The sequence below is a fragment of the Lissotriton vulgaris genome, unplaced genomic scaffold (assembly GCF_964263255.1).
Source record: "Lissotriton vulgaris unplaced genomic scaffold, aLisVul1.2 SCAFFOLD_1925, whole genome shotgun sequence".
Lineage (NCBI taxonomy): Eukaryota > Metazoa > Chordata > Amphibia > Caudata > Salamandridae > Lissotriton > Lissotriton vulgaris.
This window is the reverse complement of record NW_028253415.1, coordinates 178,212-466,569: the sequence shown is the minus strand read 5'-3', so window position 1 is coordinate 466,569 and position 288,358 is coordinate 178,212.

Here is a 288,358-nt window from a genome sequence, read left to right as displayed (position 1 = left end):
GTGCCAGTGCTAATATCAAAGTATTGATCACCGTTTAAATCCCAGTGCCATTTCTAATACCGATTTTTTTTCATCGACGGTTACATCCCATTGCCATTGCTAATGCCACTTTATTGATCACTGGTTACATATCCGTGCCATTGCTAATGCCCACTTTATTGATCACCAGGTACATTTCAGTACCATTTCTAATACCCACTTTATTGATGACCACAAGTGCCATTGCTCATGCTACTTTATTGACCACCGGTAACATCCCAGTGCCATTGTAATACTCCATTTAATAATCACTGGTTACCTCCCAGTGCCACTTCTAATGCCACTTTATTGATCACCAGTGACATCCCAGTGCCTTTTCTAATGCCCACTTTATTGATCACCAGTTACATTCCAGTGCCATTGCTAATACCCACTTTATTGATCACCAGATACATCCCAATGCCATTGCTAATACCCACTTTATTGATCCCCGGTTACATACACGTACCATTGCTAATACCCACTTTATTGATCACCGGTTACATCCCAGTGCCATTGATAAAGCCACTTTATTGATCACCGGTTACATCCCAGTGCCATTGTTAATACCCACTTCATTAATCACCACCAGTGCCAAGGCAAATGGCAGTTTATTGATCACTGGTTACATCCCAGTGCCATTGCTAATACCCACTTTATTGATCACTGGTTACATCCCAATGCCATTAGTAATACCCACATTATTGATCACTGGTTTCATCCCAGTGCCACTGCTAATGCCACTTTATTGATCACCGGTTACATCCCAATGCCATTGCTAATACCCACTATATTAATCACCAGTTACATCCTAGTGCCATTGCCAAAACCCACTTTATTGGTCAACGGTTATATCCCAGTGCCATTGCTAATACCCACTTTGGTGATCAAGGGATATATTCCAGTGCAATTTCAAATACCCACTTTATTGATCACTGGTTACATCCCAGTGCCATTGCTAACACCCAATTCATTGATCACCGGTTACATTCCAGTTTCATTGCTAACGGAAGTTTATTGATCATCGGTTACATCCCAGTGCCATAGCTAATTCCCAGTTTATTGATCACCGGTTATATCCCAGGGCCAGTGCTAAGACCAAAGTATTGATTACGGGATAAATCCCAGTGCCATTTTTAATACCCACTTTATGGATCACCGGTTACATCCCGGTGCCATTGATAATACCACTTCATTGATCACCGATTACATCCCAGTGCCATTGCTAATACCCACTTTGTTGATCCCCTGTTGGATCCTAGTGTCATTGATAACGCAAGTTTATTGATCACCAGTTACATCCCAGTGCCATAGATAATACCCAGTTTATTGATCATGGATTATATCCCAGTGCCATTGCTAATACCCACTTTATCGATTACCGGTTACATCCCAGTGCCATTGCAAATATCCACTTTATGGATCACAGGTTACATCCCAGTGCCATTGCTAATACCTACTTTATTGATCACTGGTTACATTGCAGTGCCATTGCTAATACCCAGATTATTGATCATGGTTACATCCCAGTGCTATTGATAACGCAAGTTTATTGATCACCGGTTACATCCCAGTGCCATAGCTAATGCCACTTTATTGATCACCGGTAGCATCCCAGTGCCATTGTTAATACCCACTTTATTGATCACCGGTTACATTGCAGTGCCATTGCTAATACCCTCATTATTGATCACGGTTACATCCCAGTGCCATTGATAACGCAAGTTTATTGATCACCGGTTACATCCCAGTGCTATAGCTAATGCCATTTTATTGATCACCGGTAACATCCCAGTGCCATTGCTAATACCCATTTTAGTGATCACCGGTCACATTGCAGTGCCATTGCTAATACCCACATTATTGATCACGGTTACATCCCAGTGCCATTGATAAGGCAAGTTTATTGATCACCGGTAACATCCCAGTGCCAATGCTAATGCCACTTTATTGATCACCGGTAACATCCCAGTGCCATTGCTAATACACACTTTAGTGATCACGGTTACATTGCAGTGCCATTGCTAATACCCACATTATTGATCACGGTTTCATCCCAGTGCCATTGATAACGCAAGTTTATTGATCACCGGTTACATCCCAGTGCCATAGCTAATTCCCAGTTTATTGATCACCGGTTACATCCCGGTGCCATTGCTAATGCCACTTTATTGATCACCGGTAACATCCCAGTTCCATTGCTAATACCAAATGTTGATCACCGGTTACATCCCAGTGCGATAGCTAAATTCCAGTTCATTGATCACCGGTTACATCCCGGTGCCATTGCTAATGCCACTTTATTGATCGCCGGTTACATCCCAGTGCCATTTCTAATGCCACTTTATTGATCACCTGTTACATCCCAGTTCCATTGCTAATACCCACATTATTGATCACTGGTTACATCCTAGTGCCACTGCTAATACCCACTTTATTGATCACCGGTTACATTGCAGTGCCATTGCTAATACCCATTTTATTGATCACCGGTTACATCCTAGTGCCATTGCTAATACCCACATTATTGATCACGGTTACATCCCAGTGCCATTGATAACGCAAGTTTATTGATCACCGGTTACATCCCAGTGCCAATGCTAATGCCACTTTATTGATCACCGGTAACATCCCAGTGCCATTGCTAATACACACTTCAGTGATCACGGTTACATTGCAGTGCCATTGCTAATACCCACATTATTGATCACGGTTTCATCCCAGTGCCATTGATAACGCAAGTTTATTGATCACCGGTTACATCCCAGTGCCATAGCTAATTCCTAGTTTATTGATCACCGGTTACATCCCGGTGCCATTGCTAATGCCACTTTATTGATCACCGGTAACATCCCAGTTCCATTGCTAATACCAAATGTTGATCACCGGTTACATCCCAGTGCGATAGCTAAATTCCAGTTCATTGATCACCAGTTACATCCCGGTGCCATTGCTAATGCCACTTTATTGATCACCTGTTACATCCCAGTTCCATTGCTAATACCCACAATATTGATCACTGGTTACATCCTAGTGCCACTGCTAATACCCACTTTATTGATCACCGGTTACATTGCAGTGCCATTGCTAATACCCATTTTATTGATCACCGGTTACATCCCAGTGCCATTGCTAATACCCACTTTATTGATCACCGGTTACATCGTAGTGCCATTCCTAATGCCACTTTATTGATCACCGGTAACATCCCTGTGCCATTTCTAATACCGACTTTTTTTGATCAACGGTTACATCCCATTGCCATTGCTAATGCCACTTTATTGATCACTGGTTACATATCCGTGCCATTGCTAATGCCCACTTTATTGATCACCAGGTACATTTCAGTACCATTTCTAATACCCACTTTATTGATGACCATGAGTGCCATTGCTCATACCACCTTATTGACCACCGGTAACATCCCAGTGCCATTGTAAAACTCCATTTATTAATCACTGGTTACATCCTAGTGCCACTTCTAATGCCACTTTATTAATCACCAGTGACATCCCAGTGCCTTTTCTAATGCCCACTTTATTGATCACCAGTTACATTCCAGTGCCATTGCTCATACCCACTTTATTGATCACCAGATACATCCCAATGCCATTGCTAATACCCACTTTATTGATCCCCGGTTACATCCATGTACCATTGCTAATACGCACTTTATTGATCACCGGTTACATCCCAGTGCCATTGATAAATCCACTTTATTGATCACCGGTTACATTCCAGTGCCATTGTTAATACCCAAATCATTAATCACCACCAGTGCCAAGGCTAATGCCACTTTATTGATCACCGGTAACATCCCAGTGCCATTGCTAATACCCACTTTAGTGATCACCGGTTACATTGCAGTGCCATTGCCAATACCAACATTATTGATCACGGTTACATCCCAGTGTCATTGATAACGCACGTTTATTGATCACCGGTTACATCCCAGTGCCATAGCTAATTCCCAGTTTATTGATCACCAGTTACATCCCGGTGCCATTGCTAATGCCACTTTATTGATCACCGGTAACATCCCAGTGCCATTGCTAATACCAAATGTTGATCACCTGTTACATCCCGGTGCCATAGCTAATGCCCACTTTATTGATCACCGGTTACATCCCAGTGCCATTTCTAATGCCACTTTATTGATCACCAGTTACATCTCAGTTCCATTGCTAGTACCCACTTTATGGGTCACTTGTTACATCCCAGTGCCACTGCTAATACCCACTTTATTGATCACCGGTTACATCGCAGGGCAATTGCTAATACCCACTTTATTGATCACCGGTTACAATTCAGTGCCATTGCTAATACCCATTTTATTGATCACTGGTTACATCGTAGTGCCATTCCTAATGACCACTTTATTGATCACCGGTTACATCCCAGTGCCATTTCTAATGCCACTTTATTGATCACAGGTAACATCCCAGTGCCATTGCTAATACCCACTTTAGTGATCACAGGATACATTCCAATGCAATTGCAAATACCCACTTTATTGATCACCGGTTACATTGCAGTGCCATTGCTAATACCAACATTATTGATCACAGTTACATCCCAGTGCCATTGATAACGCAAGTTTATTGATCTCCGGTTACATCCCGGTGCTATTGCTAATACCAAATGTTGATCACCTGTTAGATCCCAGTGCCATTGCTAATGCCACTTTATGGATCACCGGTTACATCCCAGTGCCATTGCTAATGCCACTTTATTGATCACCTGTTACATCCCAGTTCTATTGCTAGTACCCACTTTATTGATCACTTGTTACATCCCAGGGCCACTGCTAATACCCACAATATTGATCACCGGTTACATCCTAGTGCCACTGCTAATACCCACTTTATTGATCACCGGTTACATCCCAGTGCCATTGCTAATACCCACTTTATAGATCACCGGTTACATCGTAGTGTCATTCCTAATGCCCACTTTATTGATCACCGGTTACATCCCTGTGCCATTGCTAATGCCACTTTATTGATCACTGGTTACATCCCAGTGCCATTGCTAATACCCACTTTATTGATCACCGGTTACATCGTAGTGCCATTCCTAATGCCCACTTTATGGATCACTTGTTACATCCCAGGGCCATTGCTAATACCCACATTATTGATCACCGGTTACATCCCAGTGCCACTGCTACTACGCACTTTATTGATCACCGGTTACATCGCAGTGTGTTGGACTTGGCCCGCAGGGCAGGTTCACCCCTAGACTTTTTGCCTTATTTGGGACCCTGTGTTAGTGATTTTTGGGTCTCTGCGCACTTTTCCCTGGGTCCCAGAGTGAAAGTGCGTGCGTGAAGTATGGCTGGCCTGCCCTCCCATAGGAATGCATGGGGAATGTGTGTGTCCCTGGTAGTTCCTGATGCGTGGGGAGTACAGGCTCGAGTTTAGTATGTATAAACTCGTGAGAGTGAATGCTGCAAGATGGTGTCTGCGGCATGTATGTGTCTAGAAGGGAAGTGCTACTTCTGGACATTGAGATATGTGTGCAGTGAGGGTGCTGGAGCGTGATTGGCTGGAGCTGGCTGGCATGCCAGGCTCCAGGAAGTCTGGATGGGTCTGCCCGGTGGTGAGTGGGAGATTAGCATGAGTGATGTGTGGGAGGAGTGTACCTGTGTCCTGGATGGGCTGGGTTTTCCCCACACAATGCTGGCTCCGCCCCCCTGTGGTGTGTCTAACGACCCTAGCCTCCCCAGTGAATGAAATGGGTGGTTGGGCCATCAAGAGTGCTCCAGAACCAGCTGCAACTGGTTTCTCCCCCACCCTGCACCTTAGACAAAGGAATGAGGTGTATAAAAATGGGGCTGTGTCCCCACAGATGTTGTTTTCTGCCAGGATCCTGCCTGAGGGGGCTGCTGCGGTTGCTGGGCCAGAGGACCGCCACTTGGACTGTCTCCCTGCCTGGAGACCCAGTGAGCTGGCTCTGGGCCCAGCCTTGCCCCCCCCTACCTGCCTAGAAGGACTTTTGCTGGGCTTGTTGGCCCCTAGCGCCTGGGAGCGCTTTGGATTGCCTTTTGGCGCTTGAGAGTGCTTCGTTTTCCTTCTAGCGCCTAACAGCGCTTTATTCGGGCTGTAGCGCTTGAGAGCGCTTTGCCTGCTACAGCCGGTGCCCACCCGGCGTGTGCCCGCCTAATTTGCTGATTTTGAAGCCCCTGGCGAGTGCCCACCTCGCCAGGGACCGTGCCGCTATTTTCGTGGCCATAGCGAGAGCCCACCTCGCCTTATTTAAATTATCGGGAGCTCACCCCGTGTGGAAATCACTGCCGCAGCCCAGGAACCCGACCGGGCCGCCGCGCTGCCTACGGCGACCCGGAAGTCCCGCCTCCACACCCTCAGGGCCGCGCTGCCATTGGCGGCCCCGAACCGGAAGTCAGGCGGAACAGGTGGGACAACCGGAAGTCGACAGGAGCCCACCCTGCGCTCCGGTACCAGGACGTGCAGCGAGAAGAGTGAGGCTGGGCGCGAGGTTCCCCAGGGCAGGAGAGCCCAGGAGAGCGAGAGGAGCCCCGCCCGCGGCCCCAGAGCGACCGCCGGAGAAGTGCTGCAGGGAGCGAGGCTCCCGTGTGAGGAGGAGCGCCCCGCCCGCCAGGAGGAAGTCGGTGAGTGGGGCCCCGGGGGCATTCCTTCTTTGAGCCCGGAGAGGCTCCGACGGCGGCTGCATTCTTCTTTAGAGCCTGCGAGGCTCTTGGGGGACCTTTGAGAAACAGAGCCCACGAGGCTCCTGGGGCATCTAGATCGTTTTTGAGCCTGTCGAGGCTCCACCAGTCTGGGGGCAGTTCCTTTAAGTGCAGAGTCCCCCGTGAGGGACCCCACAGCCCAGTGAGGCTGCACCTTTGCTTAGAGAGTCCAGAGAGGCTCTAGGGGCATTTGCATGGGTTAGAGCGCTGAGGCTCTTTGTGCCATTCCCTTTACCTTGTCCATGAGCCTGTGAGGCTCCCACATCGTGTTCGCCCCACCATTGTTTTGAGCCCAGCGAGGCTCTCACATTGGCCCCATTGTCGTTCTTGAGCCCTGGAAGGCTCAACCATTGTTGCACCAGTTGCCCAGCACTTTGTGGGCAACTGCCACGTTTAGGCCCCCTGACATTGGACACAGGGCGTCCTAGCCCCAACAAGGCCAGAGGGCCGAGGGACAGTCACAGGTGGTGACCTACGTGAGTTTGGCGCAATTGTTCACTTTCTGCACCTCTGAATGTATTGTTGATGCATCATGTGTTTTCCTCCTTACACCGCTGAATGAATGTTATGCATTGCATCATGTGTTATGTTCTTACACCCCTACAGGTAGTGTAATATGTAGGTGGTTGTTTCCTTCTTGCTAGTACAGGTGGTGCTAGCAGAGCCCAGGTTCCCTAGTGTAATCTCCTAAGATAGTGAGGGTTGCATAGGGGGTGCTCACCTGGTACCAGTAGTGACTGGTTGTATGTTATTTTTGCGCTACAGTAATAATTCTATGATCTAAAAAGTGCTATTTCTGAAAGGGTTACTTCTGATTCCTGACAGTGGTCCAGGTGGCCCTGTCTTGTAAATATCCCCTGTAAATTCTGCCCTTGCCTCTGGCACATTGTAAAGTGTGTGTTTTATCTAATGTGTTTTGGTGTAATACAAAGGCTATTTTTATATAACCTTGTGTGGAGTTTCCTTTGTGGTGGGCCTTGGGTGTTGTTGCTGGGGTGCGTGCGCAAATACTTAACTCATATCGCCTCCAAGTTTAGCCTTGCTGCTCGCGCCACGTTACCTAGAGGGCGAGTAGGGGTTATCTTGGCGTGTAACTCCCTTGCCCTGACCTTAGGAATGGTGATCCCTGACTGACCTTTACGCGAGTCTTGGCCAGCCAGGATCCCGTTTCTAACATTGGCGGCAAGCGGTGAGGATAAGGATTTGTGTTTGCGATGTACCACAGTGGCAACTGGCCACACTACAAAACTCTGCATTTTAGATGACCACATTTAGGGGATTATTGTTTTTGAAGTTCCATTATTTTCTTCTCCTGAAGGTATCATTGTGCAATTGTGTCCAATACATTTGTTCCCCTGCCCCGCGCCCAGAGTTTGGTACCTGTGTCACGTGTGGTCAGGTTGAGGAATCAGGGGTGGTAGAAACTGCCTTACCAGTCCGAGGGGGGTGTTGTGTGTGAATGAATGGTGTGTGGCACTAGACAAGTAAGTGTGAGTTCTCTAGGGTAGAGAGCTTGCTAAACCTTTGTGAATTGTGTACTCCTGTTTAAGCTCAGACCCTTAGGTTCCCTGTGTGATCTTGTCTCTAGAACGTCCTGCCAAGATGGAGCTTGTGTTTGATCTCAGTGATCTAGTTTGGTATAATACGCAGGAGTTGGAAGGGTTCTGTAGAGAGAGAGACATAGGGGTGGATGGGTCAGATACTAAGTACGAACTTAGGAGCTACCTGGTCCGATGGTGTAAGGAACAAAGGGATCTTGAGCGCAGTGAGGAAAGGGCCCGGGCCTCACACCAGGAGGGTGGTGGGTCTGTGGGGAGCCCTGAAGATTCAGAAGAGGAGGAAGAAAATGATAGCACAGGGACACCAGCAGATAGTGAGGACCCCATAGATAGGGAGTCCCTTGCTGGGTCCAGCGCAGGAGGCAGCGCCTCATCCCTTTCCCTGTCCCCAGAGGAGCTGGAAGATAGGAGGAGAGAAAGGGAGCACCAGCTGGCCTTAGAGAAGCTCAGGTTAGAGCATGCCCAGGCTATGGCGCAGCTGGAGCTTAAGAAGCAACAGCTAGAGACTGAGAGGGTCTTAGCGCAGGAAAGGATGGAGGAGGCTGAGAGGGCCTCCACCAGAGGCAAAGTAGCTCTGGAGGGTAGACTATCCCCTGCGCGCAGTGTTGATTGTCTGGATTCCCCAGGGAGGGTTGAGTCCAGTGGTGGCAGCTATATAGACTTCAGTGCAGGAAGTCCCAGTCCACGTCCCCAACGTAAGGTACCTTGTTCCCAAGAGGAGGAGAACAGGTTGAAGTTCAGGAACCTTAGGAAACCACCCCACCAGGAGTGGAAGTATTTTGTGGATGACTGTTCTGATGCAATGTGGGAGTGGCTGGAGGCTAGCTCGGATGAGGAGAGGGACGGAGTACTGAATATGTTCCTCAAAGAGCAGTTGCTCAGTGTTGTTTGTCCAGAGTTGCGCCAGCACCTGTTGAAGTCTGAGCACTTTAGTCCTTGGGCGCTTGCTGAGGAAGCAGAGCGCTGGGAAAGTGCTAGAGGTTCTCTAGAGTCATTGGTGAGTGACTCCAAAAGTAGTGGTTCAGGTATCCTCCAGCCCAGCGTGGTGGAGGAGGCTCAGTGTAGCCCAGCTAGGTCCCAGGATAGCGAGGAGAGTGTAGGGGCTCACTGCCTGGCTCAGTGGAGCAGGAGTGAGGGGGAGACCGAGGTTCCCCAGACGCCCGAAGCCCTGCCTCAGGACTTGGATGGTTTCTGTAGGGAACACCAGGTTGGGGACCTAGGCTGTCCTGTTAGTCCATTTGAGGAAGATCTCCTAGTGAGTAGAGGACCTGGAGCGTCTGTAACCAGAACTCCTGTGGTTCTAGAGTCTGGCAGTACCGCTCCGGTAGGGAGGGTACAGGAGTCCAGTGTGAGGAGTGATTGGGGGAGTTCCCCAGTGGAAGAACCAGTGGGTCAGGGACTACCCAGTTGGGCTAGGATCCCGTGTAGTGACCATGGTGACACCACTTCTGTGCTGGGGGATCTTTGCGCACTGTCAGGTGGACAGGAGGCGGGAGATCTGCGCCAGGCAGACAGTCACACAACATATGTGTCATTTGTTAGCCTCAGGGGGATGGTGTGTGAATCCCCAGAAGTCCTGGAGTGCCAGGCAATTGTTCCACCGAAGGTTTTAGACCAGAGGTTGGAAGGCCAGGTTCAGGATCAGCCTGACCTGAAGGGTAGGACGACTGTAACCAGTGTCCTGACCGGTTCTTCTTCCAGAGGAACTTCTCCAGTTGGGAGAGGGCAGACCTCTGGAAGGGGGTGCAGAGGGTGGGAGAGCCCACCTCTGACCCCGGTGCAGCCTGAGGGGTTAAACCCTGGGTTGGAGTGGCGTTGTAAGGGTACCCCTCGCAGGAGGAGGAGGAACCCTAGAAGAAGAGGTAGGGGGAGGAGAGCCTTCCCTGAGACTCCTGGTCCGCCTGAGGTTGTAGACCAAAGGCTGGTGAACCAGTGGCAGTCTAGTCCTGTCTTGCAGACAGGGAGAGTGGAGAATGGATACTATGTGCCAGGGGTTACTACCCCCCGCTCTGCGAATTGGCAAGGACCGGTGGCACCTGGGTGGCCCAGGCCCTGGTCCTGGCCGCGGACAGCTGAGGAGTACCAGTGGGGTAGCCCAGTTGGTCCTTACAGTAGCTTTAGAAGGAACCCTAGGGGTTCACCGTGGCATAGAACAGGAGGGTGTCCCGGCAGTGGCGGGCCTGCGTCCGTGTTCTATCGCCCCAAGCAGGGAAGTCCATCACGGTGGTGATTGTTCTCCCCTGCGTTTTGGCTGGAAGGGGGTTGTGTTGGACTTGGCCCGCAGGGCAGGTTCACCCCTAGACTTTTTGCCTTATTTGGGACCCTGTGTTAGTGATTTTTGGGTCTCTGCGCACTTTTCCCTGGGTCCCAGAGTGAAAGTGCGTGCGTGAAGTATGGCTGGCCTGCCCTCCCATAGGAATGCATGGGGAATGTGTGTGTCCCTGGTAGTTCCTGATGCGTGGGGAGTACAGGCTCGAGTTTAGTATGTATAAACTCGTGAGAGTGAATGCTGCGAGATGGTGTCTGCGGCATGTATGTGTCTAGAAGGGAAGTGCTACTTCTGGACATTGAGATATGTGTGCAGTGAGGGTGCTGGAGCGTGATTGGCTGGAGCTGGCTGGCATGCCAGGCTCCAGGAAGTCTGGATGGGTCTGCCCGGTGGTGAGTGGGAGATTAGCATGAGTGATGTGTGGGAGGAGTGTACCTGTGTCCTGGATGGGCTGGGTTTTCCCCACACAATGCTGGCTCCGCCCCCCTGTGGTGTGTCTAACGACCCTAGCCTCCCCAGTGAATGAAATGGGTGGTTGGGCCATCAAGAGTGCTCCAGAACCAGCTGCAACTGGTTTCTCCCCCACCCTGCACCTTAGACAAAGGAATGAGGTGTATAAAAATGGGGCTGTGTCCCCACAGATGTTGTTTTCTGCCAGGATCCTGCCTGAGGGGGCTGCTGCGGTTGCTGGGCCAGAGGACCGCCACTTGGACTGTCTCCCTGCCTGGAGACCCAGTGAGCTGGCTCTGGGCCCAGCCTTGCCCCCCCTACCTGCCTAGAAGGACTTTTGCTGGGCTTGTTGGCCCCTAGCGCCTGGGAGCGCTTTGGATTGCCTTTTGGCGCTTGAGAGTGCTTCATTTTCCTTCTAGCGCCTAACAGCGCTTTATTCGGGCTGTAGCGCTTGAGAGCGCTTTGCCTGCTACAGCCGGTGCCCACCCGGCGTGTGCCCGCCTAATTTGCTGATTTTGAAGCCCCTGGCGAGTGCCCACCTCGCCAGGGACCATGCCGCTATTTTCGTGGCCATAGCGAGAGCCCACCTCGCCTTATTTAAATTATCGGGAGCTCACCCCGTGTGGAAATCACTGCCGCAGCCCAGGAACCCGGCCGGGCCGCCGCGCTGCCTACGGTGACCCGGAAGTCCCGCCTCCACACCCTCAGGGCCGCGCTGCCATTGGCGGCCCCGAACCGGAAGTCAGGCGGAACAGGTGGGACAACCGGAAGTCGACAGGAGCCCACCCTGCGCTCCGGTACCAGGACGTGCAGCGAGAAGAGTGAGGCTGGGCGCGAGGTTCCCCAGGGCAGGAGAGCCCAGGAGAGCGAGAGGAGCCCCGCCCGCGGCCCCAGAGCGACCGCCGGAGAAGTGCTGCAGGGAGCGAGGCTCCCGTGTGAGGAGGAGCGCCCCGCCCGCCAGGAGGAAGCCGGTGAGTGGGGCCCCGGGGGCATTCCTTCTTTGAGCCCGGAGAGGCTCCGACGGCGGCTGCATTCTTCTTTAGAGCCTGCGAGGCTCTTGGGGGACCTTTGAGAAACAGAGCCCACGAGGCTCCTGGGGCATCTAGATCGTTTTTGAGCCTGTCGAGGCTCCACCAGTCTGGGGGCAGTTCCTTTAAGTGCAGAGTCCCCCGTGAGGGACCCCACAGCCCAGTGAGGCTGCACCTTTGCTTAGAGAGTCCAGAGAGGCTCTAGGGGCATTTGCATGGGTTAGAGCGCTGAGGCTCTTTGTGCCATTCCCTTTACCTTGTCCATGAGCCTGTGAGGCTCCCACATCGTGTTCGCCCCACCATTGTTTTGAGCCCAGCGAGGCTCTCACATTGGCCCCATTGTCGTTCTTGAGCCCTGGAAGGCTCAACCATTGTTGCACCAGTTGCCCAGCACTTTGTGGGCAACTGCCACGTTTAGGCCCCCTGACATTGGACACAGGGCGTCCTAGCCCCAACAAGGCCAGAGGGCCGAGGGACAGTCACAGGTGGTGACCTACGTGAGTTTGGCGCAATTGTTCACTTTCTGCACCTCTGAATGTATTGTTGATGCATCATGTGTTTTCCTCCTTACACCGCTGAATGAATGTTATGCATTGCATCATGTGTTATGTTCTTACACCCCTACAGGTAGTGTAATATGTAGGTGGTTGTTTCCTTCTTGCTAGTACAGGTGGTGCTAGCAGAGCCCAGGTTCCCTAGTGTAATCTCCTAAGATAGTGAGGGTTGCATAGGGGGTGCTCACCTGGTACCAGTAGTGACTGGTTGTATGTTATTTTTGCGCTACAGTAATAATTCTATGATCTAAAAAGTGCTATTTCTGAAAGGGTTACTTCTGATTCCTGACAGTGGTCCAGGTGGCCCTGTCTTGTAAATATCCCCTGTAAATTCTGCCCGTGCCTCTGGCACATTGTAAAGTGTGTGTTTTATCTAATGTGTTTTGGTGTAATACAAAGGCTATTTTTATATAACCTTGTGTGGAGTTTCCTTTGTGGTGGGCCTTGGGTGTTGTTGCTGGGGTGCGTGCGCAAATACTTAACTCATATCGCCTCCAAGTTTAGCCTTGCTGCTCGCGCCACGTTACCTAGAGGGCGAGTAGGGGTTATCTTGGCGTGTAACTCCCTTGCCCTGACCTTAGGAATGGTGATCCCTGACTGACCTTTACGCGAGTCTTGGCCAGCCAGGATCCCGTTTCTAACACAGTGCCATTGCTAATACCCACTTCAGTGATCACCGGTTACATCCCAGTGCCATTGCTAATGCCACTTTATTGATCACTGGTAACATCCCAGTGCCATTGCTAATACCCACTTTAGTGATCACAGGATACATTCCAGTGCAATTGCAAATACCCACTTTATTGATCACCGGTTACATTGCAGTGCCATTGCTAATACCCACATTATTGATTACGGTTACATCCCAGTGCCATTGATAATGCAAGTTTATTGATCACCGGTTACATCCCAGTGCCATAGCAAATTCCCAGTTTATTGATCACCGGTTACATCTCAGTGCCATTGCTAATGCCACTTTATTGATCACTGGTAACATCCCGTGCCATTGCTAATACCAAATGTTGACCACTTGTTACATACCAGTGCCATTGCTAGTACCCACTTTATGGATCACTTGTTACATCCCAGGGCCATTGCTAATACCCACATTATTGATCATCGGTACATCCCAGTGCAAGTGCTAATATCAAAGTATTGCTCACCGTTTAAATCCCAGTACCATTTCTAATACCGACTTTTTTTCATCGACGGTTACATCCCATTGCCATTGCTAATACCCACTTTATTGATCACCGGTTACATCCCAGTGCCATTGCTAATACCCACTTTATTGATCACCTGTTACATCCCAGTGCCATTGCCCTTTTATTGATCACCGGTCACATCCCAGTGCCATTGCTAATACCCACATTATTGATCACGGTTACATCCCAGTGCCATTGATAACGCAAGTTTATTGATCACCGGTTACATCCCAGTGCCATAGCTAATTCCCAGTTTATTGATCACCGGTTACATCCCAGTGCCATAGCTAGTTCCCAGTTTATTGATCACCGGTTACATCCCGGTGCTATTGCTAATGCCACTTTATTGATCACCGGTAACATCCCAGTGCCATTGCTAATACCAAATGTTGATCACCTGTTACATCCCAGTGCCGTTGCTAATGCCACTTTATGGATCACAGGTTACATCCCAGTGCCATTGCTAATGCCACTTTATTGATCACCTGTTACATCCCAGTTCCATTGCTAGTACCCACTTTATGGATCACTTGTTACATCCCAGGGCCATTGCTAATACCCACATTATTGATCACCGGTTACATCCCAGTGCCACTGCTAATACCCACTGTATTGATCACAGGTTACATCGCAGTGCCGTTGCTAATACCCACTTTATTGATCACCAGTTACATCCCAGTGCCATTGCTAAAACCCACTTTATAGATCACCGGTTACATCGTAGTGCCATTCCTAATGCCCACTTTATTGATCACCAGTTACATCCCAGTGCCATTGCTAATGCCACTTTATTGATCACTGGTTACATCCCAGTGCCATTGCTAATACCCACTTTATTGATAACCGGTTACATCATAGTGCCATTCCTAATGCCCACTTTATGGATCACTTGTTACATCCCAGGGCCATTGCTAATACCCACATTATTGATTACCGGTTACATCCCAGTGCCACTGCTAATACGCACTTTATTGATCACCGGCTACATCGCAATGCCATTGCTAATACCCACTTTAGTGTTTAACCGGTTACATCCCAGTGTCATTGCTAATGCCACTTTATTGATCACTGGTAACATCCCAGTGCCATTGCTAATACCCACATTATTGATCACAGTTACATCCTATTGCCATTGATAATGCAAGTTTATTGATCACCGGTTACATCCCAGTGCCATTGCTAATAGCAGTTTATTGATCACCGGTTACATCCCAGTGCCATTGCTAATGCCACTTTATTGATCACCGGTAACATCCCAGTGCCATTGCTGATACCAAATGTTGACCACCATTGCTAGTACCCACTTTATGGATCGTTGTTACATCCCAGGGCCATTGCTAATACCCACATTATTGATCATCGGTTACATCCCAGTGCCAGTGCTAATATCAAAGTATTGATCACCGTTTAAATCCCAGTGCAATTTCTAATACCGATTTTTTTTCATCGACGGTTACATCCCATTGCCATTGCTAATGCCACTTTATTGATCACTGGTTACATATCCGTGCCATTGCTAATGCCCACTTTATTGATCACCAGGTACATTTCAGTACCATTTCTAATACCCACTTTATTGATGACCACAAGTGCCATTGCTCATGCTACTTTATTGACCACCGGTAACATCCCAGTGCCATTGTAATACTCCATTTAATAATCACTGGTTACCTCCCAGTGCCACTTCTAATGCCACTTTATTGATCACCAGTGACATCCCAGTGCCTTTTCTAATGCCCACTTTATTGATCACCAGTTACATTCCAGTGCCATTGCTAATACCCACTTTATTGATCACCAGATACATCCCAATGCCATTGCTAATACCCACTTTATTGATCCCCGGTTACATACACGTACCATTGCTAATACCCACTTTATTGATCACCGGTTACATCCCAGTGCCATTGATAAAGCCACTTTATTGATCACCGGTTACATCCCAGTGCCATTGTTAATACCCACTTCATTAATCACCACCAGTGCCAAGGCAAATGGCAGTTTATTGATCACTGGTTACATCCCAGTGCCATTGCTAATACCCACTTTATTGATCACTGGTTACATCCCAATGCCATTAGTAATACCCACATTATTGATCACTGGTTTCATCCCAGTGCCACTGCTAATGCCACTTTATTGATCACCGGTTACATCCCAATGCCATTGCTAATACCCACTTTATTAATCACCAGTTACATCCTAGTGCCATTGCCAAAACCCACTTTATTGGTCAACGGTTATATCCCAGTGCCATTGCTAATACCCACTTTGGTGATCAAGGGATACATTCCAGTGCAATTTCAAATACCCACTTTATTGATCACTGGTTACATCCCAGTGCCATTGCTAACACCCAATTCATTGATCACCGGTTACATTCCAGTTTCATTGCTAACGGAAGTTTATTGATCATCGGTTACATCCCAGTGCCATAGCTAATTCCCAGTTTATTGATCACCGGTTATATCCCAGGGCCAGTGCTAAGACCAAAGTATTGATTACGGGATAAATCCCAGTGCCATTTTTAATACCCACTTTATGGATCACCGGTTACATCCCGGTGCCATTGATAATACCACTTCATTGATCACCGATTACATCCCAGTGCCATTGCTAATACCCACTTTGTTGATCCCCTGTTGGATCCTAGAGTCATTGATAACGCAAGTTTATTGATCACCAGTTACATCCCAGTGCCATAGATAATACCCAGTTTATTGATCATGGATTATATCCCAGTGCCATTGCTAATACCCACTTTATCGATTACCGGTTACATCCCAGTGCCATTGCAAATATCCACTTTATGGATCACAGGTTACATCCCAGTGCCATTGCTAATACCTACTTTATTGATCACTGGTTACATTGCAGTGCCATTGCTAATACCCAGATTATTGATCATGGTTACATCCCAGTGCTATTGATAACGCAAGTTTATTGATCACCGGTTACATCCCAGTGCCATAGCTAATGCCACTTTATTGATCACGGTAACATCCCAGTGCCATTGTTAATACCCACTTTAGTGATCACCGGTTACATTGCAGTGCCATTGCTAATACCCTCATTATTGATCACGGTTACATCCCAGTGCCATTGATAACGCAAGTTTATTGATCACCGGTTACATCCCAGTGCTATAGCTAATGCCATTTTATTGATCACCGGTAACATCCCAGTGCCATTGCTAATACCCATTTTAGTGATCACCGGTCACATTGCAGTGCCATTGCTAATACCCACATTATTGATCACGGTTACATCCCAGTGCCATTGATAAGGCAAGTTTATTGATCACCGGTTACATCCCAGTGCCAATGCTAATGCCACTTTATTGATCACCGGTAACATCCCAGTGCCATTGCTAATACACACTTTAGTGATCACGGTTACATTGCAGTGCCATTGCTAATACCCACATTATTGATCACGGTTTCATCCCAGTGCCATTGATAACGCAAGTTTATTGATCACCGGTTACATCCCAGTGCCATAGCTAATTCCCAGTTTATTGATCACTGGTTACATCCCGGTGCCATTGCTAATGCCACTTTATTGATCACCGGTAACATCCCAGTTCCATTGCTAATACCAAATGTTGATCACCGGTTACATCCCAGTGCGATAGCTAAATTCCAGTTCATTGATCACCGGTTACATCCCAATGCCATTGCTAATGCCACTTTATTGATCGCCGGTTACATCCCAGTGCCATTTCTAATGCCACTTTATTGATCACCTGTTACATCCCAGTTCCATTGCTAATACCCACATTATTGATCACTGGTTACATCCTAGTGCCACTGCTAATACCCACTTTATTGATCACCGGTTACATTGCAGTGCCATTGCTAATACCCATTTTATTGATCACCGGTTACATCTCAGTGCCATTGCTAATACCCACATTATTGATCACGGTTACATCCCAGTGCCATTGATAACGCAAGTTTATTGATCACCGGTTACATCCCAGTGCCAATGCTAATGCCACTTTATTGATCACCGGTAACATCCCAGTGCCATTGCTAATACACATTTTAGTGATCACCGGTCACATTGCAGTGCCATTGCTAATACCCACATTATTGATCACGGTTACATCCCAGTGCCATTGATAAGGCAAGTTTATTGATCACCGGTTACATCCCAGTGCCAATGCTAATGCCACTTTATTGATCACCGGTAACATCCCAGTGCCATTGCTAATACACACTTTAGTGATCACGGTTACATTGCAGTGCCATTGCTAATACCCACATTATTGATCACGGTTTCATCCCAGTGCCATTGATAACGCAAGTTTATTGATCACCGGTTACATCCCAGTGCCATAGCTAATTCCCAGTTTATTGATCACTGGTTACATCCCGGTGCCATTGCTAATGCCACTTTATTGAACACCAGTAACATCCCAGTTCCATTGCTAATACCAAATGTTGATCACCGGTTACATCCCAGTGCGATAGCTAAATTCCAGTTCATTGATCACCGGTTACATCCCAATGCCATTGCTAATGCCACTTTATTGATCGCCGGTTACATCCCAGTGCCATTTCTAATGCCACTTTATTGATCACCTGTTACATCCCAGTTCCATTGCTAATACCCACATTATTGATCACTGGTTACATCCTAGTGCCACTGCTAATACCCACTTTATTGATCACCGGTTACATTGCAGTGCCATTGCTAATACCCATTTTATTGATCACCGGTTACATCTCAGTGCTATTGCTAATACCCACATTATTGATCACGGTTACATCCCAGTGCCATTGATAACGCAAGTTTATTGATCACCGGTTACATCCCAGTGCCATGCTAATGCCACTTTATTGATCACCGGTAACATCCCAGTGCCATTGCTAATACACACTTTAGTGATCACGGTTACATTGCAGTGCCATTGCTAATACCCACATTATTGATCACGGTTTCATCCCAGTGCCATTGATAACGCAAGTTTATTGATCACCGGTTACAACCCAGTGCCATAGCTAATTCCTAGTTTATTGATCACCGGTTACATCCCGGTGCCATTGCTAATGCCACTTTATTGATCACCGGTAACATCCCAGTTCCATTGCTAATACCAAATGTTGATCACCGGTTACATCCCAGTGCGATAGCTAAATTCCAGTTCATTGATCACCAGTTACATCCCGGTGCCATTGCTAATGCCACTTTATTGATCACCTGTTACATCCCAGTTCCATTGCTAATTCCCACATTATTGATCACTGGTTACATCCTAGTGCCACTGCTAATACCCACTTTATTGATCACCGGTTACATTGCAGTGCCATTGCTAATACCCATTTTATTGATCACCGGTTACATCCCAGTGCCATTGCTAATACCCACTTTATTGATCACCGGTTACATCGTAGTGCCATTCCTAATGCCACTTTATTGATCACCGGTAACATCCCAGTGCCATTTCTAAAACCGACTTTTTTTGATCAACGGTTACATCCCATTGCCATTGCTAATGCCACTTTATTGATCACTGGTTACATATCCGTGCCATTGCTAATGTCCACTGTATTGATCACCAGGTACATTTCAGTACCATTTCTAATACCCACTTTATTGATGACCATGAGTGCTATTGCTCATACCACCTTATTGACCACCGGTAACATCCCAGTGCCATTGTAAAACTCCATTTATTAATCACTGGTTACATCCTAGTGCCACTTCTAATGCCACTTTATTAATCACCAGTGACATCCCAGTGCCTTTTCTAATGCCCACTTTATTGATCACCAGTTACATTCCAGTGCCATTGCTCATACCCACTTTATTGATCACCAGATACATCCCAATGCCATTGCTAATACCCACTTTATTGATCCCCGGTTACATCCATGTACCATTGCAAATACGCACTTTATTGATCACCGGTTACATCCCAGTGCCATTGATAAATCCACTTTATTTATCACCGGTTACATCCCAGTGCCATTGTTAATACCCAAATCATTAATCACCACCAGTGCCAAGGCTAATGCCACTTTATTGATCACCGGTAACATCCCAGTGCCATTGCTAATACGACTTTAGTGATCACCGGTTACATTGCAGTGCCATTACCAATACCAACATTATTGATCACGGTTACATCCCAGTGTCATTGATAACGCACGTTTATTGATCACTGGTTACATCCCAGTGCCATAGCTAATTCCCAGTTTATTGATCACCAGTTACATCCCGGTGCCATTGCTAATGCCACTTTATTGATCACCGGTAACATCCCAGTGCCATTGCTAATACCAAATGTTGATCACCTGTTACATCCCGGTGCCATAGCTAATGCCCACTTTATTGATCACCGGTTACATCCCAGTGCCATTTCTAATGCCACTTTATTGATCACCTGTTACATCCCAGTTCCATTGCTAGTACCCACTTTATGGGTCACTTGTTACATCCCAGTGCCACTGCTAATACCCACTTTATTGATCACCGGTTACATCGCAGGGCAATTGCTAATACCCACTTTATTGATCACCGGTTACAATTCAGTGCCATTGCTAATACCCACTTTATTGATCACTGGTTACATCGTAGTGCCATTCCTAATGACCACTTTATTGATCACCGGTTACATCCCAGTGCCATTTCTAATGCCACTTTATTGATCACCGGTAACATCCCAGTACCATTGCTAATACCCACTTTAGTGATCACAGGATACATTCCAATGCAATTGCAAATACCCACTTTATTGATCACCGGTTACATTGCAGTGCCATTGCTAATACCAACATTATTGATCACAGTTACATCCCAGTGCCATTGATAATGCAAGTTTATTGATCTCCGGTTACATCCCGGTGCCATTGCTAATACCAAATGTTGATCACCTGTTAGATCCCAGTGCCATTGCTAATGCCACTTTATGGATCACCGGTTACATCCCAGTGCCATTGCTAATGCCACTTTATTGATCACCTGTTACATCCCAGTTCTATTGCTAGTACCCACTTTATGGATCACTTGTTACATCCCAGGGCCATTGCTAATACCCACAATATTGATCACCGGTTACATCCTAGTGCCACTGCTAATACCCACTTTATTGATCACAGGTTACATCGCAGTGCCATTGCTAATACCCACTTTATTGATCACCGGTTACATCCCAGTGCCATTGCTAATACCCACTTTATAGATCACCGGTTACATCGTAGTGTCATTCCTAATGCCCACTTTATTGATCACAGGTTACATCGCAGTGCCATTGCTAATACCCACTTTATTGATCACCGGTTACATCCCAGTGCCATTGCTAATACCCACTTTATAGATCACCGGTTACATCGTAGTGTCATTCCTAATGCCCACTTTATTGATCACCGGTTAAATCCCAGTGCCATTGCTAATGCCACTTTATTGATCACTGGTTACATCCCAGTGCCATTGCTAATACCCACTTTATTGCTCACCGGTTACATCGTAGTGCCATTCCTAATGCCCACTTTATGGATCACTTGTTACATCCCAGGGCCATTGCTAATACCCACATTATTGATCACCGGTTACATCCCAGTGCCACTGCTAATACGCACTTTATTGATCACCGGTTACATCGCAGTGCCATTGCTAATACCCACTTTAGTGATCACCGGTTACATCCCAGTGCCATTGCTAATGCCACTTTATTGATCACTGGTAACATCCCAGTGGTGCCATTGCTAATACCCACTTTAGTGATCACAGGATACATTCCAGTGCAATTGCAAATACCCACTTTATTGATCACCGGTTACATTGCAGTGCCATTGCTAATACCCACATTATTGATTACGGTTACATCCCAGTGCCATTGATAATGCAAGTTTATTGATCACCGGTTACATCCCAGTGCCATAGCTAATTCCCAGTTTATTGATCACCGGTTACATCCCAGTGCCATTGCTAATGCCACTTTATTGATCACCGGTAACATCCCGTGCCATTGCTAATACCAAATGTTGACCACTTGTTACATACCAGTGCCATTGCTAGTACCCACTTTATGGATCACTTGTTACATCCCAGGGCCATTGCTAATACCCACATTATTGATCATCGGTTACATCCCAGTGCAAGTGCTAATATCAAAGTATTGCTCACCGTTTAAATCCCAGTACCATTTCTAATACCGACTTTTTTTCATCGACGGTTACATCCCATTGCCATTGCTAATGCCACTTTATTGATCACCGGTTACATATCCGTGCCATTGCTAATGCCCACTTTATTGATCACCAGGTACATTTCAGTACCATTTGTAATACCCACTTTATTGCTGACCACGAGTGCCATTGCTCATGCCACTTTATTGACCTCCGGTAACATCCCAGTGCCATTGTAATACTCCATTTAATAATCACTGGTTACATCCCAATGCCACTTCTAATGCCACTTTATTGATCACCAGTGACATCCCAGTGCCTTTTCTAATGCCCACTTTATTGATCACCAGTTACATTCCAGTGCCATTGCTAATACCCAATTTATTGATCACCAGATACATCCCAATGCCATTGCTAATACCCACTTTATTGATCCCCGGTTACATACACGTACCATTGCTAATACCCACTTTATTGATCACCGGTTACATCCCAGTGCCATTGATAAAGCCACTTTATTGATCACCGGTTACATCCCAGTGCCATTGTTAATACCCACTTCATTAATCACCACCAGTGCCAAGGCAAATGGCAGTTTATTGATCACTGGTTACATCCCAGTGCCATTGCTAATACCCACTTTATTGATCACTGGTTACATCCCAATGCCATTGGTAATACCCACATTATTGATCACCGGTTACATCCCAGTGCCACTGCTAATGCCACTTTATTGATCACCGGTTACATCCCAATGCCATTGCTAATACCCACTTTATTAATCACCGGTTACATCCCAGTGCCATTGCAAATACCCACTTTATTGGTCAACGGTTATATCCCAGTGCCATTGCAAATACCCACTTTGGTGATCAAGGGATACATTCCAGTGCAATTTCAAATACCCACTTTATTGAGCAATGGTTATATCCCAGTGCCATTGCTCACACCCAATTCATTGATCACCGGTTACTTTCCAGTTTCATTGCTAACGGAAGTTTATTGATCATCGGTTACATCCCAGTGCCATAGCTAATTCCCAGTTTATGGATCACCGGTTATATCCCAGGGCCAGTGCTAATACCAAAGTATTGATTACCGGATAAATCCCAGTGCCATTTTTAATACCCACTTTATGGATCACCGGTTACATCCCGGTGCCATTGATAATACCACTTCATTGATTACCGATTACATCCCAGTGCCATTGCTAATATACACTTTGTTGATCCCTGTTGGATCCTAGTGTCATTGATAACGCAAGTTTATTGATCACCGGTTACATCCCAGTGCAATAGCTAATAGCCAGTTTATTGATCATGGATTATATCCCAGTGCCATTGCTAATACCCACTTTATCGATTACCGGTTACATCCCAGTGCCATTGCAAATATCCACTTTATGGATCACAGGTTACATCCCAGTGCCATTGCTAATACCCACTCTATTGATCACCGGTTACATCCCAGTGCCATAGCTAATGCCACTTTATTGATCACGGTAACATCCCAGTGCCATTGTTAATACCCACTTTAGTGATCACCGGTTACATTGCAGTGCCATTGCTAATACCCTCATTATTGATCACGGTTACATCCCAGTGCCATTGATAACGCAAGTTTATTGATCACCGGTTACATCCCAGTGCTATAGCTAATGCCATTTTATTGATCACCGGTAACATCCCAGTGCCATTGCTAATACCCATTTTAGTGATCACCGGTCACATTGCAGTGCCATTGCTAATACCCACATTATTGATCACGGTTACATCCCAGTGCCATTGATAAGGCAAGTTTATTGATCACCGGTTACATCCCAGTGCCAATGCTAATGCCACTTTATTGATCACCGGTAACATCCCAGTGCCATTGCTAATACACACTTTAGTGATCACGGTTACATTGCAGTGCCATTGCTAATACCCACATTATTGATCACGGTTTCATCCCAGTGCCATTGATAACGCAAGTTTATTGATCACCGGTTACATCCCAGTGCCATAGCTAATTCCCAGTTTATTGATCACTGGTTACATCCCGGTGCCATTGCTAATGCCACTTTATTGATCACCGGTAACATCCCAGTTCCATTGCTAATACCAAATGTTGATCACCGGTTACATCCCAGTGCGATAGCTAAATTCCAGTTCATTGATCACCGGTTACATCCCAATGCCATTGCTAATGCCACTTTATTGATCGCCGGTTACATCCCAGTGCCATTTCTAATGCCACTTTATTGATCACCTGTTACATCCCAGTTCCATTGCTAATACCCACATTATTGATCACTGGTTACATCCTAGTGCCACTGCTAATACCCACTTTATTGATCACCGGTTACATTGCAGTGCCATTGCTAATACCCATTTTATTGATCACCGGTTACATCTCAGTGCCATTGCTAATACCCACATTATTGATCACGGTTACATCCCAGTGCCATTGATAACGCAAGTTTATTGATCACCGGTTACATCCCAGTGCCAATGCTAATGCCACTTTATTGATCACCGGTAACATCCCAGTGCCATTGCTAATACACATTTTAGTGATCACCGGTCACATTGCAGTGCCATTGCTAATACCCACATTATTGATCACGGTTACATCCCAGTGCCATTGATGAGGCAAGTTTATTGATCACCGGTTACATCCCAGTGCCAATGCTAATGCCACTTTATTGATCACCGGTAACATCCCAGTGCCATTGCTAATACACACTTTAGTGATCACGGTTACATTGCAGTGCCATTGCTAATACCCACATTATTGATCACGGTTTCATCCCAGTGCCATTGATAACGCAAGTTTATTGATCATCGGTTACATCCCAGTGCCATAGCTAATTCCCAGTTTATTGATCACTGGTTACATCCCGGTGCCATTGCTAATGCCACTTTATTGATCACCGGTAACATCCCAGTTCCATTGCTAATACCAAATGTTGATCACCGGTTACATCCCAGTGCGATAGCTAAATTCCAGTTCATTGATCACCGGTTACATCCCAATGCCATTGCTAATGCCACTTTATTGATCGCCGGTTACATCCCAGTGCCATTTCTAATGCCACTTTATTGATCACCTGTTACATCCCAGTTCCATTGCTAATACCCACATTATTGATCACTGGTTACATCCTAGTGCCACTGCTAATACCCACTTTATTGATCACCGGTTACATTGCAGTGCCATTGCTAATACCCATTTTATTGATCACCGGTTACATCTCAGTGCCATTGCTAATACCCACATTATTGATCACGGTTACATCCCAGTGCCATTGATAACGCAAGTTTATTGATCACCGGTTACATCCCAGTGCCAATGCTAATGCCACTTTATTGATCACCGGTAACATCCCAGTGCCATTGCTAATACACACTTTAGTGATCACGGTTACATTGCAGTGCCATTGCTAATACCCACATTATTGATCACGGTTTCATCCCAGTGCCATTGATAACGCAAGTTTATTGATCACCGGTTACATCCCAGTGCCATAGCTAATTCCTAGTTTATTGATCACCGGTTACATCCCGGTGCCATTGCTAATGCCACTTTATTGATCACCGGTAACATCCCAGTTCCATTGCTAATACCAAATGTTGATCACCGGTTACATCCCAGTGCGATAGCTAAATTCCAGTTCATTGATCACCAGTTACATCCCGGTGCCATTGCTAATGCCACTTTATTGATCACCTGTTACATCCCAGTTCCATTGCTAATTCCCACATTATTGATCACTGGTTACATCCTAGTGCCACTGCTAATACCCACTTTATTGATCACCGGTTACATTGCAGTGCCATTGCTAATACCCATTTTATTGATCACCGGTTACATCCCAGTGCCATTGCTAATACCCACTTTATTGATCACCGGTTACATCGTAGTGCCATTCCTAATGCCACTTTATTGATCACCGGTAACATCCCAGTGCCATTTCTAATACCGACTTTTTTTGATCAACGGTTACATCCCATTGCCATTGCTAATGCCACTTTATTGATCACTGGTTACATATCCGTGCCATTGCTAATGCCCACTTTATTGATCACCAGGTACATTTCAGTACCATTTCTAATACCCACTTTATTGATGACCATGAGTGCCATTGCTCATACCACCTTATTGACCACCGGTAACATCCCAGTGCGTTTGTAAAACTCCATTTATTAATCACTGGTTACATCCTAGTGCCACTTCTAATGCCACTTTATTAATCACCAGTGACATCCCAGTGCCTTTTCTAATGCCCACTTTATTGATCACCAGTTACATTCCAGTGCCATTGCTCATACCCACTTTATTGATCACCAGATACATCCCAATGCCATTGCTAATACCCACTTTATTGATCCCCGGTTACATCCATGTACCATTGCAAATACGCACTTTATTGATCACCGGTTACATCCCAGTGCCATTGATAAATCCACTTTATTGATCACCGGTTACATCCCAGTGCCATTGTTAATACCCAAATCATTAATCACCACCAGTGCCAAGGCTAATGCCACTTTATTGATCACCGGTAACATCCCAGTGCCATTGCTAATACCCACTTTAGTGATCACCGGTTACATTGCAGTGCCATTACCAATACCAACATTATTGATCACGGTTACATCCCAGTGTCATTGATAACGCACGTTTATTGATCACCGGTTACATCCCAGTGCCATAGCTAATTCCCAGTTTATTGATCACCAGTTACATCCCGGTGCCATTGCTAATGCCACTTTATTGATCACCGGTAACATCCCAGTGCCATTGCTAATACCAAATGTTGATCACCTGTTACATCCCGGTGCCATAGCTAATGCCCACTTTATTGATCACCGGTTACATCCCAGTGCCATTTCTAATGCCACTTTATTGATCACCTGTTACATCCCAGTTCCATTGCTAGTACCCACTTAATGGGTCACTTGTTACATCCCAGTGCCACTGCTAATACCCACTTTATTGATCACCGGTTACATCGCAGGGCAATTGCTAATACCCACTTTATTGATCACCGGTTACAATTCAGTGCCATTGCTAATACCCACTTTATTGATCACTGGTTACATCGTAGTGCCATTCCTAATGACCACTTTATTGATCACCGGTTACATCCCAGTGCCATTTCTAATGCCACTTTATTGATCACCGGTAACATCCCAGTACCATTGCTAATACCCACTTTAGTGATCACAGGATACATTCCAATGCAATTGCAAATACCCACTTTATTGATCACCGGTTACATTGCAGTGCCATTGCTAATACCAACATTATTGATCACAGTTACATCCCAGTGCCATTGATAATGCAAGTTTATTGATCTCCGGTTACATCCCGGTGCCATTGCTAATACCAAATGTTGATCACCTGTTAGATCCCAGTGCCATTGCTAATGCCACTTTATGGATCACCGGTTACATCCCAGTGCCATTGCTAATGCCACTTTATTGATCACCTGTTACATCCCAGTTCTATTGCTAGTACCCACTTTATGGATCACTTGTTACATCCCAGGGCCATTGCTAATACCCACAATATTGATCACCGGTTACATCCTAGTGCCACTGCTAATACCCACTTTATTGATCACAGGTTACATCGCAGTGCCATTGCTAATACCCACTTTATTGATCACCGGTTACATCCCAGTGCCATTGCTAATACCCACTTTATAGATCACCGGTTACATCGTAGTGTCATTCCTAATGCCCACTTTATTGATCACCGGTTAAATCCCAGTGCCATTGCTAATGCCACTTTATTGATCACTGGTTACATCCCAGTGCCATTGCTAATACCCACTTTATTGCTCACCGGTTACATCGTAGTGCCATTCCTAATGCCCACTTTATGGATCACTTGTTACATCCCAGGGCCATTGCTAATACCCACATTATTGATCACCGGTTACATCCCAGTGCCACTGCTAATACGCACTTTATTGATCACCGGTTACATCGCAGTGCCATTGCTAATACCCACTTTAGTGATCACCGGTTACATCCCAGTGCCATTGCTAATGCCACTTTATTGATCACTGGTAACATCCCAGTGGTGCCATTGCTAATACCCACTTTAGTGATCACAGGATACATTCCAGTGCAATTGCAAATACCCACTTTATTGATCACCGGTTACATTGCAGTGCCATTGCTAATACCCACATTATTGATTACGGTTACATCCCAGTGCCATTGATAATGCAAGTTTATTGATCACCGGTTACATCCCAGTGCCATAGCTAATTCCCAGTTTATTGATCACCGGTTACATCCCAGTGCCATTGCTAATGCCACTTTATTGATCACCGGTAACATCCCGTGCCATTGCTAATACCAAATGTTGACCACTTGTTACATACCAGTGCCATTGCTAGTACCCACTTTATGGATCACTTGTTACATCCCAGGGCCATTGCTAATACCCACATTATTGATCATCGGTTACATCCCAGTGCAAGTGCTAATATCAAAGTATTGCTCACCGTTTAAATCCCAGTACCATTTCTAATACCGACTTTTTTTCATCGACGGTTACATCCCATTGCCATTGCTTACGCCACTTTATTGATCACCGGTTACATATCCGTGCCATTGCTAATGTCCACTTTATTGATCACCAGGTACATTTCAGTACCATTTGTAATACCCACTTTATTGCTGACCACGAGTGCCATTGCTCATGCCACTTTATTGACCTCCGGTAACATCCCAGTGCCATTGTAATACTCCATTTAATAATCACTGGTTACATCCCAGTGCCACTTCTAATGCCACTTTATTGATCACCAGTGACATCCCAGTGCCTTTTCTAATGCCCACTTTATTGATCACCAGTTACATTCCAGTGCCATTGCTAATACCCAATTTATTGATCACCAGATACATCCCAATGCCATTGCTAATACCCACTTTATTGATCCCCGGTTACATACACGTACCATTGCTAATACCCACTTTATTGATCACCGGTTACATCCCAGTGCCATTGATAAAGCCACTTTATTGATCACCGGTTACATCCCAGTGCCATTGTTAATACCCACTTCATTAATCACCACCAGTGCCAAGGCAAATGGCAGTTTATTGATCACTGGTTACATCCCAGTGCCATTGCTAATACCCACTTTATTGATCACTGGTTACATCCCAATGCCATTGGTAATACCCACATTATTGATCACCGGTTACATCCCAGTGCCACTGCTAATGCCACTTTATTGATCACCGGTTACATCCCAATGCCATTGCTAATACCCACTTTATTAATCACCGGTTACATCCCAGTGCCATTGCAAATACCCACTTTATTGGTCAACGGTTATATCCCAGTGCCATTGCAAATACCCACTTTGGTGATCAAGGGATACATTCCAGTGCAATTTCAAATACCCACTTTATTGATCACTGGTTATATCCCAGTGCCATTGCTCTCACCCAATTCATTGATCACCGGTTACTTTCCAGTTTCATTGCTAACGGAAGTTTATTGATCATCGGTTACATCCCAGTGCCATAGCTAATTCCCAGTTTATGGATCACCGGTTATATCCCAGGGCCAGTGCTAATACCAAAGTATTGATTACCGGATAAATCCCAGTGCCATTTTTAATACCCACTTTATGGATCACCGGTTACATCCCGGTGCCATTGATAATACCACTTCATTGATTACCGATTACATCCCAGTGCCATTGCTAATATACACTTTGTTGATCCCCTGTTGGATCCTAGTGTCATTGATAACGCAAGTTTATTGATCACCGGTTACATCCCAGTGCAATAGCTAATAGCCAGTTTATTGATCATGGATTATATCCCAGTGCCATTGCTAATACCCACTTTATCGATTACCGGTTACATCCCAGTGCCATTGCAAATATCCACTTTATGGATCACAGGTTACATCCCAGTGCCATTGCTAATACCCACTTTATTGATCACCGGTTACATTGCAGTGCCATTGCTAATACCCAGATTATTGATCACTGTTACATCCCAGTGCTATTGATAACGCAAGTTTATTGATCACCGGTTACATCCCAGTGCCATAGCTAATGCCACTTTATTGATCACTGCTAACATCCCAGTGCCATTGTTAATACCCACTTTAGTGATCACCGGTTACATTGCAGTGCCATTGCTAATACCCTCATTATTGATCACAGTTACATCCCAGTGCCATTGATAATGCAAGTTTATTGATCACCGGTTACATCCCAGTGCTATAGCTAAGGCCATTTTATTGATCACCGGTAACATCCCAGTGCCATTGCTAATACCCACTTTAGTGATCACCGGTTACATTGCAGTGCCATTGCTAATACCCACATTATTGATCACAGTTACATCCCAGTGCCATTGATAACGCAAGTTTATTGATGACCGGTTACATCCCAGTGCCAATGCTAATGCCACTTTATTGATCACCGGTAACATCCCAGTGCCATTGCTAATACCCACTTTAGTGATCACGGTTACATTGCAGTGCCATTGCTAATACCCACATTATTGATCACGGTTACATCCCAGTGCCATTGATAACGCAAGTTTATTGATCACCGGTTACATCCCAGTGCCATAGCTAATTCCCAGTTTATTGATCACTGGTTACATCCCGGTGCCATTGCTAATGCCACTTTATTGATAACCGGTAACATCCCAGTGCCATTGCTAATACCAAATGTTGATCACCGGTTACATCCCAGTGCGATAGCTAATTTCCAGTTCATTGATCGCCGGTTACATCCCAGTGCCATTGCTAATGCCACTTTATTGATTGCCGGTTACATCCCAGTGCCATTTCTAATGCCACTTTATTGATCACCTGTTACATCCCAGTTCCATTGCTAATACCCACATTATTGATCACTGGTTACATCCCAGTGCCACTGCTAATACCCACTTTATTGATCACCGGTTACATTGCAGTGCCATTGCTAATACCCATTTTATTGATCACCGGTTACATTCCAGTGCCATTGCTAATACCCACTTTATTGATCACCGGTTACATCGTAGTGCCATTCCTAATGACCACTTTATTGATCACCAGTTACATCCCAGTGCTATTGCTAATGCCACTTTATTGATCACCGGTAACATCCCAGTGCCATTTCTAATACCAACTTTTTTTGATCAACGGTTACATCCCATTGCCATTGCTAATGTCACTTTATTGATCTCTGGTTACATATCCGTGCCATTGCTAATGCCGACTTTATTGATCACCAGGTACATTTCAGTACCATTTCTAATACCCACTTTATTGATGACCATGAGTGCCATTGCTCATACCACTTTATTGACCACCGGTAACATCCCGGTGCCATTGTAAAACTCCATTTATTAATCACCAGTGACATCCCAGTACCTTTTCTAGTGCCCACTTTATTGATCACCAGTTACATTCCAGTGCCATTGCTCATACCCACTTTATTGATCACCAGATACATCCCAATGCCATTGCTAATACCCATTTTATTGATCCCCAGTTACATCCATGTACCATTGCTAATACGCACTTTATTGATCACCCGTTACATCCCAGTGCCATTGACAAATCCACTTTATTGATCACCGGTTACAGACGAGTGCCATTGTTAATACCCAAATCATTAATCACCACCAGTGGCAAGGCTAATGCCACTTTATTGATCACCAGTAACATCCCAGTGCCATTGCTAATACCCACTTTAGTGATCACCGGTTACATTGCAGTGCCATTGCTAATACCAACATTATTGATCACGGTTACATCCTAGTTTCATTGATAACGCACGTTTATTGATCACCGGTTACATCCCAGTGCCATAGCTAATTCCCAGTTTATTGATCACCAGTTACATCCCGGTGCCATTGCTAATGCCACTTTATTGATCACCGGTAACATCCCAGTGCCATTGCTAATACCAAATGTTGATCACCTGTTACATCCCGGTGCCATAGCTAATGCCCACTTTATTGATCACCGGTTACATCCCAGTGCCATTTCTAATGCCACTTTATTGATCACCTGTTACATCCCAGTTCCATTGCTAGTACCCACTTTATGGGTCACTTGTTACATCCCAGGGCCATTGCTAATACCCACATTATTGATCACCGGTTACATCCCAGTGCCATTGCTAATACCCACTTTATAGATCACCGGTTACATCGTAGTGTCATTCCTAATGCCCACTTTATTGATCACCTGTTACATCCCAGTTCCATTGCTAGTACCCACTTTATGGATCACTTGTAACATCCCAGGGCCATTGCTAATACCTACAATATTGATCACCGGTTACATCCTAGTGCCACTGCTAATACCCACTTTATTGATCACAGGTTACATCGCAGTGCCATTGCTAATACCCACTTTATTGATCACCGGTTACATCCCAGTGCCATTGCTAATACCCACTTTATTTATTTTATTTATTTATTTTATTTATTTTTAGAGTTTTATATAGCGCGAACAAGATCTTTGCAGATATCAGAGCGCTTTACAGAAACAGTAGGTAGGAAAACAAACTTTTGAAAACAGTGAAATATACGGTAGAGAGTGAGTTGCAAAGTAGGGTAGTACTTGCACAAGAGTATGCACACTAATAACAATGTAGAAGCAATAATATTGAAGCCGTGCAATGACGATTCGAGTAAGATTATAGCACCCCAGAGGGTGAGTAAACACACTATTGAGAACGGAATAATAGGCAGTAGTGAATGGATTGCAAGTTAGTAGGGCACTCAGGTCATAGTGTACATCCCTAGTAAACCCTCTGGAAACAAATATTAAGGCATCCGTGCTATGATTTTAGTCCAGTAGCAGTCGTATAAGAGTCTAATGTAGATAAGCAATCAGGTAGCCGGTAGACTAGGAGCCCTGTACTGTCATTGATCCAGTTGCAATAGGGTTCAGGTGAACTTTGCCATAAGGATGGCTTTTACCTCTTTCTTGAAAAGTACAGAGGAGGGGATAAGCCTAGTTTCTGGCGGGAGTGCATTCCAGATCCTGGGTGCCATTCCTGAGAAGGAGCGTTTGTATGTTTTTTCCTTCCGGAATCTGCGAGGTTTCAGGAGGAGATTCTTTGTGCTTCTGTTGGATCTTGAGCCTCCTGATATAGTCAGTTTGTGAAGTGAGGTAGTTGGGTGCCTTGTGGTGTACGGCCGAATGTGTCATACAGGCAATTTTCAGCTGTACTCTGGCTTCAAACGGCAGCCAGTTCAGGGCTTTTAGGTCAGGGGTTATGTGCGAGTGTTTTCTTGAACCAGTGATGAGCCTTGCGGCCGCGTTCAAGGAGGCTCGTAGGGGCGCCGTTGTTGTTAGGGGGAGCCCGCTGAGAGCCACAATTCCGTAGTCTATGCGAGGAATGACTAAGGCTTGTACAACAGTTCGGAAGTCCTTGGGTGGTAGGAAGGGTTTGAGTTTTCTCAGCGTGTTGATTTGGAAGTTGGCACCCTTGGTTGCTTTGCTAATATGCTGCTGCATGTCGAGATTGGAGTCAAGTGTGATGCCAAGGGATTTCGCCGAGTCCACGATGGTGGGGTGGACATTTAGTGCGGTTAGATGATTGAGCCAGGTTTGGGTGATGGCCTTTTTTGCAGGAGGTGAGATCAGAAGGAACTCAGTTTTCAGAGCATTTAGTTTAAGGTGATTGTCGGCCAGCCATGCTTGAGTGTTTCTTAGTGTGGCATTCAGAAGTTTGATGTCTTCAGGGGATTGAAGTTTGAGGTAGAGCTGAGTGTCATCTGCGTACATGTGGAAGTGTACATTTGATGCTTGAAGCAAGGTGGTGAGTGGTTCCATGACGAGGTTAAACAGTGTGGGCGATAGGGAGGAGCCTTGTGGGACGCCTAGTGTTACGGGCACAGGCGAGGACAATGCATTGTTGATCTTGAACTTCTGAGACCGGTTGTGCAGAAAGGAAGTGAACCATTTGAGAACCGTCCCAGATATGCCCATTCTGTTGTTTAACAGCTCCAGTAGATTCTCGTGTTTGACCGTATCAAATGCAGAGGAGAGGTCAAGGAGGATGAGGAGGCAGGACTCGTTGTTATCAAGGATTTGGAGGGCGTCATCAATTATGTGTGTCATAGCCGTTTCCGTGCTATGTTTTGCTCTGAATCCTGATTGGTGAGGGTTGAGGAGGTCAAACTGCTCAATGTGTTTTGTCAGTTGGAGTTGTACACATTTTTCTAGCAATTTGGCCAGAGTGGGGATATTGGTGATAGGTCGGTAATTGTTTAGGTCGGCCGGGTCGGCTGTGGGTTTCTTGAGTATAGGCGTGACCTGCCCTATTTTGAGGGAGTCTGAGATGACTCCTTGTTGCAAGGAACAGTTGATGATTTTAGTCCAGAGTGGGAGGAGCATGGGGGTGAGGGCTTTAACAGCGTTGGCAGGTAGGGGGTCTGTGAGGTGATTGGCGGGTTTCAGGTTGCCGAGCAGCTTCTGAATTGATTCTTCAGTGTAGGTGACAAAGGACGTCCATGAAGCGTTGTTTTTAGGTTGAGTGTTAGTTATGCCTATGGAGCAGGAGTATCGACTTACGTCGTTGATGAGATCATTCCTTATGTTGTCGGTCTTTTGCTTGAAGAAAGCAGAGAAGTCTTCGCAACTTGGAATATCCTTTGCTGAGCTGTTAGGTTGTGGAGGCTGCGTCTTGGTTTGGGTTTTGACTAGCTCGAACAGTTTTCTTGGTCGGTTTTTTGCTTGGTCCAGCTGTTGGCTAAAGAAGCCTGATTTTGTTCGTTTGATTTTTCTGAAGTAAGCTTTTCTCCTACTCTTAAGCGCTCTAAGGTGCCGTGCTGAGGGGTCAGATCTCCACGTGCGCTCTGCCATGCGCATAGCACGTCTGTCCTCATTGAGTCTACCATCATACCATGGGTTCGAGTTCTTGGTGGCGACTCTCTTCATTTGCAGGGGTGCGGCTTCATTGATTATTGTAGACATAGTGTTTAGATAGTGGTCGGTCAGTGAATGCACATCAGAGACGCCCGTCGGGGGAAGAAGGAGATTTCCTGTGTGGGCAGGCAAGGAGTTTGGGTTAAGATTCTTCATGTCCCTCTTCCAGATCTTGGTTTTGGCAGGTTGAGCCGGGTTAAGTTTGACCTTTTCATTGATGAAGAAGGTGATGATGTGGTGGTCTGACCAATCACAGGGTTCGATTGCCTCCAGCAGGGTGGAGTCTTCTTTGGCGATGATAAGGTCAAGGATAGAGCCTTTTACATGTGTTGGACGGTTGCAGATTTGGGTGAGGTCAAGCGCGTTGAGGAAAGTCTTAAGACTATTCACCACAGCATCTTTCTGGTCGTTCCAGTGGAGGTTGAAGTCTCCTAAGTAAATTTGATTGATCTGTCGACCGGCGTTGGTGGATATCGTGTCCATGATTTGTTGGAAAAGGTGAGGTTGTCCCTGGGTGGGTGGTAGATAACATGAAGGGAACACACAGGTTTGCACTCGCTAGTAATATCGAGGCAGATGAGTTCGCAGGAGGAGAGGGAGGGGGAGGGACCTTAAGTGATGACGAGGTTGCTCCTGTAGATGCAAGCGATTCCCCCGCCCGTCTTGCCATCTCTGTCGAGTCTAATAATGTGATAGTTGGGGGGGACTAATATGTCCATTATAGGTGTGGAGGCTTCAGTTAGCCACGTTTCAGTCAGAATGGCTAGATCGAGGTCCATTGATGATACGAGATCCGCGATGCTGGCGGAGTGTCTCGGGGCCGATCTGCAGTTGAGCAGGATACACTTTAGTTTGGGGGTGAACAGAGTGGGTGAGTGTTCTAGGGCGAGGGGTACTTTTCTGAGATTACAGGTGACGGAACTTCTATTGCTCCGTGTGGGGGGCCTGAGGGGATTTGTGATAATCGTGGGTATGGGAAGGTGTGTAGTGGGTGGGAGTTTTGTGAGACCTGGGCCATATGAGCAGAGTAGAGAATGCAAGTCTCGGTCAGAGAGGGGGTGTAGGGTGCGACGGGGGCGGCCGATGGCCTTGCGGTCGGGGATCGAGGGCCAGCGTGGGGAGTGATGAGTGAAGAGGTTTGAGGGGCGAGTGGTGTACTTATTGGGCACAGAAGTGAAGGGTAGGGGGTGTCTGGGGTATGTGAACAGAAGTTCTTTGATGGAGTGCAGATCTTCTTTGACTTGTAGGAGGGTGGATATGATCATGTCCAGAGTAGGATTGGGGATGGTATTGGGAGTGAGAGCAGTGGGTGCGTCATTGAGTGGGGCAAAAGGATGGGCAGTGGGACGCGTGGGGCGGGATGTGCACGCGATGGTACATGGCTCTGCGGCCGTAGAAGGTGGGGTACAGGGCTCTGAGGCCATAGTAGATGGATGAGAGAGTTTGTGAGCAATGGGCGGGGATGGCGTGGATGAGGACAGGGGGAGGTTAGTAGCATAGGTGATGGCGCTGGAGGAAGGTGGCGCAGGTGAGTTGAGGGATGAGTGTAGGCTGGAGAAGGAAGGGGTGACATTAGGATGGTGGGGGCTAAGAGTGGGGGGGGCTAGAGGGTAGGGTGTTGGGTTGAGGGAGGTGGAATGTTCCGTGAGTCTGGCTGGTGGGGTGGTGTAGTGGGGAGTGAGGGTGGGGGGGGAGAGAGGGAGAGAGTTGGTCGTGTAGGGGGGCGTGAGAGATATGCTCAGTGCAGTGTGGGTGGGTTCTGTGAGACTCGTGTGAGGTGGGGGATGGGGGGTAAGGAGGGTGGGGGTATAGGGTATTTGTGATGGGGGGTGATATTCGGCCGTGCATGAGGGGTGTGGGGAAGTGAGATCGGATGGGTGATCGATTACAGTGGGATCTGAGACATTCGCAGGAGTCGTAAGGTGGGGGGTGAGGAGTGTGGGGGTATGGGGAATGTGCGAGGGGGGGTGAACTTGGCCAGTGCTTGGGGGATTTTGGGAAGTATGATCGGGTGTGTAACTGAGTACCGCGCTGGACAGAGGGGAGAGGTGAGAGGTGTTCCTCTGCTGTGAGTATTGACGCTTGGAGTTGGGGGGTGTTGAGTAACCCGTGGTGTTAGGCGTGGCGGACTGCCTGTTGGAGATATGATTTAGGAAGGTGGGGAACAGATTGTCGAGTAGATCAAGGTGCCTATCAGTGGATTGGAATAGGATAATCCCATTGTTATAGATGGAGATGGTCGCTCTGCCCGGGAACAGTTGGGATGGTGTAATAGAGAGTGTTAGGCCATGCGCGGTTTTTCTAGAGGTGGAGATGGTGAGGGAGGCGCGGAGCACTTTCCTCCACTGTGCTCTGCGTGGGGTGTAGAAGATGATATCAGTGCTCGTGGCCCCATTAGTTAGCGAAAAGTAGGTGTCCACAAACGGGGTTTCGGGGTGGGTCTTCAGGAAGTTGTGTTTGAAGCGTTTGGCGTTTTTTTTGGTGAGCTCGGATGGATAGTTAATCTTGTATGTGTGCTTGCCCATGCGTTCCATAATGGAAGAGGTGTAGGTATACGAGGTAGAGGAGGGGGGGTGGAGTGTGTAGGTGGGTGGGCGCGGTTATATGGCGGGAGGCATGGAGAGAATAAGGAGAGAAATAGCAGATAGCTAAAGGTGTGAACACGGTTATAGGGCGGGAAGCGTGGAGAGATTAGCGGTGAAAAATAAAGTATAGTTATAGGTGTGAGATGATGAAGGAGACTGACTAGTCTAAGATGGCAACCACAGTGGTGTACTAGTCTAAGATGGCCGCCATAGAGAGAATAGAGAGGCAGGAGTACAAGTCCTTTGTCTGTTGTTGTTGGGTTAGCAAGCCCAGTTTCCCTTTCTATTGATGGGCAGGTCCAGTTAGTCCCACTTCTATGTTGCTGCTTGGCGAAGATGAGAGAGGAGGAAGGAGCCTTATCTCAGTACAGGTGACCCCTGACCGAGTAGGAATGTAGCCTCATGGTCAACTGTGGGCAGTGGGGCGATTTATTGCTCTAGTTTATAGCCCCCGCCATTTTAGCCAACAGTGCGACTCTGCCACGTTGGCACAGAACCCTTTGTTAGGGGGAAGTTTTGATTTGGTCCATCACGGTAGCGAAGGGGGAAACCGGCCGGTAAAGCCGGCATACAAACTTGAGGAGACAGTGTTAATGAAGGTTAATACAAGTTATGGGCACACACCTTTAGGGCTGTAGGCGGCTCCTCGAGGCACCCTTGCATCCACTGCGGCTCCGTTTTCGCCACCTCCCGGCGGCGGCAGGGGGGGGGGGCGCAGGGAATGGGCGATGTCTCAGTGAGGGCAGCTGTCGAGGGAGAGGGGTGCGAGGACGTCCCTTCCACAGGCTCGCACTGCAGTCGCCGATGTAGTTGGGAAGGGAGTTCCCCGGTGGTGAGCTCTAGTCAAGCTCCGTAGCGCCAGCTACCTCGTTGCCTGCCGAGGGAGGGAGGGGGCGCTGTGGTGAGAGGGAGCCGGCTCCGGTGGGTCCAAACGACTGCTCTCCCGACCCCTCCAACCGCGCCCGACGGCGCAGACCTCTCAGCCGCAGCCGATGTGCATTTGCTGACATGCGTGTTGCTCCCGGTCACAACCGCCACTGCAGGAGCCCTCCCGTGGGCTGTACCGCGCCCGCGGTATCAGGCGCGACCAGCAGCACCAAACTCCACAGTCCGGTGCAGTCCCCAGAACTCTCCTGAGACTCGCGCCCCACAGGATCGCTCCGGTGATGCCGCTCAGACCGACAGGCGCCCACCTGTGGGCATTGGGACACTCCTTGTTTGGGTCGTGTGTCTGTGTTTGGCTGTGGCGGTGCAGGACTCCCCGACAGAGCCCCCCCAGGACCGGTGTGGCCACGGGTGCTCTCCGACCTCCAAGCGATCCCGGGCTCCGGCTGCAGAGATGTCCAGAGCCAGTGTGTAGCTCCCGAGCAGCAGCCTTCCGTCCGACCAGCCGATCACCTGTGGCTCCTAAGCTGACCAGCGGTGCGCGGCTCTCCAGGGTAAACAGCACCGATCCGGTGCAGGCACTTCAGCCTCACGGTGATCCCGGCCTCCTTTATAGATCACCGGTTACATCGTAGTGTCATTCCTAATGCCCACTTTATTGATCACCGGTTACATCCCAGTGCCATTGCTAATGCCACTTTATTGATCACTGGTTACATCCCAGTGCCATTGCTAATACCCACTTTATTGATCACCGGTTACATCGTAGTGCCATTCCTAATGCCCACTTTATGGATCACTTGTTACATCCCAGGGCCGTTGCTAATACCCACATTATTGATCACCGGTTACATCCCAGTGCCACTGCTAATACGCACTTTATTGATCACCGGTTACATCGCAGTGCCATTGCTAATACCCACTTTAGTGATCACCGGTTACATCCCAGTGCCATTGCTAATGCCACTTTATTGATCACTGGTAACATCCCAGTGCCATTTCTAATACCCACTTTAGTGATCACAGGATACATTCCAGTGCAATTGCAAATACCCACTTTATTGATCACCGGTTACATTGCAGTGCCATTGCTAATACCCACATTATTGATCACGGTTACATCCCAGTGCCATTGATAATGCAAGTTTATTGATCACCGGTTACATCCCAGTGCCATAGCTAATTCCCAGTTTATTGATCACCGGTTACATCCCAGTGCCATTGCTAATGCCACTTTATTGATCACCGGTTACATATCTGTGCCATTGCTAATGCCCACTTTATTGATCACCAGGTACATTTCAGTGCCATTGCTAATACCCACTTTATTGATCACCAGATACATCCCAATGCCATTGCTAATACCCACTTTATTGATCCTCGGTTACATCCACGTACCATTGTTAATACCCACTTTATTGATCACCGGTTACATCCCAGTGCCATTTATAAAGCCACTTTATTGATCACCGGTTACATCCCAGTGCCATTGTAAATACCCACTTCATTAATCACCACCAGTGCCAAGGCAAATGGCAGTTTATTGATCAGTGGTTACATCCCAGTGCCATTGCTAATACCCACTTTATTGATCACTGGTTACATCCCAATGCCATTGGTAATACCCACATTATTGATCACTGGTTACGTCCCAGTGCTACTGCTAATGCCACTTTATTGATCACCGGTTACTTCCCAATGCCATTGCTAATACCCACTTTATTAATCACCGGTTACATCCCAGTGCCATTGCCAATACCCACTTTATTGGTCAACGGTTATATCCCAGTGCCATTGCTAATACCAACTTTAGTGATCAAAGGAAAACATTCCAGTGCAATTTCAAATACCCACTTTATTGATCACCAGATACATCCCAATGCCATTGCTAATACCCACTTTATTGATCCCAGCTTACATCCAATGCCACTTTATTGATCACCGGTTACATCCAAGTGCCATTTCTAATACCCACTTTATTAATCACCAGTTACATCCCAGTGCCATTGCTAATGCCACTGTATTGATCACCGGTTACATCCCAGTGCCGTTGCCAATACCCACTTTATTGGTCACCAGTTACATCCCAGTGCCATTGCTAATGTCACTTTATTGATCACCGGTTACAGCCCAGTGCCATTGCTAATACCAACTTTAGTGATCAAAGGAAAACATTCCAGTGCAATTTCAAATACCCACTTTATTGATCACTGGTTACATCCGAGTGCCATTGCTAGCACCCACTTCATTGATCACCGGTTACATTCCAGTTTCATTGCTAACGGAAGTTTATTGATCATCGGTTACATCCCAGTGCCATAGCTAATTCCCAGTTTATTGATCACCGGTTATATTGCAGTGCCATTGCTAATACCCACATTATTGATCACGGTTACATCCCAGTGCCATTGATAATGCAAGTTTATTGATTACCGGTTACATCCCAGTGCCATAGCTAATTCCCAGTTTATTGATCACCGGTTACATCCCAGTGCCATTGCTAATGCCACTTTATTGATCACCGGTTACATATCTGTGCCATTGCTAATGCCCACTTTATTGATCACCAGGTACATTTCAGTGCCATTGCTAATACCCACTTTATTGATCACCAGATACATCCCAATGCCATTGCTAATACCCACTTTATTGATCCTCGGTTATATCCACGTACCATTGTTAATACCCACTTTATTGATCACCGGTTACATCCCAGTGCCATTTATAAAGCCACTTTATTGATCACCGGTTACATCCCAGTGCCATTGTTAATACCCACTTCATTAATCACCACCAGTGCCAAGGCAAATGGCAGTTTATTGATCAGTGGTTACATCCCAGTGCCATTGCTAATACCCACTTTATTGATCACTGGTTACATCCCAATGCCATTGGTAATACCCACATTATTGATCACTGGTTACGTCCCAGTGCTACTGCTAATGCCACTTTATTGATCACCGGTTACTTCCCAATGCCATTGCTAATACCCACTTTATTAATCACCGGTTACATCCCAGTGCCATTGCCAATACCCACTTTATTGGTCAACGGTTATATCCCAGTGCCATTGCTAATACCAACTTTAGTGATCAAAGGAAAACATTCCAGTGCAATTTCAAATACCCACTTTATTGATCACCAGATACATCCCAATGCCATTGCTAATACCCACTTTATTGATCCCAGCTTACATCCAATGCCACTTTATTGATCACCGGTTACATCCAAGTGCCATTTCTAATACCCACTTTATTAATCACCAGTTACATCCCAGTGCCATTGCTAATGCCACTGTATTGATCACCGGTTACATCCCAGTGCCGTTGCCAATACCCACTTTATTGGTCACCAGTTACATCCCAGTGCCATTGCTAATGTCACTTTATTGATCACCGGTTACAGCCCAGTGCCATTGCTAATACCAACTTTAGTGATCAAAGGAAAACATTCCAGTGCAATTTCAAATACCCACTTTATTGATCACTGGTTACATCCGAGTGCCATTGCTAGCACCCACTTCATTGATCACCGGTTACATTCCAGTTTCATTGCTAACGGAAGTTTATTGATCATCGGTTACATCCCAGTGCCATAGCTAATTCCCAGTTTATTGATCACCGGTTATATCCTAGGGCCAGTGCTAATACCAAAGTATTGATTACCGGTTAAATCCCAGTGCCTTTTTTAATACCCACTTTATGGATCACTGGTTACATCCCGGTGCCATTGCTAATACCCAGTTTATTGATCATGGATTATATCCCAGTGCCATTGCTAATACCCACTTTGTTGATCCCCTGTTGGATCTTAGTGTCATTGATAACGCAAGTTTATTGATCACCGGTTACATCCCAGTGCCATAGCTAATACCCAGTTTATTGATCATGGATTATATCCCAGTGCCATTGCTAATACCCACTTTAATGATTACCGGTTACATCCCAGTGCCATTGCAAATATCCACTTTATGGATCACAGGTTACATCCCAGTGCCATTGCTAATACCCACTTTATTGATCACCGGTTACATTGCAGTGCCATTGCCAATAGTATACCCAGATTATTGATCACTGTTACAACCCAGTGCCATTGATAACGCAAGTTTATTGATCACCGGTTACATCCCAGTGCAATAGCTAATGCCACTTTATTGATCACCGGTAACATCCCAGTGCCATTGCTAAAACCCACTTTAGTGATCACCGGTTACATTGCAGTGCCATTGCTAATACCCACATTATTGATCACAGTTACATCCCAGTGCCATTGATAACGCAAGTTTATTGATCACCGGTTACATCCCAGTGCTATAGCTAATGCTACTTTATTGATCACCGGTAACATCCCAGTGCCATTGCTAATACCCACTTTAGTGATCACCGGTTACATTGCAGTGCCATTGCTAATACCCACATTATTGATCACGGTTACATCCCAGTGCCATTGATAACGCAAGTTTATTGATCACAGGTTACATCCCAGTGCCATAGCTAATTCCCAGTTTATTGATCACCGGTTACATCCCGGTGCCATTGCTAATGCCACTTTATTGATCACCAGTAACATCCCAGTGCCTATTGCTAATACCAAATGTTGATCACCAGTTACATCCCAGTGCGATAGCTAATTTCCAGTTCATTGATCACCGGTTACATCCCGGTGCCATTGCTAATGCCACTTTATTGATCACCGGTTACATCCCAGTGCCATGTCTAATGCCACTTCATTGATCACCTGTTACATCCCAGTTCCATTGCTAATACCCACATTATTGATCACTGGTTACATCCCAGTGCCACAGCTAATACCCACTTTATTGATCACCGGTTACATCGCAGTGCCATTGCTAATACCCACTTTATTGATCACCGGTTACATTCCAGTGCCATTGCTAATACCCACTTTATTGATCACCAGTTACATCGTAGTGCCATTCCTAATGACCACTTTATTGATCACCGGTTACATCCCAGTGCCATTGCTAATGCCACTTTATTGATCACCATTAACATCCCAGTGCCATTTCTAATACCCACTTTATTGATCACCGGTTACATTCCAGTGCCATTGCTAATACCCACTTTATTGATCACCAGTTACATCGTAGTGCCATTCCTAATGACCACTTTATTGATCACCGGTTACATCCCAGTGCCATTCCTAATGACCACTTTATTGATCACCGGTTACATCCCATTGCCATTGCTAATGCCACTTGATTGATCACCGGTTACATATCTGTGCCATTGCTAATGCCCACTTTATTGATCACCAGGTACATTTCAGTACCATTTCTAATACCCACTTTATTGATGACCATGAGTGCCATTGCTCATACCACTTTATTGACCACCGGTAACATCCCAGTGCCATTGTAAAACTCCATTTATTAATCACTGGTTACATCCCAGTGCCACTTCTAATGCCACTTTATTGATCACCAGTGACATCCCAGTGCCTTTTCTAATGCCCACTTTATTGATCACCAGTTACATTCCAGTGCCATTGCTAATACCCACTTTATTGATCACCAGATACATCCCAATGCCATTGCTAATACTCACTTTATTGATCCCCGGTTACATCCATGTACCATTGCTAATACGCACTTTATTGATCACCGGTTACATCCCAGTGCCATTGATAAAGCCACTTTATTGATCACTGGTTACATCCCAGTGCCATTGTTAATACCCACTTCATTAATCACCACCAATGCCAAGGCTAATGCCACTTTATTGATCACCGGTAACATCCCGGTGCCATTGCTAATGCCACTTTATTGATCGCCGGTAACATCCCAGTGCCATTGCTAATACCAAATGTTGATCACCAGTTACATCCCGGTGCCATAGCTAATGCCCACTTTATTGATCAAGGGTTACATCCCAGTGCCATTGCTAATACCCACTTTATTGATCACCGGTTACATTGCAGTGCCATTGCTAATACCCACATTATTGATCACGGTTACATCCCAGTGCCATTGATAATGCAAGTTTATTGATCACCGGTTACATCCCAGTGCCATAGCTAATTCCCACTTTATTGATCACCGGTTACATCCCAGTGCCATTGCTAATGCCACTTTGTTGATCACCGGTAACATCCCCGTGCCATTGCTAATACCAAATGTTGACCACTTGTTACATCCCAGTGCCATTGCTAGCACCCACTTTATGGATCACTTGTTACATCCCAGGGCCATTGCTAATACCCACATTATTGATCATCGGTTACATTTCAGTGCCAGTGCTAATATCAAAGTATTGATCACCGTTTAAATCCCAGTGCCATTTCTAATACCGACTTTTTTTCATCGACGGTTACATCCCATTGCCATTGCTAATGCCACTTTATTGATCACCGGTTACATATCCGTGCCATTGCTAATGCCCACTTTATTGATCACCAGGTACATTTCAGTACCATTTCTAATACCCACTTTATTGATGACCACGAATGCCATTGCTCATGCCACTTTATTGACCACCGGTAACATCCCAGTGCCATTGTAATTCTCCATTTAATAATCACTGGTTACATCCCAGTGCCACTTCTAATGCCACTTTATTGATCACCAGTGACATCCCAGTGCCTTTTCTAATGCCGACTTTATTGATCACCAGTTACATTCCAGTGCCATTGCTAATACCCACTTTATTGATCACCAGATACATCCCAATGCCATTGCTAATACCCACTTTAATGATCTTCGGTTACATCCACGTACCATTGTTAATACCCACTTTATTGATCACCGGTTACATCCCAGTGCCATTTATAAAGCCACTTTATTGATCACCGGTTACATCCCAGTGCCATTGTTAATACCCACTTCATTAATCACCACCAGTGCCAAGGCAAATGGCAGTTTATTGATCACTGGTTACATCCCAGTGCCATTGCTAATACCCACTTTATTGATCACTGGTTACATCCCAATGCCATTGGTAATACCCACATTATTGATCACCGGTTATATCCCAGTGCCATTGCTAATGTCACTTTATTGATCACCAGTTACAGCCCAGTGCCATTGCTAATACCAACTTTAGTGATCAAAGGAAAACATTCAAGTGCAATTTCAAATACCCACATTATTGATCACTGGTTACATCCGAGTGCCATTGCTAACACCCACTTCATTGATCACCGGTTGCATTCCAGTTTCATTGCTAACGGAAGGTTATTGATCATCGGTTACATCCCGGTGCCATAGCTAATTCCCAGTTTATTGATTACCGGTTATATCCCAGGGTCAGTGCTAATACCAAAGTATTGATTACCGGTTAAATCCCAGTGCCATTTTTAATACCCACTTTATGGATCACTGGTTACATCCCGGTGCCATTGCTAATACCACTTAATTGATCACCGCTTACATCATAGTGCCATTGCTAATACCCACTTTGTTGATCCCCTGTTGGATCCTAGTGTCATTGATAACGCAAGTTTATTGATCACCGGTTACATCCCAGTGCAATAGCTAATGCCACTTTATTGATCACCGGTAACATCCCAGTGCCATAGCTAATACCCAGTTTATTGATCATGGATTATATCCCAGTGCCATTGCTAATACCCACTTTATCGATTACCGGTTACATCCCAGTGCCATTGCAAATATCCACTTTATGGATCACAGGTTACATCCCAGTGCCATTGCTAATACCCACTTTATTGATCACCGGTTACATTGCAGTGCCATTGCTAATACCCTGATTATTGATCACTGTTACATCCCAGTGCCATTGATAACGCAAGTTTATTGATCACCGGTTACATCCCAGTGCAATAGCTAATGCCACTTTATTGATCACCGGTAACACCCCAGTGCCATTGCTAAAACCCACTTTAGTGATCACCGGTTACATTGCAGTGCCATTGCTAATACCCACATTATTGATCACGGTTACATCCCAGTGCCATTGATAACGCAAGTTTATTGATCACCGGTTACATCCTAGTGCTATAGCTAATGCCACTTTATTGATCACCGGTAACATCCCAGTGCCATTGCTAATACCCACTTTAGTGATCACCGGTTACATTGCAGTGCCATTGCTAATACCCACATTATTGATCACGGTTACATCCCAGTGCCATTGATAACGCAAGTTTATTGATCACCGGTTACATCCCAGTGCCATAGCAAATTCCCAGTTTATTGATCACCGGTTACATCCCGGTGCCATTACTAATGCCACTTTATTGATCACAGGTAACATCCCAGTGCCTATTGCTAATACCAAATGTTGATCACCGGTCACATCCCAATGCGATAGCTAATTTCCAGTTCATTGATCACCGGTTACATCCCGGTGCCATCGCTAATGCCACTTTATTGATCGCCGGTTACATCCCAGTGCCATTTCTAATGCCACTTTATTGATCACCTGTTACATCCCAGTTCCATTGCTAATACCCACAATATTGATCACTGGTTACATCCCAGTGCCACTGCTAATACCCACTTTATTGATCAGCGGTTACATCGCAGTGCCATTGCTAATACCCACTTTATTGATCACCGGTTACATCCCAGTGCCATTGCTAATACCCACTTTATTGATCACCAGTTACATTGTAGTACCATTCCTAATGACCACTTTATTGATCACCGGTTACATCCCAGTGCCATTTCTAATGCCACTTTATTGATCACCGTTAACATCCCAGTGCCATTGCTAATGCCACTTGATTGATCACCGGTTACATATCTGTGCCATTGCTAATGCCCACTTTATTGATCACCAGGTACATTTCAGTACCATTTCTAATACCCACTTTATTGATGACCATGAGTGCCATTGGTAACATCCCAGTGCCATTGTAAAACTCCATTTATTAATCACTGGTTACATCCCAGTGCCACTTCTAATGCCACTTTATTGATCACCAGTGACATCCCAGTGCCTTTTCCAATGCCCACTTTATTGATCACCAGTTACATTCCAGTGCCATTGCTAATACCCACTTTATTGATCACCAGATACATCCCAATGCCATTGCTAATACCCACTTTATTGATCCCCGGTTACATCCATGTACCATTGCTAATACGCACTTTATTGATCACCGGTTACATCCCAGTGCCATTGATAAAGCCACTTTATTGATCACCGGTTACATCCCAGTGCCATTGTTAATACCCACTTCATTAATCACCACCAGTGCCAAGGCTAATGCCACTTTATTGATCACCGGTAACATCCCGGTGCCATTGCTAATACCCACTTTAGTGATCACCGGTAACATCCCAGTGCCTATTGCTAATACCAAATGTTGATCACCGGTTACATCCCAATGCGATAGCTAATTTTCAGTTCATTGATCACCGGTTACATCCCGGTGCCATTGCTAATGCCACTTTATTGATCGCCGGTTACATCCCAGTGCCATTTCTAATGCCACTTTATTGATCACCTGTTACATCCCAGTTCCATTGCTAATACCCACAATATTGATCACTGGTTACATCCCAGTGCCACTGCTAATACCCACTTTATTGATCACCGGTTACATCGCAGTGCCATTGCTAATACCCACTTTATTGATCACCGGTTACATCCCAGTGCCATTGCTAATACCCACTTTATTGATCACCAGTTACATTGTAGTGCCATTCCTAATGACCACTTTATTGATCACCGGTTACATCCCAGTGCCATTGCTAATGCCACTTTATTGATCACCGTTAACATCCCAGTGCCATTTCTAATACCGACTTTTTTTGATCAACGGTTACATCCCATTGCCATTGCTAATGCCACTTGATTGATCACCGGTTACATATCTGTGCCATTGCTAATGCCCACTTTATTGATCACCAGGTACATTTCAGTACCATTTCTAATACCCACTTTATTGATGACCATGAGTGCCATTGCTCATACCACTTTATTGACCACCGGTAACATCCCAGTGCCATTGTAAAACTCCATTTATTAATCACTGGTTACATCCCAGTGCCACTTCTAATGCCACTTTATTGATCACCAGTGACATCCCAGTGCCTTTTCCAATGCCCACTTTATTGATCACCAGTTACATTCCAGTGCCATTGCTAATACCCACTTTATTGATCACCAGATACATCCCAATGCCATTGCTAATACCCACTTTATTGATCCCCGGTTACATACATGTACCATTGCTAATACGCACTTTATTGATCACCGGTTACATCCCAGTGCCATTGATAAAGCCACTTTATTGATCACCGGTTACATCCCAGTGCCATTGTTAATACCCACTTCATTAATCACCACCAGTGCCAAGGCTAATGCCACTTTATTGATCACCGGTAACATCCCGGTGCCATTGCTAATACCCACTTTAGTGATCACCGGTTACATTGCAGTGCCATTGCTAATACCCACATTATTGATCACAGTTACATCCCAGTGTCATTGATAACGCAAGTTTATTGATCACCGGTTACATCCCAGTGCCATAGCTAATTCCCAGTTTATTGATCACCAGTTACATCCCGGTGCCATTGCTGATGCCAGTTTATTGATCGCCGGTAACATCCCAGTGCCATTGCTAATACCAAATGTTGATCACCAGTTACATCCCGGTGCCATAGCTAATGCCCACTTTATTGATCAAGGGTTACATCCCAGTGCCATTTCTAATGCCACTTTATTGATCACCTGTTACATCCCAACTGAGGTACTGGGTTTTTCAGAACCGGTACTGATCCGGTAACCCAGCGGTGTCAGGGCAACACCCAAAGACCTCGAGTACTTTCCTGATTCAGACCACAGAAACACGAGTCTTCTAGGTGAAGTCAAAGGTCGAATTTATTGGCTGCAACCAAGTAACAAGCGTCCTAGAAGTACAACAACACAGTGTGTATATTCTCAGGAGACTGCTCTAATTTAAAAAGCCTGGCTTCTCCTTTTATACAGATTTTTAAGCTTCAGGCAAGCATTCTTAGATTTACAGTGCAAACATTCTTGGATTTACAGTGAGCTATTCACATATTTTCATTACAAAAGAAAAAGCAGAGTCATGATGACAAGTACACATTTAGTGTGTCCAGTTCGTGATCAATCACCCGGCAAGGCCCAACATTTTCATCAGATATCGGTGTACCCTCAATAAAACCGGGCTCCTCCTTATCATAAAGCAAAAGAAGAGAAAAGAGCAGGGACAGGTGTGAGCAAGATTTAGGCGGGGGTGGGTCCGATGGAACCAGTTTATGGCCTGTTGTGCTTTGATGCTATCTTTTTCGGCCACTGGGAGAGAAACTGCCCAAACAGGTTTGGTCTGGGGCAGTGGCTTCAGCTTGGCCCGGTCACAGAGAAGTCAATCAAGGTGTATGTGTCCTTTGATATCGAATTCAGCTGAAGTTACAAGCCTATGTGAAGGCCAACTTACAAAATGGCTGCCAAGCGTAAAATGGAACCCAAGGGTTCAAAAACGAAAATGACGATTTCGAGGTGAAATCGTTACTTGATTATGACGAAAATGCTTGTGCATAGTGTACTAGCCATTATCGGTCTTTTGATATAAAAATCGTCATGCTACGACAAAGTTTGTTGCACGAGTCCAGAATTTTCAGAACTACAAACCCTCCTTTTGCCCTTACATAGGCAATTCAACCTAATCTCATGCTAGTCTGAGTCCAGGTCTATATTCCTAAAGTCATTGAGATGTTGCTGTAACATCATTCTGGTATTTAGTTCGTCTTGTGACACAGGCTTCCTTATACATGATGTAGCACAGAGGCTACATATTGCAGGAGCACACTGCACGCACAGACAGAACAGGAAAAGAATGGCTAAGACCATCCCAATGACCATCAGAATTTTCCATCCCCAGCCGGATATCAGTTCCCAGAACCATCCCATGAAAGACCAATCTCCTTTATCCACATGAATAGATTCAGAAATCTTATGCAGTTTGGAGATGGCCTGGTATACAGTTGGAGCGTTGTCTGGAATGAAAACACAGCAACTCGATTGGATCAGTTTACATACCCCACCTCGGTCTGCAAGTATGAGGTCTAAAGCAACCCTGTTCTGAAGGGTCATAAGACGGTCCGATTGGAGCTCAGCAGTCAAGTTACTAAGGGCACCAGCTGTTTCAATCACGGCGGATTCAACCACCCTCGTCAATTGGCGAATGTTCCTGCTGTTCACCATAGGCCCCCAAAATGGCAGAAAACCTTTTGCGAAATCCCCAAACTCCTGTTCCGCAGTGTCGTCTTTACTCACGACACCCCTAACTGTCCTTGTCCTATGCTAATCTGCCGCGGCCGTGTAGGTGGGTGGCAACAGGAACAAAACGAAGCATGTGCCCGATAAGCCAGGGGGCAACCATGTATATGCTCTGTCATGGCAGATGAAATAGGTACCCTTGGCTGCTAGAAACGAAGGGGAAGTCTGAGATGCTAAAAACATACGTTTCAGTACAGACACTTTTCCCTAACTGAGCTCTGGGATTCCTGCCAGTACCTTGCAGACACAGATGACACTGATGGGGTACAATCCAAATCGGGGAAGATCTCTTAGCTTGCTGTTTCTCACTCAGAGTAGCTCTATATCCGGTCACGTTCCATCCTATGTATACTAGTGTCTCATCTTTCGGGATAGTCTCATAGGAAATATCTTCCTTAATCATATCTACTACACCCTTAACTGGAGCACTATTCTTAGGATTGTTTGATTTAGAACGTAAGGGGTAGACTTCATGTGCATAGATGAACATTGTTCTGTATGCCCACACAGAGCCATTGTGGCTGAATGGCAGGACAAGATAAGGGATACCTTTATCCGTTGTGTGAGGCATAAGACCACACACCCAACAGTTAGTCGTGTTCATTACTAGTTGGTGTTGGTGCAAGAGCTGAATGAAGGAGTTATTAATGAATTCTAATCTCCTAGCTGACTCATGTTCAGGAAGGGGTTGAAAAGAATGTGCATAAACAGTAGGAGGAGGTATGGGCGATGTAGTTGGTGCAAAGGTCACTTGTAAAGAAAACAATATATATCCTGTCAAAAACATTATTGCACTTAATAACAGGAAAATGCATAATAATAAAAAACGTTTCTTTGTCATCAATCCACATATTCTTGTTTTAAAGTTCGCAGTTTTGGCAGGTCTCTCCATTTTGAAAAACTCCATCCTCTCTAAAGTGCTGCCCGCGATGGGAGGTTGATTCTGCTAAAGAATGCTTCTGTTGATTTAGGGCAACTCCCTTAGATCAAACAGAACTGTCGACCTAACGTTGCCAGCTGCACCCCAAAGACTTTGGTCAATCGCGGCCCTAGCAGCGGAACCCGGATGGCAGTTCGAAAAACAAAAATAAGCAAGTTTCTCAGATGGGAGAGCTGCGTTTTCAAAAATAGTACTTGGGGAAAAAAATGTTTTATTAGTCCATTTTTATTAGTTCGTATTTCTCGGCCTCAGATTATATCGTTGTTTTCCCGGTATTGTGTGGTCTTGAAACAGGACTTCAGGTTCTGTTGTGTCCAATCGGGCTGATGATAGTACAGCTGGTTGCAAAATCCTGTCACTCTCTTGTTCTGTAGTTGTTCCTTTCACACGAGCATCACTGAAAGGTACAAATCGTGGCACAGATTCAGTCTCTGAGTCGGCGACACCCTCCTGGACTCAGCGGTCATAGGGCAGAGGCAGAGGGATCCGTTTGCAGTGGGTGCCGTGAACCCAGTGTTTTTTACACTCCACTCGAACGGCAGATCTTGTTGAGAGGAGGACTAAATGTGGGCCGGTCCACCGGGGCTGGTCATTTTTTGTTCGCTGGAAATTCTTGACCAGCACCCAGGATCCAGGATCGATAGGGTGTCCTGGAGTTTCAGAGGCCTGAGGCAGAGCGTTGTGGACCTGTTGGTGTAAAACACGCAATTTAGCCGTCAAATCATACAGATAGTCAAGCAAAACAGGATATTCGATCTCACTGAACTTGGTGGGTCTGGGCACCCCCCATATGTTGGCCGGACGGCCGAAAACAATTTCATAGGGACTAAGTTTTACTTTAGAATGCACTGTCATTCTGGTGGATAGGAGTGCTAAGGGCAGAGCGTCAGGCCATTTAAGACCAGTGCTAGCTTGAATCTTGGCCAATTTTAGTTTTAGGGTGCCATTATAGCATTCTACTAATCCAGCTGATTGGGGGTGATTTGCAGCGTGGAACTTTTGACTGATGCCTAGCCCTTCACATACTTTCTTCATCACTTGACCCACAAATTCACTCCCATTGTCACTCCGGACCATTCTCGGCATTCCAAACCTAGGGAAGAACTCTTTCACAAGGGCTTTCGCTGTGGACAAGGCAGTATTGTCCTTTAGGGGATATGCTTCTACCCATCTGGAGAAGGCACAGACAACAACGAGTACGTATATTAAATTGTTGCACCTCTCCATGTGTATGAAATCTAGCTGCAAAACCTTAAACGAATACGTAGGAGGTGCAAAATGACCAGCTGGAGTTGGGGTTCCCCTACCAGGATTGTGTTTCAGACATACCATGCAATTTTTAACCACGTTCTCTGCACACTTAGGGATTCCAGCATTTTGCCACACTGGAGCCAACAACTTGCAAATCCCTTTCACGCTGATATGAGCCATTTCATGAGCCATTGTAACCACTGCAAGCACGTACGCATCGGGTAGCAACCATCTCTGATGCTCTGACAATTCAACCCAACAACCATTTTCATCCATTCTGCCCGTACTTTCTCTCCATGTGTTCAACTCTTTCTCTGTAGCCTCAGATTGAATCGATTTCACACTCTCTATCATGTTCTCACACATTCCAACATCACCAACCCATCTTGCAGGGCCTGCAACATACATTCGGCTCATCACATTCCTTGCAGTTTCTTTTGCAACTTCATCAGCAAATGCATTCCCACGACCAACATCATCAGTCACCTTCTTGTGAGCGCTACATTTTACAATCGCAACTTGTAGAGGCAAAGTCAGTGATTCAAGAAGCTCATTCACCAACTGACCATGCTGGATCTTGGCTCCATGCGAAGTCAGAAACCCACGTTCACGCCACAGACGTCCAAAACTATGAACCACACCAAACGCATACTGACTATCAGTGTACACATTCACTTTCATTCCTTTTGGCAACACACGCGCTCTTGTAAGTGCAATCAATTCTGCTGCTTGAGCGGAGTTATGTGGAATACGTGCAGTTTTAACGACTGTATGCAAAGTGGTGACAGCATATGCTGCAGTCGTGTCACCATTCGGAAGCTTGAAGCATGAACCATCCACCCATAAGGTACCATCGCATTCGGAAAGAGGAGTATCTTGGAGGTCTATTCTCCCTTTTGTTTCTTCTTCTGTTCTAAGAAAACAATCGTGCTGTTCTTCAGCACTCTCTGTCTCAACTGAAATTGGCAACAAAGTGGCTGGGTTTAATGTGCTACATCTTTTGATGTGCACATGGCTTGCTAACAAAGTTAGTTTGTAACCTGACAATCGAGCACTAGTTAAGTGCTGTGTCTTGGTTCTGTTCAATAACGTGTCCACTGCATGTGGAACCATGACCACTAGCGTGTTATTCATCACTAGACCAGCAGACTGTTGAATAGAAACAGCTGCTGCTGCTGTTGCTCTTAAACAACTTGGCAATGCTTTAGCTACTGGATCCAAAGTCGACGAAAAATATGCACATGGACGCTGCTTGTCTCCAAACAATTGTGTCAACACTGATAATGCACAACCTTCCTGCTCATGGACATACAATGTAAAGGGCTTACTGTAGTTGGGGGTACCCAACACAGGAGCTGAACATAATGCTGTGCGCAATTCAGAAAACCTTTTCTGACACTCTTCGGACCAAGGCACGGGATTGGGTGTATCTTTACATGTTAACGCCACCAATGGTTTGGCCAGTAAAGAAAAATTTGGAATCCACTGTCTACAGTACGATGTAATACCCAAGAAGGCACGCACTTCTCTCTGTGTTCTTGGCACACTTAATTTTGCTACTGCCTGGATTCTTTCTGGGGTCAGTTTCCTTCCCTCCTTCGATAAGAGATGACCTAAGTAGGCCACTTCTTGTCGACAATATTTTAATTTAGACAGGGACACTTTGTGATGCAGATCACACAAATGACGCAACAAGGAAAACGTTGCTTCTTTACAGATTTCCTCAGAATCTGCAGCAACAAGTAGGTCATCGACATACTGAATGAGGGTAGCGCCTTCAGGTAAAACGATCGTATCAAGCTGTGTTTTTAGAGCTTGACTATATATTGATGGACTTTCACAGTAGCCCTGGGGAGCGCTTTTAAAGCGGAAGCTTCGTCCTCCTAAACTGAAGCCAAAAATATCCCTGCTTTCCTCAACAATCGGGATGCTGAAGAAAGCATTCTTCAAGTCAATCACCAAAAACCAGGTAGCAGATGCTGGGATCATAGTCAACAGGGCAGTAATGTCAGGAACAACTGGAAATTGTGGCACTACTATTTTATTCACCTCTCTAAGGTCAATCACAAATCTGTACATGGGTGGCTGGGAAGGGTCAGTTTGTTTTAAAACAGGCAGCACAGGACTATTGCAAACGTTGCCTCTTGTCGCTTCAATCACATCTTTCTCAATCAAATCATAAATGATCGCTAACAACGCTCTTTCACCTTCACTGGAGATCTTGTATTGGGGAATGCGAGGCATTCTAACATTGGCTTTCAATGTCTCAACATATGGTGGTATTTCCAAGAGACCCACATCGTTAGGACCAGTAGCCCAAAGAATATTAGGTAGAGACAACAATTCTGTCGAAATTTTATCCCTTGACAAATACATTGGAGAAACCACTTTCTTACCTAGTGTAAGTTGTACTCTTGAAGGAGAACAGTACAGAGTCGCATACAATCTTTTTAACAGGTCCAATCCCAACAAGTTTTCACCACAACCTGTTGTTAGAACAAGGGGTGCTTCGAATTCACAAGGACCAACAGACAGGGACATAGGGCATGATATCGGGTTCCTAACCGGGGCGCCAGAAAAACCTACAGAAACATTCATTCCGCCAGACAAAGGTGCGCCAGGGAGTTTTGAGTGCATCATAGAACTCTTTGTAGCACCAGTATCCAACAGAAAAGGCTCTGACACACCTGATGTAATCACCTCAACGTATGGTCCACTCTGATCTACTGGAACTGAAACAACTCCCTCTCTTTGTATATGGCTGTCCTAGCAATCATTACCTTCGGTCCACTCATCTTCTGCATAGTAATCATCAGCGTAGTACTGAGCTGTCCTACCAGATGCGTTATTCTGCTGATCAAACCTATTCATAGAATTTTGAGGTGGAAGGGAGCGTGTATTCTGAGGGACACTTCCACGTCCTCTACCTCTAGGTGTTTGCTGAACACCTCTACCTCTTCTGTTTGACACACCATTTGCGCGCTGTAACAGGATAGGGCAACTATACTTAAAATGACCTTCTTCCTTGCAATATGAACACTGATTGGGACCCACAGGAACGCGTGGCTGACTATACTCTACTCTTGGCTTTTGAAACTGTGGAGGTTGCTGATAATTATTCTGATAGTTATTCTGACCGCCATTATTCTGACCACTACCACCACGTGGCGGGTATGCTTGCTGTAACAGGACCTTCGTTTTCAACTCTTTCGTTTTCTTTTTCTGCTCTATCTTTCTCATCTTTGTCTCTATTTTCGTAATATTGTGCAGTAGCCAATATCTGTGCTGAAGAGGAAACTGCCCATGAACTCTCTGAATCCTTCAACTTCTTACACAACTCTGGAAGCAGATTGTACACAAATTTATCAACGAACAGTCGCTGACCACCTTCTGTACTCATATCTTGACCACTGTGGTCGACAAACGTTTCTTCAAACCTGGTGAAGAAATCGGACACCGTTTCATCTTTCTTCTGCTTACATGCAGACAACTTATCCCAATTTACACGCTATTCGGGCATCAAAGTCTTCATATACGTAATAATTCCACCAGGAAGTTCTGCTACTAAAGGCTCAGGTTTAGCACCACCAACTTGTCTAGCATCAGCAGTGGCAATATTCACCCATGAGTCGCCTAGCTCTTGATCATGATCCGTATGACGAATCTTTCCCCATAAAGGCTGTGGAACGACATTTCCAAACAACATGTCTATGTCGGCTAAATTCATGATACAGGAGCTTGCAGTCTGTGATAACTCCTTATAATATCCTACAGGATTTTTACGGGGATCAGGCAATGTCTGTTTAAGGGCCAAGACTTCAGATCGCTTCCATAGGACGTGTACCCACACGCGCTGAAAGTGTGGCAAAACGGGGGGAACAGCATTTACGTTCCCTTCCCTCCAAACTGGGGGCACCTCTCTCATGGGATATTGTCTTCCATTTTTCTTGACAGAGGAATCAGATTCAAACAATGATTTGGAAACATCTTCAGTCCTCAGTGATGACAACGTCGCAACGGCTTTCCTAACATCCGAACCCACAATGGTGCCTTTTGAAAATTCGAACCGTACATGTTCAACTCAGGCGGATTAGAGTCCAAATCATTCTCCTCTAAATCTTCGCATAGAAAAACACACATTTTCTCGAATACATACCTCTGCTTTGATGCTTCCCACTGATGGAAATCATCCATAACAGATTCTAGATCATATATTGTCGGGTTAGTCACCCATCTATGTGCCAAATGGTTTAACGTCTCTTTTTCCCTAGAATCAGGCTGTTGGCTACGCAACTGCTTGTGTTCAGGGGCATGAGTCGGGCTTGTCGCTCCAAACAAAGGATATAGAAGACTAGAAACAGTGCTTGCCACTCTCTGGCGGACAGACGGAGAATTCGAGGAAAAGACAAGTGGGAAGGCAGAGTGAGATGAGGCAGATGTAGAGGCAGTGTCAGGAGGAGTACCTGGAGTGGTAGTCGATACAGTAGTTAGCGTTGTAGGGAGTATAGAAAGAGCAGGTTTAAAAGCCGGTGACCCTTAGGAAGGCTGCACCGGAGGAATAGGAGCCAGCTGAAGAGTAGCTGGTGGGTGCTGTGGAGGAACAGGAGGTATAACAACCATGGGTTGCACAACTAGAGGTTGTGGAGGTGCTGTAGCATTTTGTGCATAGGGGGGTGGCGAATTTAACAAATGCGACATTAGGGGATCTTTTTCAAACTCTTTTGCTGCTTCTTGCTGAAGAGGCGGCAAAACTGGATAACATTTATCTATTACCATTTTACGTTGCCTGTGCAACTGCTCACTCATCTGTTCTTCTTTATTGTCTTTATACTGCATGGCAGCTTGCATTACAGAGATACCCTTTTCTCTCTTATTTTTCTTCGCTAGTTTGATTTCCTTCTGTTAGGCCTCCTTACGCCACAGGTGGAAAGAGTCAAACATTGCCAGACGGGCTTTCTTCTTAAAAAGTTTAACTTCGAGATTGTCTAGGATTTCCGTGTCAAAGCTACCATATTGGGGCCATTTTAAAACACCATCCTTTCGGGTGTATTTGATCCACACTTCATTGTATGTGATGGGGCCTACTCCATGTTTCACATATTGGAGGAACCGGACACGAGTCCTCCAGTCGGGAGTCCCTATTATTACAACCAAGACAAAACAAATTTCCAAGTCTGCTAAGACCAGGCATCCTCGCTCTTTAGTCTAGCTTCAAACTTCAAAGGATTATCGATTACGATATTCTCGTGAATACACGAGTCCTTCGGCTTTGGCGCTTGCAAGTTCCAAATCAAACAAAGCTAAGGGCTAACTGGGAGGCGCTCCACTTATACTTAACTGAGGTATTGATGATGTCACCAGAAGACTCGTCTATCGTTTCGCTCTACCAAACATCAAGGGTCCAAATCAGGGCGATAGACAGGGCAGCAGTCTAACGTAGCCGTCGGGATGCGGGGAACCTCGCAGCAAAGACCTTCTGAACCACGTCGACATACAGGGGTCGCTGAAGTGGCTGGCCGTCCTCTGGAATTTTCACACGAAGCTCCTCACGAACCTCTGGCTTGGACCGGTACCGCTGATACCGCCCCACATTGGGCGCCAACAGTGGTACCGGGTTTTTCAGAACCGGTACTGATCCGGTAACCCAGCGGTGTCAGGGCAACACCCAAAGACCTCGAGTACTTTCCTGATTCAGACCACAGAAACACGAGTCTTCTAGGTGAAGTCAAAGATCGAATTTATTGGCTTCAACCAAGTAACAAGCATCCTAGAAGTACAACAACACGGTGTGTATATTCACAGGAGACTGCTCAAATTTACAAAGCCTGGCTTCTCCTTTTTTACAGATTTTTAAGCTTCAGGCAAGCATTCTTAGATTTACAGTGCAAACATTCTTGGATTTACAGTGAGCTATTCACATATTTTCATTACAAAAGAAAAAGCAGAGTCATGATGACAAGTACACATTTAGTGTGTCCAGTTCGGGATCAATTACCCGGCAAGGCCCAACATTTTCATCAGATATCGGTGTACCCTCAATAAAACCGGGCTCCTCCTCATCATAAAGCAAAAGAAGAGAAAAAAGCAGGGACAGGTGTGAGCCAGATTTAGGCGGGGTGGGTGCGATGGAAACTGTTTATGGCCTGTTGTGCTTTGATGCTATCTTGTTCGGCCACTGGGAGAGAAACTGCCCAAACAGGTTTGGCCTGGGGCAGTGGCTTCAGCTTGGCCAGGTCACAGAGAAGTCAATCAAGGGGTATGTGTCCTTTGATATCTAATTCAGCTGAAGTTACAAGCCTATGTGAAGGGCAACTCACAAAATGGATGCCAAGCGTAAAATGGAACCCAAGGGTTCAAAAACGAAAATGACGATTTCGAGGTGAAATCGTTACTTGATTATGACGAAAATGCTTGTGCATAGTGTACTAGCCATTATCGGTCTTTTGATATAAAAATCGTCATGCTACGACAAAGTTTGTTGCACGAGTCCAGAATTTTCAGAACTACACAGTTCCATTGCTAGTACCCACTTTATGGGTCACTTGTTACATCCCAGGGCCATTGCTAATACCCACATTATTGATCACTGGTTACATCCCAGTGCCACTGCTAATACCCACTTTATTGATCACCGGTTACATCGCAGTGCCATTGCTAATACCCACTTTATTGATCACCGGTTACATCCCACTGCCATTGCTAATACCCACTTTATTGATCACTGGTTACATCGTAGTGCCATTCCTAATGACCACTTTATTGATCACTGGTTACATCCCAGTGCCATTGCTAATGCCACTTTATTGATCACCGGTAACATCCCAGTGCCATTGCTAATACCCACTTTAGTGATCACAGGATACATTCCAGTGCAATTGCAAATACCCACTTTATTGATCACAGGTTACATTGCAGTGCAATTGCTAATACCAACATTATTGATCACGGTTACATCCCAAAGCCATTGATAACGCAAGTTTATTGATCACTGGTTACATCCCAGTGCCATAGCTAATTCCCAGTTTATTGATCACTGGTTACATCCCAGTGCCATTGCTAATGCCACTTTATTGATCACCGGTATCATCCCAGTGCCATTGCTAATTCCAAATGTTGATCACCTGTTACATCCCAGTGCCATAGCTAATGCCCACTTTATTGATCACCGGTTACATCCCAGTGCCATAGCTAATTCCCAGTTTATTGATCACCGGTTACATCCCAGTGCCATTGCTAATGCCACTTTATTGATCACCGGTATCATCTCAGTGCCATTGCTAATTCCAAATGTTGATCACCTGTTACATCCCAGTGCCATAGCTAATGCCCACTTTATTGATCACCGGTTACATCCCAGTGCCATTGCTAATGCCAATTTATTGATCACCTGTTACATCCCAGTTCCATTGCTAGTACCCACGTCATGGATCACTTGTTACATCCCAGGGCCATTGCTAATACCCACATTATTGATCACCGGTTACATCCCAGTGCCACTGCTAATACCCACTTTATTGATCACTGGTTACATCGCTGTGTCATTGCTAACGGAAGTTTATTGATCATCGGTTACATCCCAGTGCCATTTCTAATACCGACTTTTTTTGATCAACAGTTACATCCCATTGCCATCGCTAATGCCACTTTATTAATCACCGGTTACATATCTGTGCCATTGCTAATGCCCACTTTATTGATCACCAGGTACATTTCAGTACCATTTCTAATACCCACTTTATTGATGACCACGAGTGCCATTGCTCATGTCACTTTATTGACCACCAGTAACATCCCAGTGCCATTGTAATACTCCATTTATTGATCACCAGTGACATCCCAGCACCTTTTCTAATGCCCACTTTATTAATCACCAGTTACATCCCAATGCCATTGCTTATACCCACTTCATTGATCCCCGGTTACAACCATGTACCATTGCTAATACCTATTACAACAAATATATTGGAGGGTCTGACACACAATGTATCCTAACAGGGTGCCCTATAACAACTTCAAACCAGGTGTATCAAAAACAAAAGAGTCATCCCCATGATGATCAAGGAGGGATGCCCATCAGTCACCACACGGAACCGCCCTTCACCATTTGGGATTCCACCAAGACCACTGCTGGGATAGCCGATCAATTATCACGGTCGGGGGTCCTGATGTAGGAAGGAGCTCCACCGCCGATCAGTGAGGTCTAACTGGGGTCTTGTTTCTCAAGTTCTGAGGGTGAGAATATCAAAACTTGGGGACTGATGTTGCAGTGCTCAAAAAGTGTTAAAGTAAGAAAAAACTAGTGAATGTAAAATAGGATAGGGGGTACTTATAACTTTATTCCGGTGTTACCCTACCTTCCAATGTTAAAAAGTAGTAGTTAGTGACAGTCAAAAAATATACAGACCGTCTAGATGTTTAAGTGGTCGACATGTTTCAGCAAACTAAAGACATATTCGTCATTGCTTTCTTCAGGACCATACTAACTAATAGCTACTGCAAACTAAGTGATAGCGAATACAACTAAGTGCTCACAATCAAAATAAGATACAGAGGTCACCTGATGTCACTAGGTGTTCTGCTCCCTCTTAATATGAATTCTGAAAAAGAGGAAACAGAGAGGTTTGAAGGATGCAGCCAAGGTTGTTCTGTTAGAAAAACGGTTTAACATTAAATTCATAGTTATGATTAATAATGAGTATCAACACAGTATACTAAATGCCTCTAATCATGAAGTGCATACATATAATCATTGGGCCTAATCTGTTGACTACCAATGAAGAATTTTAACCCATCTTACCATTTTTGTAAGAGGTATAGACCTCACCCCACCTGGCCACGGCTCAGGAAAGAGGAGAAGCACCGCTCTGAGATAGAAAGAGATGTAAATATGCAAGCATTAATACACTCAAGCTACCGTTTTACCCCAAAAGTCGAAGTAGCGCATGTCAAGCCAGGGGATTGCTCACTCTCAAACCACATACATAACAGCATATACATAAATGGCTAGAAACGTGCCATCACAGAGTAAATGCTAGAGTGAATACGGCTCCATAGTGTTATTGTTGCTCCCTCTATCTCAAAGAGAATGAAGAAGACGAAGCCCACACAATGTTTATATATCTGTGTATCCAAGAATCAAGCCTGTTCTATGTGGTTCAACCGCTCAAAATGGCAAATTCATTCAAGTCACGTGTGGCCCGTTGTCCGTGTCTCTCACTGGCACACACATTATCTCCACCATTCAGCGTGTCACACACACATAAGAAATAAAAGCATTTCCAGACCGCGAGATGACCCAGTATATACTTCTCACCTGTCCGTCGGTACTACAGCGTCGGCATCCAAGCCGATCGGGGAGGTACCCGCGGACGGTCCGGAAAACCGTGATATTGTGTCGTATGATTGGTCCTCAGCGCTCACATGATAGTTTCTCATAGCCGGCGTGCAAGCTCTCTTCTAATTGGCTGAAGAGGACGGACTAATGGCCTATCAGGATGCCATGTTTATCGGAAGGCATGCTGCAGTTTGTAAACACTGCCGTGCACACAAACTCTAAATAACTTTATTAGATGGAATCTCTGAGTGCTGAAAACTTGAACAAACCTCCAAGAAGGATTGAATACACTGTATGCCTATCAATTCGGAGGTGTTAGAGTCCACGATCTCCCGAATAAATATAGAAACACCTCGGCAGAAAGACTATCAGACCGGGGTTGCTTGTCATAAAGCTAAAAAGCTAAAAAACTGGGACATATGTGGAAAAGGCTGTGCATAGCAAATAGATGCCTACACTGGATTGTCAAGGATTTAATTAGACTGCTATACACCCAAAATAATTTTTTGGCAATATTAGTAACAATAATTCCTGATGATGACAACAAACTAGGGCAATATTAGTGTTCGCGATGTTGCAATGGGTAAACACTGTAGATAACCACGATGTTATAATGGGTAGAAGGATATCCCAAGCCGGTGATGGGTAGGAAGATATCCTAAATCGGTGGTTGATTGTACCAAACCAAATGCGATTTCTACTCATATACAGGATCAGACATTTTTGAATTAAGGAAAGGATGATTGTACCTCGCAGAGGTGTGTGGCCATTCATCAAAATGTGGTAACTATTGGAAAGTGTAGATGCTCCTCGCCATCACTCATCCACAGATTTTATATTGAACATGTTTAATCACATTTAGTGACAAGAAGTGTTTGTGTAGGGAACAATGACTAATCTTCCATACAAGTGAAGGTCCATGTTCAAATTAGGTTACACTAACCATTACAGACTATATGATAATCAAAGAGAAACCTATTAGGATCAGAGGGTTGACCAGGGTATGTCATCATTCAAACCCACCCGGTTGGTGCCCATCTTAAACACCCATTTCTGTTCTCTGAGTAAAAGGTATTTGGATGCATCAGTGATATGCGCAGGGATGTGAGGCTGTTCTATCACAGTCCACTGAAACGCAGTTGAAGGATGACGTGCTTCTAAGAAATGGTTCATGAGTTTAGTCGCTTGCCTCCTACACCTGATGGTGCTCTTGTGTTCAGAGATTCTTATCCTGATCTTACGAGTTGTCATCCCTATGTATTTTAACCCACAGGGGCAGGTGATAAGATACACAAGGTTCTCACTATTGCAGTTCGTGAACTTAGACTGAATCCACGGTCTGGAAGTGCCAATGTCCAATTCAGTAGATTTTTTCGTTTGGGGACACGAGTTGCATATCCCACAAGGATGGTGACCTACAACTAGAGGGAGGTCCCATAACATCCCTAGAGCCCTAGGTCTGTCCTCACTTGGTCGCGTATGGACCAGTCGATCCCTAAGATTTGGTCCCCTTTTGAAAGAAAAAAGGGGGCTTTGGATCGAGACTTTGTCCGAGTTGAGAATGGACCAGTGTCTCATTACCACTTTTTTGATGTTGTTAGACAATGTCCCAAAAGTGGTCACAAAAGTAATCCTTTCCAAAGGAGGTTTCTGCACCAGAGGTTCCAAAAGGGCCAGACGATTGTTGTTCCGCGCGCGTTTAAGAGAGCGTTGAACAAGTCTGGGGGGATATCTTCTTGAGATAAGCTGTTCCTTGAGGGCCTGAGAGTGTGTCTTAAAGGCCTCTGCATTTGAACAGTTTCTGTGAACCCTCAAAAATTGCCCATACGGCTGGCTGTCTTGTAGGGATTTAGGGTGATGACTGTCAAAACACAAAAGAGAGTTCTTCGCCAAAGGCTTCCTATATAATTCAGACTGCAGACCATCTGTAGTGGCAGTGATTAGTAAATCCAGAAACGCCAATCTGTTCCTTCCAATCTCAATTGTAAAGCGGAGGAAGGCATTACGATTATTCAACCAGGATAGAAATTCATGGCATCTTTCCTCAGTACCCCGCCACACCACTAGGACATCATCGATGTACCTTTTTTATCTTTTAATACAATCAATGAAAGGATTCATGGTGGCCAGTACGTGCTCCTGCTCGAAGGAATGAACATATAAATTTGCTAAGCTGGGAGCGTAAACGCTCCCCATACTGGTACCCGACACTTGAAGGTACATCGATTCTTCAAATTGGAAAGAATTATTTTTCATAGCCAAGGTGGCACAGGCCATTATGAAGCTGACTGGAGTGATACTGTCTAACTCCCTTGATTGTAATAGGTGTTGGATCACTTCTAAAGTTTCATCCTGCGGTATTGATGTATATAATGCCTCTACATCAAAGGATATAAGAAGGTCAGTGTTTGTGTCAAAATCAATTTCAGGCAAAAGACGTAATACGTCCGTTGTGTCTTTCAAATAGGTTGACATTTCTCGGACCATGGGTCGCAAAAAATGGCCAACAAATGTTGATAAGGGTTCGAGAACCGACCCAATGCCTGAAATAATAGGACAACCAGGAGGTGGTCTCTGTTTCTTATGCACCTTGGCAAGGGCATAGAAGTAAGGGGTGACTGGATGCGTGGTACAAAGAAAGGCTGCTTCCTGTGGCGTTATCCAACCTTCGGATAGTGCTTCTTCAGTCATGGTCTGGATGGTGGCTTTCAGTTCCGGTGTAGGATCAGTCTCCAAGCGACAATAGGATCTTGCGTCGCCTAGTTGGCGCAAACATTCTGCCCGGTAGGTGCTAGTGTCCATGAGGACAATGGCACCCCCTTTGTCTGCTGGCTTAATAGTCACTTGGTCTATCGTTGATAGTGTCTTGAGAGCTATTTGTTCCTCTTTGGTGAAGTTGTTATAACACTCCCTTTCCTGTTGTATGAAAAGGTTCTCAATGCTCTTTTAAATGGCTTGTTCGAAAGCCAAAACTTTAGGAGGCATAGAGTGAGAGGGTGGGTAAAAAGTAGATTTTTTCTTAAGCCCCGTGTTTACTTCTTGAGAACCAACTTCTTGCTTGTTTTCAAAGAAGAAATGTAAGCAAATTTTTCTTAGAAATTTGGACACTACAAGACGTGTTTAGAAATGGTCATTTTTATGTGTCGGTACAAACCCCAAGCCTCTATTCAGAGCCTTTTCTTCAATAGGTGTCAGTACATGTTGGCTTAGGTTGATCACGAGCCCGGTTCCAGGCTGGTTGATGCCTGCTCCTTGTTCTTCGTGGTGGTACTCCTCAGGCTCCTCGCCGATGTTGCTGGTGGACTGTAATGTACCTGTGGTGTCTGTTGGCCTCTTCTCCTGCCACGAGACCCTCCTCGGCCTCCGCCTAAAAAAGGCTGGCCTCCAAAGTTGGTTGGGTATTGAGGTGCAAAAGGACCCATCTGAGGTGGAAAAGGACCCATCTGTTGTGGTCCCATTTGTGGTGGAAATGGCGGGCCTCCAAATTGCCACGGGTTAGGTTGCCACCACATCGGTGTTTGATGATGTTGATTCCCTCTCCAGTTGTTCTGGGGGTTCCTCCTACCACGACCTCTACCTCAGGCTCCCTGATTGCCAGAGCCTGTGTCACTTCCTGACGAGTTGTCATCAGAGCTAGAGGTGCCGTAATTTGACCCAGTTTTCCGCCCTTTCCCCGAAAAATCCGGTGGAGTGTAGGTGTCACTTGTATAGGGGTACACTTTGTCCAACTTAAACTTGTCCAGATCTTTTCTAAATGTTTCAATTTTTACTGACAAAGTGAATTCTCTAAACTCCCTATTGTTCTCATTAGTTTCATCCACATTTTTCTGGAAAGCCTTAGTGGAAAGGGTAGTCTTAATATGTGACTCCAGAATCTGGATCTCGATAAATATTGCATCTGCAATTCTTTTGGAGGTCTGCATGATCAAGATAAGCCAATCCCTAGTACATCGCCAGGCGATGAGTGACCAATTTTTTAAAAATTCTTTGTCTGTCAAGAAGAGTCTAGGATGGTTTGTTACAATCAACCCCGTGGGTGCACAGTTATTACGTAAATATTGTGCCATTATAGTACCATGGAGGCCTGTTCGTGTGTGTGATTTCTTTAGAATTAATATCTTGCCCCACTCATCCTCATTGCTGGTTGCAGGAGTGGGTACAGTCTCAGAGAGGTCAGGGTGGTCAACGAGGACTAGTTGTAAGTCGTCCTCATCAAACGACAAACCTTGATTTTCTGCAATAATGCACATAGAAAAGAGTGTAAGCAAAGCTAGAACAACCTACGTCACAACGAAAATAGGAGCAAAGAACAGAGCGAAAGAGAAGACGCTGAACACTGATATAGCAATGGCGTCTAAGAACAGTAACAGATACTGTTATAGGAAGTAGTCCGCAGTCACAGCGACTGCTCAAGAACAAGCAATAAACAGGAAGTTGGGACCAAAGGGAATTTTAAAGACCATGCTCCAACATGTTCCCTACATACATATTACAACAAATATATTGGAGGGTCTGACACACAATGTATCCTAACAGGGTGCCCTATAACAACTTCAAACCAGGTGTATCAAAAACAAAAGAGTCATCCCCATGATGATCAAGGAGGGATGCCCATCAGTCACCACACGGAACCGCCCTTCATCATTTGGGATTCCACCAAGACCACTGCTGGGATAGCCGATCAACTATCACGGTCGGGGGTCCTGATGTAGGAAGGAGCTCCACCGCCGATAGTGAGGTCTAACTGGGGTCTTGTTTCTCAAGTTCTGAGGGTGAGAATATCAAAACTTGGGGACTGATGTTGCAGTGCTCAAAAACTGTTAAAGTAAGAAAAAACTAGTGAATGTAAAATAGGATAGGGGGTACTTATAACTTTATTCCGGTGTTACCCTACCTTCCAATGTTAAAAAGTAGTAGTTAGTGACAGTCAAAAAATATACAGACCGTCTACATGTTTATGTGGTCGACATGTTTCAGCAAACTAAAGACATATTCGTCATGGCTTTCTTCAGGACCATGTTAACTAATAGCTACTGCAAACTAAGTGATAGTGAATACAACTAAGTGCCCAAAATCAAAATAAGATACAGAGGTCACCTGATGTCACTAGGTGTTCTGTAATACCCACTTTATTGGTCACCGGTTACATCAAAGTGCCATTGATAAAGCCACTTTATTGATCACCGGTTACATCCCAGTGCCATTGTTAATATCCACTTCAATAATCACCACTAGTGCCAAGGTAAATGCCAGTTTATTGATCACTGGTTACATCCCAGTGCCATTGCTAATACCCACTTTATTGATCACTGGTTACATCCCAATGCCATTGGTAATACCCACATTATTGATCACGGTTACATCCCAGTGCCACTGCTAATGCCACTTTATTGATCACCGGTTACATCCCAGTGCCATGGCTAATACCCACTTTATTAATCACCGGTTGCATCCCAGTGCCATTGCTAATGCCTCTGTATTGATCACCGGTTACATCTCAGTGCCATTGCCAATACCCACTTTATTGGTCAACGGTTATATCCCAGTGCCATTGCTAATGCCACTTTATTGATCACCGGTTACATCCCAGTGCCTTTGCTAATACCCACTTTAGTGATCACAGGCTACATTCCAGTGCAATTGCAAATACCCACTTTATTGATCACCGGTTACATCCTAGTGCCATTGCTAACACCCACTTCATTGATCACCGGTTACATTCCAGTTTCATTGCTAATGGAAGTTTATTGATCATCGGTTACATCCCAGTGCCATAGCTAATTCCCAGTTATTGATCACCGGTTATATCCTAGGGCAGGTGCTAATACCAAAGTATTGATTACCGGTTAAATCCCAGTGCCATTTCTAATACCCACTTTATGGATCACCGGTTACATCCCGTGCCATTGCTAATACCACTTTATTGATCACCGATTTTATCCCAGTGCCATTGCTAATACCCACTTTGTTGATCCCAGTTTATTGATCACCGGTTACATCCCAGTGCCATAGCTAATACCCAGTTTATTGATCACTGGTTATATCCCAGTGTCATTAGTAATATCCACTTCATGGATACCGGTATCATACCAGTGCCATTGCTAATATCCACTTTATGGATCACAGGTTACATCCCAGTGCCATTGCTAATACCCACTTTATTGATCTCCTGTTGCATCCTAGTGTCATTGATAACGCAAGTTTATTGATCACAGGTTACATCCCAGTTCCATAGCTAATACCCAGTTTATTGATCACTGATTATATCCCAGTGCCATTACTAATACCACTTTATCGATCACCGGTTACATCCCAGTGCCATTGCTGAAACCAAATATTGATCACCTGTTACATCTCAGTTCCATTGCTAATGCCACTTAATTGATCACCAATTACATCCCAGTGCCATTGCTAGTACCCACTTTATGGATCACTTGTTACATCCCAGGGCCATTGCTAATGCCCACTTTATTGATCACTGGTTACATCCCAGTGCCATTGCTAATACCCACTTTATTGATCACCGGTCACATCCCATTGTCAATGCTAACGGAAGTTTATTGATCATCGGTTACTTCCCAGTGCCATAGCTAATACCCATTTTATTGATCACCAGTTAGATCCCAGTGCCAGTGGTAATACCAAAGTATTGATCATCGGTTACATCTCAGTGCCATTTCAATACCCACTTTATTGATCACCGGTTACATCCCATTGCCATTGCTAATGCCACTTTATCGATTACCGGTTACATCTTAGTGCCATTGCTAATAACCACTTTATCGATCACCGGTTACATCCCAGTGCCATTGCTAATATCTACTTTATGGATCACAGGTTACATCCCAGTGCCATTGCTAATACCCACTTTATTGATCCCCTGTTGCATCCTAGTGTCATTGACAACGCAAGTTTATTGATCACCGGTTACATCCCGGTGCCACTGCTAATACCCACTTTATTGATCACTGGTTACATCGCTGTGTCATTGCTAACGGAAGTTTATTGATCATCGGTTACATCCCAGTGCCATTTCTAATACCGACTTTTTTTGATCAACGGTTACATCCCATTGCCATCGCTAATGCCACTTTATTAATCACCGGTTACATATCCGTGCCATTGCTAATGCCCACTTTATTGATCACCAGGTACATTTCAGTACCATTTCTAATACCCACTTTATTGATGACCACGAGTGCCATTGCTCATGTCACTTTATTGACCACCGGTAACATCCCAGTGCCATTGTAATACTCCATTTATTGATCACCAGTGACATCCCAGTACCTTTTCTAGTGCCCACTTTATTGATCACCAGTTACATTCCAGTGCCATTGCTAAAACCCACTTCATTGATCACCAGATACATCCCAATGCCATTGCTAATACCCACTTCATTGATCCCCGGTTACATCCATGTACCATTGCTAATACCTATTACAACAAATATATTGGAGGGTATGACACACAATGTATCCTAACAGGGTGCCCTATAACAACTTCAAACCAGGTGTATCAAAAACAAAAGAGTAATCCCCATGATGATCAAGGAGGGATGCCCATCAGTCACCACACGGAACCGCCCTTCACCATTTGGGATTCCACCAAGACCACTGCTGGGATAGCCGATCAATTATCACGGTCGGGGGTCCTGATTTAGGAAGGAGCTCCACCGCCGATCAGTGAGGTCTAACTGGGGTCTTGTTTCTCAATTTCTGAGGGTGAGAATATCAAAACTTGGGGACTGATGTTGCAGTGCTCAAAAAGTGTTAAAGTAAGAAAAAACTAGTGAATGTAAAATAGGATAGGGGGTACTTATAACTTTATTCCGGTGTTACCCTACCTTCCAATGTTAAAAAGTAGTAGTTAGTGACAGTCAAAAAATATACAGACCGTCTAGATGTTTAAGTGGTCGACATGTTTCAGCAAACTAAAGACATATTCGTCATTGCTTTCTTCAGGACCATACTAACTAATAGCTACTGCAAACTAAGTGATAGCGAATACAACTAAGTGCTCAAAATCAAAATAAGATACAGAGGTCACCTGATGTCACTAGGTGTTCTGCTCCCTCTTAATATGAATTCTGAAAAAGAGGAAACAGAGAGGTTTGAAGGATGCAGCCAAGGTTGTTCTGTTAGAAAAATGGTTTAACATTAAATTCATAGTTATGATTAATAATGAGTATCAACACAGTATACTAAATGCCTCTAATCATGAAGTGCATACATATAATCATTGGGCCTAATCTGTTGACTACCAATGAAGAATTTTAACCCATCTTACCATTTTTGTAAGAGGTATAGACCTCACCCCACCTGGCCACGGCTCAGGAAAGAGGAGAAGCACCGCTCTGAGATAGAAAGAGATGTAAATATGCAAGCATTAATACACTCAAGCTACCGTTTTACCCCAAAAGTCGAAGTAGCGCATGTCAAGCCAGGGGATTGCTCACTCTCAAACCACATACATAACAGCATATACATAAATGGCTAGAAACGTGCCATCACAGAGTAAATGCTAGAGTGAATACGGCTCCATAGTGTTATTGTTGCTCCCTCTATCTCAAAGAGAATGAAGAAGACGAAGCCCACACAATGTTTATATATCTGTGTATCCAAGAATCAAGCCTGTTCTATGTGGTTCAACCGCTCAAAATGGCAAATTCATTCAAGTCACGTGTGGCCCGTTGTCCGTGTCTCTCACTGGCACACACATTATCTCCACCATTCAGCGTGTCACACACAGATAAGAAATAAAAGCATTTCCAGACCGCGAGATGACCCGGTATATACTTCTCACCTGTCCGTCGGTACTACAGCGTCGGCATCCAAGCCGATCGGGGAGGTACCAGCGGACGGTCCGGAAAACCGTGATATTGTGTCGTATGATTGGTCCTCAGCGCTCACATGATAGTTTCTCATAGCCGGCGTGCAAGCTCTCTTCTAATTGGCTGAAGAGGACGGACTAATGGCCTATCAGGATGCCATGTTTATCGGAAGGCATGCTGCAGTTTGTAAACACTGCCGTGCACACAAACTCTAAATAACTTTATTAGATGGAATCTCTGAGTGCTGAAAACTTGAACAAACCTCCAAGAAGGATTGAATACACTTTATGCCTATCAATTCGGAGGTGTTAGAGTCCACGATCTCCCGAATAAATATAGAAACACCTCGGCAGAAAGACAATCAGACCGGGGTTGCTTGTCATAAAGCTAAAAAGCTAAAAAACTGGGACATATGTGGAAAAGGCTGTGCATAGCAAATAGATGCCTACACTGGATTGTCAAGGATTTAATTAGACTGCTATACACCCAAAATAATTTTTGGGCAATATTAGTAACAATAATTCCTGATGATGACAACAAACTAGGGCAATATTAGTGTTCGCGATGTTGCAATGGGTAAACACTGTAGATAACCACGATGTTATAATGGGTAGAAGGATATCCCAAGCCGGTGATGGGTAGGAAGATATCCCAAATCGGTGGTTGATTGTACCAAACCAAATGCGATTTCTACTCATATACAGGATCAGACATTTTTGAATTAAGGAAAGGATGATTGTACCTCGCAGAGGTGTGTGGCCATTCATCAAAATGTGGTGACTATTGGAAAGTGTAGATGCTCCTCGCCATCACTCATCCACAGATTTTATATTGAACATGTTTAATCACATTTAGTGACAAGAAGTGTTTGTGTAGGGAACAATGACTAATCTTCCATACAAGTGAAGGTCCATGTTCAAATTAGGTTACACTAACCATTACAGACTATATGATAATCAAAGAGAAACCTATTAGGATCAGAGGGTTGACCAGGGTATGTCATCATTCAAACCCACCCGGTTGGTGCCCATCCTAAACACCCATTTCTGTTCTCTGAGTAAAAGGTATTTGGATGCATCAGTGATATGCGCAGGGATGTGAGGCTGTTCTATCACAGTCCACTGAAACGCAGTTGAAGGATGACGTGCTTCTAAGAAATGGTTCATGAGTTTAGTCGCTTGCCTCCTACACCTGATGGTGCTCTTGTGTTCAGAGATTCTTATCCTGATCTTACGAGTTGTCATCCCTATGTATTTTAACCCACAGGGGCAGGTGATAAGATACACAAGGTTCTCACTATTGCAGTTCGTGAACTTAGACTGAATCCACGGTCTGGAAGTGCCAATGTCCAATTCAGTAGATTTTTTCGTTTGGGGACACGAGTTGCACATCCCACAAGGATGGTGACCTACAACTAGAGGGAGGTCCCATAACATCCCTAGAGCCCTAGGTCTGTCCTCACTTGGTCGCGTATGGACCAGTCGATCCCTAAGATTTGGTCCCCTCTTGAAAGAAAAAAGGGGGCTTTGGATCGAGACTTTGTCCGAGTTGAGAATGGACCAGTGTCTCATTACCACTTTTTTGATGTTGTTAGACAATGTCCCAAAAGTGGTCACAAAAGTAATCCTTTCCAAAGGAGGTTTCTGCACCAGAGGTTCCAAAAGGGCCAGACGATTGTTGTTCCGCGCGCGTTTAAGAGAGCGTTGAACAAGTCTGGGGGGATATCTTCTTGAGATAAGCTGTTCCTTGAGGGCCTGAGAGTGTGTCTTAAAGGCCTCTGCATTTGAACAGTTTCTGTGAACCCTCAAAAATTGCCCATACGGCTGGCTGTCTTGTAGGGATTTAGGGTGATGACTGTCAAAACACAAAAGAGAGTTCTTCGCCAAAGGCTTCCTATATAATTCAGACTGCAGACCATCTGTAGTGGCAGTAATTAGTAAATCCAGAAACGCCAATCTGTTCCTTCCAATCTCAATTGTAAAGCGGAGGAAGGCATTACGATTATTCAACCAGGATAGAAATTCATGGCATCTTTCCTCAGTACCCTGCCACACCACTAGGACATCATCGATGTACCTTTTTTATCTTTTAATACAATCAATGAAAGGATTCGTGGTGGCCAGTACGTGCTCCTGCTCGAAGGAATGAACATATAAATTTGCTAAGCTGGGAGCGTAAACGCTCCCCATACTGGTACCCGACACTTGAAGGTACATCGATTCTTCAAATTGGAAAAAATTATTTTTCATAGCCAAGGTGGCACAGGCCATTATGAAGCTGACTGGAGTGATACTGTCTAACTCCCTTGATTGTAATAGGTGTTGGATCACTTCTAAAGTTTCATCCTGCGGTATTGATGTATATAATGCCTCTACATCAAAGGATATAAGAAGGTCAGTGTTTGTGTCGAAATCAATTTCAGGCAAAAGACGTAATACGTCCGTTGTGTCTTTCAAATAGGTTGGCATTTCTCGGACCATGGGTCGCAAAAAATGGTCAACAAATGTTGATAAGGGTTCGAGAACAGACCCAATGCCTGAAATAATAGGACAACCAGGAGGTGGTCTCTGTTTCTTATGCACCTTGGGAAGGGCATAGAAGTAAGGGGTGACTGGATGCGTGGTACAAAGAAAGGCTGCTTCCTGTGGCGTTATCCAACCTTCGGATACTGCTTCTTCAGTCATGGTCTGGATGGTGGCTTTCAGTTCCGGTGTAGGATCAGTCTCCAAGCGACGATAGGATCTTGCGTCACCTAGTTGGCGCAAACATTCTGCCCGGTAGGTGCTAGTGTCCATGAGGACAATGGCACCCCCTTTGTCTGCTGGCTTAATAGTCACTTGGTCTATCGTTGATAGTGTCTTGAGAGCTATTTGTTCCTCTTTGGTGAAGTTGTTATAACACTCCCTTTCCTGTTGTATGAAAAGGTTCTCAATGCTCTTTTAAATGGCTTGTTCGAAAGCCAAAACTTTAGTTGGCATAGAGTGAGAGGGTGGGTAAAAAGTAGATTTTTTCTTAAGCCCCGTGTTTACTTCTTGAGAACCAACTTCTTGCTTGTTTTTAAAGAAGAAATGTAAGCAAATTTTTCTTAGAAATTTGGACACTACAAGACGTGTTTAGAAATGGTCATTTTTATGTGTCGGTACAAACCCCAAGCCTCTATTCAGAGCCTTTTCTTCAATAGGTGTCAGTACATGTTGGCTTAGGTTGATCACGAGCCCGGTTCCAGGCTGGTTGATGCCTGCTCCTTGTTCTTCGTGGCGGTACTCCTCAGGCTCCTCGCCGATGTTGCTGGTGGACTGTAATGTACCTGTGGTGTCTGTTGGCCTCTTCTCCTGCCACAAGACCCTCCTCGGCCTCCGCCTAAAAAAGGCTGGCCTCCAAAGTTGGTTGGGTATTGAGGTGCAAAAGGACCCATCTGAGGTGGAAAAGGACCCATCTGTTGTGGTCCCATTTGTGGTGGAAATGGCGGGCCTCCAAATTGCCACGGGTTAGGTTGCCACCACATCGGTGTTTGATGATGTTGATTCCCTCTCCAGTTGTTCTGGGGGTTCCTCCTACCACGACCTCTACCTCAGGCTCCCTGATTGCCAGAGCCTGTGTCACTTCCTGACGAGTTGTCATCAGAGCTAGAGGTGCCGTAATTTGACCCAGTTTTCCGCCCTTTCCCCGAAAAATCCGGTGGAGTGTAGGTGTCACTTGTATAGGGGTACACTTTGTCCAACTTAAACTTGTCCAGATCTTTTCTAAATGTTTCAATTTTTACTGACAAAGTGAATTCTCTAAACTCCCTATTGTTCTTATTAGTTTCATCCACATTTTTCTGGAAAGCCTTAGTGGAAAGGGTAGTCTTAATATGTGACTCCAGAATCTGGATCTCGATAAATATTGCATCTGCAATTCTTTTGGAGGTCTGCATGATCAAGATAAGCCAATCCCTAGTACATCGCCAGGCGATGAGTGACCAATTTTTTAAAAATTCTTTGTTTGTCAAGAAGAGTCTAGGATGGTTTGTTACAATCAACCCCATGGGTGCACAGTTATTACGTAAATATTGTGCCATTATAGTACCATGGAGGCTTGTTCGTGTGTGTGATTTCTTTAGAATTAATATCTTGCCCCACTCATCCTCATTGCTGGTTGCAGGAGTGGGTACAGTCTCAGAGAGGTCAGGGTGGTCAGCGAGGACTAGTTGTAAGTCGTCCTCATCAAACGACAAACCTTGATTTTCTGCCATAATGCACATAGAAAAGAGTGTAAGCAAAGCTAGAACAACCTACGTCACAACGAAAATAGGAGCAAAGAACAGAGCGAAAGAGAAGACGCTGAACACTGATATAGCAATGGCGTCTAAGAACAGTAACAGATACTGTTATAGGAAGTAGTCCGCAGTCACAGCGACTGCTCAAGAACAAGCAATAAACAGGAAGTTGGGACCAAAGGGAATTTTAAAGACCATGCTCCAACATGTTCCCTACATACATATTACAACAAATATATTGGAGGGTCTGACACACAATGTATCCTAACAGGGTGCCCTATAACAACTTCAAACCAGGTGTATCAAAAACAAAAGAGTCATCCCCATGATGATCAAGGAGGGATGCCCATCAGTCACCACACGGAACCGCCCTTCATCATTTGGGATTCCACCAAGACCACTGCTGGGATAGCCGATCAACTATCATGGTCGGGGGTCCTGATGTAAGAAGGAGCTCCACCGCCGATAGTGAGGTCTAACTGGGGTCTTGTTTCTCAAGTTCTGAGGGTGAGAATATCAAAACTTGGGGACTGATGTTGCAGTGCTCAAAAAGTGTTAAAGTAAGAAAAAACTAGTGAATGTAAAATAGGATAGGGGGTACTTATAACTTTATTCCGGTGTTACCCTACCTTCCAATGTTAAAAAGTAGTAGTTAGTGACAGTCAAAAAATATACAGACCGTCTAGATGTTTATGTGGTCGACATGTTTCAGCAAACTAAAGACATATTCGTCATGGCTTTCTTCAGGACCATGTTAACTAATAGCTACTGCAAACTAAGTGATAGTGAATACAACTAAGTGCCCAAAATCAAAATAAGATACAGAGGTCACCTGATGTCACTAGGTGTTCTGTAATACCCACTTTATTGGTCACCGGTTACATCAAAGTGCCATTGATAAAGCCACTTTATTGATCACCGGTTACATCCCAGTGCCATTGTTAATATCCACTTCAATAATCACCACTAGTGCCAAGGTAAATGCCAGTTTATTGATCACTGGTTACATCCCAGTGCCATTGCTAATACCCACTTTATTGATCACTGGTTATATCCCAATGCCATTGGTAATACCCACATTATTGATCACCGGTTACATCCCAGTGCCATTGCTAATGCCACTTTATTGATCACCGGTTACATCCCAGTGCCATGGCTAATACCCACTTTATTAATCACCGGTTACATCCCAGTGCCATTGCTAATGCCTCTGTATTGATCACCGGTTACATCTCAGTGCCATTGCCAATACCCACTTTATTGGTCAACGGTTATATCCCAGTGCCATTGCTAATGCAACTTTATTGATCACCGGTTACATCCCAGTGCCTTTGCTAATACCCACTTTAGTGATCACAGGCTACATTCCAGTGCAATTGCAAATACCCACTTTATTGATCACCGGTTACATCCCAGTGCCATTGCTAACACCCACTTCATTGATCACCGGTTACATTCCAGTTTCATTGCTAATGGAAGTTTATTGATCATCGGTTACATCCCAGTGCCATAGCTAATTCCCAGTTTATTGATCACCGGTTATATCCTAGGGCAGGTGCTAATACCAAAGTATTGATTACCGGTTAAATCCCAGTGCCATTTCTAATACCCACTTTATGGATCACCGGTTACATCCCGTGCCATTGCTAATACCACTTTATTGATCACCGATTTTATCCCAGTGCCATTGCTAATACCCACTTTGTTGATCCCCTGTTGCATCCTAGTGTCATTGATAAGGCAAGTTTATTGATCACCGGTTACATCCCAGTACCATAGCTAATACCCAGTTTATTGATCACTGGTTATATCCAAGTGTCATTAGTAATATCCACTTCATGGATCACCGGTATCATCCCAGTGCCATTGCTAATATCCACTTTATGGATCACAGGTTACATCCCAGTGCCATTGCTAATACCCACTTTATTGATCTCCTGTTGCATCCTACTGTCATTGATAACGCAAGTTTATTGATCACAGGTTACATCCCAGTTCCATAGCTAATACCCAGTTTATTGATCACTGATTATATCCCAGTGCCATTACTAATACCACTTTATCGATCACCGGTTACATCCCCACGCCATTGCTGAAACCAAATATTGATCACCTGTTACATCTCAGTTCCATTGCTAATGCCACTTTATTGATCACCAATTACATCCCAGTGCCATTGCTAGTACCCACTTTATGGATCACTTGTTACATCCCAGGGCCATTGCTAATGCCCACTTTATTGATCACTGGTTACATCCCAGTGCTATTGCTAATACCCACTTTATTGATCACCGGTCACATCCCATTGTCATTGCTAACGGAAGTTTATTGATCATCGGTTACATCCCAGTGCCATAGCTAATACCCATTTTATTGATCACCAGTTAGATCCCAGTGCCAGTGGTAATACCAAAGTATTGATCATCGGTTACATCTCAGTGCCATTTCCAATACCCACTTTATTGATCACCGGTTACATCCCATTGCCATTGCTAATGCCACTTTATCGATTACCGGTTACATCTTAGTGCCATTGCTAATAACCACTTTATCGATCACCGGTTACATCCCAGTGCCATTGCTAATATCTACTTTATGGATCACAAGTTACATCCCAGTGCCATTGCTAATACCCACTTTATTGATCCCCTGTTGCATCCTAGTGTCATTGACTACGCAAGTTTATTGATCACCGGTTACATCCCAGTGCCATTGCTAATACCAAATATTGATCACCTGTTACATCCCAGTGCCATTCCTAACGCCCACTTTATTGATCACCGGTTACATCCCAGTGCCATTGCTAATGCCACTTTATTGATCACCAATTACATCCCAGTGCCATTGCTAGTACCCACTTTATGGATCACTTGTTATATCCCAGTGCCGTTGCTAGTACCCACTTTATGGATCACTTGTTACATCCCAGTGCCATTGCTAATACCCATTTCATCGATCACTGGTAACATCACAGTGCCATTGCTAATACCCACTTTATAGATCACCGGTTACATCCCAGGGCCTTTGCTAATGCCCACTTTATTGATCACTGTTGGACCTGGGCCTCTTGGCAGGGTCATCCCTAAACTTTTTGCCTTCCTCCAATACTCTCTCTGACCTGTTTTTGTTGGTTTAATGACTCTGGGCACTTTACCACTGCTGACCAGTGCTAAAGTGCATATGCTCTCCCTGTATAAAGTGTAACTGTGATTGATGTTCATGATTGGTTCATTGGATTTACTGTCAGTCCCCAGTAAAGTGCACCAGGAGTGCCAGGGCTTGTAAATGCCAATACTGCTAGTGGGCCTGCAGCGCTGGTTGCGCCACCCACAGAAGCAGCCTTAAAATGTGTCTAGGGTCTGCCATTGCAGAACCTGTGTGCAGTCTGTTACTGTCATGCTGGCTGGGCAAGTGCACACACTTGCCAGCCCCTAAACCTTCCCTTAACTTCATATGAGTCACCCCTATGGTAGGCCCTAGGGCAGGGTGCATTGTAAGTGTAAGGTAGGACATGCTCTGATGTGTGTGGCATGTCCTAATAGTGAATTACAGCCAAATTCGTTTTTCACTGTGTAAGGCTACCTGCTCCCTTTAGGCCAAGATGGGCTGCTGGAATTATTACACCCTATAATCCCAGCAGGCTCAGGGAACATGGTAGAAATTAATGTTTAGTATGCCTGAACTCAGAATAATAAAATACTTCTTTTAGTAAAGTTTATTTTAATATCCTGTGTTTGCAAATGCTACTTTTAGAAAGTTAGCATTTGCTTGCCTAACCATTTCAGCCCGCCTCTGCTCTTGTGTGTATCTGACTGTCTGGGTGTGTGAGTGACAGGGCTGGGAGTTGACAGGTTGTGAATAGCAGGATGACACCTTAGTGGGTGGTGGGAGTTTCCCCTGAGTGATGCATCAGGCTGTGCTCTGCCTCCACAATGCTGGCTCCGCCCTCCTGGGGAGCGACTGATGACTCAGCCTGCACCTGGACCAGGAAGGACCGAAGCTTGTCAACAAAGTGCTCAAGCTGCCCCTGTCCACACAATGCCGGCTCCGCCCCCCTGGGGAGCGGCTGATGTGCCTGCCCTCACACTGAATGCAGAAGCAGAAGTACCCCCAACAAGTGCTCAGAGGCTGAGAGCAGTTATGCAAAGGCCCCCCTGGCCTGTGAGAACAAAAGAAACTGTGTATAAAAGTAGGAGCCCTGCTCCTTGTAAATCAGAATCCTGTTTTACCACGAAGGACCTCTGCCCGCCTAGAAGGAGAAGAGACGCTGGGAGAACTGGCCTGCTGCTTGCCTTGCTGAGAAAGGAGAGGAAAAGACTTGATAGGAAAAGACTTTGCTGCTTTGTGCTTAAACATTCTCCAAGGGCTTGACTGAGCTTGCCCCCTGACCTGAGCCACAGGACCATCTGGCTCAACCTGCCCTCTGCTCGTCTGCCGGTAATTAACCGGGATATCTACTACTGCCGGAGCTGTGACCTTGGTGCCCCCAGCCCCTCCCTGAGGCCGTGACCGACTGTGTCTCCTCGTCCCCGCCGAGGAAGAGCTCCGCTCCGTTGAGCCGCTCTTCCCCCGCTGAGGAGATCGCTGTGTTGACCGCCTGGGAAGGCTCGCTGCTGTGGTGCCCCCCAGCCCCTCCCTCAGGCCGTGACCGACTGTGTCCTCTCGTCCCCGCCGAGGAAGAGCTTCGCTCCGTTGAGCCGCTCTTCCCCCGCTGAGGGGATCGCTGTGTCGACCGCCTAGGAAGGCTCGCTGCGGTGCCTCACCCTCCCGCCAGAAATCCTTTGCCGGACTCCCACAGACCCAGGGGACAGACCCCCGCTGTCCGGACGCCTCGGGTGCCAGCCTCGCTCTGCTAGAGCCGCTGGGCACCTCGCATCTGCCAACAGAGGGAAAAGCCACCACTGAGACTGCCCTCGGGCTCGTGGCCCGCAACGTTCCTTGACCCCCCTTTGTTGTCTGCCCACTGCCCTGTCCAAAAGTGCCCCCCGGCCTGAAGATCCGCTGCGGTGCGAGCCGCCCTTTCTCGCTGACTCGCACCGCTCTCTGTGCCTGCCTGCAGCTCCGCGCTGCGAGAGCGCTCCAGCCCCTCCCGCTGGAATCCTTTAGCTGTCGGGTCCCGGAGGCTGCAATCGAAGCCCCCGCCCGCGTGACTGAGGCGGCGCTGGGTCCTTGGGCCTTCCCTCCCCCTGGATAGCCCTGAGGTCGGTGTTTCCCCCCCCCGAGTGGGTCCTGTAGACCAGGGGGGCCATCCGCTCCACAAGACCCGGCCGGGCCGATCGCGTCTCACGCGGGAAGCGTGAGACTTGGCAGGGAGTCGGGATTTCACCCGTCCAAGGCACCGCGAAGCACGGCAAAGTGCATAGCAGGACCCCGTAGGTCCTAGAGGGGTGGAAAAGTGCACAATCTGGGCAGAAACGGACAAGGAAGTAAGAGAACACTGTGAATACAACTTGAAGTAAGCACAGAACATTTGAACTACAACTAAAAGAGAGCTTGCCTATTTACAACCTGTGGGCATACAGAAACGTTATTTGATCTTGTGATAAGTCTGTTCTAAAGAGTATATATAATTTTTACATAAAGAAGCGTATTTCTATATACTCACAGCCTGGTGTCCCTTTGTGGGGGGATTAGTGTATTTACTGTGTGTGTGATTACAAATGCTTAACTAAACAACGCCTGGAGAATAGCCTTGTCTGCTCACGCCACGCACCTAGAGGGTGAGTAAGGGTCATTCTAAAGGGGTCATCCTTCGCCCTGACTTAGAGGAGAGGGTCCCTGCTTGTCACAAGTGCATACTTGCGCCAACCAGAGACCCCCAATTCTAACATTGGACGCAGCGGTGAGGATTTGCGAATTTTCATTTGTGATTGACATACAGTGAATTACTGATCACCACATAGTGAGAGCAGATTGATAACGCAGCCACAGGTTTCCATTTTGTTTAATTTTGCTGGGAGATCTCCATGTGCTGGTGAAACGTCATGCCTGGTCCAGTGAGGATGGAAAAGGCAGCAACCAGATGTCTGTCGCCAGAGGAGTTGGCAGACAGGGCAGCAACCAGGGCACATGAAATGGAGATGGCGAGATTAAAAGGACAATTGGAAATGGACAAGCAAAAATTGGCAATGGAAAGCCAAAAATTAGCCATGGAGGCGCAAAAACGCCAAAGAGCTCACTACTTGAGGATGAGAGAACTTGATTTGGAGCTTGAAGCCAGGAGGGCTTCAGCCCAACATCCAGAGATTTGTGTGGCTCGCAGATTGAGCTTTGCTGAGTTGGAGGTGGAGTCCAGCTCAGCTGGTGGCAGCAACATTCAGGTATCTAGTACTGACAGCATAGTGCGCGCACCTAGAGATATGGCACCTGACTTGGGGGGGGTTAACTTACACCAGGAGGTTCAAGGGCATGAGGTAGCTCCAGTAGTGCGCAGCGTCCCTGAAGGGAATAGGGTGGCTGGCGTAGGAGTTCATGGTCCTAGTGGTGGGAGGGATTCCCCCATGGTTGAGGTCCTGGTGGGTGAGTGTAAGGACCGCCCTGAAGAGTGTGGGTTGTGTGACAGAGACAGTCCGCTACTGTCTGGCCAGTCTCAGAAGGATGGTGTGGAGTATGTGTGTGAGGCGCTGGATGGTGAGGTGAAGGATAGTTTGGTTAACCCTGCTAGGGGGCTGTGTAATCCAATTGTGGGAGAGCATACTTTAAGTCCCAGTTTTCCAGAGCTATGCCAACACCTGTTCGAGAGTGAGTTCTCTGACCCCAGGGAGCTCACATTGGAGGCAGACCTTGTGGTGGATTCCAGAGGGTCTGGAGAGGCATTGGGGTGTGATCCTGTGGGGAGTGGCTCAGGTATCTTCCAGCCCAGAGTGGTGGAAGTGGCGCAGAGTAGCCCAGCTAGGTCCTGTAGTAGTGAGAGGGGTGTAGGGCCTCACGTCCTGTCCTTGAGAGGAAGGAGTGAGAATGGGTTTTGTCCCAGTAGTGCCCAACCTCAGTCTCAGAGCCTGGATGGTTCTTTAAGGGAACACCAGGTGGGGAGCCTAGGCTGTCCGGAGGAGTCACCCTCTGAGGGGGATCCCCCAGTAGCTAGAGAACGTGGAGGCTCTGTAAACAGAGGTCCAGTAGTTCTGGTATCTGGCAGTACCGCTCCAGTTGGGAGGGTGCAGAGGTCCAGATGGAGGGGCGAGAGGGGGAAAGAGTCCCCAGTGGAAGAACCAGTGGGTCAGGGGCCAGCCAGCAGGGCTGCGTCCCCAGTGAATGACCATGGGGACACCACTTCTGTCCTGGGGGATCTTCCCGCACTGTCAGAGGGACAGAGGCTGGGAGATCTGCGCCAGGCAGACTGTCGCACGGCACATGAGCTATGTGCCACCCTCAGGGGGGGCATGCGTGCTCCCCGGGAAGTCCTGGTGCGCCAGGCAAGTGTTCAACTGCATGGTTGGGTCCCTGAGTTGGAGAGCCAGGTTCAGGTGTTGTCTGACCTGGAGGGTGGGACTACTGTAATCAGTGTCCTGACCATTGTCACTTCTAGGGGTACCACTCCAGTGGGGAGTGGGCAGTACTCTGGAAGGGGGTGCAGAGGGAGGGAGTCCTTGCCTCTGACCCCGGTGCAGTTTGAGGGTTTAGACCCTAGGATAGAGGGCCAGGTGCAGGGTGTCCCCCCTGACCTGGTGCCCCAGTTGCAGGATAGCACCCCTGAACTGGTGGGCGAATTGTGCAGGTCACCTGCCACAGGTGCCCTGACAATTCTGGAAGGGGGTACCACTCCGGGTGGGAGGGTACAGAGCCCCCAGGAGGAGGACCGGGTGTGGGAGAGGCCACCCCTGTGTTTGGTCCAGCCGCCAGGTACAGGCCTGGGGCTGGTGGGTCAGTGCCAGGACGACATACCTGACCGGACAGGAGGGAGAGTGGACACAGGGTGCCAAGCACCTGGGGCTACTGCCCCCCGCTCTCTGAGGCCAAAGAGGTTTGAGAGCCCTGAGAGGCATGAGGCCTGGGTCTCAGCCCTGACTACTGTAAGTGGCCACTGTGATTTGATGACTGTCTGTTGGGACACACCTGTGAGCCAGTTAAGGTTAGAGGCTGCACAGGTGGTGTCCACAGAGAAAGAGAAGGGTGCCCAAGGGATTAGCTGGGTGAACCCTGAGAGTATGGACAGAGGATTTGAAATAGGTTCAGATTGGCGTAGAACTGGAATGTGCCCCTGCTGTTGCGGGCCAGGTCCAGGTTCTATCGCCCAAAGCAGGGAAGCCCATCACAGTGGTGATTGGTCTACCCTGCGTTTTGGCTGGAAGGGGGTTGTGTTGGACCTGGGCCTCTTGGAAGGGTCATCCCTAAACTTTTTGCCTTCCTCCAATACCCTCTCTGACCTGTTTTTGTTGGTTTAATGACTCTGGGCACTTTACCACTGCTGACCAGTGCTAAAGTGCATATGCTCTCCCTGTATAAAGTGTAACTGTGATTGATGTTCATGATTGGTTCATTGGATTTACTGTCAGTCCCCAGTAAAGTGCACCAGGAGTGCCAGGGCTTGTAAATGCCAATACTGCTAGTGGGCCTGCAGCGCTGGTTGCGCCACCCACAGAAGCAGCCTTAAAATGTGTCTAGGGTCTGCCATTGCAGAACCTGTGTGCAGTCTGTTACTGTCATGCTGGCTGGGCAAGTGCACACACTTGCCAGCCCCTAAACCTTCCCTTAACTTCATATGAGTCACCCCTATGGTAGGCCCTAGGGCAGGGTGCATTGTAAGTGTAACGTAGGACATGCTCTGATGTGTGTGGCATGTCCTAATAGTGAATTACAGCCAAATTCGTTTTTCACTGTGTAAGGCTACCTGCTCCCTTTAGGCCAAGATGGGCTGCTGGAATTATTACACCCTATAATCCCAGCAGGCTCGGGGAACATGGTAGAAATTAATGTTTAGTATGCCTGAACTCAGAATAATAAAATACTTCTTTTAGTAAAGTTTATTTTAATATCCTGTGTTTGCAAATGCTACTTTTAGAAAGTTAGCATTTGCTTGCCTAACCATTTCAGCCCGCCTCTGCTCTTGTGTGTATCTGACTGTCTGGGTGTGTGAGTGACAGGGCTGGGAGTTGACAGGTTGTGAATAGCAGGATGACACCTTAGTGGGTGGTGGGAGTTTCCCCTGAGTGATGCATCAGGCTGTGCTCTGCCTCCACAATGCTGGCTCCGCCCTCCTGGGGAGCGACTGATGACTCAGCCTGCACCTGGACCAGGAAGGACCGAAGCTTGTCAACAAAGTGCTCAAGCTGCCCCTGTCCACACAATGCCGGCTCCGCCCCCCTGGGGAGCGGCTGATGTGCCTGCCCTCACACTGAATGCAGAAGCAGAAGTACCCCCAACAAGTGCTCAGAGGCTGAGAGCAGTTATGCAAAGGCCCCCCTGGCCTGTGAGAACAAAAGAAACTGTGTATAAAAGTAGGAGCCCTGCTCCTTGTAAATCAGAATCCTGTTTTACCACGAAGGACCTCTGCCCGCCTAGAAGGAGAAGAGACGCTGGGAGAACTGGCCTGCTGCTTGCCTTGCTGAGAAAGGAGAGGAAAAGACTTGATAGGAAAAGACTTTGCTGCTTTGTGCTTAAACATTCTCCAAGGGCTTGACTGAGCTTGCCCCCTGACCTGAGCCACAGGACCATCTGGCTCAACCTGCCCTCTGCTCGTCTGCCGGTAATTAACCGGGATATCTACTACTGCCGGAGCTGTGACCTTGGTGCCCCCAGCCCCTCCCTGAGGCCGTGACCGACTGTGTCTCCTCGTCCCCGCCGAGGAAGAGCTCCGCTCCGTTGAGCCGCTCTTCCCCCGCTGAGGAGATCGCTGTGTTGACCGCCTGGGAAGGCTCGCTGCTGTGGTGCCCCCCAGCCCCTCCCTCAGTCCGTGACCGACTGTGTCCTCTCGTCCCCGCCGAGGAAGAGCTCCGCTCCGTTGAGCCGCTCTTCCCCCGCTGAGGGGATCGCTGTGTCGACCGCCTAGGAAGGCTCGCTGCGGTGCCTCACCCTCCCGCCAGAAATCCTTTGCCGGACTCCCACAGACCCAGGGGACAGACCCCCGCTGTCCGGACGCCTCGGGTGCCAGCCTCGCTCTGCTAGAGCCGCTGGGCACCTCGCATCTGCCAACAGAGGGAAAAGCCGCCACTGAGACTGCCCTCGGGCTCGTGGCCCGCAACGTTCCTTGACCCCCCTTTGTTGTCTGCCCACTGCCCTGTCCAAAAGTGCCCCCCAGCCTGAAGATCCGCTGCGGTGCGAGCCGCCCTTTCTCGCTGACTCGCACCGCTCTCTGTGCCTGCCTGCAGCTCCGCGCTGCGAGAGCGCTCCAGCCCCTCCCGCTGGAATCCTTTAGCTGTCGGGTCCCGCAGGCTGCAATCGAAGCCCCCGCCCGCGTGACTGAGGCGGCGCTGGGTCCTTGGGCCTTCCCTCCCCCTGGATAGCCCTGAGGTCGGTGTTTCCCCCCCCCGAGTGTGTCATGTAGACCAGGGGGGCCATCCGCTCCACAAGACCCGGCCGGGCCGATCGCGTCTCACGCGGGAAGCGTGAGACTTGGCAGGGAGTCGGGATTTCACCTGTCCAAGGCACCGCGAAGCGCGGCAAAGTGCATAGCAGGACCCCGTAGGTCCTAGAGGGGTGGAAAAGTGCACAATCTGGGCAGAAACGGACAAGGAAGTAAGAGAACACTGTGAATACAACTTGATGTAAGCACAGAACATTTGAACTACAACTAAAAGAGAGCTTGCCTATTTACAACCTGTGGGCATACAGAAACGTTATTTGATCTTGTGATAAGTCTGTTCTAAAGAGTATATATAATTTTTACATAAAGAAGCGTATTTTTATATACTCACAGCCTGGTGTCCCTTTGTGGGGGGATTAGTGTATTTACTGTGTGTGTGATTACAAATGCTTAACTAAACAACGCCTGGAGAATAGCCTTGTCTGCTCACGCCACGCACCTAGAGGGTGAGTAAGGGTCATTCTAAAGGGGTCATCCTTCGCCCTGACTTAGAGGAGAGGGTCCCTGCTTGTCACAAGTGCATACTTGCGCCAACCAGAGACCCCCAATTCTAACAATCACTGGTTACATCCCAGTGCCACTGCTAATATCCACTTTATTGATCACCACCTGTTTGATTGCTAATGCCAGTTTTTTAATCACCGGTTACATCCCAGTGCCATTGCTTATACCCACATTATTGATCGCCGGTTACATCCCAGTGCCTCTGCTAATACCCACTTTATTGATCACCGGTCACATCCTAATGTCATTGCTAACGGAAGTTTATTGATCATCGGTTACATCCCAGTGTGTTGGACTTGGCCCTTATGGCAGGTTCACCCCTAGACTTTTTGATTGTAATGGTGACCTGGTGATGGTGATTTTTGGGTTCTGCGCACTTTCACTGTGTCCCAGTGGAAAGTGCGTGCGCACTCTGAGTGCATGTGATGAGATAGGCCTGCCCTCCCATAGGAATGCATGGGGAATGTATGTGTCCCTGGTAGTTCCTGATGCGTGAGGTGTGCATGTTCGAATTTGATATGTGCGAACTCGTGAGAGTGAATGCTTCGCAATGGTGTGTGTTGCATGAGTGTGTCATATGTAGAAATGCCATTTCCAGGACTTGGCATATTAATGTAAAATATGTCTGTCGTGTGATTGGCTGGAGCAGGCTGGTGAGCCTGGCTCGAGGAAGGCTGGATGGGTCTGCCCGGTGGTGAGTGGGAAATTAGCATGCTGATGGCTGGGGAGGAGTGTACCTGTGTCCTGAATGAGGCTGGGTTTTCCCCAGACAATGCTGGCTCCGCCCCCCTGTGGTGTGACTGATGACCCTAGCCCTGCCAGTGAAAGGAAGGGGTGGTTGGGCCATCAAGGGTACTCAAGGACCAGCTGCGACTGGGTCTGCCCCCACCCTGTGCCAGAACAAAGGATTTGGTGTATAAAAATGGGGCTGTGTCCCCACTGAAACTGTTCTTGTTCCAGGATCCTGAGGGGGCTGCTGTTGCTTTTGCTGGGCCAAAGGACCGCCACTTGGGGTGTCTCCCTGCCTGGAGACCCAGTGTGCTGGCTCTGGGCCCAGCCTTGCCCCCTGCCCCTTGAAAGGACCTTTGCTGGACTTGCTGGAACTCTGCCCTGCTGAGGGCACCTGGGAGCGCTTTGATTTCCCCTCTAGCGCTTAAGAGCGCTGTATTTTGCATTTAGCGCTGGGAGCGCTTTATTTTTACTCTTAGCACTGAAGAGCACTTTATTTACCCCTAGCGCCTGCCTAGCGAGTGCCCACCTCGCTGATTTGAGTATTTTGTCCGCTGGCAGGTGCCCACCCTGCCAGGGACCTTGCCTCTGTGTTGGCACCCCGAGCGAGTGCCCACCTCGCTAAATATTTGAATCTAAAGCCGGTGCCCACCCGGCATTGCCATGAGTAATCACCGCCGCCGGCCCGATCCTCAGTGAAGCGCTGTCCCGCCTCCAGATTCCAGGGCCGCGCTGCGATTGGCCACAGCCGCGACCCGGAAGTCAGGCAGGCTGCGGCGGGACAGGAACAGGCGACCCGGAAGCTGCACAGCCGCCCAATCCCGGTGCGGCCCCAGAGGGAGAGACCCGCCTCCCGGATTCCCCGGTGAAGCGCGGGAGAGTCCGGATTGCCGAGAGCCTAGCAGCAGAAGAAGACCGGCAGCGAGTCCCGCCCCCGCTGGAGGCTAGAGCCGGTGAGTGTTGCCACAGGAATAGAAGGGAGGGGCGCCGGGACACGTTGTCGGTGTCCGCCCCCCCCCCTCAGCAGCGCGACCTCGCGCCCTTGTATTTAGAGCCTCTTGATGGCATTTCCTGTTCGCGAGCCTTGCGAGGCTCGATTGCCGGCACCCTGATTTCGCGAGCCCTGAGAGGCTCGAGGCCAGTTCTTTGTCCGTGAGCCCACGAGAGGCCCCCCCTTGTTGAGAGCCCGGCGAGGCTCGAGGCACCGCCAATAATTCCGAGTCCCCTGTGAGGGACCCCCACAGCCCAGCGAGGCTGCACCTTTGTTGTTGGAGCCCTGAGAGGTTCCCAAGGAGGCATATCTCTTTTCCTAAAGAGCCCTGAGAGGCTCAACAGTTGCCCAGCACTTCGTGGGCAACTGCCACGTTTAGGCCCTGACCTTGGGACACAGGGACTGCCACAGGTGGTGGCTAATGTGGATTTGGCGCAATTGTGATTGCTACACCTCTGAATGTATTGTTGATGCATCATGTGTTTTCCCTCCTTACACCTCTGAATGAATGTTATGCATTGCATCATGTGTTATGTTCTTACACCCCTACAGGTAGTGTGATATGTAGGTGGTTGTTTCCTTCTTGCTAGTTACAGGTGGTGCTAGCAGAGCCCAGGTTCCCTAGTGTAATCTCCTAAGATAGTGAGGGTTGCATAGGTGGTGCTCACCTGGTACCAGTAGTGACTGTTTGTATTGTATTTTTGCGCTACAGTAATAAGTCTATGATCTAAAAAGTGCTATTTCTGAAAGTGTTACTTCTGATTCCTGACAGTGGTCCATGTGGCCCTGTCTTGTAAATATCCCCTGTAAATTCTGCCCGTGCCTCTGGTACATTGTAAAGTGTGTGTTTTATCTAATGTATTTTGGTGTAATACAAAGGCTATTTTTATATAGAACCTTGTGTGGAGTTTCCTTTGTGGTGGGCCTTGGGTGTTGTTGTGGGGGTGCGTGCGCAAATACTTAACTCACATCTAAGCATGGGTGAATTTTGCGAATCTCGCGTTCGCGAATTTGGCAGATTTGCGAATTCGCAATCCGCAAAATCCGCGAATTCTCGCGAATTTGCGGATTTTTTTTTTTGTGTTCGCAAGTGTTTCTGCCAGTTCGCGAGGATTTGGTACTAGTTCGCAATTGCGAACTTACTTGTCGGCTCGCAACGGTCGCGACTATGTTGTTTCTACGTCTGGTTCATCATCACAGCCTCCCAGCACCCTCTGTTTCACCACTGGCACCCTCTCTTTGACCCATGCCACCCTCTGTTACATCAATGCCACCCTCTGGTTCATCATCACTGTAGAAGATGGGGGGGAAAAGCAAGCCCACCTGCCCTGCTTGAACTGACATGAATAAATTTGGGGTTAGTTTATTAACAACACCTGCCCTGCCCCAACTGACAATAATGAATTAGGGGCTAATTAATGTGTCACTGAAAGAATTTGAAGTTCCAGCCCGGCACCTGCTTGTCTGCTCCTTTAGCTGTAAATCAGGACCTTTGTGGCATACAGTTAAGGTCAGAGCAGGGTCACACAATAGTTGCAAGCAGGCAACCGAATTCTGGAGGGCCCCCTCAGGAAGCACTACAGGGAATCGTTGCAAATCATGAGGTTGACCTTTTGCACCTGCTCATTGCTTTTGCTTTTGCAAAAATAGTTTTTCGGTTTTTTCGCGCTATTCGCGGGGCGTGACGTCGTGCGAAACCGCCCGCGGAAGCCGCCAATTCGTGCGAATGAGCTTTTTATTTTTTTGCGGCTTGTTGTTTCGCTAGTTTTTTTGCAGTATTCGCAAGCCGCTTGCAGCGCAACACGCGAATTTACCCCAAGGTCGAGTACGGGCGCGGCCATTTTATTTGCGTGACGTATTTCCGTTTCCGCCCGCTATGTATAATCTCGTGCAGTAAGCGCATTGCGAGTAGAGGTTCGCACGAGATCGCGAGGGAAATCTCGCGCGAACTTACTTTCGCGCTCGTGAACGGGCGCCGGCCATCTTGTTTTTCATTCATTTCCTGTGTCTGGGCATGGTGTTTAATCCTCTTGGTATCTTTGCCATTCTTTGCTTGTTTTCAGTTTTTTTTTTACGATTTTGCTTCTTATCTATCCCTCTCTTTTCCTAGCTGTATATTTTTGTCTTTTCTGCTATTTTTCTTTACTTTTAAACTACTTTTTTAAACTCTTTTCTTTTCTTCTTCCCTATCCTATTCTTTCTTAATTTTCTACTTCTTCCTACCTTATCTGCCCAGACCATGGTGAAGCCAGGCGCCGTGAAGCTGCCCAGGCACTTGAGGGCCGCAGCGGCGGTGGGGAGTAGTCCTGGACCCAGTGCCAGGACAGCATGCGGGAGATTGAGGGGGGAGAAGGTGACGCGCCGGGAGATATTCAGCCCGGAGGAAGTGGGCGCGCTGGTCTACTTCGTCCAGCGCCGCTGCCCAGGACCATCGCGGGAGGCGGCAGGATCGCGGCCGGCGGCTACAACATGCGGGAGCGCCGGAAGCGGTGGGAGAAGGTGTGCTGGGCCATATCCCACCTCTACGGGGTCCAGCGCACCTACAGCCAGGTCACCCATCGCTGGACGGACCTCCTGGACCGGGAGCACAACCTGCTGGACCAGCTCGGCTTGGAGATCCCCGGGCTTGGTGAGTAGTAGTAGCCATTTCATCACTCACTACTATGATGTTTTTTCCTGCTCTGTGTTGTTGTATTGCAAATATTAGTTTTTTACATGGAGCAAGCCAATAATGCCGCTGATGACGATTACATTGTAGTTAAATTATATTTCAAAATCTTCTGTGCATTTCAGGTGCACTGCTCCCCTTCTCAGTGGCGTTGCTACTATGCTTATTTGTTTTCTATTTCGTGGTCTCATTGGCCTGAGTAACTATTATGTATGAGTGTACTTTACAGAACTGCGTAATGCTAGACACTAGGGGGCAGATTACATTTACAAGCCCCTTGCGCCACGTTTACGTTGCCTTGCGTGACGCAACAGCGGCGTAAACGTGCCGCATCCCTGCGAGTCATTTACAGCATGACGCATCTAGGGAGATGCGTCACGTTATAAAGCCATGGGCCTGCACCACAATGGGTGCGTTCCTAGTACGCAGGATGGGCGGTCCGGCGGCTGTGCGCCTCGCAAAATTGCCTGCGTGAAATCTACAAGATTTAACGCAGGCACTTCTGCGACGCTGCTACGTCAATTCAATTCCTTATGCCTGCTTGAAGCAGGCGAAAGGACTGACACAGCATGTTAAGTATTGGGTGGCCCTGAGCATTACTGGAGTTGCATTGCGTTGGCGACGTGACTCCAGCGATGCGCCGCTCTTACGTGACGAGATGCGTCACGCAAGTGCCTACCCTTGGGCCAGGGCGCGCCGCATTGTAAATGAGGCGCATCTGCCGTGTTGCAAGGGTAGTTTTGCGTGACGCATTTGATCTGGCGCATCTCTGGAGATGCGCCAGAACGCATAAGTAAGTATGCCCCTAAGGGGCAGAATTGCAATTACCGTCGCATCCCTGCAAAGTAGCAGGGATGCGCCATTAATTGTGCGGCCCGCTACCACCACCAAACATGGTGCGCCGTATTTGCAATGCGGCGCACCATGGGCCTAAAACGTCACCGAAGCTTTACTGCTGGAGTTGCGTCGCAACGATGGCGCAGCTCCAGCAATGCTCTGGGGTACCCTATCTCCCCAATGCTGGGTCAAGCCGTACGTCTGCTTCAAGCAGGTGCAGGGTTTGTGTGACGCATCATTGTCCTAAAGGTGACTGATTGAAATTTTGTGGATTTCCCTCAGCCACTTTTAGGATGTGTTCCAGCGCAGGAATGCCCTCCCTTGCGCCGGAACGCCCCCTGATGGCGCAGGGCTTTATAACGGGATGCATCTCCCAAATGCGTCACGTTGTTATAATATTATACGCCGCACCATGGCGCCCTTTTTTGTTTAGCTGCTGCGTCACAAAAGTCACGCAAGAACGGAGCAAAAGAGCCGCAAGGGGCTTAAATCTGCCCCTTCCTTTGTACCCCTGACAATAAGAAAAATAGTGGCGGTGGATTGATAGTTTGACTATTTAAATGACTGGTAATGTAGCAGGCAACTGTTAGTGTTGTCACTGATCTGACTGAAATCACAATGGAGTTTGTCTGTCACTTTGCGTCTTGCCTGCGGACTGCTGCCTGCCAGTCCTAGGTGAACATTTCAGTACTTTGTTTAGTGAGTTACGTGACTTTCGAAGTCACAGGTCTGCAAATAAATGAAAACTAACCCTAATCAATATAATTTCGCGGAAATATTTTGTTATTGTTCTTTTGAAATGTTTGATTTGGTTGACATTGACAAGCAACAATCATCCATGTTTTCTGTTCTTTCTTTCATGTTGTACGTCAGCTCCCCCCAGGGGCGAGAGGAGGACACAGGAGCAGCAGGCGGCGGATGCTGTTCAACAGGGCCAGGATCGGGCAGGCGAGGGCTCCTTTGCTGGCCCCAGTAAGTTTTCATTTTAGACTAGTACCTATTTTTCCTAGCGTTCCTCATTTGACTTTTTTCAAAATTGTCTTTGATCTTCTTGTAGACTGTATCTAAATTCTTATCCTGCCTCTACTATGACTCCCTGTGGTATTACTAGATTATTCTTATTAGTCTGTCTGTGTAGCTAACTAAGATTGCACGGTTGGCGAAACTCCCATGATTCTAGTCAGCAATAGCTCTATCAACTTAGTGCAGTCCTCTGGGATTGTCCATAATGTCTTTTGAAGTGTTCTATCTGGACTCATGCTTGCAAAAATTGCAAAACCTTTCGCTCAGTCACTCTAGTCTGGACCAAAAAACACAGATTGTATTTAAGTTTAAAAGCTTTATTAAAAGTAAACACATTTATTAAAATGAAGTCATAATAAAACTAAACGTTTAAGTGATAATGGAAAAGTGGTTAGTGCTGATGATTAATTGAAGACATTTCTTGTGGTCGAGCCGAGCTCTCACCTGGTTTCAACTTGATCTTGTTGTTAGAAGTCCATCTTCTGTCTGTGTGGAGAAAAATGGTGTGTGTTAAAAAACCAGCCTTCATCAGTTGTGCCAAAAAGTGCAGCAAGACAACCTTCCCTGGAAAAAGGGACATTTTTTTTAACTTTAAAGTAGACAGTCACAAATTACATTGTTTTCACATGTCTTCATTCCTATACCAAAGACTAGTGAGTGCTTTATTCTAACATTCTTAAATGTACTTTGTAGGTGGAACATCTGGTGGCGGGGCCAGCGTGGACGTGGTGGTGCTCGACACGGAGGCGGAGGGCAATTCTTCAGGGGAGGAGGCGGCTGCTGTGAGAGTTGAGACGGTGGTGGTGGCGGCCAGAGGTAAGCTCTTATATATTCCTTACTTATTGAGATTGAAGACTAGCTGGTAAGGCAAGAATATGAGATGCATGGCTGGGTGAATGATGAAGCAATGATGGGTGGAAGGACAACAGCCTGGGTGGGTGACACAGAAACTGTATGTGTCCATATACCTGGATCATGCTACTATCTGACTCTTAGATAGCATATGTGTATCTAGAGCAGGGGTACTCATAGTACGGCCCGCGGGCCGGTGGTGGCCCGGCAAGCCTTCCTTGGCGGTGCGCAGACCTTGCAGACAATCACTGCTCCACCGGCCCCCACAGAGCAGAGGCTTTTTTGTATTTCACCTGTTAGCGCCCCTGCATCTCCACTCTGACAATCACTGCTCCCCCGGCCCCCACAGAGCAGAGTGGAGATGCAAGGCCACAAAGAGGTGAAATAGAACAAAGCCTCTGCTCTGTGGGGCCGGGCAAGCAGTGATTGTCAGGGTGGAGATGCAGGGGCGCTACAACAAACAAAGCCTCAATAATATGTTAATGGTCTTTTAAAGACCTGTTAAGTACTTTGGTGTTGTTGTCTGTGTGTGCGCGTTGAGGAAGCGGTCTCAACCCGGGCTGAAGGCTGACACAGATAGACACACACACAGTGAGATGACAGAGGGGGAGGGAGAGGGAGGGCAGGAGGGAGAGAGAGATGGAGAGGGAGGGCAGGAGGGAGAGCAGGAGGGAGAGAGATGTATGTAAATGCTGGGTCTGGTGGCTCAGTGGATGAAGGCATCTGCTGCAGGGACCTGTGTGCAACCTCATGGTCACAAGTTTTCGTTTTGCTTTAGCCCCGCCCCCTCTGACTCCGCCCCCACCAGTGCGGCCCTCGGCCACAAACTACACTGTAAATTTAGCCCCTGAGAGAAAGTTTGTGAGTACCCATGATCTAGAGAGAGTAGACGGTCAGTGGATGAACTAAGTGTAACTTTGAAGAGCATGTAACACTGCACCCGCACGTCCGTTCCAGTGTAGGAAAGGCAAGGAAAAGAAGTTTTAATTTTGTCCAAATACTACCATCAATAGTAGCAGTAGTTTGTATTGCAAGCACAGCATAGATCCGGTTAGTACGGTGGCCACTCCCTACCTCTCTTAATAAGTTTAGTAGTACTCAGTCATTCATGTGTGGATGTATCACTGGTCACTCAATAAAAAGCAAAGCACCTAAAGTCATCCCATATATAAGCAAAAACATCCCATGTGAAGTGATAGATAATCAGATTATTTATCTTCTTCAATTTTCCATTTCTAGTACTCATTTCCACTGTAGGGTGAAAGTTAAATTAATTAAGCAGTAGCCCTTGAGTTGTAACAGAGTATTCTCAGTGCCACCCGTAATAGAAAAGTAAGAGCTTCACCACCTGCATGTACTGGACGGGTACAGTAACGCAACGCAAGTCTAGGTCACTCCTCATGGCGTGCGTCTCTTTTTCTCGGGTGCAAGTTTACTGCGCTGGCATTATGCCGGCTTGCAGAAGATAACGTACCAATTTTCCTAAACAAGAGACAAGAAGAAGAATAAGACTGGTGTACTTTCATAGTCGACTCCAATGGAAGTCCATAGTGCTCGTAGAATTTGTTCCTTAAACTCCCACTAATGTTAGAGCAAGGATGAAGAAGTGTGAGGTTAGATAGATACTGGCCTCAATAGTTATGTAATGCGCTTGCAAGTTGCTAGTTGTAGTGCAACACAAATTTCTGCTGAATGATTGAGTTAATCTTAAATAGCATTGGTTACAGACTATGTCTTTCTTTCTTCATATAGGTTCTCCTTCCAAACGAACAAGGAGGAAGGAGCTGGCTAGAGCGGCCCGGCAATGGAGGATCGATGCCACTGTGGCCGAATATCGGCGGCTGGTGGCCCTGGAGGACGAAGAAAGTGTGCAGTCGACCACAACAACTACGTCGTCTGCATCGGCCTCCGTGCCCCCACGGGCTGCCAGTGCCACCCAGCACAGTGGTCCACCCAGACTGAGCCGGGCTGCCAAAGCCAAACGCCACCGCCGAGTAGCAAGGACAACAGCTTCCTCTCACAGCCGTTGCACCTGCAAGGCATTGAAGGCACGCCTGCGCCGCAGTACCCTGATGGTGTCCCGCCTCCAGCAGGAGCTCCACCACTTTTCAAACGAGTTGGAGGGGCTCCGCGTAGAGCACGCCTTGCTCCGCCAGGAGCATGATGCCCTGGCCCAAAAAGTAGACAGCATCCACCCATAGTGTCCCTTGCCCCTTTTTTAGAGACTTTTGGGGGGTGGGAATTGGGAGTTGGGTTTTTGGGGACTTTTGAAGGACAATCGTTGGGGTTAGGGAGGGTCTTGCGGGAGATTATTTTGTTAGGGATATAAATATACTTTTTCAAACTTTATCTGAGCATACCCGTTTCTTACTGCTTGCCTGGTGGGTGGGGGTTTAACAGTGACTTTGTTTTCCTGAAAGTTTAGTTCCATTTTCTTCCTTTAAGTGTAAATGCCCAAATGTTTTCAACACTAAGTGCCTCTCACAGAGTAAGTGAAGTGAATCCAAGAGTCCTAGGACTTTAGTAGTACTACCGTCAGTCTCTCGTCTCTCCTACTAATACTCCATTATACCCCCAAACCACCAAACGCTTATCTTACCTGTAATTTGTGTTTGAAAGTAGGGCTAGACCCAGGGCTGGCTCCACGGGAAACAGCGAATAAGGTTGGCAATCTTGGTCGGATAAAATTTCCTCATAGCGGTGGTACTAGTGGTGTGACACACTGGCAGTTGCATGCCTATGAAAAAAAAGAAAATTAAATCTGGTTTGTCCTCCTGTCCTGAGCAATTCAACGGTACAACTGAGAATATAGCAGGTGACAGAAGTACACTAGAACAGTGCCACATTGTAGCCTAACAAATGGTAAAGTATAACTACTAATTCGGTTGAAGCTCTTTGACATTAGCCATGGGTCTTTGTCAAGCAGAGTAAGAATATATCCTCGGATTTCTTCACCAGCCTGTTGCTATCACCTTATCCTCCCCAGCAAGTGTGTGGATTTATTGCTGTAATTTAGTCACACATCAATCAAAACCACACAGCCCGGGGGAAGAGGGTTAGGGTTTGAAAAATGGATGGGTACGGGGGTTTTTGGGAAAGGTTTTGGGAGACAAGAAAAAAAGCACAGCAAGGACAAACAATTGTGAACATAAACATATCTTTGGGTACAAACCTATCCATCAATCTTTGAAAGTGCATACACTACTGCATGCATGTCAGTGAAAAGTAAGTAGTACTTTCGACAACTGTGGAAGAAAGAATGCGACAGTACAGGGCCTGTGTGGAATTATTGATAACGATATTCAACATAAGGTCTCTTTAGCCAGATACCCGAGAGCCTTGCTGGTCACTATAAATCCATTCACAACAACACTCAATGGGGTTGGTCTGGAAGGTATAGTAGATAGAAAAGGAGAAATTGCTTTTTTTCTAGGTGTCCCCTCACTCACCAGGGTTGCCCCTTGGTGACATGCTTCATCATTGGGGCCATCCCTGTCCTCTACGGCCTGGGGCGTGCTGCGACTTGCGAAATACGTAGGAGCACTTACAAATGACTATGTGTGGTGCAGATGTGATAGTGGAGTGGACTAAGTGATGTGTTAAGGGATCAATTTAGAAGCAGAGAGAGATCCAAGAAATGCAGTCACAGTCAGAGAAAAAGGCAAGGGATACTGTATCTATGTGGTTGTAGTTGTCCTGTTGGAAGTGGTAAGTTGCCTGCAGAAAAAAAATCCTCTTATTAGCGGCACTCCTCCATTGCAGCCGACGCTTCGTCCATCGATGTTGGTCACCAGAAGACACCCTGTAAAAAAAGCACAGCATGACAAACAATTGAACATAAACAATTCTTTGGGTACAAACCTATCCATCAATCTTTGAAAGTGCATGCACTACTGCATGCATGTCAGTGAAAAGTAAGTAGTACTTTCGACAACTGTGGAAGAAAGAATGCGACAGTACAGGGCCTGTGTGGAAATATTGATAACGATATTCAACATAAGGTCTCTTTAGCCAGATACCCGAGAGCCTTGCTGGTCACTATAAATCCATTCACAACAACACTCAATGGGGTTGGTCTGGAAGGTATAGTAGATAGAATAGGAGAAATTGCTTTTTTTCTAGGTGTCCCCTCACTCACCAGGGTTGCCCCTTGGTGACATGCTTCATCATTGGGGCCATCCCAGTCCTCTACGGCCTGGGGCGTGCTGCGACTTGCGAATTACGTAGGAGCACTTACAAATGACTATGTGTGGTGCAGATGTGATAGTGGAGTGGACTAAGTGATGTGTTAAGGGATCAATTTAGAAGCAGAGAGAGATCCAAGAAATGCAGTCACAGTCAGAGAAAAAGGCAAGGGATACTGTATCTCTGTGGTTGTAGTTGTCCTGTTGGAAGTGGTAAGTAAGTTGCCTGCAGAAAAAAAATCCTCTTATTAGCGGCACTCCTCCATTGCAGCCGACGCTTCGTCCATCGATGTTGGTCACCAGAAGACACCCTGTAAAAAAAGCACAGCATAGACAAACAATTGAACATAAACAATTCTTTGGGTACAAACCTATCCATCAATCTTTGAAAGTGCATGCACTACTGCATGCATGTCAGTGAAAAGTAAGTAGTACTTTCGACAACTGTGGAAGAAAGAATGCGACAGTACAGGGCCTGTGTGGAATTATTGATAACGATATTCAACATAAGGTCTCTTTAGCCAGATTCCCGCGAGCCTTGCTGGTCACTATAAATCCATTCACAACAACACTCAATGGGGTTGGTCTGGAAGGTATAGTAGATAGAAAAGGAGAAATTGCTTTTTTTCTAGGTGTCCCCTCACTCACCAGGGTTGCCCCTTGGTGACATGCTTCATCATTGGGGCCATCCCAGTCCTCTACGGCCTGGGGCGTGCTGCGACTTGCGAATTACGTAGGAGCACTTACAAATGACTATGTGTGGTGCAGATGTGATAGTGGAGTGGACTAAGTGATGTGTTAAGGGATCAATTTAGAAGCAGAGAGAGATCCAAGAAATGCAGTCACAGTCAGAGAAAAAGGCAAGAGATACTGTATCTATGTGGTTGTAGTTGTCCTGTTGGAAGTGGTAAGTAAGTTGCCTGCAGAAAAAAAATCCTCTTATTAGCGGCACTCCTCCATTGCAGCCGACGCTTCGTCCATCGATGTTGGTCACCAGAAGACACCCTGTCCACTGCCTGCCTGATGCTGAATTGTGGCTCGCTACTGTGAAGCCTGACTCCATCCTTTTTTCCCCATTGCAGAGACTGAAACCCGGCCTGTAATTATTCAACGAAAAACAGGAAGTGATATAATATTACAACACCACTGATAAATAAATATAAGGTATGTAGGCTGTGGAGTGCAAAAAGTCACAATTTGATTTTCCTAGTAGACAGAACAATATTTTTGAAAGTGCGTACTCTGTCTGAGTCACCTTTTGAAGGATAAATAAGTATGGGCAAATTAATGTAGCGGATCTTTCCCCTCAAGGTAGGTGTACTGTAAACTGTGTTTTTAGAACAAAATTAGATCTTCCTAGCAGTGCTCCCACCCAGACCGTTACTAAAGCCAGTCGCAAAAATGTAGAAGACCCCCAATCAAATCTCAAAAAACGAGGCCTAGCAGAAAACGGGTGACAAAACTTACTTTGAAAGTAAAAGTAGGCCGAAGTACCCCCTTCCTAATTACCCCTTTCCCACCGTGGATTGCATTCAAACCACTTGCAAGCAACCAAGCAAAAGTAGCCATAGCCAGCATCGCTCCAAGACTCGAAATCCCCCCCACTCAAACACATGCAATAGAAATACTGCTAACCCTAACGAACCCTAAGTTAAGAATAGTGGCAAAGACTTTCTTTAACTATGCCAAATCCCCCCTTTTCCACCATGGATTTTCTTCAAATGACTTGCAACCAAAATTACACATTCTCACGAGTGCTCTAAGACCCCAGAACTCAGTTGCAAAAATCTAGAACACCCCGAAACACATGCAATCCTGCTGCTAGGGCTAACCCCAACGAACCCTAAGTTACAAAAAGTGCCAAAAGGCTTTTCCGTGAGGATTTTGTCCCAACCACTTCTACCCGGTATTAGACCTTCCCAGGAATGCCCCAAGGCCAAGACCCGCCAACCCAACCCACCCGCCAAGAAGCATAACACCCCCAAACAGGCCAAAAGCAAAATCTCATACTTGCAATATTTCTCGGCCTTCGGGCCAAACGCGCTGCGTAGCTAGGCCATAAGTCGGGGTTGCCACGACGGATTTCCTGAAAAGCAAATGCAATCAAGATTAGAGTGTCCCAGCAGTGCTCCCAGACCACGAAACTCACCCACAAACAGACGGAACCCCCCTAAGAGCACCTCAAAGGCAAGCAAGTCATCAAAAACACAAAAAAAATTCCGCCTGGGATTTGGTCCAAAACACTTTTATCCGGTATTAGAGCTTCCCAGCAATGGCCCCAGAGCCGTCAACCCAGGAGAAAACGAGTAGAAGACCCCCAAACAGCCAAAGAGCAAAAGTACAAAAATGTGGACGTAGTCAATTTTTCACAAATTTCCCAAATCACTCCGCGCGCGCTCTGCAGCTAGGCCCTAACTCCCCTCTGCCACCATGGATTTGCTTCAAACCTCTTGCAAAGTAAAGTATATATAGCCAGCAGTGCGCCCAGACCCCGAAACCCACCCACAAACACCAGGAAGCCCCCCAAACAGGCCCCTGAAAACGCTACATTGAGCAAAATGTCAGAAATAGCCAAAAAAAAATCGGCCTGGATTTTGTCCCAACCACTTCTACCCGGTATTAGACCTTCCCAGGAATGCCTCAAGACACGCCAACCCACCCGCCAAGAAGCATAACACCCCCAAACAGGCCAAAAGCAAAATCTCATACTTGCAACATTTCTCGGCCTTCGGTCCAAAGGCGCTGCGTAGCTAGGCCATAAGTCGGGGTTGCCACGACGGATTTCCTGAAAAGCAAATGCAATCAAGATTAGAGTGTTCCAGCAGTGCTCCCAGACCCCGAAACCCACCCACAAACACCAGGAAGCCCCCCAAACAGGCCCCCGAAAACGCTACATTGAGCAAAATGTCAGAAATAGCCAAAAAAAAATCGGCCTGGATTTTGTCCCAACCACTTCGACCCGGTATTAGACCTTCCCAGGAATGCCCCAAGACACGCCAACCCACCCGCCAAGAAGCATAACACCCCCAAACAGGCCAAAAGCAAAATCTCATACTTGCAATATTTCTCGGCCTTCGGTCCAAACGGGCTGCGTAGCTAGGCCATAAGTCGGGGTTGCCACGGCGGATTTCCTGAAAAGCAAATGCAATCAAGATTAGAGTGTCCCAGCAATGCTCCCAGACCACGAAACTCACCCACAAACAGACGGAACCTTCCCTAAGAGCACCTAAAAGGCAAGCAACTCATCAAAAACACAAAAAAAATTCTTCCCGGGATTTGGTCCAAACCACTTTTATCCGGTATTAGAGCTTCCCAACAATGGTCCCAGAGCCGTCAACTCACCTGCAAAGAGGTACAACAACACCCCCACAAGTGCTGAGTCTTTCTTCATTTGGCATAAACCAGCCCTCTGGTTTGATGGAAATAGGAGTCTGGAGGAGGACGATAGAGGATCATGTTCTTCTGAACTTGTGAACCTGAGGAATGCAGACTGCGGCAACTTCAAATCAATTAGCAAACCAGTGAAGATAGTTCTGCTGATGGGCTTGATTTTGTGATTATCTGATTAAAGTTGGAAATATATTAACTGTGCACAACAAAGAAAGACAGACACACAGGAATAAAAGTGAATAGGGACGAAAAAGAAAGTTATTGATTCGTTGTCTCATTTTCAGGGCTCGGTATCACGGTCCAGGAATAAGAATAAGGCTTCGTCATCATACTCTGCGAATTCAGGCAGGGTGAGCTCAGTGTCACCTGAAAGAGTAGAAATTCCCTCATCTATGTTGCTGGCCACCTCCTCTTCATCCGGCACGCTTTCTCGTACTCTGAAATCTGGTGGTATGAGGTGCTGATTCATCTTGATCATTGTTAACCTCTCCACATTTTTGGGCGAGAGGCGGCTCCGTTTGGGAGTTACAATGCCACCAGCAGCACTGAAAACCCGTTCAGAAGACACGCTTGCGAGTGGGCAAGACAAGTAGTTTAAAGCCAGGTTGGTGAGCTGTGGCCACAATTCTTTTTTCCCATGCCAATACGCCAATGGGTCAGAATTAACATAGACCTCTGTTGAGTCATTCACCATCGACTCAAGGTCCTCATCCAAGGTTCCTCCACTTTGCTTAGCTCTTGCTGTGCCTCTGACCTTTTGAGAACCAAACCCACGCAGAGCTAGCCAATCCTCTTCAGCCTCCAATGTTTCTGTTGTGTCTCGTGCAGATGATCCGGTTGCCGGTGTCTTTAACGGCTGAGAGGTCACTTGTGCCACAGACACAGGTGCAGAAGTGGATTGTTTTGACTGGGGATGGCCTGCTGATGTACTGCCATTTCCTTCAATTTTCAGCCGTTCTCTTTCAAACCTCTTGGCTGACAAGGCTAACAAACGTTTGTACTTTGGAACATGTTGATCATCAAAAGGAAAGAATGCTTGGCCTGCCAGCGCCTTTTTGTAGCGTGGATCCAGAATAGTAGCACAAATGTAATGCTCTTCTGAGTGGATCTTTTTAAGACGTTCATCACCTTGTAGGAGCTCTAATAATTTCTCAGCCAGAAGCAAAGAGTCTTGGTTTTTGTCATCTTTTTCAAACACAGAACACACCTCCTTCAGTTGGTCCTCCAGCATGTACAACAATGGGATAGCTTTTCCCAAATTAGAGTCCTCCTTGCTGACTGCACGCGTGAAGAACTCAAAAGGACGAAGCATGCGTGTCAGGCTTTGAACTATGTTCCATTGCGCCCCACCCATCCTCAGCTCCTCTGTACCCTCTGTAAGGAAATATTGATCGAGTTCCGTATACTGCTCATACAGACGCTCAAGCATGTAGAAGGTTGAGTTCCAACGTGTTACCACCTCCTGGATGAGTGCTTTCACTGGCATTTTACGTTGATATAGCAGGCTCCTCAGCTGCTTCCGGGCCTTAAAAGAATGGCTGAAATGCTTGCACATTTTTCGGCAGGTGTCCAATACACTGTACGCTGCACTGCCTTTATTACCCAAGAATTTTTGGACAACCAGGTTTATACAGTGCGCCAAACACGGCACTCTGAAATAGTAACCGTCCCTCATGGCCTTAACTATATTGGCGCCATTGTCCGTGGAAACATAACCAACCTGGCGTTTTAGTGGGGACAGCCAGTTAAGGACCTTTGTGTTAAAGACATCCAAAATGTTTTCTGCTGTGTGACGTTTCTCCAAACCAAACATGGCTAGTGTTGCATGTTTCCGAGCAGCTTTAAAAACTATGTCCGTGTCAACACCTGCGTTTAGCTTTGCTTTAGCCCCTGAAAAAGAGACCCAGTGTGCAGTGATGCACATGTAATCAGCGCCTGCGCCACTGTTCCACATGTCTGTTTTCAGATGTATAGTGTGAACAGCACTCTTCTGCAAAGCTGCCCCAATCACCTTCAGAACATCTTCATGTAGTGCTGGAACCGCAACTCGGGCAAAATAGAACCGGCTAGGAACCTTCCATTTAGGGCAGAGCGCTGCCACTAATTCTAGAAAACCAACCCCTTCTACAAAAGAAAAAGGGAGAAGGTCCAGAGCTAGCATTTTAGCCAGCTTAGTGTTATACAGTCGCGTCAGTGGGTGGTTGCGTTCATATTGCGCTTCTGTAAACAACATCTTTTTAATGTTGCCCTGGACCAAGGATTTACGGGATGATGATGATATCTTCGACCCAGTTACGCTCGCTGATGAACTTTTCCGCATTGATGTCTCACTCTCTCCCACACTCTTAGTGTGCCTCACATGGGGTGTGCTGCTGACAGGGGTACTGGGTGTAAGTGAAGTGTTTGAATCGTCTTCTTCCTCCTCGTGATCATCAGAAGAAAAATCAACGTTTTCATTACGTGCTATTCCGGCTTGCTTAAACGCCTCTAGGTGCGGAAACCATTGGACAGGGTGCGCTCTCTTAAGATGACCTCTCTGGCCTCCGGTACCATAGTTAGAACCAAGCTTACCACGACCAACTCGAACCTTACAAATGCTACAAATGGCTACGTTTTCCATTTTTGGGCAAACACTAAAGAAGTCCCAAACTGGAGACTTGAAATGTCTTTGGGGGACGGAGGAGGCGGCGATACTGGTGGTGGTGGTCCTGCTGCTAATGCCAGATGAAGTGGAGGATGTGGATTGCCGAACTTCAGTACGTTTTGCACTTTCACCACCACGAATTGAGGTCGAGGTGGGTACCTTCTTGCGAGGAAGAAATATGGAAGCGGTAGGTTTTGGTGTACTACTTAACTCCAAATCTAATGATTCCATTTCCATTGCCTCCTCGTCGACATCATCATCACGCTCAGCAGCTTCTCGGGATAGGGTCAAAATGTCTCTTTGCTGCATGCCCGGTGGGGCTGCAGTGACCTTTGTGATGACTGGCTCGTCGTCATCGTGAGAGGCTTCATCACCAGCAGTATCTGTCACTTCTTGTTGAGCCTCATCACACTCCATAGCTATGAGTTTTTCGATGACCTTCCTTTTACGCTTAGGTACCTTTGTCAGATCATGGTGTGCCTCACTCTCAGGCTGCGGTGATGGTACCCAATCGTCATCCAGATCATCAGTAGGAGGTGGGCTTGAAGAAGATGTAGACACCCCCCTTGATCTTTTCCTTGCTGGGGATATGGAAGACAGTGAATCATCATCAGGAGGAGTGGCTTCCAATGATACCTCGGCTTCATTGTCGATTTCCTGATGTGCCCCTACTTCGGGAGGAACAACTATTGTGGGCACTTGTGAACCTCCATGCACCTTTGCTTGCGCATCTCCTTTTGCTGCCTCTCCTTCCACATGTACTTGGGCGTGTACTTGCACATGGTGTTGTTGTTGCGGCTGTGGTTGTTCAACACTTGTCAGATGAGTTACAACAACCTGTGTTGATTCAGGGACATTGCTGCTACTTTCTTGCAATGAGCCAACATCACTGGTCGATGGTGATTGGAGAAGTACACTGACTGCCTCTGAAGCACTCAAGGGCTTTGACTTAAGTTGGCGTGGTGGTGGAGGCACTGAACCCAATGGAGCAGGGGTGCTGCTCCCAGCTTGGTCCCCAGCAGATCCTGCTGCTGCAGGCGTACTTTTTTTTTTTGCTCCCAAAAAACGTGGCGGGTGGCACACCAGCCTCCTTGGTAACTTGCTTCTTCTGCTCCTTACTAGCAACTTTCTTGCTAGAGGAGCTACGGAGACCTTTTTTTGGGGCCATCTTCTTCAGAGCAGGTCAGACAGCAGGCCGCAGTTGCACGAATTGTAGAGTTGTCTGAGGCCAGACGTGACGTCGCGTGATGTTATGCTGCACACACACACCGCTGCAGGACTTCTTCCTGGCACTGGTGGTTCTCTTGAGTCTTGTGCACCTAGAAACAATGGAAGACAGAGGAACATCAGTTCAGTTTTACAGCACAAAAAAAAATCGAAAAACACTGCAAAATCAGCACAATCCCATTCCATCGATGCCCTCCATGATGTTTAAGTTCAAGACAGCCCACAGAAAGACTAGGCCCATGCTAGACTCAAATACCCCTGGTGAAAAGGCCACAAGTACAGCCCTAAAAAACGAAAATCACTGAAAAATCAGCACAATCCCAATCCATCCATGCCCTCCATGATGTTTAAATTCAAGACAACCTACAGAAAGACTAGGCCCATGCTAGACTCAAATACCCCTGGTGAAAAGGCCACAAGTACAGCCCCAAAAAACGAAAATCACAGAAAAATCAGCACAATCCCAATCCATCCATGCCCTCCATGATGTTTAAATTCAAGACAACCCACAGAAAGACTAGGCCCATGCAAGACTCACTACCCCTGGGCATAAATAAAGGTTGAAAAGTAGGCAAAATGGTTGTAGGCCTAACAACAGAGCCTGCATTCAAAATGGCCACTTGCCTGCCAGCACATGGCCAGTGCCTGTAGCTGCACTCAAAATGGCCACCAGCCACATGGCCTGTCCCTCCCCATGAACACCCCCAACAATCGAAAACCACTGCAAAATCAGCACAATCCCAATCCATCCATGCCCTCCATGATGTTTAAGTTCAAGACAGCCCACAGAAAGACTAGGCCCATGCTAGACTCAAATACCCCTGGTGAAAAGGCCACAAGTACAGCCCCAAAAAACGAAAATCACTGAAAAATCAGCACAATCCCAATCCATCCATGCCCTCCATGATGTTTAAATTCAAGACAACCTACAGAAAGACTAGGCCCATGCTAGACTCAAATACCCCTGGTGAAAAGCCCACAAGTACAGCCCCAAAAAACGAAAATCACTGAAAAATCAGCACAATCCCAATCCATCCATGCCCTCCATGATGTTTAAATTCAAGACAACCCACAGAAAGACTAGGCCCATGCAAGACTCACTACCCCTGGGCATAAATAAAGGTTGAAAAGTAGGCAAAATGGTTGCAGGCCTAACAACAAAGCCTGCATTCAAAATGGCCACTTGCCTGCCAGCACATGGCCAGTGCCTGTAGCTGCACTCAAAATGGCCACCAGCCACATGGCCTGTCCCTCTCCATGAACACCCCCAAAAATCGAAAAACACTGCAAAATCAGCACAATCGCAATCCATCCATGCCCTCCATGATGTTTAAGTTCAAGACAGCCCACAGAAAGACTAGGCCCATGCTAGACTCAAATACCCCTGGTGAAAATGCCACAAGTACAGGCCCAAAAAACGAAAATCACTGAAAAATCAGCACAATCCCAATCCATCCATGCCCTCCATGATGTTTAAATTCAAGACAACCCACAGAAAGACTAGGCCCATGCAAGACTCACTACCCCTGGGCATAAATAAAGGTTGAAAAGTAGGCAAAATGGTTGCAGGCCTAACAACAAAGCCTGCATTCAAAATGGCCACTTGCCTGCCAGCACATGGCCAGTGCCTGTAGCTGCACTCAAAATGGCCACCAGCCACATGGCCTGTCCCTCCCCATGAACACCCCCAAAAATCGAAAAACACTGCAAAATCAGCACAATCCCAATCCATCCATGCCCTCCATGATGTTTAAATTCAAGACAACCCACAGAAAGACTAGGCCCATGCAAGACTCACTACCCCTGGGCATAAATAAAGGTTGAAAAGTAGGCAAAATGGTTGCAGGCCTAACAACAAAGCCTGCATTCAAAATGGCCACTTGCCTGCCAGCACATGGCCAGTGCCTGTAGCTGCACTCAAAATGGCCACCCGCCACATGGCCTGTCCCTCCCCATGAACACCCCCAAAAATCGAAAAACACTGCAAAATCAGCACAATCCCATTCCATCCATGCCCTCCATGATATTTAAGTTCAATACAGCCCACAGAAAGACTTGGCCCATGCTAGACTCAAATACCCCTGGTGAAAAGGCCACAAGTACAGCCCCAAAAAACGAAAATCACTGAAAAATCAGCACAATCCCAATCCATCCATGCCCTCCATGATGTTTAAATTCAAGACAACCTACAGAAAGACTAGGCCCATGCTAGACTCAAATACCCCTGGTGAAAAAGGCCACAAGTACAGGCCCAAAAAACGAAAATCACTGAAAAATCAGCACAATCCCAATCCATCCATGCCCTCCATGATGTTTAAATTCAAGACAACCCACAGAAAGACTAGACCCATGCAAGACTCACTACCCCTGGGCATAAATAAAGGTTGAAAAGTAGGCAAAATGGTTGCAGGCCTAACAACAAAGCCTGCATTCAAAATGGCCACTTGCCTGCCAGCACATGGCCAGTGCCTGTAGCTGCACTCAAAATGGCCACCAGCCACATGGCCTGTCCCTCCCCATGAACACCCCCAAAAATCGAAAAACACTGCAAAATCAGCACAATCCCAATCCATCCATGCCCTCCATGACGTTTAAATTCAAGACAACCCACTGAAAGACTAGGCCCATGCAAGACTCACTACCCCTGGGCATAAATAAAGGTTGAAAAGTAGGCAAAATGGTTGCAGGCCTAACAACAAAGCCTGCATTCAAAATGGCCACTTGCCTGCCAGCACATGGCCAGTGCCTGTAGCTGCACTCAAAATGGCCACCAGCCACATGGCCTGTCCCTCCCCATGAACACCCCCAAAAATCGAAAAACACTGCAAAATCAGCACAATCCCATTCCATCCATGCCCTCCATGATGTTTAAGTTCAAGACAGCCTACAGAAAGACTAGGCCCATGCTAGACTCAAATACCCCTGGTGAAAAGGCCACAAGTACAGCCCCAAAAAACGAAAATCACTGAAAAATCAGCACAATCCCAATCCATCCATGCCTTCCATGATGTTTAAGTTCAAGACAACCCACTGAAAGACTCAGTCCACCCACCACTGAGTACCCCTGGGCAAAAGGCCCCAAAACAGCCCAAAAATCGAAAATTCCAAAATTTTACTTGCAGCATCTGTAATGCCCCAAACAAACTTACTTGTAAAATTTCTAATCCAACAGTGATCCACAGAAAGTCAAAAAGGCCTCAAATCCAAAGATCCAGCAGCATCCACAAAAAGTAATCCTTCCAGCTCCAGATCCAAATCAAAAGTGACCAGGAGATGGACAAAGCACTGGGAGGAGCCTGCTGAACAGGAACAGGAAGTTGAAGACTGTGGGGCACTTCCTTCCTTCCACCCCCCCCTCCCCAAAATGGACTCCTCGCTAAAAAAGTGCAGGCAAATGTCAACCTAAGGAGTTATTCAGATAAAAATCATCATTTCAAGAAGGTTTATGCTGCTTGCTGGTGGATTTCTTGTGCAGAATTGCAAATTTTATATTTTCGCTTGTGCGAGATTCTTGCTGCTCGCCGCATCTCAAATCTCGCAATTGCGAAGTACCGCGAGACGTGATCTCGCCGTACTCGCGTTGACAAACTATAGCTGGCAAGCCACGATGACGTAATCGCGCTCGCCAATTCCCATGGGATCACACAGCAAGATCCAAAATGGCGCAGCACTCGCAAACTATCGAGAAAAACAACCCGGCAAACAATGATAAACGCCGCGCGCCGCAAAAATTGTATCACCAACGCCCCGCGCCGCAAAAAAAATCCGCTGCGTGCGAATTTGCGGATTTTGCGGGAAATTCGCAAATCTCGCGGATTGCGGATTTCCCGAAAATCCGCAAAATCCGCGAGCGTGACGGATTTTCCGCCCATGCTTACTCACATCGCCTCCGAGTTTAGCCTTGCTGCTCGTGCCACGTTACCTAGAGGGCGAGTAGGGGTTATCTTGGCGTGTAACTCCCTTGCCCTGGCTTAGGAGTGGTGGTCTCTGACTGACTTTGGCGAAAGCCCTGGCCAGCCAGGGATCCCATTTCCAACATTGGCGGCAAGCTGTGAGGATGAGAATTTGTGTTTGCGTTATACCACAGTGGCAACTGGCCACATTACAAAACTGCATTTTAGATGACCACATTTTAGGGGATTTGTGTTTTTGAAGTTCCATTATTTTCTTCTCCTGAAGGTATCATTGTGCAATTGTGTCCAGTACATTTGTTCCCCTGCCCCGCGCCCAGAGTTTGGTACCTGTGTCACGTGTGGTCAGGTTGAGGAATAAGGGGTGGTAGAAACTGCCTTACCAGTCCGAGGGGGGGGTTGTAAGTGAATGAATGGTGAGTGGCACTAGGCAAGTGAGTGTGAGTTCTCTGGGAGGGAGAGCTTGCTGAACCTTTGTGAATTGTGTACTCCTGTGTTAAGCCCAGACCCCTAGGTTCCCTGTGTAATCTCTTCTCCAGAACGTCCGCCAGAATGGAGCCTGCTTTTGATTTCTGTGATCTGTTTGGATACAGTATGGGAGAGTTGGTAAGGTTCTGTGGAGAGAGAGGCATAGGAGTGGATGAGTCAGATACTCGCAGCCTGATCCTATGGCAAAAGGGTCAGTGGGATCTTGCGCGCAGTGAGGAAAGGGCCCGGGTCTCACACCATGAGGGTGGTGGGTCTGTGGGGAGCCCTGGGGATTCAGAGGAGGAGGAAGAAAATGATAGCACAGGGACACCAGCAGATAGTGAGGACCCCATAGATAGGGAGTCCCTTGCTGGGTCCAGCATAGGAGGCAGCGCCTCATCCCTTTGCCTGTCCCCAGAGGAGTGGGTAGATAGGAGGGAAGAGAGGGAGCACCAGCTGGCTATGGAGAAGCTTAGGTTAGAGCATGCCAGAGAGATAGCGCAGCTGGGTGTTCAGGAGAGGATGGCGGAGGCTGAGAGGGCCTTTGCCAGAGAGAGATTAGCTCAGGAGGATTGATTGTCCCTTAAGGGCAGTTTTAATTGCCTGGATTCCCCAGGGAAGGTTGAGTCCAGTGGTGGCAGCTATCTAGACTTCAGTGCAGGAAGTCCCAGTCCACGTCCCCAACGTAAGGTACCTTGTTCCCAAGAGGAGGAGAACAGGTTGAAGTTCAGGAACCTTAGGAAACCACCCCACCAGGAGTGGAAGTATTTTGTGGATGACTGTTCTGATGCAATGTGGAAGTGGCTGGAGGCTAGCTCGGATGAGGAGAGGGACGGAGTACTGAATATGTTCCTCAAAGAGCAGTTGCTCAGTGTTGTTTGTCCAGAGTTGCGCCAGCACCTGTTGAAGTCTGAGCACTTTAGTCCTTGGGCGCTTGCAGAGGAAGCAGCGCGCTGGGAAAGTGCTAAAGGACCTGTAGAGTCATTGGAGAGTGAGTCCAACAGTAGTGGTATAGGTATCTTCCAGCCCAGCGTGGTGGAAGAGGCTCAGTGTAGCCCAGCTAGGTCCCAGTATAGTGAGAGAGGTGGAGGGGCTGACTACCTGGCTCAGTGGAGCAGGAGTCAGTGGGAGGCTGAGAGTCCCCAGAGGCCCGAAGCCCTATCTCAGAACCTGGGTGGTTTCTTGAGGGAACACCAGGTTAGGGACCTAGGCTGTCCTGTTAGTACACTTGAGGAGGATCTCCTAGTGTCTAAGGAACCTGGAGCATCTGTAACTAGAGCTCCAGTGGTTCCAGTGTCCGGCAGTGCTACTCCAGGAGGGAGTGCACAGAAGTCCGAAGTGAGGAGTGATTGGGGGATGAGTTTGCCAGTGGATGCACCAGTGGACCAGGGACTAGCCAGTTGGGCTAGATCTTCTTGGGGGGACCCGGATGGCGCCACTTCTGTGCTGGGGGATCTTTGCGCACTGTCAGGTGGACAGGAGGCGGGAGATCTGCGCCAGGCAGACAGTCACACGACACATGGGTCATGTGTCAGCCTCAGGGGGATGGTGTGTGAGTCCCCAGAAGTCCTGGAGTGCCAGGCAATTGTTCCACCAAAGGTTTTAGACCGGAGGTTGGGAGGCCAGGTTCAGGTTCAGCCTGACCTGAAGGGTAGGACGACTGTAACCAGTGTCCTGACCGGTTCTTCTTCCAGAGGAACTTCTCCAGTTGGGAGAGGGCAGACCTCTGGAAGGGGGTGCAGAGGGTGGGAAAGCCCACCTCTGACCCCGGTGCAACCTGAGGGGTTAAACCCTGGGTTGGAGTGGTGTTGTAAGGGTACCCCTCGCAGGAGGAGGAGGAACCCTAGAAGAAGAGGTAGGGGGAGGAGAGCCTTCCCTGAGACTCCTGGTCCGCCTGAGGTTGGAGACCAAAGGCTGGTGAACCAGTGGCAGTCTAGTCCTGTCTTGCAGACAGGGAGAGTGGAGAATGGCTACTATGTGCCAGGGGTTACTACCCCCCGCTCTGCGAATTGGCAAGGACCGGTGGCACCTGGGTGGCCCAGGGCCTGGTCCTGGCAGCGGACAGCTTGGGAGTACCAGTGGGGTAGCCCAGTTGGTCCAGACAGTGGGTTGAGAAGGAATCCCATGGGTTCACCGTGGCGTAGAACAGGAGGGTGTCCCTGCAGTTGCGGGCCCGCGTCCGTGTTCTATCGCCCCAAGCAGGGAAGTCCATCACGGTGGTGATTGTTCTACCCTGCGTTTTGGCTGGAAGGGGGTTGTGTTGGACTTGGCCCTTATGGCAGGTTCACCCCTAGACCCTTTGCTTGTAATGGTGACCTGGTGATGGTGATTTTTGGGTTCTGCGCACTTTCACTGTGTCCCAGTGGAAAGTGCGTGCCCACTCTGAGTGCATGTGATGAGATAGGCCTGCCCTCCCATAGGAATGCATGGGGAATGTATGTGTCCCTGGTAGTTCCTGATGCGTGAGGTGTGCATGTTCGAATTTGATATGTGCGAACTCGTGAGAGTGAATGCTTCGCAATGGTGTGTGTTGCATGAGTGTGTCATATGTAGAAATGCCATTTCCAGGACTTGGCATATTAATGTAAAATATGTCTGTCGTGTGATTGGCTGGAGCAGGCTGGTGAGCCTGGCTCCAGGAAGGCTGGATGGGTCTGCCTGGTGGTGAGTGGGAGATTAGCATGCTGATGGCTGGGGAGGAGTGTACCTGTGGCCTGAATGATGCTGGGTTTTCCCCAGACAATGCTGGCTCCGCCCCCCTGTGGTGTGACTGATGACCCTAGCCCTGCCAGTGAAAGGAAGGGGTGGTTGGGCCATCAAGGGTACTCAAGGACCAGCTGCGACTGGGTCTGCCCCCACCCTGTGCCAGAACAAAGGATTTGGTGTATAAAAATGGGGCTGTGTCCCCACTGAAACTGTTCTTGTTCCAGGATCCTGAGGGGGCTGCTGTTGCTGCTGCTGGGCCAGAGGACCGCCACTTGGGGTGTCTCCCTGCCTGGAGACCCAGTGTGCTGGCTCTGGGCCCAGCCTTGCCCCCTGCCCCTTGAAAGGACCTTTGCTGGACTTGCTGGAACTCTGCCCTGCTGAGGGCACCTGGGAGCGCTTTGATTTCCTCTCTAGCGCTTAAGAGCGCTGTATTTTGCATTTAGCGCTGGGAGCGCTTTATTTTTACTCTTAGCACTGAAGAGCGCTTTATTTACCCCTAGCGCCTGCCTAGCGAGTGCCCACCTCGCTGATTTGAGTATTTTGTCCGCTGGCAGGTGCCCACCCTGCCAGGGACCTTGCCTCTGTGTTGGCACCCCGAGCGAGTGCCCACCTCGCTAAATATTTGAATCTAAAGCCAGTGCCCACCCGGCATTGCCCTGAGTAATCACCGCCGCCGGCCCGATCCTCAGTGAAGCGCTGTCCTGCCTCCAGATTCCAGGGCCGCGCTGCGATTGGCCACAGCCGCGACCCGGAAGTCAGGCAGGCTGCGGCAGGACAGGAACAGGAACAGGCGACCAGGAAGCTGCACAGCCGCCCAATCCCGGTGTGGCCCCAGAGGGAGAGACCCGCCTCCCGGATTCCCCGGTGAAGCGCGGGAGAGTCCGGATTGCCGAGAGCCTAACAGCAGGAGAAGACCGGCAGCGAGTCCCGCCCCCCCAGCACTTCGTGGGCAACTGCCACGTTTAGGCCCTGACCTTCGGACACAGGGACTGCCACAGGTGGTGGCTAATGTGGATTTGGCGCAATTGTGATTGCTACACCTCTGAATGTATTGTTGATGCATCATGTGTTTTCCCTCCTTACACCTCTGAATGAATGTTATGCATTGCATCATGTGTTATGTTCTTACACCCCTACAGGTAGTGTGATATGTAGGTGGTTGTTTCCTTCTTGCTAGTACAGGTGGTGCTAGCAGAGCCCAGGTTCCCTAGTGTAATCTCCTAAGATAGTGAGGGTTGCATAGGTGGTGCTCACCTGGTACCAGTAGTGACTGGTTGTATGTTATTTTTGCGCTACAGTAATAAGTCTATGATCTAAAAAGTGCCACATTGTAAAGTGTGTGTTTTATCTAATGTATTTTGGTGTAATACAAAGGCTATTTTTATATAGAACCTTGTGTGGAGTTTCCTTTGTGGTGGGCCTTGGGTGTTGTTGCTGGGGTGCGTGCGCAAATACTTAACTCACATCGCCTCCAAGTTTAGCCTTGCTGCTCGCGCCACGTTACCTAGAGGGCGAGTAGGGGTTATCTTGGCGTGTAACTCCCTTGCCCTGACTTAAGAGTGGTGGTCTCTGACTGACTTTGGCGAAAGCCCTGGCCAGCCAGGGATCCCATTTCTAACACAGTGCAATAGCTCCTACCCACTTTATTGATCACCGATTACATCCCATTGCCATTGCTAATGCCACTTTATTGATCACCGGTTACATCTCAGTGCCATTGCTAGTACCCACTTTATGGATCACCAGTTACATCCCAGTGCCATTGCTAATACCCATTTTATCGATCACCGGTTACGTCCCAGTGCCATTGCTAGTACCCACTATATTGATCACCGGTTACATAGTAATGCCATTGCTAATACCCACTTTTTGATCCCCGGTTACAACCCAGTGCCATTGCTAATGCCAGTTTATTGATCACCGGTTACATATCCGTGCCATTGCTAATGCCTACTTTATTGATCACCAGGTACATTTCAGTACCATTTCTAATACCCACTTTATTGAACACCACCAGTGCCATTGCTAATGCCACATTATTGACCACCAGTTACATCCCAGTGCCTTTGCTAATGCCCACTTTATTGATCACCAGTTACATTCCAGTGCCTTTGCTAATGCCGTTTGATTAATCACCGGTCACATCCCAGTGCCATTGCAAAAGCCTACTTCATTGAACCCGGTTACATCCCAGGGCCATGCTAATACCCACTTTATTGATCACCAGATACATCCCAGTGCCATTGCTAATGCCACTGTATTGATCACCGGTTACATCCAAGTGCAATTGCCAATACCCACTTTATTGGACAACGGTTTTATCCCAGTGCCATTGCTAATGCCACTTTATTGATCACCGGTTACATCCCAGTGCCATTGCTAATACCCACTGTTGGACCCGGCCCATTAGGCAGGTTCACCCCTAGACTTTTTGCGTTTTCCTAGCCTATTTATGGAACCTGGTATTTGTGATTTTAGGCCTCTGCGCACTTTTTCACTGTGGTACAGTGTGAAGTGCTTGAGCTCTCTGTGGATGAATGGTGAGTGACCTGCCCTCCCATAGGAATGAATGGGGGATATGTATGCCCATGGTAGTTCCTGATGCGTGGGGAGTGCAGGGGCGAGTTTGGTATGAGAGAACTCGTGAGAATGAATGCCGCAAAATGATGTATGCGACATGGCTGTGTCTAGTCTAGAAGTCCTACTTTTGGAAGTTGGCATATTTGTGCAAGTTGGTGCTAGCGTGTGATTGGCTGGTGAGCCTGGCCCAGAGTGCATGGGCCTGCTTGTGGATTGACTGTCTGGTTTGAGGATGACAGGGGCTGGAGAGCCCAGGAGGTTGTCTGAAGTCAGCCCATGGATGAAAGACAGCATCTGCTGCCAGGGAAGTGGGAGGAGATGGCACCTGATAGTGAAGGGCTGTTCCTGTGTAACTACAAAGCTGGCTCCACCTCCCGCTGGGCGACTGACACCTCTGTCCCTGATACTGAAGGGGACTTCCCTCTAAACCAGTCCAGCTGGTTCTCACACTGCCTGCTTCAAAGGACTTCAAAGAACTTCAAAGGTTTTGTACTGTATAAAAAGGGGTTGTATCCCCTTCCAAATTGTTCTTGTTTTCAACTTGAATCTGCCAGGGGCTGCTGCTGCTTGAGCTAAGGGGAATCCCTGGCTCTGCCCAGCCCCTGGGCACCTGATGGACTTTCCTGGACTTCTGGGGGACCCCTCTGCCTTGCCTGGGCTGAGGGGGGGACTTTACTTTGCCCCCTTGGAATCTCTGGATCTTTAGCAGCATGGAGAAGCTGCATTTTCCTGCAGAAAGCGCTTGATTTACCTTCTAGCGCTTGGGAGCGCTGCTTTTCCTGTCCTAAGCACCTGGGAGTGCTTTCTGCTGTTATAGCGCGTGGGAGCGCTTTATTTTTGACTTTCTGGCAGAGCGCTGTGATTATCCCGTGTGGGAAGCGCTCCTGCCCTTTGTGTGGCCTCGAGTGCTTCGTGGGCACTTTATTTTATAATCACGGGCATTCTCCGGTTCAGGGGCCCTTTGCGAGTGCCTACCTCGCTTAACTAATTTATATTACTTTTGAGGGTGCCCAGCCCTCGATTTGCCCCCGTAATCACCGCCGCGGCCCGAGCTGCGCACAGGAAGTCAGGCAGCGTTTCGCCTGACCATAGGCGGGACTTCCGGGTTGCAGAGGAAGTCCCGCCCCATTGCCGCGCTGGGATTGGCTGCCGGCAGCGAGAGGAGAGAGGCGGCGATTGCGAAGCCCCGGTCCCGAGATGGGGGACCGGGTGAAGCAGCGAGGCGGGCGCCTGCCTGTGCTGGGCTCCCATGCGAAGGGAGAGCCCTGCAGGCGCCAGCGGTGATGTCCTAGAGCGCTCCGAGGTTTGGGCGCTCTTCCGCTGCACGGCCAGGATCCCCGGTGGACTGGAGAGGATCCCGGCGCCCGTCCTGCATCAGAAGCGGCCCGGTGAGTCTAGGCTGGGGCCGGGTGAGACGGGGGCAGTGCTGTTGCTGCTCCGGGAGGGAGCAGATGGAGTTTTGTGTGCCGGTGAGGCAGTGTTGGTGCTCGGGCGGCCCCGGTTGGCAGTGGGTCGCCCCAACGTTACGCCAGAGCCTTGAGGCTCCAACGAAGGGGGCATTGTTGATGTTGAGCCCTGAGAGAGGCTCTGGGGGACATTCGATGAAGTAAATGGAGAGTCAGGGCGGCCCCGTTTGGCAGTGGGTCGCCCCAACGCTGAGAGAGCCTGTGTGGCTCAGAGGGGCCATATATGTTTTTAAGAGCCTGTGTGGCTCCAACGTTTGACCAGTGTTGGCCAGAGCCTGTGTGGCTCCAACGTGCGCAGTGTTGGCTTCAGAGCCTGTGTGGCTTAGCTGGCGCCGTTTTGTTGATTCTTCAGGTGCCCAGCACTTTGTGGGCACCTGCCACGTTTAGGCCTTTCTGTGATGTACACAGTTGCCCAGCACTTTGTGGGCAACTGCCACGTTTAGGCTTTTGTACTTTGGACTGGCGCTGCATGGCAGCGCGCCCTGACTTTGGACCCAGGGCATCCTTGCCCCAACAAGGCCAGTTGGCCTAGGGACTGCCACAGGTAGTGGCTTATGTAGTGTTGGCGCAATGTGATTTCTATGTTTTTAAATAGTAATTGCCTACTGTGTGTTTTTGCGCTATTGATTTATTAGGCACCTCTGAATGTTTATGCATTATGTGTCTTCCTTTCCATGCGCTGCACCTCTGAATGTTTAGTCATCATGTGTCCTCTTGCGCTGCACCCCTGAATGTATTTTATTGCATCATGTGCCCTATTCTTAACACCTCTGAATGTGTTACTGCATCATGTGTCTTCCTTTCCATGCGCTGCACCTCTGAATGGTTAGTCATCATGTGTCTTCTTGCGCTGCACCCCTGAATGTAGTTTATTGCATCATGTGCTCTATTCTTACTCCTCTGAATGTAGGTTATTGCATCATGGGTAATGTGTCCTTTTCCTAGACCCCTAAATGCTGAGTGATACTTAGGTGGTTGTCTTTTCTACTCCTCTGAATGTAGGTTTATTGCATCATGAGTAATGTATTCTTTCTTAGACCCCTAATGCTGTGTGATACTTAGGTGGTTCTTCTTTCTTAGTACAGGTGGTCCTAGTAAGGTCCTGGTTCCTGTTACTAGTGGTTACTGGTTGTTATCTTTGTGATTACCATTTTATGTTTTATTATTTCTTATTCTAGAAGTGCTATATCTGACTATGACAGTGGCCCTTGTGGCCCTGTCTTGTGTACATAATCCCTGTGAATATTGCCCGTGCCAGTTGGCACCATGTATATGTGTGATTTTATCTGATGTGTTTTTACAATACAAAAGTTATTTTTATAATAACCTTGTGTGGAGTCTCTTCTGTGGTGTGCCTAATATGTTGTTGCTGTTGTGCGCTGGCGCAAATGCTTTACACATTGCCTCCGAGTTTAGCCTTACTGCTTGTGCCAAGCTACCAAGGGGGTGAGCAGAGGTTATCTTGGCGTGTGACTTCCTTGCCCTGACTAGAATGGTGGTTTCTGCCTGGCTTTGGCGTCAGCCTTAGCCTACCAGAAATAGCCAGTTCTAACATTGGTGGTCAGCGGTGCGGATTTGGAACTTGTGTTTGCGCAGTGCCATAGCGACAACTGGCTACATTACAAAACTCTGCAATTGTTTTTTTCAGATAGTCACATGTTTGGGATTATTGTTTTTGATTTTTTTCCTCAAAGTGTCATTTTCAAATGTGTTTCTGCACTTTATGTTTAGTGGCAGATGAGAGAAATTGACAGGGCGGGACGCCAGTAGAGGGGGAGGTTCCCATAGCTTAGGAATCCCTTGCTGGGTCCAATGTCCAATCCCAAATCCTGTCCCTGTGTGGGTAGATGGAAGAGAGGGAGTGTGAGGAGAAATGACTAGCTCAGGAGGGTGGTTGTTCCCTGAGTGTAGTGTGTGTGTCTGGATTCCCCAGTGTGGTAGGATCCAGTGGTGGCAGCTTTAATGTGTCCAGTGTGTTAATTCCCATTCCCCGCTCCCAGAGTTTGGTACCTGTGTCACGTGTGGTCAGGTTGAGTGATCAGGGGTGGTGGAAACTGCCTTACCAGTCCGAGGGGGGGGAGTGTGCGAATGAGTGATGTGCTGAACTGGAGGAGTTGGTGTGAGTTTTCTTTTTGTTAAAGAGCTTGCATGAGAGGTGTACCTCTGGTGGTGTGCAGGAGGTCCTGCAGAGGCACTGGACAAGAAGGTGGATGTCTGGCGGTGTGCTAGATGTCTTGCAGAGGCATTAGGGAGTGGTTCCAAAAGGAGTGGCTTGTGTATCTGATGATCCTGTAAAGGGGTAGAGGTTCATGTGTAACCCAGCTTGGTCCCAGTAGTATGGTAGGGGTGTAGGGGCTCACGCCCTGTCTCAGTGGAGGCGGAGTGAGTATGGGACGGTGTGTTCCACGTTGGCCTGAAACCCTATCTAAGGGCCTGGAGGGTTCCTTAAGGGAGCGCCAGGTCAGGGGCCTAAGCTGTACATAGGTCATTTGAGGAGGATCTTCCTGTGTCTAGAGGACGGGGAGTGTCTGTAACCAGAACTCCGGCGGTCCTAGTGTTGGGCAGTACCGCTCCTAAGTGGAGGGTGCAGAAGTCCTGGCTCGCTGAGCATTTGACTGTCTAGAGTGCTTGACCATTTGTGGGGCCTCTGGAGGTCGTTCCCCGAGGAGGGGGGAAAGCCAGGTTGGGGTGTGGCCTGACCTGGGAGGAGTACTGGAGGAGAGTGTGTCGCTGATACGCCGCTGGCGTGTGCTCTGTCTAGCCTGAGACATACTGATACTGGAAGGGGGTGCAGAGGGACGGTGTCCTTACTTCTGACCCCGGTGTAACCTGAGGGTTTAGATCTTAGGTTGGGAGATTAGGAAACTTCTAGGTCAAGAGGAATCTCTACCAAAGTGGATCAGCTGAAGAGACTGAGGGGGCTGCTCTTGCTGTGTGTTCTGGGGCTCACCTGCAGTTTGTTGTTTTCACTAAGGTAGAGGAAAGGGGGCTTTGCTGTGTGCTGTGTCCCCCCACCTGCTTGAAGAGGAACTGTGCTGTGTGCTTTGTACCTCAGAAGTGAAATAGTTTCCAGGTGGTAGACCAGTGATGGGGTGAGGTCCTGATCTGGTAGGAGAATTGTGTTCTGGTGAAGTGCTTTTCTGTGAGGGTGCGGAAACCCAGAAGTAGAGGTAGGGTGGGGCATTCTTGCCCGTGACCTCTGGTCAGCCTGAGGGTATGGTCCCTAGGTTGTTGGATCAGTGGTAGTTGTAGCTACACTGAGAGAGAGAGTGGAGAATGGCTATTGTATGCCAGGGGTTACTACCCCCCACTCTGTGGATTAGTTAGGACCTGTGATTTGGATGGCCTATGGCCTGGTCTTGGCTGTGGATGACTAGTGTGTACCAGTGGGGTACCCTAGTTGAGTCAGAGAGTTATTATTTGGAGGAAACCATGTAGGTTCAGAGTGGCGAAAAACTGGACGGTGTCCCTGCTGTGCAAGGCCGTGTCCGTGGTTTTGTCGCCCAAAGCAGTGAAGCCCATCAGTGGTGTGATTGGTCTACCCTGCGTTTTGGCTGGAAGGGGGTTGTGTTGGACCCGGCCCATTAGGCAGGTTCACCCCTAGACTTTTTGCGTTTTCCTAGCCTATTTATGGAACCTGGTATTTGTGATTTTAGGCCTCTGCGCACTTTTTCACTGTGGTACAGTGTGAAGTGCTTGAGCTCTCTGTGGATGAATGGTGAGTGACCTGCCCTCCCATAGGAATGAATGGGGGATATGTATGCCCATGGTAGTTCCTGATGCGTGGGGAGTGCAGGGGCGAGTTTGGTATGAGAGAACTCGTGAGAATGAATGCCGCAAAATGATGTATGCGACATGGCTGTGTCTAGTCTAGAAGTCCTACTTTTGGAAGTTGGCATATTTGTGCAAGTTGGTGCTAGCGTGTGATTGGCTGGTGAGCCTGGCCCAGAGTGCATGGGCCTGCTTGTGGATTGACTGTCTGGTTTGAGGATGACAGGGGCTGGAGAGCCCAGGAGGTTGTCTGAAGTCAGCCCATGGATGAAAGACAGCATCTGCTGCCAGGGAAGTGGGAGGAGATGGCACCTGATAGTGAAGGGCTGTTCCTGTGTAACTACAAAGCTGGCTCCACCTCCCGCTGGGCGACTGACACCTCTGTCCCTGATACTGAAGGGGACTTCCCTCTAAACCAGTCCAGCTGGTTCTCACACTGCCTGCTTCAAAGGACTTCAAAGAACTTCAAAGGTTTTGTACTGTATAAAAAGGGGTTGTATCCCCTTCCAAATTGTTCTTGTTTTCAACTTGAATCTGCCAGGGGCTGCTGCTGCTTGAGCTAAGGGGAATCCCTGGCTCTGCCCAGCCCCTGGGCACCTGATGGACTTTCCTGGACTTCTGGGGGACCCCTCTGCCTTGCCTGGGCTGAGGGGGGGACTTTACTTTGCCCCCTTGGAATCTCTGGATCTTTAGCAGCATGGAGAAGCTGCATTTTCCTGCAGAAAGCGCTTGATTTACCTTCTAGCGCTTGGGAGCGCTGCTTTTCCTGTCCTAAGCACCTGGGAGTGCTTTCTGCTGTTATAGCGCGTGGGAGCGCTTTATTTTTGACTTTCTGGCAGAGCGCTGTGATTATCCCGTGTGGGAAGCGCTCCTGCCCTTTGTGTGGCCTCGAGTGCTTCGTGGGCACTTTATTTTATAATCACGGGCATTCTCCGGTTCAGGGGCCCTTTGCGAGTGCCTACCTCGCTTAACTAATTTATATTACTTTTGAGGGTGCCCAGCCCTCGATTTGCCCCCGTAATCACCGCCGCGGCCCGAGCTGCGCACAGGAAGTCAGGCAGCGTTTCGCCTGACCATAGGCGGGACTTCCGGGTTGCAGAGGAAGTCCCGCCCCATTGCCGCGCTGGGATTGGCTGCCGGCAGCGAGAGGAGAGAGGCGGCGATTGCGAAGCCCCGGTCCCGAGATGGGGGACCGGGTGAAGCAGCGAGGCGGGCGCCTGCCTGTGCTGGGCTCCCATGCGAAGGGAGAGCCCTGCAGGCGCCAGCGGTGATGTCCTAGAGCGCTCCGAGGTTTGGGCGCTCTTCCGCTGCACGGCCAGGATCCCCGGTGGACTGGAGAGGATCCCGGCGCCCGTCCTGCATCAGAAGCGGCCCGGTGAGTCTAGGCTGGGGCCGGGTGAGACGGGGGCAGTGCTGTTGCTGCTCCGGGAGGGAGCAGATGGAGTTTTGTGTGCCGGTGAGGCAGTGTTGGTGCTCGGGCGGCCCCGGTTGGCAGTGGGTCGCCCCAACGTTACGCCAGAGCCTTGAGGCTCCAACGAAGGGGGCATTGTTGATGTTGAGCCCTGAGAGAGGCTCTGGGGGACATTCGATGAAGTAAATGGAGAGTCAGGGCGGCCCCGTTTGGCAGTGGGTCGCCCCAACGCTGAGAGAGCCTGTGTGGCTCAGAGGGGCCATATATGTTTTTAAGAGCCTGTGTGGCTCCAACGTTTGACCAGTGTTGGCCAGAGCCTGTGTGGCTCCAACGTGCGCAGTGTTGGCTTCAGAGCCTGTGTGGCTTAGCTGGCGCCGTTTTGTTGATTCTTCAGGTGCCCAGCACTTTGTGGGCACCTGCCACGTTTAGGCCTTTCTGTGATGTACACAGTTGCCCAGCACTTTGTGGGCAACTGCCACGTTTAGGCTTTTGTACTTTGGACTGGCGCTGCATGGCAGCGCGCCCTGACTTTGGACCCAGGGCATCCTTGCCCCAACAAGGCCAGTTGGCCTAGGGACTGCCACAGGTAGTGGCTTATGTAGTGTTGGCGCAATGTGATTTCTATGTTTTTAAATAGTAATTGCCTACTGTGTGTTTTTGCGCTATTGATTTATTAGGCACCTCTGAATGTTTATGCATTATGTGTCTTCCTTTCCATGCGCTGCACCTCTGAATGTTTAGTCATCATGTGTCCTCTTGCGCTGCACCCCTGAATGTATTTTATTGCATCATGTGCCCTATTCTTAACACCTCTGAATGTGTTACTGCATCATGTGTCTTCCTTTCCATGCGCTGCACCTCTGAATGGTTAGTCATCATGTGTCTTCTTGCGCTGCACCCCTGAATGTAGTTTATTGCATCATGTGCTCTATTCTTACTCCTCTGAATGTAGGTTATTGCATCATGGGTAATGTGTCCTTTTCCTAGACCCCTAAATGCTGAGTGATACTTAGGTGGTTGTCTTTTCTACTCCTCTGAATGTAGGTTTATTGCATCATGAGTAATGTATTCTTTCTTAGACCCCTAATGCTGTGTGATACTTAGGTGGTTCTTCTTTCTTAGTACAGGTGGTCCTAGTAAGGTCCTGGTTCCTGTTACTAGTGGTTACTGGTTGTTATCTTTGTGATTACCATTTTATGTTTTATTATTTCTTATTCTAGAAGTGCTATATCTGACTATGACAGTGGCCCTTGTGGCCCTGTCTTGTGTACATAATCCCTGTGAATATTGCCCGTGCCAGTTGGCACCATGTATATGTGTGATTTTATCTGATGTGTTTTTACAATACAAAAGTTATTTTTATAATAACCTTGTGTGGAGTCTCTTCTGCGGTGTGCCTAATATGTTGTTGCTGTTGTGCGCTGGCGCAAATGCTTTACACATTGCCTCCGAGTTTAGCCTTACTGCTTGTGCCAAGCTACCAAGGGGGTGAGCAGAGGTTATCTTGGCGTGTGACTTCCTTGCCCTGACTAGAATGGTGGTTTCTGCCTGGCTTTGGCGTCAGCCTTAGCCTACCAGAAATAGCCAGTTCTAACACCCACTTTAGTGATCACAGGATACATTCCAGTGCAATTTCAAATACCCACCTTATTGATCACCGGTTACATCCCAGTGCCATTGCTAACACCCACTTCATTGATCACCGGTTACATTCCAGTTTCATTGCTAACGGAAGTTTATTAATCATCGGTTACATCCCAGTGCCATTTCTAATACCCACTTTATAGATCACCGGTTACATCCCGGTGCCATTGCTAATATCACTTTATTGATCACCGATTACATCCCAGTGCCATAGGTAATACCCAGTTTATTGATCACAGGTTATATCCCAGTGCCATTGGTAATATCCACTTCATGGATCACCGGTATCATCCCAGTGCCATTGCTAAAACCCACTTTATTGATCCCCTGTTGCATCCTAGTGTCATTGATAACGCAAGTTTATTGATCACCGGTTACATCCCAGTGCTATAACTAATACCCACTTTATTGATCCCCTGTTGCATCGTAGTGTCATTGATAATGCAGGTTTATTGATCACCGGTTACATCCCAATTCCATTACTAATATCCACTTTATGGATCACCGGTTACATCCCAGTGCCATAGCTAATACCCACTTTATCGATTACCGGTTACATCTTAGTGCCATTGCTAATAACCACTTTATCGATCACCGGTTACATCCCAGTGCCATTGCTAACATCCACTTTATGGATCACACGTTACATCCCAGTGCCATTGCTAATACCCACTTTATTGATCCCCTGTTGCATTCTAGTGTCATTGATAACTCAAGTTTATTGATCACCGGTTACATCCCAGTGCCATAGCTAATACCCAGTATATTGATCACCGGTTATATGCTAGTGCCATTGCTAATACCAAATATTGATCACCTGTTACATCCCAGTGCCATACCTAACGCCCACTTTATTGATCACCGGTTACATCCCAGTGCCATTGCTTGTACCCACTTTATGGATCACTTGTTGCATCCTTGTGTCATTGATAACGCAAGTTTATTGATCACCAGTTACATCCCAGTGCTATAGCTAATACCCACTTTATTGATCCCCTGTTGCATCCTAGTGTCATTGATAACGCAAGTTTATTGATCACCGGTTACATCCCAGTGCCGTAGCTAATACCCACTTTATCGATTACCGGTTACATCTTAGTGCCATTGCTAATAACCACTTTATCGATCATCGGTTACATCCATGTGACATTTCTAATACCCACTTTATTGATCACCAGATACATCCCAGTGCCATTGCTAATGCCACTGTATTGATCACCGGTTACATCCAAGTGCAATTGCCAATACCCACTTTATTGGACAACGGTTTTATCCCAGTGCCATTGCTAATGCCACTTTATTGATCACCGGTTACATCCCAGTGCCATTGCTAATACCCACTTTAGTGATCACAGGATACATTCCAGTCCAATTTCAAATACCCACCTTATTGATCACCGGTTACATCCCAGTGCCATTGCTAACACCCACTTCATTGATCACCGGTTACATTCCAGTTTCATTGCTAACGGAAGTTTATTGATCATCGGTTACATCCCAGTGCCATTTCTAATACCCACTTTATGGATCACCGGTTACATCCCAGTGCCATTGCTAATATCACTTTATTGATCACCGATTACATCCCAGTGCCATAGGTAATACCCAGTTTATTGATCACTGGTTATATCCCAGTGCCATTGGTAATATCCACTTCATGGATCACCGGTATCATCCCAGTGCCATTGCTAAAACCCACTTTATTGATCCCCTGTTGCATCCTAGTGTCATTGATAACGCATGTTTATTGATCACCGGTTACATCCCAGTGCTATAGCTAATACCCACTTTATTGATCCCCTGTTGCATCCTACTGTCATTGATAACGCAAGTTTATTGATCACCGGTTACATCCCAGCGCCAGTGCTAATACCAAAGTATTGATAACCAGTTAAATCCCAGTTCCATTTCTAATACCCACTTTATGGATCACCGATTACATTCCAGTGCCATTGCTAATACCACTTTATTGATCACCGATTACATCCCAGTGCCATTGCTAATACCCACATTGTTGATCTCCTGTTGCATCCTAGTGTCATTGATAACACAAGTTTATTGATCACCGGTTACATCCCAGTGCCATAGCTAATACCCAATTTATTGATCACTGGCTATATCCCAGTGCCATTGGTAATATCCACTTCATGGATCACCGGTATCATCCAGTGCCATTACTAATACCCACTTTATTGATCCCCTGTTGCATCCGAGTGTCATTAATAACTCAAGTTTATTGATCACCGGTTACATCCCAGTGCCATAGATAATACCCACTTTATTGATCCCCTGTTGCATCCTAGTGTCATTAATAACTCAAGTTTATTGATCACCGGTTACATCCCAGTTCCATAGCTAATACCCACTTTATTGATCCCCTGGTGCATCCTAGTGTCATTGATAATGCAAGTTTATTGATCACCGGTTACATCCCAGTGCCATAGCTAATACCCAGCTTATTAATCACTGATTATATCGCAGTGCCATTGCTAATACCCACTTTATCGATTACCGGTTAGATCTTAGTGCCATTGCTAATAACCACTTTATCGATCACTGGTTACATCCCAGTGCCAATGCTAATATCCACTTTATGGATCACAGGTTACATCCCAGTGCCATTGCTAATACCCACTTTATTGATCCCCTGTTGCATCCTAGTGTCATAGCTAATACCCAGTTTATTGATCACCAGTTATATCAAAGTGCCATTGCTAATACCAAATATTGATCACCTGTTACATCCCAGTGCCATTCCTAACGCCCTTTTTATTGATCACCTGTTACATCCCAATGCCATTGCTAGTACCCACTTTATGGATCACTTGTTACATCCCAGTGCCATTGCTAATACCCATTTCATCAATCACTGGTAACATCACAGTGCAATTTCTAATACCCACTTTATAGATCACCGGTTACATCCCAGGGCCATTGCTTATGCCCACTTTATTGATCACTGGTTACATCCCAGTGCCATTGCTAATACCCATTTTATTGATCACCGGTTACATCCCAATGTCATTGCTAACGGAAGTTTATTGATCACCGGTTACATCCCAATGTCATTGCTAACGGAAGTTTATTGATCACCGGTTACATCTCAGTGCCATTGCTAGTACCCACTTTATGGATCATCAGTTACATCCCAGTGCCATTGCTAATACCCATTTTACCGATCACCGGTTACGTCCCAGTGCCATTATTAATACCCACTATATTGATCACCAGTTACATAGAAAAGTGTTGGACAGGCCACATGAAGGGCTCGCTCCCTCCCCGCATGACAGGGCCCGGACACCGGCTCTCCAGGTGCTACCCACAGAAGCAACCCGCAAACCGTCCCCTACGGGACTCCTGCTCCCGGACATCTCTGTATCACTGGCCCGGGCCACCATCAGCACCATTGCCCGGCCCAGCCGCCATCTTGGACACTGCACCCCGAGGCCGCGTGGCCTCAGCTTGACCCCAACCCTGGGCCTGGCCAGGCCCCGACATCCCGGCACCACCATCCACCCAGGAGGTGAATGGACCACTTGGCAGGTCAATGGGAGGAAGAAGTGTCGATGGATCTCCCCCGCCAGGTGCCGATCGCCCCCAGCCTCCCCGGGCACTGGCTCCACCCCCCTGCTGGGTGTCTGGACTCCCTCATCCCGGACCTCCCGACCTCCAAGTGCGAGGGTCCGGACATCAAAGGGGGCCAGACCTATAACTGAGGCAGCTCCAGAGCAGGAAGGCAGTTGTATCTTGGAGTCGAGAGACACCGTGAAGAACTCATCCTTGACGGACTGCTGGCGCTGCCGCAGCCCTGCCTTTTTGAACTGTCGTCCTGCCTGCTGGCGCTGCCGCAACCTTCTGCAACCTTCATCCTCGTTGGACCTGCTGGCGCTGCCGCGCCCTTCTTGCAACCTTCGTCCTCGTCGGGACCTGCTGGCGCTGCCGCGGCCCGTTCCTATCTACGACCACCTCGGGACCTGCTGGCGCTGCCGCGGCCCGTCCCTCTCGAACGCCGAGCTCGAGGATTGTGAGCTACCATCATCGCATCGCAGTACCAGATTGGTAACAAAGACTGTCCCGCTACCTCCTGACCCTCCGCAATCAGACCAGACGATTCAGAGAGATCGCCAAAGCCAATCTTGAGGCCAGTCAGGAGGACATGAAGAAATGGTACGATCAAAATGCCTCCTCCATAGAGTTCGAACCTGGCCAGCAAGTATGGGTGATGTCCCCCACCGAACCTTGTGCCTTGCAGGACAAGTGGACAGGGCCCTTCAAGGTGGTCGAGCGCAAGAGCCCCGTCACCTATCTCATCGACATGGAATCTCCCCGGAACCCCCTCCGGGTCCTCCACGCCAACAGACTCAAACCCCACTTTGTGCGCTCGGAGCTCAGCCTACTGATGGCTACAGACAGTGGAGCGGAAGAAGACTCCGAGCCCCTCCCTGACCTACTGAGGACCCGGGAGAAAGATGGTTCAGTGGACGGGGTCCGACTCTCAGATGCCCTGACCCCGGAGCAGCGCCAAGACTGTCGGGCCCTCCTGCTGCAATTTGCGACCCTATTTTCCCTCACCCCAGGGGTCACCCCCTGGTGCTTGCACGACGTGGACACTGGGGACAGTCCCCCTATCCGACATCAGGCGTACCGCGTACTAGATCGGGTACGTGCCTGCATCCAAGAAGAAGTGTCAAAAATGCTCACACTCGGAGTCATCGAGCCCTCGGACAGCCCCTGGGCCAGCCCAGTCGTGCTGGTCCCCAAAGCTGCTGCCCAAGGCACCACCCCTGAGCTCCGATTCTGCATCGACTATCGGGGTCTGAACGCTGTCACCCGAACCGACGCTCACCCCATCCCCCGAGCAGATGAACTGGTCGACCGCATGGGGGCTGCCCGCTACCTCAGCATCTTCGACCTGACAGCGGGCTACTGGCAGATCGGCCTCACCCCCAGGGCCCAAGAACGATCCGCTTTCTCCATCCCGGATGGCCACTACCATTTCAAAGGGATGCCATTCGGCATGAAAAACGCTCCAGCCACTTTTCAACGACTTGTGAACCAGGTATTGGCGGGCCTCGAAGTGTTCAGCGCCGCCTACCTGGACGATATTGCTGTGTACAGCCGCCACTGGTCAGACCACCTCCGCCACCTCCGAGAGGTCCTGCAGGCCCTTCAACAGGCCGGCCTCACAATCAAGGCCAGCAAGTGCCAAATTGGCCAAGGGTCCGTGACCTACCTCGGACAATAAGTGGGAAGCGGTCTGGTGGCCCCCTTCAGCTCAAGATCGCTGCCATCCAGTCCTGGCAGCCCCCCGTAACGCAAACCGAGGTCCTAGCCTTCTTGGGGCTCACCGGATACTACCGGCGGTTTGTGAAGGACCATGGCAGCATTGTGGTGCCCCTCACAGAGCTCACATCCAAGAAACACCCAAAAATGGTCAACTGGACTCCAGACTGTCAAGCGGCCTTCGAGAAGCTGAAGGCCGCCATGTGCACCGCCCCTGTGCTCCAGGCTCCCGACTACAGCCGGGAGTTCATCGTCCAGACTGATGCCTCCGACCATGGCATCGGGGCCGTCCTCTCCCAGCTGAACCCCGATGGACTTGACCAACCAGTGGCCTTCATCAGCAGACGCCTACTGGCCCGAGAACAGCGCTGGAGCACCATCGAGAGGGAGGCCTTCGCAGTAGTGTGGGCCCTCAAGAAGCTCCGGCCCTACCTCTTCGGTACCCACTTTCGGGTGCAAACAGATCATCGCCCCCTGCAATGGCTAATGCACATGCGGGGGGAAAATCCCAAACTATTGCGATGGTCCATCTCCCTGCAGGGGATGGACTTCACTGTGGAGCACCGCCTTGGCCAGGATCACGCCAACGCGGATGGCCTGTCACGCTTTTTCCGCCTCGACGAGGAAAGTCCCCAAGAGGATGGGTGACTCTCCCCGCCTTCAGCTGGGGGGGACGCATGTTGGACAGGCCACATGAAGGGCTCGCTCCCTCCCCGCATGACAGGGCCCGGACACCGGCTCTCCAGGTGCTACCCACAGAAGCAACCCGCAAACCGTCCCCTACGGGACTCCTGCTCCCGGACATCTCTGTATCACTGGCCCGGGCCACCGTCAGCACCATTGCCCGGCCCAGCCGCCATCTTGGACACAGCACCACGAGGCCGCGTGGCCTCAGCTCGACCCCAACCCTGGGCCTGGCCAGGCCCCGACATCCCAGCACCACCATCCACCCAGGAGGTGAACGGACCACTTGGCAGGTCAATGGGAGGAAGAAGTGTCGATGGCTCTCCCCCGCCAGGTGCCGATCGCCCCCAGCCTCCCCGGGCGCTGGTTCCACCCCCCTGCTGGGTGTCTGGACTCCCTCATCCCGGACCTCCCGACCTCCAAGTGCGAGGGTCCGGACATTAAAGGGGGCCAGACCTATAACTGAGGCAGCTCCAGAGCAGGAAGGCAGTTGTATCTTGGAGTCGAGAGACACCGTGAAGAACTCATCCTTGACGGACTGCTGGCGCTGCCGCAGCCCTGCCTTGTGAACTGTTGTCCTGCCTGCTGGCGCTGCCGCAGCCTTCTGCAACCTTCATCCTCGTTGGACCTGCTGGCACTGCTGCGGCCTTCTTGCAACCTTCGTCCTCATCGGGACCTGCTGGCGCTGCCGCGGCCTGTTCCTATCTACGACCACCTCGGGACCTGCTGGCGCTGCCGCGGCCCGTCTCTCTCGAACGCCGAGCTCGAGGATTGTGAGCTACCATCATCGCATCGCAGTACCAGATTGGTAACAAAGACTGTCCCGCTACCCCTTTCCATGTCAAGAGACTAGAATTGAGAGGATCCTCGTGTCCTGCTCTCATTGTATCGTATCACCGTACTTCAAGAATTGCCTATAAAGAACGTTAACCTTATCCTTGTGTGGTGTCCATCTGTGGGGGGGGAGTTACTTGTCTGTACGATCGCTGGAGACGGCCCTCACCGGAGGCCTCTCCCCTTGTCCTCGGCCGACCCTCCCGGTCCCCGTCTAACAAAAAGCCATTGCTAATACCCACTTTTTTGATCCCCGGTTACAACCCAGTGCCATTGCTAATGCCAGTTTATTGATCACCGGTTACATATCCGTGCCATTGCTAATGCCTACTTTATTGATCACCAGGTACATTTCAGTACCATTTCTAATACCCACTTTATTGATCACCACCAGTGCCATTGCTAATGCCACTTTATTGACCACCAGTTACATACCAGTGCCTTCGCTAATGCCCACGTTATTGATCACCAGTTACAATTCAGTGCCTTTGCTGATGCCATTTGATTAATCACCGTTCACATCCCAGTGCCATTGCAAAAGCCTACTTTATTGAACCCGGTTACATCCCAGGGCCATTGCTAATACCCAGTTTATTGATCACCAGATACATCCCAGTGCCATTGCTAATGCCACTGTATTGATCACCGGTTACATCCCAGTGCAATTGCCAATATCCACTTTATTGGACAACGGTTTTATCCCAGTTCCATTGCTAATGCCACTTTATTGATCACCAGTTACATCCCAGTGCCATTGCTAATACCCACTTTAGTGATCACAGGATACATTCCAGTGCAATTTCAAATACCCACCTTATTGATCACCGGTTACATCCCAGTGCCATTGCTAACACCCACTTCATTGATCACCGGTTACATCCCGGTGCCATTGCTAATATCACTTTATTGATCACCGATTACATCCCGGTGCCATTGCTAATATCACTTTATTGATCACCGATTACATCCCAGTGCCATAGGTAATACCCAGTTTATTGATCACTGGTTATATCCCAGTGCCATTGGTAATATCCACTTCATGGATCACCGGTATCATCCCAGTGCTATAGCTAATACCCACTTTATTGATCCCCTGTTGCATCCTAGTGTCATTGATAATGCAGGTTTATTGATCACCGGATACATCCCAATTCCATTACTAATATCCACTTTATGGATCACCGGTTACATCCCAGTGCCATTGCTAATACCCACTTTATCGATCACCGGTTACATCCCAGTGCCATTGCTAATATCCACTTTATGGATCACATGTTACATCCCAGTGCCATTGCTAATACCCACTTTATTGATCCCCTGTTGCATTCTAGTGTCATTGATAACGCAAGTTTATTGATCACCGGTTACATCCCAGTGCCATAGCTAATACCCAGTTTATTGATCACCGGTTATATGCTAGTGCCATTGCTAATACCAAATATTGATCACCTGTTACATCCAAGTGCCATAACTAACGCCCACTTTATTGATCACCGGTTACATCCCAGTGCCATTGCTAGTACCCACTTTATGGATCACCTGTTATATCCCAGTGCCATTGCTAGTAACCACTTTATGGATCACTTGTTGCATCCTTGTGTCATTGATAACGCAAGTTTATTGATCACCGGTTACATCCCAGTGCTATAGCTAATACCCACTTTATTGATCCCCTGTTGCATCCTAGTGTCATTGATAACGCAAGTTTATTGATCACCGGTTACATCCCAGTGCCATAGCTAATACCCACTTTATCGATTACCGGTTACATCTTAGTGCCATTGCTAATAACCACTTTATCGATCACCGGTTACATCCCAGTGGCATTGCTAATACCCATTTTATTGATCCCCTGTTGCATTCTAGTGTCATTGATAACGCAAGTTTATTGATCACCGGTTACATCCCAGTGCCATAGCTAATACCCAGTTTATTGATCACCGGTTATATCCTAGTGCCATTGCTAATACCAAATATTGATCACCTGTTACATTCCAGTGCCATTCCTAACACCCACTTTATTGATCACCGGTTACATCCCAGTGCCATTGCTAATGCCACTTTATTGATCACCAATTACATCCCAGTGCCATTGCTAGTACCCACTTTATGGATCACTAGGTATATCCCAGTGCCATTGCTAATAACCACTTTATCGATTACCGGTTACATCTTAGTGCCATTGCTAATACCCACTTTATCGATTACCGGTTACATCCCAGTGCCATTGCTAATACCCGCTTTATCGATTACCGGTTACATCACAGTGCCATTGCTAATAACCACTTTATCGATCACCCGTTACATCCCAGTGCCATTGCTAATACCCACTTTATCGATTACCGGTTACATCCCAGTGCCATTGCTAATACCCACTTTATCGATTACCGGTTACATCACAGTGCCATTGCTAATAACCACTTTATCGATCACCCGTTACATCCCAGTGCCATTGCTAATATCCGCTTTATTGATCCCCTGTTGCATTCTAGTGTCATTGATAACGCAAGTTTATTGATCACCGGTTACATCCCAGTGCCATAGCTAATACCCAGTTTATTGATCACTGGTTATATCCCAGTGCCATTGGTAATATCCACTTCATGGATCACCGGTATCATCCCAGTGCCATTGCTAAAACCCACTTTATTGATTCCCTGTTGCATCCTAGTGTCATTGATAACGCAAGTTTATTGATCACCGGTTACATCTCAGTGCTATAGCTAACACCCAGTTTATTGATCCCCTGTTGCATCCTAGTGTCATTGATAATGCAGGTTTATTGATCACCGGTTACATCCCAATTCCATTACTAATATCCACTTTATGCATCACCGGTTACATCCCAGTGCCATAGCTAATACCCACTTGATCGATTACCGGTTACATCTTAGTGCCATAGCTAATACCCACTTTATTGATCACCGGTTATATGCTAGTGCCATTGCTAATACCAAATATTGATCACCTGTTACATCCCAGTGCCATTCCTAACGCCCACTTTATTGATCACCGGTTACACCCCAGTGCCATTGCTAGTACCCACTTTATGGATCACCTGTTATATCCCAGTGCCATTGTTAGCACCCACTATATGGATCACTTGTTACATCCCAGTGCCATTGCTAAAACCCACTTTATTGATCCCCTGTTGCATCCTAGTGTCATTGATAACGCAAGTTTATTGATCACCAGTTACATCCCAGTGCCATAGCTAATACTCAGTTTATTGATCACCGGTTATATGCTAGTGCCATTGCTAATACCAAATATTGATCACCTGTTACATCCCAGTGCCATACCTAACGCCCACTTTATTGATCACCGGTTCCATCCCAGTGCCATTGCTAGTACCCACTTTATGGATCACCTGTTATATCCCAGTGCCATTGCTAGTACCCACTTTATGGATCACTTGTTGCATCCTTGTGTCATTGATAACGCAAGTTTATTGATCACCGGTTACATCCCAGTGCCATAGCTAATACCCACTTTATCGATTACCGGTTACATCTTAGTGCCATTGCTAATACCCACTTTATCGATCACCGGTTACATCCCAGTGACATTGCTAATATCCACTTTATTGATCACCGGTTACATCCCAGTGCCATAGCTAATACCCACTTTATCGATCACCGGTTACATCCCAGTGACATTGCTAATATCCACTTTATGGATCACAGTTTACATCCCAGTGCCATTGCTAATACCCATTTTATTGATCCCCTGTTGCATTCTAGTGTCATTGATAACGCAAGTTTATTGATCACCGGTTACATCCCAGTGCCGTAGCTAATACCCAGTTTATTGATCACCGGTTATATCCTAGTGCCATTGCTAATACCAAATATTGATCACCTGTTACATTCCAGTGCCATTCCTAACACCCACTTTATTGATCACCGGTTACATCCCAGTGCCATTGCTAATGCCACTTTATTGATCACCAATTACATCCAAGTGCCATTGCTAGTACCCACTTCATGGATCACTTGGTATATCCCAGTGCCATTGCTAATAAACACTTTATCGATCACCGGTTACATCCCAGTGCCTCTGCTAATACACAGTTTATTGATCACTGATTATATCCCAGTGCCATTGCTAATACCCACTTTATCGATTACCGGTTACATCTTAGTGCCATTGCTAATAACCACTTTATCGATCACCGGTTACATCCCAGTGCCATAGCTAATACCCAGTTTATTGATCACTGGTTATATCCCAGTGCCATTAGTAATATCCACTTCATGGATCACCGGTATCATCCCCCTGCCATTGCTAAAACCCACTTTATTGATTCCCTGTTGCATCCTAGTGTCATTGATAACGCAAGTTTATTGATCACCGGTTACATCCCAGTGCTATAGCTAATACCCACTTTATTGATCTCCTGTTGCATCCTAGTGTCATTGATAATGCAGGTTTATTGATCACCGTTTACATCCCAATTCCATTACTAATATCCACTTTATGGATCACCGGTTACATCCCAGTGCCTCTGCTAATACACAGTTTATTGATCACTGATTATATCCCAGTGCCATTGCTAATACCCACTTTATCGATTACCGGTTACATCTTAGTGCCATTGCTAATAACCACTTTATCGGTCACCGGTTACATCCCAGTGCCATTGCTAATATCCACTTTATGGATCACAGGTTACATCCCAGTGCCATTGCTAATACCCACTTTATTGATCCCCTGTTGCATTCTAGTGTCATTGATAAAGCAAGTTTATTGATCACCGGTTACATCCCAGTGCCATAGCTAATACCCAGTTTATTGATCACCGGTTATATGCTAGTGCCATTGCTAATACCAAATATTGATCACCTGTTACATCCCAGTGCCATTCCTAACGCCCACTTTATTGATCACCGGTTACATCCCAGTGCCATTGCTAGTACCCACTTTATGGATCACTTGTTACATCCCGGTGCCATTGCTACAACCCACTTTATTGATCCCCTGTTGCATCCTAGTGTCATTGATAACGCAAGTTTATTGATCATCGGTTACATCCCAGTGCTATAGCTAATACCCTCTTTATTGATCTCCTCTTGCATCCTAGTGTCATTGATAATTCAAGTTTATTGATCACCGGTTACATCCCAGTGCCATAGCTAATGCCCACTTTATCGATTACCGGTTACATCCGAGTGCCATTGCTAATAACCACTTTATCGACCACCGGTTACATCCCAGTGCCATTGCTAATATCCACTTTATGGATCACAGGTTACATCCAAGTGCCATTGCTAATACCCACTTTATTGATCCCCTGTTGCATTCTAGTGTCATTGATAACGAAAATTTATTGATCACCGGTTACATCCCAGTGCCATAGCTAATACCCAGTTTATTGATACCGGTTACATCCTAGTGCCATTGCTAATGCCAAATATTGATCACCTGTTACATTCCAGTGCCATTCCTAACAACCACTTTATTGATCACCGGTTACATCCCAGTGCCATTGTTAATGCCACTTTATTGATCACCAATTACATCCCAGTGCCATTGCTAGTACCCACTTTATGGATCACTTGGTATATCCCAGTGCCATTGCTAATAACCACTTTATCGATCACCGGTTACATCCCAGTGCCATTGCTAATACCCATTTTATTGATCACTGTTTATATCCCAGTGCCATTGCTAAAACCCACTTTATTGATTACCGGTTACATCTTAGTGCCATTGCTAATAACCACTTTATCGATCACTGGTTACATCCCAGTGCCATTGCTAATACCCACTTTATTGATCCCCTGTTGCATTCTAGTGTCATTGATAACGCAAGTTTATTGATCACCGGTTACATCCCAGTGCCATAGCTAATACCCAGTTTATTGATCACAGGTTACATCCCAGTGCCATAGCTAATACCCAGTTTATTGATCACTGGTTATATCCCAGTGCCATAGCTAAACCCAGTTTATTGATCACTGGTTATATCCCAGTGCCATTGGTAATATCCACTTCATGGATCACCGGTATCATCCCCCTGCCATTGCTAAAACCCACTTTATTGATTCCCTGTTGCATCCTAGTGTCATTGATAACGCAAGTTTATTGATCACCGGTTACATCCCAGTGCTATAGCTAATACCCACTTTATTGATCCCCTGTTGCATCCTAGTGTCATTGATAATGCAGGTTTATTGATCAACGGTTAAATCCCAATTCCATTACTAATATCCACTTCATGGATCACCGGTTACATCCCAGTGCCATAGCTAATACCCACTTTATCGATTACCGGTTACATCTTAGTGCCATTGCTAATAACCACTTTATCGATCACCTGTTACATCCCTGTGCCATTGCTAATACCCACTTTATTGATCCCCTGTTGCATTCTAGTGTCATTGATAACGTAAGTTTATTGATCAACGGTTACATCCCAGTGCCATAGCTAATACCCAGTTTATTGATCACCGGTTATATGCTAGTGCCATTGCTAATACCAAATATTGATCACCTGTTACATCCCAGTGCCATTCCTAACGCCCACTTTATTGATCACTGGTTACATCCCAGTGCCATTGCTAGTACCCACTTTATTGATCCCCTGTTGCATTCTAGTGTCATTGATAACGTAAGTTTATTGATCAACGGTTACATCCCAGTGCCATAGCTAATACCCAGTTTATTGATCACCGGTTATATGCTAGTGCCATTGCTAATACCAAATATTGATCACCTGTTACATCCCAGTGCCATTCCTAACGCCCACTTTATTAATCACTGGTTACATCCCAGTGCCATTGCTAGTACCCACTTTATGGATCACCTGTTATATCCCAGTGCCATTGCTAGTATCCACTTTATGGATCACTTGTTACATCCCGGTGCCATTGCTACAACCCACTTTATTGATCCCCTGTTGCATCCTAGTGTCATTGATAACGCAAGTTTATTGATCATCGGTTACATCCCAGTGCTATAGCTAATACCCTCTTTATTGATCTCCTCTTGCATCCTAGTGTCATTGATAATTCAAGTTTATTGATCACCGGTTACATCCCAGTGCCATAGCTAATGCCCACTTTATCGATTACCGGTTACATCCCAGTGCCATTGCTAATATCCACTTTATGGATCACAGGTTACATCCCAGTGCCATTGCTAATACCCACTTTATTGATTACCGGTTACATCCCAGTGCCATTGCTAATAACCACTTTATCGACCACCGGTTACATCCCAGTGCCATTGCTAATATCCACTTTATGGATCACTGGTTACATCCCAGTGCCATTGCTAATACCCACTTTATTGATTACCGGTTACATCTCAGTGCCATTGCTAATAACCACTTTATGGATCACAGGTTACATCCCAGTGCCATTGCTAATACCCACTTTATTGATTACCGGTTACATCCCAGTGCCATTGCTAATATCCACTTTATGGATCACAGGTTACATCCCAGTGCCATTGCTAATACCCACTTTATTGATTACCGGTTACATCCGAGTGCCATTGCTAATACCCACTTTATCGACCACCGGTTACATCCCAGTGCCATTGCTAATATCCACTTTATGGATCACAGGTTACATCCCAGTGCCATTGCTAATAACCACTTGATCGACCACCGGTTACATCCCAGTGCCATTGCTAATATCCACTTTATGGATCACAGGTTACATCCCAGTGCCATTGCTAATACCCACTTTATGGATCACAGGTTACATCCCAGTGCCATTGCTAATACCCACTTTATTGATCCCCTGTTGCATTCTAGTGTCATTGATAACGAAAATGTATTGATCACCGGTTACAACCCAGTGCCATAGCTAATACCCAGTTTATTGATCACCGGTTACATCCTAGTGCCATTGCTAATGCCAAATATTGATCACCTGTTACATTCCAGTGCCATTCCTAACAACCACTTTATTGATCACCGGTTACATCCCAGTGCCATTGTTAATGCCACTTTATTGATCACCAATTACATCCCAGTGCCATTGCTAGTACCCACTTTATGGATCACTTGGTATATCCCAGTGCCATTGCTAATAACCACTTTATCGATCACCGGTTACATCCCAGTGCCATTGCTAATGCCCATTTTATTGATCACTGATTATATCCCAGTGCCATTGCTAATACCCACTTTATTGATTACCGGTTACATCTTAGTGCCATTGCTAATAACCACTTTATCAATCACCGGTTACATCCCAGTGCCATAGCTAATACCCAGTTTATTGATCACTGGTTATATCCCAGTGCCATTGCTAATACCCACTTTATCGATTACCGGTTACATCTTAGTGCCATTGCTAATATCCACTTTATGGATCACAGGTTACATCCCAGTGCCATAGCTAATACCCAGTTTATTGATCACTGGTTATATCCCAGTGCCATTGGTAATATCCACTTCATGGATCACCGGTATCATCCCCCTGCCATTGCTAAAACCCACTTTATTGATTCCCTGTTGCATCCTAGTGTCATTGATAACGCAAGTTTATTGATCACCGGTTACATCCCAGTGCTATAGCTAATACCTTCTTTATTGATCCCCTGTTGCATCCTAGTGTCATTGATAATGCAGGTTTATTGATCAACGGTTAAATCCCAATTCCATTACTAATATCCACTTCATGGATCACCGGTTACATCCCAGTGCTATAGCTAATACCCACTTTATTGATCCCCTGTTGCATTCTAGTGTCATTGATAACGCAAGTTTATTGATCACCGGTTACATCCCAGTGCTATAGCTAATACCCACTTTATTGATCCCCTGTTGCATCCTAGTGTCATTGATAATGCAGGTTTATTGATCAACGGTTAAATCCCAATTCCATTACTAATATCCACTTCATGGATCACCGGTTACATCCCAGTGCTATAGCTAATACCCACTTTATTGATCCCCTGTTGCATCCTAGTGTCATTGATAATGCAGGTTTATTGATCAACGGTTAAATCCCAATTCCATTACTAATACCCACTTTATCGATTACCGGTTACATCCCTGTGCCATTGCTAATATCCACTTTATGGATCACAGGTTACATCCCAGTGCCATTGCTAATACCCACTTTATTGATCCCCTGTTGCATTCTAGTGTCATTGATAACGTAAGTTTATTGATCAACGGTTACATCCCAGTGCCATAGCTAATACCCAGTTTATTGATCACCGGTTATATGCTAGTGCCATTGCTAATACCAAATATTGATCACCTGTTACATCCCAGTGCCATTCCTAACGCCCACTTTATTGATCACTGGTTACATCCCAGTGCCATTGCTAGTACCCACTTTATGGATCACCTGTTATATCCCAGTGCCATTGCTAGTATCCACTTTATGGATCACTTGGTATATCCCAGTGCCATTGCTAATAACCACTTTATCGATCACCGGTTACATCCCAGTGCCATTGCTAATATCCACTTTATGGATCACAGGTTACATCCCAGTGCCATTGCTAATACCCACTTTATTGATTACCGGTTACATCCCAGTGCCATTGCTAATAACCACTTTATCGACCACCGGTTACATCCCAGTGCCATTGCTAATATCCACTTTATGGATCACAGGTTACAACCCAGTGCCATTGCTAATACCCACTTTATTGATTACCGGTTACATCTCAGTGCCATTGCTAATAACCACTTTATGGATCACAGGTTACATCCCAGTGCCATTGCTAATACCCACTTTATTGATTACCGGTTACATCCCAGTGCCATTTGTAATATCCACTTTATGGATCACAGGTTACATCCCAGTGCCATTGCTAATACCCACTTTATTGATTACCGGTTACATCCCAGTGCCATTGCTAATACCCACTTTATCGACCACCGGTTACATCCCAGTGCCATTGCTAATATCCACTTTATGGATCACAGGTTACATCCCAGTGCCATTGCTAATAACCACTTTATCGACCACCGGTTACATCCCAGTGCCATTGCTAATATCCACTTTATGGATCACAGGTTACATCCCAGTGCCATTGCTAATACCCACTTTATGGATCACAGGTTACATCCCAGTGCCATTGCTAATACCCACTTTATTGATCCCCTGTTGCATTCTAGTGTCATTGATAACGAAAATGTATTGATCACCGGTTACATCCCAGTGCCATAGCTAATACCCAGTTTATTGATCACCGGTTACATCCTAGTGCCATTGCTAATGCCAAATATTGATCACCTGTTACATTCCAGTGCCATTCCTAACAACCACTTTATTGATCACCGGTTACATCCCAGTGCCATTGTTAATGCCACTTTATTGATCACCAATTACATCCCAGTGCCATTGCTAGTACCCACTTTATGGATCACTTGGTATATCCCAGTGCCATTGCTAATAACCACTTTATCGATCACCGGTTACATCCCAGTGCCATTGCTAATGCCCATTTTATTGATCACTGATTATATCCCAGTGCCATTGCTAATACCCACTTTATTGATTACCGGTTACATCTTAGTGCCATTGCTAATAACCACTTTATCAATCACCGGTTACATCCCAGTGCCATAGCTAATACCCAGTTTATTGATCACTGGTTATATCCCAGTGCCATTGCTAATACCCACTTTATCGATTACCGGTTACATCTTAGTGCCATTGCTAATATCCACTTTATGGATCACAGGTTACATCCCAGTGCCATAGCTAATACCCAGTTTATTGATCACTGGTTATATCCCAGTGCCATTGGTAATATCCACTTCATGGATCACCGGTATCATCCCCCTGCCATTGCTAAAACCCACTTTATTGATTCCCTGTTGCATCCTAGTGTCATTGATAACGCAAGTTTATTGATCACCGGTTACATCCCAGTGCTATAGCTAATACCCACTTTATTGATCCCCTGTTGCATCCTAGTGTCATTGATAATGCAGGTTTATTGATCAACGGTTAAATCCCAATTCCATTACTAATATCCACTTCATGGATCACCGGTTACATCCCAGTGCTATAGCTAATACCCACTTTATTGATCCCCTGTTGCATTCTAGTGTCATTGATAACGCAAGTTTATTGATCACCGGTTACATCCCAGTGCTATAGCTAATACCCACTTTATTGATCCCCTGTTGCATCCTAGTGTCATTGATAATGCAGGTTTATTGATCAACGGTTAAATCCCAATTCCATTACTAATATCCACTTCATGGATCACCGGTTACATCCCAGTGCTATAGCTAATACCCACTTTATTGATCCCCTGTTGCATCCTAGTGTCATTGATAATGCAGGTTTATTGACTAACGGTTAAATCCCAATTCCATTACTAATACCCACTTTATCGATTACCGGTTACATCCCTGTGCCATTGCTAATATCCACTTTATGGATCACAGGTTACATCCCAGTGCCATTGCTAATACCCACTTTATTGATCCCCTGTTGCATTCTAGTGTCATTGATAACGTAAGTTTATTGATCAACGGTTACATCCCAGTGCCATAGCTAATACCCAGTTTATTGATCACCGGTTATATGCTAGTGCCATTGCTAATACCAAATATTGATCACCTGTTACATCCTAGTGCCATTCCTAACGCCCACTTTATTGATCACTGGTTACATCCCAGTGCCATTGCTAGTACCCACTTTATGGATCACCTGTTATATCCCAGTGCCATTGCTAGTATCCACTTTATGGATCACTTGGTATATCCCAGTGCCATTGCTAATAACCACTTTATCGATCACCGGTTACATCCCAGTGCCATTGCTAAAACCCACTTTATTGATCCCCTGTTGCATCCTAGTGTCAATTATAACGCAAGTTTATTGATCACCGGTTACATCCCAGTGCTATAGCTAATACCCACTTTATTGATCCCATGTTGCATCCTAGTGTCATTGATAATGCAAGTTTATTGATCACCGGTTACATCTCAATTCCATTACTAATATCCACTTTATGGATCACCGGTTACATCCCAGTGCCATTGCTAATACCCACTTTATTGATCCCCTGTTGCATCCTTGTGTCATTGATAACGCAAGTTTATTGATCACCGGTTACATCCCAGTACTATAGCTAATACCCACTTTATTGATCCCCTGTTGCATCCTAGTGTCATTGATATTGCAAGTTTATTGATCACCGGTTACATCCCAGTGCCATTGCTAATAACCACTTTATCGATCACCGGTTACATCCCTGTGCCATTGCTAATATCCACTTTATGGATCACAGGTTACATCCCAGTGCCATTGCTAATACCCATTTTATTGATCCCCTGTTGCATTCTAGTGTCATTGATAACGCAAGTTTATTGATCACCGGTTACATCCCAGTGCCATAGCTAATACCCAGTTTATTGATCACCGGTTATATCCTAGTGCCATTGCTAATACCAAATATTGATCACCTGTTACATTCCAGTGCCATTCCTAACACCCACTTTATTGATCACCGGTTACATCCCAGTGTCATCGCTAATGCCACTTTATTGATCACCAATTACAACCCAGTGCCATTGCTAGTACCCACTTTATGGATCACTTGGTATATCCTAGTGCCAATGCTAATAACCACTTTATTGATCACCGGTTACATCCCAGTGCCATTGCTAATACCCAGTTTATTGATCACTGATTATATCCCAGTGCCATTGCTAATACCCACTTTATCGATTACCGGTTACATCTTAGTGCCATTGCTAATAACCACTTTATGGATCACAGGTTACATCCCAGTGCCATTGCTAATACCCACTTTATCGATTACCGGTTACATCCCAGTGCCATTGCTAATATCCACTTTATGGATCACAGGTTACATCCCAGTGCCATTGCTAATACCCACTTTATTGATCCCCTGTTGCATTCTAGTGTCATTGATAACACAAGTTTATTGATCACCGGTTACATCCCAGTGCCATAGTTAATACCCAGTTTATTGATCACTGGTTATATCCCAGTGCCATTGGTAATATCCACTTCATGGATCAGCGGTATCATCCCAGTGCCATTGCTAAAACCCACTTTATTGATTCCCTGTTGCATCCTAGTGTCATTGATAATGCAAGTTTATTGATCACCGGTTACATCCCAGTGCCATTGCTAATAACCACTTTATCGACCACCGGTTACATCCCAGTGCCATTGCTAATATCCACTTTATGGATCACAGGTTACATCCCAGTGCCATTGCTAATACCCACTTTATTGATCCCCTGTTGCATTCTAGTGTCATTGATAACGCTAATTTATTGATCACCGGTTACATCCCAGTGCCATAGCTAATACTCAGTTTATTGATCACCGGTTACATCCTAGTGCCATTGCTAATACCAAATATTGATCACCTGTTACATCCCAGTGCCATTCCTAACGCCCACTTTATTGATCAACGGTTACATCCCAGTGCCATTGCTAGTACCCACTTTATGGATCACTTGTTATATCCAAGTGCCATTTCTAGTACCCACTTTATTAATCAGTTGTTATATCCCAGTGCCATTGCTAAAACCCACTTTATTGATCCCCTGTTGAATCCTAGTGTCATTGATAACGCAAGTTTATTGATCACCGGTTACATCCCATTGCCATAGCTAATACCCACTTTATTGATCCCCTGTTGCATCCTAGTGTCATTGATAATGCAAGTTTATTGATCACCGGTTACATCCCAGTGCCATAGCTAATACCCAGTTTATTGATCACCGGTTATATCCTAGTGCCATTGCTAATACCAAATATTGATCACCTGTTACATTCCACTGCCATTCCTAACACCCACTTTATTGATCACCGGTTACATCCCAGTGTCATTGCTAATGCCACTTTATTGATCACCAATTACATCTCAGTGCCATTGCTAGTACCCACTTTATGGATCCCTTGGTATATCCCAGTGCCATTGCTAATAACCACTTTATCGATTACCGGTTACATCTTAGTGCCATTGCTAATAACCACTTTATCGATCACTGGTTACATCCCAGTGCCATTGCTAATATCCACTTTATGGATCACCGGTATCATCCCAGTGCCATTGCTAAAACCCACTTTATTGATTCCCTGTTGCATCCTAGTGTCATTGATAACGCAAGTTTATTGATCACCGGTTACATCCCAGTGCTATAGCTAATACCCACTTTATTGATCCCCTGTTGCATCCTAGTGTCATTGATAATGCAGGTTTATTGATCACGGGTTACATCCCAATTTCATTACTAATATCCACTTTACGGATCATCGGTTACATCCCAGTGCCATTGCTAATACCCACTTTATTGATCCCCTGTTGCATTCTAGTGTCATTGATAACGCAAGTTTATTGATCACCGGTTACAGCCCAGTGCTATAGCTAATACCCAGTTTATTGATCACCAGTTATATGCTAGTGCCATTGCTAATACCAAATATTGATCACCTGTTACATCCCAGTGCCATTCCTAACGCCCACCTTATTGATCACCGGTTACATCCCAGTGCCATTGCTAGTACCCACTTTATGGATCCCCTGTTGCATCCTAGTGTCATTGATAACGCAAGTTTATTGATCATCGGTTACATCCCAGTGCTATAGCTAATACCCACTTTATTGATCTCCTCTTGCATCCTAGTGTCATTGATAATGCAAGTTTATTGATCACCGGTTACATCCCAGTGCCATAGCTAATGCCCACTTTATCGATTACCGGTTACATCCCAGTGCCATTGCTAATATCCACTTTATGGATCCCCTGTTGCATCCTAGTGTCATTGATAACGCAAGTTTATTGATCACCGGTTACATCCCAGTGCTATAGCTAATACCCACTTTATTGATCCCCTGTTGCATCCTAGTGTCATTGATAATGCAAGTTTATTGATCACCGGTTGCATCCAAATTCCATTACTAATATCCACTTTATGGATCACCGGTTACATCCCAGTGCCATTGCTAATACCCACTTTATTGATCCCCTGTTCCATCCTTGTGTCATTGATAACGCAAGTTTATTGATCACTGGTTACATCCCAGTGCTATAGCTAATACCCACTTTATTGATCCCCTGTTGCATCCTAGTGTCATTGATAATGCAAGTTTATTGATCACCGGTTACATCCCAGTGCCATAGCTAATACCCAGTTTATTGATCACCGGTTATATCCTAGTGCCATTGCTAATACCAAATATTGATTACCTGTTACATTCCAGTGCCATTCCTAACACCCACTTTATTGATCACCGGTAACATCCCAGTGCCATTGCTAATGCCACTTTATTGATCACAAATTACATCCCAGTGCCATTGCTAATACCCACTTTATTGATTACCGGTTACATCTTAGTGCCATTGCTAAAAACCACTTTATCGATCACCGGTTACATCCCAGTGCCATTGCTAATATCCACTTTATGGATCTCAGGTTACATCCCAGTGCCATTGCTAATACCCACTTTATTGATCCCCTGTTGCATTCTAGTGTCATTGATAACGCAAGTTTATTGATCACCAGTTACATCCCAATGCCATAGCTAATACCCAGTTTATTGATCACCGGTTATATCCTAGTGCAATTGCTAATACCAAATATTGATCACCTGTTACATCCAAGTGCCATTCCTAACGCCCACTTTATTGATCACTGGTTACATCCCAGTGCCATTGTTAATGCCACTTTATTGATCACCAATTACATCCCAGTGCCATTGCTAGTACCCATTTTATGGGTCACTTGTTATATCCCAGTGCCATTGCTAGTACCTACTTTATGGATCACTTGTTACATCCCAGTGCCATTGCTAATACCCATTTCATCGATCACTGGTAATGTCAAGAATCAGTACCTGGAATTCCAGATTCTGTGGGAGCGTCTGGCCGAAGAGTGAAGCTTAATTCCCAACTCCCCTACACTCCTGACCCAGAGGACTCTGGACTCAGAGATGAGGGGGAAAGGGGAAGTGGAAGAAAAAACAGAGAGACTGCCACTCTGGTGTCTTCACCTCAATTCTTCTGCTATGAGATGCGTCACCTGAAACAACAAGCAAACTATTACTATAGTTCTAATAAACCTGACTAGAGATTTTATTCAGTAATCCTGCTCTGTCTCTTTACCTGACCTTGTGTGTGCAATTGCTTCTCTCTTGGTTTTGGTGAATGAATATTAGAATACTCTAAATTATACTGTCAACTTTATCTTCAAGATAATGTCTCTATTGACTGCTTCTGGAGATCTTCTCTAGAGGTGGTAAGCAAAAAAATATATATATATATATTTTCATCTACTTGAGGTAGCTGACTGGCTTTCTATTACTGTTGAATTCTGTCAAAAGCCGAAATACTGCTCTCCAGAAGACTATCAGGAAGTTGACTAACTTCTTGTAAATAGCGCTACTAAATCTTGTCCAAAAGCGCTCACACAAGAAGGAACAAAAGTCTTGTGCCTCGTATATCCAAACAACTGTCGAAGTCTCTGTAAAGTCTAAATGGATATAGTACTCTAGAGGCTGGCTGAATCTTCAAGAATAGAATGAGTGAGCAAGTCGTGAACAAGAGCCTCTATATCCAGAGGAAAACACAGGAATTCACTGTAGCCAAAGCGGTAAGAAAACTGGGTGGATCTTACCAGCTACACACAACCAGGAGTCTCTTCAGGAAACACTGCTCCACAGACGGAATGAGGACTCGAACTGCAGCTAGGAATAGAGGGCGGGAATACGGAGTCAGAAACTCCACTGGAACTCTTCAGTAAACACCTCAGGATTGCGAATACAGGTCAAAAGAGGGAAGGGGCAGGAAACCTGAACGGTTGTGACAAGAATAACCGCCAAAGGATGCGGTCGAAAACGGGAGCACGAAATATGCTGCCGTCTCCCGAGAATTATCAGTTGAAGTGCGCAGCGGCTTAATTGCTCGCGCACCAAATGTCCACCTGCGCGAGTGGGAGGTCAAAATGCTAGAACGCTAACCCGCTGCGTGAACAAGGGGAAAACAGGAAGGTTTAAACTATCTTGGCAAAATACCGGGCTACTAACTGGCTTCAACCAAGGTAGGGAAATGGCCTGCTAAATCTCTTCGACTTTCTGTAGATCGGGTAGAATGAAGTTGAGGATAAAATCTGGACGGGGATTTGACCATTCCTGACAGGTAACATCACCGTGTCATTGCTAATACCCACTTTATAGATCACCCCTTACATCCCAGGGCCATTGCTAATGCCCACTTTATTGATCACTGGTTAAATCCCAGTGCCACTGCTAATGCCCACTTTATTGATCACCGGTTACATCCCAATGTCATTGCTAACGGAAGTTTATTGATCATTGGTTACATCCCAGTGCAATAGCTAATACCCAGTTTATTGATCACCAGTTATATCCCAGTGCCAGTGGTAATACCAAAGTATTGATCACCGGTTAAATCCCAGTGCCATTTCTAATACCCACTTTATTGATCACCGGTTACATCCCATTGCCATTGCTAATGCCACTTTATTGATCACCGGTTACATCTCAGTGCCGTTGCTAGTACCCACTTTATGGATCACCAGTTACATCCCAGTGCCATTGCTAATACCCATTTTATCGATCACCGGTTACATCCCAGTGCCATTGCTAATACCCACTATATTGATCACCGGTTACATAGCAATGCCATTGCAAATACCCACTTTTTTGATCCCCGGTTACAACCCAGTGCCATTGCTAATGCCAGTTTATTGATCACCGGTTACATATCCGTGCCATTGCTAATGCCCACATTATTGATCACCAGGTACATTTCAGTACCATTTCTGATACCCACTTTATTGATCACCACCAGTGCCATTGCTAATGCCACTTTATTGACCACCAGTTACATCCCAGTGCCAATGCTGATACCCACTTTGTGATCACCGGTTACATTCCAATGCCACATCTAATGCCACTTTATTGATCACCAGTGACATCCCAGTGCCTTTGCTAATGCCCACTTTATTGATCACCAGTTACATTCCAGTGCCATTGCTAATGCCATTTGATTAATCACCGGTCACATCCCAGTGCCATTGCAATATCCCACTTTATTGAACCTGGTTACATCCCAGGGACATTGCTAATACCCACTTTATTGATCACCAGATACATCCCAACGTCATTGCTAATACCCACTTTAATGATTCCCGCTTACATCATGTACCATTGCTAATACCCACTTTATTGATCACCCGTTACATCCCAGTGCCATTGATAAAGCCACTTTATTGATCATCGGTTACATCCCAGTGCCATTGTTAATACCCACTTCATTGATCACCGCCAGTGCCAAGGCTAATGCCAGTTTATTGATCACCAGTTACATCCCAGTGCCATTGCAAATACCCACTTCATTGATCAACGGTTACATCCCAGTGCCACTGCTAATGCCACTTTATTGATCACTGGTTACATCCCAGTGCCATTGCTGATGCCAACTTTATTGATCACTGGTTATATCCCAGTTGTCATTGCTAATGCCACTTTATTGATCACCGGTTACATCCCAGTGCCATTGCTAATATCCACTTTATTGATCACCAGTTACATCCCTTTTTTTTTAAAACCCTTTTTATTGGATTTTGTACAACGAAAAGACATTACAACACATAAGACAGCAAACCCCCGCTCCCCCCCCTCTGATCGGGCAGATTAAATGTAGAACAAAAAGAATTTCAAGAGCTTATAGATAATAATAATACGTAAAATTGAATATTTGAATTAACACATGAATCATAGAGATACAGATAAACATTAGGGTAGATGGGTATACATAACAACTAAAGGGTTTTAGCCATGTTATTGTTATATGAGTGTCTAGGGTTCAGACCATTCTATTAAAGGAGACCAAATTTTCAAACCTTTTATTCTACGTTTCCTATCTTTAGTTTTATATATTGCCATTTCTAAATTGAAAATTGCTAACAGTCTTGAAAACCACTGTTGATATGAGAGTGCGATACGATCTAGCCAAGCCGATGCTATACAAATTCTTAATGCGGCCATCGAAAAAAAAATCAGTTCATGACCAGTATTCAAATTAGTACAGCTTGCTAAGCCTAAAAGAACTGTTTGATCAGATAGATTAATCACAGTTTTAAGTATTAATGAGAGGAAATGTTCAAATTTTGATTTGAGAAAAGTTAGAGCGGGACAAGATGAAAAGATATGTATACAATCCGCATCTTGTAAGTTACAACGAAAGCAGCATGTTCCTCTCCCATTACCCCATTTGGCAATTCTATCTGGAGTATAATACATGAAGAAGCATATTTTATAAAATTGTTTTTGTAATTTGGTTGACATGAGTGCAGTTTGTGATAGCCCATTTACATACTCAAATTCGTCAGTTGATATTATAAATTTCTTTTGCCATTTCTGAATAATCTTCTGCCTGTCATCAGGTAAATGTGTAAGTAATAATTGGTAAAACCCCCCAATCCATATTTTTTCCTGATGATGGCTAAGAGTTTCAGCTATGATGTTTTTAGGCATAGTGTCTTCTCTCCTCACTCGTCGTAATAGAAAATCTCTAACTTGGAGATATTTAAAAAAATCTCTCCATTCAAGATGATACTTGTCTTTCAAAAATTCAAAAGAATATATCCCTTCTGCGGAGAAGAAGCAACCTATATAAGTAATTCCAGCTATGATCCATCTATCAATATAGGAATCCTTAAAAATATCTGGTAAGAGGGGGTTATTTTGTATTGGTGTATAGAAAGATAACCATCCCAAACCTATCATTTTCCCCACAGATTTCCAAACTTTAAACACGGCTATGAGTGTTTTTAGTTTTACTTTTTTATGATAGCTATCAAAAAGATATCTCCAAAGATAGCCAATACTTCTGTCATCTAATATTATTTGATGAATAGTCGGTGCGTCTTTATCCCGAGATGTCCCTGTTCCATCAAGAAGAAAAAGCTCATTATTATATAGCAAGACTGTTGTCCAATATTATAACCTGAGGTTTGGAAGACTTAATCCTCCTCTTTCTTTGGGAAGTGTTAGTAGTTTATAGGCGCGGCGGGGATGAGTATATGACCAAATAAAATCCGTAAAGATATGTTCCATTGTTTTAAACCATTGATCTGAGATTTCCAGATTAATCGCTCTAAATAAATACAAAAGTTTTGGAAAGTAGACCATTTTTAGGGCATTTGTCCGTCCAATCAAAGAAATATGTAAATTATTGATACGGCGAAGGTCTTTTTGCATTTTGTTTGAAATAGGTTTAGGCTTCAGGTCGACTAGATTCTCTAATTCAGAAGTTATTGTAACCCCTAAGTAAGTGGCTGAATTTGTTATACGTGAATCTGTCATAACAAATTTGTTGTTAATAATTATTTGGGTTTTCCCTCGATTCAGAGCGTATCCTGAAATAGTGCCAAATGTTAGTGCCTCTTGTTCAATAATTGGCATAGCCAAGTTTGGGTTAGCAGTGACAATGGCAATATCGTCTGAATAGGCGAGAATTTTTGTTGAGTATTCATTTGTCCGGATGGGAATTATAGCGCTATTATTTTGTGGTCTCCTAATAAAGGGATCAATATAAAGAGCGAACAACAGCGGGGAGCAGGGGCATCCCTGCCGTGTTCCTCTCGAGATTTTTAATACTTTTGAATTACCACCATTAACCATCACCATCGCCTGAGGATTAATGTAAAGTTTTTGTATTGCCTGTATAAACGTATGGTTGAAGCCGACCCTGGACATTGCCTGCCACAAGAATGGCCAGGAGATCCGATCAAAGGCTTTCACAGCATCGAGTAAAATAAGTGCCATCGGGTCTCCTGCCACCTGGGTGTAGTCAAAGAAGCTAATTACTCTCCGTGTGTGATCGGTAGTGTCTCTCCCAGGGATAAAGCCGTGCTGAACTTTGGATGTAACTTTGTGGATTATTGATGAAATACGATTAGCGAGTAGTTTGGAGTAGATTTTAGAATCTACATTTATTAAGGTGATGGGTCGATAAGAGCCCATCTGATCGGGAGGTTTGTTTTTCTTAGGGAATATCACAATTTTAGCCGTAGACCATGAGTTGGGGAGTTGCCCTCCTCTAAATAAATGTAAGCATAGGTTCAACAAGATTTCTTGAAGTTGATCCAGAAATACTATGTAAAATTCAAGTGGGATAGCATCTACTCCAGTTGCCTTCCCGCGTGAAACATCTTTTACGGTTTTTCCTAATTCCTCAATGTAGGGGGCCTTTTCCAAGATTAGCTGGTCTTCGGTGTTAAGTTTGTATCTATATCTAGATATTCAGCGATTTTCTCTCGATCGATTTCTCCCTCTTCTGTATAGAGAGCACTATAAAAACACCAAAATGTTTCTCGGATCTTCTCTGAGTCAGTTACTCTACCGATTATTGGGTCTTGAATTTCCTGTATTACATTTTGTGTAGTCTGCTGTCTCATTCGGATTGCTAATTGCTGACCAACCGACTCACTAACCTCGTATATTTTTTCCCGATGAGCAGTAGCTTTTTTAATAGCGTTGTTGGTGTATATATTTGTAATTGATGCCTTAGCAATTGCAACCTGAGTTTGTGCATTACTTATCTCTTCTGTAGTAGAAGAAGAGCTTCTTGTTACCCTTATAAACTCTTCCTCCAACCTCTTTAAAGTCTCTTGTGAGAGTCTTAGTAATTCTCTTGCACATTTGTTGCTCTGGAGTGCATATTGTATAGTTTCACCCCTAATACCTTAAAGCGTCCCAAACAAAATCTATTGTTGTACTGCCGTTATTAACCATCAAAAAGTTTGAGATCCAGCTTCTCATATGTTTACAATATTCACTCTCAAGGAGCAAAGACCTCTCAAAGGTCCAAGTTTGTGGCGTCTGTATCAAATATGTTGTCTCAAGTGTTAGTATTAAGGGATTATGATCCAACATAATTTGGGGTAGCTTTTCTATTTTTGAGGGAGTTTTAATTGAACTAGATATCAGAAAGTAATCGAGTCTAGCATGTGTATGATGTGGATTTGAATAATATGTATACCCAGGATCATCGGAGTTACTATTTAAGGTCTGCCGCGCATCCTAATACATAGTTTCTTGATTGCTTTAAAGACTTTTGATTTTCGACCATGGTAATGCCAATTGTCTTTTGTGGACCAATCATGTGAAAGATTTATATTGAAGTCGCCACAGATTATAATTGGTAGTGGCCAATTAGTAAGTTCATTGGAGACATTATTAATTACCAGGGGATCATCATTAATACATCCATAAATTGTGCAGATGGTCATTGATGAGGATTGCCCTGTATGAACTTGATCACCAGTTACATCCCAGTGCCATTGCTAATACCCACTTTATTGTTATGTTATGTTATGTTATTAAAAATTTATAAAGCGCACATACGCCCGAAGGCTTCTTGGCGCTGGAAAGAGATAAAAAACATAACAAGGGGTGAGTCTGCAAGAATCTTTATTTCAAGTAAGCCTGTGTGATGAGGTGAGTCTTAAATGCCTTTCTAAAGGCAAGGAGGTCCTTACTCTGTCTGAGGGCTAGTGGCAGAGAGTTCCATAGGGTAGCTGCTAAGAAATGGAAACTGCTGCCACCTTGTCGTTTTTTCTTAAAGCGTGGAACTTCAAGTAGGTCTTTGTGGGCTGATCTCAGGTTGCGTGAGGGAACATATCTTCCAATCAGCTGCCTGATGAATAGAGGTCCCTTGCCTTGCAAAGCCTTAAAGATGATGCACCCAGCTTTGAATTCGGCTCTTTGAGCCACGGGTAGCCAGTGCAGGGTCTGTAGGCCTGATTTGATCGATTCCCATTTGGGTACATTGCAGATTAGCCTGGCGGCCTGATTCTGCAAGTACTGCAGTCTTCTAAGTTGTCCTACAGGTAGGCCAAGATATAGGCTGTTTGAGAAGTCGATGTGGGAGAGGACTAGGGCCATGACCACCTGAATTAAGGCGGAAGGAGTGAGGAAATAGGCGATTTTCCTAATTTTCCTCAATTGGAAAAATCCAGAGGAAACCACGGTTCCAATTTGGGATTTTAGCGAGAGGTCCTCGTTGATGGTTATCCCCAGACTTTTTACAGTCAGAGATTTCTTAGGGGGGAGGCCCATATCAGCAGGCCAGAAGTTAGGGCTCCAACTGATTTCGCTCTTGCCGGGCAGGATCAACTCAGTTTTCCCTGGGTTTAATTTAAGGTGATTTGAGGACATCCAACTCTGGATTAAAGTCATAGTGGCTTGGAAGTCCTCCACAGCATTTGGGGAATTAAGAACGAAAACTAGCTGCAAGTCATCTGCATAATTGTATACAGTGACTTTGTGCTTCCTCAGGGCAAAAAGAAGGGGCCGCATATACAAATTAAACAATAGGGGAGATAACGAAGAGCCTTGGGGCACCCCGCAGAAAGACTTGACTTTGGCAGCAGAAAAGGAGCCTAAGCGGACAGACTGAGTACGTTCAGAAATGAACGATTTCAACCAGGCTAGGGCAGAGTCTCTAAGGCCTGCCTGTTCGACACGGTTGACCAGGATAGAATAGTCAACCGTGTCGAATGCGGCGGACAAGTCAAGAAGTACCAGGGCTTGGTGAAGGTTTTTGTCAGCGTTGGACCTCAAGGTGTTCTGGACGGCCAATATTACTGCCTCAGTGGAGTGACCAGGCCGGAATCCTGCTTGGTTGGGTTGGAAATAGTCCGATTCCTCCACGAAATTAGAGAGGCAGTTGGTGACATGCGCCTCCAACATTTTGGATAGGAAGGGCAGCAGGGATATAGGCCGGTAGTTCGTGAGGTCCAGCGGATCAATACCAGGTTTCTTGGTGAGGGGAATCAGTAAGGCCTGCTTAAAGCTACTAGGCACTATCCCTGAAGTGAGAGAGTCGTTGAGCAAGGGTATCATGCTGTTGGGCATGCCTCGACCGATTTCTTTCATAATTTGGGGGGGGGCAGACATCCATAGGGGAGCCTGATTTGACTCTAGACAGTAGTTCCAAAAAAGTTTTCAAATCAATAAGGGGAAAAGAATGTAAAGTTGAGGGATTGAAATAGATGTCATCCACTGGGGCACAAGCTGGAAGTGTGGAGATGTTCTGTTTAATCAATAAAATCTTATCACGGAAAAAGTCATTCAGGGAATTGCATAGCGCTTGTGTGGGAACTACTGGAGGGGAAGTTCTATCGTCATTGCAAAGATCGTTTACTATCCTGAAGATTTCTTTTGACTTATTGGTGGAGTTTAGGATTTTGGTTGAGTAATAGGTAGTTTTATGGTTTTGTAGAGTTTTTTGGTATGTCTTCCTAGCTAAGCAATATGTGGCCCTGGCTAAAGGGCAGTACTGGGAGCGCCATGTTCTTTCCTTTTGCCTCACTTCCAATTTCAGTTTTTTTAGCTCAGGTGTAAACCATTTATGTGCGTCCGGACTCCTAGAGCTGCAAAGACGCGTAGGAGGAGCATAGATGTTAATCGCTGCAGTAAGCCATTCATTGAGCCGACCATCGGCCTCCTCCACATTAGTGCTGTCGAGGGGAAGGGAGTCACCTAAAAAGTTAAGAAAGGCTGGCATATCCATAGAAGTCCATTTCCTAATGGTTTTGCTAGTTTGTAACTTGAAATGGGTAGTCTTGTCTAACTGGAAGGAGAAACTTATGCTGTGGTGATCAGACCAACAGCAAGGTTTTATATGTATTGAGGATAGTGGCAAGTTCAGAGACCAGATTTGGTCAAGACTATGGCCCTTCTGGTGAGTCTCAGTGTGGATGTGTTGTGTCAGGTTGAGATCACAAAAAAGTTCACTCATCTCTGCAGCTTGGGGATCCAATGATATGTTGTCAAACCAGAAGTTTAAATCCCCAACCAAAAGTAGTTTAGGGTGATTTGTGACCAACGGAGCCAGTAGCTGAGCTAGAGTGGAAGGGAATGTGGCCATGGTTTGGGGAGGGCGATATAGTAGGACCAGTACAAGTGAGCCGTTGGGAGTATCTATTTTGGCGACCATGTTTTCAGTGTTCGGTAGAGGCAAAGATGGGAGCTGTCTAAGTTGGAATTTCTTATTGACAATTATAGCTACTCCTCCCCCGGTTTTTCCTCCTGGGCGTAATGCTGATAGAATGTAGTAGTCTGCAGGTAGGGCAGCTAAAATGTCCGGTAATGCGTCCGGGGTGAGCCAGGTCTCTGTCAATAGCAACATATCAGGTTGTTTATCCATAAGTAGCAGAAAAATATCTGACTGGTGTTTAATCATGGAACGGGTGTTTAGATATATACACCTGAACATGTAGGTAGAGCTGGGTGTGGTCGTGGGCATCGAGTACTCAGGAGCAGGGGCGTCTGTAAGGGTGGCGGGATTGCCTATGCCCAAGTGAGATATACGTTTAGCCGTATTATGGGGGACAGGTGGACACGTCGTAGTAGTTGGACGCAGCGCTAGTAGATCAGCAGATGTATAAGTATGACTGCAGACAGAGTCCTTAGCCCCTAGTCCCGGACGCTCGCGGACGAGCGCAGACGAGCTTGACTCTAGCGCGACTCCGGCGCGCCTCCGTCGCGCCCGCTGCGCTCGTCCGCTGCGCTCCGACCAACACATTACGTTTTATGTGAAGGAGCCTTGAGCAACTGGACCGCTACCTCAGGTCCCAGTGCTCTCGGACTCCTCCCAATATGGCGCCCGCTCTCACCACCAGGCCGGCACCAGGAGCCGCGGTAGATGAGCCGCCCTCCACACAATCGGCAGGGGAGCCGCGGTGGACCGGGGCAGAGGGGCTGCTGTCTAAAGGTAGGAGACAAGTAACGCTGATAGTCAGCTGCGCGGCGCGCCTAAAGCGAAGCAGGCAAAATACACTTTCAGCGAGTCAAGGGATCCAATAGGTAAAATAACCGTATTGTGCACAGTTAAATTAAAACATTACATTAGTACAAGCACAAGATAAAAACAAGCACTGGCGTTGCCAATAGGTCTCGCAGTAGGAAAGTTGGAGCTATTGGTTTTGTAAATGACAAAGCCCTTTATGTATTTAAAATGATAACCAAAGTGAAAGGCATTGTTATTTGCAATTGTAATGGCTCCAAATTTCGTACTGCGAGACCTATTGGCAACGTGAGTGGTTTTTCGTGTGTGAGTGGCGTTGTGTGTGTGAGTGGCGTTGTGTGTGTGAGTGGCGTTGTGTGTGTGAGTGGCGTTGCCTGTGTGAGTGGCGTTGCCTGTGTGAGTGGCGTTGCGTAGTTGAGTGGCCTTGCGTAGTTGAGTGGCCTTGCGTAGTTGAGTGGCGTTGCATAGTTGAGTGGCGTTGCGTAGTTGAGTGGCATTGCGTAGTTGAGTGGCGTTGCGTAGTTGAGTGGCGTTGTGTAGTTGAGTGGCGTTGCGTAGTTGAGTGGCATTGCGTAGTTGAGTGGCGTTGCGTAGTTGAGTGGCGTTGCGTAGTTGAGTGGCGTTGCGTAGTTGAGTGGCGTTGCGTAGTTGAGTGGAGTTGCGTAGTTGAGTGGCGTTGCGTAGTTGAGTGTCGTTGCGTAGTTGAGTGGCGTTGTGTAGTTGAGTGGCGTTGCATAGTTGAGTGGCGTTGCATGTGTGAGTGGCCTTGCGTAGTTGAGTGGCATTGCGTAGTTGAGTGGCGTTGCGTAGTTGAGTGGCGTTGCGTAGTTGAGTGGCGTTGCGTAGTTGAGTGGCATTGCGTAGTTGAGTGGCGTTGCGTAGTTGAGTGGCGTTGCATGTGTGAGTGGCCTTGCGTAGTTGAGTGGCCTTGCGTAGTTGAGTGGCCTTGCGTAGTTGAGTGGCGTTGTGTAGTTGAGTGGCGTTACGTAGTTGAGTGGCGTTGCGTAGTTGAGTGGCGTTGCATGTGTGAGTGGCGTTGCATGTGTGAGTGGCCTTGCGTAGTTGAGTGGCCTTGCGTAGTTGAGTGGCGTTGCATAGTTGAGTGGCGTTGCGTAGTTGAGTGGCCTTGCGTAGTTGAGTGGCGTTGGGTTGTTGAGTGGCGTTGGGTTGTTGAGTGCTGTTGCGTAGTTGAGTGGCAATGCGTAGTTGAGTGGCGTTGCATGTGTGAGTGGCGTAGCATGTGTGAGTGGCCTTGCGTAGTTGAGTGGCGTTGCGTAGTTGAGTGGCGTTGCGTAGTTGAGTGGCGTTGCGTAGTTGAGTGGCCTTGCGTAGTTGAGTGGCATTGCGTAGTTGAGTGGCCTTGCGTACTTGAGTGGCGTTGCGTAGTTGAGTGGGGTTGCGTAGTTGAGTGGCAATGCGTAGTTGAGTGGCGTTGCATGTGTGAGTGGCGTTGCATGTGTGAGTGGCCTTGCGTAGTTGAGTGGCGTTGCGTAGTTGAGTGGCGTTGCGTAGTTGAGTGGCCTTGTGTAGTTGAGTGACGTTGCGTAGTTGAGTGGCGTTGCATAGTTGAGTGGCGTTGCGTAGTTGAGTGGCATTGCGTAGTTGAGTGGCGTTGCATGTGTGAGTAGCCTTGCGTAGTTGAGTGGCGTTGCGTAGTTGAGTGGCGTTGCGTAGTTGAGTGGCGTTGCATAGTTGAGTGGCGTTGCGTAGTTGAGTGGCGTTGCGTAGTTGAGTGGCGTTGCATAGTTGAGTGGCCTTGCATGTGTGAGTGGCCTTGCATGTGTGAGTGGCCTTGCGTAGTTGAGTGGCCTTGCGTAGTTGAGTGGCGTTGCGTAGTTGAGTGGGGTTGCGTAGATGAGTCGCGTTGCGTAGTTGAGTGGCCTTGCGTAGTTGAGTGGCCTTGCGTAGTTGAGTGGCCTTGCGTAGTTGAGTGGCGTTGCGTAGTTGAGTGGGGTTGCGTAGTTGAGTGGCGTTGCGTAGTTGAGTGGGGTTGCGTAGTTGAGTGGCCTTGCATGTGTGAGTGGCCTTGCGTAGTTGAGTGGCCTTGCGTAGTTGAGTGGCGTTGCGTAGTTGAGTGGCGTTGCGTAGTTGAGTGGCCTTGCGTAGTTGAGTGGTGTTGCGTAGTTGAGTGGCGTTGCGTAGTTGAGTGGCATTGCGTAGTTGAGTGGCGTTGCGTAGTTGAGTGGCGTTGCATGTCTGAATGGCGTTGCATGTGTGAGTAGCCTTGCGTAGTTGAGTGGCCTTGCGTAGTTGAGTGGCGTTGCGTAGTTGAGTGGCGTTGCGTAGTTGAGTGGCGTTGCGTAGTTGAGTGGCGTTGCATGTGTGAGTGGCGTTGCATGTGTGAGTGGCGTTGCATGTGTGAGTGGCGTTGCATGTGTGATTGGCGTTGCGTAGTTGAGTGGCGTTGTGTAGTTGAGTGGCGTTGTGTAGTTGAGTGGCGTTGCGTAGTTGAGTGGCGTTGCGTAGTTGAGTGGCGTTGCATGTGTGAGTGGCGTTGCATGTGTGAGTGGCGTTGCATGTGTGAATGGCGTTGCATGTGTGAGTGGCGTTGCATGTGTGAGTGGCCTTGCGTAGTTGAGTGGCGTTGCGTAGTTGAGTGGGGTTGCGTAGTTGAGTGGCGTTGCGTAGTTGAGTGGCGTTGCATGTGTGAGTGGCGTTGCATGTGTGAGTGGCGTTGCGTGGTTGAGTGGAGTTGCATGTGTGAGTTGCGTTGCTTGGTTGAGTGGCGTTGCGTGGTTGAGTGGCGTTGGGTTGTTGAGTGGCGTTGGGTTGTTGAGTGCTGTTGCGTAGTTGAGTGGCGTTGCGTAGCTGAGTGGCGTTGCGTGGTTGAGTGGCGATGCGTAGTTGAGTGGCGTTGCGTAGTTGAGTGGCGTTGCGTAGTTGAGTGGCGTTGCGTAGTTGAGTGGCGTTGCGAAGAGTGGCGTTGCGTAGTTGAGTGGCGTTGCGTAGTTGAGTGGCGTTGCGTAGTTGAGTGGCGTTGCGTAGGTGAGTGGCGTTGCGTAGTTGAGTGGCGTTGCGTAGTTGAGTGGCGTTGCGTAGTTGAGTGGCGTTGCATAGTTGCGTGGCGTTGCGTAGTTGCGTGGCATTGCGTAGTTGCGTGGCGTTGCGTAGTTGCGTGGCGTTGCATAGTTGCCTGGCGTAGTTGAGTGGCGTTGCGTGGTTGAGTGGCGTTGCATGTGTGAGTGGCGTTGCATGTGTGAGTGGCGTTGCATGTGTGAGTGGCGTTGCATGGTTGAGTGGCGTTGCATGGTTGAGTGGCGTTGCATGGTTGAGTGGCGTTGCGTTGTTGCGTGGCGTTGAATGTGTCAGAGGCTAAATGTAGCACAGGGAGACCTCCAGCAGTAAGACAATCAAAAACAACTTAGAAAACATTTCACAGTATGAAAAGATCAAACTCATGAACGAGCGCGATACACCTCAGCTAAAAATCATGATAAATAACAACACACATTAGAAGTGAAACTGCAAGTACAGAAGGACCAGCTTTGCTTGTTTAAAACTCCCACTTCAGGCAGATGAGTGTAATGTGTAAAGCGTCTTGTGCACATGAGCAGATAGGAGTCTGGAAGCAAATACAAACAAGAGGAATGACTGAGGCGCATTGGTGTGAAGCACATCAAAGGGCTTCTCCTCCCCTAATTAGGAGAGGAGAAGCCTTCCGGGAAACTGAAAGTATGGCCAGCCGAATAATTAGGGGAGGAGAAGCCCTTTGATGTGCTGGGCTGGCTGGCCCTGAATGCGCGTGCATGTTATCACGTGGTTCACGTGAACAGCATGAAAACCGCGGGGCTGAAAGCCCTTTGGTTTGAAGAGAAAATAGCCGACTTGAATTCTCCCCATTTCCCATTCCTGCGGAATGATAAAGGCGAGACCTAATGAAAGCGAGGTTCTCAGGCTGCGCCCTTGTGCGCTGTCACTCTTTCAATGGCGCCGGGAAGCTGCCACCAACCCGGAATCCACGAGGAAAGAGCCGATCCCTAGCGTTTTATGGGAAGGAGCCTTGAGCAACTGGACCGCTACCTCAGGTCCCAGTGCTCTCGGACTCCTCCCAATATGGCGCCCGCTCTCACCACCAGGCCGGCACCAGGAGCCGCGGTAGATGAGCCGCCCTCCACACAATCGGCAGGGGAGCCGCGGTGGACCGGGGCAGAGGGGCTGCTGTCTAAAGGTCGGAGACAAGTAACGCTGATAGTCAGCTGCGCAGCGCGCCTAAAGCGAAGCAGGCAAAATACACTTTCAGCGAGTCAAGGGATCCAATAGGTAAAATAACCGTATTGTGCACAGTTAAATTAAAACATTACATTAGTACAAGCACAAGATAAAAATGAAAGCGAGGTTCTCAGGCTGCGCCCTTGTGCGCTGTCACTCTTTCAATGGCGCCGGGAAGCTGCCACCAACCCGGAATCCACGAGGAAAGAGCCGATCCCTAGCGTTTTATGGGAAGGAGCCTTGAGCAACTGGACCGCTACCTCAGGTCCCAGTGCTCTCGGACTCCTCCCGATATGGCGCCCGCTCTCACCACCAGGCCGGCACCAGGAGCCGCGGTAGATGAGCCGCCCTCCACACAATCGGCAGGGGAGCCGCGGTGGACCGGGGCAGAGGGGCTGCTGTCTAAAGGTAGGAGACAAGTAACGCTGATAGTCAGCTGCGCAGCCCGCCTAAAGCGAAGCAGGCAAAATACACTTTCAGCGAGTCAAGGGATCCAATAGGTAAAATAACCGTATTGTGCACAGTTAAATTAAAACATTACATTAGTACACGCACAAGATAAAAATGAAAGCGAGGTTCTCAGGCTGCGCCCTTGTGCGCTGTCACTCTTTCAATGGCGCCGGGAAGCTGCCACCAACCCGGAATCCACCGGGTTGGTGACCATTTACATCCCAGTGCCATTGCTAACACCCACTTTATTGATCACCGTTTACATCCTACTTCCATTGATGATGCCCACTTTATTGATCACCAGTTACATCCAAGTGCCATTGCTAATACCGACTTTATTGATCACCGGTTACATCCCAGTTTTATTGCTAATACCCACTTTATTGATTACTGCATCCATTCAAGTATTTTTAGAGTATATCCATGTGTATCCCCTCCCTATGTATATAGAGATAACTCTAATCACTAGTATATGCAGTAGATGTGACTTTTAGAGTATATCCTTGTGTATCCCCTCCCTATGTATATAGAGATAACTCTAATCACTAGTATATGCAGTAGACCGTTGTGCTCTCTTCCATTCCTATGTGACTCTTAGAGTATATCCAGTCTTACCCCTTCCCTATGTATATAGAGATAACTCTAATCACTAGTTTATGCAGGAGTCCGCTCTGCTCTCTACCATTCCTATGTGACTCTTAGAGTATATCCATGTGTATCCCCTCCCTAAGTAGATAGAGATTTCACTAGTATATGCCTAGAATATATCCATTTGTATCTCCTCCTTGTGTGACTTTATCTCTTGTACATTTGCAATTGTTTTCTGTTTGTACCTTTTTATAATGCATGTAATCCTAAGTCTGTATGTTTTCAACTGGTTCTTATGTAAGTCAAAAATTTGCAAATTCGTTTTGTACCGTCAGTCCTTATGTTTGAAACTGGGTCCTATGTAAAGCGCTCTGACACCTTCGGGTAAAGTTCGCGCTATATAAAATTGCATAAATAAAATAAATAAATAAAAAAATTCAAACACCATTGCTAATACCAGTTTAGTGGTCACCGGTGACATCTCTGTGCCATTGATAATGCCAGTTTATTGATCATCGTTACATTTCAGTGCCATTTCTAATGTTAGTTTATTGATCACCGGGTACATCCCAGTACCATTGCTAATGCCCACTTTATTGATCACTGGTCATATCCCAGTGCAATTGCTAATACCCACATTATTGATCACCGATTACATCCCAGTGCCATTGCTAATACCCACTTTATTGATCACCGGTTACATCCCAGTGCCATTGCTAATTCCAGTTTATTGATCACCGGTTACATTCCAGTACCATTGCTAATACCCAGTTTATAGATCACTGGTTACATCCCAGTGCCATTGCTAATGCCACATTACTGATCACTGATTACATCCCAAGTGCCATTGCTAATGCCACTTTATTGATCACTGGTTACATCCCAGTGCCATTGCTAATGCCACTCTATTGATCGCCAGTTACATCCCAGTGCCATTGTTAAATCCAAATTATTGATCACCGGCTACATCCCAGTGCCATTACTAATGCCCACTTTATTGCTCACCAGTTACATCCCGGTACCATTGCTAATATACACTATATCGATCACCGGTTACATCCCAGTGCCATTGCTAATGCCACTTTATTGATCATTTGTTAGATCCCAGTGCCATTGCTAATGCCACTTTACTGATCACAGATTACATCCCAAGTGCCATTGCTAATGCCACTTTATTGATCGCCAGTTACATCCCAGTGCCATTGTTAAATCCACTTTATTGATCACTGGTTACATCCCAGTGCCATTGCTAATGCCACTTTAGTGATCACAGATTACATCCCAAGTGCCATTGCTAATGCCACTTTGTTGATCGCCAGTTACATCCCAGGGCAATTGTTAAATCCAAATTATTGATCACCGGTTACATCCCAGTGCCATTACTAATGCCCACTTTATTGCTCACCGGTTACATCCCGGTACCATTGCTAATATACACTATATCGATCACCTTGATGAGTACAGGCATCAGCAAGGCCTGCGAGTGCGAACAGGGTTCGCTCTTCTGTACGCAAAGTCCTCAGACTACATAAGAAATTGGCACGGAAACTGGAAATACAAAAACATAGTTTAATAAACCTTTAAAGGTGGTACTACAGCCCACACAACACTCTACAGTATTGTACAAGGTAGCACAAAGAACTCGGACACGCGGTCCCCTTTTATACACAAAGAAGGGACTCATAAGTGGGTGGTTACAATTCAAAGAGCATGATTTACTTCCATTTATGGGTATTTCTCGAACATGATTGATACATGGGCGGAGTTAATGGTTCATGGGACCCCTCGAATGCACATTCCAATCCTCTCTAAACAAGAACAGATGTTACACATACTGGGCATGCGCTAAACAGGCTGGAACTATTTATAGCCTGTTGCCGGGCAAACTTCAGAGGTGACAGTCATCGAGGTAGGACTTGCCTCGTGGCGAGCACATGGCGGAGTCTAACTTTTAAGATGGACGCCAGAAAACAAGATGGAGTCTGGCCACGCTTTAAAGTATGAGCGGGAAAACTACACTGAAGACACAATAACATGTCTTCAGCGAATGCTTAACATTATCGCTATTTTATTTACAACAGACGACCCTTTCAGCATTTGCTGAAGACATTCGGTTTTCTTGGGTAATCTAAATAATCATTGTTTATATCGATGCTCATCATATCCGCTATCTCTCTAGTTATTGTTTTCTTATGGGCAGCATCCACAACAGCTTGTTTATTAGGCACACAAAGTGAAACACACAACGAGCATATCATAGGGCTACATTGAATACATACACAACAGGTGAATAATATGCCAACAATTATACATAATCCAGTGAGGACTTTCCAGCCCCATGTAGAAATCAAGGTCCAGAACCAGCCAGAGAAAGTCCAAGACCCATTTTCTTGATGTATATCAGCTGCAATTTTGTGCAATTTGTTAATGGCTTTATACACAGAAGGAGTATGGTCTGGAATAAACACGCAACAGCTACTTCCGATAATTTTACAAGCTCCACCCCTATCTGCTAGCATAACGTCGAGAACCATTCGGTTCTGCAACGCAACAATTCTAGTGATTTGTAGCTCTTCAGTAAGGTTCCCAAGAGCTGCAGCAGTTTGATTAGTAACAGCTTCTACTACTCTCGTCAATCGCCGTATTTTCCTGCTATTCAGAGCAGGTCCCACAAAGAAAAACAGTCCTAAATTGAAGTCTATGTACTGTTGCAGACTAGTGTCTGTCTGATCGACATCACCTATAGACAGAGTCCGTTTGAATCTGTTCGCAGTTACATTATTCAATAATTTCAAATCTTTATGATACGAAGCAGGTGCCAAGAATACAGGTGGCAATAGGAACGATACATAACATACTCCAGACCAACCAGCTGGTAATCGATAATAGGCCTTATTCCCACACACAAAATAGGTATTATGTGAAGCAAGGAAAGTACTGTTATTCAGGCCATCAATGTTCAATACTACAATACAATCGCTAACACCTACAGGAATGTGGCCTACACTCTGTACACATAAATCAGATTGCGCTTGGGCCACCGAAATCACGAACTTTTCTTGTCCAACAGTGTCTCTAGTGTTCGTGAAGATATAAAGGGTCGATTCATTGTCCGGTCGATATTCTTCCCACACCCATATAGTTCGGTTGGCTTGTGGATAGCCGTCTTTGTCTTGATGACATTCCTTTTTCAATTTGAAAATCAATCGTCCTACGGTAGGCTTCCTTGTAGCAAAAAGCAAAGTGTACCACGCTCTACAAGAGCCATTATGAGAAAAGGGAAGCGGTATGAACGGTGTTCCCCCTTTCTTTTGATGAGCTGCCATCATCCCACACATCCAACAGTCTGTGGCGTTTGTAGCAACGTGGGTATGATGCAACATCTGAATGAAGGTGTTATTCAAATATGACTGTCGATGTTTCAACTCTTGATATGGGAGTGTATAGAAAAAGTGCTCATCAGGGACTGGAGTGGAAGCAACGTACAGTTCACGGGCAAGAGCTCTCTCCTCGACAAACCACATGACTGTAGCAATGACTGCTATAACGAATATGAACCCTACAGAACCAAGAATCTTCTTCTTATCCATCTCGAGCAAAATGTACACAGTATCTTCCTGAAACTAAAGTGTTGTCAGAACTCTTACCCCTGAGGTAGCCGTTGTTTTCTTCACCATTGGGCCAAGACGGGTGTCACTAATCTAATGCATGGCTGACCGCCCCCCCCTTGCCTCATTGGCTCTCCGTTTCACAAACCTAGGGACCGTTCTGACAACTTCTCATACAATTGCAGATTCTTTCCTTGGTCGTAGATTGTATCTCCTCGATGCAGGCGTTGTTTGGTCCGGGAAGAACTCCTCAGAATCATCAGGTACCACAGCACGGCCTCTCTCCGTAGTCAGGATATCTCGATGGTGAGTCAGCACAGCAGGTTCCACCAGATCAGGTTGCACTCTCCGGCAGTGGATGGAATGTATCCAGTTCCTGCGATTCGTCACTCGTACTGCTGTTCTCGTGGCTAGGAGGACTTGTTCAGGGCCACACCATCTCGGCTCCAGACTACTCGACCTCTCGAAGGATTTTATCAGAACGAAATGGCCAGGCCGGAGATTGTGACCTTCTCCTGTGGACCGATCAGGGCGTGCTTCTCGAACCTGTTGATGAATGGAAACCAAGCTATCAGTTAATTGTGCGAAATAGTCATTCATTAAAACACAAGGTACATCATACACTGAACTTGGTTTGGGCACCCCCCATATATTCATGGGGCGCCCGAAAACTATCTCGTAGGGCGTTAGACACGTCCGAGAATGCGGTACCGATCTGATAGACAACAACGCCAAAGGCAGAGCATCTGGCCAAGTCAGAGAAGTGGAAGCCTGAATCTTCGCTATCTTCAATTTAAGCGTGCCATTGTACTTTACCACCAATCCAGCCGATTGAGGGTGGAATACTGCGTGGAACTTCTGCACAATGCCTAATCCCTTCAGGACATACTTAATAACTTCTGCCACAAAATGGGGCCCGTTATCACTCCACAGCAATCTACAAACACCGAAACGAGGGAAAAATTCCTTCAAAAGCACCTTAGCAGTAGTCATTGCAGTATTGTCCTTCGTAGGGTATGCTTCAATCCATTCACTGAATGCACAAACCACAACCAGGACGTACTTCTGATTATTACAGCGTTCCAGCTGAATATAATCCATTTGCAATACTTCAAAAGGTGCAGTAGGTGTTGCAAATCCTCCTGCTAGAGTTCGTTTCCCTTTTCCCGGATTGTATTTAAGGCAAATCATGCAGGTCTGCACCACTCTCTTAGCTGTGCTAGCAATCTCTGGATGCTCCCAAACTTGCATAAGCAATTTTACAATTGCCGATGCTCCAACATGTGCTAGCCCATGTGCCATCTGAACCATAGGTTGTACGAAGGCTGTGGGTAACTTCCACTTATCCATCTGCTTATTCCTCCAACAACCCTCATCGTCCAATTCTCCATCTTTGGACCATTGCTCTCGTTCTTTCTCAGTAGCAGTCTTTTGTATTTCTAGTACTTTTCCCCTAGCATCGTGCCACCGCTCAGCTTGTGACTTCACGACATACATTGAAGTAGAGCTAGGCTGCATCGCAGTTTCACGTGCCACTTGATCTACAAAAGCATTTCCTTGTCCCACTTTGTCTGTCACTTTCTTGTGCGCACTACATTTCACTATAGCTATCTTCTTAGGGAGCTTCAATGCAGTCAAAAGGTTTTGTACTAATTCTCCATACATTATTTTGGTTCCATGTGATGTCAAAAAGCCCCATTCCTTCCAGAGCAGGGCAAAATCGTGCGCTACTCCGAAAGCATAGCGATTGTCTGTGTAGACATTCACACATAATCCTGCACTAAGCTCACAAGCTTGTGTCAATGCTATCAGTTCTGCTGTCTGAGCTGATTTCTGTGGTATGTGTGCTGTCTCCACTATCGTGTGTAATGTGGTGATTGCATATGCTGTGGAAATGGTTCCGTCTGGTAACTTTAAACAGGACCCATCCACCCACAGCTCTCCATCGACATCTGTAAAGGGCGTATCCTGCAAATCAATGCGACCCTTTGTCTGTTCCTCGGTCACAAAGACACAGTCATGTGTCTTTTGTGCCTCGGGCTGAGTCGCTGGGAAGGGTAACAACGTGGCTGGATTCAATGTTGTACATCTCTTCAACGTTATGTGAGGGGCCAACAATGTCAGTTCATAGCCTGTCAGACGAGCACTAGTTAAATGCTGCGTCTTTGTCTGATTCAAAAGGGCATCAACAGCATGGGGAACCAACACCAACAGCGTATGAGATAAGACTATCCCTTCACTCTGGCGTATTGACACAGCTGTCGCCGCTACTGAGCGAAAATACCCAGGCAACGCTCGGGCAACGCTTGGGCAACAGGATCAAGTACTGCAGAAAAGTACGCACAAGGGCGCTGCTTATCGCCGTGCATCTGCAATTAAAAACTGATAACGTGCATCCATCTCTCTCATGTACATACAATGTAAAGAGCTTTGTATAATCAGGGGTGCCTAATGCTGGTGCTGAACAAAGGGCCTGGCGTAATTGGTGAAAAGCACTCTCACATTCATCCGTCCATGGAAGGGGAACTGGGGTATGCTTTGTCAACAAGCCTAACAATGGTTTAACTATGTAGGAAAACCCCAATATCCACTGTCTACAAAAGGATGTAAGGCCTAGAAAGGCTCCAACTTCTTTCTGCGTAGATAGTACTGGTGTGTCTAAAATAGCTTGAATACGATCTGGTGTGAGTGCACGCCCCTCCTTAGACAAAAGGTGACATAAGTAGGTTACCTTTGGTCTACAATATTGTAGTTTCTTTTTCGATACTTTGTGGTTGTGAGATGCCAAAAAGGCAAGCAAGGACAAAGTGCACTGTTCACATTGCTCAGGGGTGTCAGCGGTCAACATGATGTCATCGACATATTGTATGAGCGCCACACCATCGGGTAAAACAAAGGAATCCAATTGTTTCAATGCCTGACTGTAAATGCTAGGGCTCTCAGTATAGCCTTGAGGAACCCTACAGAATCTGTACGATCTATTATTCAACGTGAAACCGAAAAGGTATCGGCTATCAGGATGAATAGGGATCGAAAAGAAGGCGTTCTTCAAGTCTATAACAGAGAACATTGTTGCAGTTGGTGGAACCAAAGTAAGGAGTGTCGTAATATCGGAAACCACAGGGTATTGAGGTATCACTATCTTATTGACCTCCCTCAAATCGATAATAAATCGATAAATCCTAGTGTCAGTGTCTTTCTTCAAAATCGGTAGGATAGGACTGTTGCACACATTATATGGAACTTCTTCAACCACCCCAACTTTAATCAAATCCTGAACTATCTGTATGAGTGCCTCCCCCCCCTCCTGTGATATCCGATACTGAGGCAGGCGTGGCAGCACAGCTCCCTCCTTGTAATGGCAGGGTTTTTGGCTTTATTTAGCAGTGATAATAGATCATTATTCTTGCTCGCATCTAATATAGGTATTCTTAGCCTGTGTTGGCCCTTTTAAGCCTTTTTTCCAGACCTAGAAGAGGATAGCTGCTTAATATGCCTTTATTCTTGACTTTAACCTGTCTATTGCCTATTGGCTTTGACATATTAGACATATTGGTATGGTTTATGTAGGTATTCTGACAGAGCTAAGGAGCATTTCACCCCTTTCAGGCCTAAAGCTAGAGAGACTCCATCTTGATGGAAGCAGAGAGGCTTTTTAGGGCAAAAGTAATGTTTATAGTTATAACTGTTGTTCGCCCTAAGCGGACCGGAGAGAACCGGCCAGAGCTGAATCTAATCAGGAATTGTTCCCGGGCTCAGTCTCTAGACGAAACAAGCAGACTGTGCCACTGTGGGAGCGTCTAGCGCAAGGAGCCTGGTGCATGGGATTGGTGGGAAGAAGCTGCTGGCTGGAACTTTCCATGAGGAAACAGCATTCTATATTTGTGAAGTGCAGAGGCGGAGTCAGTCAGTCAGAGGGGAGTCGAGGAGAGAGTCCAGCAGAGAGGAGAGCAGTGGAGTGGAGTTGGCAGAGAGAGAGAGAGGGTTCAATCTGGAGAAGAGCTGAGTTGAATAGTGAGCTGGAACTGAAGGAAGCAGTCAGAAGCAGTTGCTTATCAGGAGGAGGTGTGAATAGCTGGAGTCTGAAGTAATGCCTTTTAGAAGAGATAGAGGAGAGCTCGTGGATTAACCTATGGGAGCAGATGGAATTGGACATTGGCGCAGAGATAGAGCGAATAAGAGAGACAGAATGAACGGTGATCAGAGTGGCAGGAACTATTAAGAGTGAAGACGCAAGGTGGAGAGACAGTTCGTGTGGGGGAGAGGAGTCCAGAGACAGAGCGATCAGCGCAGAGGTGTACCCAAGAGTGCAGGAGAGGAGAGAGAGCATGAGATGAGCCAAGGCACAGACGAGAGAGGAACCCAGATGACAGCTAGAACAAGACTTCACACTAATCAGGTGATATTGTTTTCATCACATTAGCTACACTTAATCTTTTCCCTTTCAGCGGAGTGTTCCTGTTATGTGTAATCTATTCTCTTTCAAGCGGTGTGTTCTACCTATAGTCTTTGTTAGATTTGCATAAATGTTTATATTACTGTAATAAAATAACCCCCAGTTTATAACAAACTGGTGTGTAGTCCCTATTCTTGTTCACTAAAGGTAAACGGCGCTTCTAGGTAATTGCCAGGCACGTGAATGGATGAGTAATCCCAATCAGGTAAGTGGTGATCACATAAATAGGGAGTGAGTGGACCTTTGATGCCAAGAGCAGGTAATACATAATAATCTGGACCCACACTCAAAGTTATTATTGTAGTTTCATCCCGAGTAGACAGCTGAGATAATATCCCAATATATATATATATATATGTATAGGTGTTCATAGGAATGTGGTCGTCGTTGATATGCGGCGTTAATGAGAGCGCTGGGTGGGAGACCAGCGTGTAAATCCACCAGATTGTGGCTTAAAACAAATGAGAGCGACAGGAGGGACACTGTCCTGTAGGTTTCGCAGGATCGCGAACGGTTTGGAAAAGGGAGCATTGGGTTCTGCAGGCCCGTGTGTAGACGCACCAGATTGTGTGTCAGATCTGCCCTAGGGTAGAACGGTCTGGGTCAGGGTGGCCGCGAGACCAACTGATGTAAATAAGTGTGGTGTAGGGTATGGATATCCCTAGTAATCAGTGAGTATTCTTAGTATCCCTATAGATTTAGTGGTGTTCTTAATAATATGAGCTTGTATATTGCGAGTTCCCTATCCTCAGGTAGGTACCAGGTGCCTGGATATAGAGGAGTCCTGAGGACGGAAGGTGAGTATGTTTTGGCTGGGTCACAGGGGCCCCTGGGGGCTGATCCCATCTAAACAGAAAATCCAGCCATTACATTTTGGCGTAGTCGTCATCTTACGAAGCCTGTGTGCCTGGCCATGTGCTTGGATTGTTTCCCATGTGTTGTGAGTGAGTGCCATGAACGCCATTACATTTTGGCGTAGTCGGACAGTTTACGAACTCTGTGTGCCTGGCCATGTGCTTAGAGAGTTGCCTATGTGTTCTGAGGGAGTGCCCTGAACGCTAGTTCCATCTGGCGTAATGTTGCAGTTTATGTAGCCTGTTAGACCTATTGGCTTGAACAGTTGCAGCGTGAGGAGATTGTATTACATCATGGCATTTGGTTTATTCGGGGTGGAAGGAATGGTTTTCATCTTGGTGTTTAAACTGTCAGAGTTGAAGGATGGCATTACATGAGGAAGCCAGTTACATCTATGTGATGGTCCAATTGTATAAATGTGTGTAAAAAATGCTTTTAAATTGCCCATTCAATTGCTTGCTGCATCTGCTTATGCTGTGCAATGTGAAATGTGTTCATTGTTTTATGATCTGTGGAGTTCTTTGAATATAGCTCCTTGTAAATATGACTTGTGAATAGCGCCATATTAATGTGACTTGTGAGGTGCAGGTTCTCATGTTGATCTGCTGTGTTCCTTGTGCATTGCGCCTTGGATACATTGTTTGTGAAAAGCTTGCCTTGTAAATATGACTTGTGAATAGCGCCATATTTTTGTGATTTGTGAGGTGCATGTTCTCATGTTGATCTGTTGTGTTCCTTGTGCATTGCGCCTTGGAAATGTTGTTTGTGAAAAGATTGTCTTGTAAATATGGCTTGTGAATAGCGCCATGTGGTCATGGCTTGGACAGGGCATGTTCTCATTACGTTTGGCAGGAGAGAGCTGGATCTTTCTCGGGTGCTTGGGGATGACGTTTTTGAAAATGTGTACGTGTCATTTGTAAACGTGAAGAAATGTGCTAATGATTTTCCCATGTAAAAATGGATGTTGGGAAATGTTTCTATTTGAGCTGCCAAAGGGTTAATATCTTGAGTTGAGATGGCAGCCTTTATTTTTTACATGCTGTCAACATGCATGGTTATCTGACCTGACTATAAAAGTCAGTGGATTTTTTGATGGTTTGATTTTGACTTTTTTTTTCTTTTTGGTTCCTTGGTCAGCCTACGTGCTTTGTCAGTTTCTTGACGGAAAGGTAACATCTTGTGTTTTGGGAAGAGTTCTGTTCATTTCACATTCCTTTTGAAATGCGTCTACGTATTTGTGTGGGTTCACCTTGGAACTGATGTGGTTATAAATCAACGTTATGGAGAAAGCTGTGTTCTTTTAAAATGAGAGAAATGTTACAAAGATAGCCCGTTAGAGTGCACGCTACGAGCTGTTTTCATTAATTATTTCTGTGAGGGGTTTCCATCTAGACAGGAATGTGTTAGTATAAGAATAATAAATCTTGCCCGACGGTGCATGGTAACATGTGCTTTTAATTAGTGACTGGCAACTATTTGCCTTTGAAATGAAAAATGTTAAAATGAAAATGTATGTTTTTATAAATGTGAACTTAAATACAATGTTGAAATGTATGTTGTTTTACAAATTATTTCTCTTTGACAAATGGACCCTAAATAAGTGCTCATATTTTTAAATGTCTTGCCTTTAGTTGAGTTAGTTGGACAAACGTCTTTTTAAAAAAAACTGGAGCTTTTTTAATTGGCAATGCACTGTAACAGAATTGTTTTTGTTAAATTCGAGCTTCTGTTAGTTACAAAATAAGGCAGGAGAAATTTGTTTTTTGACCTTGGCAGACCAGCTGGTCTGCGCAGACGAGTTTCATTCTGCAAGTTTCGATCACGTCCCAGTGTGTTATGATGGGCTACAATCCAATTTTCTTCCGCGCACGGCTTGTTTATTTAAGGGCGGGGTGGCCTGCTCTTCCCTTGGAGTTAGTTAGTTTGATGGGCCTGGGCGGACTCTGACCAGGGAAAATGGGAGGCTTGCAGTGCCCTGCTGATGCTGTCATCATTTGGCAGTACTCCAAAAATTTTTTTTCACATTGTAAGCATGGCTCTTGCCCTGAAGGGTGGGACTGGCTTAGTTAGGATTAGGGTATGTTAGGCCCCACTCAATGTTACTAAAAGTTAAATTTTGAATGTTTTAATTAATTAGGATATTTTCTTTTCAATAATGAAAGGCACCCGGGGTGCTTTTTAAATGGAAAATTTTATTTTACAAGAATAATGATACTTCTTCTCTTGTTTCTAGGATTGCTGCAGTTGGGGTGCGTGCGTGCGTCTGCCCACTCCCTTTATTTGTTTTAGCTTTTTATTTTCATGTTATTATTTTAGTTTATTGTTTTGGATGATGGAACCAGACCAGACCAGACCAGACCAGACCGGGTGATGGATGGCCGCATTGGAGGAAGTGTCCAGGATGCAGGGTGGTGGCCTACACTGAAGAATTTGGACATTAAATAATCCCTTGGACAATCAGGCCCCACTTTTAAAGCAAAAAAACGTGTCACCTATTATGACTAAGTTATTTAATTCCCTGGCCTGCACTTTTGACATCACTACAAGCAGGCCCCACTTTTAAAAAAAAATATGTCACCTATTATAGTTTTTCCAAATGAAGGACTTTTTTCAATGATGGTGCGCACATGTGTTTCACCGTGCGATTTAAAATGTTTTTTGTTGTTTTAAGCTTGATGTTTCATTAGCTATCTTATAAACATGGGGTTTTTTACTGTTCTTACATTTTCACCTTGATTGATCAATGGGTGGTTACCTTAAATTTGGATTGTTCTGGGTAGAGTGTATTTTAGTATGATTATGTATTAATGTTTGCCCAGACCTTGCAACTGTATTTCTCAGATTTCACTTTAAATTGACAAATGTCAGCAGGTAGGCCTCATTTAGGCCTATTGTTATTTTCATCTCACATATTAGCACCTACACCAATAGTTTCATGAGTCATCATTAGCTTAAGTTGCCTATAGTACGTAAGGCTCATTTAGGCCCTTTCTTGTTCTCTCATTAGAAGTTGAAACACGTTTAGTTTTTAAGTTCACACCTGTAGGTAGGCCTCATTTAGCCTTAAGTTGTCCGAAGTAGGCCCATTTAGGCCCCTTGCTGTTTTCATTCAACACATAAGTCCCTACATCACTAGATTTCACCAGTTATCATTAGAAGTTGAGGCACATTTAGTTTGAGGATGCTTTGGTTAGTTTCTGTTGTTATCAGATCCAATCTCAGATATGTTTCAGCATTCAAGTCAAGGGTGCTTTGATTTGTTTTTAGGTTTCTATTCCCTACAATTGAGTTTCAGGTGGAATTTTCTTGGGTTGTCATTGTTTTTAGGGAGTTTTTTAGGTTTTGATTTGTTGATAGATTGTGTTGATGTTTGTTTATTTAGATGTTATTGTTTGTCAGATGTTCGCAAGATAAGGATCTAAGGGTGGATGGCAGAGATATTTAGCAGTGATATAGATCTTAATCTTGCTCACATCTAGGATAGGTATTTTTAGCCTATGTTGGATAGATTATGTTGATGTTTGTTTAGATGGTTGTTGTTGTTTATAAGATGCTCGCAAGATAAGGATCTAGGGTGCAGTGTAATGGCAGGGTTTTTGGCTTTATTTAGCAGTGATAATAGATCATTATTCTTGCTCGCATCTAGTATAGGTATTCTTAGCCTGTGTTGGCCCTTTTAAGCCTTTTTTCCAGACCTAGAAGAGGATAGCTGCTTAATATGCCTTTATTCTTGACTTTAACCTGTCTATTGCCTATTGGCTTTGACATATTAGACATATTGGTATGGTTTATGTAGGTATTCTGACAGAGCTAAGGAGCATTTCACCCCTTTCAGGCCTAAAGCTAGAGAGACTCCATCTTGATGGAAGCAGAGAGGCTTTTTAGGGCAAAAGTAATGTTTATAGTTATAACTGTTGTTCGCCCTAAGCGGACCGGAGAGAACCGGCCAGAGCTGAATCTAATCAGGAATTGTTCCCGGGCTCAGTCTCTAGACGAAACAAGCAGACTGTGCCACTGTGGGAGCGTCTAGCGCAAGGAGCCTGTTGCATGGGATTGGTGGGAAGAAGCTGCTGGCTGGAACTTTCAATGAGGAAACAGCATTCTATATTTGTGAAGTGCAGAGGCGGAGTCAGTCAGTCAGAGGGGAGTCGAGGAGAGAGTCCAGCAGAGAGGAGAGCAGTGGAGTGGAGTTGGCAGAGAGAGAGAGAGGGTTCAATCTGGAGAAGAGTTGAGTTGAATAGTGAGCTGGAACTGAAGGAAGCAGTCAGAAGCAGTTGCTTATCAGGAGGAGGTGTGAATAGCTGGAGTCTGAAGTAATGCCTTTTAGAAGAGATAGAGGAGAGCTCGTGGATTAACCTATGGGAGCAGATGGAATTGGACATTGGCGCAGAGATAGAGCGAATAAGAGAGACAGAATGAACGGTGATCAGAGTGGCAGGAACTATTAAGAGTGAAGACGCAAGGTGGAGAGACAGTTCGTGTGGGGGAGAGGAGTCCAGAGACAGAGCGATAAGCGCAGAGGTGTACCCAAGAGTGCAGGAGAGGAGAGAGAGCATGAGATGAGCCAAGGCACAGACGAGAGAGGAACCCAGATGACAGCTAGAACAAGACTTCACACTAATCAGGTGATATTGTTTTCATCACATTAGCTACACTTAATCTTTTCCCTTTCAGCGGAGTGTTCCTGTTATGTGTAATCTTTTCTCTTTCAAGCGGTGTGTTCTACCTATAGTCTTTGTTAGATTTGCATAAATGTTTATATTACTGTAATAAAATAACCCCCAGTTTATAACAAACTGGTGTGTAGTCCCTATTCTTGTTCACTAAAGGTAAACGGCGCTTCTAGGTAATTGCCAGGCACGTGAATGGATGAGTAATCCCAATCAGGTAAGTGGTGATCACATAAATAGGGAGTGAGTGGACCTTTGATGCCAAGAGCAGGTAATACATAATAATCTGGACCCACACTCAAAGTTATTATTGTAGTTTCATCCCGAGTAGACAGCTGAGATAATATCCCAATATATATATATATATATATGTATAGGTGTTCATAGGAATGTGGTCGTCGTTGATATGCGGCGTTAATGAGAGCGCTGGGTGGGAGACCAGCGTGTAAATCCACCAGATTGTGGCTTAAAACAAATGAGAGCGACAGGAGGGACACTGTCGTGTAGGTTTCGCAGGATCGCGAACGGTTTGGAAAAGGGAGCATTGGGTTCTGCAGGCCCATGTGTAGACGCACCAGATTGTGTGTCAGATCTGCCCTAGGGTAGAACGGTCTGGGTCAGGGTGGCCGCGAGACCAACTGATGTAAATAAGTGTGGTGTAGGGTATGGATATCCCTAGTAATCAGTGAGTATTCTTAGTATCCCTATAGATTTAGTGGTGTTCTTAATAATATGAGCTTGTATATTGCGAGTTCCCTATCCTCAGGTAGGTACCAGGTGCCTGGATATAGAGGAGTCCTGAGGACGGAAGGTGAGTACGTTTTGGCTGGGTCACAGGGGCCCCTGGGGGCTGATCCCATCTAAACAGAAAATCCAGCCATTACACTCCTTTACACTAATGCGCACCGAATCAATCAATCAATCAATCAAAGACATTTATAGAGCGCACTACTTACCCGGAGGGTCTCAAGGCGCTTGGGGGTGGGGGGGTGCTGCTACTGCTCGAACAGCCAGGTCTTGAGCTTCTTAATGAAGGAGAGGTGGTCTTGGGTCAGGCGCAGGTCGGTCGGGAGGGAGTTCCAGGTCTTGGCGGCCAGGTAGGAGAAGGACCTTCCTCCTGTTGTCGTTCTTCGGATGCGGGGGACGGCGGCGAGGGCGTAACTGGCTGATCGGAGGTGGCGTTTGGGAGCGTAGAAGTTGATGCGGTTGTTGAGGTAGCTCGGGCCTTGATCGTGTAGGGCTTTGTGTGCGTGGGTGAGGAGACGGAAGGTGATTCTTTTGTTGACGGGGAGCCAATGCAGGTCTCCCAGATGTCCGGAGATGTGGCTGTTTCGTGGGATGTCGAGGATGAGTCTGGCTGAGGCGTTCTGGATCCGCTGGAGTCTCTTCTGGAGCTTGGCGGTTGTTCTGGCGTAGAGGGCGTTGCCGTAGTCCAGTCGGCTGGTGACGAGGGCCTGGGTGACCGTCTTCCTGGTCTCGGAGGGGATCCACCGGAAGATCTTCCATAGCATGCGCAGGATGTTGAAGCATGACGAGGAGACGGCGTTGACTTGTCTGGTCATGGAGAGAGAGGAGTCCAGGATGAAGCCCAGGTTGCGTGCGTGGTCTTTCGGTTTGGGTGCGGTGCCCAGGGCGGGGGGCCACCAGGAGTCGTCCCAGGCGGAGGGCGAGGAGCCCAGGATGAGGACTTCCATCTTGTCTGAGTTCAATTTCAGGCGGCTGGTCGACATCCACTCGGCAACATCTTTCATCCCTTCGTGAAGGTTGGCTCTGGCGGCGGCGGGGTCGTTGGTCAGGGAGAGGATCAGCTGGGTGTCATCGGCGTAGGAGATGATGTTCAGGTTGTGTTGGCGTGCAATGGCCGCGAGGGGGCTCATGTAGACTTTGAAGAGGGTGGGGCTCAGCGAGGATCCTTGAGGGACGCCGCAGATGACTTCGGTGGCCTCTGACTTGTACAGTGGTAGACGGACTCTCTGTGTTCTTCCGTCGAGGAAGGAGACGATCCATTCCAGTGCCTTCTCCTGGATTCCAACGTTGCTGAGGCGCTGCACTAGGGTGCGGTGGCAGACAGTGTCGAATGCCTCGGAGAGGTCTAGGAGGATGAGGGCCGCTGTTTCTCCGTTGTCCATCAGGGCTCGGATGTCATAGGTGGCAGCGATGAGGGCGGTCTCGGTGCTGTGATTGGCTCAGAAGCCAGACTGTGAGGGGTCGAGGGCTCCATTCGTCTCGAGGAAGGCGGCCAGCTGTTTGTTGACGGTCTTCTCGATGACTTTGGCTGGAAACGGGAGGAGCGAGATGGGGCGGTAATTCTTGAGTTCGGTGTGGTCCGCTGTTGGTTTCTTTAGTAGAGCGCTGAGTTCGGCGTGCTTCCAGCTCTCCGGGAAGGTGGCGGTGTCGAACGAGGTGTTGATGATGTCCCGCAGGTGGGGTGCGATGACAGAGACGGCCTTGTTGAAGACGTGGTGGGGGCAGGGGTCGGTCGGAGATCCGGAGTGGATGGAGTTCATAATGCGGACGGTGTCATCAGTGCTGATCGGAGTCCAGGCGCAGAGGGTGGTGGTGGGCGGCGTTGCTGCGGTCGTGGCGTGCGTTGGTTGAATGCTGAAGCTGTTGTGTATGTCCGCGATCTTGTTGTGGAAGTAGGAGGCGAGGGAGTTGCAGAGGTCTTGCGATGGGGTGATGTCGTTGCTTCCGGGTGGCAAGCTTGAGGGTGGTCATGTTGTCCGGTGTTGGTTCCCTTCTCCAGACTTTCTCGAGGGCTCAGCAATTCTTCTTGGAGCTCTTGAGTTCGTCGGTGAACCATGGGGCTTTCTTGCTGCCGGGTCTGCTGGGCGGGGTCCTCAGAGGGGCGAGTTTGTCCGCACAGTTGCTGATCCACTTTGTGAGGTTGTCGGCGGCCTGGCTGGGGTTCGCTGAGCTGGCTGGGGGGTGCTGGCTCAGGGAAGCGGCGAGCTGGTCGGCTGTGATCTTGTTCCAGCTTCTTCGGCAACCTGTTGCTGGTGGTGGTGGATCGTCGTTCTTCTGAAGGTGAAGTGGACGCAGCTGTGGTCCGTCCAGTGGAGTCCTGTGGCGTGGCTGAAGGCGATGTCTTTGCTGGATGAGAATACGGCGTCGAGTGTGTGTCCGGCGAGGTGGGTGGGGGTGGACACCAGTTGCTTGAGTCCGAGGTTGGCGAGGTTGGCGAGCAGGGTGATGGTGTTGTGGTCGTTGTTGTTCTCCAGGTGGAAGTTGAGGTCCCCCAGGAGGATGTAGTCAGCGGAGGGGAGGGCATGCGGGCTGACGAAGTCGGCGAAGTCCTCGCTGAATTGTGTGCGTGGTCCCGGGGGTCGGTAGATCAGGGTGCCTCTGAGGGTGGTCTTCGGGTCGGTGTTGATCGAAGGGATAATCATTTGTCCCACATCGGTATCAAACGTGACCCACAAAGAGTCAGGCAAAGAGGCCAGTGCAGCCTCTATGGTGATCATGTACACCCTCTCCAATGATGGATAATTGTCATTTAAAATAACACGTACTCCCTCAGGGGAGCACCGTATCGTGGCCCGAAAATATTTGAGCATATCCAGGCCAACGATATTATCAGGAGTGTTTGGGGAAAGTAGGAATGGGCATGGTGCAGCAAACTGATCTACATAGAGAGCAAGAGGTTGTGACAGTGGGCTAACAGAAGCCGTTCCATCGAACCCTATTGACATAATCGTTGAGCCAGACAGGGGAGCCCTCGAAACCAATTTTTTGGGACAAAGCGCTATGAGTAGCTCCTGTGTCAACCAGGAACCTATCAGTAGAGCCCAAAACATGTGCTGTAACATAAGGACCCCTCTGATCTACTGGCACTTCAACTGGTTCCTTACCCCATCCTACGCAATCCTATGCATACTGTGAATCGTGCTGCTCAGGAGGTGCATAATCAGACATTTGATACTTATTCCGTCGATCGAAAACATTGGACCCATCTCGGGGTCGCACATTAGAATCAAATCTAGCTTGGTCATTCGTGTTGTTTCTAGGGCCTGAAAAGTTTCCTCTACCCCTCATAGACCCCTGCCCACGCTCCTGGCGCTGAGAACGGGCACTCATTCGCCCAATGGCCTCTCTGCCTACAATACGCACATTGATCCCGGGCCAAATCAGTACGACCCGAAGGAGAGTTAGGAAAATTCCTGCCACCCCGATCATTACCTCTACGAGGCGGTCCATATACTTGCGCTAACATAACCTTCGTTTTCAATTCTTTAGATTTCTTTTCCTCACTACCCTTTGCTTCTAATTCCTGACGCTCGTAATACTGAGCCATCGTCAGGAGGGATGCTGGTGTCGAAGTTGCCCAAGAACTTTCACTCGCTTTTAATCGAGCTACTATACTTGGCAATACATTTGAAACATATTTATCAACAAAAAGGTGTCGGCCCGTGTCGTCCGTGAGCAGCTGACCACTAAAATCATGAAATGTTTCTTCAAAGCGTGTGAAGAAATCTGAAACTGATTCATCTACTTTCTGTTTACATGACGCTAACATAGTCCAATCAATCTTTTTAGGGGGGATAAGCGTTTTCAATTTAGCTATAATAGCAGCGGGAAGATCTAAAATGGCCTGGGGCAGTTTCTGTGCTGGTCTCCTCTCCCTGTCCTCATCCTCGAGATCCGCCCATCGAGCTTTGAATGCCTGAAGGTCATCAACCTTTCGTATTGACCTCCACATATCTGGGGGTAATATAAGCCCAAAAAATAAATCAACATCAGACAGAGTCATAGTGCAAGAATTCAAAGCCCCTCAACTTCTTCGTAAAGGGCTGTGGGATTCTTTCAAGGATCAGGTAATGCTGCCTTTAACGCCATAACATCGGCCTTATTCCACGGAGTATAAACCCAGTTATAGATAAAATACCCTTGAGCATCAGGAGACCCTTTGTCCGAGCTAGTACCCGCTCCTTTAGGAGGAACATACAAAGGCGCCGCCTCCTGCATTGGTTTAGCATGCACTGCATCGATCTTATCTGAATAAAAGATGGATGACTGCTTCCCGCCGCCGCTCGGATTCGATTGTTCCTCATCAGCTTTCCGTTTCCGTGCTTCATCCCGTAGCTGAAACATTTCATCCCGTAACGCAAATAGCCATTGGATTGCATCGGGTACCTGAGGGGAGAGAAAAAGACCTTTACGCAAATCCTTTGCATCAGCTATCACATCCGCTGGTTCTAGAACATCGGAATATTTCCGAAAGGCTGACACTATTTCATTAGAAAGATAATCAGTAAAGTATAATTTCTCCCTATCTTCCCATGACTCTAGCTCTGTCAACAAATCAGCGAGAGTAATAGAATCCTTATTAACCGGATGAGCTATCTTACGAAGCGCGGTCATACGGTCGTTCGATAACATAGGCCGTGTATCCACCTTCTGTCCGGGCGGTCTAGAATCCTGATCTCCTCTTCTCGGGGCAGACGGACCAACGTACGGGGGCGGTGAGCGATCTAGCACCGAAAAATCATCATCCGATTTATTAAGGACAGGATAAAGAGGCTGTCGAACAGGGTACTGGCCAGATATTTGCAACCGACGTTCTTTCTCCTGTCTCTCTTCTAGTTCTTTTGCTTCGCGTTTTCGCTTCATGTGCTTTCTCACGCTCACTCTTTCGTTGCTCTTTCTCAATCAGTGCTTGTTCACGCTTCTCTGGCTCTCGCACCTCTTTCACCCACATTCGTATACATTCAAACATATCTTGCCTCACTCGCCGATTACATATACACTGCTCTACATACTCAATTTTCCTCAAATCAAACGATCCATACATAGGCCATCGCAACTCAGGGTCTTTCTTTGTGTATTTCCGCCACAACGTGCTGTACATTATGGGGGAAAGACCAAACTTGACATACATATCTCTATTCGGCATCCCCTCTGGGGGAGCCGGTTGCGATTCTTCAAGTACCAACCGGTCATTTCCAAAACAGCAGCACCACTTACGAAGTGCGCTAAAAACAGGCATGTCTAAAAATAATGCAAAATATGCAATATTATACTAAAATGGCACTTAAAACGTTGCGCCGCTCAAATTCACAGGTCAGGAGAAATATCCCCACATTGCCTGCCTATATGGGTTGCAACTCATATATACTTCTACAGACTCGATAATGTGACTAGTCACTACCAAACATTCAATCAAAGGAGTCGGGGCAAGTGTATAAAACTGCCTTGCCAAACCAGACTATCAAAAGCTCAGAGCAAGCATCGTACAACGATTCTTACCAATCAAGAGCGTCCAGATTCCAACTGCCAAGTTCCAAATTCGCCCAAATGGCCACTACACGGCAAACCGACAGAAGAGGTCTCAGTCGATGACCGGCGCCACCCAGATGGTCAGATCGGAAGGGAAGGAAGAATACCTTGGGATGCCTGGACTAAAAAGGCGCCGCTGGCAGTGATCACGTCCCCGGCAAGTTTCCAATCCTTCATCATGACCAGTCCTTCGAGCATCCGAGTCGCCGATGAGCCCCACGTGACGGGCGCCAATTTATGAGTACAGGCCTCAGCAAGGCCTGCGAGTGCGAACAGGGTTCGCTCTTCTGTACGCAAAGTCCTCAGACTACATAAAAAATTGGCACGGAAACTGGAAATACAAAAACATAGTTTAATAAACCTTTAAAGGTGGTACTACAGCCCACACAACACTCTACAGTATTGTACAAGGTAGCACAAAGAACTCGGACACGCGGTCCCCTTTTATACACAAAGAAGGGGATCATAAGTGGGTGGTTACAATTCAAAGAGCATGATTTACTTCCATATATGGGTATTTCTCGAACATGATCGATACATGGGCGGAGTTAATGGTTCATGGGACCCCTCGAATGCACATTCCAATCCTCTCTAAACAAGAACAGATGTTACACATACTGGGCATGCGCTAAACAGGCTGGAACTATTTATAGCCTGTTGCCGGGCAAACTTCAGAGGTGACAGTCAGCGAGGTAGGACTTGCCTCGTGGCGAGCACATGGCGGAGTGTAACTTTTAAGATGGACGCCAGAAAACAAGATGGAGTCTGGCCGCGCTTTAAAGTATGAGCGGGAAAACTACACTGAAGACACAATAACATGTCTTCAGCGAATGCTTAACATTATCGCTGTTTTATTTACAACAATCGGTTACATCCCACTTTATTGATCAACACCAGTGCCATTGCTCATGCCACTTTATTGACCACCAGTTAATTCCCAGTGCCATTGCTAATACTCCCTTTATCAATCACTGGTCACATCCCAGTGCCATTATTATTTAAAATTTTATATAGCGCGCAGTTACCCTGGGGCATCCCAGCGCTAATCCGGACACCACAGATAAAAACGGTCAGTAAGGTGCAATCAAGCAGGAAACAAATGTGTTTTAAGGCCTTTACGAAAGCGCAAAGTGCAGGTCTCGGTACGCAGTTCTAAAGGTAGAGAGTTCCACAGCCTCGCTGTGTTCACCGAGAATCTTCTCCCACCCGTACGAGCGCTCTTTACTCTAGGGACTAGGAGAAGGTGTTTCTGGTTAGAACGCAGCGTTCTATTAGCTTTGTAAGGCACAGCTAGATTCCTCAGAATAGGGGGTCCTGTACCCTGAAGAATTTTGTGGGCTTTGCAGAGTGCCTTAAATTTAACTCTTTCCTGCACTGGAAGCCAGTGCAATGCCTTTAAGGCAGGTCTGGCAGACTGGGTTCTAGGGATGCCTATGAGCAGCCTTGCCGCCGCATTTTGGACCTGCTGAAGTTTATTGAAGGTGGATTCAGGGGCACCCAAAAAGATGGCGTTACTATAGTCGAGTCTTGATGTTATCAGCCCCTGGATCAACAACTTCCTGGATGATAAATGAAGAAGAGGGAAAATTTTAAGGGCTGACTGTAACAGGGCAAAACAGACTCCTGCAGTTTTTTTTTTTAGCTTGGGTCCTAAACGAGAGATCTTGTTCTAACCAGACCCCCAAGCTCTTAATCTCCTCTTTCAGCCTTGGGAGGTCGCCCATACAACTAGGCCAGCTAATCGGTGGGAGTGAAGAGATTTTATTCCTTAGCAACATTATCTCTGTTGGAGTTCTGGACTTTTTGGTTCCGTCCAGAGGTGTCAGGGATAACACCCGAAGACCCCGGAGTTCTACCTGTCTCGGTGCATAAATAAACAGAAACACGGGCTTCTCGATGGTGGCGTCAAAGACCAAAGGTTTATTACTGCAGGGACACAGAAGTCACAGAAACTACACATGGGCAGTGTCTAGGAGCCTGTTCGATTTGTACAAGAAGGGTTGCTCCTTATATACTAAATATTGGCCTTCAGGCAAATTCTTCACATGTTAGTACATTCCCAAAACCTTTGTGTCCTAAACAATAAATATTTGGCGTTGCACAGTAATCGTTGATAATATCTGATGTCAAACATTACGAAGAGGGGTTCCCACTATTCCATCACAATCCCATGTCAACATTTCATTCAAGAGCCGGACCGCCTCATCGTAAATTTCGTTACCTCCCCCTAATAAAGGCCCAGAAGGAAAGGAGCAGAGCCAGGTGCAGAAGATAGAAAAGTAGGATAAGAGATGTTTGTGGGTCGTAAATGGGCAAGGCTACCAGCTTCGGCCGCCTAATCATGATCAGGCCAACGAATACGAGAACCAGTATAGCAGGACTAGCCTCGGGCAGAGGAGGCAGCCTTTGTCGAGTCATGCAGCCACAGCGTGTTCTATTCTAAGGTGCACGTGTCACTAGAGAGGTGAATCTCCGGCTAAGCCTACGTGTCCTTAATCGAAATGAAGTAATCAGAGGTCATTGCGTGTCCATTGTCTATGTGAGGGCAAGAAACACAAAATGGCTGCCATGATCTAAGATGGATGCCATGGGTAGATCAGAAATGTGTTTGTAACAGGAGTACTCTTGCTCGTAACACAGCGAAAACACCAGGATATGCTAAATGGACCATTTGCGGTTCACTGATACCAAAATTATGTATTTACGACAATGTTGAAAACACGGGTTCAAATCGTCACGGAACCTCAGACCCTCCTTTTGCCCTTACATAGGCAATTACCTAGTCTATGTCAGAATCTAGTTCTATGCTCATCAGGTCAGTGACATGCTGTTGTATCATTATCCTTTCTCGTGCCTTTTCTCCAAACGCAGGTGGTTTTCTGAAACAGGTTGCAGCACAGAGACTACACAGAGCGGGACCACACTGGATAATCAGGCAACACGAGAACAGGAATATTAAGATGACACCAATGACCATCAGAACCTTCCATCCCCACGCTGATATCAGAGTCCAAAACCACTCCATGAAGGACCAGTTTCCCTTGTCTACGTGTATAGAGTCGGAAATCTTGTGTAGCTTAGAGATCGCCTCATAGACAGTTGGAGCATTATTGGGAATAAAAACACAGCAGCTCGATTGGATCATTCTGCATACCCCACCTCAATCTGCAAGTATCACATCTAGAACCATACGGTTCTGCAACGTCATGAGTCTATCCGCCTGAAGCTCAGCTGTCAAATTGCTAAGGGCACCAGCAGTTTCGGTAATAGTAGATTCAACTACCCGTGTTAGCTGACGTATGTTTCTACTATTGGCCATAGGCCCCCAGAACGGAAGGAAACCTTTGAAGAAGTCTCCAGCTTCCTGACCAGCGGTATCTTCCTTGCTGAAAACACCTCTTGCTACTCTGGTCTTGTGATAATCAGATGAAGCAGTGTATGTCGGAGGCAACAATCGAGCAATATAACATGAACCTGAAAAGTCAGCAGGCAGCCATGTATATGCTCTGTCTTGACAGATGAAGTAGGTACCCCTAGCAGTGAGGAAGGCAGGGGAAGAGTTAGACGGAAACACGTAAGTCTCTACACACTCACTCCTCTCTAGCTGAGCTCTCGGATTTCTCCCATTTCCTTGCAAACAGACCTGACCTCGGTGAGGCACGACCCAGATTGGAGTTGAGCTTTTACGCTTGCTTTCTCCCAAACTAAGGCGATACTCTGAAGAGTTCCAACTCAAATATACTCGTAATTCATCTCTAGGGTAAGATGGAGTATTATTGACGTCCTTGATCATGTCAATAATTCCCTGGACTAAAGCTTTGTTGGCAGATATATATCTAGTGGAACGTGGTGGATGCGGAGGATAGGTTTCTAGAGCATAGGCAAAAATGGTCTGGAGGGCCTGAAATGATCCATTATAGCTAAAAGGCAAAACTAGATAGGGAATGCCTTTATCCATAGTGTGGGGTATCAAGCCACACACCCAGCAGTCTGTAGTGTTAACTACCAGTTGGTGCTGGTGCAAGAGCTGTACGAAAGTGTTATTAATGAATTCTGAGCGTCGAGCTTGCTCGTGTTCAGGAAACGAGTGAAAAGAGTGTATAGAAGAAACAGTAGAAGTAGCAGGATCAAGGGGAGGTACTGTAGTTACTGGCATAAAAATCAAATTCACACCAAAGACGATTCCACCCACCAATGTTATCAAAACAATTAAAAATGTAATAGCACATTGCATCAGAAAGCATTTGCTATGTAGAATTCTGTAAAGTCTGTTTCTGCGAACATAAATCACATTTTCTCGTTGCAGCGCAGGAAGCTCCATCTTCTACAATCCGCTCGCGACCACTGATGATGTGTACGTAGATGAAAATGCCTCTATCAGCCCTGGGAGTTCCCAGAACTAACAGAAGGATCGACCTTGTGTCTGACCCCCGCAGATTCAACTAGGCACACAGCCACGACCCTACGGCTACCCAGACGGCCAGGCAATTTAAAACAATAAAAACAATAGCAAACTTCCTGGCTGAGGGCAAAAGTGTCAAAATTCAAATATTACAATAGGCAGTTTCCTGCTTTATTTGTCCATATTACGAGACCGTAAATTGTATCTCAGTTTTGCAGGAGCTGTTTGATCTGGAAACAGTGTATTATCAGCAGAGGTTGTAATGTTCAAGTTCGCAGAAGGCAGAGTTTCTTCTGATGCAGAGGGCAAGTGTTCAGGAGTCAAAGAAGTAGTTTCAGGAGGAGAGCCAGAGTTCGATGTGTCTGTTATTAATTCGGCATCGCTGAAAGGGATAAACTTGGGCGTTCGTTCAAACTCAGAGGCACCAATTCCCTTCTTCACCCAGTTATCATAAGGAAGCGGCAGGGGCACATGTTTGACGTGCGTCGTATGTATCCAGTGTTTGTGGCCGGCCACACGAATAGCAGTTCTCGTCGCCAGCAACACTTGATAGGGGCCGACAAATCTGGGTTGAAGGTTCTTCGTCCTCGCAAAGTTGCGCACCACAACGTGGTCTCCTGGTTTCAGCTGATGACCTGGACTCTCCGGTTGCTTTGGCAATGCATCGAAAACCTGTTGGTGAATAATACTCAATTTAGCAGTCAAGTCGTAAAGGTAATCAATCAACATTGGATATTCCAGAGAACAGAATTCTTTTGGCCTTGGCACTCCCCAAATATTCGCAGGACGACCGAAGACTATTTCATAAGGACTAAGCCCTACTCTAGAATGTACAGTCGCTCTCGTTGATAACAAAGCCAAGGGTAGTGCGTCTGGCTAGGACAAACCCGTGGATGCCTGTATTTTAGCAAGTTTCAGCTTGAGGGTGCCATTGTAATCCTCAACTAAACCAGCAGACTGGGGATGGTTTGCACTGTGAAATTTTTGCTTGATCCCTAAACCGGCACACACACTCTGCATAACTTTCCCTACAAACTCACTTCCGTTATCTGACCATACAATCCGTGGCATTCCATACCTAGGGAAGTATTCCTTGAGAAGTATTTTGGCAGTTGATAGGGCAGTGTTGTCCTTTAGTGGATATGCTTCGATCCATCTGGAAAAAGCACAAACTACCACCAGGACGTATTTTAGGTTATTGCAACGATCCATGTGAATGAAGTCTAACTGAATCACTTAAAAGGGGCAGGAAGGAGGAGCGAAGTGACCAGCAGGCGTTGGGACTCCCTTGCCAGGATTATGCATCAGGCATACCATACAATTTTTCACCACTCTCTCTGCACACTTACTAATCCCATCATTCTTCCAGACTGGAGCCAACATCTTACAAATCCCTTTAGAGCTAATGTGTGCTACTCCATGTGCCATCGTAACCACTGCAAGCACGTACGCATCAGGCAACATCCAACGCTGTTGTTCTGACAAATCAATCCAACATCCACTCGAGTCCAATTTACCCGTACTCTCTTTCCATGCAAGCTTTTCCTCCTCAGTCGCTTCTTTCTGAATCTCTTTCACACTTTCCACTGTATCCTCGCACATTCCAGACTCAGAAATCCATCTTGCAGACGTTGCAACATACATTCTACTCATCATATTTCTAGCTGTCTGTTTAGCGGTTTCATCAGCAAAAGCATTCCCACGACCAACATCATCCGTGATTGCTTTATGAGCACTGCACTTCACAATCGCAACTTCAGTCGGCAAGGTCAGAGATTCCAACAAGTCGTTAACTAGCTGACCATGTTGAATCTTAGTCCCATGGGACGTAATGAAACCCCTTTCTTTCCACAAACGGCCAAAATTATGGGCCACGCCGAACGCGTACTGACTATCTGTGAACACATTCACTCTCTTTCCCTTTGCTAAAACACACGCTCTCGTTAGAGCGATTAATTCTGCAGCTTGGGCAGAATTCTGACTCACTCTTGCAGTCTCCACAATCGTACTCAAAGTCGTTACTGCGTAAGCAGCAGTCACATCACCATTCTCTAATTTAAAACATGACCCATCAACATACAACGTGCCATCTGGATCTGACAACGGAGTGTCTTTTAAATCAATTTGTCCTTTTGTCTCCTCCTCGGTTCTGAAACAACAATCATGGGGTTCAGAATCACTCGACTCTTGATTAGTCGGCAACAATGTTGCTGGATTCAATACATTGCATCTTTTGATCTGAATATGACTCGCTAACAGTGTCAGTTCATAGCCTGATAATCTAGCACTAGTAAGGTGTTGCGTCTTAGTTCGGTTCATGAGTGTGTCCACAGCATGAGGAACCATGACCACTAGCATGTTGTTCATCACAAAACCAGCAGATTGTCGAATGGAAGCCGCAGCTGCCGCTGTAGCTCTCAAACAACTAGGTAATGCTCTAGCTACCGGGTCTAATGTTGATGAAAAATACGCACAAGGGCGTTGTTTATCACCAAATCTCTGTGTCAGAACAATCAACGCGCAACCTTCTCTCTCGTGAACATAGAGCGTAAATGGCTTACTGTAATCGGGTGTACCCAATACAGGAGCTGAACACAGTGCATTTCGTAACTCAGAAAAACTCTCCTGACATTCAGCAGACCATGGCACCGGACTCGGAACACCTTTCCCAGTCAAAGCTACCAATGGTTTTGCCAAAAGAGAAAAATTTGGGATCCACTGCCTACAGTACGAGGTAATACCTAAAAAGGCACGTACTTCTCTCTGTGTGCGGGGAACACTCATCTGCGTAATTGCTTTTATTCTCTCTGGGGTCAACTTCCTTCCCTCCTTTGAAAAGAGATGATCTAGGTAGGTCACTTCTTGGCAGCAGTATTGCATTTTCGAAGGTGACACCTTATGATTCAAATTAGACAAATGATGCAATAACGAAATTGTAGCTGCTTTGCAAGTTTCCTTGTCATCGGCAGCCACCAGAAGGTCATCTACATATTGCACTAGGGCAGAGCCAGGAGGAAGTACAAAGGAATCTAACTGACTTTTTAATGCCTGACTGTAAATGGACGGACTCTCACAGTAGCCTTGTGGAGCACGTTTAAACCTGAAGCTTCGACCTCCTAGAGAGAAACCGAAAATATCTCTGCTTTCTTCGGCTATCGGAATGCTGAAAAAGGCATTCTTCAAGTCGATAACTGAAAACCATGTGGCTGTAGCAGGAATCAACGTTAACAATGCAGTAATATCCGGAACCACAGGAAACTGCAGAACCACAATCTTATTAACCTCTCTGAGATCGATAACAAACCTATAAACTGGAGGCTTTGAAGGATCAGTATGTTTCAAAATCGGTAATACAGGACTGTTACAGACATTTTCTCTAGTTTCTTCAACTACACCTTTCTTAATCAAATCTTGCACAATCAATAAAAGTGCTCGTTCACCTTCACTAGAAATCTTGTATTGTGGAATTCGTGGAAATTTGACATTTGCTTTCAAAGTGACTACATATGGTGGTATTTCCAAAAGGCCTACATCGTTAGGACCAGTCGCCCAAAGAGTATCAGGGAGTGAACGCAGCTCCGGCGGGAGTGCATCCATTGACAAGTACATCGGAGAGGTGATTCTTTTACCCAATGTAAGCTGTACCCCTGACGGAGAACAGTACAATGTCGCATATAGGCGTTTTAACAAGTCTAAACCAAGCAGATTCTCATTACAACCTGTCGTCAAAATCAGGGGTGCTTTCAATTGACACGGTCCAACAGAAATAGACAAAGGACCAGATACGGGATTGTAAACAGGGGCGCCTGAAAAACCTACAGAAACATTTGTTAAGCCGGACAAAGGTGCGCCAGGGAGTTTCGCATGAATGATAGAACTTTTTGCGGCACCAGTATCCAACAGAAACGGTTCGACTACACCTGATGTTGCTACTGCGACATAAGGCCCACTCTGATCCACTGGAACTGATACTACTCCCTCTCTCTGTCCATGGCTGTCCTAGTATTCAGTTTGTTGATATCCCTCATCTACTTCACAATAATCCCCAACATGATACTGTTGAGACCTATTTTGCTGGGCAGACTGTCCATTTCGTTGATCAAAGTGATTAGAAGGGCGATCATTCGTTTGTGGAGGCATAGCACCTCGTCCTCGACCTCTAGAATTTTGCATAGAACCACCACGACCTCTTTGAGCTGCTGCAGCATTATTTTGCGCTAAGAACGGACAGTCATTCTTGTAATGACCCTCTTTCTTACAGTAGGCACACTGGTTCCACTGATATTGAGGCCTCGGTGAACTATAATCTGTCCTTTGATATGACCCTTGCTGTGTATTAGTCTGATTCATGCAAGGCGGATATGCCTGTTGCAGAAGAACTTTAGTCTTTAAATCTTTAGTTTTCTTATCTGATTTCTCTTTCTCCTCTTTATCCCTATTTTCATAATACTGTGCAGTTGCAAGTATTTGCACAGTTGTAGAGACAGCCCACGCACTCTCGGAATCTTTCAATTTATTGCAGAGCTCTGGTAGCAGATTGTGTACAAATTTATCGACAAACAGTCTCTGTCCTCCTTCTGTGCTCATATCTTGACCACTGTGATCTACAAAAGTCTCTTCGAACCTCGTGAAAAAGTCGGAGACACTTTCGTCTTTCTTCTGCCTGCATGCGGACAACTTGTCCCAGTTAACTCGCAATGCTGGCATCAGAGTCTTCATTAAGTCAATTATCCTACCTGGAAGATTAGCAATTAGAGGTTCGGGTTTGGAACCACCTATTTGCTGACCATCCGCCGCTATGATAGCTGCCTAATCACCACCTAGGGCAACTGGATGATTCTCCTTATGTATTTTAGCCCAAATTGGTTGCGGAACTACATTCCCAAATAACATGTCAATGTCTGCTAGATTCATCACACATGCCTCAACTGTCTGTGCTAATTCCTTATAGTATCCGGCAGGATTCTTACGCGGATCTGGCAAGGCCTGTTTCACTGCTAGCACTTCGGCTCGCTTCCACGGAATGTGTATCCACACTCTCTGGAATTGCGCCGGAGCGGCCGCAATACCAAGGTTTGCATTAGCTTGCACAGCTTCGCGCCAAATTGGTGGAACCTCCCTCATTGGATATTGGCGATTCTGCTTCGTACTGTGTCTCTCTAACTCTCTCGGTGAACGAAGAGATGGATCATTCCTATAGCTTAAAATCAGTTCCATTGCTTCCTTTATATTTTGACCTACTATCATACCTGCAGCAAATTCTTTCTGAACCTTAATTAACTCTTCTAAATTCGATTCGGAGTCATCTTCTTCTAATTCCTCCCGTAAAAGAGAGCACATCTCGTCGAACACATATCGTTGCGTTGGTTCATTCCACTGCATAAATGTATCTAATACATCTCTCGTACTATATCTCCTACTCTTCGAAATCCATCTGAGAGCCGTGGAATCTAAGATTCCCCGTTCCTCAGTACTTGGAAGCTGACTACGTCTCTGTACAGACTCAGAGGCAGGAGTCCTAATTAAAGTTTTATAGAAGGGAGACAGAATATTAGAGACAGAATCAGTGATTCTTCGACGAACAGAAAGCGGAGTCATAATACTAGCAGATGTAGAAAACACAGTAGCAGTTGGAACAGATAGAATAGGAACAGTAGGAGTATCAGGTAGGGTAGCTGCTTGTGAAACAGTAGGTATAAGCGATACAGGTATAGGCAAAGAAGCCGGCAACCCAGGAAGAGGGGGTGCCGAAGGAACATTCACATTGACCACAGGAGGTACAGGAGCTTGATTCAGGGGAGCAGGAGCAGGAATACCAGGTTGTCCAGCAACCGGCATTTGAACATTCGGTACAGGCGGAGCCGTAGCACCCTGTGCATACGGTGGGGGTGACTGTAACAAGTAAGATAAGAGAGGATCGTTTTCGGGGTCCTCTACTATCTTAGCTGTACTCGATGGCAAAGCAGGATAGCACTTGTCGATCGCTAAATTACGCTCTCTAGTGGCCACCTCTATTGCCTTCTCAGACTCGTTGACTTGCAGCTGCTTAGCAGCCTGTTCTAAAGTCAACTCTTGCTCTTTCTGTTCTTTCTTTAACCTTTTAATTTCCCTCTGTTTAGATTCTTTTCGCCAGTAACGGAAAGAATCAAACATTGCCGGCCGGGCTTTCTTCTTAAACAATTTCACTTCTAAATTATCAAGGACTTCAGGGTCAAAACTACCATGCAGTGGCCAACTAAGGACACCGTCTTTTTCCGTATATCGGACCCACACCTCATTATAAGATATAGGACCCACACCAAACTTACAATAAAGATCATATAGAGGAGTTCCAATCGGAGGAACCAGACATGAGTCCTCCAACCGGGAATCACTGTTGCAACCAAAACACGACAACATACAATTTTTCCGACTTACCATTTTGCAATCCGGAACACAGAACAAACAAAACACAAACAGAAATGTGCACTCGAACCAAGAACTTAGGCCTACCAAAAACGAACCAATGTATCGATACCCAAACTAAACCAATAGATTATCGTAACCAGAACAACCAGTGATAATCTTACGAAACCAAACCAAACCAAGAACTAAAAGGATTTTAACAACCCTTACGAAATAACCAACTAGCAACCACTAAATACTTAACTGAGGCACTGAAGACGTCACCAAGGAGAAACCCGTCACGTCTCGCCGTACTAAGGACTGCACCTCGGGTCCAAGACAGGGCGACGGTCAAGGCAACGGACCACTGCAGCCGTCCTGAACGGGAACCCTCGTGGAAGAGAACGTCAGGCCACTTTTGCGATATGCCGGGATCGATGAAGTGGGGCGCCTCCCTCAGGAATCTTCACACGAAGCTTCTCGAACTCTTCAGGCTTTTGGACCGGTACCGAATGACGTCGCCCCACGTTGGGCGCCAATTGGAGTTCTGGACTTTTTGGTTTCGTCCAGAGGTGTCAGGGATAACACCCGAAGACCCCGGAGTTCTACCTGTCTCGGTGCACAAATAAACAGAAACACGGGCTTCTCGATGGTGGCGTCAAAGACCAAAGGTTTATTACTGCAGGGACACAGAAGTCACAGAAACTACACACGGGCAGTGTCTAGGAGCCTGTTCGATTTGTACAAGAAGGGTTGCTCCTTATATACTAAATATTGGCCTTCAGGCAAATTCTTCACATGTTAGTACATTCCCAAAACCTTTGTGTCCTAAACAATAAATATTTGGCGTTGCACAGGAATCGTTGATAATATCTGATGTCAAACATTACGAAGAGGGGTTCCCACTATTCCATCACAATCCCATGTCAACATTTCATTCAAGAGCCGGACCGCCTCATCGTAAATTTCGTTACCTCCCCCTAATAAAGGCCCAGAAGGAAAGGAGCAGAGCCAGGTGCATAAGATAGAAAAGTAGGATAAGAGATGTTTGTGGGTCGTAAATGGGCAAGGCTACCAGCTTCGGCCGCCTAATCATGATCAGGCCAACGAATACGAGAACCAGTATAGCAGGACTAGCCTCGGGCAGAGGAGGCAGCCTTTGTCGAGTCATGCAGCCACAGCGTGTTCTATTCTAAGGTGCACGTGTCACTAGAGGGGTGAATCTCCGGCTAAGCCTACGTGTCCTTAATCGAAATGAAGTAATCAGAGGTCATTGCGTGTCCATTGTCTATGTGAGGGCAAGAAACACAAAATGGCTGCCATGATCTAAGATGGATGCCATGGGTAGATCAGAAATGTGTTTGTAACAGGAGTACTCTTGCTCGTAACACAGCGAAAACACCAGGATATGCTAAATGGACCATTTGCGGTTCACTGATACCAAAATTATGTATTTACGACAATGTTGAAAACACGGGTTCAAATCGTCACGGAACCTCACTGTCTTTGAACCATTCAGCTTAAGAGATGATTCATCCATCCAAGTATGGACTTCCGACAGGCAGGAGTGCAGCAAATCGGGGTTCTCCACCAGTTGTGATAAGGCAACCACTAACTGCGTATCAACAGCGTAGCTGATGATCTTGATGTCATAAGGGGCCACCACATCCTCCAGGGGGGCCATATATACATTGAACAATGTAGGGCTCAAAGAGGAGCTCTGTGGCACCCCACATTGGAGGGGAATAGATGAAGTCCGATTGCTGCCTTCCCAAACCTGATATGAGCGGCCGTCAAGAAATGACCTAAGCCACTTCAGAGCGGCCCCTGCCACACCTACCTCTGACAGTCGCTGAATCAGCATCTGATGATTAACGGTGTCAAACGCTGCACTAAGGTCCAGGAGGATCACTGCCACTGATCCCTCTGCATCCATAATGCGTCTGGTTTCTTCCACGACTGCCAGGAGGGCAGTGTCAGTGCTCTGGCCTGGACGGAATCCAGTCTGCGAGTCTCGGAGCAATCCATTAGACTCCAAAAAACCTGACAGTTGAAAATTCGCTAGCCTTTCAGAAATTTTGTTGAGTCCCGGCAGCAGGGATATAGGCCTAAAATTTGCCAATTCCGCAGTATCCAAGTTTGGCTTTTTTAAGAGTGCCTTAACCGCTGCTGTTTTCCAGCTTGGTGGCAACAAGACCTGGGCAAAAGAGGCGTTCATCATATCAGTAATAGGAGCTACAATAGAAGCTGCTACCTGCTTTAAAAATTTCATAGGTACTGGATCCATAGAGGAGACACTTTTCATAGATCCTAAAGCCTTCAGAACTTCGACCACTGAAACTGGGCTAAAAGTATCTAAATAGGAAGATACATCTCTAGGCTGTGTAATAGAGTTCTTTTCCTGATTAGGCTGAGATCGTATAGACTGAGGCAGGGAACTAAGTATCTTTTCAATTTTCGTGTGGAAGAAGTCTGCGAGCTCCTTACACTTCTGTTTATCATGTGTGGCCACTGGTTCAGGAACTTTGAGGATTTCTTGCACCACTTTGAAAGTTTCCCTAGATGAGCTTGAGGCAAATCTTATACGCTCCTCAAAGAATTGGGCTTTTGCCAGCCAAAGAGCAGATTTATAACCCCTCATAGCTACGCGGTATTCCTCCCGCCTAGAACTCTCCAATTTCTTTCTCCATGACCTCTCCAGCTTTTTACATCCTTTCTTAAGCATGCGGAGCTCGGCAGTATACCAGGGAGCAGATCCGATTCTTTTCTCCCTCTTTTGCACTCTCTTTTTCGGGATAAGAGCGTCAAGACAGGCAATCAGCCATTGATTGAGATTCGCATCTCCTTTAGTCGGGTCTGATTCGGGAGGAGGGAGCGAGTCTTCCAATTTAGAGGTCCAGTCATTGATCAATAGTCTGGACCAGGCTCTGTCGACCAAGAAAGCCTGATGGGCAGATGTAGGGGGTGAGTCGACTTGCCAATCAGCCGAAACCAAAAAATGATCAGACCACGGGAGAGGATATGCTGGCCTGGCCATAAGGCGGGGGATATTAGAAAACATTGGGTCAAGTAATTGACCCTTATCATGCGTGGCTCCTGCATTAATTAGAGGCAGCTCACATGCTTTAAGGTCGCCCTGAAGGTCTCGGGCTATTAAATCTGTAGTATCGTTAAAATGGAGATTGAGGTCTCCCATTACTATAAAGTTAGTTGTAGATGAGGCCAGCGTCGTCACAGTTTCCATTACGGAGCTTACGAAATTGCCCAGGCAGCCCGGGGGCCGGTAAATCAGTAAGCCTGACAGTGCTAATGCCATTTGAATAATCACCGGTCACATCCCAGTGCCATTGCTAATACCCACTTTATTGATCACCAGATACATCCCAATGCCATTGCTAATACCCACTTTATTAATCCCAGGTTACATCCATGTACCATTGCTAAAGCCCACTTTATTGAACACCGGTTACATCCCAGTGCCATTGCTAATACCCACTTTATTGATCACCAGATACATCCTAATGCCATTGCAAATACCAACTTTATTGAGCCCAGGTTATATCCATGTACCATTGCTAATAACCACTTTATTGATCACTGGTTATATCCCGTGCCATTGCTAATACCCACTTTATTGATCACCAGATACATCCCAATGCCATTGCTAATACCCACTTTATTGATCCCAGCTTACATCCATGTACCATTGCTAATACCCACTTTATTGATCACTGGTTACATCCCAATGCCATTGGTAAAACCCACATTATTGATCACCTGTTACATCCCTGTGCCATTGCAAATAACCACTTCATTGATCACCAGTTACATCCCAGTGCCATTGCTAATGCCCACTTTATTGATCACCGGTTACATCCCAGTGCCACTGCTAATGCTACTTTATTGATCACCGGTTACATCCCAGTGCCATTGCTAATACCCACTTTATTGATCACCGGTTACATCCCAGGGCCATTGCTAATGCCACTTTATTGATCACCGGTTACATCCCAGTGCCATTGCTAATACCCATTTTATTGGTCAATGGTTATATCCCACTGCCACTGCTAATGCCACTTTATTGATCACCGGTAACATCCCAGTGCCATTGCTAATACCAAATGTTGATCACCTGTTACATCCCAGTGCCATAGCTAATGCCCACTTTATTGATCACCGGTTCAATCCCAGTGCCATTGCTAATGCCACTTTATTGATCACCTGTTACATCCCAGTTCCATTGCTAGTACCCACTTTATGGATCACTTGTTACATCCCAGGGCCATTGCTAATACCCACATTATTGATCACCGGTTACATCCCAGTGCCACTGCTAATACCCACTTTATTGATCACTGATTACATCGCTGTGTCATTGCTAACAGAAGTTTATTGATCATCGGTTACATCCCAGTGCCAGTGCTAATACCAAAGTATTGATCACTGGTTAAATCCCTTTGCCATTTCTAATACCGACTTTTTTTGATTAACGGTTATATCTCATTGCCATTGCTAATGCCACTTTATTGATCACCGGTTACATATCCGTGCCATTGCTAATGCCCACTTTATTGATCGCCAGGTACATTACAGTACCATTTATTTTACCCACTTTATTGATGACCACGAGTGCCATTGCTCATGCCACTTTATTGACCACCGGTAACATCCCAGTGCCATAGTAATTAAGCATGGGCGGAAAATCCGTTCCGCTTGCGGATTTTGCGCATTTTCGGTAAATTCGCGATCCGCGAGATTCGCGAATTTCCCGCAAAATCCGCAAATTCGCATGCAGCGGATTTTTTTTTCTTGGTGATACAATTTTGCGGCGTGTGGCGTTCACTTACCGTCATTCAGCGTTTGCCGAGTTGTTTTTCTCGATATTTTTGCGAGTGCTGCGCCATTTTGGATCTTGCTGTGGGATCCCACGGGATTTTGGCGACGCATCGCAAGAGTTTGCAATTGCGAACATGTAGGTGCGGCGGGCAACAACAATCTCACGCTCGCGAAATTACAAAATTTGCAATTCTGCACAAGAAATCCACTAGCAAGCAGCATAGACCTTCTGAAAATGATGATTTTTATCAGAATAACTCCTCAGGTTGACATTTGCCTGCACTTTTTTGGATTTGAGGCCTTTTGACTCTCTTTGGATCACTTTTGGATTAGAAATCAACTTTCATAAGTAAGTTTGTTTGGGGCATTACAGTTGTTGTTCAGCAGAAAAACGAATTTTCAAAAATGAAAGTACTCAGCAGGTGCAAAAGTTCAAACTCATCATTAGTAATAGCAACCATTCCCTGTAGTGCTTCCTGACTGGGGCCCCTCCAGAGTTCAGTTGCTAGTTGCAACAATTGTATGACCCTGCTCTGACCCTCACAGCAGGCTCATAGAATAGCTACAAGTAGGCCACAAAGGTCCTGGAAAAAAAAAATGCACTGCAACAGAAAGCAAATTACAGATAAGTAAGCAGGTGCCAGACTGGAATTTTAAAACAGTGACACTTTAATAAATCAACCCCAAATTAATTCATGTCAGTTGAAGCAGGGCAGGTGTGCTTGCTTTTCCCCCCCATAATCTACAGTGATGATGAACCAGAGGGTGGCATTGATGTACTAGTAGTCATGAGCGAATTTTGCGGATCTCGCGTTCGCGAATTTTGCGGATTTGCGGATTCGCAATCCGCAAAATCCGCGAATTCCCGCGAATTTGCGGATTTTTTCTTTTTTGTGTTCGCCCGTGTTTCTGCCAGTTCGCGAGGGTTTTGTACACTTTCGCAAATTGCAAACTTACCTGTCGGGTCGCAAGTTTCGCGAACTTGTTGTTTCTACGTGTCCAGCCTGTTTGGGACACTCTTCTTCATCACTGCCACTCTCTGTCACCACTGCCACTCTCTGACTACTCATGCCACCCTCTGGCCCACCCATGCCACCCTCTGTTTCATCACCACACCCTCTGGTTGTCCAGTGTACATTATTTTCGGCAAAGCAAAGCACACCTTCCCTGCCTCAAGTGACCTGAATTAATTTGGGGCTGATTAATGTGTCACAGAATATTTTTTTAGCTGGCACCTGCTTCCTTAGTGCGCCCTGATTAGTGATCTTTTGCACTTGCTAAGTGCTTTCATTGTTGCAAAATTAGTTACAACACCTGCCCTGCCCCAACTGACAATAATGAATTAGGGGCTGATTAATGGATTTTAACTTCCAGCCTGGCTCCTGCTTGTCTCCCTTAGCTGTAATTCAGGACCTTTGTGGCATATGTGTAACTATTCTGAGGTTCAGAGCAGGGTCACATAATAGTTTCAACTGGCAACTGAACTCTGGAGGGGCCCCTCAGGAAGCACTACAGGAAATGGCTACTAATGATGAACCTGAACTTTTGAACCTGGTAAGTAGTTACTTTCAGTTTTGCTAGGATCGTATTTCTGCAATTTTGCACTTATTCGCGGGGCGCGAACTCACGCGAACTCACGCGAACAGTGCGAGCAGTGCGAGCAAAATCCGCTGCTCGCGGATTTGCGGATTTTGCGGGAGATTCGCAAATCTCGCGGATTGCGGATTTCCCGAAAATCCGCAAAATCCGCGAGCGGAACGGATTTTCCGCCCACCCCTATGTACTAGAGGGTGGCATGGGTGAAACAGAGGGTGGCAGTTGTGAAACAGAGGGTGCTGGGAACCTGTGATGATGAACCAGATGTAGAAACAACATAATCGCAACCGTTGCGAGCCGACATGTAAGTTTGCAATTGCGAACTGGTACAAAACCCTCGCGAACTGGCAGAAATCCTTGCGAACACAAAAAAAAAAAATTCGCGAGAATTCGCAGATTTTGCGTATTGCGAGTTCACAAATCCGCAAATTTGCGAACACCAGATTTGCAAAATTCGCCCCAGCTTAATTGTAATACTCCATTTATTAATCACTGGTTACATCCCAGTGCCACTTCTAATGCCACTTTATTGATCACCAGTAACATCCCAGTGCCTTTTCTAATGCCCACTTTATTGATCACCAGTTACATTCCAGTGCCATTCCTAATACCCACTTTATTGATCACCAGATACATCCCAATGCCATTGCTAATACCCACTTTATTGATCCCCGGTTACATCCATGTACCGTTGCTAATACCCACTTTATTGATCCCCGGTTACATCCATGTACTGTTGCTAATACCCACATTATTGATCACCGGTCACATCCCAGTGCCACTGCTAATGCCACTTTATTGATCACCGGTTACATCCAAGTGCCATTTCTAATACCCACTTTAATAATCACCGGTTACATCCCAGTGCCATTGCTAATGCCACTGTATTGATCACCAGTTACATCCCAGTGCCATTGCCAATACCCACTTTATTGGTCAACGGTTATATCCCAGTGCCATTGCTAATGCCACTTTATTGATCACCGGTTACTTCCCAGTGCCATTGCTAATACCCACTTTAGTGATCACAGGATACATTCCAGTGCAATTGCAAATACCCACTTTATTGATCACCGGTTACATCCCAGTGCCATTGCTAACACCCACTTCATTGATCACCGGTTACATTCCAGTTTCATTGCTAACTGAAGTTTATTGATCATCGGTTACATCCCAGTGCCATAGCTAATTCCCAGTTTATTGATCACCGGTTATATCCCAGGGCCAGTGCTAATACCAAAGTATTGATCACCGGTTAAATCCCAGTGCCATTTCTAATACCCACTTTATGGATCACCGGTTACATCCCGTACCATTGCTAATACCACTTTCTTGATCACCGATTACATCACAGTGCCATTGCTAATACCCACTTTGTTGATCCCCTGTTGCATCCTAGTGTCATTGATAATGCAAGTTTATTGATCACCGGTTACATCCCAGTGCCATAGCTAATACCCAGTTTATTGATCACTGGTTATATCCCAGTGCCATTGGTAATATCCACTTCATGGATCACCGGTATCATCCCAGTGCCATTGCTAATACCCACTTTATTGATCCCCTGTTGCATCCTAGTGTCATTGATACCGCAAGTTTATTAATCACCGGTTACTTCCCAGTGCCATAGCTAACACCTAGTTTATTGATCACTGATTGTATCCCAGTGCCTTTGCTAATACCCACTTTATCGATTACCGGTTACATCTTTGTGCCATTGCTAATAACCACTTTATCGATCACCGGTTACATCCCAGTGCCATTGCTAATATCCACTTTATGGATCACAGGTTACATCCCAGTGCCATTGCTAATACCCACTTCATTGATCCCCTGTTGCATCCTAGTGTCATTGATAATGCAAGTTTATTGATCACCGGTTTCATTCCTGTGCCATAGCTAATACCCAGTTTATTGATCACCGGTTATATCCCAGTGCCATTGCTAATACCAAATATTGATCACCTGTTACATCCCAGTGCCATTCCTAACGCCCACTTTATTGATCACCGGTTACATCCCAGTGCCATTGCTAATGCCACTTTATTGTTCACATATTACATCCCAGTGCCATTGCTAGTACCCACTTTATGGATCACTTGTTACATCCCAGTGCCATTGCTAATACCCATTTCATCGATCACTGGTAACATCACTGTGCCATTGCTAATACCCACTTTATAGATCACCGGTTACATCCCAGGGCCATTGCTAATGCCCACTTTATTGATCACTGGTTACATCCCAGTGCCATTGCTAATACCCACTTTATTGATCACCGGTTACATCCCAATCTCATTGCTAACGGAAGTTTATTGATCATCGGTTACATCCTAGTGCCATGGCTAATACCCAGTTTATTGATCACCAGTTAAATCCCAGTGCCATTGCTAGTACCCACTTTATGGATCACTAGTTATATCCCAGTGCCATTGCTAATACCCATTTTATCGATCACCGGTTACATCCCAGTGCCATTGCTAATACCCACTATATTTATCACCGGTTACATAGTAATGCCATTGCTAATACCCACTTTTTTCCCGGTTACAACCCAGTGCCATTGCTAATGCCAGTTTTTTGATCACCGGTTACATATCCGTGCCATTGCTAATGCCCACTTTATTGATCACCAGGTACATTTTAGTACCATTTCTAATACCCACTTTATTAATCACCACCAGTGCCATTGCTAATGCCACTTTATTGATCACCAGTTACATCCCAGGGCCAATACTGATACCCACTTTGTGATCACCGGTTACATTCCAGTGCCACATCTAATGCCACTTTATTGATCACCAGTGACATCCCAGTGCCTTTGCTAATACCCACTTTATTGATCACCAGTTACATTCCAGTGCCATTGCTAAGGCCATTTGATTAATCACCGGTCACATCCCAGTGCCATTGCAAAAGCCCACTTTATTGAACCCGGTTACATCCCAGGGCCATTGCTAATTCCCACTTTATTGATCACCAGATACATCCCAGTGCCATTGCTAATGCCACTGTATTGATCACCGGTTTCATCCCAGTGCCATTGCCAATACCCACTTTATTGGTCAATGGTTATATCCCAGTGCCATTGCTAATGCCACTTTATTGATCACCGGTTATATCCCAGTGCCATTGCTAATTCCCACTTTAGTGATCACAGGATACATTCCAGTGCAATTGCAAATACCCACTTTATTGATCACCGGTTACATCCCAGTGCCATTGCTAACACCCATTTCACTGATCACCGGTTACATTCCAGTTTCATTGCTAACGGAAGTTTATTGATCATCGGTTACATCCCAGTGCCATTTCTAATACCCACTTTATGGATCACCGGTTACATCCCGGTGTCATTGCTAATATCACTTTATTGATCACCGATTACATCCCAGTGCCATAGCTAATAACCAGTTTATTGATCACTGCTTATATCCCAGTGCCATTGGTAATAATCAGTTCATGGATCACCGGTATCATCCCAGTGCCATTGCTAATACCCACTTTATTGATCCCATGTTGCATCCTAGTGTCATTGATAACTAAGCATGGGCGAATTTTGCGAATCTCGCGTTCGCGAATTTTGCGGATTTGCGAACTCGCAATCCGCAAAATCCGCGAATTTGCGGATTTTTTTTTTTGTGTTCGCGCGTGTTTCTGCCAGTTCGCGAGGGTTTTTACAATTTCGCAATTTGCGAACTTACCTGTCGGGTCGCAAGTTTTGCGAACTTGTTGTTTCTACGTGTCCAGCCTGTTTGGGACACTCTTCTTCATCACTGCCACTCTCTGTCACCACTGCCACTCTCTGACTACTCATGCCACCCTCTGGCCCACCCATTCCACCCTCTGTTTCATCACCACACCCTCTGGTTGTCCAGTGTACATTATTTTCGGCAAAGAAAAGCACACCTTCCCTGCCTCAAGTGACCTGAATTAATTTGGGGCTGATTAATGTGTCACAGAATATTTTTTTAGCTGGCACCTGCTTCCTTAGTGCTTCCTGATTAGTGATCTTTTGCACTTGCTAAGTGCTTTCATTGTTGCAAAATTAGTTACAACACCTGCCCTGCCCCAACTGAAAATAATGAATTAGGGGCTGATTAATGGATTTTAACTTCCAGCCTGGCTCCTGCTTGTCTCCCTTAGCTGTAATTCAGGACCTTTGTGGCATATGTGTAACTATTCTGAGGTTCAGAGCAGGGTCACATAATAGTTGCAACTGGCAACTGAACTCTGGAGGGGCCCCTCAGGAAGCACTACAGAAAATGGCTACTAATGATGAGCCTGAACTTTTGAACCTGGTAAGTAGTTTCAGTTTTGCTAAGATCGTATTTCTGCAATTTAGCACTTACTCGCGGGGTGCGAAGTTGTACTGGCAAGCTGCGAACTCACGCGAACAGTGCGAGCAAGCCATAAAATCCGCTGCTCGCGGATTTGCGGATTTCACGGGAAATTCGCAAATCTCGCGGATTGCGAATTTACCAAAAATCCGCAAAATCCGCGAGCGAAACGGATTTTCCGCCCATGCTTATTGATAACACAAGTTTATTGATCACCGGTTACATCCCAGTTCCATTACTAATATCCACTATATGGATCCCCTGTTGCATCCTAGTGTCATTGCTAATACCCACCTTATTGATCCCCTGTTGCATCCTAGTGTCATGGATAACGCAAGTTTATTGATCACCGGTTACATCCCAGTGCCATAGGTAAGACCCAGTTCATTGATCACTGATTAGTTCAAGTTTAAGTTTATTATGTTTTTGGCTCTCAAAAGAGGGCCACATAAAACAGTCACATAATTATACACCACTAAATACATACAATAAAAAGCACAATAAAAGCCGAATAAAGGATCACATCTTTAACACAGGCCGAACAATCATCAAACAACATCTCTAGGTATCATTAATAAATATCTAAAAAACCCTTAAAAAAGTTAAAAATTTTGAAGCAAAACATTTCATTTGGTGGACAATAAAGGGCATGGAAAAAAGTATTTACATTAAGGATTCCTAATTGTAGACAAATGGATTTTAACCATTTATAGCGCAATGGACGTAATGTAGGACAAATAAACAAAACATGATTTCGGTCCTGCACTGCCTTATTACAAAGGTTACATACTGGAGATGTCCCATACCACTTTGCTAGGAGTGAATTTAGAGGAAGCAAGTCATGTCTTAAAAGGTACCATAGCCTACGGACTCTATGAGGGATATTCCAAGAAACGTACTGCTGGGCCTGCTTTACTGAGTACATGCTTAAAAGTAACTCACCACCCTTCTTTTCATGTAAAGCCGTCCTATCCAATTTAAAACAGAGTTCCCAAGATGTATATTTCAGCTGAGACTTTAGTTGAGAAGGAGAAAGTAGGAACAAAGTACTTGCATCCAACTCTAACATTGTTACCGCTTTTCTAAAGTTTTTTACTATTAATGAAAACTCGTTTAAATTGCCCAGTAGTTCGTTTTTAATATATGCCCGTAGGGAACCCGATTTACGTCTGGCCAAACAAGCCACCCACCTTACCAGGGCAATCAACCCCTGTACCCAACAGCTCCGAAGGCCAAATTCCAGCCTACATGCAGAATGTAAATGTAAATGTAAATGTGGCGTATTTGTATAGCGCGAACAGTGACCCAGAGGCATCCCGGCGCTTGTACTCCTACCACAAGGGAACCCCTCCTGGCTTTTTCTTGTGGGGTGTCCACTTCTGGGCATCCCATGGTGAAACCAGGCATCCCTTGTGTATCGGGGGCCTTTGTGGAGACTAAGCAAGCTATTGCCCAGAGTTGCAGCGTGGGACCCATGCTTAGAATCGGCACTGAGGCGAGAATATCCAGTCAGAGGAATTTAAGCCCGAAACCCGCCGAGGCGGGAATCGAACCCTGGTCCCTGGCCAGCGTTCTGCATCAAGGTCTGCCGCTCTAATCATTGAGTCACACTTCTCCACGAGACACGGAGCAAGCTGTATTAAGGGAAGAAATTCTTCTTAATACCTTTCCTTCCATTAGTTGCAGAAAACCCCAATGCCTTAACTCCACCAATTCGATTCCATATAGCAGAGTTGCAGGGATTTTTGCTCTATATACTTCCAAAAATCGAGCGAAGTGTCTTTTTCTTGTAGCAGAATACAAGGAACATAGCCCCATACCATGAGCCAATGCTTTACCCGAATTATGTTCAATGTGGGGTTTCTCACTTAAATTTGCCGAGATTACTTTACCTAAGAAGGTGTAAGTTTTAACCACCTCTAGTGTCTGGCCTCCTATAGCCCATCCAAAGTTTTCAGACCTACATTTTTTTCTTCCAGAAATGCACATGATTTTGCTTTTGGAAGCATTGATCTTCATAAAATGTGCCTCTGCAAATAAATGTAATGCTTGCAGGCGGTTAGATAAGCCCTTCGGCGTTAAGTCTAATATGAGGATATCATCCGCGTACATTAAAACCGAAATGGATGAACCTCCAACTACCAGGGCTAACCCACCGCATGCAGCCATGGAAGCAGGTAGGTCCGCTGTATATAATGAAAACAACATGGGGGCCAATATACACCCCTGTTTTAATCCATTCCGGGATGGAATAGTCTGTGAAAGACCCCTTTCTCCACCTTGTAGCACCTTACACCAGGTATTCGAGTGAAGGGATCTTACTAGTTCCAGTAGCTATGGTGGCATACCCAGTACAGCAAGCTTTCTCCACAGAGTCGGACGGTCCACCTTGTCAAACGCTGTGGAGAAGTCTATGAATGCCGCATACACTCCACCTCCTCGCACTCGTACATATTTATCCACAATCACATGAAGAGCTGTTAAATTGTCAAGTGTTCCATGCTCTTTACGGAACCCAGTTTGTTCCAACGGTAGAATTCCATTTGCCTCCACCCAATCAGAGATTAATATTAAAAGACACTTAGCAAAAACTTTCCCAATAGAGTCCAATAAAGCTATTAAACGGTAGTTCATGGGTTTATCCCGCTCTCCCTTCTTAAATATGGGTATTAGTATACTTCCCCTCCAAGATGTAGGAACTGATCTCATTAAGAAAGCAGGCTTTAAACAAAGGAAAAAGAATCCTACTCCATAAGGTGACATCCTGCTTCAGTACTGAAATGGGCAACTCGTCCGGACCCATTGCTCCGGAGGAGCGCATACTCTTGATCACCGAAGCAATGAATTTCTCAGATGGAGGCTCCATATTATACACACTATCCAAATCAAGGTCACAATCCTCACCCTCTACGCCATTAGACGCATACAAATTCGATATAAATGAAATCCAGACATCTTCAGGAATAGAGATGGGAATAGGGGAAGTTCTAGCACCACATCCCTTACCAATTATGGACCAGAATTCTCTAGATTTACCATAGACAGAAGCCTCCCTTAAACTAATCCAGAGTGAGTCTTCTTTTTCTTTTTTTAATTGTGTTCTCAGTCTGGTCCTCCTTCTTTTTAGTAAGGATAACTTCTTAGCATTTTCCCTGGTTCTAAAAAGAAACTGTTGCCTCACTAGTTTATTTCTTTCTTTATTTAAGGGTACTAATAAACTAGGAACAAAATTCTCTTTCATAGGATATCTTGGCTTCTTTGCAGTCGCAGTAAGCTTCTTCATAAAGTTTTCAAAATGAAAAAATTCCATACCCTGCCATTCTTTTAATTCAAGTAAGGTTTGTGCAAGAATGTTTTGCACATCCTTCATAGTGGGAGGGTTCCAGAAGCATCTGCCGGACTTACTATGAAAAGAAACTCCTCTATTACTTAAAGACCAGGGATCAGTGACCGGAGGTTGTAATGTAACAGTTATACTGGTCACATTATGGTCGCTCATGGGAGTTTGAGAGATCATTATGTCCTGAAGAAAGGAGAAGGTGTCATAGTCTGTAATGACATAGTCAAGGATGGATTCACCCTTAGGGGACCTATGAGTGAATTTAGCGGGTGTATCAGATGGCATTCTACCATTTACAATTAACCCCTCTAGATAGCTAAGTTCTTCTAACAGCATCTTTCCTCTTTTGTTAGTTTTTAGTATATTTGGAAAGATAGATTGGGGTATATTATATGCCTCTTCTTTAAACTTATTTCTAAACAAGTTTACGCTTCAGTTAGAAACTTTGCTATTCAAATCACCCATGAGTAGAATACAGGGGGGCTGGTCAAGCTCTAATAGTTGTTTAACATAAGAAATCATTCGCTTCAACACAATACTAAAAACATCTTCAGGCGGAATGTATGCATTGATAATTACCAGGGAGTACTGGCTACCTACACTAGATAGATTATTAATAGTTATTACATGAAAAAGGTTACTTGTGTCAACATAATGGGAGAATTGCCATTGTAATGAATTGGACAGGAGGCAGGCAATTCCACCTTTTGCGTGACCTTTTTTCGATGGCGTAGCTGCAGCCTCAAGCACAAAATAATCTTTCCCCCCATATAGAATATTTTTACACCAAGTTTCTTGAATGCATATCACATCTGGATTCAGAGAAAATAAGAAATCAAGTTTCTCCGGTCTATTATGTAACCATGCTGCATTCCAGGATATGACTTTTAAATGACTGTTAAAGATGTTAAAATAGTCTTGGATTATCCGATATATTATTAGATAAGACACCTGGAAGCCAATTCCACCGATAATTATCCTCAGTTGTAGGAACAGTCAGGTTCAAGGGGATAGGTAGTACCTGGGAAACCAAACGTTTACCTCTAGAGACCCAGATTTTTAAATATTTATTGTATGTAGACAGATCTTCCTGCCTAAAGCCCAACTTTGTGGCCCCTTCTCTATGGTAAGTATCCTTTCCATTATGGAAAAGAGGTAACACATCAATCCCTCTACATTGAAACGATTCCGCCTGTTGTAGTACAAGGTTAGCTATTATTTTAGAACAGAATTTTACCCGTACACGTTGCCCATTTTCAAACCCTACTAAAGAAACCAAGTCAATGTCACTCGACTGAATAAGTTTCAGACTTTCAATATCCTTAAAACAGTTAAGCAACCATGACCTGTTTAGGTATAAGTCAGAGTCAAATAAGGGCAAAAAGTCCAGAGTCAAAGTATCCACATAGGAATTAGGGGCTTTAAAATGTACAGGAGGAGAATTTGTGGCAACAACAACCGGCAGCCGAAAAATAGGCGCTGATGGGTTAAGTGTCCCTGGTGCAACAGGAATAGTTCTTGTCACCTCTTCTATTGAAGCTATGGGCACTAATCCATTATCCTCTTGACAAGGGGCTCCCCAACATTGGCATACGCATCAGGAGGACCTTTGACTACAGAACCAGTAGTACAAACAGCAGCCTGATTAGAAGAAGTGTCCAATAGAGAGTTATCTTCAATATCTACAGCATCAAGCACTTCTGTATGTGTATGTTTTTGAAAAATAATTTGCCTCTGTCTTTTCTTCTTGTGCTTACGAACAGGTTTCCTATTTTTCCCTTTGTTCTTTCTGCTTTTTTCTTTTACTTTTCCATTTACATCAAGATTTGCTTCAGGCTCTTTTTTATCTAGGTTGAAAATTGGAAATAATTCATTTCCAGCGTTTAAGTTCACATCCGCTAAACTTTCTTCCTTTAAGGAAGGTTCTGATTCCTTTATATAGTTTGAAACGGATGGGATAGGCATCCCTAAGGGCTCATGTTTGTCTACCACTACTGGCGTACCCTCAGGAGCATTTTTTACCAGTAAATTATTGCTATCCAGGGCATTCTGCACAACAATCTCCGGGGGGGGGAGTAGTACCATTTTCTATGTTTTTTGCCAGTAATACTTTCAATATCTGTGTAACTGAGTCCAGAATGCAATCAGAGCTCCCAACAAATTTGCCCAGTAGAAACAATATGGAAGCCAGTAAATGTTCTAGTGCTATCAGGGAATCAGAGATAGGTTTATCATCTTTAGGGAACCCAGAAGCAGTAAGGGGGCAGATACCAGATAGATTAAGTGGTGGAGTCCTAGAATCATTCTGCAATGAAGGAATATCATTGGAATTTATAGAGGGAGTGCTACTATATAGTAATAGTCCTGACGGTGTGGCCCCATTTGGTGTCTTACTAGGGTCAGGACTTTTCAGAATTCTATCGTCCATGTAGCGACCACACAATTCAAGATCGATGCTGGACAGAAAAGACTCTCCTTTTATAGCCACATCTGGACTTTCTGCAACTTTAAGAATGTTAGGCCGAGGGACTTTCGTTTCTGCTATCATATTATCAGGATGTACTCCCCTTATATTATATCCCAGTGCCATTGCTAATACCCACTTTATCGATTATCGGTTACATCTTAGTGCCATTGCTAATAACCACTTTATCGATCACCCGTTACATCCCAGTGCCATTGCTAATATCCACTTTATGGAACCCCTGTTGCATCCTAGTGTCATTGATAACGCACGTTTATTGATCACCGGTTACATCCCAGGGGAAACAACCGTTACAACGCAACTATTACAACGCACACTGTTACAACGCACACCATTACAACGCAGGATCCGTTACAACGCATGCCTTTACAATGCATGACATTACATAGCAGATGCTAATACAACGCATGCCATTACAACGTAAGTATTGGTAAGTATGTCATTTTATTAAATCATTTATTTTTAAATGTAAATTAAATACATTTATTTAAGTAATAGTATATATTTAGTTTTGGGTTATGGGGTACAGGGGTATTTTTAGGTTTCAGGGCTAGGTATGGGTTTTGGGGTACAGGGGTATTTTTAGGTTTCAGGGCTAGGTTTGGGTTTTGGGGTACAGGGGTATTTTTAGGTTTCAGGGTTAGGGATGGGTTTTGGGGTACAGGGGTATTTTTAGGTTTCAGGGCTAGGTATGGGTTTTGGGGTACAGGGGTATTTTTAGGTTTCAGGGCTAGGTATGGGTTTTGGGGTACAGGGGTAATTTTAGGTTTCAGGGCTAGGTTTGGGTTTTGGGGTACAGGGGTATTTTTAGGTTTCAGGGCTAGGTATGGGTTTTGGGGTACAGGGGTATTTTTAGGTTTCAGGGCTAGGTATGGGTTTTGGGGTACAGGGGTATTTTTAGGGTTCAGGGCTGGGTTTGGGTTATGGGGTACAGGGGTATTTTTAGGTTTCACGGCTAGGTATGGGTTTTGGGGTACAGGAGTATTTTTAGGTTTCAGGGCTAGGTATGGGTTTTGGGGTACAGGGGTATTTTTAGGTTTCAGGGCTAGGTTTGGGTTTTGGGGTACAGGGGTATTTTTAAGTTTCAGGGCTAGGTATGGGTTTTGGGGTACAGGGGTATTTTTAGGTTTCAGGGCTAGGTATGGGTTATGGGGTACACAGGTATTTTTAGGGTTCAGGGCTGGGTTTGGGTTTTGGGGTACAGGGGTATTTTTAGAGTTCAGGGCTGGGTTTGGGTGTGGGGTACAGGGGTGTTTTTAGGGTTCAGGGTTAGGTTTGGGATATGGGGTACAGGGGTATTTTTAGGTTTCAGGGCTAGGTATGGGTTTTGGGGTACAGGGGTATTTTTAGGGTTCAGGGCTGGGTTTGGGTTTTGGGGTACAGGGGTATTTTTAGGGTTCAGGGCTAGGTTTGGGTTTGTGTACAGGGGTATTTTTAGGGTTCAGGGTAACTGGGGTATTTTTAGGGTTCAGTTTTAAATAAATAATTTTAAGTAATTTAAATAATTAATTTTAATAATTTTATTATTTATTAATAATAGTTCTTTAATAATAATAGTTCTTTTAAAAATAAACTTTTTAAAAAAAATATATATGTACAAATTAATTATTAAAAAATAATTTAATGTATTAAATTAATTAAATTTTAAAAAATTACATTTTTTAATAAAATAATATACTTACCTTTACCTACGTTGTAATGGCATGCGTTGTAATAGCATCTGCTATGTAATGTCATGCGTTGTAAATGCATTCGTTGTAAATGAATCTGCGTTGTAAAAATTGCGTTGTAACGGTGTGCGTTGTAAAAGTTTGCAAAGTAACATCATACATCCCATCCCAGTGCCATAGCTAATACCCAGTTTATTGATCACCGGTTATATCCCAGTGCCATTGCTAACACCAAATATTGATCACCTGGTACATCCCAGTGCCATTCCTAACGCCCACCTTATTGATTACCAATTACTTCCTAGTGCCATTGCTAGTACCCACTTTATAGATCACTTGTTGTATCCAAGTGCCTTGGCTAGTACCCACTTTATGAATCACTTGTTACATCCCAGTGCCATTGCTAATACCCACTTTATAGATCACCAGTTACATCCCAGGGCCATTGCTAATGCCCACTTTATTGATCACTGGTTACATCCCAGTGCCATTGCTAATACCCACTTTATTGATCACCACCTGTGTGATTGCCAATGCCAGTTTATTAATCACCGGTTACATCCCAGTGTCATTGCTTATACCCACGTTATTGATTACCGGTTACATCCCAATGCCACTGCTAATACCCACTTTATTGATCACCGGTTACATCCCAGTGCCACTGCTAATGCCACTTTATTGATCACTGTTTACATGACAATGCCATTGCTAATGCCAACTTTATTGATCACTGGTTACATCCCAGTTGTCATTGCTAATGCCACTTTATTGATCACTGGTTACATCCCAGTGCCATTGCTAATACCCACTTTATTGATCACCAGTTACATCCCAGTGCCATTGCTAACACCCACTTTATTGATCACCAGTTACATTCCAGTGCCATTGCTAACACCCACTTTATTGATCACCATTTACATCCTACTTCCATTGCTGATGCCCACTTTATTGATCACCAGTTACATCCAAGTGACATTGCTAATACCGACTTTATTGATCACCGGTTACGTCCCAGTTTTATTGCTTATACCCACTTTATTGATTACAGCTTCCATTCAAACACCATTGCTAATACCAGTTTAGTGGTCACCGGAGACATCTCAGTGCCATTGATAATGCCAGTTTATTGATCATCGTTACATTTCAGTGCCATTTCTAATGTTAGTTTATTGATCAACGGGTACATCCCAGTACCATTGGTAATGCCCACTTTATTGATCACTGATCACATCCCAGTGCAATTGCTAATACCCACATTATTGATCACCGATTACATCCCAGTGCCATTGCTAATACCCACTTTATTGATCACCGGTTACATCCCAGTGCCATTGCTAATGCCAGTTTATTGATCACCGGTTACATTCCAGTACCATTGATAATATCCAGTTTATTGATCACTGGTTATATACCAGTGCCATTGCTAATGCCACATTACTGATCACTGATTACATCCCAAGTGCCATTGCTAATGCCACTTTATTGATCACTGGTTACATCCCAGTGCCATTGCTAATGCCACTTTACTGATCACAGATTACATCCCAAGTGCCATTGCTAATGCCACTTTATTGATCGCCAGTTACATCCCGGTACCAATGCTAATATACACTATATCAATTACCGGTTACATCCCAGGGCCGGTGCTAATGCCACTTTATTGATCACTTGTTAGATCCCATTGCCATTGGTAATGCCACTTTACTGATCACAGATTACATCCCAAGTGCCATTGCTAATGCCACTTTATTGATCACCAGTTACATCCCAGTGCCATTGTTAAATCCACTTTATTGATCACTGGTTACATCCCAGTGCCATTGCTAATGCCACTTTACTGATCACAGATTACATCCCAAGTGCCATTGCTAATGCCACTTTGTTGATCGCCAGTTACAACCCAGTGCAATTGTTAAATCCAAATTATTGATCACCGGTTACATCCCAGTGCCATTACTAATGCCCACTTTATTGTTCACCGGTTACATCCCAATGTCATTGCTAACGGAAGTTTATTGATCATCGGTTACATCCCAGTGCCATGGCTAATACCTAGTTCATTGATCACCAGTTATATCCCAGTGCCAGTGCTAATACCAAAGTATTGATCACCAGTTAAATCCCAGTGCCATTGCTAGTACCCACTTTATGGATCACCAGTTACATCCCAGTGCCATTGCTAATACCCATTTTATCGATCACCGGTTACATCCCAGTGCCATTGCTAATACCCACTATATTTATCACCGGTTACATTGTAATGCCATTGCTAATACCGAATTTTTTGATCCCTGGTTACAACCCAGTGCCATTGCTAATGGCAGTTTATTGATCAGCGGTTACATATCCGTGCCATTGCTAATGCCCACTTTATTGATCACCAGGTACATTTCAGTACCATTTCTAATACCCACTTTATTGATTACCACCAGTGCCATTGCTAATGCCACTTTATTGACCACCAGTTACTTCCCAGTGCCAATGCTGATACCCACTTTGCGATCACCGGTTACATTTCAGTGCCACATCTAATGCCACTTTATTGATCACCAGTGACATCCCAGTCCCTTTGCTAATACCCACTTTATTGATCACCAGTTACATTCCAGTGCCATTGCTAATGCCATTTGATTAATCACAGGTCACGTTCTAGTGCCATTGCAAAAGCCCACTTTATTGAACCCGGTTACATCCCAGGGCCATTGCTAATACCCACTTTATTGATCACCAGATACATCCCAGTGCCATTGCTAATGCCACTGTATTGATCACCGGTTACATCCCAGTGCCATTGCCAATACCCACTTTATTGGTCAATGGTCATATCCCAGTGCCATTGCTAATGCCACTTTATTGATCACCGGTTACATCCCAGTGCCATTGCTAATACCCACTTTAGTGATCACCGGTTACATCCCAGTGCCATTGCTAACACCCACTTCATTGATCACCGGTTACATTCCAGTTTCATTGCTAACGGAAGTTTATTGATCACCGTTACATCCCAGTGCCATTGCTAATACCCGCTTTATTGATCTCCAAATACATCAAAGTGCCATTGCTAATGACCACTTTAATAATCACCTGTTGCATCCCAGTGCCATTGCTAATACCCACATTATTGATCATGGGTTCCATCCCAGTGCAATTGCTAATACCCTCATTATTGATCACCGGTTACATCACAGTGCCATTGCTAATGCCTCTTTATCAATCACCTATGACATCCCAGTGTCATTTCTAATGCCAGTTTATTGATCACCAGTTACATCCCAGTGCCATTGCTAATGCCACTTTATTGATCACCAGTTACCACCCAGTGCCATTGCTAATACCCACTTTATTGATCGCCGGTAACATCTCAGTGCCATTGCTAATGCCACTTTATTGATCACCTGTTACATCCCAGTTCCATTGCTAATACCCACTTTATTATTCACCGGTTACATCCCAGTGCAATTGCTAATAGCCACTTTATTGATCACTGGTTACATCCCAGTGCAATTGCTAATACCCACTTTATTGATCACCGGTTCCGTCCCAGTGCCATTGCTAATGCCCACTTTATTGATCACCGGTTACATCCCAGTGCCATTGATAATTTATTGATCACAAGTTTCATCTCAGTGCCATTGCTATTGCCACTTCATTGATTGCTGCTAAATTTCAACAGTGCCATTGCTAGTGCCAGTTTATTGATCACCGGTTACTTTCCAGTGCCATTGCTAATGTCAGTTTATTGATCAATGGTTACATCGCAGTGCCATTGCTAACACCCACTATATTGATCACTGGTTACATCCCAGTTGACATTGCTAATGCCACTTTATTGATCACTGGTTACATGCCAGTTGACATTGCTAATGCCACTTTATTGATCACCGGTTACATCCCAGTGCCATTGCTAACACCCACTATATTGATCAGTGGTTACATCCCAGTACCATTGCTAATGCCACTTTATTGATCACCGGTTACATCCCAATGCCATTGCTAATGCCAATTTATTGATCACCGGTTACATCCCAGTGCCATTGCTAATGCCACTTTATTGATCACCAGTTACAACCCAGTGCCATTGCTAATGCCCACTTTATTGATCACCAGTTACATCCCAGTGCCATTGCTAGTGCCACTTTATTGATCACCGTTTACATCCAAGTACCATTGCTCATACCCACTTTATTGATCACCACCAGTGCCATAGCTAATGCCACTTTATTGATCACTGATTACATCCCTGTGACATGCCCACTTTATTGATAATCGGTTACATCCCAGTGCCATTGCTAATGACACTTTATTGACCACCAGTTACATCCCAGTGCCATTGCTAATGCAACTTTATTGATCACTGGTTACACCCCTGTGACATGCCCACTTTATTGGTAATCGGTTACATTCCAGTGCCATTGCTAACACCACTTTATTGATCACCAGTTACATCCCAGTGCCATTGCTAATACCCACTTTATCGATCACCGGTTACATCCCAGTGCCATTGCTAATACCCACTTTATCGATCACCGGTTACATCCCAGTGACATTGCTAATACCCACTTTATTGGTTACATACTACATCCCAGTGACATTGCTAGTACCCACTTTATGGATCACTTGTTACATCCCAGTGCCATTGCTAATACCCACTTTATTGATCACAGGTTACAACCCGGTGCCATTGAAATACCGAGTTTATTGTTCACTGGGTATATCCCGGTGCCATTGCTAATGCCACTTTATCGATCACCTATTACATACCAGTGCCATTGCTAACACCCACTTTATTGATCACTGGTTACATCTCAGTGCCATTGCTAATGCCACTTTATTGATCAACGGTTACATCCCAATGCCATTGCTAATGCCACTTTTTTGATCACCAGTTACATCCCAGTGCCATTGCTAATGCCACTTTATCGATCACCTATGACATCCCAGTGTCATTGCTAATCCCCACTTTACTGATCACCGGTTACATCCCTGTGACATGCCCACTTTATTGATCATCGGTTACATCTTAGTGCCATTGCTAACGCCACTTTATTCATCACCAGTTACATCCCAGTGCCATTGCTAATACCCACTTTATCGATCACCGGTTACATCCCAGTGCCATTGCTAATACCCACTTTATCGATCACCGGTTACATCCCAGTGACATTGCTAATACCCACTTTATTGGTTACATACTACATCCTAGTGACATTGCTAGTACCCACTTTATGGATCACTTGTTACATCCCAGTGCCATTGCTAATACCCAGTTTATCGATCACCGGTTACATCCCAGTGCCATTGCTAATACCCACTTTATCGATCACCGGTTACATCCCAGTGCAATTGCTAATAACCACTTTAATGATCACCGCTTACATCCAAGTGCCTTTGCTAATAACCCCTTTATTGATTACCTGGTACAGCCCAGTGCCATTGCTAATGCCACTTTATTGATCAATGGTTACATCCGAGTGCCGTTGCTAATGCAACTTTATTGATCACTGGATACATCCCAGTGCCATTGCTAATACCACTTTATTGATCACTGGTTACATGCCAGTGCCATTGCTAATGCCACTTTTTTGAATACCGGTTACATCCCAATGCCATTGCTAATGCCACTTTATTGATCACCGGTTACATCCCAGTGCCATTGCTAATACCCGCTTTATGAATCTCCGAATACATCCCAGTGCCATTGCTAATACCCACTTTATTAATCACCGGTTACATCCCAGTGCCATTGCTAATGCCACTTTATCGATCAACTATGACATCCCAGTGTCATTGCTAATGCCCACTTTATTGATCACTGGTTACATCCCTGTGATATGCCCACTTTATTGATCATCGGTTACATCCCAGTGTCATTGCTAATACCCACTTTACTGATCACCGGTTACATTCCAGTGCCATTGCTAATGCCATTTTATTGAACACGGTTAAATTCCAGTGCCATTACTAATGTCAGTTTATTGATCACCAGTTACATTCCAGTACCATTGCTAATGCCCATTTTTTTGATCACCGGTTACATCCCAGTGCCATTGATAATAACCACTTTATTGATCACAAGTTTCATCTCAGTGCCATTGCTATTGCCACTTTATTGATCACCGGTTACATCCCAGTGCCATTGCTGAGCCCCAATTTATTGATCACGGGTTACATCCCATTGCCATTGCTGACACCCACTTTATTGATCGCTGCTAAATTACAACAGTGCCATTGCTAGTGCCAGTTTTTTGATCACCGGTTACTTTCCAGCGCCATTGCTAATGTCAGTTTATTGATCAATGGTTACATCGCAGTGCCATTGCTAACACCCACTATATTGATCACTGGTTACATCCCAGTTGAAATTGCTAATGACACTTTATTGATCACTGGTTACAACCCAGTTGACATTGCTAATGCCACTTTATTGATCACCGGTTACATCCCAGTGCCATTGCTAACACCCACTATATTGATCACTGGTTACATCCCAGTACCATTGCTAATGCCACTTTATTGATCACCGGTTACATCCCAGTGCCATTGCTAATGCCAATTTATTTATCACCGTTACATCCCAGTGCCATTGATAATTTATTGATCACAAGTTTCATCTCAGTGCCATTGCTATTGCCACTTTATTGATTGCTGCTAAATTACAACAGTGCCATTGCTAGTGCCAGTTTATTGATCACCGGTTACTTTCCAGTGCCATTGCTAATGTCAGTTTATTGATCAATGGTTACATCGCAGTGCCATTGCTAACACCCACTATATTGATCACTGGTTACATCCCAGTTGACATTGCTAATGCCACTTTATTGATCACTGGTTACATCCCAGTTGACATTGCTAATGCCACTTTATTGATCACCGGTTACATCCCAGTGCCATTGCTAACACCCACTATATTGATCAGTGGTTACATCCCAGTACCATTGCTAATGCCACTTTATTGATCATCGGTTACATCCCAATGCCATTGCTAATGCCATTTTATTGATCACCGGTTACATCCCAGTGCCATTGCTAATGCCACTTTATTGATCACCAGTTACAACCCAGTGCCATTGCTAATGCCCACTTTATTGATCACCGGTTACATCCCAGTGCCATTGCTAGTGCCACTTTATTGATCACCGTTTACATCCCAGTACCATTGCTCATTCCCACTTTATTGATCACCACCAGTGCCATAGCTAATGCCACTTTATTGATCACTGGTTACATCCCTGTGACATGCCCACTTTATTGATAATCGGTTACATCCCAGTGCCATTGCTAATGACACTTTATTGACCACCAGTTACATCCCAGTGCCATTGCTAATGCAACTTTATTGATCACTGGTTACACCCCTGTGACATGCCCACTTTATTGATAATCGGTTACATTCCAGTGCCATTTCTAATGCCATCTTATTGATCACCAGTTACATCCCAGTGCCATTGCTAATACCCACTTTATTGATCACAGGTTACAGCCCGGTACCATTGCTAATGCCCCTTTATTGATCACCGGTTACATCCCAATGCCATTGCTAATGCCCATTTTAGTGATTACTGGTTATATCCCAGTGCCATTGCTAATGCCAGTTTATTGATCACCGGTTACATCCCAGTGTCATTGCTAATGCCACTTTATTGATCACCAGTTACATCCCAGTGCCATTACTAATGCCACTTTATTGATCACCAGTTACATCCCAGGGGGATGTACCATGTTACAACGCATACTATTACAACTACCTACCGTTACAACGCGACCATTACAACGCATACCATTACAACGCATAGCGCTTTGGGGTGCTGGATAGTGGTAAGTATAATTTACTATTCTAACTCCAGTCCCCGTGGACCCTAGGGAAGGTGTTGGATAGTAAATTATACTTATTCCCTATCCTATAGCGCCCCCCAGCGCAATGCGTTGTAATGGTATGCATTGTAATAGTCGCGTTGTTATAGTAGTGCGTTGTAACAAATGCGTTGTAACAGGTGTATACCATCCCAGGGCCATTGCTAATGCCCACTTTATTGATCACCTATGACATCCCAGTGTCATTGCTCATGCCCACTTTATTGATCACTGGTTACATCCCTGTGACATGCCCACTTTATTGATCATCGGTTACATCCCAGTGTCATTGCTAATACCCACTTTACTGATCACCTGTCACATTCCAGTGCCATTGCTAATGCCATTTTATTGAACACTGGTTACATTCCAGTGCCATTACTAATGTCAGTTTATTGATAGCCAGTTACATTCCAGTGCCAGTGCTAATGCCACTTTATTGATCACCGGTTACATCCCAGTCCCATTCCTAATACCCACTTTATTAATCACTGGTTACACCCCAGTGCCATTGCTAATGCCCATTTATTGATCACCGGTTTCATCCCAGTGCCATTGTTGATGCCAGTTTCTTGATTACCGGTTACATCCCAGTGCCATTGTTAATGCCACTTTATTGATCATCGGTTACATCCCAGTGCCATTGCTAATGCCACTTTATTGATCACCAGTTACATCCCAGTGCCATTGCTAATACCCAATTTATCGATCACCGGTTACATCCCAGTGCCTTTGCTAATAACCCCTTTATTGATTACCGGTTACAGACCAGTCCCATTGCTAATACCCACTTTATTAATCACTGGTTACATCCCAGTGCCATTGCTAATGCCCACTTTATTGATCACCGGTTTCATCCCAGTGCCATTGTTGATGTCAGTTTATTGATCACCGGTTACATCCCATACCATTGCTAGTACCCACTTTATGGATCACCGGTAACATCCCAGTGCCATTGCTAATTCCCACTTTATCGATCACCAGTTACATCCCAGTGCCATTGCTAATGCCACTTTATTGATCACCAGTTACATCCCAGTGCCATTGCTAATACCCACTTTATTGATCACCTATTACATCCCAGTGCCATTGCTAACGCCCACTTTAATGATCACCGCTTACATTCAAGTGCCATTGCTAATACCCACTTTATTATTCACCGGTTACATCCCAGTGCAATTGCGTGGCTCAATGATTAGAGCGGCAGACCCTGAAGCAGAAGTCTAGCCCGGGACCAGGGTTCAATTCCCCACCTCGGCGGGTCTTGGGCTCAAAACTTCCACGGACCTGATAATTCTCGCCTCTGTGCCTATTCCAATCAGGGAGTCCCACTCTGCAACTCTGGGCAATAGCTTGCTTAATCTCCACAACGCTAAGGATGCCTGGCCTCAACCTTGGGGGTGACCAGGAGTGGACGCCTCACAGGGAAAGCCAGGATGGGTTCCACAGCGGAATTCGTGCAAGCGCCTTGAGACCCTTGCGGGTGAGTAGTGCGCTATACAAGTATCAATTTACATGTACAATTTACATTTACATTGCTAGCGCCACTTTATTGATCACGGGTTACATCCCAGTGCCATTGCTAATGCCCACTTTATTGATCAACTATGACATCCCAGTGTCATTGCTAATGCCCACTTTATTGATCACTGGTTACATCCCTGTGATATGCCCACTTTATTGATCATCGGTTACATCCCAGTGTCATTGCTAATACCCACTTTACTGATCACCGGTTACACTCCAGTGCCATTGCTAATGCCATTTTATTGAACACGGTTAAATTCCAGTGCCATTACTAATGTCAGTTTATTGATCACCAGTTACATTCCAGTACCATTGCTAATGCCCATTTTTTTGATCACCGGTTACATCCCAGTGCCATTGATAATAACCACTTTATTGATCACAAGTTTCATCTCAGTGCCATTGCTATTGCCACTTTATTGATCACCGGTTACATCCCAGTGCCATTGCTGAGCCCCAATTTATTGATCACGGGTTACATCCCATTGCCATTGCTGACACCCACTTTATTGATCGCTGCTAAATTACAACAGTGCCATTGCTAGTGCCAGTTTTTTGATCACCGGTTACTTTCCAGCGCCATTGCTAATGTCAGTTTATTGATCAATGGTTACATCGCAGTGCCATTGCTAACACCCACTATATTGATCACTGGTTACATCCCAGTTGAAATTGCTAATGACACTTTATTGATCACTGGTTACAACCCAGTTGACATTGCTAATGCCACTTTATTGATCACCGGTTACATCCCAGTGCCATTGCTAACACCCACTATATTGATCACTGGTTACATCCCAGTACCATTGCTAATGCCACTTTATTGATCACCGGTTACATCCCAGTGCCATTGCTAATGCCAATTTATTTATCACCGTTACATCCCAGTGCCATTGATAATTTATTGATCACAAGTTTCATCTCAGTGCCATTGCTATTGCCACTTTATTGATTGCTGCTAAATTACAACAGTGCCATTGCTAGTGCCAGTTTATTGATCACCGGTTACTTTCCAGTGCCATTGCTAATGTCAGTTTATTGATCAATGGTTACATCGCAGTGCCATTGCTAACACCCACTATATTGATCACTGGTTACATCCCAGTTGACATTGCTAATGCCACTTTATTGATCACTGGTTACATCCCAGTTGACATTGCTAATGCCACTTTATTGATCACCGGTTACATCCCAGTGCCATTGCTAACACCCACTATATTGATCAGTGGTTACATCCCAGTACCATTGCTAATGCCACTTTATTGATCATCGGTTACATCCCAATGCCATTGCTAATGCCATTTTATTGATCACCGGTTACATCCCAGTGCCATTGCTAATGCCACTTTATTGATCACCAGTTACAACCCAGTGCCATTGCTAATGCCCACTTTATTGATCACCGGTTACATCCCAGTGCCATTGCTAGTGCCACTTTATTGATCACCGTTTACATCCCAGTACCATTGCTCATTCCCACTTTATTGATCACCACCAGTGCCATAGCTAATGCCACTTTATTGATCACTGGTTACATCCCTGTGACATGCCCACTTTATTGATAATCGGTTACATCCCAGTGCCATTGCTAATGACACTTTATTGACCACCAGTTACATCCCAGTGCCATTGCTAATGCAACTTTATTGATCACTGGTTACACCCCTGTGACATGCCCACTTTATTGATAATCGGTTACATTCCAGTGCCATTTCTAATGCCATCTTATTGATCACCAGTTACATCCCAGTGCCATTGCTAATACCCACTTTATTGATCACAGGTTACAGCCCGGTACCATTGCTAATGCCCCTTTATTGATCACCGGTTACATCCCAATGCCATTGCTAATGCCCATTTTAGTGATTACTGGTTATATCCCAGTGCCATTGCTAATGCCAGTTTATTGATCACCGGTTACATCCCAGTGTCATTGCTAATGCCACTTTATTGATCACCAGTTACATCCCAGTGCCATTACTAATGCCACTTTATTGATCACCAGTTACATCCCAGGGGGATGTACCATGTTACAACGCATACTATTACAACTACCTACCGTTACAACGTGACCATTACAACGCATACCATTACAACGCATAGCGCTTTGGGGTGCTGGATAGTGGTAAGTATAATTTACTATTCTAACTCCAGTCCCCGTGGACCCTAGGGAAGGTGTTGGATAGTAAATTATACTTATTCCCTATCCTATAGCGCCCCCCAGCGCAATGCGTTGTAATGGTATGCATTGTAATAGTCGCGTTGTTATAGTAGTGCGTTGTAACAAATGCGTTGTAACAGGTGTATACCATCCCAGGGCCATTGCTAATGCCCACTTTATTGATCACCTATGACATCCCAGTGTCATTGCTCATGCCCACTTTATTGATCACTGGTTACATCCCTGTGACATGCCCACTTTATTGATCATCGGTTACATCCCAGTGTCATTGCTAATACCCACTTTACTGATCACCTGTCACATTCCAGTGCCATTGCTAATGCCATTTTATTGAACACTGGTTACATTCCAGTGCCATTACTAATGTCAGTTTATTGATCACCAGTTACATTCCAGTGCCAGTGCTAATGCCACTTTATTGATCACCGGTTACATCCCAGTCCCATTCCTAATACCCACTTTATTAATCACTGGTTACACCCCAGTGCCATTGCTAATGCCCATTTATTGATCACCGGTTTCATCCCAGTGCCATTGTTGATGCCAGTTTCTTGATTACCGGTTACATCCCAGTGCCATTGTTAATGCCACTTTATTGATCATCGGGTACATCCCAGTGCCATTGCTAATGCCACTTTATTGATCACCAGTTACATCCCAGTGCCATTGCTAATACCCAATTTATCGATCACCGGTTACATCCCAGTGCCTTTGCTAATAACCCCTTTATTGATTACCGGTTACAGACCAGTCCCATTGCTAATACCTACTTTATTAATCACTGGTTACATCCCAGTGCCATTGCTAATGCCCACTTTATTGATCACCGGTTTCATCCCAGTGCCATTGTTGATGTCAGTTTATTGATCACCGGTTACATCCCATACCATTGCTAGTACCCACTTTATGGATCACCGGTAACATCCCAGTGCCATTGCTAATTCCCACTTTATCGATCACCAGTTACATCCCAGTGCCATTGCTAATGCCACTTTATTGATCACCAGTTACATCCCAGTGCCATTGCTAATACCCACTTTATTGATCACCTATTACATCCCAGTGCCATTGCTAACGCCCACTTTAATGATCACCGCTTACATTCAAGTGCCATTGCTAATACCCACTTTATTATTCACCGGTTACATCCCAGTGCAATTGCGTGGCTCAATGATTAGAGCGGCAGACCCTGAAGCAGAAGTCTAGCCCGGGACCAGGGTTCAATTCCCCACCTCGGCGGGTCTTGGGCTCAAAACTTCCACGGACCTGATAATTCTCGCCTCTGTGCCTATTCCAATCATGGAGTCCCACTCTGCAACTCTGGGCAATAGCTTGCTTAATCTCCACAACGCTAAGGATGCCTGGCCTCAACCTTGGGGGTGACCAGGAGTGGACGCCTCACAGGGAAAGCCAGGATGGGTTCCACAGCGGAATTCGTGCAAGCGCCTTGAGACCCTTGCGGGTGAGTAGTGCGCTATACAAGTATCAATTTACATGTACAATTTACATTTACATTGCTAGCGCCACTTTATTGATCACGGGTTACATCCCAGTGCCATTGCTAATGCCCACTTTATTGATCACCGGTTACATCCCAGTACCATTGCTCATACCCACTTTATTGATCACCACCAGTGCCATTGCTAATGCCACTTTATTGTTCACTGGTTACATCCCTGTGACATGCCCACTTTATTGATAATCGGTTACATCCCAGTGCCATTGCTAATGACACTTTATTGACCACCAGTTACATCCCAGTGCCATTGCTAATGCCACTTTATTGATCACTGGTTACAACCCTGTGACATGCCCACTTTATTGATAATCGGTTACATTCCAGTGCCATTGCTAATGCCACTTTATTGATCACCTATTACATACCAGTGCCATTGCTAACACCCACTTTATTGATCACTGGTTACATCCCAGTGCCATTGCCAATGCCACTTTATTGATCATTGGTTACATTCCAGTGCCATTGCTAATGCCACGTTATTGATCACCAGTTACATCCCAGTGCCATTGCTAATACCCACTTTATCGATCACCGGTTACATCCCAGTGCCATTGCTAATACCCACTTTATCGATCACCGGATACATCCCAGTGCAATTGCTAATGCCCACTTTATTGACCACCTATTACATCCCAGTGCCATTGCTAATGCCACTTTATTGATCACCTATTACATCCCAGTTCCATTGCTAACGCCCACTTTAATGAACACCGCTTACATCCAAGTGCCTTTGGTAATAACCCCTTTATTGATTACCGGTTACAGCCCAGTGCCATTGCTAATGCCACTTTATTGATCAATGGTTACATCCGAGTGCCGTTACTAATGCAACTTTATTGATCACTGGTTACATCCCAGTGCCATTGCTAATGCCACTTTATTGATCACTGGTTACATCCCAGTGCCATTGCTAATGCCACTTTATTGATTACCGGTTACATCCCAATGCCATTGCTAATGCCACTTTATTGATCACCGGTTACATCCCAGTGCCATTGCTAATGCCCACCTTATTGATCACTGGTTACATCCCTGTGGCATGCCCACTTTATTGATCATCGGTTACATCACAGTGCCATTTCTAATGCCACTTTATTGATCACCTATGACATCCCAGTGTCATTGCTAATGCCCACTTTATTGATCACTGGTTACATCCCTGTGACATGCCCACTTTATTGATCATCGGTTACATCCCAGTGTCATTGCTAATACCCACTTTACTGATCACCGGTTACATTCCAGTGCCATTGCTAATGCCATTTTATTGAACACGGTTACATTCCAGGGCCTTTACTAATGTCAGTTTATTGATCACCAGTTACATTCCAGTGCAATTGCTAATGCCACTTTATTGATCACCGGTTACATCCCAGTCCCATTGCTAATACCCACTTTAATAATCACTGGTTATATCCCAGTGCCATTGCTAATGCCCATTTATTGATCACCGGTTACATCCCATACCATTGCTAGTACCCACTTTATGGATCACCGGTTACATCCCAGTGCCATTGCTAATTCCCACTTTATCGATCACCGGTTACATCCCAGTGCCGTTGCTAATGCCACTTTATTGATCACCAGTTACATCCCAGTGCCATTGCTAATACCCAATTTATCGATCACCGGTTACATCCCAATGCCATTGCTAATACCCACTTTATCGATCACCGGTTACATCCCAGTGCAATTGCTAATGCCACTTTATTGATGACCGGTTACATCCTTGTGCCATTGCTAATGCCCCTTTATTGATCACCGGTTACATCCCATACCATTGCTAGTACCCACTTTATGGATCACCGGTTACATCCCAGTGCCATTGCTAATTCCCACTTTATCGATCACCGGTTACATCCCAGTGCCATTGCTAATGCCACTTTATTGATCAGCACTTACATCCCAGTGCCATTGCTAATACCCAATTTATCCATCACCGGTTACATCCCATACCATTGCCAGTACCCACTTTATGGATCACCGGTTACATCCCAGTGCCATTGTTATTTCCCACTTTATCGATCACCGGTTACATCCCAGTGCCATTGCTAATGCCACTTTATTGATCACCAGTTACATCCCAGTGCCATTGCTAATACCCAATTTATCGATCACCGGTTACATCCCAGTGCCATTGCTAATACCCACTTTATCGATCACCGGTTACATCCCAATGCAATTGCTAATATCCACTTTATGGATCACCGGTTACATCCCAGTGCCATTGCTAATTCCCACTTTATCGATCACCGATTACATCCCAGTGCCATTGCTAATGCCACATTATGGATCACCAGTTACATCCCAGTGCCATTGCTAATATCCAATTTATCGATCACCGGTTACATCCCAGTGCCATTGCTAATACCCACTTTATCGATCACCGGTTACATCCCAGTGCAATTGCTAATGCCACTTTATTGATCACCGTTTACATCCCAGTGCCATTGCTAGTGCCATTTTATTGATCACCGGTTACATCCCAGTGCCATTGCTAATGCCACTTTATTGATCAATGGTTACATCCGAGTGCCGTTACTAATGCAACTTTATTGATCACTGGTTACATCCCAGTGCCATTGCTAATGCCACTTTATTGATTACCGGTTACATCCCAATGCCATTGCTAATGCCACTTTATTGATCACCGGTTACATCCCAGTGCCATTGCTAATACCCGCTTTATTAATCTCCGAATACATCCAAGTGCCATTGCTAATGCCACTTTATCGATCACCTATGACATCCCAGTGTCATTCCTAATGCCCACCTTATTGATCACTGGTTACATCCCTGTGACATGCCCACTTTATTGATCATCGGTTACATCACAGTGCCATTTCTAATGCCACTTTATTGATCACCTATGACATCCCAGTGTCATTGCTAATTCCCACTTTATTGATCACTGGTTACATCCCTGTGACATGCCCACTTTATTGATCATCGGTTGCATCCCAGTGTCATTGCTAATACCCACTTTACTGATCACCGGTTACATTCCAGTGCCATTGCTAATGCCATTTTATTGAACTCGGTTACATTCCAGGGCCTTTACTAATGTCAGTTTATTGATCACCACTTACATCCCAGTGCCATTGCTAATACCCAATTTATCGATCACCGGTTACATCCCAGTGCCATTGCTAATACCCATTTTATCGATCACCGGTTACATCCCAGTGTAATTACTAATGCCACTTTATTGATCACCGGTTACATCCCTGTGCCATTGCTAATGCCACTTTATTGATCACTGGATACATCCCAGTGCCATTGCTAATGCCCATTTATTGATCACCGGTTACATCCCATACCATTGCTAGTACCCACTTTATGGATCACCGGTTACATCCCAGTGCCATTGCTAATTCCCACTTTATCGATCACCGGTTACATCCCAGTGCCATTGCTAATGCCACTTTATTGATCACCAGTTACATCCCAGTGCCATTGCTAATACCCAATTTATCGATCACCGGTTACATCCCAGTGCCATTGCTAATACCCACTTTATCGATCACCGGTTACATCCCAGTGCAATTGCTAATATCCACTTTATGGATCACCGGTTACATCCCAGTGCCATTGCTAATTCCCACTTTATCGATCACCGGTTACATCCCAGTGCCATTGCTAATGCCACTTTATTGATCACCAGTTACATCCCAGTGCCATTGCTAATACCCAATTTATCGATCACCGGTTACATCCCAGTGCCATTGCTAATACCCACTTTATCGATCACCTGTTACATCCCAGTGCAATTGCTAATGTCACTTTATTGATCACCGTTTACATCCCAGTGCCATTGCTAGTGCCATTTTATTGATCACCGGTTACATCCCAGTGCCATTGCTAATACCCACTTTATGGATCGCCGGTAACATCTCAGTGCCATTGCTAATGCCACTTTATTGATCACCTGTTACATCCCAGTTCCATTGCTAATACCCACCTTATTATTCACCGGTTACATCCCAGTCCAATTGCTAATAGCCACTTTATTGATCGCTGGTTACATCCCAGTGCAATTGCTAATACCCACTTTATTATTCACCGGTTACATCCCAGTGCAATTGCTAATACCCACTTTAGTGATCACCGGTTCCTTCCCAGTGCCATTGCTAATGCCCACTTTATTGATCACCGGTTACATCCCAGTGCCATTGATAATAACCACTTTATTAATAACAAGTTTCATCTCAGTGCCATTGCTGAGCCCCAATTTATTGATCACGGGTTACATCCCAATGCCATTGCTAGTGCCATTTTATTGATCACCGGTTACATCCCAGTGCCATTGCTAATACCCACTTTATGGATCGCCGGTAACATCTCAGTGCCATTGCTAATGCCCACTTTATTGATCACCGGTACATCCCAGTGCCATTGATAATAACCACTTTATTGATCACAAGTTTCATCTCAGTGCCATTGCTGAGCCCCAATTTATGATCACAGGTTACATCCCAGTGCCATTGCTAATGCCACTTTATTGATTACCGGTTACATCCCAATGCCATTGCTAATGCCACTTTATTGATCACCGGTTACATCCCAGTGCCATTGCTAATACCCGCTTTATTAATCTCCGAATACATCCCAGTGCCATTGCTAATACCCAGTTTATTGATCATCGGATACATCCCAGTGTCATTGCTAATACTCACTTTATTAATCACTGGTTACATCCCAGTGCCATTGTTGATGCCAGTTTATTGATTACCGGTTACACCGCAGTGCCATTGCTAATGCCACTTTATTGATCACCGGTTTCATCCCAGTGCCATTGCTAATGCCACTTTATTGATCACCGGTTACATCCCAGTGCCATTGCTAATGCCACTTTATTGATCACCGGTTTCATCCCAGTGCCATTGCTAATGCCACTTTATTGATCACCGGTTACATCCCAGTGCCATTGCTAATACCACTTTATTGATCACCGGTTTCATCCCAGTGCCATTGCTAATGCCACTTTATTGATCACCGGCTTCATCCCAGTGCCATTGTTGATGCCAGTTTATTGGTCACTGGTTACATCCCAGTGCCATTGCCACTTTATTGATCATCGGTTACATCCCAGTGCCATTATTGATGCCACTTTATTGATCATCGGTTACATCCCAGTGCCATTGCTAATGCCACTTTGTTGATCACCGGTTTCATCCCAGTGCCATTGCTAATGCCACTTTATTGATCATCGGTTACATCCCAGTGCCATTGTTGATGCCACTTTATTGATCACCGGTTACATCCCAGTGCCATTGCTAATACCCACTTTATTGATCACCGGTTACATCCCAATGCCATTGCTAATGCCACTTTATTGATCACCGGTTACATCCCAGTGCCATTGCTAATACCCACTTTATTATTCACCGGTCACATCCCAGTGCCATTGCTAATAACCACTTTATTGATCACATGTTTCATCTCAGTGACATTGCTATTGCCACTTTATTGATCACCGGTTACATCCCAGTTCACTGCTAAAACCCACTTTATTGATCACCGGTTACATCCCAGTGCCATTGCTGAGCCCCAATTTATTCATCACGGGTTACATCCCATTGCCATAGCTGAGACTCACTTTATTGATCACCGGTTACATCCCAGTTCACTGCTAAAACCCACTTTATTGATCACCGGTTACATCCCAGTGCCATTGCTATCGCCACTTTATTGATCACTGGTTACATCCCAGTGCCATTGCTAATACCCACTTTATTGATCACCGGTTACATCCCAGTGCCATTGCGTGGCTCAATGATTAGAGCGGCAGACCCTGAAGCAGAAGTCTAGCCCGGGACCAGGGTTCAATTCCCCACCTCGGCGGGTCTTGGGCTCAAAACTTCCACGGACCTGATAATTCTCGCCTCTGTGCCTATTCCAATCATGGAGTCCCACTCTGCAACTCTGGGCAATAGCTTGCTTAATCTCCACAACGCTAAGGATGCCTGGCCTCAACCTTGGGGGTGACCAGGAGTGGAGGCCTCACAGGGAAAGCCAGGATGGGTTCCACAGCGGTATTCGTACAAGCGCCTTGAGACCCTTGCGGGTGAGTAGTGCACTATACAAGTATCAATTTACATTTACATTGCTAGCGCCACTTTATTGATCACCGGTTACATCTCAATGCCATTGCTATTGCCACTTTATTGATCACCGGTTACATCCCAGTGCCATTGCTGAGCCCCAATTTATTGATCACGGGTTACATCCCAGTGCCATTGCTGATAACCACTTTATTGATCACCGGGTACATCCCAGTTCATTGCTAAAACCCACTTTATTGATCACCGGTTACATCCCAGTGCCATTGCTAGCCCCACTTTATTGATCACTGGTTACATCCCAGTGCCATTGCTAATACCCACTTTATTGATCACCAGTTACATCTCAGTGCCATTGCTAATGCCATTTTATTGATCACAGGTTACATCCCAGTGCCATTGCTAATGCCACTTTATTGATCACCAGTTACATCCCAGTGCCATTGCTAATACCCACTTTATTGATCACCGGTCCCATCCCATTGCCATTGCTAATGCCCACTTTAATGATCACCGGTTACATCCCAGTGCCATTGCTAACAACCACTTTATTGATCACCGGTTACATCCCAGTGCCATTGCTAATGCCCACTTTATTGATCACCGGTACATCCCAGTGCCATTGATAATAACCACTTTATTGATCACAAGTTTCATCTCAGTGCCATTGCTGAGCCCCAATTTATGATCACAGGTTACATCCCAGTGCCATTGCTAATGCCACTTTATTGATTACCGGTTACATCCCAATGCCATTGCTAATGCCACTTTATTGATCACCGGTTACATCCCAGTGCCATTGCTAATACCCGCTTTATTAATCTCCGAATACATCCCAGTGCCATTGCTAATACCCAGTTTATTGATCATCGGATACATCCCAGTGTCATTGCTAATACTCACTTTATTAATCACTGGTTACATCCCAGTGCCATTGTTGATGCCAGTTTATTGATTACCGGTTACACCGCAGTGCCATTGCTAATGCCACTTTATTGATCACCGGTTTCATCCCAGTGCCATTGCTAATGCCACTTTATTGATCACCGGTTACATCCCAGTGCCATTGCTAATGCCACTTTATTGATCACCGGTTTCATCCCAGTGCCATTGCTAATGCCACTTTATTGATCACCGGTTACATCCCAGTGCCATTGCTAATACCACTTTATTGATCACCGGTTTCATCCCAGTGCCATTGCTAATGCCACTTTATTGATCACCGGCTTCATCCCAGTGCCATTGTTGATGCCAGTTTATTGGTCACTGGTTACATCCCAGTGCCATTGCCACTTTATTGATCATCGGTTACATCCCAGTGCCATTATTGATGCCACTTTATTGATCATCGGTTACATCCCAGTGCCATTGCTAATGCCACTTTGTTGATCACCGGTTTCATCCCAGTGCCATTGCTAATGCCACTTTATTGATCATCGGTTACATCCCAGTGCCATTGTTGATGCCACTTTATTGATCACCGGTTACATCCCAGTGCCATTGCTAATACCCACTTTATTGATCACCGGTTACATCCCAATGCCATTGCTAATGCCACTTTATTGATCACCGGTTACATCCCAGTGCCATTGCTAATACCCACTTTATTATTCACCGGTTACATCCCAGTGCCATTGCTAATAACCACTTTATTGATCACATGTTTCATCTCAGTGACATTGCTATTGCCACTTTATTGATCACCGGTTACATCCCAGTTCACTGCTAAAACCCACTTTATTGATCACCGGTTACATCCCAGTGCCATTGCTGAGCCCCAATTTATTCATCACGGGTTACATCCCATTGCCATAGCTGAGACTCACTTTATTGATCACCGGTTACATCCCAGTTCACTGCTAAAACCCACTTTATTGATCACCGGTTACATCCCAGTGCCATTGCTATCGCCACTTTATTGATCACTGGTTACATCCCAGTGCCATTGCTAATACCCACTTTATTGATCACCGGTTACATCCCAGTGCCATTGCGTGGCTCAATGATTAGAGCGGCAGACCCTGAAGCAGAAGTCTAGCCCGGGACCAGGGTTCAATTCCCCACCTCGGCGGGTCTTGGGCTCAAAACTTCCACGGACCTGATAATTCTCGCCTCTGTGCCTATTCCAATCATGGAGTCCCACTCTGCAACTCTGGGCAATAGCTTGCTTAATCTCCACAACGCTAAGGATGCCTGGCCTCAACCTTGGGGGTGACCAGGAGTGGAGGCCTCACAGGGAAAGCCAGGATGGGTTCCACAGCGGTATTCGTACAAGCGCCTTGAGACCCTTGCGGGTGAGTAGTGCACTATACAAGTATCAATTTACATTTACATTGCTAGCGCCACTTTATTGATCACCGGTTACATCTCAATGCCATTGCTATTGCCACTTTATTGATCACCGGTTACATCCCAGTGCCATTGCTGAGCCCCAATTTATTGATCACGGGTTACATCCCAGTGCCATTGCTGATAACCACTTTATTGATCACCGGGTACATCCCAGTTCATTGCTAAAACCCACTTTATTGATCACCGGTTACATCCCAGTGCCATTGCTAGCCCCACTTTATTGATCACTGGTTACATCCCAGTGCCATTGCTAATACCCACTTTATTGATCACCAGTTACATCTCAGTGCCATTGCTAATGCCATTTTATTGATCACAGGTTACATCCCAGTGCCATTGCTAATGCCACTTTATTGATCACCAGTTACATCCCAGTGCCATTGCTAATACCCACTTTATTGATCACCGGTCCCATCCCATTGCCATTGCTAATGCCCACTTTAATGATCACCGGTTACATCCCAGTGCCATTGCTAACAACCACTTTATTGATCACCGGGTACATCTCAGTGCTATTGCCACTTTATTGATCACTGGTTACATCCCCGTGCCATTGCTGAGTCCCAATTTATTGATCAACGGTTACATCCCAGTGCCTTTGCTAATACTCCCTTTATTGATCATCAGTTTCATCCCAGTGCCAATGCTAATACCCACTGTATTGATCACCGCTTACATCCCAGTGCCATTGGTAATACCCACTTTATTGATCACCAGTTTCATCTCAGTGCCATTGCTAATGCCATTGTATTGATCACCGGTTACATCCCAGTGCCACTGCTAATGCCACTTTATTGATCACCGGTTATATCCCAGTGCCATTGCTAATAACCACTTTATTAATCGCCGGTTCCATCCCAGTGCCATTGCTAATGCCCACTTCATTGATCACCAGTTACATCTCTGTGCCATTGCTATTGCCACTTTATTGATCACCGGTTACATCCCAGTGCATTGCTAAAACCCACTTTATTGATCACCGGTTACATCCCAGTGCCATTGCTAATACCTCCCGTATTGTTCATCAGTTACATCCCAGTACCAATACTAATACCCACTGTATTGATCACCGCTAACATCCCAGTGCCATTGCTAATACCCCTTTATTGATCACCGGTTACATCCCAGTGCCTTTGCTAATGATACTTAATTTATTAGCAGTTACAACACAGTGCCATTGCTAATGCTACTTTATTGATCAACGGTTACATCCCAGTGCCATTGCTAATTCCCACTTTATTGATCACCGGTTACATTCCAGTGCCATTGCTAATACCTCCCGTATTGTTCATCAGTTACATCCCAGTACCAATACTAATACCCACTGTATTGATCACCGCTTACATCCCAGTGCCATTGCTAATACCCCTTTATTGATCACCGGTTCAATCCCAGTGCCATTGCTAATGCCACTGTATTGATCACCGGTTACATCCCAGTGCCATTGCTAATACCCACTTTATTGGTCAACGGTTATATCCCAGTGCCATTGCTAATGCCACTTTATTGATCACCGGTTACATCCCAGTGCCATTGATAATACCCACTTTAGTGATCACAGGATACATTCCAGTGCAATTGCAAATACCCACTTTACGCGAACGCCAGATTTGCAAAATTCGCCCATGCTTAATTGTAATACTCCATTTAATAATCACTGGTTACATCCCAGTGCCACTTCTAAAGCCACTTTATTGATCACCAGTGACATCCCAGTGCCTTTTCTAATGCCCACTTTATTGATCACCCGTTACATTCCAGTGCCATTGCTAATACCAACTTTATTGATCACCAGATACATCCCAATGCCATTGCTAATACCCACTTTATTGATCCCCGGTTACATCCATGTACCGTTGCTAATGCCCACTTTATAGATCACCGGTTACATCCCAGTGCCACTGCTAATGCCACTTTATTGATCACCGGTTACATCCAAGTGCCATTTCTAATACCCACTTTATTAATCACCGGTTACATCCCAGTGCCATTGCTAATGCCACTGTATTGATCACCGGTTACATCCCAGTGCCATTGCCAATACCCACTTTATTGGTCAACGGTTATATCCCAGTGCCATTGCTAATGCCACTTTATTGATCACCGGTTACATCCCAGTGCCATTGCTAATACCCACTTTAGTGATCACAGGATACATTCCAGTGCAATTGCAAATACCCACTTTACGCGAACGCCAGATTTGCAAAATTCGCCCATGCTTAATTGTAATACTCCATTTATTAATCACTGGTTACATCCCAGTGCCACTTCTAAAGCCACTTTATTGATCACCAGTGACATCCCAGTGCCTTTTCTAATGCCCACTTTATTGATCACCAGTTACATTCCAGTGCCATTGCTAATACCCACTTTATTGATCACCAGATACATCCCAATGCCATTACTAATACCCACTTTATTGATCCCCGGTTACATCCATGTACCGTTGCTAATACCCACTTTATTGATCCCCGGTTACATCCATGTACTGTTGCTAATACCCACATTATTGATCACCGGTTACATCCCAGTGCCATTGCTAATGCCACTTTATTGATCACCAGTTACATCCCAGTGCCATTGCTAATACCCAATTTATCGATCACCGGTTACATCCCAGTGCCATTGCTAATACCCACTTTATCGATCACCGGTTACATCCCAGTGCAATTGCTAATGCCACTTTATTGATGACCGGTTACATCCCTGTGCCATTGCTAATGCCCCTTTATTGTTTACCGGTTACATCCCATACCATTGCTAGTACCCACTTTATGGATCACCGGTTACATCCCAGTGCCATTGCTAATTCCCACTTTATCAATCACCGGTTACATCCCAGTGCCATTGCTAATGCCACTTTATTGATCACCACTTACATCCCAGTGCCATTGCTAATACCCAATTTATCGATCACCGGTTACATCCCAGTGCCATTGCTAATACCCATTTTATCGATCACCGGTTACATCCCAGTGTAATTACTAATGCCACTTTATTGATCACCGGTTACATCCCTGTGCCATTGCTAATGCCACTTTATTGATCACCGGATACATCCCAGTGCCATTGCTAATGCCCATTTATTGATCACCGGTTACATCCCATACCATTGCTAGTACCCACTTTATGGATCACTGGTTACATCTAAGTGCCATTCCTAATTCCCACTTTATCGATCACCGGTTACATCCCAGTGCCATTGCTAATGCCACTTTATTGATCACCAGTTACATCCCAGTGCCATTGCTAATGCCCAATTTATCGATCACCGGTTACATCCCAGTGCCATTGCTAATACCCACTTTATCGATCACCGGTTACATCCCAGTGCAATTGCTAATATCCACTTTATGGATCACCGGTTACATCCCAGTGCCATTGCTAATTCCCACTTTATCGATCACCGGTTACATCCCAGTGCCATTGCTAATGCCACTTTATTGATCACCAGTTACATCCCAGTGCCATTGCTAATACCCAATTTATCGATCACCGGTTACATCCCAGTGCCATTGCTAATACCCACTTTATCGATCACCGGTTACATCCCAGTGCAATTGCTAATGTCACTTTATTGATCACCGTTTGCATCCCAGTGCCATTGCTAGTGCCATTTTATTGATCACCGGTTACATCCCAGTGCCATTGCTAATACCCACTTTATGGATCGCCGGTAACATCTCAGTGCCATTGCTAATGCCACTTTATTGATCACCTGTTACATCCCAGTTCCATTGCTAATACCCACCTTATTATTCACCGGTTACATCCCAGTGCAATTGCTAATAGCCACTTTATTGATCGCTGGTTACATCCCAGTGCAATTGCTAATACCCACTTTAGTGATCACCGGTTCCTTCCCAGTGCCATTGCTAATGCCTACTTTATTGATGACCGGTTACATCTCAGTGCCATTGATAATAACCACTTTATTGATAACAAGTTTCATCTCAGTGCCATTGCTGAGCCCCAATTTATTGATCACGGGTTACATCCCAGTGCCATTGCTAATGCCACTTTATTGATCACTGGTTACCTCCCAGTGCCATTTCTAATGCCACTTTATTGATCACTGGTTACATGCCAGTGCCATTGCTAATACCCACTTTATTATTCACCGGTTACATCCCAGTGCAATTGCTAATAGCCACTTTATTGATCACCGGTTCCTTCCCAGTGCCATTGCTAATGCCCACTTTATTGATCACCGGTACATCCCAGTGCCATTGATAATAACCACTTTATTGATCACAAGTTTCATCTCAGTGCCATTGCTGAGCCCCACTTTATGATCACGGGTTACATCCCAGTGCCATTGCTAATGCCACTTTATTGATTACCGGTTACATCCCAATGCCATTGCTAATGCCACTTTATTGATCACCGGTTACATCCCAGTGCCATTGCTAATACCCGCTTTATTAATCTTCGAATACATCCCAGTGCCATTGCTAATACCCAGTTTATTGATCATCGGATACATCCCAGTGTCATTGCTAATACTCACTTTATTAATCACTGGTTACATCCCAGTGCCATTGTTGATGCCAGTTTATTGATTACCGGTTACACCACAGTGCCATTGCTAATGCCACTTTATTGATCACCGGTTTCATCCCAGTGCCATTGCTAATGCCACTTTATTGATCACCGGTTACATCCCAGTGCCATTGCTAATGCCACTTTATTGATCACCGGTTTCATCCCAGTGCCATTGCTAATGCCACTTTATTGATCACCGGTTACATCCCAGTGCCATTGCTAATACCACTTTATTGATCACCGGTTACATCCCAGTGCCATTGTTGATGCCAGTTTATTGGTCACTGGTTACATCCCAGTGCCATTGCTAATGCCACTTTATTGATCATCGGTTACATCCCAGTGCCATTATTGATGCCACTTTATTGATCACCGGTTTCATCCCAGTGCCATTATTGATGCCACTTTATTGATCATCGGTTACATCCCAGTGCCATTGCTAATGCCACTTTATTGATCACCGGTTTCATCCCAGTGCCATTGCTAATGCCACTTTATTGATCACCGGTTACATCCCAGTGCCATTGCTAATACCCACTTTATTGATCACCGGTTTCATCCCAGTGCCATTGCTAATGCCACTTTATTGATCACCGGCTTCATCCCAGTGCCATTGTTGATGCCAGTTTATTGGTCACTGGTTACATCCCATTGCCATTGCCACTTTATTGATCATCGGTTACATCCCAGTGCCATTATTGATGCCACTTTATTGATCATCGGTTACATCCCAGTGCCATTGCTAATGCCACTTTGTTGATCACCGGTTTCATCCCAGTGCCATTGCTAATGCCACTTTATTGATCATCGGTTACATCCCAGTGCCATTGTTGATGCCACTTTATTGATCACCGGTTACATCCCAGTGCCATTGCTAATACCCACTTTATTGATCACCGGTTACATCCCAATGCCATTGCTAATGCCACTTTATTGATCACCGGTTACATCCCAGTGCCATTGCTAATACCCACTTTATTATTCACCGGTTACGACCCAGTGCCATTGCTAATAACCACTTTATTGATCACATGTTTCATCTCAGTGACATTGCTATTGCCACTTTATTGATCACCGGTTACATCCCAGTGCCATTGCTGAGCCCCAATTTATTCATCACGGGTTACATCCCATTGCCATAGCTGAGACTCACTTTATTGATCACCGGTTACATCCCAGTTCACTGCTAAAACCCACTTTATTGATCACCGGTTACATCCCAGTGCCATTGCTATCGCCACTTTATTGATCACTGGTTACATCCCAGTGCCATTGCTAATACCCACTTTATTGATCACCGGTTACATCCCAGTGCCATTGCGTGGCTCAATGATTAGAGCGGCAGACCCTGAAGCAGAAGTCTAGCCCGGGACCAGGGTTCAATTCCCCACCTCGGCGGGTCTTGGGCTCAAAACTTCCACGGACCTGATAATTCTCGCCTCTGTGCCTATTCCAATCATGGAGTCCCACTCTGCAACTCTGGGCAATAGCTTGCTTAATCTCCACAACGCTAAGGATGCCTGGCCTCAACCTTGGGGGTGACCAGGAGTGGAGGCCTCACAGGGAAAGCCAGGATGGGTTCCACAGCGGTATTCGTACAAGCGCCTTGAGACCCTTGCGGGTGAGTAGTGCACTATACAAGTATCAATTTACATTTACATTGCTAGCGCCACTTTATTGATCACCGGTTACATCTCAATGCCATTGCTATTGCCACTTTATTGATCACCGGTTACATCCCAGTGCCATTGCTGAGCCCCAATTTATTGATCACGGGTTACATCCCAGTGCCATTGCTGATAACCACTTTATTGATCACCGGGTACATCCCAGTTCATTGCTAAAACCCACTTTATTGATCACCGGTTACATCCCAGTGCCATTGCTAGCCCCACTTTATTGATCACTGGTTACATCCCAGTGCCATTGCTAATACCCACTTTATTGATCACCAGTTACATCTCAGTGCCATTGCTAATGCCATTTTATTGATCACAGGTTACATCCCAGTGCCATTGCTAATGCCACTTTATTGATCACCAGTTACATCCCAGTGCCATTGCTAATACCCACTTTATTGATCACCGGTCCCATCCCATTGCCATTGCTAATGCCCACTTTAATGATCACCGGTTACATCCCAGTGCCATTGCTAACAACCACTTTATTGATCACCGGGTACATCTCAGTGCTATTGCCACTTTATTGATCACTGGTTACATCCCCGTGCCATTGCTGAGTCCCAATTTATTGATCAACGGTTACATCCCAGTGCCTTTGCTAATACTCCCTTTATTGATCATCAGTTTCATCCCAGTGCCAATGCTAATACCCACTGTATTGATCACCGCTTACATCCCAGTGCCATTGGTAATACCCACTTTATTGATCACCAGTTTCATCTCAGTGCCATTGCTAATGCCATTGTATTGATCACCGGTTACATCCCAGTGCCACTGCTAATGCCACTTTATTGATCACCGGTTATATCCCAGTGCCATTGCTAATAACCACTTTATTAATCACCGGTTCCATCCCAGTGCCATTGCTAATGCCCACTTTATTGATCACCAGTTACATCTCTGTGCCATTGCTATTGCCACTTTATTGATCACCGGTTACATCCCAGTGCATTGCTAAAACCCACTTTATTGATCACCGGTTACATCCCAGTGCCATTGCTAATACCTCCCGTATTGTTCATCAGTTACATCCCAGTACCAATACTAATACCCACTGTATTGATCACCGCTTACATCCCAGTGCCATTGCTAATACCCCTTTATTGATCACCGGTTACATCCCAGTGCCTTTGCTAATGATACTTAATTTATTAGCAGTTACAACACAGTGCCATTGCTAATGCTACTTTATTGATCAACGGTTACATCCCAGTGCCATTGCTAATTCCCACTTTATTGATCACCGGTTACATTCCAGTGCCATTGCTAATACCTCCCGTATTGTTCATCAGTTACATCCTAGTACCAATACTAATACCCACTGTATTGATCACCGCTTACATCCCAGTGCCATTGCTAATACCCCTTTATTGATCACCGGTTACATCCCAGTGCCATTGCTAATGCCACTGTATTGATCACCGGTTACATCCCAGTGCCATTGCTAATACCCACTTTATTGGTCAACGGTTATATCCCAGTGCCATTGCTAATGCCACTTTATTGATCACCGGTTACATCCCAGTGCCATTGATAATACCCACTTTAGTGATCACAGGATACATTCCAGTGCAATTGCAAATACCCACTTTACGCGAACGCCAGATTTGCAAAATTCGCCCATGCTTAATTGTAATACTCCATTTAATAATCACTGGTTACATCCCAGTGCCACTTCTAAAGCCACTTTATTGATCACCAGTGACATCCCAGTGCCTTTTCTAATGCCCACTTTATTGATCACCAGTTACATTCCAGTGCCATTGCTAATACCAACTATATTGATCACCAGATACATCCCAATGCCATTGCTAATACCCACTTTATTGATCCCCGGTTACATCCATGTACCGTTGCTAATGCCCACTTTATAGATCACCGGTTACATCCCAGTGCCACTGCTAATGCCACTTTATTGATCACCGGTTACATCCAAGTGCCATTTCTAATACCCACTTTATTAATCACCGGTTACATCCCAGAGCCATTGCTAATGCCACTGTATTGATCACCGGTTACATCCCAGTGCCATTGCCAATACCCACTTTATTGGTCAACGGTTATATCCCAGTGCCATTGCTAATGCCACTTTATTGATCACCAGATACATCTCAATGCCATTGCTAATACCCACTTTATTGATCCCCGGTTACATCCATGTACCGTTGCTAATACCCACTTTATTGATCCCCGGTTACATCCATGTACTGTTGCTAATACCCACATTATTGATCACCGGTTACATCCCAGTGCCATTGCTAATGCCACTTTATTGATCACCAGTTACATCCCAGTGCCATTGCTAATACCCAATTTATCGATCACCGGTTACATCCCAGTGCCATTGCTAATACCCACTTTATCGATCACCGGTTACATCCCAGTGCAATTGCTAATGCCACTTTATTGATGACCGGTTACATCCCTGTGCCATTGCTAATGCCCCTTTATTGATCACCGGTTACATCCCATACCATTGCTAGTACCCACTTTATGGATCACCGGTTACATCCCAGTGCCATTGCTAATTCCCACTTTATCAATCACCGGTTACATCCCAGTGCCATTGCTAATGCCACTTTATTGATCACCACTTACATCCCAGTGCCATTGCTAATACCCAATTTATGGATCACCGGTTACATCCCAGTGCCATTGATAATACCCATTTTATCGATCACCGGTTACATCCCAGTGTAATTACTAATGCCACTTTATTGATCACCGGTTACATCCCTGTGCCATTGCTAATGCCACTTTATTGATCACCGGATACATCCCAGTGCCATTGCTAATGCCCATTTATTGATCACCGGTTACATCCCATACCATTGCTAGTACCCACTTTATGGATCACTGGTTACATCCCAGTGCCATTGCTAATTCCCACTTTATCGATCACCGGTTACATCCCAGTGCCATTGCTAATGCCACTTTATTGATCACCAGTTACATCCCAGTGCCATTGCTAATACCCAATTTATCGATCACTGGTTACATCCCAGTGCCATTGCTAATACCCACTTTATCGATCACCGGTTACATCCCAGTGCAATTGCTAATATCCACTTTATGGATCACCGGTTACATCCCAGTGCCATTGCTAATTCCCACTTTATCGATCACCGGTTACATCCCAGTGCCATTGCTAATGCCACTTTATTGATCACCAGTTACATCCCAGTGCCATTGCTAATACCCAATTTATCGATCACCGGTTACATCCCAGTGCCATTGCTAATACCCACTTTATCGATCACCGGTTACATCCCAGTGCAATTGCTAATGTCACTTTATTGATCACCGTTTGCATCCCAGTGCCATTGCTAGTGCCATTTTATTGATCACCGGTTACATCCCAGTGCCATTGCTAATACCCACTTTATGGATCGCCGGTAACATCTCAGTGCCATTGCTAATGCCACTTTATTGATCACCTGTTACATCCCAGTTCCATTGCTAATACCCACCTTATTATTCACCGGTTACATCCCAGTGCAATTGCTAATAGCCACTTTATTGATCGCTGGTTACATCCCAGTGCAATTGCTAATACCCACTTTAGTGATCACCGGTTCCTTCCCAGTGCCATTGCTAATGCCTACTTTATCGATCACCGGTTACATCCCAGTGCCATTGCTAATGCCACTTTATTGATCACCAGTTACATCCCAGTGCCATTGCTAATACCCAATTTATCGATCACCGGTTACATCCCAGTGCCATTGCTAATACCCACTTTATCGATCACCGGTTACATCCCAGTGCAATTGCTAATGTCACTTTATTGATCACCGTTTGCATCCCAGTGCCATTGCTAGTGCCATTTTATTGATCACCGGTTACATCCCAGTGCCATTGCTAATACCCACTTTATGGATCGCCGGTAACATCTCAGTGCCATTGCTAATGCCACTTTATTGATCACCTGTTACATCCCAGTTCCATTGCTAATACCCACCTTATTATTCACCGGTTACATCCCAGTGCAATTGCTAATAGCCACTTTATTGATCGCTGGTTACATCCCAGTGCAATTGCTAATACCCACTTTAGTGATCACCGGTTCCTTCCCAGTGCCATTGCTAATGCCTACTTTATTGATGACCGGTTACATCTCAGTGCCATTGATAATAACCACTTTATTGATAACAAGTTTCATCTCAGTGCCATTGCTGAGCCCCAATTTATTGATCACGGGTTACATCCCAGTGCCATTGCTAATGCCACTTTATTGATCACTGGTTACATCCCAGTGCCATTTCTAATGCCACTTTATTGATCACTGGTTACATGCCAGTGCCATTGCTAATACCCACTTTATTATTCACCGGTTACATCCCAGTGCAATTGCTAATAGCCACTTTATTGATCACAAGTTTCATCTCAGTGCCATTGCTGAGCCCCACTTTATGATCACGGGTTACATCCCAGTGCCATTGCTAATGCCACTTTATTGATTACCGGTTACATCCCAATGCCATTGCTAATGCCACTTTATTGATCACCGGTTACATCCCAGTGCCATTGCTAATACCCGCTTTATTAATCTCCGAATACATCCCAGTGCCATTGCTAATACCCAGTTTATTGATCATCGGATACATCCCAGTGTCATTGCTAATACTCACTTTATTAATCACTGGTTACATCCCAGTGCCATTGTTGATGCCAGTTTATTGATTACCGGTTACACCACAGTGCCATTGCTAATGCCACTTTATTGATCACCGGTTTCATCCCAGTGCCATTGCTAATGCCACTTTATTGATCACCGGTTACATCCCAGTGCCATTGCTAATGCCACTTTATTGATCACCGGTTTCATCCCAGTGCCATTGCTAATGCCACTTTATTGATCACCGGTTACATCCCAGTGCCATTGCTAATACCACTTTATTGATCACCGGTTACATCCCAGTGCCATTGTTGATGCCAGTTTATTGGTCACTGGTTACATCCCAGTGCCATTGCTAATGCCACTTTATTGATCATCGGTTACATCCCAGTGCCATTATTGATGCCACTTTATTGATCACCGGTTTCATCCCAGTGCCATTATTGATGCCACTTTATTGATCATCGGTTACATCCCAGTGCCATTGCTAATGCCACTTTATTGATCACCGGTTTCATCCCAGTGCCATTGCTAATGCCACTTTATTGATCACCGGTTACATCCCAGTGCCATTGCTAATACCCACTTTATTGATCACCGGTTTCATCCCAGTGCCATTGCTAATGCCACTTTATTGATCACCGGCTTCATCCCAGTGCCATTGTTGATGCCAGTTTATTGGTCACTGGTTACATCCCAGTGCCATTGCCACTTTATTGATCATCGGTTACATCCCAGTGCCATTATTGATGCCACTTTATTGATCATCGGTTACATCCCTTTGCCATTGCTAATGCCACTTTGTTGATCACCGGTTTCATCCCAGTGCCATTGCTAATGCCACTTTATTGATCATCGGTTACATCCCAGTGCCATTGTTGATGCCACTTTATTGATCACCGGTTACATCCCAGTGCCATTGCTAATACCCACTTTATTGATCACCGGTTACATCCCAATGCCATTGCTAATGCCACTTTATTGATCACCGGTTACATCCCAGTGCCATTGCTAATACCCACTTTATTATTCACCGGTTACATCCCAGTGCCATTGCTAATAACCACTTTATTGATCACATGTTTCATCTCAGTGACATTGCTATTGCCACTTTATTGATCACCGGTTACATCCCAGTGCCATTGCTGAGCCCCAATTTATTCATCACGGGTTACATCCCATTGCCATAGCTGAGACTCACTTTATTGATCACCGGTTACATCCCAGTTCACTGCTAAAACCCACTTTATTGATCACCGGTTACATCCCAGTGCCATTGCTATCGCCACTTTATTGATCACTGGTTACATCCCAGTGCCATTGCTAATACCCACTTTATTGATCACCGGTTACATCCCAGTGCCATTGCGTGGCTCAATGATTAGAGCGGCAGACCCTGAAGCAGAAGTCTAGCCCGGGACCAGGGTTCAATTCCCCACCTCGGCGGGTCTTGGGCTCAAAACTTCCACGGACCTGATAATTCTCGCCTCTGTGCCTATTCCAATCATGGAGTCCCACTCTGCAACTCTGGGCAATAGCTTGCTTAATCTCCACAACGCTAAGGATGCCTGGCCTCAACCTTGGGGGTGACCAGGAGTGGAGGCCTCACAGGGAAAGCCAGGATGGGTTCCACAGTGGTATTCGTACAAGCGCCTTGAGACCCTTGCGGGTGAGTAGTGCACTATACAAGTATCAATTTACATTTACATTGCTAGCGCCACTTTATTGATCACCGGTTACATCTCAATGCCATTGCTATTGCCACTTTATTGATCACCGGTTACATCCCAGTGCCATTGCTGAGCCCCAATTTATTGATCACGGGTTACATCCCAGTGCCATTGCTGATAACCACTTTATTGATCACCGGGTACATCCCAGTTCATTGCTAAAACCCACTTTATTGATCACCGGTTACATCCCAGTGCCATTGCTAGCCCCACTTTATTGATCACTGGTTACATCCCAGTGCCATTGCTAATACCCACTTTATTGATCACCAGTTACATCTCAGTGCCATTGCTAATGCCATTTTATTGATCACAGGTTACATCCCAGTGCCATTGCTAATGCCACTTTATTGATCACCAGTTACATCCCAGTGCCATTGCTAATACCCACTTTATTGATCACCGGTCCCATCCCATTGCCATTGCTAATGCCCACTTTAATGATCACCGGTTACATCCCAGTGCCATTGCTAACAACCACTTTATTGATCACCGGGTACATCTCAGTGCTATTGCCACTTTATTGATCACTGGTTACATCCCCGTGCCATTGCTGAGTCCCAATTTATTGATCAACGGTTACATCCCAGTGCCTTTGCTAATACTCCCTTTATTGATCATCAGTTTCATCCCAGTGCCAATGCTAATACCCACTGTATTGATCACCGCTTACATCCCAGTGCCATTGGTAATACCCACTTTATTGATCACCAGTTTCATCTTAGTGCCATTGCTAATGCCATTGTATTGATCACCGGTTACATCCCAGTGCCACTGCTAATGCCACTTTATTGATCACCGGTTATATCCCAGTGCCATTGCTAATAACCACTTTATTAATCACCGGTTCCATCCCAGTGCCATTGCTAATGCCCACTTTATTGATCACCAGTTACATCTCTGTGCCATTGCTATTGCCACTTTATTGATCACCGGTTACATCCCAGTGCATTGCTAAAACCCACTTTATTGATCACCGGTTACATCCCAGTGCCATTGCTAATACCTCCCGTATTGTTCATCAGTTACATCCCAGTACCAATACTAATACCCACTGTATTGATCACCGCTTACATCCCAGTGCCATTGCTAATACCCCTTTATTGATCACCGGTTACATCCCAGTGCCTTTGCTAATGATACTTAATTTATTAGCAGTTACAACACAGTGCCATTGCTAATGCTACTTTATTGATCAACGGTTACATCCCAGTGCCATTGCTAATTCCCACTTTATTGATCACCGGTTACATTCCAGTGCCATTGCTAATACCTCCCGTATTGTTCATCAGTTACATCCCAGTACCAATACTAATACCCACTGTATTGATCACCGCTTACATCCCAGTGCCATTGCTAATACCCCTTTATTGATCACCGGTTACATCCCAGTGCCATTGCTAATGCCACTGTATTGATCACCGGTTACATCCCAGTGCCATTGCTAATACCCACTTTATTGGTCAACGGTTATATCCCAGTGCCATTGCTAATGCCACTTTATTGATCACCGGTTACATCCCAGTGTCATTGATAATACCCACTTTAGTGATCACAGGATACATTCCAGTGCAATTGCAAATACCCACTTTACGCGAACGCCAGATTTGCAAAATTCGCCCATGCTTAATTGTAATACTCCATTTAATAATCACTGGTTACATCCCAGTGCCACTTCTAAAGCCACTTTATTGATCACCAGTGACATCCCAGTGCCTTTTCTAATGCCCACTTTATTGATCACCAGTTACATTCCAGTGCCATTGCTAATACCAACTATATTGATCACCAGATACATCCCAATGCCATTGCTAATACCCACTTTATTGATCCCCGGTTACATCCATGTACCGTTGCTAATGCCCACTTTATAGATCACCGGTTACATCCCAGTGCCACTGCTAATGCCACTTTATTGACCACCGGTTACATCCAAGTGCCATTTCTAATACCCACTTTATTAATCACCGGTTACATCCCAGTGCCATTGCTAATGCCACTGTATTGATCACCGGTTACATCCCAGTGCCATTGCCAATACCCACTTTATTGGTCAACGGTTATATCCCAGTGCCATTGCTAATGCCACTTTATTGATCACCAGATACATCCCAATGCCATTGCTAATACCCACTTTATTGATCCCCGGTTACATCCATGTACCGTTGCTAATACCCACTTTATTGATCCCCGGTTACATCCATGTACTGTTGCTAATACCCACATTATTGATCACCGGTTACATCCCAGTGCCATTGCTAATGCCACTTTATTGATCACCAGTTACATCCCAGTGCCATTGCTAATACCCAATTTATCGATCACCGGTTACATCCCAGTGCCATTGCTAATACCCACTTTATCGATCACCGGTTACATCCCAGTGCAATTGCTAATGCCACTTTATTGATGACCGGTTACATCCCTGTGCCATTGCTAATGCCCCTTTATTGATCACCGGTTACATCCCATACCATTGCTAGTACCCACTTTATGGATCACCGGTTACATCCCAGTGCCATTGCTAATTCCCACTTTATCAATCACCGGTTACATCCCAGTGCCATTGCTAATGCCACTTTATTGATCACCACGTACATCCCAGTGCCATTGCTAATACCCAATTTATCGATCACCGGTTACATCCCAGTGCCATTGATAATACCCATTTTATCGATCACCGGTTACATCCCAGTGTAATTACTAATGCCACTTTATTGATCACCGGTTACATCCCTGTGCCATTGCTAATGCCACTTTATTGATCACCGGATACATCCCAGTGCCATTGCTAATGCCCATTTATTGATCACCGGTTACATCCCATACCATTGCTAGTACCCACTTTATGGATCACTGGTTACATCCCAGTGCCATTGCTAATTCCCACTTTATCGATCACTGGTTACATCCCAGTGCCATTGCTAATGCCACTTTATTGATCACCAGTTACATCCCAGTGCCATTGCTAATACCCAATTTATCGATCACTGGTTACATCCCAGTGCCATTGCTAATACCCACTTTATCGATCACCGGTTACATCCCAGTGCAATTGCTAATATCCACTTTATGGATCACCGGTTACATCCCAGTGCCATTGCTAATTCCCACTTTATCGATCACCGGTTACATCCCAGTGCCATTGCTAATGCCACTTTATTGATCACCAGTTACATCCCAGTGCCATTGCTAATACCCAATTTATCGATCACCGGTTACATCCCAGTGACATTGCTAATACCCACTTTATCGATCACCGGTTACATCCCAGTGCAATTGCTAATGTCACTTTATTGATCACCGTTTGCATCCCAGTGCCATTGCTAGTGCCATTTTATTGATCACCGGTTACATCCCAGTGCCATTGCTAATACCCACTTTATGGATCGCCGGTAACATCTCAGTGCCATTGCTAATGCCACTTTATTGATCACCTGTTACATCCCAGTTCCATTGCTAATACCCACCTTATTATTCACCGGTTACATCCCAGTGCAATTGCTAATAGCCACTTTATTGATCGCTGGTTACATCCCAGTGCAATTGCTAATACCCACTTTAGTGATCACCGGTTCCTTCCCAGTGCCATTGCTAATGCCTACTTTATTGATGACCGGTTACATCTCAGTGCCATTGATAATAACCACTTTATTGATAACAAGTTTCATCTCAGTGCCATTGCTGAGCCCCAATTTATTGATCACGGGTTACATCCCAGTGCCATTGCTAATGCCACTTTATTGATCACTGGTTACATCCCAGTGCCATTTCTAATGCCACTTTATTGATCACTGGTTACATGCCAGTGCCATTGCTAATACCCACTTTATTATTCCCCGGTTACATCCCAGTGCAATTGCTAATAGCCACTTTATTGATCACCGGTTCCTTCCCAGTGCCATTGCTAATGCCCACTTTATTGACCACCGGTACATCCCAGTGCCATTGATAATAACCACTTTATTGATCACAAGTTTCATCTCAGTGCCATTGCTGAGCCCCACTTTATGATCACGGGTTACATCCCAGTGCCATTGCTAATGCCACTTTATTGATTACCGGTTACATCCCAATGCCATTGCTAATGCCACTTTATTGATCACCGGTTACATCCCAGTGCCATTGCTAATACCCTCTTTATTAATCTCCGAATACATCCCAGTGCCATTGCTAATACCCAGTTTATTGATCATCGGATACATCCCAGTGTCATTGCTAATACTCACTTTATTAATCACTGGTTACATCCCAGTGCCATTGTTGATGCCAGTTTATTGATTACCGGTTACACCACAGTGCCATTGCTAATGCCACTTTATTGATCACCGGTTTCATCCCAGTGCCATTGCTAATGCCACTTTATTGATCACCGGTTACATCCCAGTGCCATTGCTAATGCCACTTTATTGATCACCGGTTTCATCCCAGTGCCATTGCTAATGCCACTTTATTGATCACCGGTTACATCCCAGTGCCATTGCTAATACCACTTTATTGATCACCGGTTACATCCCAGTGCCATTGTTGATGCCAGTTTATTGGTCACTGGTTACATCCCAGTGCCATTGCTAATGCCACTTTATTGATCATCGGTTACATCCCAGTGCCATTATTGATGCCACTTTATTGATCACCGGTTTCATCCCAGTGCCATTATTGATGCCACTTTATTGATCATCGGTTACATCCCAGTGCCATTGCTAATGCCACTTTATTGATCACCGGTTTCATCCCAGTGCCATTGCTAATGCCACTTTATTGATCATGGGTTACATCCCAGTGCCATTGTTGATGCCACTTTATTGATCACCGGTTACATCCCAGTGCCATTGCTAATACCCACTTTATTGATCACCGGTTACATCCCAGTGCCATTGCTAATACCCACTTTATTGATCACCGGTTACATCCCAATGCCATTGCTAATGCCACTTTATTGATCACCTGTTACATCCCAGTTCCATTGCTAAAACCCACTTTATTTTTCACCGGTTACATCCCAGTGCCATTGCTAATAACCACTTTATTGATCACATGTTTCATCTCAGTGACATTGCTATTGCCACTTTATTGATCACCGGTTACATCCCAGTGCCATTGCTGAGCCCCAATTTATTCATCACGGGTTACATCCCATTGCCATTGCTGAGACTCACTTTATTGATCACCGATTACATCCCAGTTCACTGCTAAAACCCACTTTATTGATCACCGGTTACATCCCAGTTCACTGCTAAAACCCACTTTATTGATCACCGGTTACATCCCAGTGCCATTGCTATCGCCACTTTATTGATCACCGGTTACATCCCAGTGCCATTGCTAATACCCACTTTATTGATCACCGGTTACATCCCAGTGCCATTGCGTGGCTCAATGATTAGAGCGGCAGACTCTGAAGCAGAAGTTTAGCCCGGGACCAGGGTTCAATTCCCCACCTCGGCGGGTCTTGGGCTCAAAACTTCCACGGACCTGATAATTCTCGCCTCTGTGCCTATTCCAATCATGGAGTCCCACTCTGCAACTCTGGGCAATAGCTTGCTTAATCTCCACAACACTAAGGATGCCTGGCCTCAACCTTGGGGGTGACCAGGAGTGGACGCCTCATAGGGAAAGCCAGGATGGGTTCCACAGCGGTATTCGTACAAGCGCCTTGAGACCCTTGCGGGTGAGTAGTGCACTATACAAGTATCAATTTACATTTACATTGCTAGCGCCACTTTATTGATCACCGGTTACATCTCAATGCCATTGCTATTGCCACTTTATTGATCACCGGTTACATCCCAGTGCCATTGCTGAGCCCCAATTTATTGATCACGGGTTACATCCCAGTGCCATTGCTGATAACCACTTTATTGATCACCGGGTACATCCCAGTTCATTGCTAATACCCACTTTATTGAACACCGGTTACATCCCAGTGCCATTGCTAGCCCCACTTTATTGATCACTGGTTACATCCCAGTGCCATTGCTAATACCCACTTTATTGATCACCAGTTACATCTCAGTGTCATTGCTAATGCCATTTTATTGATCACCGGTTACATCCCAGTGCCATTGCTAATGCCACTTTATTGATCACCAGTTATATCCCAGTGCCATTGCTAATACCCACTTTATTGATCACCGGTCCCATCCCAGTGCCATTGCTAATGCCCACTTTAATGATCACTGGTTACATCCCAGTGCCATTGCTAACAACCACTTTATTGATCACCGGGTACATCTCAGTGCTATTGCCACTTTATTGATCACTGGTTACATCCCCGTGCCATTGCTGAGTCCCAATTTATTGATCAACGGTTACATCCCAGTGCCTTTGCTAATACCCCCTTTATTGATCATCAATTTCATCCCAGTGCCAATGCTAATACCCACTGTATTGATCACCGCTTACATCCCAGTGCCATTGGTAATACCCACTTTATTGATCACCAGTTTCATCTCAGTGCCATTGCTAATGCCATTGTATTGATCACCGGTTACATCCCAGTGCCACTGCTAATGCCACTTTATTAATCACCGGTTCCATCCCAGTGCCATTGCTAATGCCCACTTTATTGATCACCGGTTACATCTCTGTGCCATTGCTATTGCCACTTTATTGATCACCGGTTACATTCCAGTGCATTGCTAAAATCCACTTTATTGATCACCGGTTACATCCCAGTGCCTTTGCTAATGATACTTAATTTATTAGCGGTTACAACACAGTGCCATTGCTAATGCTACTTTATTGATCAACGGTTACATCCCAGTGCCATTGCTAATTCCCACTTTATTGATCACCGGTTACATTCCAGTGCCATTGCTAATACCCCCCGTATTGTTCATCAGTTACATCCCAGTACCAATACTAATACCCACTGTATTGATCACCGCTTACATCCCAGTGCCATTGCTAATACCCCTTTATTGATCACCGGTTACATCCCAGTGCCATTGCTAATGCCACTGTATTGATCACCGGTTACATCCCAGTGCCATTGCTAATACCCACTTTATTGGTCAACGGTTATATCCCAGTGCCATTGCTAATGCCACTTTATTGATCACCGGTTACATCCCAGTGCCATTGATAATACCCACTTTAGTGATCACAGGATACATTCCAGTGCAATTGCAAATACCCACTTTACGCGAACGCCAGATTTGCAAAATTCGCCCATGCTTAATTGTAATACTCCATTTAATAATCACTGGTTACATCCCAGTGCCACTTCTAAAGCCACTTTATTGATCACCAGTGACATCCCAGTGCCTTTTCTAATGCCCACTTTATTGATCACTAGTTACATTCCAGTGCCATTGCTACTACCAACTTTATTGATCAACAGATACATCCCAATGCCATTGCTAATACCCACTTTATTGATCCCCGGTTACATCCATGTACCGTTGCTAATGCCCACTTTATAGATCACCGGTTACATCCCAGTGCAACTGCTAATGCCACTTTATTGATCACCGGTTACATCCAAGTGCCATTTCTAATACCCACTTTATTAATCACCGGTTACATCCCAGTGCCATTGCTAATGCCACTGTATTGATCACCGGTTACATCCCAGTGCCATTGCCAATACCCACTTTATTGGTCAACGGTTATATCCCAGTGCCATTGCTAATACCCACTTTAGTGATCACAGGATACATTCCAGTGCAATTGGAAAGGGGCGACCAATCGGTCCCCCCGAACGTATGGTCGAGTACCACGATCCCCCCGGGAAGCCATCTTGGGCGGGAGGCGAGTCTCGGCTGGTATGCCCAAAGCGGCGTAGCCGGGGCGCGCCTTTTTCCCGCCCTAGAGTGGGCTGGCCTAGACACCAACGCGGCCGGCCACGCCCTCGGAGGCAGGCGGGGGCGGGTTCACGCCCACCCTGAAGACGGTTAAAAGGAGCGGAAGCCAAGAAAGCATCCTCTTGTTCCCGTGCTCTGAAGCTGCACCTCCCCGCTGCACGTGAGCTCGAGACGGAACGAAGAGCAATTTTGAGCGTTGTAATCCTTCTTTTTGTCTTACAGGTATCCCGTCTAAAGAATGCCCAAGAAGGTCGGAAAGCGGGTCGGTACCGACGAGATGCTCCGCATGCTCATGAAGGAGATAGCCGATCTGAAGAGAAAGGTTGAGGCTAAGGACGGGGAGGGAGGATCGAAACGGCCTTTGCAGGGGACAATTCCCGGAGAAAAAAGCAAGAGGCCCAGAAGGGGTGCACTTGGCGGAGGGATCCCGGCTCCCGAAGCCCCACGAGAGGAGCTGATCCCGGGGCCGAAAGAGGGGAATCCAATCCCTGTGGTGGTCACCCCTGCGAACAGGGAGGATATGCCCCCCGAGTTAGCGGCGCAATTGGCAGCGTGGTTGGGAAAAGATAGCAAGGGCGCCACGGCTGACGACGCCCGGGCAGTGATGAGGCAACTGCGGGAATCTAGGGAGGCTGCGAAGACGCCATCTTCTGTTCCCCCACAGGTCCCGGCGGTTGGGAGTACAGCGGGCCCAAGTTTGGCGCCAATCGCGGGGTCTACTTCAGGTAAGCGGCCATTGCCGATTGCGGGGGGGGAGTCGGCACCTTCTCGTAAAGAGAAGATTGCCCAGCACGTCCCGTTGGAAATCAAGGAATTGATTTTGGCAGATAAATATGTAAACATGTTTTCATTGCTTACCGACCATTACGAGATCGAGCATGTAAAGAGTCAAAAGGAGCTCATGCATCCGAGTGTTTGGCGCGCAAAAATGGCCGCCTTTAAGGTGACGAGACCATTGGTACTTGGGGCAGAGCGTGGGGAATTTTTACCTCCATCATGGGGGAGCGCAGGCCTGAGTTGTTGACCGAGTTACCCATTTATCAGTCACGTATTATGGAGTATTCTGTGGCATATGGGGCAATCAATGGTTCTGCTATGATAATTTGTTTAGAAAAGCTAAGGAACACAACCCATTGTTGTCTTGGGATTGTTACGACTCTGTGTCTTGGCAAAAAATGGAGAGTACAGGGATGTTGAAGGTACCGTTAGTAGGGAGTAACGGGGGGGAATCCTCCCGCCAAAATTCTGGAACGCCCTTTTGAACGGGTGCAGGTAACGAGTTCCACACGAAACAGAGTGGCAACACAGGTAAAAGGGGGATCTGTTGGAATTTTAACAGGGGCAAATGTACCAGGCCCCAGGGGTCATGCAAATTCAGACATGAGTGTGGGGGGTGTGGGCAGCCATCCCATCCTGAGTCCATGTGCAGAGCCAAAACGGGTGATAACGGTGGTAAGGGGGGCGCCAAACAGGTCTAACATAGTCCGAGGGGCGCCTCTACCGACCCCGATTGATACCATGGCAATGATTCCTTGGCTCAGCGAATACCCAGATCATGCTTCCGCTGGGGTGTTACGGAACGGGTTTTCATATGGTTTCCGCATCCCAGTGGGGGATTTTCAGGGGGTGCCGGACTGTAAAAATCAAATATCGGTCTTACAGCACACGGCAGTGGTACAGGTAAAAATTGGGAAAGAGGTGACTCGAGGTCGTGTCGCCGGTCCATTCGGTTTGCCACCAGTTGCTAATTTCGTGTGTTCTCCTCTAGGGGTGGTCCCCAAGAAGGACCCGGGTGAGTTTCGGCTGATACACAATTTATCCGCCCCACGTGGTCTTTCCGTGAATGACGCGATAGACCCGGAAGTATGTTCGGTGCGGTACGCATCTTTCGATGAGGCCGTGGCCATGTTGAATCACCTGGGGCCCGGGACGCTGATGGCCAAATCGGACATCGAGTCAGCGTTCCGGTTGCTCCCGGTACACCCAGACGATCAGCGTCTCCTTGGTTTTCAGTTTCAGGGTCGCTATTACATGGATAAATGTATGCCAATGGGATGCTCGATTTCATGTGCCTATTTCGAGAAATTCAGTTGTTTTCTGCAGTGGGTATTCACGAGGAAGACAGGTTTTAAATATGTTATGCACTATCTCGATGACTTTCTGTTTCTGGGGGCAGCCGGGGAGTCTGAGTGTGAGCAGGCCTTACATGAATTTTGTGTCCTGATGAATCAATTCAATGTGCCATTGGCGCCAGGTAAGACGGTGGGCCCCTCGACCTTGATCGAGTTTTTGGGGATCGAGCTCGACTCGGTGGAAGGTTGTTTTCGATTACCTAAAGAAAAAGTGGCAAAATTCAGGTTATCCCTTGAGACATGTATTCGTGCACCAAAAGTGAACCTGCATCAGTTGCAACAGGTTGTGGGTCAGTTGAATTTTGCCCTGAGAGTAATGCCGATGGCGCGCCCCTTTTCCCGCTCGATTGCACAGTCCATGGTCGGCCTGAAGGAAGGACACCATCGTACGAGACTCTCGGCAGAGGTTCGCCAGGACATGCGCATTTGGATTGCATTCCTGGCAGATTTCAATGGTCGAATTGTCTGGAATAAACCAGCAGTGTCTTCCGAGGAATTGGGGCTATGGACAGATGCGGCGGGAAGTGTGGGTTTTGGCGCCATATTGGGTACACAATGGTCGGCTCAGAAATGGCCGTCAGGGTGGCACGAGTGCGGGTTGACGAGTAACATTGCTTTTCTCGAACTGTTCCCTATTCTGGTGGCCTTGAAAACGTGGCCAGAAGGGTTTAGGGATCACTCTGTTGTGTTCTGGTCTGATAACATGACCGTGGTTGAGTGCATCAATAGTCAGGCAGCACGTTGCAAATTGATTCTGAGACTGCTCAAAGAAATTGTGTTGTCATGCATGCAACTGAATGTACTGTTTAGGGCGCGACACGTGCCGGGGGTTATGAACCAAGCGGCTGATGCGCTCTCTCGTTTCCATATGCAGGCCTTCTGGGGTTTTCTGCCCACTGCGGACCCGGTGGCGGCACCCTTTCCCGAAGCTCTCTGGTCTCTCGGTGCCCCGAACTACAAAACCTCGTGGGAGAGAGCTTAGCACCCAGGACGAGGAAGGCATATGAAGGGGCGTTCCGTTCCTATTGGGCCTTTTTGGGTACTGACGGGAGGGAGCTTTGGGGTCTGGAAGAGTGTGTAGTGAGATTCCTGCTCTCTTTACGTCACGCAGGCAAATCAGTGGCTACGGCCCAGAGGCATCGGGCCGCCATTTCCTTTATGGCAAAGGCTCATGGGATCCAGGACCCGACAGCGTCTTTCGTTGTGCAAAGAGCGCTACGTGGGTGGCAACGCCTTGAGGGTCGCAGAGTAGACGATAGGCACCCGATAGGTCTGGATAGGTTGGCCTTGTTGTTATCCGTGCTACCGGTAACATGTTCATCCCAGTACGAAGCAGTGTTGTTCCGAGCCGCATTTGCATTAGCATTCCATGGGGCTATGCGGGTAAGCGAATTAGTGGCAAGGAACAAGCGGGATACGATGGGGGGTCTGTGCCGTGAGCACATTCACGTCAGGAAGGAGACAATGACGGTCTCGTTTGTCAGGTCCAAATCCGATCAGGATGCAATCGGGGACTGCGTAATCATTCAGAGGATCCCCGGGTCTGCCATGTGCCCTGTGGGGTGCGTAGAGGAATATTTAGCACTAAGGGTGGCAGCATGGGGGGGGATCTTGTTGAGACACGCTGACTCCACCCCACTGACGAGGTTTCAGTTTCAGCGGGTGCTTGCGATGTCGATTTCTGCCGCGGACTTGAACCCCGGCGACTTTGGGACCCATTCCTTTCGGATAGGGGCTGCTACGGAAGCTACAGCCAGGGGTCTGAATGTTGAACAAGTAAAACGTGTGGGGCGTTGGTCCTCAAACTGTTATAAGAGGTATGTGCGGTTGCACATGTTGTGAAGCTGTAATGATGTACTCACGCTTCTTGTTTTTGTTTGGTTTTCAGTTGCGCGAGCCTGCGAGGCGGGCGGACTGTCCAGTCGACCCGACACCGGGGGGCCAGCGGCCAGACATTGCCGGCTGTGAAAAAGGAGGTGTGGGTCGTGGGCCACTCATACGTGAGGCGTGCCGCGGACGTATTCAAAGCAGGTGACATGATTCACGTGGCTGGGGAATACGGGTACAGTGTGTCCTTCTACGGAAAGGGCGGGCTCTGTATTGACCAGTTTCAATCATTTTTCGAGGATTTGTTAGGGCGGACAAGGTCACCGCCGTCTGTAGTCATAGTTCATCTTGGGGGCAATGATTTGGTGACCACTGGTAGACGACTTCTTCTTGAGGCGATGCTTTCCACTGTAAGTTGGTTGGCGAGAAGAGTTCCAGGGTGCACAATTGCATGGTCCCATCTGATCCCACGGAAGGTGTGGCGGGGGGCTATTTCTGTTTCTGCACTGAATCATTCGGTAAGGAAGATTAATAATAAAATGAGTAGATTGTTTCGTTCAGGTACACTGCATTCTGTTTCGCATGGTTGTGTTAAAGGGGACAGTATGTATTTGGGGGACGGTGTTCATTTGTCCCGGGTGGGGAACGAATTACTCATAGGAGACTTCATAGCATGGTTAAGGAGTTTACAGCATGACCTTTAGGTAGGAGTCTTTTGTGGGGGGTCCGGATAGCCGGTCAACTATCCGGCCTGTGGCGGTAAGGTCATGATCGGTGAGCAGTAATTGGAAGATCCCTATGAGGGGGCGTCACCCGTTACGGATGGGAGCGCGCGGGGGAGGTGGCCAATTGGCCCCTCAACGGGGAGGCGGTCCTGTCTAAGGAGAGGCCGCCGGAAGGAAAGGAAAGGTGGTCAAGGCCCCTTCCTGGATAGGAGGGGCTACGGCCCCTCCTGGGGAATTTTCCGGGGCCAGGACATCTGCGACGGCAGATGGGTAAGTTGTGTGGGGTGCGGGAGGGGGTTTACGCTACCTTTTAGACACCTCACACGAGTCCTCGAACGACCTTTAAATGGCGTCGAGTTTATTGGGGCCCCCGTCAAGTACAAAGGGAAATTGGTAGATGCACTTGAGGTACGCCTCTGTGCGGTCGCTCCTCTCACAAGTGAGGGGGGTATGTCTGGTTTAGGGATCTGACACCGGTTACGACCTTGCCGTTGGCCCTTAAAGTTAGGATGTACAATTTCAAGTCAAATGTTTTGTAGGATGTTAGTTCGGCTAGGAGAACCTTTGTATTAGAGATCTGTTAAGGTTAGCCAAACATCGTAATGTGGAAATGAAATTGTACATAATATAAAACTGTTATTTTAATGTTTTAATTTTGTTTCATATTTTAATAAATACGGCCGGGAAGGGTGACTCCCTTCCCGCCTTCCAAAAGTTCAAGAACTGTTTCCGGTTTCCCAATTCTTGGGGATTGTGTTGAGAGGGGGTGGCGGGTATCTCGGCCATATGGAAAGGGGCGACCAATCGGTCCCCCCGAACGTATGGTCGAGTACCACGATCCCCCCGGGAAGCCATCTTGGGCGGGAGGCGAGTCTCGGCTGGTATGCCCAAAGCGGCGTAGCCGGGGCGCGCCTTTTTCCCGCCCTAGAGTGGGCTGGCCTAGACACCAACGCGGCCGGCCACGCCCTCGGAGGCAGGCGGGGGCGGATTCACGCCCACCCTGAAGACGGTTAAAAGGAGCGGAAGCCAAGAAAGCATCCTCTTGTTCCCGTGCTCTGAAGCTGCACCTCCCCGCTGCACGTGAGCTCGAGACGGAACGAAGAGCAATTTTGACCCACCCACCAGCCCCTGAGGACAGCGATTCGTTGTGAATACAGTAGATGTAGTATCGTTTTTTGGTTTTCTCTGTTTTCTTACAGGTTGTGAGGATTGTCGTGAAATTTCGTAGTGATGCAATAAAGATTGGTTATTTTCAGTATGTTTTGCAAATAAAGTAATTTCTTAAACATGGATTGATCAGTATTTACGTTTAGATAATTGATGTTTTGCTTTATAAATCTTAGTAACTTAGGTAGAACTGTCGTATTTATTTTGGTCGGGCGGTAAGGTCATGATCGGTGAGGAGTAATTGGAAGATCCCTATGAGGGGGCGTCACCCATTACGGATGGGAGCGCGCGGGGGAGGTGGCCAATTGGCCCCTCAACGGGGAGGCGGTCCTGTCTAAGGAGAGGCCGCCGGAAGGAAAGGAAAGGTGGTCAAGGCCCCTTCCTGGATAGGAGGGGCTACGGCCCCTCCTGGGGAATTTCCCGGGGCCAGGACATCTGCGACGGCAGATGGGTAAGTTGTGTGGGGTGCGGGAGGGGGTTTACGCTACCTTTTAGACACCTCACACGAGTCCTCGAACGACCTTTAAATGGCGTCGAGTTTATTGGGGCCCCCGTCAAGTACAAAGGGAAATTGGTAGATGCACTTGAGGTACGCCTCTGTGCGGTCGCTCCTCTCACAAGTGAGGGGGGTATGTCTGGTTTAGGGATCTGACACCGGTTACGACCTTGCCGTTGGCCCTTAACGTTAGGATGTACAATTTCAAGTCAAATGTTTTGTAGGATGTTAGTTCGGCTAGGAGAACCTTTTTATTAGAGATCTGTTAAGGTTAGCCAAACATCGTAATGTGGAAATGAAATTGTACATAATATAAAACTGTTATTTTAATGTTTTAATTTTGTTTCATATTTTAATAAATACGGCCGGGAAGGGTGACTCCCTTCCCGCCTTCCAAAAGTTCAAGAACTGTTTCCGGTTTCCCAATTCTTGGGGATTGTGTTGAGAGGGGGTGGCGGGTATCTCGGCCATATGCAAATACCCACTTTACGCGAACGCCAGATTTGCAAAATTCGCCCATGCTTAATTGTAATACTCCATTTATTAATCACTGGTTACATCCCAGTGCCACTTCTAAAGCCACTTTATTGATCACCAGTGACATCCCAGTGCCTTTTCTAATGCCCACTTTATTGATCACCAGTTACATTCCAGTGCCATTGCTAATACCCACTTTATTGAACACCAAAAACATCCCAATGCCATTGCTAATACCCACTTTATTGATCCCCGGTTACATCCATGTACCGTTGCTAATACCCACTTTATTGATCCCCGGTTACATCCATGTACTGTTGCTAATACCCACATTATTGATCACCGGTTACATCCCAGTGCCACTGCTAATGCCACTTTATTGATCACTGGTTACATCCAAGTGCCATTTCAAATACCCACTTTATTAATCACCGGTTACATCCCAGTGCCATTGCTAATGCCACTGTATTGATCACCGGTTACATCCCAGTGCCATTGCCAATACCCACTTTATTGGTCAACGGTTATATCCCAGTGCCATTGCTAATGCCACTTTATTGATCACCGGTTACATCCCAGTGCCATTGCTAACACCCACTTCATTGATCACCGGTTACATTCCAGTTTCATTGCTAACGGAAGTTTATTGATCATCAGTTACATCCCAGTGCCATAGCTAATTCCCAGTTTATTGATCACCGGTTATATCCCAGGGCCAGTGCTAATACCAAAGTATTGATCACCGGTTAAATCCCAGTGCCATTTCTAATACCAACTTTATGGATCACCGGTTACATCCCGTGCCATTGCTAATACCACTTTATTGATCACCGATTACATCCCAGTGCCATTGCTAATACCCACTTTGTTGATCCCCCGTTGCATCCTAGTGTCATTGATAACGCAAGTTTATTGATCACCGGTTACATCCCAGGGCCATAGCTAATACCCAGTTTATTGATCACTAGTTATATCCCAGTGCCATTGGTAATATCCACTTCATGGATCACCAGTATCATCCCAGTGCCATTGCTAATACCCACTTTATTAATCCCCTGTTGCATCCTAGTGTCATTGATAACGCAAGTTTATTGATCACCGGTTACATCCCAGTGCCATAGCTAACACCCAGTTTATTGATCACTGATTATATCCCAGTGCCATTGCTAATGCCACTTTATTGATGATCAGTTACATCCCAGTGCCATTATTGATGCCACTTTATTGATCATCGGTTACATCCCAGATCCACTGCTAATGCCACTTTATTGATCACCGGTTATATCCCAGTGCCATTGCTAATAACCACTTTATTAATCACCGGTTCCATCCCAGTGCCATTGCTAATGCCCACTTTATTGATCACCGGTTACATCCCAGTGCCTTTGCTAATGATACTTAATTTATTACCGGTTACATCACAGTGCCATTGATAATGCTACTTTATTGATCAACGGTTACCTCCCAGTGCCATTGCTAATTCCCACTTTATTGATCACCGGTTACATTCCAGTGCCATTGCTAATACCCCCTGTATTGTTCATCAGTTACATCCCAGTGCCAATACTAATACCCACAGTATTGATCACCGCTTACATCCCAGTGCCATTGCTAATTCCCACTTTATTGATCATCTGTTACATCCCAGTGCCCTTGCTAATACCCACTGTATTGATCATCAGTTACATCCCAGAGCAAATACTATTACCCACTGTATTGATCACCGCTTACATCCCAGTGCCATTGCTAATACCCCTTTATTGCTCACCGGTTACATCCCAGTGCCATTGCTAATGCCACTGTATTGATCACCGGTTACATCCCAGTGCCATTGCTAATACCCACTTTATTGGTCAACGGTTATATCCCAGTGCCATTGCTAATGCCACTTTATTGATCACCGGTTACATCCCAGTGCCTTTTCTAATGCCCACTTTATTGATCACCAGTTACGTTTCAGTGCCATTGCTAATACCCACTTTATTGATCACCAGATACATCCAAATGCCATTGCTAATACCCACTTTATTGATCCCCGGTTACATCCATGTACCGTTGCTAATACCCACTTTATAGATCACCGGTTTCATCCCAGTGCCACTGCTAATGCCACTTTATTGATCACCGGTTACATCCAAGTGCCATTTCTAATACCCACTTTATTAATCACCGGTTACATCCCAGTGCCATTGCTAATGCCACTGTATTGATCACCGGTTACATCCCAGTGCCATTGCCAATACCCACTTTATTGGCCAACGGTTATAACCCAGTGCCATTGCTAATGCCACTTTATTGATCACCGGTCACATCCCAGTGCCATTGCTAATACCCACTTTAGTGATCACAGGGTACATTCCAGTGCAATTGCAAATACCCACTTTATGCGAACGCCAGATTTGCAAAATTCGCCCATGCTTAATTGTAATACTCCATTTATTAATCACTGGTTACATCCCAGTGCCACTTCTAAAGCCACTTTATTGATCACCAGTGACATCCCAGTGCCTTTTCTAATGCCCACTTTATTGATCACCAGTTACATTCCAGTGCCATTGCTAATACCCACTTTATTGATCACCAGATACATCCCAATGCCATTGCTAATACCCACTTTATTGATCCCCGGTTACATCCATGTACCGTTGCTAATACCCACTTTATTGATCCCCGGTTACATCCATGTACTGTTGCTAATACCCACATTATTGATCACCGGTTACATCCCAGTGCCACTGCTAATGCCCCTTTATTGATCACCGGTTAAAATTTAATTTAATAATTTAATTTAATAACGATTTGTAAAGCGCCTGGTGACCCAAGGGCATCCCCGCGCTATAGGAATTGAAATCCAGTTGAGGGAGAAGAAGAGAGGAGAGACATTTATTAAGGGAATTTATTTAGGGAATAGGTGAATAAGTGCCATTTCTAATACCCACTTTATTAATCACCGGTTACATCCCAGTGCCATTGCTAATGCCACTGTATTGATCACCGGTTACATCCCAGTGCCATTGCCAATACCCACTTTATTGGTCAACGGTTATATCCCAGTGCCATTGCTAATGCCTTTTTATTGATCACCGGTTACATCCCAGTGCCATTGCTAACACCCACTTTATTGATGATCGGTTACATCCCAGTGCCATTATTGATGCCACTTTATTGATCACCGGTTTCATCCCAGTGCCATTATTGATGCCACTTTATTGATCATCGGTTACATCCCAGTGCCACTGCTAATGCCACTTTATTGATCACCGGTTATATCCCAGTGCCATTGCTAATAACCACTTTATTAATCACCGGTTCCATCCCAGTGCCATTGCTAATGCCCACTTTATTGATCACCGGTTACATCTCTGTGCCATTGCTATTGCCACTATATTGATCACCGGTTACATCCCAGTGCATTGCTAAAACCCACTTTATTGATCACCGGTTACATCCAAGTGACTTTGCTAATGATACTTAATTTATTACCGGTTACATCACAGTGCCATTGCTAATGCTACTTTATTGATCAACGGTTACATCCCAGTGCCATTGCTAATTCCCACTTTATTGATCACCGGTTACATTCCAGTGCCATTGCTAATACCCCCTGTATTGTTCATCAGTTACATCCCAGTGCCAAAACTAATACCTACAGTATTGATCACCGCTTACATCCCAGTGCCATTGCCAATTCCCACTTTATTGATCATCGGTTACATCCCAGTGCCATTGCTAATACCCCCTGTATTGATCATCAGTTACATCCCAGTGCCAATACTAATACCCACTGTATTGATCACCGCTTACATCCAAGTGCCATTGCTAATACCCCTTTATTGATCACCGGTTACATCCCAGTGCCATTGCTAATGCCACTGTATTGATCACCGGTTACATCCCAGTGCCATTGCTAATACCCACTTTATTGGTCAACGGTTATATCCCAGTGCCATTGCTAATGCCACTTTATTGATCACCGGTTACATCCCAGTGCCATTGCTAATACCCACTTTAGTGATCACAGGATACATTCCAGTGCAATTTCAAATACCCACTTTACGCGAACGTCAGATTTGCAAAATTCGCCCATGCTTAATTGTAATACTACATTTAATAATCACTGGTTACATCCCAGTGCCACTTCTAAAGCCACTTTATTGATCACCAGTGACATCCCAGTGCCTTTTCTAATGCCCACTTTATTGATCACCAGTTACATTCCATGCCATTGCTAATACCCACTTTATTGATCACCAGATACATTCCAATGCCATTGCTAATACCCACTTTATTGATCCCCGGTTACATCCATGTACTGTTGCTAATACCCACTTTATTGATCACCAGTTACATCCCAGTGCCACTGCTAATGCCACTTTATTGATCACCGGTTACATCCAAGTGCCATTTCTAATACCCACTTTATTAATCACCGGTTACATCCCAGTGCCATTGCTAATACCCACTTTAGTGATCACAGGATACCTTCCAGTGCAATTGCATATACCCACTTTACGCGAACGCCAGATTTGCAAAATTCGCCCATGCTTAATTGTAATACTCCATTTATTAATCACTGGTTACATCCCAGTGCCACTTCTAAAGCCACTTTATTGATCACCAGTGACATCCCAGTGACTTTTCTAATGCCCACTTTATTGATCACCAGTTACATTCCAGTGCCATTGCTAATACCCACTTTATTGATCACCAGATACATCCCCATGCCATTGCTAATACCCACTTTATTGATCGCCGGTTACATCCATATACCGTTGCTAATACCCACGTTATTGATCCCCGGTTACATCCATGTACTGTTGCTAATACCCACATTATTGATCACCGGTTACATCCCAGTGCCACTGCTAATGCCACTTTATTGATCACCGGTTACATCTATGTGCCATTTCTAATACCCACTTTATTAATCACCGGTTACATCCCAGTGCCATTGCTAATGCCACTGTATTGATCACCGGTTACATCCCAGTGCCATTGCCAATACCCACTTTATTGGTCAATGGTTATATCCCAGTGCCATTGCTAATGCCACTTTATTGATCACCGGTTACATCCCAGTGCCATTGCTAACACCCACTTCATTGATCACCGGTTACATTCCAGTTTCATTGCTAACGGATGTTTACTGATCATCGGTTACATCCCAGTGCCATAGCTAATTCCCAGTTTATTGATCACCGGTTATATCCCAGGGCCAGTGTTAATACCAAAGTATTGATCACCGGTTAAATCCCAGTGCCATTTCTAATACCAACTTTATGGATCACCGGTTACATCCCGTGCCATTGCTAATACCACTTAATTGATCACCGATTACATCCCAGTGCCATTGCTAATACCCACTTTGTTGATCCCCCGTTGCATCCTAGTGTCATTGATAACGCAAGTTTATTGATCACCGGTTACATCCCAGTGCCATAGCTAATACCCAGTTTATTGATCACTAGTTATATCCCAGTGCCATTGGTAATATCCACTTCATGGATCACCAGTATCATCCCAGTGCCATTGCTAATACCCACTTTATTGATCCCCTGTTGCATCCTAGTGTCATTGATAACCCAAGTTTATTGATCACCGGTTACATCCCAGTGCCATAGCTAACACCCAGTTTATTGATCACTGATTATATCCCAGTGCCATTGCTAATGCCACTTTATTGATGATCGGTTACATCCCAGTGCCATTATTGATGCCACTTTATTGATCACCGGTTTCATCCCAGTGCCATTATTGATGCCACTTTATTGATCATCGGTTACATCCCAGTGCCATTGCTAATGCCACTTTATTGATCACCGGTTTCATCCCAATGCCATTGCTAATGCCACTTTATTGATCATCGGTTACATCCCAGTGCCATTGTTGATGCCACTTTATTGATCACCGGTTACATTCTGTGGTATTGGGTTCCCCAGGCCTACATGCTCCGCAGAAATACCCACTTACACCTTAAGAACTGTTGTCACGGAAACTGAAAAGTACAAAGAACAAGTTTATTAAGACCCCATGGGGTGGTGGTACATTCCTACAGCACCCTTCGGCAATGCAAGAAGTATCACACCGAACGTTGGTGTGAATCCTTCTTTTATACATTTTACAGGTAATAAAAAGATAGGCGGTACAAGGTTTACAGAGTTTATGTACATATATGGTCATTTTTGGAGCACAGCCAACTCATGGGAGGAGTTACAACACCACTGGTCAGTTTTGCGGAACATTCCTAAGGGGTGACTGGTCAGTCGGAACTGCGCATGTACAGGCTTGACTAAGCATGGGCGAATTTTGCGAATCTCGCGTTCGCGAATTTTGCGGATTTGCGAACTCGCAATCCGCAAAATCCGCGAATTCTCGCGAATTTGCGGATTTTTTTTTGTGTGTTTGCGCGGGTTTCTGCCAGTTCGCGAGGGTTTTTTACAATGTCGCAAATTGCGAACTTACCTGTCGGGTCGCAAGTTTCGCGAACTTGTTGTTTCTACGTGTCCAGCCTGTTTGGGACACTCTTCTTCATCACTGCCACTCTCTGTCACCACTGCCACTCTCTGACTACTCATGCCACCCTCTGGCCCACCCATGCCACCCTCTGTTTCATCACAGCACCCTCTGGTTGTCCAGTCAGTGTACATTATTGTGGCAACGCAAGCACACCTTCCCTGCCTCAAGTGACCTGAATTAATTTGGGGCTGATTAATGTGTCACAGAATATTTTTTTAGCTGGCACCTGCTTCCTTAGTGCTTCCTGATTAGTGATCTTTTGCACTTGCTAAGTGCTTTCATTGTTGCAAAATTAGTTACAACACCTGCCCTGCCCCAACTGACAATAATGCATTAGGGGCTGATTAATGGATTTGAACTTCCAGCCTGGCTCCTGCTTGTCTCCCTTAGCTGTAATTCAGGACCTTTGTGGCATATGTGTAACTATTCTGAGGTTCAGAGCAGGGTCACATAATAGTTTCAACTGGCAACTGATCTCTGGAGGGGCGCCTCAGGAAGCACTACAGGAAATGGCTACTAATGATGAGCCTGAACTTTTGAACCTGGTAAGTAGTTACTTTCAGTTTTGCTAAGATCGTATTTCTGCAATTTTGCACTTATTCGTGGGGCGCGAACTCACGCGAACAGTGCGAACAGTGCGAGCAAAATCCGCTGCTTGCGGATTTGCGGATTTTGCGGGAGATTCGCGAATCTCGCGGATTGCGAATTTACCGAAAATCCGCAAAATCCGCGAGCGAAACGGATTTTCCGCCCATGCTTAGGCTTGACCGTTACTAAAAATAGCCTGTTGCTGGGCAAACTCGAGTGGTCAGTGGTACGGACGAAGTACTAAAGGGCATGCTGACCATGAGGCCGCTCATTCCCTAAAATGGCCGCTGTAACATACAAAATGGCGTTTTCGAGTAAAGCCAATTTAAGGGAAATAACGTGTAGCAAAGCTAAGCGCTAACCCGGCCTTTGTCAAATTACGACAGACGACCCTTTTAGCGTTTAGCTGAAGCTACCTCATAGTGGACGTAGTCGGGATACTCATCTTCGGTGTCAATTAACATTATTTGAGCTACTTCTTTATGAAGCATCAATTCATTTTGGGCAAGAGCTCGTCTAGATGGAATACAGGCTGATAAACACATAGAACATAAGGCAGGGCCACATTGTATACATAAACATAGGAAGAATAAGATCCCAACTACAACACATAGGATTGTCAGTAGCTTCCAGCCCCAGGTACTCAACATTGACCAGAACCACCCCGATAAAGTCCACGTACCATTTTCCGGGTGTATTTCAGAAGCGATTTTGTGAAGTTTAGAGATTGCATCATAAACAGATGGCGAATTATCTGGCACGTAAACGCAGCAACTACTTCCGATGATTCTACATGCCCCCCCTCGATCAGCTAGAACCACATCAAGAACCATACGATTCTGAAGCGTAACAATTCCAGAAATTTGAGGTTCCTCCGTTATATTCCCTAGTGCAATAGCAGTGTCATTAGCTACAGCCTCAACAACACGAGTCAATCGTCGTATTTTCCGACTGTTCAAAGCAGCCCCCACAAAAGAAAACAATCCCAAATTAAAGTCTACATATTGTTGTAAAGCAGTATCGGTCTGGTCAATATCATCCAAGACCACAGTACGTTTAACTCGATTTAACACAAAATCATGGTAGAGCACATAGTCATTGTGATACATTGGTGGGGCAATGAATACAGGGGGTAATACAAAAGATACATCGCATGTACCTAACCATCCTAAAGGAAGCTGATGATAGCCTTTATTACCACAGATGAAGTATGTATTCCGGGATGCCACAAATGATATGCCATTCGGACTGTCAAATGTAAGTGTGATGTTACATTCACTTTTCCCAACCGGGATTGTACCTTTATTACGTATACAGAGATCAGCCTTGGTATTTATAACATTAATGACATGTGAACTAGACATAATAATGTTCCTTTGATTGCTATAAATTCGGGGTGTAGATGCATTATCGGGGCGGTACTCTTCCCATTCAAATCGAGTACCCTCAGCTCGTGGATAACCATCCCGGTCGTGATAACATATCTTATTCAAACGGAAAAGCACCCCCCCTTTTGTTGGCCCTCGTAGAGTGAATAAAAGAATATACCAGGCATTACAGGATCCATTATGAGAGAACGGGAGTGGGATGAGCGGGGTGCCCCTTTCTTCTGATGACCAGGCAACATCCCACATACCCAACAATTAGATGTGTTTGTCATATTATGAGTATGGTGCAGAATTTGAATGAAGCTATTGTTCAAGTAAGTCTGTCGGTGCCGTTCTTCATGGTAGGGCAAGGTGAAGTGAAAATGTTCAGATGGAGCCGGGGTAGTCGGCAGCAAATGTTCTCGTACAGGCACCACAAGTTCTACTACACAGGCTATCACTGCTATCACCACAATTGTCAGTACGAACAAGATAGCACCAAGAATTCTCTTGTCTCGTGATGCAGAAGACGCCATAGTTCAAAGAGTTCACAATGTCTCAAATGTATATATCTAAAAAGGAAAAATATGGTGCTGAGCTCCGAGGTAGCCGCTGTTTTCTTCTCCGGGGTCAAGACGGGTGTTGCTACTCTTGGCAGAACTGATCCCCCCCCTTGAGATTCCCGGTTTCCATTTCACAAACCCCAGAGCGGTAACCAACCAGTCTCGCAACAAAAAAAAAATCTTCTTCCTATCTTGGCCGCAGGTTGTAGCGCTGTCGTCCAGAAACAGTGTGGTCCGGGAAGGCTCCCTCAACTTCGGCCGACGTCACAGCTGGGCTCTTTTCTTTATCCAAGATCTCTTTGTAGTCGGACAACACGGTAGGATTCACAAGGTCCGGAGAGATGCGACGGCAGTGAGTTGAATGCACCCACCGCTTTCTGTTGGTCACTCGCACAACCGTTCGAGTCGCCAAGAGGACCTGCTCGGGGCCACGCCACCTCGGTTCCAAGCTGTTCGCCCTCTCAAACGACTTCACCATCACATAGTCTCCATGACGGAGACAATGGGCCTCTCCAATGGAGTTGTCAGGGAGAGCTTCTCGAACCTGTTGATGAATAGAAAGCAAATCATTTGTTAATCGTGCCAAATAATCGTTCATCATTATGCAAGGCACATCATGTAACAATCGCGGCTTAGGAACTCCCCAGATATTCATAGGCCTTCCAAACACCACTTCATACGGTGTGAGGCCAGTTCGAGAATGGGGCACTAATCTAAGAGAGAGTAATGCTAGCGGCAATGCATCCGGCCACTTCAATGACGTGGACGCCACAATCTTAGCAAGCTTCAACTTCAACGTAGCATTGTACCGCTCGACAAGACCTGCTGACTGAGGGTGGAACACAGCATGAAACTTCTGCTGAATCCCCAGTCCCTTTAGCACGTACTCCAAGATTTTCCCAACAAAATGAGGACCATTATCGCTCCACAAAAATTTGCAAACTCCAAATCGAGGGAAGTACTCTTTGAGCAGAACCTTTGCTGTTGTCAAAGCTGTATTATCTTTCGTGGGGAAGGCCTTGACACCACCACTAAGACATACTTAAGGTTATTGCAACGCTCAAGCTGGATGTAATCCATTTGAAGTACCTCGAATGGTGCGGAAGGTGGAACGAACCCTCCTTTCGGAGTATGCGTCCCTTTTGCAGGATTGTGCTGTAAACATATCAGACAGGTCTGCACTACTCTCTTAGCAGTGTTGGCAATCTCAGGATGCTCCCAAACTCGTGTTAACAATCGAGTAATTGCCAGAGCTCCAACATGTGCCAACCCATGTGTCATCTGGACCATTGCTTGTAAATACGCTGCAGGCAATTTCCATCGCTCCATGTCCTTGCTCCTCCAACAACCCTCATCATCCAGCACCCCCTCTGCTGCCCAGGTTGCGAGTTCTGCTTCCGACGCTGATTTCTGGATATCTAGTATTTCTGCTCGAGCATCATGCCATCGCTCAGCCTGTGACTTCGCTACATACATGGGAGAGTTATTTCGTGACATTGCTGTTTGTCTTGCTATGCTGTCTGCAAACGCATTGCCTTGTCCCACTTTGTCAGTGACCTTTTTATGTGCACTGCATTTGATTATCGCCACTTTCTTCGGACAGAGCAACGCATTCAGGAGATCACGCACTAGCTCTCCGTGCATAATGTGTACTCCATGAGAGGTCAAAAACCCACGCTCTCTCCAGAGTAAGCCAAATCATGCGCTACTCCGAAGGCGTACCGACTGTCTGTGTAGATGTTCACACATAGGCCAGCACTCAGTTCGCAGGCTCTTGTCAAGGCTATCAGCTCTGCTGCTTGAGCCGATTTCTGTGGTATTTGTGCTGTTTCTACCACTGTCTTAAGTGTCGTGATCGCATATGCTGCAGAAGTCGTACTTTCTGGCAGTCTCAAACACGATCCATCAACCCACAGTTCCCCATCCACATCTGGAAGTGGCATATCCTGTAATCGACACAACCCTTTGTTTGTTCCTCAGTCAGGAAAACACAATCATGATGTTTTTCTTCCTGGCCCTCCTCGACCGGATAAGGCAATAAAGTAGCGGGGTTCAGGGTGGCACATCTTTTCAGTGTAATGTGTGGCGCCAGGAGTGTGAGCTCATATCCTGTTAATCGTGCGCTCGTAAGATATTGAGTCTTTGTCTGATTTAAGAGTGTATTTTTTGTAAAGTAGTGTATTTTTTGTAAAGCGCACAGCTGCCCCAACGGGGCGTCCCGGCGCTGTATAACGCTGTGGAACCCTTCCTGGCTCTCCCTGTGAGATGCTCCTCCTGGGCACCCCCAAGGTGAAGCCAGGCATCCCAGTGTTGTAGGGGCCGTTGTGGAGATTAAGCAAGCTATTGCCCAGAGTTGCAGCATGGGGCCCATGATTAGAGTAGGCGCGAGGCGAGAATTATCGAGCCCGCGAACATTGAGCCCAAGACCCTGCCGGGTCGGGACTTGAACCCTGGTCCCGGGCCTGATCTCTGCTTCAGAGTCTGCCGCTCTAACCAGTGAGCCACACTTCTCCAGTAGAGGGCATCTACTGCATGCGGGACTAACACCAATAATTTGTGCGACAGAACTATTCCCTCACTCTGTCGTATAGCTACCCCCGTTGCTGCAACTGTTCGAAAACACCCAGGTAACCCTCGTGCTACAGGGTCAAGAACAGCTGAGAAGTATGCACATGGCCTCTGCTTGTCCCCGTGTGCTTGCACTAACACTGATAACGCGCACCCATCTTTCTCGTGCACATACAATGTAAAAATCTTTGTGTAATCTGGTGTACCTAACACGGGTGCAGAGCAAAGGGCCTGTCTCAATTGCTCAAAGGCATTCTGACATTCATCTGTCCATTCAAGGGGCATTGGTGTCGTTTTGGACAGTAACGTTAACAAAGGTTTTATAATATGTGAAAACCCCATATTCCACTGTCTACAAAAGGACGTTAATCCTATGAAGGCACGTACATCTCTCTGAGTGCGGGGAACTGGCGTATCTAAAATCGCCTGAATTCGATCTGATGTTAATGCACGCCCCTCCTTAGACAAAAGATGACCGAGGTAGGTCACCTTGGGTCTACAGTATTGTAGCTTTTTCTTAGAGACTTTATGGTTGTTCTGAGCCAAAAAAGGACAGCAAAGCAAGTGTGCTCTCCTCACATTGTGCATAAGTGTCTGCAGCCAACAGGAGGTCGTCAACATACTGTATAAGGGCTACTCCGGATTGCAGTTCAAAAGAATCAAGCTGTCGTTTTAGACCCTGGCTATAGATGCTAGGACTCTCTGTGTAACCTTGAGGAACACGACAAAATCTATACGATTTTTTATTTAACGTAAAGCCAAATAGGTATCTGCTGTCAGGATGGATGGGAATGGAAAAGAATGCATTTTTAAGGTCAATGACAGAAAAGGTCGTCACTGTTGGAGGGACCAATGTAAGCAATGTCGTGATATCAGACACCACTGGATATTGGGGAATGACAATTTTGTTAATTTCTCTCAAATCAATAATAAATCGATAGACTTTGTCGTCAGTATCTTTCTTAAGGATCGGAAGAATAGGGCTGTTACAGACATTGTAAGGAACTTCCTCCACTACTCCTGCAACTATCAAATCCTGAACGATGTGCGTCAGGGCAATTTCACCTTCCCTGGAGATCTTATACTGTGGTACACGTGGCAAAGGTACTCCCTCCTTGACAGTAATTCGAATAGGTGGAATAAGCATCTGTCCCACATCCGTATCTGAGATTGCCCATAACGTGTGCGGGAGAGAGGCTAATGCTTCAATTTCCTGTATTGTGCAAAATCTATCTGAGTCTTGGTAATTGTCATTCAAAATAACTTGCACTCCTTCAGGAGCGCAACGTATCGTTGCTCGAAAATATTTAAGCAAATCAATGCCCATAATGTTATCTGGAGTGTGAGGTGACAACAAAAATGGACAAAAACTGAAAAAATTGTCAATACAAAGTGCAAGTGGTTGTGATAATGGGCTAGGAGAGGGTGTGCCATCGAACCCTACACATGTTATCGTTTCGCCAGACAGGGGAGCCCTTGGAACCAAGTTTTTGGACAAAGCACTACAAGTAGCTCCTGTGTCAACTAAAAACTGATCAGTAGAACCCAAAATGCCCGCTGATACATATGGACCTTTTTGATCTACTGGCACTTCAACTGATTCCGTACCCCATCCTACGCAGTCCTATGCATGCACATAATCCTGATGCTCCACATTCTCATCCTCCCATATCTGATACTGATTCCGTCTATCAAAAGTATTTAGTTCATCCTGACCACGGCCCCTCGCTTCAAACCTACCACGATCACTTCCGCCACCCCTCGCTCCTGAATAATTACTTCTCGACCTTCCACCTCCTCGACCACGCTGACTACGCTGCTCACGAAGTACCGGACAATCTTCAGCCCAATGCCCAATCTTTTTACAATATGCACATTGGTCCTCCGCTATGTCAGTACGACCGTACGACGTATTACTCCCTCCTCGCCTACCTCTATCACTCCCTCTAGGTTGCGCACCGCGAACCTGTGCCAACATCACCGTCGTTTTCAATTCCTTCGTTTTCTTATCTGCACTTTCTTTAGCCTCTAATTCCTGCCATTCATAATACTGAGCCATAGTTAACAAAGACGGAGGGGTCACCGTGGTCCAGGAACTTTCACTTGCTTTTAACCGCTTCGCAATCTCCGGTAGGAGATTAGCCACGTACTTATCAACAAACAAATGCCTACCCGTATCATCTGTTAACGATTGACCACTGTAATCATGAAACGCTTCTTCAAAACGCGTAAAGAAATCTGATACCGATTCATCTAACTTTTGTTTGCACGAAGCTAGCATAGTCCAATCAATCTTTTTAGAAGGAACAAGCGTTTTTAGTTTAGTTAAGATAGCCACTGGGAGTTCTAATATCAAATCACATGGTTTACATGCAGGTTCCCTGTCTAAGTCAGCCTGGTTTATTTCTTTCCAAGTTCCCCCAAGCGTTGTTTCATCATTAGTTTTACGAATCGACCTCCACATATCAGGCGGAAGAATTAACCCAAAAAAGAGATCTATATCAACAAGAGTCATAACACAAGAGGAAATGGCCCCCTCCACCCCTTCATAGAATGCGGCTGGATTTTTACGGAGATCTGGTAAGGAGTTCTTTAATGCCATAACATCTGCTCTATTCCAAGGCGTATACACCCAATTATATATAAAGTACCCCTTCGCATCCTTCGACGTTTTATCGTCATCTGTACCATCCCCCTTTGGGGGAACATACAAAGGTGCAGCTTCACGCATAGGCATAACATGCACTTTAGGATTCTTATCTGAGCCCCGGAGAGAACACTCTTTAGACTGCTCCGTCGACCCCGGCACAGACTCCTTAGCATTTTTCCCTTCGTCCCGCAATCTGGACGCCTCATCCCGTAGCTGGAGCAGTTGTTTGAAAAGGTCATCAACATCTGAAAGAACAAATAAACCTTTATCCAAATTCTCACAATAGACCGACACAGCCTTAGGTTCTAAGGTCTCTGAATATTTACGAAATCGAGTAACAACTTCAGTTGCAAAAGTATTCAAAAAACACATCAATTCTCGTTCTGTCCATTTACCCCTTTCAGCAACAACTTCTGCCACAGTTACTTGATTCAAATTTAATTTTCTAGCATAACTACGCAAACCCGCGGCTCTCTCCGCAGATAACCTGACACTCGATTTATCCTTCCCGTCCGACTTATCCCGTTCTTCATCACCAGAATCTTCAGTCGGAGCCGTAGGAGAAACGTACGGAGGTGGAGATCGATCTAATAACGAAAAATCATCAATTTCATTATTAAGGACAGGATAAAGCGGCGACGAATAGGAAATTGACCAGTCGTTTGCAAATTACGTTCCCATGCCTCTCTCTCTTTCTTCTCCTGTGCCTCTTTTTCCTCAAGCTGTAAAGTTTTATCTCGAGCAGCCTTACGCTGCTCTTTGTCCGCCAAGGCAACGTCATGCTTCATACGTTCACGCACTGCTTTCTCCCACATTCGCACACAATCAAACATATCCTGTCAAGACCTGCGCTGAAACAAACATTGCTCCACAAACTGAACCTTTCGTAAATCAAACGACCTATGTAGTGGCCATTGCAACTCGGGATCAGTTCTAGTGTATTTATGACATAATTTACTGTACAGTATAGGGGGAAGGCCGAATTTGACATACATCTCACGGTTGGGAGTTCCCTCTGGAGAAGCCGGCTGAGATTCTGTTAACCTAATTGTGGTACCATTTCCAAGACAGCACATCCCTCGGAGTGTGCTTAAAACAGGCATGTTCAAAGAGTACCACGAAAGCGTGATACCGAAAAAAATGGCACTTACAGTACTTCACACAAATGTGCCGCTCAGAATACGAACAAAATTAGAGAAACATCTCTACATGCCTGCCTATGTGAAGTGCACTACACATATGATTCAAAGTTCACAAAGTCAAAATGTTAGCTAACTCAAATCATAGTCACAATCATAGAACTTCAGTAAGCGTCCGTAGACTACCTTACCGATCACAAATCTTACCCAAATCTCAAATGTCCAGATTCCAACTGCCAAGGTCTTTGCTTGAATCAGCCAAACAGGCACTGCACAGCAACACAAACGAGCAGGATCTCAGTCGGAGACCGGCGCCACCTGGAAGGTCAGATCAGAAGGAAAGGAAGAAAACACCGTGGGTGCCAAGACTCGGGTCACTCAGTGGCAGCGTATGCGTCCATGGCGAGTTTCCAATCCTTCGTTACGACCTCTCCTTCGGGCATCCGAGTCGCCGATGAGTCCCTTCGTGGTCGCCAATTTGTGGTATTGGGTTCCCCAGGCCTACATGCTCCGCAGAAATACCCACTTACACCATAAGAACTGTTGGCACGGAAACTGAAAAGTACAAAGAACAAGTTTATTAAGACCCCATGGGGTGGTGGTACATTCCTACAGCACCCTTCGGCAATGCAAGAAGTATCACACCGAATGTTGGTGTGAGTCCTTCTTTTATACATTTTACAGGTAATAAAAAGATAGGCGGTACAAGGTTTACAGGGTTTATGTACATATATGGTCATTTTTGGAGCACAGCTAACTCATAGGAGGAGTTACAACACCACTGGTCAGTTTTGCGGAACATTCCTAAGGGGTGACTGGTCAGTCGGAACTGCGCATGTACAGGCTTGACCGTTACTAAAAATAGCCTGTTGCTGGGCAAACTCCAGTGGTACGGACGAAGGACTAAAGGGCATGTAAATGTAAATGTAAATGTGTTTCGATTTATATAGCGCGCTTTACCCAGGGGCCTCAAGGCGCTTGCTTAGGGAACCCGTCCTGGTATTCCCCTGTGAGATACCACGGCCGGGTATCCACAAGGTGAAAGCCAGGCATCCCGCCGCGAGGGGCCGTAGTGGAGATTAAGCAAGCTATTGCCCAGAGTCGCAGAGTGTGACCCCGTGAGTCGAGTAGGCACCAGAGCGAGAATTGTTGACTCCGTGGAATTTTTATGCCCGAGACCCGCCGAGGCGGGGAATCGAACCCTGGTCCACGGCCGATCTCAGCTTCTGGGTCTGCCGCCTCTAACCACTGAGCCATGCTTCTCCACATTGGCTGACTCATTCCCTAAAATGGCCGCCGTAACATACAAAATGGCGTTTTCGAGTAAAGCCAATTTAAGGGAAATAACGTGTAGTAAAGCTAAGCTCTAACCCGGCCATTGTCAAATTACGACAATCCCAGTGCCATTGCTAATACCCACTTTATTGATCACCGGTTACATCCCAGTGCCATTGCTAATACCCACTTTATTGATCACCGGTTACATCCCAAAGCCATTGCTAATGCCAATTTATTGATCACCTGTTACATCCCAGTTCCATTGCTAATACCCACTTTATTATTCACCGGTTACATCCCAGTGCCATTGCTAATAACCACTTTATTGATCACATGTTTCATCTCAGTGCCATTGCTATTGCCACTTTATTGATCACCGGTTACATCCCAGTGCCATTGCTGAGCCCCAATTTATTCATCACAGGTTACATACCATTGCCATTGCTGAGACCCACTTTATTGATCACCGGTTACATCCCAGTTCACTGCTAAAACCCACTTTATTGATCACCGATTACAACCCAGTGCCATTGCTAGCGCCACTTTATTGATCACCGGTTACATCCCAGTGCCATTGCTAATACCCACTTTATTGATCACCGGTTACATCCCAGTGCCAATGCGTGGCTCAATGATTAGAGCGGCAGACCCTGAAGCAGAAGTCTAGCCCGGGACCAGAGTTCAATTCCCCGCCTCGGTGGGTCTTGGGCTCAAAACTTCCACGGACCTGATAATTCTCGCCTCTGTGCCTATTTCAATCATTGAGTCCCACTCTGCAACTCTGGGCAATAGCTTGCTTAATCTCCACAACGCTAAGGATGCCTGGCCTCCACCTTGGGGGTGACCAGGAGTGGACGCCTCACAGGGAAAGCCAGGATGGGTTCCACAGCGGTATTCGTACAAGCGCCTTGAGACCCTTGCGGGTTAGTAGTGCACTATACAAGTATCAATTTACATTTACATTGCTAGCGCCACTTTATTGATCACCGGTTACATCTCAATGCCATTGCTATTGCCACTTTATTGATCACCGGTTACATCCCAGTGCCATTGCTGAGCCCCAATTTATTGATCACGGGTTACATCCCAGTGCCATTGCTGATAACCACTTTATTGATCCCCGGGTACATCCCAGTTCATTGCTAAAACCCACTTTATTGATCACCGGTTACATCCCAGTGCCATTGCTAGCGCCACTTTATTGATCACCGGTTACATCCCAGTGCCATTGCTAATACCCACTTTATTGATCACCAGTTACATCTCAGTGCCATTGCTAATGCCATTTTATTGATCACCGGTTACATCCCAGTGCCATTGCTAATACCCACTTTATTGATCACCGGTCCCATCCCAGTGCCATTGTTAATGCCCACTTTATTGATCACCGGTTACATCCCAGTGCATTGCTAAAACCCACTTTATTGATCACCGGTTACATCCCAGTGCCTTTGCTAATGATACTTAATTTATTACCGGTTACATCACAGTGCCATTGCTAAGGCTACTTTATTGATCAACGGTTACATCCCAGTGCCATTGCTAATACCCCCTGTATTGTTCATCAGTTACATCCCAGTGCCAATACTAATACCCACAGTATTGATTACCGCTTACACCCCAGTGCCATTGCTAATTCCCACTTTATTGATCATCGGTTACATCCCAGTGCCATTGCTAATACCCCCTGTATTGATCATCAGTTACATCCCAGTGCCAATACTAATACCCACTGTATTGATCACCGCTTACATCCCAGTGCCATTGCTAATACCCCTTTATTGATCACCGGTTACATCCCAGTGCCATTGCTAATACCCACTTTATTGGTCAACGGTTATATCCCAGTGCCATTGCTAATGCCACTTTATTGATCACCGGTTACATCCCAGTGACATTGCTAATACCCACTTTAGTGATCATAGGATACATTCCAGTGCAATTGCAAATACCCACTTTACGCGAACGCCAGATTTGCAAAATTTGCCCATGCTTAATTATAATACTCCATTTATTAATCACTGGTTACATCCCAGTGCCACTTCTAAAGCCACTTTATTGATCACCAGTGACATCCCAGTGCCTTTTCTAATGCCCACTTTATTGATCACCAGTTACATTCCAGTGCCATTGCTAATACTCACTTTATTGATCACCAGATACATCCCAATGCCATTGGTAATACCCACTTTATTGATCCCCGGTTACATCCATGTACCGTTGCTAATACCCACTTTATTGATCCCCGGTTACATCCATGTACTGTTGCTAATACCCACATTATTGATCACCGGTTACATCCCAGTGCCACTGCTAATGCCACTTTATTGATCACCGGTTACATCCAAGTGCCATTTCTAATACCCACTTTATTAATCACCGGTTACATCCCAGTGCCATTGCTAATGCCACTGTATTGATCACCGGTTATATCCCAGTGCCATTGCCAATACCCACTTTATTGGTCAACGGTAATAGCCCAGTGCCATTGCTTATGCCACTTTATTGATCACCGGTTACATCCCAGTGCCATTGCTAACACCCACTTCATTGATCACCGGTTACATTCCAGTTTCATTGCTAACGGAAGTTTATTGATCATCGGTTACATCCCAGTGCCATAGCTAATTCCAAGTTTATTGATCACCGGTTATATCCCAGGGCCAGTGCTAATACCAAAGTATTGATCACCGGTTAAATCCCAGTGCCATTTCTAATACCAAATTTATGGATCACCGGTTACATCCCGTGCCATTGCTAATACCACTTTATTGATCACCGATTACATCCCAGTGCCATTGCTAATACCCACTTTGTTGATCCCCCGTTGCATCCTAGTGTCATTGATAACGCAAGTTTATTGATCACTGGTTACATCCCAGGGCCATAGCTAATACCCAGTTTATTGATCACTGGTTATATCCCAGTGCCATTGGTAATATCCACTTCATGGATCACCGGTATCATCCCAGTGCCATTGCTAATACCCACTTTATTGATCCCCTGTTGCATCCTAGTGTCATTGATAACGCAAGTTTATTGATCACCGGTTACATCCCAGTGCCATAGCTAACACCCAGTTTATTGATCACTGATTATATCCCAGTGCCATTGCTAATACCCACTTTATCGATTACCGGTTACATCTTAGTGCCATTGCTAATAACCACTTTATCGATCACCGGTTGCATCCCAGTGACATTGCTAATATCCACTTTATGGATCACAGGTTACATCCCAGTGCCATTGCTAATACCCACTTCATTGATCCCCTGTTGCATCCTAGTGTCATTGATTATGCAAGTTTATTGATCACCGGTTTCATCCCAGTGCCATAGCTAATACCCAGTTTATTGATCACCGGTTATATCCCAGTGCCATTGCTAATACCAAATATTGATCACCTGTAAACATCCCATTGCCATTCCTAATGCCCACTTTATTGATCACCGGTTACATCCCAGTGCCATTGCTAATGCCACTTTATTGGTCACATATTACATCCCAGTGCCATTGCTAGTACCCACTTTTTGGATCACTTGTTACATCCCAGTGCCATTGCTAATACCCATTTCATCGATCACTGGTAACATCACAGTGCCATTGCTAATACCCACTTTATAGATCACCGGTTATATCCCAGGGCCATTGCTAATGCCCACTTTATTGATCACTGGTTACATCCCAGTGCCATTGCTTATACCCACTTTATTGATCACCGGTTACATCCCAATGTCATTGCTAACGGAAGTTTATTGATCATCGGTTACATCCCAGTGAAATAGCTAATACCCAGTTTATTGATCACCAGTTATATCCCAGTGCCAGTGGTGATACCAAAGTATTGATCACCGGTTAAATCCCAGTGCCATTTCTAATACCCGCTTTATTGATCACCGGTTACATCCCATTGCCATTGCTAATGCCACTTTGTTGATCACCAGCTACATCTCAGTGCCATTGCTAGTACCCACTTTAGGGATCACCAGTTACAGCCCAGTGCTATTGCTAATACCCATTTTATCGATCACCGGTTACATCCCAGTGCCATTGCTAATACCCACTATATTGATCACCGGTTACAAAGCAATGCCATTGCTAATACCCACTTTTTTGATCCCCGGTTACAACCCAGTGCCATTGCTAATGCCAGTTTATTGATCACCGGTTACATATCCGTGCCATTGCTAATGCCCACTTTATTGATCACCAGATACATTTCAGTACCATTTCTAATACCCACTTTATTGATCACCACCAGTGCCATTGCTAACGCCACTTTATTGACCACCAATTACATCCCAGTGCCAATGCTGATACCCACTTTGTGATCACCGGTTACATTCCAGTGCCAAATCTAATGCCACTTTATTGATCACCAGTGACATACCAGTGCCTTTGCTAATGCCTACTTTATTGATCACCAGTTACATTCCAGTGCCATGCTTATACCATTTGACTAATCACCGGTCACATCCCTGTGCCATTGCAAAATCCGACTTTATTGAATCCGGTTACATTCCAGGGCCAATGCTAATACCCACTTTATTGATCACCATATACATCCTAACCCCATTGCTAATACCCACTTTATTGATTCCTGGTTACATCCATGTACCATTGCTAATACCCACTTTATTGATCACTGGTTACATCCCAGTGCCATTGATAAAGCCACTTTATTGATCACCGGTTACATCCCAGTGCCATTGTTTTTTTTGTTGTTTTTTTTGTTTTTGAAAACCTTTATTGCAGCATTTATAATGTACAAGTATGGGCCTACAACCACAGGGGCCGGCCGCTAAACAGAAGTAAAACCTGATGTATCAAATTATAACACAGCTCCTCAGCCGACATCCCCGAGGTCCGGCAGCGATTCAGAATGGATCTTGTACTAGAACGCATTGATAAATTACAGGAGATAATAAAGGTTTCATTTTATATTGTTTAAATGAGCGGATCAGGTGCCATACAATATAACAGTAGAACACGGGGGACAGGCCAAGAAAACAGGATATGCAGATAAAACAGCCATTCATGGGACTCTGGCGTTAGGACTTACGATTCAGAGAACACAACAGTGCAATATGCATTTCCGTAGACGCCAGTACTCAGGGCCTGCCCACCCAAGTTCGACCCATCGTAAAGCAAGGTCACTAAATACCAGATCTCAATGAGTCAAAATAAAGCACAAACCATACTGATCCAAAGGAATAAAGGGAAGGGAGAAAAGAAAGGCCATAGAAAATAAAAAAGGCAAAATAAACCCCCCCTCCGACCCCCCACCCTGCACCTCTGCCGATGGCTATAACCTAACCCCACTAGCAGCGTGCCTGTCGCCCCACTAACCTAAACCCTAAAAGAAGGAAAAAAAGAAGAATGGAGGAGGGCATATTCATACGATGTTTCCGACTCCTTAGTCCCCCCGCCTAACACAGATCCCCCCTGTCGCAAAGGACGGATGTAGAGCTACTCCTACAAAGGACCACAGGGGTTACCGTGATACACCACCCAGCCTCTTTAATCAAATGGTTGCAATTCAGGCGCCAATAACAGTGGTTCCAAATCATCCCGATGCAATGGACTTAACAATGACCCTTCCGAACCAGCACACGGACCCTCCCCAGCGAGACACATGAGCACACATACAAGCCATAAATGAGAAGGAAGCCATCGAAAGTCAAGCCATTACCACTTGTAGCTGATAACTCTACTAAAAGTTCAAACACTGAAAGTGTCCTTCCCCTCGCTGGACCGTCTCGATGTTTCTCACCCCGGGATCGTAGAATCTCCAAACGAGGAAGAGACCACCACACAATGAGGGGAGAGTCTATAGCACAGGTCTCCGGGGGGGAACGCCACACGATACTTCCAAAGTCAATGATGATGTAGGGCACAGTGACACACTCACGGCCTCGGGGACACAATCTTCCAGAGCGCCATCCGTTGGTTCCGATATTCGCTTCTCCACTCGTTCCCTCACGGGGTCCTCGCACAAAGGCAAAATGGCCGCTGCTTGAATGGCTGTAGATTGCTTATTCAACCGAAGGGCAGGGTCCGGGACCTCGAGCAGAATCCCAGTTAGGCATGCATCCATTTTAGTCAAGGACACATCCATTTGCGAGTGAAACGCCCAAAGTTCCGACAGTATTGATCTTAACGTTAGCCCTGATGTCGTTTGATCCATATTCTCAAGATCGGTACCAGTCTCGATCAGCTCCCCGGGTGAAGCTGGCATTTTCGGAAGGGGCGAATAGGATCACGAGAGTGCAATCGTGGACGGTGACCTGCCGTTATCCACAGGCGCGGCGACCCGGTGGAACACCGCGGGCTGGGGTCCCGACCCGCCGAGCCCCGGCAGAAATCTATGCCAGGTCCGCGGGACGGGGATCCCCACCTTCAATCAGCAAGCAGGTCACCTCTCACTCGATGCTGGGATAGGAAAACAATTGCCACCAAACTGCATAGATGAAGTTCGACCGGACCCCGCCAAGGTCCCCAGCCGATGTTGTTGCACTGCAGCCCGGCCTTGCGGATACTCGAGGCCCTGGCTTCACCGTCTGAACAGGCCACGATCTTCAACTCGGTGTAAGTTCGTTAAATCAGCAGATAAAAACATCGGGATTTCGCCATCGGAGTGAGGAACACTTCATACGAGCAGTGGCTGGGCGTAAGGTCAGGATATTGTACAGGATCTTGCGGCGGAATACAGAGATCGGCGGAGCCGGGAACCTACGCAGCCATCTTGTTTGCCGTCGTAGCTCCTCCCCAGTGCCATTGTTAATACCCACTTCATTGATCACCGCCAGTGCCAAGGCAAATGCCAGTTTATTGATCACCGGATACATCCCAGTGCCATTGCAAATACCCACTTCATTGATCACCGGTTACATCCAAGTGCCACTGCTAATGCCACTTTATTGATCACTGTTTACATCCCAGTGCCATTGCTAATGCCAACTTTATTGATCACTGGTTACATCCCAGTTTTCATTGCTAATGCCACTTTATTGATCACCGGTTACATCCCAGTGCCATTGCTAATACCCACTTTATTGATCACCAGTTACATCCCAGTGCCATTGCTAACACCCACTTTATTGATCACCAGTTACATTCCAGTGCCATTGCTAACACCCACTTTATTGATCACCGTTTACATCCTACTTCCATTGCTGATGCCCACTTTATTGATCACCAGTTACATCCAAGTGCCATTGCTAATACCGACTTTATTGATCACTGGTTACATCCCAGTTTTATTGCTAATACCCACTTTATTGATTACTGCTTCCATTCAAACACCATTGCTAATACCAGTTTAGTGGTCACCGGTGACATCTCAGTGCCATTGATAATGCCAGATTATTGATCATCGTTACAATTCAGTGCCATTTCTAATGTTAGTTTATTGATCACCGGGTACATCCCAGTACCATTGCTAATGCCCACTTTATTGATCACTGATCACATCCCAGTGCAATTGCTAATACCCACATTATTGATCACCGATTACATCCCAGTGCCATTGCTAATACCCACTGTTGGACCTGACCCTCTTGGCAGGGTCATCCCTAAACTTTTTGCCTTCCTCCAATACTCTCTCTGACCTGTTTTTGTTGGTTTAATGACTCTGGGCACTTTACCACTGCTGACCAGTGCTAAAGTGCATATGCTCTCCCTATGAAAAGTGTAACTGTGTTTGGTTCATTGGATTTACTGTCAGTCCCCAGTAAAGTGCACCAGGAGTGCCAGGGCTTGTAAATGCCAATACTGCTAGTGGGCCTGCAGCGCTGGTTGCGCCACCCACAAAAGCAGCCTTGAAAAATGTGTCTAGGGTCTGCCATTGCAGAACCTGCGTGCAGTCTGGTACTGTCATGCTGGCTGGGCAAGTGCACACACTTGGCAGCCCCTAAACCTTCCCTTAACTTCATATTAGTCACCCCTATGGTAGGCCCTAGGGCAGGGTGCATTGTAAGTGTAAGGTAGGACGTGCTCTGATGTGTGTGGCATGTCCTAATAGTGAATTACAGCCAAATTCGTTTTTCACTATTGAAAGGCTACCTGCTCCCTTTTAGGCCAGATGGGCTGCTGGAATTATTACACTCTATAATCCCAGCAGGCTCAGGGAACATGGTAGAAATTAATGTTTAGTATGCCTGAACTCAGAATAATAAAATACTTCTTTTAGTAAAGTTTATTTTAATATCCTGTGTTTGCAAATGCTACTTTTAGAAAGTTAGCATTTGCTTGCCTAACCATTTCAGCCCGCCTCTGCTTTTGTGTGTATCTGACTGTCTGAGTTGTGTGAGTGACAGGGCTGGGAGATGACAGGTGGTGAATGCAAGGATTACACCTTAGTGGGAGGTAGGAGTGGCCCTTGACTCTTAATCTGGATGTGCTCTGCCACCACAATGCTGGCTCCGCCCCCTGGGGAGCGACTGATGACTCAGCCTGCACCTGGCCCAGGAAGGGCGAAGCCCCATCAGCAAGGTACTCCTGGCTGCCCCTGTCCACACAATGCTGGCTCCGCCCCCCTGGGGAGCGTCTAATGTGCCTGCCCTCACACTGAATGCAGAAGCCAGAAGTACCCCCAACAAGTGCTCAGAGGCTGAGAGCAGTTATGCAAAGGCCCCCCTGGCCTGTGAAAACAAAAGAAACTGTGTATAAAAGTAGGAGCCCTGCTCCTTGTAAATCAGAATCCTGTTTTACCACGAAGGACCTCTGCCCGCCTAGAAGGAGAAGAGACGCTGGGAGGACTGGCCTGCTGCTTGCCTTGCTGAGAAAAGAGAGGAAAAGACTTGATGAGAAAAGACTTTGCTGCTTTGTGCCTAAACATTCTCCAAGGGCTTGATTGAGCTTGCCCCCTGACCTGAGCCACAGGACCATCTGGCTCAACCTGCCCTCTGCTCGTCTACCGGTATTTATCCGGGATTTATACAACTGCCGGAGCTGTGACCCTGGTGCCCCCCAGCCCCTTCCTGAGGCCGTGACCGACTGTGTCTCCCCGCTGAGGATATCGCTGTGTCACCCCACCTTGGAGGGCTCGCTGTCGTGGTGCCCCCAAGCCCCTCCTAGAGGCCGTGATCGCCAGGTTTCCCCATCCCTGCCGAGGGAGAGCCCCGCTCTGCTGAGCCGCTCCCCCTCCGCCGAGGGAAACCACTGAACCCACCGCCCACGAAGGCTCGCTGTTGTACCCCACTCTCCCGCCAGAAATCCCCACCGGACTCCCACAGACCCAGGGGACAGACCTCTGCTGTCCGGACGCCTCGGGTGCCAGCCTCGCTCTGCCTGAGAGCCTCTGGGCATCTCGCATCTGCCGACGGAGGAAAAGCCGCCACCGAGACCGTCATCGGGCTTGTGGCCCGCAACGTTTGTTGACCCCCTTTGTTTGCTGCCAGCCGCTTTGTTTCCGAGTGACCCCGGCCTAAAGATCAGCTGGGGTGCGAGCCGCCCTTTCCAGCTGACTTGCACCGCTCTGTGTGCCTGCCTGCAGCTCCGTGCTGCGAGAGCGCTCCAGCCCCTCACGTCGGAATTTGCCGAAGAGACGGGAACGGGAAGCCGCAGGCTGCATCCAGCGCCCCGGCCAGAGTGACAGGAGCGGCCCCAGGTCCTTTGGCCCTCGTCTTCCGTGGGCCGCTCTGAGGCTAGCACTAACCCCCGCCTGAATCCCGCAGACCCGTGAGGGCCGTGCACATAACCAGCCCCGGCGGGGCCGAACGCGTCCAACGCGGGAAGCGTGAGCTTTGGGCGGTCGGGCCCCGATCTCTGCCCGGAACGGGCAGGAAGTACCCAGGAGCCCCTGGGCCGGCTGCAACAAGCTAAAGAGGAGCAGTGTGACCCCCAATATTCCCCAGGACTTAAGAGAACAATCCTGAAAGGTACACTGCAGGAAAACATCCGTTTATAAAGACTGAAAGTATATTTTGAACTACAACTAAAAAAGAGCTTGCCTATTTACAACCTGTGGGCATACAGAAACGTTATTTGATCTTGTGATAAGTCTGATGAGAAGTATATATCATTTTTACATAAAGAAGCGTATTTTTATATACTCACAGCCTGGTGTCCATTTGTGGGGGATTGGTATATTTTACTGTGTGTGTGATTACAAATGCTTAACTGAATAACGCCTGAAGAATAGCCTTGGCTGCTCACGCCACGCACCTAGAGGGTGAGCAAGGGTAATTCTAAGGGGTCATCCTTCGCCCTGACTTAGAGGATAGGGTCCCTGCTTGTCACAAGTGAATATTTGCGCCAACCAGAGACCCCCAATTCTAACACCCACTTTATTGATCACGGTTAAATCCCAGTGCCATTGCTAATGCCAGTTTATTGATCACCGGTTACATTCCAGTACCATTGATAATACCCAGTTTATTGATCACTGGTTATATACCAGTGCCATTGCTAATGCCACATTACTGATCACTGATTACATCCCAAGTGCCATTGTTAAATCCAAATTATTGATCACCGGTTACATCCCAGTGCCATTGCTAATGCCCACCTTATTGCTCACCGGTTACATCCCGGTACCATTGCTAATATACACTATATCGATCACCGGTTACATCCCAGTGCCAATGCTAATGCCACTTTATTGATCATTTGTTAGATCCCTGTGCCATTGCTAATGCCACTTTACTGATCACAGATTACATCACAAGTGCCATTGCTAATGCCACTTTGTTGATCGCCAGTTACATCCCAGTGCAATTGTTAAATCCAAATTATTGATCACCGGTTACATCCCAGTGCCATTACTAATGCCCACTTTATTGCTCACCGGTTACATCCAGGTACCATTGCTAATATACACTATATCGATCACCTTGATGAGTACAGGCCTCAGCAAGGCCTGCGAGTGCGAACAGGGTTCGCTCTTCTGTACGCAAAGTCCTCAGACTACATAAGAAATTGGCACGGAAACTGGAAATACAAAAACATAGTTTAATAAACCTTTAAAGGTGGTACTACAGCCCACACAACACTCTACAGTATTGTACAAGGTAGCACAAAGAACTCGGACACGCGGTCCCCTTTTATACACAAAGAAGGGGCTCATAAGTGGGTGGTTACAATTCAAAGAGCATGATTTACTTCCATATATGGGTATTTCTCGAACATGATCGATACATGGGCGGAGTTAATGGTTCATGGGACCCCTCGAATGCACATTCCAATCCTCTCTAAACAAGAACAGATGTTACACATACTGGGCATGCGCTAAACAGGCTGAAACTATTTATAGCCTGTTGCCGGGCAAACTTCAGAGGTGACAGTCAGCGAGGTAGGACTTGCCTCGTGGCGAGCACATGGCGGAGTGTAACTTTTAAGATGGACGCCAGAAAACAAGATGGAGTCTGGCCACGCTTTAAAGTATGAGCGAGAAAACTACACTGAAGACACAATAACATGTCTTCAGCGAATGCTTAACATTATCGCTGTTTTATTTACAACAATCGGTTACATCCCAGTGCCATTGCTAATGCCCACTTTATTGATCACCACCAGTGCCATTGCTCATGCCACTTTATTGACCACCAGTTAATTCCCAGTGCCATTGCTAATACTCCCTTTATCAATCACTGGTCACATCCCAGTGCCATTGCTAATGCAATTTGGTTAATCACCGGTCACATCCCAGTGCCATTGCTAATACCCACTTTATTGATCACCAGATACATCCCAATGCCATTGCTAATACCCACTTTATTAATTCCAGGTTACATATATGTACCATTGCTAAAGCCCACTTTATTGAACACCGGTTACACCCCAGTGCAATTACTAATAGCCGCTTTAGTGATCACAGGATACATTCCAGTGCAATTGCAAATACCCACTTTAGTGATCACAGGATACATTCCAGTGCAATTGCAAATACCCACTTTATTGATCACCGGTTACATCCCAGTGCCATTGCTAACACCCACTTCATTGATCACCGGTTACATTCTAGTTTCATTGCTAACGGAAGTTTATTGATCACCGTTACATCCCAGTGCCATTGCTAATACACGCTTTATTGATCTCCAAATACATCAAAGTGCCATTGCTAATACCCACTTTATTAATCACCGGTTACATACCAGTGCCATTGCTAATACCCACATTATTGATCATCGGTTCCATCCCAGTGCCATTGCTAATACCCTCATTATTGATCACCGGTTACATCACAGTGCCATTGCTAATGCCTCTTTATCAATCACCTATGACATCCCAGTGTCATTTCTAATGCCACTTTATTGATCACCAGTTACATCCCAGTGCCATTGCTAATGCCACTTTATTGATCACCAGTTACATCCCAGTGCCATTGCTACTGCCCACTTTATTAATCACCAGTTACATACCAGTGCTATTGCTAATGCCCACTTTATTGATCACTGGTTACATCCCAGTACCATTGTTCATACCCACTTTATTGAACACCACCAGTGCCATTGCTAGTGCCAGTTTATTGATCACCGGTTACTTTCCAGTGCCAGTGCTAATGTCAGTTTATTGATCAATGGTTACATCGCAGTGCCATTGCTTACACCCACTATATTGATCACTGGTTACATCCCAGTACCATTGCTAATGCCACTTTATTGATCACCGGTTACATCCCAATGCCATTGCTAATGCCCATTTTAGTGATTACCGGTTACATCCCAGTGCCATTGCTAATGCCAGCTTATTGATCACCGGTTACATCCCAGTGCAACTGCTAATTGCCACTTTATTGATCACTGGTTACATCCCAGTGCAATTGCTAATACCCACTTTATTGATCACCGGTTCCATCCCAGTGCCATTGCTAATGCCCACTTTCTTGATCACCGGTTCCATCCCAGTGCCATTGATAATTTATTGATCACAAGTTTCATCTCAGTGCCATTTCTAGTGCCAGTTTATTGATCACCGGTTACTTTCCAGTGCCATTGCTAATGTCAGTTTATTGATCAATGGTTACATCGCAGTGCCATTGCTAACACCCACTATATTGATCACTGGTTACATCCCAGTTGACATTGCTAATGCCACTTTATTGATCACTGGTTACATCCCAGTTGACATTGCTAATGCCACTTTATTGATCACTGGTTACGTCCCAATGCCTTTGCTAATGCCACTTTATTGTTCACTGGTTACATCCCAGTTGACATTGCTAATGCCACTTTATTGTTCACTAGTTACATCACAGTGCCATTGCTAACACCCACTATATTGATCACTGGTTACATCCCAGTACCATTGCTAATGCCACTTTATTGATCACCGGTTACATCCCAATGCCATTGCTAATGCCCATTTTAGTGATTACCGGTTACATCGCAGTGCCATTGCTAATGCCAGTTTATTGATCACCGGTTACATCCCAGTGCAATTGCTAATTGCCACTTTATTGATCACTGGTTACATCCCAGTGCAATTGCTAATACCCACTTTATTGATCACAGGTTCCATCCCAGTGCCATTGCTAATGCCCACTTTCTTGATCACCGGTTCCATTGATAATTTATTGATCACAAGTATCATCTCAGTGCCATTGCTAGTGCCAGTTTATTGATCACCGGTTACTTTCCAGCG